Source organism: Cervus elaphus, chromosome 4 (genome assembly GCF_910594005.1).
Source record: "Cervus elaphus chromosome 4, mCerEla1.1, whole genome shotgun sequence".
NCBI lineage: Eukaryota > Metazoa > Chordata > Mammalia > Artiodactyla > Cervidae > Cervus > Cervus elaphus.
Genome location: NC_057818.1, coordinates 50,236,633 through 50,523,206, shown reverse-complemented (window position 1 = coordinate 50,523,206; position 286,574 = coordinate 50,236,633). Strand labels below are relative to the sequence as shown.

General features: G+C 45.5%; 8 protein-coding genes, 3 long non-coding RNA genes and 2 pseudogenes across 17 annotated transcripts in view; 11 read left to right on the top strand and 2 right to left on the bottom strand.

Annotated features, from left to right (window-relative positions):
* The window catches only part of LOC122690852, a 24,021-nt gene extending 14,808 nt beyond the window's left edge, over window positions 1-9,213 (top strand). Inside the window, exon 3 of the long non-coding RNA XR_006340129.1 lies at window positions 8,961-9,213. This is a non-coding gene — a long non-coding RNA (uncharacterized LOC122690852). The remainder of the gene's footprint in view (window positions 1-8,960) is intronic.
* A 12,199-nt stretch (window positions 9,214-21,412) lies between these two features.
* Window positions 21,413-38,139, top strand: LOC122692057 (cytochrome P450 2B4-like). Its single transcript, XM_043899237.1, has 9 exons — window positions 21,413-21,589; window positions 26,959-27,121; window positions 27,269-27,418; window positions 28,970-29,130; window positions 30,573-30,749; window positions 31,224-31,365; window positions 33,220-33,407; window positions 33,581-33,722; window positions 37,705-38,139. The coding sequence occupies exons 1-9, from the start codon at window positions 21,419-21,421 to the stop codon at window positions 37,893-37,895; spliced, it is 1,485 nt and encodes a 494-aa protein (XP_043755172.1). The 5' UTR covers window positions 21,413-21,418; the 3' UTR covers window positions 37,896-38,139.
* A 7,859-nt stretch (window positions 38,140-45,998) lies between these two features.
* Window positions 45,999-62,537, top strand: LOC122692056 (cytochrome P450 2B4-like). Its single transcript, XM_043899236.1, has 9 exons — window positions 45,999-46,190; window positions 51,560-51,722; window positions 51,869-52,018; window positions 53,310-53,470; window positions 54,903-55,079; window positions 55,554-55,695; window positions 57,548-57,735; window positions 57,909-58,050; window positions 62,032-62,537. Exons 1-9 carry the CDS (start codon window positions 46,020-46,022, stop codon window positions 62,220-62,222), a joined length of 1,485 nt encoding a protein of 494 aa, XP_043755171.1. The 5' UTR covers window positions 45,999-46,019; the 3' UTR covers window positions 62,223-62,537.
* Window positions 62,538-70,679: 8,142 nt separating this feature from the next.
* On the top strand, window positions 70,680-87,279 carry LOC122692055 (cytochrome P450 2B4-like). 2 transcript variants are annotated; one of them, XM_043899234.1, is made up of 9 exons: window positions 70,680-70,918; window positions 76,288-76,450; window positions 76,596-76,745; window positions 78,041-78,201; window positions 79,636-79,860; window positions 80,287-80,428; window positions 82,283-82,470; window positions 82,644-82,785; window positions 86,768-87,279. In XM_043899234.1, the coding sequence occupies exons 1-9, from the start codon at window positions 70,748-70,750 to the stop codon at window positions 86,956-86,958; spliced, it is 1,533 nt and encodes a 510-aa protein (XP_043755169.1). In that variant the 5' UTR covers window positions 70,680-70,747; the 3' UTR covers window positions 86,959-87,279. The 2 variants fall into 2 exon arrangements, with proteins under 2 accessions (XP_043755169.1, XP_043755170.1); XM_043899235.1 differs by having other exon boundaries at window positions 70,682-70,918; window positions 79,636-79,812.
* An 8,128-nt stretch (window positions 87,280-95,407) lies between these two features.
* LOC122692054 (cytochrome P450 2B4-like) lies at window positions 95,408-109,073 on the top strand. Its single transcript, XM_043899233.1, has 9 exons — window positions 95,408-95,653; window positions 101,023-101,185; window positions 101,332-101,481; window positions 102,778-102,938; window positions 104,376-104,552; window positions 105,027-105,168; window positions 107,020-107,207; window positions 107,381-107,522; window positions 107,938-109,073. Exons 1-9 carry the CDS (start codon window positions 95,483-95,485, stop codon window positions 108,126-108,128), a joined length of 1,485 nt encoding a protein of 494 aa, XP_043755168.1. The 5' UTR covers window positions 95,408-95,482; the 3' UTR covers window positions 108,129-109,073.
* On the top strand, window positions 108,634-136,680 carry LOC122692767 (annotated as a pseudogene).
* An 8,106-nt stretch (window positions 136,681-144,786) lies between these two features.
* LOC122692052 (cytochrome P450 2B4-like) lies at window positions 144,787-175,922 on the top strand. Of its 4 annotated transcripts, XM_043899228.1 has the most exons (10): window positions 144,787-144,915; window positions 145,625-145,785; window positions 146,217-146,393; window positions 165,279-165,441; window positions 165,531-165,680; window positions 166,399-166,559; window positions 167,034-167,210; window positions 168,423-168,564; window positions 169,734-169,921; window positions 174,437-175,922. In XM_043899228.1, exons 1-10 carry the CDS (start codon window positions 144,825-144,827, stop codon window positions 174,509-174,511), a joined length of 1,485 nt encoding a protein of 494 aa, XP_043755163.1. In that variant the 5' UTR covers window positions 144,787-144,824; the 3' UTR covers window positions 174,512-175,922. The 4 variants fall into 4 exon arrangements, with proteins under 4 accessions (XP_043755163.1, XP_043755165.1, XP_043755166.1 ...); XM_043899230.1 differs by lacking the exon at window positions 174,437-175,922 and having other exon boundaries at window positions 144,788-144,915; window positions 145,665-145,693; window positions 169,734-170,071; XM_043899231.1 differs by lacking the exon at window positions 174,437-175,922 and having other exon boundaries at window positions 144,804-144,915; window positions 145,665-145,785; window positions 169,734-170,071.
* Window positions 175,923-182,895: 6,973 nt separating this feature from the next.
* Window positions 182,896-202,661, top strand: LOC122692051 (cytochrome P450 2B4-like). Its single transcript, XM_043899227.1, has 9 exons — window positions 182,896-183,068; window positions 187,619-187,781; window positions 187,871-188,020; window positions 188,739-188,899; window positions 189,388-189,564; window positions 190,777-190,918; window positions 192,088-192,275; window positions 196,461-196,602; window positions 201,662-202,661. The coding sequence occupies exons 1-9, from the start codon at window positions 182,904-182,906 to the stop codon at window positions 201,916-201,918; spliced, it is 1,545 nt and encodes a 514-aa protein (XP_043755162.1). The 5' UTR covers window positions 182,896-182,903; the 3' UTR covers window positions 201,919-202,661.
* Window positions 202,662-210,193: 7,532 nt separating this feature from the next.
* LOC122692046 lies at window positions 210,194-226,324 on the top strand (annotated as a pseudogene).
* On the bottom strand, window positions 223,398-230,377 carry LOC122692050. Its single transcript, XR_006340572.1, has 2 exons — window positions 230,272-230,377; window positions 223,398-225,397 (listed from the first exon to the last, which is right to left on the bottom strand). It is a non-coding gene; the product is annotated as an uncharacterized LOC122692050 (long non-coding RNA).
* A 7,800-nt stretch (window positions 230,378-238,177) lies between these two features.
* LOC122692048 lies at window positions 238,178-258,594 on the bottom strand. 3 transcript variants are annotated; one of them, XR_006340570.1, is made up of 6 exons: window positions 258,532-258,594; window positions 255,568-255,772; window positions 253,701-253,791; window positions 252,821-253,151; window positions 248,602-249,848; window positions 238,178-239,252 (listed from the first exon to the last, which is right to left on the bottom strand). It is a non-coding gene; the product is annotated as an uncharacterized LOC122692048 (long non-coding RNA). The 3 variants fall into 3 exon arrangements; XR_006340569.1 differs by lacking the exon at window positions 258,532-258,594 and adding an exon at window positions 257,081-257,136; XR_006340571.1 differs by lacking the exon at window positions 258,532-258,594 and adding an exon at window positions 257,081-257,136 and having other exon boundaries at window positions 249,327-249,848.
* LOC122692047 (putative inactive cytochrome P450 2G1) lies at window positions 257,329-259,919 on the top strand. Its single transcript, XM_043899226.1, has 3 exons — window positions 257,329-257,742; window positions 257,872-258,013; window positions 259,598-259,919. Exons 1-3 carry the CDS (start codon window positions 257,626-257,628, stop codon window positions 259,777-259,779), a joined length of 441 nt encoding a protein of 146 aa, XP_043755161.1. The 5' UTR covers window positions 257,329-257,625; the 3' UTR covers window positions 259,780-259,919.
* Window positions 259,920-274,161: 14,242 nt separating this feature from the next.
* LOC122692045 (cytochrome P450 2A13) lies at window positions 274,162-282,362 on the top strand. The gene is made up of 9 exons (XM_043899225.1): window positions 274,162-274,385; window positions 274,909-275,071; window positions 276,167-276,316; window positions 276,570-276,730; window positions 278,118-278,294; window positions 279,550-279,691; window positions 280,383-280,570; window positions 281,192-281,333; window positions 281,850-282,362. The coding sequence occupies exons 1-9, from the start codon at window positions 274,206-274,208 to the stop codon at window positions 282,029-282,031; spliced, it is 1,485 nt and encodes a 494-aa protein (XP_043755160.1). The 5' UTR covers window positions 274,162-274,205; the 3' UTR covers window positions 282,032-282,362.
* Window positions 282,363-286,574: the final 4,212 nt, after the last annotated feature.

The following is a 286,574-nucleotide window of genomic DNA, read 5'->3' as shown; positions in this document are numbered from 1 at the left end:
TAAATAGTTGTGGCACATGGGCTTAGCTGCTCCTTGGCATATGGAATCTTCCCGGACTAGGGCTTGAAGCTGTGTCTCCTGCATTGGCAGGCAGAATCTTTACCACTGAGCCATCAGGGAAGCCCAGGTGTAGCCTCTTTTATTGAACTGTAGTTGGTTTACGGTTTGTGTTAGTTTCAGCTGTACAGAACAGTGAAAGCAGTAGCTTCTTCAATGAATGCATGTGACCCAGGAATTTGCTCCTAGAGACTGCTCCTTCAGTAACACTCTGGGGATGCTGGAGACCCACGTAGAACAGTGTACACTGCAGCAAAGAGAAACACTTGAAACATCATGTTGATGTTTGGCAGAAATCAAACCAATACTGTAAAGCAATTATCCTTCAGTTAAAAATAATTTTAAAAAGAGCAAACTAAAAAAAACCAAAACCTTGAAACAATCCACATCAGTATGGGAATGAGTGAATAAATTATGGTGTCTCAACGAAAGAAGCCACACAAACATTAAGAAGAAAGAGTTAGAACTCTGCATGCTGTAAAGGTACAATATCCAAGATGGATGGCTAAATAAAGGTCCACAACGGGATGCTAAGAGCACTTATTTTTGTCAAACTATACATAGATTCATATTTATATGTGCATTTGAATAAACAAAATTTGAAGGATGTGTAAGAAATCATTAGCCATGCTTATCACTAAGTTTATAGCTTGTGATCTAGGAATAGGATGGGGAGGAGGACTTTATTTTCATTCTATTATTAATTCATAATTAATTAATTAGACCATGCCTCATGGCTTACAGAATCTTAGTTTCCAGACCAGGGATCCCAGAACCTGGGCCCTGGCAGTGAAGATGCCAAGTCCTTACCACTGGACTGCCAGGGGAACTGCCATACTTTCACTTTATATACTCTCGTTCTGCAGGATTAATTTTTTATTAAGTGTTTGCTTTACCCTCATAGCTCAGTTGGTAAAGAACCCACCTGCAATGCAGGAGACCCTGGTTCGATCTGCTCAATTGAAGATCTGATGGAGAAGGGATAGACTACCCACTCCAGTATTCTTGGGCTTCCCTTGTGGCTCAGCTGGTAAAGAATATGCCTGCAATGTGGGAGACCTGGGTTTGATCCCTGGGTTGGGATCCCAGGGATCCATGGAGAAGGGAAAGGCTACCCACTCCAGTATTCTTGCCTGGAGAATTCCATGGACAGTATAGGCCATGGGGTCCCAAAGAGTCGGACACTACTGAGCAACTTTCACTTTACTTTACATATGTTGTAGCCACATGTTCCAGGAAACAAACTCACTCAGAAGGACAGTGCAGATAGTGGAGTGCAGTTTATTACAGTGGCGGGCCCAAGGCAGAGTCTCCTCTTAGCCAAGGACCCCAACCAGTTTTTGTGAAAATCTTATATACCCTAAGTGTACTTGCTCAAACCCACCTCCCCAAATTCCTTGAAACTAGTCTGGACAAGGTAAAAGAGAGATACGATCAAAGTTAACCCATGATTCATGTGTCACAAGACTAGATAAACAGTGGGCATGTATCAATAGGACTGTGGTCATATCCTGATAAACATAATGGAATTTACGACTTTGTTCTGTTACAGAGATAATTAGCATTTTCTTTTAGGCAATGGAGAGTCCAAGTACCAGTCCTGAGGCTCTTTTATCTGGGGGTCTGGTTTCCCATTGGTCTGCCACTTCTATAGACACCGGGCACAAAGTTCAGAGTCCACTGGGAGGGTGACCATGCGTGTAGCCTTATGTTCGCAGCCTGGCCTGAGACGGAGTCCAGCTCTGTCTGTTTCCTCCTTCACATGTATAATTAAAAAGTAGTTTAAATAAAATGATTAGCCAGTGTTCACTGTTGTACCCGGATCGCGGAATCCCACCAAACACCACAGGAGCCGCAGATCGATGCAAGAGCAGTGAGGAACTTTATTACAAGCTCGAGCAGGGACTCCCTCCACACAACCTAATGGCCATGTGGAGAGAGCCCCCAAGTGATGGCGACGATCTATTTTTATACTGTATAGTGGGGAAAACGGGAAGCTTAAGGGGATTGGTTAATTCTTTAACTAAGGATGTCTTGTTAGCTACTGATTGGTGGGTTAGAGTAAGGAGGTGAGGGGCTTCCTGTCTTCCCCTGATTGGCTCGTTGAGTTTCATTGTCTTAAAGTTTTGTTTTCTCTCCTCGGGAGGGGGTTTTACTCAAAATGGCGGTGCTATGTTAAAATGGAGTTGTTTGGGTTTCACATTTCACATTCACAAAGCTGTCTAATTTTTAGATAACTCTAACAAAACTGATAATTTTAAAAGCATTTTCTATTTTGAATTAAATGTGCTGTTTATTTTACCTAGACGTTCGTGGTTTATGTTTAATTAGTTTTTAAATTATTATTATTTAGCAAATGGAAAAAAAAAAAACACACACACAAAAACCTTTCAGGTGTTTTCCATAGGCTTGGCACAATCTATAGTTCCTGAGTGAGAACTGACCTCAGGGATTAACTGTGGCTAGGGTATGTCTGTGCTTCCCATCTACCCTGAGCCTGGTCTCCAGCATGTGTTTTCCAAACCAATGAGAAATGGAGTACTTTCTTGCCAAATTGGCAAACAATGATGTCACAGTTATCAGCGATTCCGTCCCTCCAAATGTGAACTTCTGAGCCCTGAGGAGACCCAGGAAGGAACAATACCAGCGATCCCACAGTCATTAGGCTGCAGCCACTCCCTATGGTAAACTCTGAGGAACTCAGGATGTGAATAAACACAAGATACGGCCCCTGAGAGGGAGATACATATGAAAGGAATGATTTCAGTGAGCCCAGACTCTTGCATTTTCCCATACAAAGAAAAGCCGCTAAATTCCTTAACCTGGGATATCTGGTTTCCTTTAATTAACAATAATCTCTTACTGTTCAGGGTACCTGCCCTTTGTTGTAAAACTTCTATATAATCCGGCTTTTCCCCTCGCTTCCTAGGAGCAATTCTCTGGGTTATTTGAGATGCTGTCTCTCGGGCTTAAATCCTAAAAATTTCTGCCAAATAAAACATAACTCTCAACTTTTAGGTTGTGTTTATATATATATATATATATATATATATATATATATATATATATATATATATATATGTATGTATGTATATATACATATATATATTTTTTAAGTTGACACCAGCAATCACAAAGTCACTGGCTAGTGTCAGAGAGGGAGGTGCAGAGAGGTAAGGGATTCTCCCTGGAGTCACACAGCAGCCCCTGGCCTGGACAAAGTCATGGACACTGACCTGCAGAGAAGGGCAGAAGCGTAGGACTCTTCTGAAAAGCTCTGTTGGCAGCCAGAAACCTCTCGGGCTGGAAGGAGGAGGGATCCTGGAACTGGTCAGGGTTGTGGAGAATGGAGTGGAGCAGTGGGAACACCGTGGTGCCCTGAGAATGGAGTCTGCTAGATGTCCATGGTAAGCAACCAGAGGTGGGCTTCTCACACGTTGACCCCAAATCCCTGGTCTACTCAGCCCTGGGGAACAGCAGGGTGGGGAGACTGCAGACTTTGTGGTCTGTGGAGCCCGAAACCAAGGTCACAGGTGCGAGACTTTACACCAAGACCATAGATGTGGAGTCCTGCCCCAGGCTCATCTCTGATGAGCTTGGGAACTGACTGAACCCTGTTGTAATTGTTGCCAAAAGCCCTCCTGATCCTTACCGGCCAGCTTCCTGACTCCATATTAGGTAAAATGCCCACCCCTGTTCTCATCCTATGGCGCCCTAACCAATCACTTAATGCCACCCTTCCAGCAGGAGTTTTCTTTATCTTGAGGCTATAAAAACTGGCTAATAGCCCATGAAAGGCATTGACTCTTCCCTTGAGCTGACCCACTGTTCTAAGAGTTGGCTCGCCCTGTCTGTCAGAAGGATGGTCCGCTGTGCTTGCAGTGCTCGCATTATCTCTGTTCTTTGTCCTTAATAAACTCACTCCTTTCTGAAATGCTCTGTGTCTGGGCAGTCTTTTCCAACCTGCCATCAGACTGCTACAACAGAGTCAGCAGACCTGGGCTCAAATCCTAGCTCTGTCACTTCCCAGCCAGAAGACCCAGCAAACGACTTCTCTCTGAACTTCAGTATCTCCATCTCAAGACAGGCCTAAGAATAGCATCTGTTCACAAGAGTCCATAAAATAGTGAGAAATCAGTTGGCACATGCTAAACCTTCAATAAATGACTGTTATTACTCAGGGCTATCACATGGACTGGGCTACCCTGGTAGCTCAGTGGAAAAGAATCTGCCTGCCAAAGCAGGAGACATGGGTTTGATCCCTGGATGGGGAAGATCCCCTGGGGAAGGAAATGGCGTCTCATTCCTGTACCTGTACTCTTGCCTGGAAAATCCCACAGACAGAAGAGCCTGGTGGGCCACAGTCAATGGGGTTGCAAAAGAACCGGATGCAACTTAGCAATGACTAAACAACAACAATCACATGAGCTATCATCACAGCAGGACTGAAATCCCAGAAGGGTCCTTTTTCTTCATACCATGCAATCTACAGCCCACTTGCTTGGAGATTTTTTTTTTTTTTTTTTTTTATCACAAGGATGCACCATAGAAGCTGATGTACCTGTAAGCTGGTATTACTTACATGGTTTCTGACCACAAAACAGATTTCAGCTCTTGGTGAGAACACTCACCTGTTTCAGATTATATTTAGCTGTTCTGATGGCTTTTGAGCAATGTCATAGATTTCTTAGCCTCTCCACCCAAGAGTACATGTGTCATTAATTCATGGAAACAAGTAAACATCCCAGTCAACACTAAGGACATTCGGGAACTTTCAGGCCATTGAGAAACAAGGTTCAGGCACTCCCCTGGCAGCCTCTCTCCTCCTTAGCACTACTCACCACTTGTTATTGAAGGGGGAAGAAAGTCTCCACTCCACACATAAAAAGTGGTGTATGCAGGTAGATCTATCCTCAGATTTAGGAAGATTTGTTTTCAGGAATAGTTTTATTTATTTAAAGATTTTTTTTTAAGTCTATGTTTGAATTTTTAAAGTCTATTGAATTTGTTACATTACTGCTTCTATTTAAAATTTTTTTTTATTTATTGTTTTTGGCTGTGCTGGGTTTTCGTTGCTGCCTGTGGGCATTCTCTAGGTGGGGAGAGTGAGGGCTATTCTCTAGCTGCAGTGCAAGGGCTTCTCATTGCAATGTCTTCTCTTGTTTGCAGAGCACAGGCTCTATCTAGGGAATGCGGGCTTCAGTAATTGTGGCTCCCAGGCTCTAGAGCACTGGCTTAATAGTTGTAGTGTATAGGCTTAGTTGCTCCAAGGTATGTGGGATCTTCCTGGACCAAGGATCGAAGCCCATGTCTCCTGCATTGGCAGGCAGATTCTTTACCACTGAGCCACCAGGGAAGCCACTATTGCTTCTATTTTGTTTTGGCTTTTTTTTTGGCCACAAGGCATGTGAGATCTTAACTCTCTGACCAGGGATTCAGCCTGCACCCTATGCACTGAAAGGTGAAGTCTTAACCAATGGACTGTCAGGGAAACCCCTACTTATTTATTTTAACACTTATTAGTGATAGCTTGTGGCCCTAAAATAGAAAAGGTGAAGGAGGCACTGATTTCTGATTTGATGTCCAACTCCCTCAGAAGTGTCTGACTCTTTGTGACCTTATGGACTGCAGCCCACCAGACTATGCTGCCCACGAAATTTCCCAGGCAAGAATAATGGCATGGGTTGCCATTTCTTCCTCCAGGGGATCTTCCCAACCCAGGGATCGAACCCAAGTCTCCCGCATTGGCAGGCAGATTCTGTACCACTGAGTCACCTGGGAACTCTATGATTTCTGACCACCCCAGTTTTTAAAACTCTATTTTCTAATACAAGAAGGAAGTGAAGAGAAACATTTATTGATATTACCATCTATAAAAAAGTGCTTAGCATTTCCTTATTGTTACCATGTTTTAGACTCTATTTTAAATACTTTACTTATACCCTACTTAATATCATAAAAACTCCAAGAAGCATATACTATTGTCCTCACTTTTACACACAAAAAATAATTCAGGCTTGACTATATTATGCAACTGTTCCAGTGTTATGAAGATTCTGAGTCATGGCCAGGGTTCAGATGCAGGCACCTGGCTCTGAACTATTGTAATACATGACAGAAACCACAAGTTAAGTAGGTTATACATAAAGGTGTTTAGTTCCTAGAACAATATTTTGAAATAATTTGTTATCCATGTGTGACGAATAAAGCAACTGAGACTTAAAGCAATTTAATAACATGGTACGTTGAACACAGATAATTGATTTTCGAACAAGACCCAGTCTAGCTTGAACATAATGGTCTATACCTCCCTGTGCCCAATTTTCCTAAAGCAAATTTCTCCTTCTAAGCAGTACAGTAATTGCAATGCTTAAAAATAATAAAATCGAAAGAATCATTGAAGCCATTAAATCCTAATTTTATCTAATTGTTTTACTATTGACCTCGTAAAATTTTTACTAGAATGTTAATGAAGTTTAAGCTTTTGACTGTGTGGATCACAATAAACTGTGGAAAATTCTGAAGGAGATGGGAATATCAGACCACCTGACCTGCCTCTTGAGAAACCTGTATGCAGGTCAGGAAGCAACAGTTAGAACTGGACATGGAACAACAGACTGATTCCAAATAGGAAAAGGAGTACTTCAAGGCTATATATTGTCACCCTGCTTATTTAACGTATATGCAGAGTACATCATGAGAAACACTGGGCTGGAGGAGGCACAAGCTGGAATCAAGATTGCCAGGAGAAATATCAATAACCTCAGATATGCAGATGACACCACCCTTATGGCAGAAAGTGAAGAAGAACTAAAGGGTCTCTTGATGAAAGTGAAAGAGGAGAGTGAAAAAGTTGGCTTAAAGCTTAACATTCAGAAAACTAAGATCATGGCATCTGGTCCCATCACTTCATGGCAAATAGATGGGGAAACAGTGGAAACAGTGAGAGACTTTATTTTTTGGGGCTGCAAAATCACCACAGATGGTGACTGCAGTCATGAAATTAAAAGACGCTTACTCCTTGGAAGGAAAGTTATGACCAACCTAGACAGCATATTAAAAAGCAGAGACGTTACTTTGCCAACAAAGGTCCATCTGGTCAAGACTACGGTTTTTCCAGTGGTCATGTATAGATGGATGTGGGTGCTGGACTAAAAAGAAAGCTGAGTGCCGAAAAATTGATGCTTTTGAACTGTGGTATTGGAGAAGACTCTTGAGAGTCCCTTGGACTGCAAGGAGATCCAACCAGTCCATCCTAAAGGAGATCAGTCCTGGGTGTTCATTGGAAGGACTGATATTGAAGCTGAAACTACAATACTTGGGTCACCTGATGTGAAGAGCTGACTCATTTGAAAAGACCCTGATTCTGGGAAAGATTGAGGGCAGGAGGAGAAGTGGACAACAGAGGTGAGACGGTTGGATGGCATCACCAACTCTAAGGACATGGGTTTGGGTGTACTCCGGGAATTGGTGATGGACAGAGAGGCCTGGTGTGCTGTGGTTCATGGGGTCGCAAAGAGTCAGACACAACTGAGCGACTGAACTGAACTAATGAAGTTTGCTTTTGTGCCTTAGTTCTTTTAGTTCTTTGTCATTTTTCATTTTCTTTTTTAACCCTCAGACAGATGGGATAATTATTAGGGACATATAACCGTCCCTGGTGGTTCGGCGGCAAGGAATCTGCCTGTCAAGCAGGAGACTTGGGTTCGACCTCTGGGTTGGGACTATCTGCTGGAGAAGAAAATGGCAACCCATTCCAGTATTCTTGCCTGGGAAATCTCGCAGACAGGGAGGCCTGATGTGCTGTGGTTCATGGGGTCACAAAAGAGTCAGACACAACTTAGCGACTAAACAAACCAAACCAAACCAAACCAAACCAAAACAAATAACCATAGAAGAGAAGCAGGGATAAAGAGTTTAAATAAATGGGTGGCTGGATATGGATGTGGATGGAGCTAGGCTCACTCAGGCTGGGATGTAGGATGGAGCTGTAAATGGGAAGGAAAGGAGGTTGGCAGGGATCTGGGGCCAGGGTTAGCTCTCCCCAGAACTGTCACATTCCTTTGAGGAAGTCTGAGAATATCCAGATAAAACTTTGCTTTTCACATCACTGGGGAGTTTTCTCTGTCAGGAAAGGAGGAGAAAACATGCTTTATCTGATGGTTGTTAGTTCATCTCCACATACTTAGAGAAGGTTGGACCTCCCCTGGTGTCCTGCCCCATGTAGTGGACACTATGGTGGCTGCCCACACCTCCTTTGGGACTGAGGCATTTAATTCTAGCTCCTGGGAACGTCTGCTGCTAACAGCTCAGACCTGATCCCTTTCCAAGAATTGCCTTTGACAAAGGGAGCTTACCTTGCCCTGGTCAGACCCCCTCCCCACAGAAATCTGTGACCAACCACTGTTGATGCAAGAGTATGAAGCCAGCCCCTTGCTCTTGTTTGGGACAGCTCTGTGGGCACCAGAGTCCCAGAGCCCCAGGTGGGACCGACCGGGGCCTCCATGCAGCCATTTCACAGTCCACTACCACCTGCTCCCCATCCTGCAACCTCAGCTTCCCCAGGGGGGATCACTCCCTGGAGGCTTCCCTGGTGAAACTCTTGCATGCATATCTCCATCTCGCCGTCTATTTTTCGGAAACCAACTTCAGACACGCTGTGCTCACAACAGTGAAACTGTGTACAAGCCCCTGGTGTCCTTGTCTTTCGAAGTAAAATACTGACTCAAGAGTTAATGATTGGGAAAAGTGAAGATGTAGAAACAAAGAAGAGCTGTTGGGCTAAGGAACTGTAGCAATTTAGATGGTAACTCAGCCATGTAAGAGAGTCACCAAACTCCCAGTTCTCTGAAAGATATAGATAAAGCCTAACACACATTCGTAAGTTGTTTTTGTTTTTACAGGAAGAAGATCCCCCACCACCAACCCAAATAAAAAAGAAGACCCACTGAGCAGATGAAAACTGCTGACCACAAGAACATGGACCCTAGACTGGTTGAAACCAGAAGGTTGATGATGCTTGAAACTTCACCTTGATGCCAACCAATCCAAGAACTGTCCACGAATTGATCACATCCTGCTCCCTAAACACTATAAAACTCCTTACTACCCCTTCCAGGGTGGGCCACACAGTCTTCAGGGCATTAGCTCACTGTGGCCTCCTTTGCCTGGCAAAGAAATTAAAGCTACTCTTTTCTACTTCCCTCAAAATTCCATCTCCATGTTTCTTCTTGGCACTGGTGAACAGAGGCTGAGTTTGGGCAACAAGAGTAGGCGTAGACCTGGGATTTCTCACTCCAGGCAATTCCAGGGCAAAACACGATTTCCCAGGAGCCTCCTCTCTCCTTCACAGTGACTGATGCAAATGCCCCATGTGGACCAGATCAGACAGACACTTCTCTCTACACTGTGCACTTGTTCATCTGAGGGCCAGGGAAGGCCTTCTGGAGAAGGTGACTTCTAGAAAGTTCTAGGAGAGGAGAGAGTGAGCCACAAGAGTCTCTGAGTGAAGGGCATTTCCCTGGTGCAAAGCCCTGAAATAAGAGAAGCCCTAGAACATGCAAGGGCAATGAAGAGGTCAAGTGGGCTGCCGTTAGCTAGGAAGACAATATAGGAGGTGAGCTCAAAGAGGGGACTGGAGGGTACATGATGCCAGGTCACTTGGTTTTTACTTAGAGACGGGAGCCACGGGGGAGTTTTAAGCAGAGGAGTGCTTACTCACTCAGTTGTGTCTGACTCTGCGACCCTTTGGACTGTAGTCCACCAGGCTCCTCTGTCCATGGGATTTCCCAGGCAAGAATACTGGAGCGGGCTGCCATTTCTTTCTCCAGGGTATCTTCCTGACCCAAGGATCAAACCCGAGTCTTCTGTGTCTCCTGCATTGTAGACAGGATTCTTTATCCGTTGAGCCATCAGGGAAGCTCTCTAAGCAGAGGAGGGATATGACTTAACGGGAGCTATTAGACTACTCTGGCTTTGGTGTTGACAGTAGTTGGAAAAATAATCAAAATAGTTAATATGTTTGAGCATTTACTATGTACCATCAATCCACTGGATCCTCACAACCATACAGAGTATTGTGATAGTATTATTATATCCTTTGGATCATAGAGGAGACTGAAGCTCAGAGAGGTTGAGTCACTTTCCCAGAATTGCACAGCTGGGCAGTGGAGGTGCAGGGATTCTAGGTGACTCCAGAGCCCTAGTTCTCAACAGCTGTGCTTTGGTGTTCCATCAGGGAGCTGGCAATTCAAGACCTCCTTGGGTTGGGGTGGGGGTCAGGCTGTAGATGGATTCAGGAACCTAATACTGAGAGGCCCAGTCTTGCAGCTCTACCTAGGAGACTGGAAACACCAGCTGAACCCAGAGGATCCATGCTCAGCCTGTACCTTGGGCATATGGTATCCCCGGAACTGGGTGTCCTGGGTGACAGCACGGGGCATGCCCAGAGGTAGGATGTCAGCAAAACTCAGGATCTCATGGAGGACAGCATCTGTGTGTGGTGTCTGGGCCCTGTCACCCTGGCAGGGCCACCTCTCTGGCCCCACCACATGGTCAATCTCTTGCTATATGAGTTCTGCTCCATTCAGAAAAGGGTGGGAAAAAGGAAGTCCTGACAATGGGAAGGCTTGTCTTCCTGGGCACCCACCCCTAGCCTCAACTTTCCAGGCTTCCAGCCCAGGATTGCATTAATGGCAGTCACCTTGCATGCTCTAAAACAGATACCCAGGCTTCCCTGGGGGTCCAGGGGTTAAGAATCTACCTGCCAATGCAGGGGACATGGGTTCGATCTCCCTGGTTCAGGAAGATCCCAAATGATATGGGCAACTAAGCCTGTGCACCACAACTACTACCTAGAGCCCATGCTCTGCAACAAAAGAAGCCACCACAAAGAGAAGCCTGCACACTGCAAGAAAAAGGAGCCCCTGCTTGCTGGAATTAGAGAAAACCCATGCATAGCAAGGAAGACCCAGGGCAGCCAAAAGTAAATTTTAAAAAATGGGTACCCCACTCCACCCCACTCCCCCAGCCTCCAAGCAAGGTAGGTGTTATTAGAACTTGATGCGTATACCCAGCTTGACAACATCAGAAGAGAAAGGGCTGGTCCTAACCTGTAACCTGTGGGTCCTTCAGGAGGACCAGGAGCCCATATCTGAGGGTGGTGCTGGTTGACTCCATCCTGGCAAAAAAGATGTTGAGAGCACAACTGAGCAAATTCTCTTCACTAAATTCTGAGTGTGTGTGTGTGTGGGGGGGGTCCCCTTCCTCCTACATGCAAAAACACAGGATGCTGGAATTAGAGAGGAGACAAAAGAGACTTTTCAGATAGCCAAAAGATCTATTCAGATCCCTCATTACACTTCTCCTTCCAGACTCTCTGCCCACAGCAGGCATCACCAATCAATCACAGAACTCTTTGATACTAAACCTCAGAATCCTTCTCAGATGAACAAAGTTAACACCCGAAATGAAGCCTGTTTATAGTTCCAGAGTTAGAACAAAGGCTGCCCCATCAGAATTTCTATTTTACTGATGGAAAACCAGAGGCTCAGAGATGTGGGGGAAACTGTACCCTCTCACACAGTAAACTGAAAGGCAGAGTTGGGAATTCGGGACCCAAGTCTCTTGAGTCTCATCCAAGGATACCCCAAGACCCTCAGCTCCTACTAGATCCCAGAATGCACTGCATCTTGCTCCAAGTCTCGCCTGTTGCATGTGAGTGAGGAAGGCATCCTTGAAATCCTGGGAACTGAGCCAGGTCCAAGGAGACCTCATGCTTCCTCAACACTCCAGCCACAAGCTCCTTCTGTTTCTCAAAGACCTCAAAGAGACAGTTGTGTGGACCAGGAAGGTGGCTCAGAAAAGCAGGGAAAAGGTCATATATCTTGGGGGGGAAAAAGGCCCTGGAGAGAGTGTGTCTTGGCACATGTTATTCCCTCTGCCTGAAATCCTGTTCCCCAACCTTCCTCTCACTTTTGCTGGTTTACTCCTGTTCATCACTGAGGTTTCACGTTGGATGTGATCTCCTCCAAGAAGCCTTCCCTGAGCTCCAGACGATGACAAGCAGTTTCTCTGTGCTGCCATGGCTACGTGAGCATCAGCTGCAATCCCCCCCCGCCCCCCCCCCCCCCCCCGACATATCACTGTCTGGTGACTGTTCCCTCTCTCCCTCTGGGATGAGAGCTCTGTGAGGGCTGGTCCCAGTGAGATTGGCTGGGACCTGGGACCCTTCACTGGAGTGCTAGCTCTTGGACAAACATCTCTGGGAGCAACAGAAAACAAAGAAACTAGAAACTGCTGAAAATAACTGCATGCATGCACAGTTGGGGCAATTAGGAAGAAAAACATACAAAGAGGCCACAAACCAATGTCCACTTCTGAGGTGCCCAGAGGAAAAGCAGGGTGCTGTGCATGATCTGCCCCACCCACAGCACCGCTGAGGGAGTGGGCAAACCATCTAAGCTACGCCTCCTGCCCAATCCACCTATCCGCCCCTATCCTCACCCTGTTTAAGAAGCCAGCTTGCCCCGCTTTGGAGAGAGCAAAGGAACTTGTTTCCTATTTTCTCTTTTTGGTATTGCAGCCTAAGCCCCCCAAAAGCCTTGCCTGAAATTCTCCTCTGGTATCTAGTCAATTTATATTGATTAAAGAGTTCAAGGTTACCAGGTCAGGGCCACTATGGCTATCTGGGCCACCCTTGTGTCTTCCGCATGTTGGCCAGTGCAGGTTGGCACAGGATAGCAGATTCAGTGAGCATGGACTGAATGATTGTTAAATCTGCCATGGCCCTGATCCTTCTGGGCTATCAGGTTTGGTGACATGTCTGTCATCCCTTGATGACACAGTTAGGTATATCTTGGCTCCTGGTGTGTCTCCAGTATCCAACCAAGAGGTGAACACACATACAGGCTTATTTATTTCTTTATTTATGTTATTTTATTTTATTTTTTTCATTTATTTTTATTAGTTGGAGGCTAATTATTTTACAATATTGTAGTGGTTTTTGCCATACATTGACATGAATCAGCCATGGATTTACATGTGTTCCCCATCCCGACCCCTCCTCCCGCCTCCCTCCCCATCCCATTCCTCTGGGTCTTCCCAGTGCACCAGCCCTGAGCACTTGTCTCATGCATCCAACTTGGGCTGGTGGTCTGTTTCACCCTTGATAGTATACTTGTTTCAATGCTATTCTCTCAGAACATCCCACCCTTGCCTTCTCTCACAGAGTCCCAAAGTCTGTTCTGTACATCTGTGTCTCTTTTTCTGCTTTGCATATTGGGTTATCATTACCATCTTTTTAAATTCCATATATATGCGTTAGTATACTGTATTGGTCTTTATCTTTCTGGCTTACTTCACTCTGTATAATGGGCTCCAGTTTCATCCATCTCATTAGACTGGTTCAAATGAATTCTTTTCAATGGCTGAGTAATATTCCATGGTGTACATGTACCATAGCTTCCTTATCCATTCGTCTGCTAATGGGCATCTAGGTTGCTTCCATGTCCTGGCTATTATAAACAGTGCTGTGATGAACATTGGGGTGCACATGTCTCTTTCAGACCTGGTTTCCTCAGTGTGTATGCCCAGCAGTGGGATTGCTGGGTCATATGGCAGTTCTATTCCCAGTTTTTTAAGGATTTCCACACTGTTCTCCATAGTGGCTGTACTAGTTTGCATTCCCACCAACAGTGTAAGAGGGTTCCCTTTTCTCCACACCTTCTCCAGCATTTATTGCTTGTAGACTTCTGGATAGCAGCCATTCTGACTGGCGTGTAGTGGTACCTCATTGTGGTTTTGATTTGCATTTCTCTGATAATGAGTGATGTTGAGCATCTTTTCATGTGTTTGTTAGCCATCTGTATGTCTTCTTTGGAGAAATGTCAGTTTAGTTGTTTAGCCCATTTTTTTATTGGGTCATTTATTTTTCTGGAATTGAGCTGCAAGAGCTTCTTGTATATTTTTGAGATTAATCTTTTGTCTGTTGCTTCGTTTGCTATTATTTTCTCCCATTCTGAAGGCTGTCTTTTCAGCTTGCTTATAGTTTCCTTTGTTGTACAAAAGCTTTTAAGTTTAATTAGATCACATTTGTTTATTTTTGCTTTCATTTCCAATATTCTGGGAGGTGGGTCATAGAGGAATTTGCTGTGATTTATGTCAGAGAGTGTTTTGCCTACGTTCTCCTCTAGGAGTTTTATAGTTTCTGGTCTTACATTTAGATCTTTAATCCATTTCGAGTTTATTTTTGTGTATGGTGTTAGAAAGTGTTCTAGTTTCATTCTTTTATAAGTGGTTGACCAGTTTTCCCAGCACCACTTGTTAAAGAGGTTGTCTTTTTTCCATTGTATATCCTTGCCTCCTTTGTCGAAGATAAGGTGTCCATAGGTATGTAGATTTATCTCTGGGCTTTCAATTCTGTTCCATTGATCTATATTTCTGTCTCTGTGCCAGTACCATACTGTCTTGATGACTGTGGCTTTGTAGTAGAGCCTGAAGTCAGGCGGGTTGATTCCTCCAGTTCCATTCTTCTTTCTCAAGATTACTTTGGCTTTTCAAGGTTTTTTGTATTTCCATACAAATTGTGAAATTATTTGTTCTAGTTCTCTGAAAAATACTGTTGGTAGCTTGATAGGGATTGCATTGAATCTATAGATTGCTTTGGGTAGTATACTCATTTTCACAATATTGATTCTTTTATTTATTTATTTATTTATTTTTTATTAGTTGGAGGCTAATTACTTCACAACATTTCAGTGGGTTTTGTCATACATTGATATGAATCAGCCATAGATTTACACTTATTCCCCGTCCCGATCCCCCCTCCCACCTCCCTCTCCACCCGATTCCTCTGGGTCTTCCCAGTGCACCAGGCCCGAGCACTTGTCTCATGCATCCCACCTGGGCTGGTGATCTGTTTCACCGTAGATAATATACATGCTGTTCTTTCAAAACATCCCACCCTCACCTTCTCCCACAGAGTTCAAAAGTCTGTTCTGTATTTCTGTGTCTCTTTTTCTGTTTTGCATATAGGGTTATCGTTACCATCTTTCTAAATTCCATATATATGTGTTAGTATGCTGTAATGTTCTTTATCTTTCTGGCTTACTTCACTCTGTATAATGGGCTCCAGTTTCATCCATCTCATTAGGACTGATTCAAATGAATTCTTTTTAATGGCTGAGTAATATTCCATGGTGTATTTGTACCATAGCTTCCTTATCCATTCATCTGCTGATGTGCATCTAGGTTGCTTCCATGTCCTGGCTATTATAAACAGTGCTGTGATGAATATTGGGGTGCACGTGTCTCTTTCAGATCTGGTTTCCTCGGTGTGTATGCCCAGAAGTGGGATTGCTGGGTCATATGGCAGTTCTATTTCCAGTTTTTAAAGAAATCTCCACACTGTTTTCCATAGCGGTTGTACTAGTTTGCATTCCCACCAACAGTGTAAGAGGGTTCCCTTTTCTCCACACCCTCTCCAGCATTTATTGCTTGTAGACTTTTGGATAGCAGCCATCCTGACTGGCGTGTAGTGGTACCTCATTGTGGTTTTGATTTGCATTTCTCTAATAATGAGTGACGTTGAGCATCTTTTCATGTGTTTGTTAGCCATCTGTATGTCTTCTTTGGAGAAATGTCAGTTTAGTTGTTTAGCCCATTTTTTTTATTGGGTCATTTATTTTTCTGGAATTGAGCTACAGGAGTTGCTTGTATATTTTTGAGATTAATCCTTTGTCTGTTGCTTCGTTTGCTATTATTTTCTCCCATTCTGAAGGCTGTCTTTTCAGCTTGCTTATAGTTTCCTTTGTTGTACAAAAGCTTTTAAGTTTCATTAGGTCCCATTTGTTTAGTTTTGCTTTTATTTCCAATATTCTGGGAGATGAGTCATAGAGGATCTTGCTGTGATTTATGTCGGAGAGTGTTTTGCCTATGTTCTCCTCTAGGAGTTTTATAGTTTCTGGTCTTACATTTAGATCTTTAATCCATTTTGAGTTTATTTTTGTGTATGGTGTTAGAAAGTGTTCTAGTTTCATTCTTTTACAAGTGGTTGACCAGTTTTCCCAGCACCACTTGTTGAAGAAGTTGTCTTTTTTCCATTGTATATCCTTGCCTCCTTTGTCAAAGATAAGGTGTCCATAGGTTCGTGGATTTATCTCTGGGCTTTCAATTCTGTTCCATTGATCTATATTTCTGTCTTTGTGCCATACTGTATTGATGACTGTGGCTTTGTAGTAGAGCCTGAAGTCAGGCGGGTTGATTCTTCCAGTTCCATTATTCTTTCTCAAGATTACTGTGGCTTTTTGAGGTTTTTTGTATTTCCATACAAATTGTGAAATTATTTGTTCTAGTTCTCTGAAAAATACTGTTGGTAGCTTGATAGGGATTACATTGAATCTATAGATTGCTTTGGGTAGTATACTCATTTTGACAGTATTGATTCTTCCAATCCATGAACACGGTATATTTCTCCATCTGTTTGTGTCCTCTTTGATTTCTTTCATCAGTGTTTTATAGTTTTCTATGTATAGGTCTTTTGTTTCTTTAGGTAGATATACTCCTAAGTATTTTATTCTTTTTGTTGCAATGGTGAATGGTATTGTTTCCTTAATTTCTCTTTCTGTTTTCTCCTTGTTAGTGTATAGGAATGCAAGGGATTTCTGTGTGTTAATTTTGTATCCTGAAACATTACTGTATTCATTGATTAGCTGTAGTAATTTTCTGGTAGAGTCTTTAGGGTTTTCTATATAGAGGATCATGTCATCTGCAAACAGTGAGAGTTTCACTTCTTCTTTTCCTATCTGGATTCCTTTTATTTCTTTTTCTGCTCTGATTGCTGTGGCCAACACTTCCCAAACTATGTTGAATAGTAGTGGTGAAGTGGACACCCTTGCCTTGTTCCTGACTTTAGGGGAAATGCTTTCAATTTTTCACCATTGAGGATAATGTTTGCTGTGCATTTGTCATATATAGCTTTTATTATGTTGAGGTATGTTCCTTCTATTCCTGCGTTCTGGAGAGTTTTTATCAGAAATGGATGTTGAATTTTGTCAAAGGCTTTTGCTGCATCTATTGAGATAATCATATGGTTTTTTATCTTTGAATTTGTTAATGTGGTGTATTACATTGATTGATCTGCGAATAAAGAATCCTTGCATTCCTGGGATAAAGCCCACTTGGTCATGATGTACGATCTTTTAAATATGTTGTTGGATTCTGTTTGCTAGGATTTTGTTAAGGATTTTTGCATCTATGTTCATCAGTGATATTGGCCTGTAGTTTTCTTTTTTTGTGGCATCCTTGTCTGGTTTTGGTATTAGGGTGATGGTGGCCTCATAGAATGAGTTTGGAAGTTTGACAGGCTTATTTATGTTGGCAGACATTCGAACTGAAAGAAGGGACTGTGGAGGAAGGGCTGTGCGATTGGGGTTGGGGTGGCTTCAGCACGTACCTTGACCCCAGAATTGTCCACCTGCTGAAGGTTTTCAGCCAGCAGCCCTAGGAAGTCTTCATCTTTGTAGTCAAAACAATGGTCAAACATCATGGAACAGATGATGTTGGAGACCAAGCAGCAAATCAGGAAGGTGGGGTGAAAGGATGTATCTGTGCCAAGGTCAAGAGAGGCAAGAAGTTCTCTCAGCCACTCTCTACTTGGCAGTCAGAGCGCGGTCCCTTTCAAGCACACATCTGAGCTTTTCACTCCCGTGCTCAAAGCCATATCATGGCTCCCAGGCCCTTCCTTAGGAATTTGTTCTTGTTGTTGTTCAGTCAATAAGTCATGTCTGACTCCTTGCGACCCCATGGACTAAAGCATGCCAGGCTTTCCTGTCCTTCACTGTCTCCTGGAGTTTGCTCACATTCATGTCCATTGAGTGATGAGAACCAACAGGGGTCTTATGCATGAATGTCCATCTCAGGGTCACTTGTCATGGACCCAGCCTGCAAAGTCCTGTGTAGTATCTCCCCACCTTGTGCCAGGGATCTCTGTGTCCTAATCTGTACACCCTGAGAATATGTTAAAATATCTTTAATGGCATAGGGGGCTTTGCAGATGGGACGAAGTTAAGGATCTTGAGGTGGGGAGATTAACCTGGATTATCTGGATGGACCCAATGTAACAGCAAGAGGTTTTATAAGAGGGAGGCAGAGCGAATTCCCCAGTGGTCCAGTGGTTATGACTCCATGCTTCCACTGCAGGAGGCACAGGTTCTATCCCTGGTTGGGAAACTAAGATCCTGAAAGCCATGTGGTGTATCCCCCCAGAAAAAAAAGGAGCCAGGCAGAAAGATCAGACATAGAGAAGATTTAAGAACAGTGACAGAGGTCAGAGAAGAAAGAAGATGTTATGCTCCTGGCTTTGAAGACTGAGGAAGAGGCCATGAGCCAAGAAATGCTGCATCTAGAAACTGAAAACGTGTAAGATAATAAAAAGAAATAAAAAAGTTGTAAGATGATACAGCTAAATAAATAAATAAGCTGTAAGATAATACATTTGTGTTATTTGCAGGCGCTGAGTTTGTGATCGTTTTTTATATCAGCCATAGGAAACTGATATATCATGTGACTTTCCATCTGGGGTCATCCCAGTCTATATTAGCTTGCTAAGTCTGCTGTAAGAAGGATCATGGAGTCATCAGAGTTGATTCCTTCTAAAAGCCATGGGAGAGAATCTATTCCAGGCCTCTCCCCTCGTGTCTGGGTTTGACTCCTGATGCTACCTCTATATGGCTGTGTAACCTTGGGCAAGATTTTAACCTCTCTGTCATTCACTCCATTAACTGAGTGAGGATTAGGTGATTTCTTCTGTGTAAAGCACTTCATGTCTCCCCATCAGTGATTCCTGGGCCTGGAATAAGGACCCAAGTTCAGTGCCAGTTCACACTGCACAGCAGAACCCAGGACCTGGGTTAAGGAAGGTTCATGGTGGCCTCACTCCAAGGTCAGGAAAGTACAGGTCCCACCTCTTCAACAGATCAAGGGACACTGGGTTGGAGGAGTCTGACTCAACTGCTGGAATCAGAGTTTTGGGTCCTCAAGAGGTTTGTGTAACATTGCAAGAAAGAGACTGCCACCCTCCTTCTAAAGAGGAGAGACAGAGGGAGGTGGAAAGCCAGACCCAGGCCATGACACGTGGACACAGACTAATCATTAGCTTATTTAGTAAATACAAATGGAGCCTGCCAAAGGGTCAGGGGAGGCTGGAGACAGGGCAGCTGAATGGACATTGATCAAACTGCACACAGTCTCTGCTCCTGGAGCTCAGAGTTTAAGGAGTGAAACAGACACAGAGACAGAGAGAGACAGCAGGACGGAGACACACAGATATGGACTGTCATTGGGGGATGGAGGAAAGTCCTGCCGCTGTGAAGACGGAGGAGGAGGCAGGGAGAAAACTCAGGGCATCAGAGATCTGAAGATCCTAGAGCTGTGTCTCTCACCTCGATTGTTTCCTTTCTCCTGCCTCTCCCATCTGTGGCTCTCACAGGAGGGAGGACGAAGGAGGGGGGTCTGGAGAGATAAAGGCTGAGTGTCTGCAAGCTCTGTAGTGGCAGGGACTGTCTGATGTGCACGAGCATGCATACACACAGAGACACACACAAGGACTCACCCCACCACCACCACGAAAATACAACACACCTTCAGGTTTAAGACACCACATAAATACATAGAAGTCCACACATGTGCAGAGACATATGTGTAAGCACACTCACACTCATGTGCAGAAACACACATGGGCATGTTCACATAAATACAAACAGTCTTTCATGTGTAAGAATCACTCAAGCACACAAAAGTAAGCAGGTATGCACCAAAGTATGTAAACACAAACCCACGAACACAGCTAAAGCAAGGAGAAAATTGCTGGGCTCCAGCCCCAGCAGGATCCAGGGGGTACCCTCGGGATGAACGGCGTCAGCGAGAGAAGACACATGAGACCAGTCTTGATAGGGCCAAATCTCCGAGGGAGAAAGAGAGAAAGAGAGAGAGAGTGTGTGACCAGACGGGGTGGTGCAGCAGAGTCTGGCAATGCTGTATTTTTTACCGTAGATTTTATACCCTAAGTTAGTACATTTCTGAGGGGAAGATAGTTTAACATTATATCAGTTTGTCCTTCATGAAACCGTGGTGTTTTCTGCATACTTCTTTGTTTATGAGGGTCTTGTACATTATCTTCTGGCCTTGGGGCCTATTAACATTTTATGCAAGTCAGGTGAATGTAAACCTATCTTCTGTTTCCATGGTGACATTAACTGCAAGGTAGCAGTCTCATAGGGCAACAGTACAGAGTAGAAGTATAACCTTGTTAACACAAAAATTAAATCCTTCTGCAGAAGTTGTCAGCTGAGTTTATCTAAGAAGTTTACCCCACACTGACTCTGTGACTTTGGTGAGGCAGCCCCTGCCTAGCACTCCTGGCTAATAATTAACAACTGTTTAATTGTTATCACACTAGGGCTAAGCTCTTATTTTTCTAGATCTATAACTATATTAACAATGGTTTCTATAACACAACCTTAGCACATTAAAAGCAAAAACACAGCGAGCAAAACACAGCAAGCAAACATCAACCCAATAACCACCTTTAGAACAATTTTTAGAATATGTTTTCTAATAGGACTCCTTCACCCCTCAAAAAGGCTCTATGTCTATTAGGGCTTTTATATAATCAGGTTCTTTATGCTGTTTTATGATTAGGGTATTATGAGCAGTCATGCATATTAGTACCAAGGGCATAGACACATTTGCCAAACAAACTAAAATACCAGCAAAGGAGTTTAAATTAAAACACTCCTTTCACCCTGGATAATCTCATAAAATACCACCACCCGGGAAACTTATTGATTAAAGTTCTAAATTGATTCTTATTTGGAAAGAGATCAGGGAAGGCCTTCTGCCTGTGTCGCAGAAATTAGGGAGTAGTTTATTGAAGCAAGCATCAGAAAGACAGATATCATCTTTAAGGTGAGCACCAGGGGCAGCTTTTCTGAATCCCTGAAAACGGGATCCACCTTGCCTGTCAGGTTTTCTCCCTCATGACCTTGTCATGGGTAGGATTTTGTGTGTTGGCGCCCGGCAGACAACGGGTGCTACCCATACCCACAAAAGTCAACAGACTCATGGGGACCGTGTTATGGCTACCGTGGTGTCTCGGCCAGCATCTAGGGAGGGGCCGTAGAGGTAGCAGGGGAGCAGGTCAGTGACTGCGGGAGCTAGAAGTATGTACTCCTTCTGTTTTGAGTTCACACTCTTGGAGGATGCCAAGGAATGGGTGATGTGACATAACTGGGCGTGGATGCAGGCTTAGCATAAAAGGCTCAGCCAGAAGCCTAGCAGTTTGGGAGACCGTCGGACTGCGACCATGGAGCTCAGCGTGTTCCTTCTCCTTGCTCTGCTCACCGGACTCTGGGTCCTGCTGGCCAGAGACCACCCAAAGGCCCATGGGCGCCTCCCGCCTGGCCCCCGTCCTCTGCCCTTCCTGGGGAACCTTCTGCAGATGGACAGAAAAGGCCTGCTCAAATCCTTCCTGAGGGTGAGACTCATGTGGGCGGGGTCTGAGGGTGGCTCCTTGCCTCTGTCCTTCAGGATCATTCATCAGGAAATGTGAGGCATCCTTCCAAGCTCAGGGGTGGGCTGTGGGAAGTTCTGCGAGGAAGGGATGTGGAGCTGAAGTGTGGTGGATGGCGATCAGGCAGTCAGAGGCGTCCCTTGCTCAGTTGGAAGTGTGTGGACACTGTCCCTGGAGAGGGCGGGCGGGCGTGAAGTGGTGTCTGTGTGTGAGCCGGGGGTATAGAAATCCCTGCTCCTCCGTCCCCCTCTCCCGAGTCCCTGCCTGCCACAGGGAGAGAGAGAGAAGGGGTGGTACCAGTCAATAGGTTTCTCATCTGCCAACGAAAGCTGTCAAAGATTGGCCCCAGCCAGAGCCAGACAAAAGGGAGGAGGGTGGGGAACAAGGAGGCCAGGTCCCAAGTTCTTACCAATCGTTAACATTAATGTGCAATGAGTAGCTGACCCTGGAGTGTTTACCAGGCCCTGTATCACGGCTCTCTAGGCATGATTTCATGATGGATGATCTATTTATGTATCAATAATGGAATCCATGTGCTTCCCAGGTGGTGCAGTGGTAAAGAATCTGCCTGTGAGTGGGTTCGAATCCTTCGTCGGGAATATCCCTTGGAGTAGGAAATGGCAACCCACTCCAGTAGTCTTGCCTGGAAAATTCCATGGACAGAGAATCCTGGGGGGCTACAATCCATGGGGCTGCAAGGAGTCAGACATGACTGAGCAACCGAGCACACGCACCATGTAATCTGCACCTGCGAGCCCACTGCCCAGCAGGTCAGGCTTAGGGAACACTCGACAGTAACCCCCAGCAGCCCCAGTGCTCTGTCCCCTCCCCCCAGCCCCTGCAGTGACCACACTCCTGAGTCTTGGGCTTGCCATCTGTTTTGTGTGTTTTTGTTTTTTTTTTGTGCTCTGCTGGTCCTTTGCTGTGGTGTGTGAACTTCCTCTAGTTGTGGTCTGCCAGCTTCACTTGTAGCGCATGGGCTCTAGAGCGCGCAGGCTCAGTAGTTGTGACTCGAGAGCTCTCTAGTTGGGGCAGTCTGGTTTAGTTCCCCTGTTGCCTGTGGGATCTTAGTTCCCTGACCAGGGATCGAACCCGTGTCCCCTGCATAGGAAAGTGGGTTTTTAACCACTGGACCACCCTTGATTTTAAGGGAGAGTGTTTTGTCACAGATGTGGAGGCCCCGAGTGCATATTATTTAGTTTCCATCACAAGGGTGAACACCATGGACTTTGGTGGAAATATCTGGACTTAGTTTCTTCACCCAGAATTAAGTGGCTAGGACTTATCTGTGTCGTGGAGGAAACTCATCAGGTCTTGGTTACAACAGCTCATGGCCGAGAAGAGGAGTCGTCCTCACTTTAGAGAAATAGAGAGTGAGGTCAGCCCAGGGAAGGCACTGGTCCTGGTCCAGGACTGGTCCCCCTGGGACTTCAGAGAGGGGATGTGTGAGTCCAGCATGGAGGCCTTTTCATCTCCTTCATAGATGGAAGCTGCCTAATAATTTGTTATTTTATTTATTGTTATCACATGCACACTCAGTTGTGTTCGACTCTTTGTGACCCCATGGACTGTAGCCTGGCAGGCTGCTCTGTGCATGGGATTCTCCAGGCAAGAGAACTTGTGTGGGTTGCCATGTTCTACCCCAGGGGATCTTCCCAACCCAGGGATCAAAACCCCTTCTCCTGGGTCTCCTGACAACTTGGGGATCACTAAATCCTTTGGGAGTTTAAGGCACGGTGAAGCCTCTCCTCCATAAATATTCACATACATTTTGCATAAATTTTTGCTAGTTCCAGACCCCCTAAATCTCTTCTATAGCTCTTGCAAGGATCCTTTGTGTGTCTGTGATTCTCCTTTTTTCCTGTTGTGTCACGGGGCATGTGGGATCTTAATTCCCCAACCCGGGATTGAACTTGTGCCCCCTACCATGGGAGCTTGGAATTCCAACCTTTGGACCACCAGGAAATTCCCCATTATCCTCCATTCTCATTGTGTCTTTGGAGAGAGAGAGAGAGGTTGAGAGAGATAGAGGGAGGGAGGGAAAGAGAGGTCATAGGTTAGTAGGTGTCATGATTTACTTCCAAGTCCTTCTGGAGTCAGATGGATGAGGGCTTGTGTTCCAGATTCAACTCTTACTCATTGAATCTTAGCTTCTCTTCAGCAAGATGAGGTCGTGATGATAAGAATGCCTGCCTCATAAGAGACTTGTGAGGACTAGATAGTGCATAGAGCTTGGTATACAGTAAGTGCTCATTAAAAGGACGTTACTTGATCTATTCATTCAGTTATTCATTCATTCAGTGGTAACTTACTGGGCACCTTCTGTGTGCCAGGAAACATTCTAGGCATTAATGATGTGGCATTAGGGCACACAAACAGAGAAGGAAATATTAGGTTGGTAAGAACTATGATTAAAATAAAGCCAGGTGATATTTTCAAGAGTGGTGGGAGCCACAAACCAGTGTTCTGTGACATCCTAGAGAAGTGGGATGGGGTGTGAGGTGGGAGTGAGGTTCAAGAGGGAGGGGACATAGGTATACCTATGACTGATTCATGTTCACATATGGCAGAAACCAACATAATGCTGTAAAGTCATTATCCTCTAATTAAAAATAAATAATTTTTTTAAAAACGTGACATGAGCTACTTGAAGCTACTTTAGAATGAGTGGTGAAGGAAAGGCTCCATCTTGCCTTGTTGCTGATCAGACACCCTGAAAGATGCCTGTGGATGACATCAATGAGCGACAGGTGTCAGAGCCAGCACTCAGAAGCAGGAGCAAGCTCAGCATGTTTGGGGAACCACAGCGAGCCTGGAGCTGTGGGATCGAAGGGTCTGTGTGAGTGGGTGGAGATGTCAGAGGGGTGATGGGGCAACATCGTGTAGGGCTCTGTCCACCATGGGGAAACTTCAGGTCAGTCTCAGGGTAGGAGGAGCACTGGATGGTTTGAAACAGGTTAGGGATATTAATTAATTTACATTTTAATGAGGTAGCTCTGGTGTCAAGATAGGGTGGGGTGTGTAGTGAAAGGATTGTGCCTAGCACAGGAAAGGAAGTAAGGAGACCAGCAAAGAGGGTTTGCAGATGTCACTATGAGAGAGTTTTCAATAAACTTAACCTTTTTATAATTTTAAGTCAACATTTTAATCAAGTTTTGAAATTGCGGTATTATTGATTTACCAAGTTTTGCTGATTTCTGCTGTACAGAAAAGTGATTCCATTGCACATATATATGCTTTCCTTTTTAAAAGCTTCTTTTCCATTATGGTTTATCTCAGGATACTGAATGTAGTTCCCTGTGCTATACAATAGGACTTCATTATCTATCCTTTCCATGTCTGAAAGCTTACATCTGCTATGCCCAGCCTCCCACTCCATCCCCATGTCTTCCCCTTGACAACAACCTGTCTGTTCTCTATGTCTGGGATTCTGTTTCTGTTTCTTAGGTATGTTAATTTGTATCATATTTGTTTCATTTGTGTCACTTTTTAAATTAATTTTTTTCCACTGTGTTACCTTAATTAAATTATTATTTCTTTGGCCACATTGTGCAGCATGCAGAATCTTCTGACTGTGTCATACTTTAGATTCCACATATAAGTGATATTATATGGTGTTTGTCTTTCCTCTTCTGTAAGTCAACTTGTAACTGAAGTTTAACCTTTAGGGTGAAGTACACAAGTCCTAAGTGCTCAGTTCAGTGAATTTTCTCAGAAGAACATACTAATGGAGTTGACATACAGATATGTAACAACTTGGCTCATGCCCAGAAACCTCCTTAAGTCCCCCTACCAGTCACCACCCTCCTATTATTCTGACACCATAAGTTCCTGTTATCTGTTTCTGAATTTCATATAAATAGAATTATGACATATGAACTCTTCTAGGTCTCATTGCTTTCACTCACCATTACATCTGTGAGTTTCATTCTTGTTGTTGGTTGTAGCAGTGGTTTTTTCATGGCTGTATAGTAGTCCACATTATGAATTCATCACTAGTTGTTTATTCCCTATGTTGCAGAGCATTTTTATTATAAGGCAACTATGAATCTCTTTGTTTCTTATTTTGCTGAGCACATGTATGCATTTTAGTTGAGTGTGTTTCTGGGAATGAAGTGGCTGAGCTACTCAGTGTACATGCCTCCAACTTCAGTAAATACTTTTGAGCTGTTGCCCCAGTGGCAAAACTTGATGTTATAATTTTTCAAATTTCATGATAACCCCCAGAAAGCTATTGCTTTAGCTTCATGCCTCCCAAGTGGGTGGTGGGATCTCTGGGGAAATTGCCAGAGATGGGGGTTGAAGGTGGGTGTCAAGATGGATGATTTTTTTAAAAAATATTTTATTTATTTATTTTTCCTGTGCTAGGTCTTAGCTGCTCTTCACTGTGGCATGCAAATGCTTAGCTGCGGCATGTGGGATCCAGTTCCCTGAGCAGGGATTGAACATGGGCCCCAGCATTGGGAGCTCAGAGTCTTAGCAAGTGGACCACCAGTGAAGTTCAAAGAAGGATGATCTTTAGATGAGATGCCAGTGAGATGTCACCAGACTCAACTAATATCACCTGGGCTGGAGTGAAATTATTAATAGGAATATTTAAGCACCTGTGCTTCTTAGGGGGCTTTCCATGTGGGGCTAGTGATAAAGAACCCACCTGCCACTGCAGGAGATATCAGAGACGTTGGTTTGATCCCTGGGTCAGAAAGATTCCCTTGAGGAGAGCATGGCAACCCACTCCAGTATTCTTGCCTGGATAATCCTATGCATACAGGAGCCTGGGGGACTATGGTCCATAGGATGGTAAAAAGTTGGACATGACTGAAGTGACTTAGCACACACACACACTGCTTAAGACACCAACCAAGCGAACCAGTGTGAACTGGGCTGGGTCATGGGTTAATCTTTTAGTTGCTGGGTTCTGGGAAACAAAAAGGCAGGCTGGGGTGTAAGGTCTTGGGTCAGTGGGTAGTTATCAATCTATATGTAAGTGTTTAATTACCAATCTATATGTAAGTGTTTTAGGGCTTCACTGGTGGCTCAGATGGTAAAGAGTTTGCTTGCAATCCAGGAGACCAAGGTTCGATCCCTGGTTTGAGAAGATCCCCTGGAGAAGGGCATGGACACCCACTCCAGTATCCTTGCCTGGAGACTTCCATGGAAAGAGAAGTCTGGCAGGCTACAGTCTATGGGGTCGGAAAGAGTCAGACACAACTGAGTGACTAACACACACACACACACACACACACACAAGTGTTTGCCTGGTTTAATAATGGAGATGGGGACAGCGGGGCATGCTGACTAATAGCAGCCTTGGCTGTGGGTGTGCTTGGCAGTTCCAACAGAAATATGGGGATGTCTTCACGGTGTACCTGGGCCCAAGGCCAGTGGTCATCATATGTGGGACAGAGTCCATTCGGGAGGCCCTGGTGGACCAGGCCGAGGCCTTCTCTGGCCGAGCGAAAATCGCCGTTGTTGACCCAATCGTCCAAGGATACGGTAAGGGCCTCAGGCCCACTGGGAGGGGACAGAGGATGAGGATGGGGATTGGGGAGGGTGAGTCTGGGAAGGGAAGATAAGGGGTGAAGTGGGACTCGGAGTCTCCTTGAAAATTCCTCTGCCACCCAAGCCTCTCCTAAACCCTAGGTGTTGTTTTTGCCAACGGGGAACGTTGGAAGGCCCTTCGGCGATTCTCTCTGGCCACCATGAGGGACTTCGGGATGGGAAAGTGGAGCGTGGAGGAGCGGATTCAGGAGGAGGCTCAGTGTCTGGTGGAGGAGCTGCGGAAATCCCAGGGTGAGCCCTGGGGTGGGAGTGGGCAGGAGAGGAACACGGGTAAGCCGTGTGAGCACAGTAGCCCAAAGACAGAGGGTGTAGGTGGGCAGAGAGAGAGATGGAGAGACAGAGCGGAGACAGAGCTTGGGAGGCCAGCAGAGGAGCAGGGACCAGGAGAGGGGCAAAGAGACAGGGCAGAGGTGGGTAGGTGAGAAATGCGGGGGGCAGGAGAGATACAGGCGTGCAGTGTCAAGAGGAAGGCAAAGACGACTCAGGCAGTAAATAGCATCTTAGTCGCCTGTGTTCAAGGGAACCGGTTTGTGGTTTGATTGTATCTGTCAAGGGCCAAAATGTGACTTCAATAAAAAGAAAGTAAAGAGAAAAAAAGAGAAAACAGACATTTCAAAAAAAAAGGATAAACTGTGTTTTCCTTTCTTTGGGTGAACAACTGGCAGTGAGCAAGGGGGGCAGTCAGGGTTTTCTGCTCTGAGAGAGTCAGGTGAGCACTCTGTGGGCTTTAGGATTCCTTAGAAATGTCCTGTCTGAGACAAGAGGTGACAAGATGCTTTCTTAAGAGATTTTGAGACATGAATGGAGAGTCTGGGAGGAAGAGGCAGAGCCACGGGCAGCTATAGAGGTAAAAGGATGGAAGGACTCAGAATAAGACAAGAGGAGACAGAGTGATTCAGATGGAGACACAGAGAGGAAGAAAGAGAGATGGAGGGATCAAGGCAAAATGAGAAGAGACTCAGAGAGGCAGGAAGGAACAATGGCACAGAGAAACTGAGGCACAAAGATTGGAGAGAGACAGAGAGGCTCAGGAAAGGGTGTGCAAGGGAAAAAGAAACAGTGGACAGGAGAGACCCAGGGAGAGGCTACACTGACCTGACACTCCTGGGTGCACAGCCCGCCCTCCCTCTGCCTGGGGTGAACTTGGCACATCCAGACACTAACAATCAAGTGTAGAGCAGTTCCCAAGGACCAGAGAGCTCTAGGGGTGGATGGAAAAGATGAGGGTGGTGGGGGGGAAGTGCGGACAGTTAAGGGACCAGGAGAACAGAGCTTTGTCAATGGCACCTGCAATTGATTGAACACATGCTCTGCACCTTCTTCACAGGACTGACATGAGAATTTATTTTTTTATTTTATTTTATTTTATTTATTTTTTTATTTTTTTATTAGTTGGAGGCTAATTACTTCTGGGCATACACACTGAGGAAACCAGATCTGAAAGAGACACGTGCACCCCAATGTTCATCACAGCACTGTTTATAATAGCCAGGACATGGAAGCAACCTAGATGCCCATCAGCAGATGAATGGATAAGGAAGCTGTGGTACATATACACCATGGAATATTACTCAGCCGTTAAAAAGAATTCATCTGACATGAGAATTTAATAAATGTGAAGTGCTTAGAATAGGGCCTGGCACAACTTCTAGGCTGGCGAGTGTTGGCTCTGATGAGGCTGTTTTTTTTTTTCATTGTGAGTGAGTGATAGAGGAGAGTCACACAGAGACAGCTCCCCTAGCACTAAAGTCTGTGTCCTGCGACCCACCCCTTTCCATCTAGGAGCCCTCCAGGATCCCATCTTCTACTTCCACTCCATCACCGCCAACATCATCTGCTCCATTGTCTTCGGAAAACGCTTTGACTACAGAGATCCTGAGTTCCTGAGGCTGCTGGACTTGTTCTTCCAATCGTTCGTGCTCATCAGCTCCCTGTCCAGCCAGGTCCGGGAGGACAGAGCTCTGGTGGACACCCAGACAGGGGAGAGGGGTGATTTGCTTTTGGGAACCGGAAATGCAGCTTTTAGCCAGAAGAGGGACAAAGACAACAGAGAGAGAGAGAGGCAGGGACACAGAGGCCTGGGGGAAGGGAAAGATGGTTAGACAAGGACTGAGAGAGTAAGAGGAAGAAAGGGGAGTGATGGAGGAGGGAGAAACAGGAAGAGGAATCAAAGACACACACATGAACCTGGTCCTGTCTTCAAACAAAAAGAGAAAGTGTGTCTTTCTCAATTAACCTAGAAATACCCCTATTGCAAAAAGTGAAAGTGTTGTTCCCTCAGTTGTGTCTGACTCTTTGTGATCGCAGGGATTGTAGCCTGCCTGGCTCCTCCTCTGTCCATGCAGTTCTCCAGGCAGGAATGCTGGAATGGGTTGCCATTTCCTCGTCCAGGAGATCTTCCGGACCCCTGGCAATGCAGACAGATTCTTTACCTTCTGAGCCACCAGGGAAACCCCACCCCTATAGTATGTTAAGCTAAAAAGTGAAACTTCAGAAAAGTCTGCCTGGCTGTTGCGCTCAACCGAGAGTGCAGGTCAAAGTCACAGGCATAAATATGGCAAATCCAAATTCCCATGACCTCCTAGTGGAGTATCAGGCCTGGAAAATCTGCAAGGAGGTTCAGATGAGTACTTGCACAAGTCCAATATGGGGTTTCAATTTTCTTCTCTCATAGAGAACCACAGAGAGGGGAAAAGCCTGGAAGTTCTGCCAAACAGTTAACCATGTTATCTCTCGAAGGACAGGTGAAGGAGGAATTCCACATCAGAGTTTATACTATCCTGCATTTTTTGCAGTTGTTGACAACAAGTTAGAAGTTACATTTCTCATTAGGCAAAGCCATAGACATATGCTCCCAGATAGTCAGCACCTTCATTATGTGTAAGCATCGTGTTATCAATGCCTGACACAGCAAGGATGATGCAAGAGGAGGAAAGAGGCAGAGAGAGGTTTGAGTAGAAGAGGTAAACTGGCTGGGGTAGATAAACTGGCTGGAAAGGGCAGAGGGTGGATGAGCACTAGACCCATGGACATGAGGAGAGATGGAAAGGAGAGAGAGACAGGTGGGCCAGAGACTAACAAGAAGACACAAGGAGAGGGGGAAAGATGCAGAAAGAGAAAAAAGTGATCTCTTACACAAAAGACACACAGAAGCAGTGAGTGAGGGGCTCAGATACAGAGTGAGAGCCAGAGGGAGACAGAGACTGAGAGGTGGAGAGAGAGTCAGAGACAGGGAGACCAAGACACCCCAGAGAGGCAGAGAGAGATGGAGAGAGAGACAGGAAAACAGAGATCCCTTGTGAGGGTACTGGGCAGAAGGGCTGTCCCTCCCTGTGACCCGCTAGCTGAACCCTGCAAGGGCCTCACAGTCCCTTCTCTCCCGCAGCTGTTTGAACTCTACCCCAGCTTCCTGAAGTACTTTCCTGGCTCACACAGGCAAATCTACAAAAACCTGCAGGAAATCAACGTCTTCATTGGCCACAGTGTGGAGAAGCACCGTGAGACCCTCGACCCCAATGCCCCCCAGGATTTCATTGACTGCTACCTGCTCCGCATGGAAAAAGTAGGATTTGGAAGAGGCAATGGGGTGGAACGGAGGAGAATAAAAGATGTAGAGTGAAAAGGGCGGGGAAAGGAGTAGAGCAGTGGGGGGAAGGGAGAGGGGAGGGGAGATTTGGAAGGGAGCAGAGGGAGAGAGGAAAGAGGGGGGAGTTGCTGGGGAGGAGACAGGTACGGGAAATACAGGACAAGGGGAAAAATGCAGCAGCTGGTGAAAAGAGACACAGAGGCAGAGAGACTGGGAGACGAAGGGGGACAGACACACCAAAGAGATGGAAGATGATTGAAACAGAGCAAGACAGAGCGAAGGGAGATTGAGACCGAGATAGAGAGACGGTGGGACACACAGAGCATAGAGGAAAGGGGAAAGGGCCAGACGGTGTAAGACCCAGAAACAGGTGGAGGGACCCGGCGAGAAGAGGTGTGGGCAGCAGGGCCCCGGCCTCCCCTGATGTGAACCCCACCCGTCTGGATTCAGGATAAGTCCGACCCCCAAAGCCAGTTCGATCATCGGAACCTCATCATGTCTGTTCTGTCGCTCTTCTTTGCTGGCACGGAGACAACCAGCACCACGCTCCGTTACGGGTTCCTGCTCATGCTCAAGTACCCGCACATAGCAGGTGGGCAGGCCGGGGACGGGCACTGGGAGGGGCTTCTGACCCCTCTGCAGGTCCAGAACTGGGGCTAGAGGTCTTTGGTGAAGGAGAGAGGCGGCATTCCCCTCTTACACCAGGAGCCTTAGGTTGTTTTTGTTTTTCTGTTTCCCTTGGCCCCTGACCAGGCATGGAATTTGCACCCCATGCTGTGGCAGTGAGCAGCCTTAACCACTGGACCAGCAGGGAAGTCCCCTGAGCAGTGCAGGTTTTGAATGATCTACCCAACTAAGCCAGGCCTGTTGGTGGGTGGATGAATGAAGAATCTGTCAATCTGGAGAGTTCCCTGGCGCTCCAGTGCTTACGACTCAGTACTTTCACTACCATGGCCCTGGGTTCAACCCCTGGTCAGGAAACTAAGATATGGCAAGTAGCACAGCGTGGCCAAAAAAATCACAAAATCTGTCAATCTGTTTTCCCACTGTTCCTTCTATCACTTAAAGATCGACCCACTCATTTACCCATCTGTCCTTTCAACTCATCAGTCAACCTGTGCACTCAGATTCTTTCATCTATAATTCATCTAAGATATATACATCCATGCTTTATTTGGACAAACTGATTCATGAATTGATCATTTGAAAGAGTGATTCATTGAATGAAGTGTTTGTCACTGGTTCATCTGTTTCTTCATTTATTCATGCATCCATCTGTTTTTCTAAAACTAGGTTACATACCTTAATCCTTCCATTGCTTGTTTTTCACTGCATCCTTCATCCATCTATCTTTTCAGTTATTTATTTATGCACTCATTTATTCACCCTTGATTTATAATTCTATCATTCAATCCATCCAACCACGCACTGATTCCTCTGTTTACCTGTTCCTTTAAATGTATTCATTCACATGTTCTTCCAGAAGTTTAGCCATCCACCCATTCATTTGAGTTATTGGTTCGTCAAGTTCATTTCTTTATTTGTCTATGAATCATTTAGTAATAAATTACTCTTAGATAAGTTAAGAATACATCCATTCATTAGCATTCTTCCATTTACCAGTCTTTCCACTCATGAATTGGAGAAGGAAATGGCAACCCACTGCAGTACTTTTGCCTGGAGAATCCTGTGGACAGAGGAGCCTGGTGGGCTGCTGTCCATAGGGTCGCACAGAGTCAGACGTGATTGAAGCGACTTAGCATGCATGCATACATTGGAGAAGGAAATGGCAACCCACTGCAGGATCCTTGCCAGGAGAATCCCAGGGACAGAGGAGCCTGGTGGGCTGTCATCTATGGGGTCGCACAGAGTCGGACACGACTGAAGTGACTTAGGAGCAACAGCAGCAGCAGCTGCTCATGAATTGATCTACTAATTGATCAAATGATTGATGTGCTCATTTACTTCTCCAGTTGTTCATGGGTTAATCCACTGATGTGTTTTACTATTATATTCCTGAGGACCTAGCACAATGCCTCATCTATAATATACACACGATAAATATTAGTTCATTTTCTACTCATCTTAGAGGAGGAATTTTGATAGGTTCATAGCCTTGAGTTCTTAGTCTGAAATTCTGAGCAAAACTGGGCTTCACATGTGTGTGTGTGTTTGCTTGTGTATGTTGGGAGAGAATTCATAATATTCTTTAGATATTAAAGAGTGAAAATTCTTGTAGTTTTCCCATTTCTCCTCCCACTCCAAGCTGGTTGCTCAGAGGAGTGTCAATGATCTAACCATTTCCTCTGGGTTTTCCGGGCTTATTGGCCTTGAAATGAATGGACCAATGTTCATAGAACATTGAAATGTGTTCCAACATAGAAAGCAGTGTTCCTGGTGAAATGTCTCTATAACTGAGGTTCACTGGTCCCACGCTTCTGTGCAGAGAAAATTCACAAGGAGATTGACCAGGTGATTGGCTCACATCGCCCTCCAGCCCTGGATGACAGAGCCCAAATGCCATACACAGACGCAGTCATCCATGAGATTCAGAGATTTTCGGACCTCGTCCCCATGAGCGTGCCCCACATGGTCACTAAAGACACTCATTTCCGAGGGTACATCCTCCCCAAGGTACAGCACCTCACTGGGCTGGCACATCTCCCTCGTGGGGCTCTCCTGGGTTCTCTTTCACCTCCCACCCTTGACCTCTTTTTGGCTTTGTCACTCACCCTTGGGTCATGATGTGTAGGGGTGGGTTGGGGGAGGAAATGGAGATATCTTTCAATCTTGTGACCCTCCCTCAGGGCACAGAAGTCTATCCCATCCTGAGCTCTGCTCTCCATGACTCACATTACTTTGAGAAACCAGATGACTTCAACCCTAACCACTTTCTCGATGCCAATGGGGCGGTGAAGAAAAATGACGCTTTTATGCCCTTCTCTATAGGTAAGCTGGGTCTGCATTCCAGAGTGCAGGTGCCATGACTTCTTGAGGACAATCAAAGAGAGGTCTTTGTTCATTGAGCAGTTTATCTGTGCCAGTTGCTTTACCTGTATTAACTCATCTCATCTTCACACCAACCCTAGAGGGGGCTTGAGAACCAAGGTCACATCCCAAAGCCACAACTCTGTTCCCAAAGGGCAACAAGTATACCTCTCTACACACAGGTATCAAATCTGTTGAGCACCACTATGAGCCAAACATCTCATCAGAGGTTGAAGATAATGCAACAGACAAGTCACAAAGAGACACAGTTCCTGCCCCCGGAAGTTTACAGTCCAACAAGAGAGATAAGCATGGGTTATATGGTTACAGAAAAATCTATACATGAATAAATGTTGCAGTGGGCTTAGAACTCCTTGGCTAACGTAAGTGCTCAGAGGACAACTCTTCTTTATGTAACGAATCATAATGGTGATAAGTGCTCTAATGGGGGCTTTGGGAACATCAAATAGGAAATACTGACTACTCCTGGTGGGTCTGTGAGGAAAAGCTTATCCTAAACAGTCTTCTAAGCTATGACATCATAGGGGAGTATCAAGCAGCCACTGGAAGGCATGTTCCCTCAGAGGGAGAAGCAAGGGCAGAGCCTGAAGGTGGAGATGGCATGGCTCATCTGAGAAAGAACTCAGGAAGACTGGGACGTGGATTACAGAAGAGAAGGGTGAAGAAGAAGATAAGTGAAGAGGAACAAATGAGCCACTTGATGAGGGTGAAAGAACATTCAAAACATGAAGATCATGGCATCCGGTCCCATCACTTCATGGCAAATAGATGGGGAGAAAGCGGAAACTGGTAGATTTCATTTTCTTGGGCTCCAAAGTCACTGCGGATGATGATTGCAGACATGACACGAAAAGATGCTTGCTCCTTGGAAGAAAAGCCATGACAAAGCTGGACGGGGTATTAAAAAGCAGAGACCTTTGCCGACAAAGGTGCATATAGTCAAAGCTGTGGTTTCTCATTAGTCATGTATGGATGTGAGAGATGGACCATGAAGAAGGCTGAACACTGAGGAAGGGGTGCTTTTGAATTGTGGTGCTAGAGAAGACTCTTGACAGTCCCTTGGATGGCAAGTCGACCAAACCCGTCAATCCTTAAGGAAATCAACCCTAAATATTCATATCAGGGCTGATGCTAAAGCCAAAGCTCCAATACTTTGGCCACCTGATGTGAAGAGTTGACTCATTTGAAAAGATCCCGATGTTGGGAAAGACTGAGGGCAGGAGGAGAAGAGGGCGACAGAGGATGAGAGGGTTGGATAGTATCACTGAGTCAACGGACATGAGTTTGAGCAAACTCTCAGTGATGGTAAAGGATAGGGAAACCTGGTGTGCTGCAGTCTGTGGGGTCACAAAGAGTTGGACCCAACTTAGCAAGTGAATAACAAGGGTGATGAGCTCAGCTGGGTGGGGCCTTGAAAACTGGGAGGAGTCTGAATTTGTTCTGCTGGGTCCAGGGAGCCAGGGAGGGTCTTCACCTGCTTTGATTTCACTCTCTCCCTATTGTCTGCTCCTTGACCCCAACCAGAGGAAATCCCAATGCTCAGGTTCTCCTCCTTGGGGAGGAAGGTGGACCCCAGCATCAAGTTCCCAGTTTTGAATCGCACCGGTGACTTCAGTGACTCAGGGCCTCTAGCTCTGCCCAGTGCAATGGCTTCCTCTCTCCTTTCTTTCTAAACTTCTGGCTGCGCTGGGTGCTGTGTTGCAGGGGCTCTAGGGCATGTGGACTCAGTAGTTGCTGCGCAGGCTCAGTTGCGGTATGTGGGAATCTTACTAATGGTTCCCCGACCAGGGATCCAACTAGTCACCCTGCACTGGGAGCTTGGAGTCTTATCCACTGGACCAGCAGGGGTGTCCCCTCCCTCCTTAGTTCTTCTTCAGTGAGAGCCAGGGGACCTGTGGGGTCTGGGTGGTGGGTGAGGATCAGTTTCTCCATTAAACAGTCTTGTCTTAAGTTTTAAGAGAGGCAGAGATGTGGCAAACAGAAACAGAGACAGACAGACAGATAAGGAGAGAGTGAGTGAGAAACACAGAGAGAGAGAGACAGAAAGACAGGAGAGATAATGGTAGAAAGAGACTTAGTGAATGAGATAATAGAGGGAGGTGGAGAAAGAAGAGGCTGAGAAAGAGGAAGACAGAGAGGAAAAGAGAAGTGACAGAAGCAGAGAGGAAGAAACACTGAAGGAGAGGAAAGGAGAGATTGTGCAGGGAGACTGAAAATACACAAGCACACTGCAGGGAGAATCAGACTCGAATAGACAGAGAAAGGGACTCACATACGATTCAAGAAGGCAGAACAGGGAAGACATAAAGAGAAAAGATACAGTGCCTGGCAGAAGGTATAGACAGAGGAAAAGACTGAAGCAGACGGCCATGGGCAGAGAGAAAGAGCCAGAGGGTGTCCCGTTGCAGAGCTGAAGGATGGGAAGGACTGGGTTGGAGGGAGCAGGAGTCAGACTGTTCTTGGAAGAACCCAGTTGCATATTCAGTGACAGGAGAAGAATCAGCTGGGAGCGCCATTCTGAGTATTGCTATGCTCCTGTGTCCTAACTTCTAAATGAGCCTAGAAGTTGTAGACATTCTCCAGTTACCTCCAATGGGCATAAAGTCTAACCACTTGGAAGACTTGAGGGGGAATTCCTTGGCCATCCAGGGGTTGACTCTGGGCTTCCACAGCAGGGACTAACGGTTTGATCGTTGGTCAGGGAACTGAGGTTGCCAAAGGCCACACGGTGCAGCCAAGAAAAAATCATATCAAACTAATTTTTTTTTTTAAAAAAGGGAGAGCCTGTCAGGATCTCAGCCTTTCTTCTGGCTCCTTCTGTTCTCACTTCACTCCAGGTTCATGGTTTAGAACTGTGGTGGGGGCATCCACCTGCCTCTGAGAATCTCATGGAATCTGTCCACTCAGATCCCATGACCATCAGTCGTACACACCATGTTACATATGTTTGTTATTTTTTTATTCAGAACTCCTGGAGCCCATGGCTCCCAGGCTGAGGTAAGAAGAAAACACACAGACATGTTAATATACATAGGGCCAGGCACACACCTGACATACAACTCCCCACCACACGCACCCAGAGACCAACACAAGGTGCTCCATACATTTGCCTTTACTAACAGTCCCTCCTAAAGGAAATCAGTCCTGAATATTCATTGGAAGGACTGATGCTGAAGCTGAAGCTCCAATACTTTGGCCTCCTGATGAGACAAACTGGCTCACATGAAAAGACCCTGATGCTGGGAAAGATTGAAGGCGGGAGGAGAAGGGGACGACAGAGGATGAGATGGTTGGGTGGCATCACCATCTCTATGGACATGAGTTTGAATAAACTCTAGGAGTTGGTGATGGACAGGGAGGCCTGGTGTGCTGCAGTCCATGGGGTCGCATAGAGTCGGACACGACTGAGCGACTGATCTGAACTGAACTGGTCAGGTCTTCTAAAAATTTTAGAAAACACTAACATTTTTATCTTCTAAAGAGCCCTACTAGATAGGTACCATTCTTCCCATATTAGGTATGACAGACATGAAAAATATTGTCAGAAATATGCACTGGTCTGTATGTTCAGGCAGATGCACACACACACACACACACACACACTCAAGCATCCTTCCATTCTCTGGGGCCACGGAACTCTCTGGAAATTGAACAGAAGCTTACAAACTCTGTCCCAGAAACATGAGCAAGGTACATCCACTGCACAATTGGCACTTACTTTCAGAGAGTTTCGAAATCCTCTAAGAGTCTCCTGTGACTACAGGTTAAAGGCTAAACCCACACCACTTTATTGCAATGAACACAGGTGTCTGGGCTTTGGGGTGTGAGCAGGCAATGTGTGTGCATCCGCTCCCAGTGCACACCGTGATCCGAGATTCTGTGCCTCGTGTCCACATGGTGAACGTCTGTTCTGTCCCCACAGGGAAGCGTATCTGTCTTGGTGAAGGCATCGCCCGCACCGAATTATTCCTCTTCTTCACCACCATCCTCCAGAACTTCTCCGTGGCCACCCCGGTGGCCCCTGAGGACATTGACCTTACTCCCCAGGAGAGTGGGGTGGGCAATGTGCCCCCGAACTACCAGATCCAGTTCCTGCCCCGCCAAAGAGGCTGAGGGAAGGTGATCAAGGATACCAGGGTCATGTGTGTCCCCACCTCTGCAGAGAATGGCCCCCGAACTCTCTCCTTGTCTTCCTGCCTCTGATCAGGCTGTGCTGTGAGCCAGCATCCCTCCCCTCCATGGATGCCACCTCCTTGGGAAAGTCCCATCCGCATCTCACTTCCTTCTGCCCTTCTGCAGCTCTTCTAAACTCAAGGAGGTGTTTCCTTTCACCTATTAATAGAATTCCATGAGTGATGTATACATATATACATAATATTACATACATATATGTACATATAATACATACATATATACATTTATTTAGCTATATATAGAGAGAGAAATAAATGAAGCAAAGAATGAAAACTTGCCTCAGTATCTCTCAGCATTTCTGCCTTTGGGGCCAGAGCTTACCCAAGTGACTATTCCCCTCTTGAGAATAACCACAGCCTCCCTTTCTCCACACCTTGGATTCCATGATGTGTGCATTCATGAGCTCACTCTAGTCACCTCCCCACCCCCTAACGCCCCACCCCCCACCCCCCTGCACAGGATAGCAGGTTCACTGAGCATGGACTGAATGGACTGCCATGGCCCTGATCCCTCTGGGCTATCAGGTTTGGTCACATGTCTGTCATCGCTTGATGACACAGCTAGGTATATCTTGGCTCCTGGTGTGTCTCCAGTATCCAACCAAGAGGTGAACACATATACAGGCTTATTTATGTTGGCAGACATTTGAACTGAAGGAAGGGACTGTGGAGGAAGGGCTGTGCGATTGGGGTTGGGGTGGCTTCAGCAGGTACCTTGACCCCCAAATTGTCCACCTGCTGCAGGTTTTCAGCCAGCAGCCCTAGGAAGTCTTCATCCTTGTAGTCAAAACAATGGTCAAAGATCATGGAACAGATGATGTTGGAGACCAAGCAGCAAATCAGGAAGGTGGGGTGGAAGGATGTATCTGTGCCAAGGTCAAGAGAGGCAAGAAGTTCTCTCAGCCACTCTTTAGTTGGCAGCCAGAGCGCGGTCCCTTTCAAGCACACATCTGAGCTTTTCACTCCCCTGCTCAAAGCCATTCCATGGCTCCCAGGCCCTTCCTTAGGAATTTGTTCTTGTTGTTGTTCAGTCGCTAAGTCATGTCTGACTCCTTGCGACCCCATGGACTAAAGCATGCCAGGCTTCCTTGTCCTTCACTGTCTCCTGGAGTTTGCTCACATTCATGTCCATTGAGTGATGAGAACCAACAGGGGTCTTATGCACGATTGTCCATCTCAGGGTCACTTGTCATGGACCCAGCCTGCAAAGTCCTGTGTAGTATCTCCCCACCTTGTGCCAGGGATCTCTGTGTCCTAATCTGTACACCCTGAGAATATGTTAAAATATCTTTCATGGTATGGGGGCTTTGCATTTGGGATGAAGTTAAGGATCTTGAGGTGGGGAGATTAACCTGGATTATCTGGATGGACCCAATGTAACAGCAAGAGGTTTTATAAGAGGGAGGCAGAGCGAATTCCCCAGTGGTCCAGTGGTTATGACTCCATGCTTCCACTGCAGGAGGCACAGGTTCTATCCCTGGTTGTGGAACTAAGATCCTGCAAGCCATGTGGTGTGTCCCCCTGGAGAAAAAAAGGAGCAAGGCAGAAGATCAGATAGAGAGAAGATTTAAGGACAGTGGCAGAGGTCAGAGAAGAAAGACGATGCTATGCTCCTGGCTTTGAAGACTGAGGAAGGGGCCATGAGCCAAGAGATGCCGCTTCTAGAAACCGAAAATGTGTAAGATAATAAAAAGAAATAAACAAACTGTAAGATGATACAGCTAAATCAAAAAATAAGCTGTAAGATAATACATTTGTGTTATTTGAGGGCACTGAGTTTGTGATCGATTTTTATATCAGCCATAGGAAACTGATACATCATGTGACTTTCCATCTGGGGTCATCCCAGTCTATATTAGTTTCTAAGTCTGCTTTAACAAGGATCACGGAGTCATCAGATTTGATTCCTTCTAAAAGTCATGGGAGAGAATCTATTCCAGGCCTCTCCCTTCGTGTCTGGTGGTTTGCTGGCCATCTTTGACGTTCCCTGACTTCTCGAAGCATCATCCTCATCTCTGCCTTTATCTTCCCATGGCATTCTCTCTGGGATGTGTCTGTGTCCTGAACTACCCCTTTCATAAAGACACCAGTCTAACAAGACTGGGGCCCACACTAAGGACCTCTTTTTAACTTGGTTACATTTGCAAGGAATGAATGCATCTTCAAATAAGGTCACATTCTGAGGTACTGGGGGTTAAGGGTTCAATTCAGTTCAGTTCAATCACTCAGTCATGTCCGACTCTCTGTGACCCCATGGAGTGCAGCACACCAAGTCTCCCTGTCCATCACCAACTCCCGTTGACTCAAACTCATGTCCATTGAGTTGGACTTCAATGTATCAATTTTGGGGATGACACAGTTAAACCCCAGAAAATCGTTATTCATGTCACAATAGTCTTCTGGGCCCCTACCTCGACCCAAACACCCACCTGGGCCCTGGAAACACCAGACACATTCAGTCTGTGCCCTGCAGGGACTGGGATTTACATACCGCAAACTCTTCTGCTTCCTGACCTTTGTTTCCTGTTGATCATATTGTGGTGCCCTTCAACACAGGGGTGAAACATGCACTTTCCTGACCTTGGAGCTGCACCACCGTGGACTTTCCTGACCCCAGGTCACGGTTCCTACTGTGCTGTGTGACCTGTGTGATTCATTCAATAGCCACATTCTTGATGTAATGCGTATAAACAATTTTAAAAAGCCCCATTTTAGGAATATTACTCATTCATGAAAAGGAACGCATCTGAGTCGGTTGGGATGAGACGGATAAACTTACAGCCTATTATACAGAGTGAAGTAAGTCATAAAGAGAAAAACAAATGTTGCATATTGATGCATATATATGGAATCTAGAGAGATGGTACTGATGAATCTATTTGTAGGGCAGCAATGGTGATGCAGCCATAGAGAATGGAGTTGGGGATGTGGGGGTGGGAGGAGGAAGGTGAGGGTGGGATGAATGGAGAGAGTAACATGGAAGAACATACACTACCATGTGTAAAATAGATAGCGTTCGGGAATTTGCTCTATGGCTCAGGGAACTCAAACCTGGGCTCTGTAACAACCTAGAGGGTAAGGTGGGGGTGGGAGGTGGGAGGGAGCTTCAAGAGGGAGGGGACATGGGTATACCTATGGCGGATTCATGTTGGTGTACGGCAGAAATCAACACAGTATTGTAAAGCAATTATCCTCCCATTAAAAAGAAATAAGTTTTAAAAATGATGGGGAAAAACATAAAAACTCTCCATTTTATAGATGACAAAATGGAGGCCTAGGGAGGACAGTCACTTGTCAAAGCTAATATGTGCCAGAGACAATGTTTAAATTCAGGCCTGCAGGATTCCAGGGGCTAGATTTGAAGCCTCTAGACCTGGAAGTCTTTATCTGAGGTCCAGGAACCCCTAGAATTCAGGGGCCCTAGGAACTTGGATGGAAAACAAAATTGTATGTTTTTCACTAAACTCATTCTGAACTTTAGCTTTTCTCTCATTTATGAAGGCAGATTGCAGTCATGTCAGCAGTAACAGTGGGTTTGTCATTAATGGAAACCAAGTATTTTCTTCTCTTTTTGGCCAAGCCCTGCAACATTTGGGATCTTGTTTCCCCGACCAGGAATGGAACCCATTCAATCCTGCTGCATTCCTGCTGCAGTCCTAACCACTGGACCATCAGAGAAGCTCCCAGAAACCACAGATATTTTCACAGCACATTTCAATTGCAGCTCTGGAAATATCATATAGGCTCATCACCAGTCTAAGATGATGCCACTAGATCTTGTTTTTGAACACGTTTCTGAGAAGAATGCACTATATCACACATTTGGTTTATTTTTGACTTTTAATAAATTGACTTTTGTGGGGATCTTATGAAGTAAAGTGTTTGTTTGTTTGTTTGTTTTTTAAATCATCATGGGCTTCCCTGGTGGCTCAGACGGTAAAGCGTCTGTCTGCAATGTTGGACACCCGGGTTCGATCCCTTGGTCGGGAAGATCCCCTGGAGAAGGAAATGGCAACCCACTCTAGCATTCTTGCCTGGAAAATCCCATGGACAGAGGAGCCTGGTAGGCTACAGTCCATGGGGTCGCAAAGAGTCGGACACGACTGAGAGACTTTACTTACATACTTCAAAGCAAATATAGCATGAGCTGAACTATTTTTAAAAGTACAATTGAGTGCATGAAGTACACACAGGATGCTGTCAAACCATACCACTGTCTAGTTCCAGAGCTTTGTCATCACCCCAAAGGAAAACCCTGTATATATTAGGCAAGCACATCATTTTCCCCTCCCCTAGTCTCTGCCAGCCACTGATCTGCTTTCTGTGTCCACAGATTTGCCAGTTCTGGATATTTCATGGAAATGGAATCATGTGCAATGTGTGACTTTGTGTCATTGACTTCTTCTTTTTCTGGTTTGACATTTATTTACACAAAAAAAGCTTTATAATGGTAAATGAAGAATATTAGATATCTTAAAAATTGCCTTTTGTCTTTTCTTTTGAACTTTATTTTGTATTGGGGTATAGACAACTAACCAGGAGGACATGGCAACCCATTCCAGTATACTTCCCTGGAGAATCCCCATGAACAGAGGAGCCTGGCGGGCTATTGTCCCCGGGGTCGCAAAGAGTCAGACATGAGTGAACGACTAAGCGTCGCACACAGCCAATTAACAAAGATGTTGTGATAACTTCAGGTGACCGGCAAAGGGACTCAGCCATAGTGTGTGCTTGGCTTCCTTAAGGAATTTAACCGGATGCAGTTAAAAGCATTATTCTGAAACCACTGTGCACCTTCATGTGTGAATGGGCAAAAGAGGATTTGGAGCAAACCTCCCGATGTTTCCATTGACTTTATCAGGAAAACAAGTGTGTAATGGGTAATACATGCTAGAATCTACCCAAGTTGCTTTTCCTTTGGTTTAAATATTTCTAATTTTTATTTATTTGGCTGTGCTGGGTGTTAGTGGTGGCATGCAGAGTCTTTAGCTTGCAGCGTGGGGGATCATTAGTTGCGATATGTGGGATCTCGTTCCCTGCTCAGGCATGGAACCTGGGCCCCCTGGTTTGGCAGCGCAGAGTGTTAGCCACTGGACCATCAGGGTGTGACAAGCGTAGGTGTGACACCTGACTGAACTCTCACAGCCTCCCTGGGGAAGGGGTTGGCCGTTATCCCCATTTGACAGTGAGGGAAGAGAGGCACAGCCAGGTCTGAGAACCACACAGACAGTGCTGGTGGCAGTCGGACATGACTTAGCAACTAGACATCTACAACCACCAGGGCGAGGGAAGTCGCCCCGTCGTGTCCGACTCGTTGCGACCCCCTGGACTGTGGCCCACCAGGCTCCTCCATTCATGGACTTTTCCAGGCAAGAGTACTGGACTGGGTTGCCATTTCCTTCTCCAGGGGATCTTCCCGACCCGGGGATCAAACCCAGGTCTCCCGCACTGCAGGCAGATGCTTTACCGTCTGAGCCCCCACAGGGACGGCACCGGGGAAGGCCCTACACAAGTGCCTGCACTTCTCCCATGTTTATGTCTGTCCTCTGTCCGACTGTCTCGGGGCTTCTGGGTTTCCCTCTTCGTGTCTCAGCATCTCTCTGCCTGCCTCTTTGCCATACCTGTTCTCTCAGATCTCAGGTATCACCATTTCCAGCTTTGTGCCTCCTTCCCTGACAATAAAACGTGTCCCACTCCCAGGGTGATTAGCAAACCACCATGTACCCAGCACAGGTGGATGCTGATCAAACGAAATGCGCACAGGTGATAGACAACCAGGAAGGACAACCCAGGGCTTGATGCCTGTATGTTACCTGTCACTGTGGGAATTTACTGAATGTATGACCGTTTATTGTTATCTGACCCTCCCGCTAGAATGTTAGCTCTGTGAGAGCGAAGATATTCACGTTTTGTTCACTGCTGCGTCCCCAGTGCCTAAAACAGGGCCTGGCACACAGTCGGCACCCAATAATGGCTTATTGAATGAATGAGTAAATGTCTGCTGTGTCCTTTGAGGTCTCGCCATAGCCTTGTCTTGGGTGTCTCTCTCAGTCATGTCTCAAGTCTCTCTTTCTGGGTCTGTCTGTCTCTCTGCCTTCCTCAGTCTTGGTCTCTGAGTCTCTGTGTCCCTCTCTGTGGCCACAGTGCATTCACAGAACACTTACTTTGGACCAGGCCCCCTGCACATTGGGTCTCATTTGCATTCTCATAAATATCCTATAGGGTAGGTACCCACATTTTGCTGATGAGCAAACCGGAAGCTCAAAGAGCAGCAGACACTTGCCCAAGAGATTGTGATGTGTCCTCCAAATAGACTGGGAGCTCCTGTCAAGTCCCCTCCCCTCTTGATGAGTGATTGACAGCTCAAGTTAGCAATCTAAGGGCTCGGAGAAGTCCTGTAGGAAAGAAAGCAGTTTGTTTCACCAAGCTTCTCCCTTGCTTCCTCACCCAGAGAACTCTTTCCCTTCGAACTTACTGTCCTCTCTGCCTCTCACCCTTTCCATTTCTTTTCCTTCTGCTTCTCTTTGTCTGTTATCTCTCTCTGCATCTGTCTCAGAAAGGCAGCCTGGTCAAGTGGTTGGAAGAACAGACTCTGGAGCTAGACTGCCTGGGCTTGACTCCTGATGCTACCTCTGGATGGCTGTGTGGCCTTGGGCAAGATCTTAACCTCTCTGTCATTCACTTCATTAACTGAGTGAGGATTAGGTGATTTCCTCTGGGTAAAGCACTTCGTGTCTCCCCATCGGTGATTCCTGGGCCTGGAATAAGGACCCAAGTTCAGTGCCAGTTCACACAGCACAGCGGAACCCAGGACCTGGGTTAAGAAATGTTCATGGTGGCCTCTCTCCAGGGTCAGGAAAGTACAGGTCCCACCTCTTCAAGAGATCAAGGGACACTGGGTTGGAGGAGTCTGACTCAACTGCTGGGATCAGAGTTTTGGGTCCTCAAGAGGTTTGTGTAACATTACAAGAAAGAGACTGCCACCCTCCTTCTAAAGAGGAGAGACAGAGGGAGGTGGAAAACCAGACCCAGGCCACGACACGTGGACACAGACAGAATCATTAGCATATTTGTTAAATACAAATGGAGCCTGCCAAATGCTCAGGGGAGGCTGGAGACAGGCCAGCTGAGTGAACATTGATCAAACTGCACACAGTCTCTGCTCCTGGAGCTCAGAGTTTAAGGAGCGAAACAGACAAAGAGAGGGAGAGAGACAGCAGGAGGGAGACAGACACACATGGACTGTCATCGGGGGATCGAGGAAAGTCCTGCGGCTGTGAAGATGGGCAGGAGGCAGGGAGAAAACTCAGGGCACGGAGATCTGAAGACCCCAGAGCTATGTCTCTCACCCCGATTGTTTTGTTTCTCCTGCCTCTCCCATCTGTGGCTCTCACAGAAGGGAGGGCGAAGGAGGTGGGGCTGGAGAGATAAAGGCTGAGTGTCTGCAAGCTCTGTAGTGACAGGGACTGTCTGATGCATACGCGCGCGCTCACACACACACACACACACACACACACACACACAGACTCACCCCACCACCACCACCACGAAAACACATCTTCACATGTGAGACACCACATAAATACATAGAAGTCCAGACACGTGCAGAGACATATGTGTAAGCACACTCACACTCATGTGCAGAAACACACATGGGCATGTTCACATAAACATGTGTAGGAATCATGCAAGCACACACATGGAAGCAGGTATACACCAAAGTATTAAACACAAACCCACGAACAGAGCTAAAGCCAGGAGACAACGGGTGCTCCCCATACCCACAAAAGTCAACAGACTCATGGGGACCGTGTTATGGCTACCGTGGTGTCTCTGCCAGCATCTGGGCGGGTGGCTGGAGAGGTATCAGGGGAGCAGGTCAGCGGACTGTGGGAGCAGGAAGTATGTGCTCCTTCTGTTCTGAGTTCACACTCTCGGAGCATGCCAAGGTATGGGTGATGTGACATAACTGGGCGTGGATGCAGGCTTAGCATAAAAGGCTCAGCCAGAAGCCCAGCAGTTGGGAGACCTTCGGACGGCAGCCATGGATCTCAGCGTGCTCCTTCTCCTTGCTCTGCTCACAGGACTCTGGGTCCTGCTGGCCAGAGGCCGCCCAAAGACCCATGGGCGCCTCCCGCCTGGCCCCCGTCCTCTGCCCTTCCTGGGGAACCTTCTGCAGATGGACAGAAAAGGCCTGCTCAAATCCTTCCTGAGGGTGAGACTCAGATGTGCAGGGTCTAAGGGTGGCTCCTTGCCTCCGTCCTTGGGGATCATTCATCAGGGTATGTGAGGCATCCTTCCAGGCTCAAGGGTGGGCTGTGGGAAGTTCTGCGAGGAAGGGGTGTGGAGCTGAAGTGTGGTGGATGGCGATCAGGCAGTCAGAGGCGTCCCTTGCTCAGTTGGAAGTGTGTGGGCACTGTCCCTGGAGAGGGTAGGCGGGCGTGAAGTGGTGTCTGGGTGTGAGCCGGGGGTATAGAAATCCCTGCTCCTCTGTCCCCCTCTCCCGAGTCCCTGCTTGCCACAGGAAGACAGAGAGAAGGGGTGGTGGTACCAGTCAATAGGTTTCTCGTCTGCCAACGAAAGCTGTCAAAGATTGGCCCCAGCCAGAGCCAGACAAAGGGGAGGAGGGAGGGGGAACAAGGCCAGGTCCCAAGTTCTTACCAATTGTTAACATTAACGTGCAATGAGTAGCTGACCCTGGAGTGTTTACCAGGCCCTGTATCACGGCTCTCTAGGCATGATTTCATGATGGATGATCTATTTATGTATCAATAATGGAATCCATGTGCTTCCCAGGTGGTGCAGTGGTAAGGAATCTGCCTGTCAGTGGGTTCAAATCCTCAGTCAGGAATATCCTTTGGAGTAGGAAATGGCAACCCACTCCAGCAGTCTTGCCTGGAAAATTCCATGGACAGAGGAGCCTGGGGTCTACAGTCCATGGGGCTGCAAGGAGTCAGACATGACTGAGCAGCCGAGCACATGCACCATGTAATCTGCACCCGCGAGCCCACTGCCCAGCAGGTCAGGCTTAGGGAACACTCGACAGTAACCCCCAGCAGCCCCAGTGCTCTGTCCCCTCCCCCCAGCCCCTGCAGTGACCACACTCCTGAGTCTCGGGCTTGCCACTCTGTGTTCTGTGTTTTTGAATTTTTGAGCTCTGCTAGTCCATTGCTGTGGTGTGCGAACTTCCTCTAGTTGTGGTGTGCCTGCTTCACTTGTAGCGCATGGGCTCTAGAGCGCGCAGGCTCAGTAGTTGTGACTCAAGAACTCTCTAGTTGCGGCAGTCTGGTTTAGTTCCTCTGTGGCATGTGGGATCTTATTTCCCCGATCAGGGATCGAACCCGTGTCCCCTGCATAGGAAAGTGGGTTTTTAACCACTGGACCAGCCTTGATTTTAAGGGAGAGTGTTTTATCACAGATGTGGGACCCCTAGTGCGTATTATTTCATTTCCATCACAAGGGTGAACACCATGGACTTTGGTGGAAATATCTGGACTTAGTTTCTTCACTCAGAATTAAGTGGCTAGGATTTATCTGTATCGTGGAGCAAATTCATCAGGTCTTGGTTACAACAGCTCATGGCCTAGAAGAGGAGTCGCTTTCACCTTAGAGAAATAGAGAGTGAGGCCAGCCCGGGGAAGGCACTGGTCCATAGTTACACCCTGGGACTTCACAGAGGGGATGTGCAAGTCCAGAATGGAGGCCTTTTCCTCTCCTTCATAGATGGAAGCTGCCTAATAATTTGTTATTTTATTTATTGTTATCACATGCACACTCAGTTGTGTCCGACTCTTTGTGACCCCTTGGACTGCAGCCTGGCAGGCTGCTCTGTCCATGGCATTCTCCAGGCAAGAATACTGGTGTGGGTTGCCATGTTCTACTCCAGGGGATCTTCCAAACCCAGGGATCGAAACCCCTTCTCCTGGGTCTCCTGACAACTTGGGGATCACTAAATCCTTTGGGAGTTTAAGGCATGGTGGATCCCCTCCTCCGTAAATATTCACATACATTTTGCATAAATTTTTGCTAGTTCCAGACCCCCTAAATCTCTTCTATAGCTCTTGGAAGGATCCTCTGTGTGTCCATGATCCTCCTTTTTTCCTGTTGTGTCATGCAGCATGTTTTAATTCCCCAACCAGGGATTGAACTCGTGCCCCCTACCATGGGAGCTTGGAATTCCAACCACTGGACCACCAGGGATTTCCCCGTGATCCTCCGTTCTCATTGTGTCTTTGGAGAGAGAGAGAGAGAGGTTGAGAGAGATAGAGGGAGGGAGGGAAAGAGAGGTCATAGGTTAGTAGGTGTCATAATTTACTTCCAAATCCTTCTGGAGTCAGATGGATGAGGGTTTGTGTTCCAGATTCAACTCTTACTCATGGAATCTTAGCTTCTCTTCAGCAAGATGAGGTCGTGATGATAAGAATGCCTGCCTCGTAAGAGACTTGTGAGGACTAGATAGTGCCTAGAGCTTGGTATACAGTAAGTGCTCATTAAAAGGACGTTACTTGGTCTATTCGTTCATTTATTCATTCATTCAGTGGTAACTTACTGGGCACCTTGTGTGTACCAGGAAACATTCTAGGCATTGATGACGTGGCATTAGACAGGGCACACAGAGAAGGAAACATTAGGTTGGTAAGAACTATGATTAAAGTAAAGCAAGGTGATATTTTCAAGAGTTGGGAGAGCCAGAAACCAGTGGTCTGTGACAACCTAGAGCAGTGGATGGGGTGTGAGGTGGGAGGGAGGTTCAAGAGGGAGGGGACATAGGTATACCTACGACTGATTCATGTTCACATATGCAGAAACCAACCTAATGTTGTAAAGTCATTATCCTCTAACTAAAAATAAATATTTTTTTACAAAAGTGACAGGAGCCACTTGAAGCTACTTTAGAATGAGTGGTGAAGGAAAGGCTCCATCTTGCCTTGTTGCTGATCAGACACCCTGAAAGATGCCTGTGGATGACATCAATGAGCGACAGGTGTCAGAGCCAGCACTCAGAAGCAGGAGCAAGCTCAGCATGTTTGGGGAACCACAGGGAGCCTGGAGCTGTGTGATCGAAGGGTCTGTGTGAGTGGGTGGAGATGTCAGAGGGGTGATGGGGCAACATCGTGTAGGGCTCTGTCCACCATGGGGAAACTTCAGGTCTCATTCTCAGGGTAGGAGGAGCACTGGATGGTTTGAAACAGGTTAGGGATATTAATTAATTTACATTTTAATGAGGTAGCTCTGGTTTCAAGATAGGGTGGGGTGTGTAGTGAAAGGATTGTGTGTAGCACAGGAAAGGAAGTAAGGAGACCAGCAAAGAGGGTTTGCAGAGATCACGGTGAGAGAGTTTTCAGTGAACTTAACCTTTTTATAATTTAAGTCAACTTTTTAATCAAGTTTTGAAATTGCAGTATTGCTGATTTACCAAGTTTTGCTGATTTCTGCTGTACAGAAAAGTGATTCCGTTGTACATATATACGCATTCCTTTTAAAAATGTTCTTTTCCATCATGGTTTATCTCAGGATATTGAATGTAGTTCCCTGTGCTATACAATAGGACTTCATTGTCTATGGTTCCATGATAAAAGCTTACATCTGCTGTGCCCAGCCTCCCACTCCATCCCCAGGTCTTCCCCTTGACAACAACCTGTCTGTTCTCTATGTCTGGGATTCTGTTTCTGTTTCTTAGGTATGTTAATTTGTATCATATTTGTTTCATTTGTGTCACTTTTTAAATTAATTATTTTTACACTGTGTTACCGTAATTTAATTATTATTTCTTTGGCCACATTGTGCAGCATGCAGAATCTTCTGACTGTGTCATACTTTAGATTCCACATATAAGTGATATTATATGGTGTTTGTCTTTCCTCTTCTGTAAGTCAACTTGTAAGTGAAGTTTAACCTTTAGGGTAAAGTACACAAATCCTAAGTGCTCAGCTCCGTGAATTTTTTCAAAGGAACATACGAATTGAGTTGACATACAGATACGTAACAACTTGGCTCATGCCCAGAAACCTCCTTAAGTCCCCCTTCCAGTCATCACCTCCTATTATTCTCACACCATATGTTCCTGTTATCTGTTTCTGAATTTCATATAAATGGAATTATGACATATGAACTCTTCTGGGTCTCGTTGCTTTCACTCAACATTACATCTGTGAGTTTCATTCTTGTTGTTGGTTGTAGCAGTGGTTTGTTTTTTACCATGGCTGCATAGTAGTCCACATTATGAATTCATCACTAGCTGTTTATTCCCTAAGTTGCAGAGCATTTTAGTATAAGGCAACTATGAATCTCCTTGTTTTTTATTTTGCTGAGCACATGTATGCATTTTAGTTGAGTGTGTTTCTGGGAATGAAGTGGCTGAGCTACTCAGTGTACATGCCTCCAACTTCAGTAAATACTTCTGAGCTGTTGCCCCAGTGGCAAAACTTGATGTTATGATTTTTCAAATTTCATGATAATCCCCAGAAAGCTATCGCTTTACCTTCATGACTCCCAAGTGGATGGGTGGTTCTCTGGGGAAATTGCCAGGAGGCAGATGGGGGTTGAAGGTGGGTCACAAGAAGGAAGATTTTTTTAAAAATATTTTATTTATTTATTTTTCCTGTGCTGGGTCTTAGCTGCTCTTCACTGTACAATGCAAATGCTTAGTTGCGGCACGTGGGATCCAGTTCCCTGAGCAGGGATTGAACATGGACCCTTGCATTGGGAGCTCAGGGTCTTAGCCAGTGGACCACCAGGGAAGTTCCAAGAAGGATGATTCTTTGGATGAGATGCCAGTGAGATCTCACCAGACTCAACTAATATCACCTGGGCTGGAGTGAAATTATTAATAGGAATATTTAAGCACCTGTGCTTCTTAGGGGGCTTTCCAGGTGGAGCTAGTGAAAAAGAACCCACCTGCCAATGCAGGAGATGTCAGAGACGTTGGTTCGATCCCTGGGTCAGAAAGATCCCCTGGAGGAGAGCATGGCAACCCACTCCAGTATTCTTGCCTGGAGAATCCTATTGATAGAGGAGCCTGGGGGACTACGGTCCATAGGATGGTAAAGAGTTGGACATGCCTAAAGTGACTTAGCACACACACACGCTGCTTAAGACAACAACCAAGCCAACCAGTGTGGCCTGGGCTGGGTCATCTTTTAGTTGCTGGGTTCTGGGAAGCAAAAAGGCAGGCTGGGGTGTAAGGTCTTGGGTCAGTGGCTAGTTATCAATCTTTTTGTAGGTGTTTAGTTACCAATGTATATGTAAGTGTTTAATTACCAATGTATATGTAAGTGTTTTAGGGCTTCCCTGGTGGCTTAGATGGTAAAGACTTTGCTTGCAATCCAGGAGACCCAGGTTCGATCCCTGGTTTGGGAAGATCCCCTGGAGAAGGGCGTGGCCACCCACTCCAGTATTCTTGCTTGGAGATTTCCTTGGAAAGAGAAGTCTGGCGGGCTACAGTCTATGGGGTCGGAAAGAGTCAGACACAACTGAGTGACTAACACACACACACACACAAGTGTTTGCCTGGTTTAATAATGGAGATGGGGACAGCGGTACATGCTGACTAATAGCAGCCCTGGCTGTGGGTGTGCTTGGCAGTTCCAACAGACATATGGGGATGTCTTCACGGTGTACCTGGGGCCAAGGCCAGTGGTCATTATATGTGGGACAAAGGCCATTCAGGAGGCCCTGGTGGATCAGGCCGAGGCCTTCTCTGGCCGAGCGAAGATCGCCGTTGTTAACCCCATTGTCCAAGGATATGGTAAGAGCCTCTGGCCCACCGGGAGGGGACAGGGGAGGAGGATGGGGATTGGGGAGGGTGAGTCTGGGAAGGGAAGATAAGGGTGGAGCGGGACCTGGAGACTCCTTGAAAATTCCTCTGCCACCCAAGCCTGTCCTAAACCCTAGGTGTTATCTTTGCCAACGGGGAACGTTGGAAGGCCCTTCGGCGATTCTCTCTGGCCACCATGAGGGACTTCGGGATGGGAAAGCGGAGCGTGGAGGAGCGGATTCAGGAGGAGGCTCAGTGTCTGGTGGAGGAGCTGCGGAAATCCCAGGGTGAGCCCTGGTGCGGGTGTGGGCAGGAGAGGAACATGGGGAAGCCGTGTGAGCACAGTAGCCCAAAGACAGAGGGTGTAGGTGGGCAGAGAGAGAGATGGAGAGACAGAGCGGAGACAGAGCTTGGGAGGCCAGCAGAGGAGCAGGGACCAGGAGAGGGGCAAAGAGACAGGGCAGAGGTGGGTAGGTGAGAAATGCGGGGGGCAGGAGAGATACAGGCGTGCAGTGTCAAGAGGAAGGCAAAGACGACTCAGGCAGTAAATAGCACGTTAGTTGCCTGTGTTCAAGGGAACCGGTTTGTGGTTTGATTGTATCTGTCAAGGGCCAAAATGTGACTTCAATTAAAACAAAGTAAAGAGAAAACAGACATTTCAAAAAAACAGACGTACTGTGTTTTCCTTTCTTTGGGTGAACCACTGGCAGTGAGCAAGGGGGCAGTCGGGATTTTCTGCTCTTAGGAAGTCAGGTGGGCACTTCTGGGGGCTTTAGGATTCCTCAGAAACGTCCTGAGACATAGGGGTGACAAGATGCTTTCTTAAGAGATTTTGAGACATAAATGGAGAGTCTGGGAGGAAGAGGCCGTTGGCTCCATGGGGAGCTAGAGATGTATAAGGATGGAGGGACTCAGAAGAAAGACAAGAGGACACAGAGTGATTCAGATGGAGATACAGAGAGGAAGAAAGAGACAGAGATGGAGGGATCGAGGCAAAAAGAGAAGAGACTCAGAGAGGCAGGAAGGAACAATGGCAGAGAGATACTGAGGCATGAAGATTGGAGAGAGACAGAGAGGCTCAGGAAAGGGTGTGCAAGGGAAAAAGAGACAGTGGACAGGAGAGACCCAGGGAGAGGCCGCACTGACCTACAGGCCTGGGGGCACAGCCCGCCCTCCCTCCACCTGGGGCGAGCTTGGCGAATCCAGACACCAACAATCAAGTGCAGAGCAGTTCCCAAGGACCAGAGAGCTCTAGGGGTGGATGAAAAAGATGGGGGTGGTGGGGGGGAAGTGTGGACAGTTAACGGACCAAGAGAACAGAGCTTTGTCAATGGCACCTGCAACTGATTGAACAGGTCCACTGCACCTTCTTCACAGGACTGAGATGAGAATTTAATAAAATAATATGTGAAGTGCTTAGAATAGGGCCTGCACAGCTTCTAGGCTAGCGAGTGTTGGCTGTTATGAGGCTGTTTTTTTTTTTTTTTTTTTTATTATGACTGAGTGATAGAGAGTCACACAGAGACAGCTCCCACGGCACCTGAGTCTCTTTCCTGCGACCCGCCCCTTTCCGTCTAGGAGCCCTCCAGGATCCCGTCTTCTACTTCCACTCCATCACCGCCAACATCATCTGTTCCATAGTCTTTGGAAAACGCTTTGACTACAAAGATCCTGAGTTCCTGAGGCTGCTGGACCTGATCTTCCAATCTTTCTTGCTCATCAGCTCCCTGTCCAGCCAGGTCTGGGAGGGCAGAGCTCGGGTGGACATCAGGCAGGGGAAAGGAGTGATTTGCTTTTGGGAACCGAAAATGCAGCTTCCAGCCAGAAGGGAGGCAAAGATAACAGAGAGAGAGACAGGGACATAGAGGCCTGGGGGAAGGGAGAGATGGTGAGACAAGGACTGAGAGAGTAAGAGGAAGAAAGGGGAGTGATGGAGGAGGGAGAAACAGGAAGAGGAATCAAAGACACACACATGAACCTGGTCCTCTCTTAAAGCAAAAAGATAAAGTGTGTCTTTCTCAATGAACCTAGAAATACCCCTATTGCAAAAAGTGAAAGTGTTGGTCCCTCAGTTGTGTCTGACTCTTTGTGATCCCAGAGACTGTAGCCCGCCAGGCTGCTCCTATGTCCATACAGTTCTCCAGGCAGGAATGCTGGAAGGGGTTGCCATTTCCTCCTCCAGAGGATGTTCCGGACCCCTAGCATTGCAGACAGATTCTTTACCTTCTGAGCCACCAGGGAAGCCCCACCCCTACAGTATGTTAAGCTAAAAAGTGAAACTTCAGAAAAGTCTGCCTGGCTGTTGTTCTCATCCAAGAGTGCAGGTCAGAGTCACAGGAATGAATATGGCAAATCCAAATTCCCATGACCTCCTAGTGGAGAGTCAGGCCTGGAAAATCTGCAAGGAGGTTCAGATGAGTACTTGCACAAGTCCAACACGGGGTTTCAATTTTCTTCTCTCACAGAGAACCACAGGGAGAGGAAAAGTCTGGAAGGAGTTCTGCCAAAAAGTTAACCATGTTATCTCTCGAAGGACAGGTGAAGGAGGAATTCCAGATCATAGTTTATACTATCCTGCATTTCTTGCAATTGTTGGAACAAGTTAGAAGTTACATTTCTCATTAGGCAAAGCAATAGACATATGCTCCCAGACAGTCAGCAGCTTCATTTTTTGTAAGCATTCTGTCATCAACGCCTGACACAGCAAGGATGATGCAAGAGGAGGAAAGAGGCAGAGAGAGGTTTGAGTAGAAGAGATAAACGGGCTGGGGTAGGCAGGGACAGGGCAGAGGGTGGATGAGCAGGAGACCCATGGAGATGAGGAGAGGTGGAAAGGAGAGAGAGACAGGTGGGCCAGAGACTAACAAGAGGACACAAGGAGAGGGGGAAAGATGCAGAAAGAGAAAAAAGTGATCTCTTACACAAAAGACACACAGAAGCAGTGAGTGAGGGGCTCAGATACAGAGTGAGAGCCAGAGGGAGACAGAGACTGAGAGGTGGAGAGAGAGACAGAGACAGGGAGACCAAGACACCCCAGAGAGGCAGAGAGAGATGGAGAGAGAGACAGGAAAACAGAGATCCCTTGTGAGGGTACTGGGCAGAAGGGCTGTCCCTCCCTGTGACCCGCTAGCTGAACCCTGCAAGGGCCTCACAGTCCCTTCTCTCCGGCAGCTGTTTGAACTCTACCCCAGCTTCCTGAAGTACTTTCCTGGCTCACACAGGCAAATCTACAAAAACCTGCAGGAAATCAACGTCTTCATTGGCCACAGTGTGGAGAAGCACCGTGAGACCCTCGACCCCAATGCCCCCCGGGATTTCATTGACTGCTACCTGCTCCGCATGGAAAAAGTAGGATTTGGAAGAGGCAATGGGGTGGAAGGGAGGAGAATAAAAGATGTAGAGTGAAAAGGGCGGGGAAAGGAGTAGAGCAGTGGGGGGAAGGGAGAGGGGAGGGGAGATTTGGAAGGGAGCAGAGGGAGAGAGGAAAGAGGGGGGAGTTGCTGGGGAGGAGACAGGTACGGGAAATACAGGACAAGGGGAAAAATGCAGCAGCTGGTGAAAAGAGACACAGAGGCAGAGAGACTGGGAGACGAAGGGGGACAGACACACCAAAGAGATGGAAGATGATTGAAACAGAGCAAGACAGAGCGAAGGGAGATTGAGACCGAGATAGAGAGACGGTGGGACACACAGAGCATAGAGGAAAGGGGAAAGGGCCAGACGGTGTAAGACCCAGAAACAGGTGGAGGGACCCGGCGAGAAGAGGTGTGGGCAGCAGGGCCCCGGCCTCCCCTGATGTGAACCCCACCCGTCTGGATTCAGGATAAGTCCGACCCCCAAAGCCAGTTCGATCATCGGAACCTCATCATGTCTGTTCTGTCGCTCTTCTTTGCTGGCACGGAGACAACCAGCACCACGCTCCGTTACGGGTTCCTGCTCATGCTCAAGTACCCGCACATAGCAGGTGGGCAGGCCGGGGACGGGCACTGGGAGGGGCTTCTGACCCCTCTGCAGGTCCAGAAATGGGGCTATAGGTCTTTGGTGAAGGAGAGAGGCAGCTTTCCCCTCTTACACCAGGAGCCTTAGGTTGTTTTTGTTTTTCTGTTTCCCTTGGCCCCTGACCAGGCATGGAATTTGCACCCCATGCTGTGGCAGTGAGCAGCCTTAACCACTGGACCAGCAGGGAAGTCCCCTGAGCAGTGCAGGTTTTGAATGATCTACCCAACTAAGCCAGGCCTGTTGGTGGATGGATGAATGAAGAATCTGTCAATCTGGGGAGTTCCCTGGAGGTCCAGTGCTTACGACTCAGTACTTTCAGTACCATGGCCCTGGGTTCAACCCCTGGTCAGGAAACTAAGATATGGCAAGTAGCACAGCGTGGCCAAAAAAATCACAAAATCTGTCAATCTGTTTTCCCACTGTTCCTTCTATCACTTAAAGATCGACCCACTCATTTACCCATCTGTCCTTTCAACTCATCAGTCAACCTGTGCACTCAGATTCTTTCATCTATAATTCATCTAGGATATATACATCCATGCTTTATTTGGACAAACTGATTCATCAATTGATCATTTGAAAGAGTGATTCATTGAATGAAGTGTTTGTCACTGGTTCATCTGTTTCTTCATTTATTCATGCATCCATCTGTTTTTCTAAAACTAGGTTACATACCTTAATCCTTCCATTGCTTGTTTTTCACTGCATCCTTCATCCATCTATCTTTTCAGTTATTTATTTATGCACTCATTTATTCACCCTTGATTTATAATTCTATCATTCAATCCATCCAACCACCCACTGATTCCTCTGTTTACCTGTTCCTTTAAATGTATTCATTCACATGTTCTTCCAGAAGTTTAGCCATCCACCCATTCATTTGAGTTATTGGTTCGTCAAGTTCATTTCTTTATTTGTCTATGAATCATTTAGTAATAAATTACTCTTAGATAAGTTAATAATACATCCATTCATTAGCATTCTTCCATTTACCAGTCTTTCCACTCATGAATTGGAGAAGGAAATGGCAGCCCACTGCAGTACTTTTGCCTGGAGAATCCTGTGGACAGAGGAGCCTGGTGGGCTGCTGTCCATAGGGTCGCACAGAGTCAGACGTGATTGAAGTGACTTAGCATGCATGCATACATTGGAGAAGGAAATGGCAACCCACTGCAGGATCCTTGCCAGGAGAATCCCAGGGACAGAGGAGCCTGGTGGGCTGTCATCTATGGGGTCGCACAGAGTCGGACACGACTGAAGTGACTTAGGAGCAACAGCAGCAGCAGCTGCTCATGAATTGATCTACTAATTGATCAAATGATTGATGTGCTCATTTACTTCTCCAGTTGTTCATGGGTTAATCCACTGATGTGTTTTACTATTATATTCCTGAGGACCTAGCACAATGTCTCATCTATAATATACACACGATAAATATTAGTTCATTTTCTACTCATCTTAGAGGAGGAATTTTGATAGGTTCATAGCCTTGAGTTCTTAGTCTGAAATTCTGAGCAAAACTGGGCTTCACATGTGTGTGTGTGTTTGCTTGTGTATGTTGGGAGAGAATTCATAATATGCTTTAGATATTAAAGAGTGAAAATTCTTGTAGTTTTCCCATTTCTCCTCCCACTCCAAGCTGGTTGCTCAGAGGAGTGTCAATGATCTAACCATTTCCTCTGGGTTTTCCGGGCTTATTGGCCTTGAAATGAATGGACCAATGTTCATAACAATGAAATGTGTTCCAACATAGAAAGCAGTGTTCCTGGTGAAATGTCTCTATAACTGAGGTTCACTGGTCCCACGCTTCTGTGCAGAGAAAATCCACAAGGAGATTGACCAGGTGATTGGCTCACATCGCCCTCCAGCCCTGGATGACAGAGCCCAAATGCCATACACGGACGCAGTCATCCATGAGATTCAGAGATTTTCGGACCTCGTCCCCATGGGCGTGCCCCACATGGTCACTAAAGACACTCATTTCCGAGGGTACATCCTCCCCAAGGTACAGCACCTCACTGGGCTGCCATATCTCCCTCGTGGGGCTCTCCTGGGTTCTCTTTCACCTCCCACCCTTGACCTCTTTTTGGCTTTGTCACTCACCCTTGGGTCATGATGTGTAGGGGTGGGTTGGGGGAGGAAATGGAGATATCTTTCAATCTTGTGACACTCCCTCAGGGCACAGAAGTCTATCCCATCCTGAGCTCTGCTCTCCACGACTCACATTACTTTGAGAAACCAGATGACTTCAACCCTAACCACTTTCTCGATGCCAATGGGGCGGTGAAGAAAAATGACGCTTTTATGCCCTTCTCTATAGGTAAGCTGGGTCTGCATTCCAGAGTGCAGGTGCCATGACTTCTTGAGGACAATCAAAGAGAGGTCTTTGTTCATTGAGCAGTTTATCTGTGCCAGTTGCTTTACCTGTATTAACTCATCTCATCTTCACACCAACCCTAGAGGGGGCTTGAGAACCAATGTCACATCCCAAAGCCACAACTCTGTTCCCAAAGGGCAACAAGTATACCTCTCTACACACAGGTATCAAATCTGTTGAGCACCACTATGAGCCAAACATCTCATCAGAGGTTGAAGATAATGTATCAGACAAGTCACAAAGAGACACAGTTCCTGCCCCCGGAAGTTTACAGTCCAACAAGAGAGATAAGCATGGGTTATATGGTTACAGAAAAATCTATACATGAATAAATGTTGCAGTGGGCTTAGAACTCCTTGGCTAACATAAGTGCTCAGAGGACACTCTTCTTTATGTAACGAATCATAATGGTGATAAGTGCTCTAATGGGGGCTTTGGGAACATCAAATAGGAAATACTGAGTACTCCTGGTGGGTCTGTGAGGAAAAGCTTACCCTAAACAGTCTTCTAAGCTATGACATCATGGGGGAGTATCAACCAGCCACTGGAAGGCATGTTCCCTCAGAGGGAGAAGCAAGGGCAGAGCCTGAAGGTGGAGATGGCATGGCTCATCTGAGAAAGAACTCAGGAAGACTGGGACGTGGATTACAGAAGAGAAGGGTGAAGAAGAAGATAAGTGAAGAGGAACAAATGAGCCACTTGATGAGGGTGAAAGAACATTCAAAACATGAAGATCATGGCATCCGGTCCCATCACTTCATGGGAAATAGATGGGGAGACAGTGGAAACTGGTAGATTTCATTTTCTTGGGCTCCAAAGTCACTGCGGATGATGATTGCAGACATGACACGAAAAGATGCTTGCTCCTTGGAAGAAAAGCCATGACAAAGCTGGATGGGGTATTAAAAAGCAGAGACCTTTGCCGACAAAGGTGCATATAGTCAAAGCTGTGGTTTCTCATTAGTCATGTATGGATGTGAGAGATGGACCATAAAGAAGGCTGAACACTGAGGAAGGGGTGCTTTTGAATTGTGGTGCTAGAGAAGACTCTTGACAGTCCCTTGGATGGCAAGTCGACCAAACCCGTCAATCCTGAAGGAAATCAACCCTAAATATTCATATCAGGGCTGATGCTAAAGCCAAAGCTCCAATACTTTGGCCACCTGATGTGAAGAGTTGACTCATTTGAAAAGATCCCGATGTTGGGAAAGACTGAGGGCAGGAGGAGAAGAGGGCGACAGAGGATGAGAGGGTTGGATAGTATCACTGAGTCAACGGACATGAGTTTGAGCAAACTCTCAGTGATGGTAAAGGATAGGGAAACCTGGTGTGCTGCAGTCTGTGGGGTCACAAAGAGTTGGACCCAACTTAGCAAGTGAATAACAAGGGTGATGAGCTCAGCTGGGTGGGGCCTTGAAAACTGGGAGGAGTCTGAATTTGTTCTGCTGGGTCCAGGGAGCCAGGGAGGGTCTTCACCTGCTTTGATTTCACTCTCTCCCTATTGTCTGCTCCTTGACCCAACCAGAGGAAATCCCAATGCCCAGGTTCTCCTCCTTGGGGAGGAAGGTGGACCCCAGCATCAAGTTCCCAGTTTTGAATCACACCGGTGACTTCAGTGACTCAGGGCCTCTAGCTCTGCCCAGTGCAATGGCTTCCTCTCTCCTTTCTTTCTAAACTTCTGGCTGCGCTGGGTGCTGTGTTGCAGGGGCTCTAGGGCATGTGGACTCAGTAGTTGCTGCGCAGGCTCAGTTGCAGTATGTGGGAATCTCATTAATGGTTCCCCGACCAGGGATCCAACTAGTCACCCTGCACTGGGAGCTTGGAGTCTTATCCACTGGACCAGCAGGGGTGTCCCCTCCCTCCTTAGTTCTTCTTCAGTGAGAGCCAGGGGACCTGTGGGGTCTGGGTGGTGGGTGAGGGTCAGTTTCTCCATTAAACAGTCTTGTCCTAAGTTTTAAGAGAGGCAGAGATGTGGCAAACAGAAACAGAGACAGACAGACAGATAAGGAGAGAGTGAGTGAGAAACACAGAGAGAGAGAGACAGAAAGACAGGAGAGATAATGGTAGAAAGAGACTTAGTGAATGAGATAATAGAGGGAGGTGGAGAAAGAAGAGGCTGAGAAAGAGGAAGACAGAGAGGAAAAGAGAAGTGACAGAAGCAGAGAGGAAGAAACACTGAAGGAGAGGAAAGGAGAGATTGTGCAGGGAGACTGAAAATACACAAGCACACTGCAGGGAGAATCAGACTCGAATAGACAGAGAAAGGGACTCACATACGATTCAAGAAGGCAGAACAGGGAAGACATAAAGAGAAAAGATACAGTGCCTGGCAGAAGGTATAGACAGAGGAAAAGACTGAAGCAGACGGCCATGGGCAGAGAGAAAGAGCCAGAGGGTGTCCCGTTGCAGAGCCGAAGGATGGGAAGGACTGGGTTGGAGGGAGCAGGAGTCAGACTGTTCTTGGAAGAACCCAGTTGCATATTCAGTGACAGGAGAAGAATCAGCTGGGAGCGCCATTCTGAGTATTGCTATGCTCCTGTGTCCTAACTTCTAAATGAGCCTAGAAGTTGTAGACATTCTCCAGTTACCTCCAATGGGCATAAAGTCTAACCACTTGGAAGACTTGAGGGGGAATTCCTTGGCCATCCAGGGGTTGATTCTGGGCTTCCACAGCAGGGACTAACGGTTTGATCGTTGGTCAGGGAACTGAGGTTGCCAAAGGCCACACGGTGCAGCCAAGAAAAAATCATATCAAACTAATTTTTTTTTTTAAAAAAAGGGAGAGCCTGTCAGGATCTCAGCCTTTCTTCTGGCTCCTTCTGTTCTCACTTCACTCCAGGTTCATGGTTTAGAACTGTGGTGGGGGCATCCACCTGCCTCTGAGAATCTCATGGAATCTGTCCACTCAGATCCCATGACCATCAGTCGTACACACCATGTTACATATGTTTGTTATTTTTTTATTCAGAACTCCTGGAGCCCATGGCTCCCAGGCTGAGGTAAGAAGAAAACACACAGACATGTTAATATACATAGGGCCAGGCACACACCTGACATACAACTCCCCACCACACGCACCCAGAGACCAACACAAGGTGCTCCATACATTTGCCTTTACTAACAGTCCCTCCTAAAGGAAATCAGTCCTGAATATTCATTGGAAGGACTGATGCTGAAGCTGAAGCTCCAATACTTTGGCCTCCTGATGAGACAAACTGGCTCACATGAAAAGACCCTGATGCTGGGAAAGATTGAAGGCGGGAGGAGAAGGGGACGACAGAGGATGAGATGGTTGGATGGCATCACCATCTCTATGGACATGAGTTTGAATAAACTCTAGGAGTTGGTGATGGACAGGGAGGCCTGGTGTGCTGCAGTCCATGGGGTCGCATAGAGTTGGACACGACTGAGCGACTGATCTGAACTGAACTGGTCAGGTCTTCTAAAAATTTTAGAAAACACTAACATTTTTATCTTCTAAAGAGCCCTACTAGATAGGTACCATTCTTCCCATATTAGGTATGACAGACATGAAAAATATTGTCAGAAATATGCACTGGTCTGTATGTTCAGGCAGATGCACACACACACACACACACACACACTCAAGCATCCTTCCATTCTCTGGGGCCACGGAACTCTCTGGAAATTGAACAGAAGCTTACAAACTCTGTCCCAGAAACATGAGCAAGGTACATCCACTGCACAATTGGCACTTACTTTCAGAGAGTTTCGAAATCCTCTAAGAGTCTCCTGTGACTACAGGTTAAAGGCTAAACCCACACCACTTTATTGCAATGAACACAGGTGTCTGGGCTTTGGGGTGTGAGCAGGCAATGTGTGTGCATCCGCTCCCAGTGCACACCGTGATCCGAGATTCTGTGCCTCGTGTCCACATGGTGAACGTCTGTTCTGTCCCCACAGGGAAGCGTATCTGTCTTGGTGAAGGCATCGCCCGCACCGAATTATTCCTCTTCTTCACCACCATCCTCCAGAACTTCTCCGTGGCCACCCCCGTGGCCCCTGAGGACATTGACCTTACTCCCCAGGAGAGTGGGGTGGGCAATGTGCCCCCGAACTACCAGATCCAGTTCCTGCCCCGCCAAAGAGGCTGAGGGAAGGTGATCAAGGATACCAGGGTCATGTGTGTCCCCACCTCTGCAGAGAATGGCCCCCGAACTCTCTCCCTGTCTTCCTGCCTCTGATCAGGCTGTGCTGTGAGCCAGCATCCCTCCCCTCCATGGATGCCACCTCCTTGGGAAAGTCCCATCCGCATCTCACTTCCTTCTGCCCTTCTGCAGCTCTTCTAAACTCAAGGAGGTGTTTCCTTTCACCTATTAATAGAATTCCACGAGTGATGTATACATATATACATAAATATGTATATATATATATATATTTAGCTAAATAAATGAAGCAAAGAATGAAAACTTGCCTCAGTATCTCTCAGCATTTCTGCCTTTGGGGCCAGAGCTTACCCAAGTGACTATTCCCCTCTTGAGAATAACCACAGCCTCCCTTTCTCCACACCTTGGATTCCATGATGTGTGCATTCATGAGCTCACTCTAGTCACCTCCCCACCCCCTAATGCCCCACCCCCCACCCCCCTGCACAGGATAGCAGGTTCACTGAGCATGGACTGAATGGACTGCCATGGCCCTGATCCCTCTGGGCTATCAGGTTTGGTCACATGTCTGTCATCGCTTGATGACACAGCTAGGTATATCTTGGCTCCTGGTGTGTCTCCAGTATCCAACCAAGAGGTGAACACATATACAGGCTCATTTATGTTGGCAGACATTTGAACTGAAAGAAAGGACTCTGGAGGAAGGGCTGTGCGATTGGGGTTGGGGTGGCTTCAGCAGGTACCTTGACCCCCAAATTGTCCACCTGCTGCAGGTTTTCAGCCAGCAGCCCTAGGAAGTCTTCATCCTTGTAGTCAAAACAATGGTCAAAGATCATGGAACAGATGATGTTGGAGACCAAGCAGCAAATCACGAAGGTGGGGTGAAAGGATGTATCTGTGCCAAGGTCAAGAGAGGCAAGAAGTTCTCTCAGCCACTCTTTACTTGGCAGCCAGAGCATGGTCCCTTCCAAGAATACATCTTACCATTTCACTCCCCTGCTCAAAGCCATTCCATGGCTCCCAGGCCCTTCCTCAGGAATTTGTTGTTGTTGTTGTTGTTCAGTCGCTAAGTCGTGTCTGATTCCTTGTGACCCCGTGGACTAAAGCATGCCAGGCTTCCCTGTCCTTCACTGTCTCCTGGAGTTTGCTCACATTCATGTCCATTGAGTGATGAGAACCAACAGGGGTCTTATGCACGATTGTCCATCTCAGGGTCACTTGTCATGGACCCAGCCTGCAAAGTCCTGGGTAGTATCTCCCCACCTTGTGCCAGGGATCTCTGTGTCCTAATCTGTACACCCTGAGAATATGTTAAAATATCTTTAATGGCATAGGGGGCTTTGCAGATGGGACGAAGTTAAGGATCTTGAGGTGGGGAGATTAACCTGGATTATCTGGATGGACCCAATGTAACAGCAAGAGGTTTTATAAGAGGGAGGCAGAGCGAATTCCCCAGTGGTCCAGTGGTTATGACTCCATGCTTCCACTGCAGGAGGCACAGGTTCTATCCCTGGTTGTGGAACTAAGATCCTGCAAGCCATGTGGTGTGTCCCCCTGGAGAAAAAAAGGAGCAAGGCAGAAGATCAGACATAGAGAAGACAGTGGCAGAGGTCAGAGAAGAAAGAAGATGCTATGCTCCTGGCTTTGAAGACTGAGGAAGGGGCCATGAGCCAAGAGATGCCGCATCTAGAAACTGAAAATGTGTACGATAATAAAAAGAAATGAAAAACCTGTAAGATGATACAGCTAAGGAAATAAATAAGCTGTAAGATAATACATTTGTGTTATTTGAGGGCACTGAGTTTGTGATCGTTTTTATATCAGCCATAGGAAACTGATACATCATGTGACTTTCCATCTGGGGTCATCCCAGTCTATATTAGTTTCTAAGTCTGCTTTAACAAGGATCATGGAGTCATCAGATTTGATTCCTTCTAAAAGCCATGGGAGAGAATCTATTCCAGGCCTCTCCCCTCGTGTCTGGTGATTTGCTGGCCATCTTTGACGTTCCCTGACTTCTCGAAGCATCATCCTCATCTCTGCCTTTATCTTCCCATGGCATTCTCTCTGGGATGTGTCTGGGTCCTGAACTACCCCTTTCATAAAGACACCAGTCTAACAAGATTGGGGCCCACACTAAGGACCTCTTTTTAACTTGGTTACATTTGCAATGAATGAATGGATATTCAAGTAAGGTCACATTCTTGGGTACTGGGGGTTAAGGGTTCAATTCAGTTCAGTTCAATCACTCAGTCATGTCCGACTCTCTGCGACCCCATGGAGTGCAGCACACCAGGTCTCCCTGTCCATCACCAACCCCCGTTGACTCAAACTCATGTCCACTGAGTCAGACTTCAATGTATCAATTTTGGGGATGACACAGTTAAACCCCAGAAAATCGTTATTCATGTCACAATAGTCTTCTGGGCCACTGCCATGACCCAAACACCCAACTGGGCCCTGGAAACACCAGACACATTCAGTCTGTGCCCTGCAGGGACTGGGATTTACATACCGCAAACTCTTCTGCTTCCTGACCTTTGTTTCCTGTTGATCATATTGTGGTGCATTTCAACACAGGGGCGAAACATTGCACTTTCCTGACCTTGGAGTGGCACCACCATGGACTTTCCTGACCCCAGGTCATGGTTCCTACTGTGCTGTGTGACCTGTGTGATTCATTCAATAGCCACATTCTTGATGTAATGCGTATAAACAATTTTAAAACACCCCATTTTAGGAATATTACTCATTCATGAAAAGGAACGCATCTAAGTCTGTGCTAATGAGATGGATGAACTTACAGCCTATTATACAGAGTGAAGTAAGTCAGAAAGAGAAAAACAAATGTCGCATATTGATGCATATATATGGAATCTAGAGAGATGGTACTGATGAATCTATTTGTAGGGCAGCAATGGTGATGCCAGCCATAGAGAATGGAGTTGGGGATGTGGGGGTGGGAGGAGGAAGGTGAGGGTGGGATGAATGGAGAGAGTAGCATGGAAGAACATACACTACCATGTGTAAAATAGATAGCGTTCGGGAATTTGCTCTATGGCTCAGGGAACTCAAACCTGGGCTCTGTAACAACCTAGAGGGTAAGGTGGGGGTGGGAGGTGGGAGGGAGCTTCAAGAGGGAGGGGACATGGGTATACCTATGGCGGATTCATGTTGGTGCATGGCAGAAATGAACACAATATTGTAAAGCAATTATCCTCCCATTAAAAAGAAATGTTTTAAAAATGATGAGAAAAAACATAAAAACTCCCCATTTTATAGATGACAAAATGGAGGCCTAGGGAGGACAGTCACTTGTCAAAGCTAATATGTGTCAGAGACAATGTTTAAATCCAGGCCTGCAGGACTCCAGGGCCTCGATTTGAAGCCTCTAGACCAGGAAGTCTTTATCTGAGGTCCAGGAACCCCTAGAATTCAGGGGCCCTAGGAACTTGGATGGAAAACAAAATTGTATGTTTTTCACTAAACTCATTCTGAACTTTAGCCTTTTTCTCATTTATGAAGGCAGATTGCAGTCATGTCAGCAGTAACAGTGGGTTTGTCACTAATGGAAACCAGATATTTTCTTTTCTTTTTGGCCACGCCCTGCAACATTTGGGATCTTATTTCCCCGACCAGGAATGGAACCCATTCAATCCTGCTGCATTCCTGCTGCAGTCTTAACCACTGGACCATCAGGGAAGCCCCCAGAAAGCACAGATATTTTCACAGCACATTTCAATTGCAGCTCTGGAAATATCATTTAGACCCATTACCAGTCTAAGATGATGCCACTAGATCTTGTTTTTGAACACGTTTCTGAGAAGAATGCACTATATCACACATTTGGTTTATTTTTGACTTTTAATAAATTGACTTTTGTGGGGATCTTATGAAGTAAAGGGTTTTTTTGTTTGTTTGTTTGTTTGTTTTTTATCATCATGGGCTTCCCTGCTTGCTCAGACGGTAAAGCATCTGTCTGCAATGCTGGAGACCCGGGTTCGATCCCTGGGTCAGGAAGATCCCTGGAGGAGCAAATGGCAACCCACTCTAGTATTCTTGCCTGGAAAATCCCATGGACAGAGGAGCCTGGTAGGCTACAGTCCATGGGGTCGGAAAGAGTCCGACTCGACTGAGCGACTTTACTTACATACTTCACAGCAAACATAACATGAGCTGTACTATTTTTAAAAGTACAATTTGTAAGGCACAGTTCTGGCGAGGCAGAAAAGGAAAGACGACCTCAACAGAAGTAGGTTACCTTTATTCGGCAAGGAGGGGCGACAGTCGGCCTAACGACCAGGCTGAGCGGCGAAAGGGATCAGGGAGGCTTCATACTTATAGGGAGGTTTGTGGAAGTGATAAGGGAAACGTCAATCAGGCGGGATATTTTGAGTATTCTTTTGTTGAGATGACACTTGTAGTTGGGCAGGGGGTGATAAGTCTTCTGGGCAGGTGTAGGGGGTGGTGGGTTTCCGGACAGGGGGTGATAATTCCCAGATAGATGCAACTGGCCTGGAGCATCAGGATGGAACTAAAGTTATATTTTGCTTTCTCCTAAGTTAGATGATTCAGCAAGGGGCCTTTGAGACTGTTGTTCTCTTTTCTAGGCCCAAGAGACTCCTTTACAATTGAGTGCATGAAGTACACACAGGATGCTGTAAAACCATACCACTGTCTAGTTCCAGAACCTTCTCATCACCCCAAAGGAAAACCCTGTATATATTAGGCAGGCACATCCCATTCTCCCTTCCCCTAGTCTCTGCCAACAACTGATCTTTCTGTGTCCACAGATTTGCCAGTTCTGGATATTTCATGGAAATGGAATCATGTGCAATGTGTGACTTTGTGTGATTGACTTCTTTTTCTGGTTTGACATTCATTTATGCTAAAAAAACTTTATAATGGTATATGAAGAATATTAGATATCTTAAAAATTGCCTTTTTTTCCCCTTTTGAACATTATTTTGTATTGGGGTATAGGCAACTAACCAGGAGGGCATGGCAACCCTTTCCAGTATTCTTCCCTGGAGAATCCCCATGAACAGAGGAGCCTGGCGGGCTACTGTCCCCGGGGTCGCAAAGAGTCGGACATGAGTGAACGACTAAGCGTCACACACAGCTGATTAACAAAGATGTTGTGATAACTTCAGGTGAACGGCAAAGGGACTCAGCCATAGCGTGTGCTTGGCTTCTTTAAGGAATTTAACCGGATGCAGTTAAAAGCGTTATTCTGAAACCATTGTGCACCTTCATGTGTGAATGGGCAAAAGAGGATTTGGAGCAAACCTCCCGATGTTTCCATTGACTTTATCAGGAAAACAAGTGTGTAATGGGTAATACATGCTAGAATCTACCCAAGTTGCTTTTTCTTTGGTTTAAATATTTCTAATTTTTATTTATTTGGCTGTGCTGGGTGTTAGTGGTGGCATGCAGAGTCTTTAGCTTGCAGCGTGGGGGATCATTAGTTGCGATATGTGGGATCTCGTTCCCTGCCCAGGCATGGAACCTGGGCCCCCTGGTTTGGCAGCGCAGAGTGTTAGCCACTGGACCATCAGGGTGTGACAAGCGTAGGTGTGACACCTGACTGAACTCTCACAGCCTCCCTGGGGAAGGGGTTGGCCGTTATCCCCATTTGACAGTGAGGGAAGAGAGGCACAGCCAGGTCTGAGAACCACACAGACAGTGCTGGTGGCAGTCGGACATGACTTAGCAACTAGACATCTACAACCACCAGGGCGAGGGAAGTCGCCCCGTCGTGTCCGACTCGTTGCGACCCCCTGGACTGTGGCCCACCAGGCTCCTCCATCCATGGACTTTTCCAGGCAAGAGTACTGGAGTGGGTTGCCATTTCCTTCTCCAGGGGATCTTCCCGACCCGGGGATCAAACCCAGGTCTCCCGCACTGCAGGCAGATGCTTTACCGTCTGAGCTACCAGGGAAGCCCCCACAGGGACGGCACCAGGGAAGGCCCTACACAAGTGCCTGCACTTCTCCCGTGTTCATGTCTGTCCTCTGTCCGACTGTCTCGGGGCTTCTGGGTTTCCCTCTTTGTGTCTCAGCATCTCTCTGCCTGCCTCCTTGCCATACCTGTTCTCTCAGATCTCAGGTATCACCATTTCCAGCTTTGTGCCTCCTTCCCTGACAATAAAACGTGTCCCACTCCCAGGGTGATTAGCAAACCACCATGTACCCAGCACAGGTGGATGCTGATCAAACGAAATGTGCACAGGTGATAGACAACCAGGAAGGACAACCCAGGGCTTGATGCCTGTATGTTACCTGTCACTGTGGGAATTTACTGAATGTATGACCGTTTATTGTTATCTGACCCTCCCGCTAGAATGTTAGCTCTGTGAGAGCGAAGATATTCACGTTTTGTTCACTGCTGCGTCCCCAGTGCCTAAAACAGGGCCTGGCACACAGTCGGCACCCAATAATGGCTTATTGAATGAATGAGTAAATGTCTGCTGTGTCCTTTGAGGTCTCGCCATAGCCTTGTCTTGGGTGTCTCTCTCAGTCATGTCTCAAGTCTCTCTTTCTGGGTCTGTCTGTCTCTCTGCCTTCCTCAGTCTTGGTCTCTGAGTCTCTGTGTCCCTCTCTGTGGCCACAGTGCATTCATAGAACACTTACTTTGGACCAGGCCCCCTGCACATTGGGTCTCATTTGCATTCTCATAAATATCCTATAGGGTAGGTACCCACATTTTGCTGATGAGCAAACCGGAAGCTCAAAGAGCAGCAGACACTTGCCCAAGAGATTGTGAGTGTCCTCCAAATAGACTGGGAGCTCCTGTCAAGTCCCCTCCCCTCTTGATGAGTGATTGACAGCTCATGTTAGCAATCTAAGGGCTCGGAGAAGTCCTGTAGGAAAGAAAGCAGTTTGTTTCACCAAGCTTCTCCCTTGCTTCCTCACCCAGAGAACTCTTTCCCTTCGAACTTACTGTCCTCTCTGCCTCTCACCCTTTCCATTTCTTTTCCTTCTGCTTCTCTTTGTCTGTTATCTCTCTCTGCATCTGTCTCAGAAAGGCAGCCTGGTCAAGTGGTTGGAAGAACAGACTCTGGAGCTAAACTGTCTGGGCTTGACTTCTGATGCTACCTCTGGATGGCTGTGTGGCCTTGGGCAAGATCTTAACCTCTCTGTCATTCACTCCATTGACTGAGTGAGGATTAGGTGATTTCCTCTGGGTAAAGCACTTCGTGTCTCCCCATCGGTGATTCCTGGGCCTGGAATAAGGACCCAAGTTCAGTGCCAGTTCACACAGCACAATGGAACCCAGGACCTGGGTTAAGGAAAGTTCATGGTGGCCTCTCTCCAGGGTCAGGAAAGTACAGGTCCCACCTCTTCAAGAGATCAAGGGACACTGGGTTGGAGGAGTCTGACTCAACTGCTGGGGTCAGAGTTTTGGGTCCTCAAGAGGTTTGTCTAACATTGCAAGAAAGAGACTGCCACCCTCCTTCTAAAGAGGAGAGATAGAGGGAGGTGGAAAACCAGACCCAGGCCACGACAAGTGGACACAGACAGAATCATTAGCTTATTTAGTAAATACAAATGGAGGCTGCCAAAGGCTCAGGGGAGGCTGGAGACAGGCCAGCTGAGTGGACATTGATCAAACTGCACACAGTCTCTGCTCCTGGAGCTCAGAGTTTAAGGAGTGAAACAGACACAGAGATGGAGAGAGACAGCAGGAGGGAGACAGACACACACGGACTGTCATCGGGGGATGGAGGAAAGTCCTGCCGCTGTGAAGACGGAGGAGGAGGCTGGGAGAAAACTCAGGGCATCAGAGATCTGAGACCCCAGAGCTCTGTCTCACACCCCAATTGTTTCCTTTCTCCTGCCTCTCCCATCTGTGGCTCTCACAGAAGGGAGGGCGAAGGGGGGGGGGGGCTGGAGAGATAAAGGCTGAGTGTCTGCAAGCTCTGTAGTGACAGGGACTGTCTGATGCACATGCTCGCACACACACACACACACAGACCCATCCCACCACAACCACCACCACGAAAACACAACACACCTTCACGTGTGAGGCACCACATAAATACGTAGATCCACATACGTGCAGAGACATATGCGTAAGCACACTCACACTCATGTGCAGAAACACACATGGGCATGTTCACATAAATACAAGCCCTCTTTCATGTGTAAGAATCATGCAAGCACACACGCGCAAGCAGGTATGCACCAAAGTATTAAACACAAACCCACGAACACAGCTAAAGCCAGGAGACAACGGGTGCTCCCCATAGCCACAAAAGTCAACAGATGCATGGTGACCTTGTTATGGCTACCGTGGTGTCTCTGCCAGCATCTAGGGAGGGGCTGTAGAGGTATCAGGGGAGCAGGTCAGCTGACTACGGGAGCAGGAAGTATGTGCTCCTTTTCTTTTGAGTTCACACTCGCTGAGGATTCCAGGGAATGGATGATGTTACATAACTGGGTGTGGGGGCAGGCTTAGCATAAAAGGCTCAGGCAGAAGTCCAGCAGTTGGGAGACCTTCGGACGGCGGCCATGGAGCTCAGCGTGCTCCTTCTCCTTGCTCTGCTCACAGGACTCTGGGTCCTGCTGGCCAGAGGCCGCCCAAAGGCCCATGGGCGCCTCCCGCCTGGCCCCCGTCCTCTGCCCTTCCTGGGGAACCTTCTGCAGATGGACAGAAAAGGCCTGCTCAAATCCTTCCTGAGGGTGAGACTCATGTGGGCAGGGTCTGAGGGTGGCTCCTTGCCTCTGTCCTTGGGGATCATTCATCAGGGTATGTGAGGCATCCTTCCAAGCTCAGGGGTGGGCTGTGGGAAGTTCGGCGAGGAAGGGGTGTGGAGCTGAAGTGTGGTGGATGGCGATCAGGCAGTCAGAGGCATCCCTTGCTCAGTTGGAAGTGTGTGGGCACTGTCCCTGGAGAGGGTAGGCGGGCGTGAAGTGGTGTCTGGGTGTGAGCCGGGGGTATAGAAATCCCTACTCCTCTGTCCCCCTCTCCCGAGTCCCTGCCTGCCACAGGAAGTGAGAGAGAAGGGGTGGTGGTACCAGTCAATAGGTTTCTCCTCTGCCAACGAAAGCTGTCAAAGATTGGCCCCAGCCAGAGCCAGACAAAGGGAAGGAGGGACAGGGAACAGAGGAGGCAGGTCCCAAGTTCTCACCAATCGTTAACATTAACGTGCAATGAGTAGCTGACCCTGGAGTGTTTACCAGGCCCTGCATCACGGCTCTCTAGGCATGATTTCATGATGGATGATCTATTTATGTATCAATAATGGAATCCATGGGCTTCCCAGGTGGTGCAGTGGTAAAGAATAAGCCTGTCAGTGGGTTTGAATCCTTGGTCGGAAATATCCCTTGGAGTAGGAAATGGCAACCCACTCCAGCAGTCTTGCCTGGAAAATTCCATGGACAGAGGAGCCTGGGGTCTACAGTCCATGGGGCTGCAAGGAGTCAGACACGACTGAGCAGCCGAACACACGCACCGTGTAAGCTGCACCCACGATCCTGCTGCCCAGCAGGTCAGGCTCAGGGAACACTCGACAGTAACCCCCAGCAGCCCCAGTGCTCTGTCCCCTCCCCCCAGCCCCTGCAGTGACCACACTCCTGAGTCTCGGGCTTGCCACTCTGTGTTCTGTGTTTTTGATTTTTTGAGCTCTGCTAGTCCATTGCTGTGGTGTGCGAACTTCCTCTAGTTGTGGTGTGCCTGCTTCACTTGTAGCGCATGGGCTCTAGAGCGCGCAGGCTCAGTAGTTGTGACTCAAGAACTCTCTAGTTGCGGCAGTCTGGTTTAGTTCCTCTGTGGCATGTGGGATCTTATTTCCCCGACCAGGGATCGAACCCGTGTCCCCTGCATAGGAAAGTGGGTTTTTAACCACTGGACCAGCCTTGATTTTAAGGGAGAGTGTTTTGTCACAGATGTGGGACCCCTAGTGCGTATTATTTAGTTTCCATCACAAGGGTGAACACCATGGACTTTGGTGGAAATATCTGGACTTAGTTTTTTCACTCAGAATTAAGTGGCTAGGATTTACCTGTATTGTGGAGTGAATTCATCAGGTCTTGGTTACAACAGCTCGTGGCCTAGAAGAGGAGTCGCCCTCACCTTAGAGAAATAGAGAGTGACGTCAGCCCAGGGAAGGCACTGGTCCATAGTTACACCCTGGGACTTCACAGAGGGGACATGCAAGTCCAGAATGGAGGACTTTTCCTCTCCTTCATAGATGGAAGCTGCCTAATAATTTGTTATTTTATTTATTGATATCAGATGCACACTCAGTTGTGTCTGACTCTTTGTGACCCCTTGGACTGTAGCCTGGCAGGCTGCTCTGTGCATGGGATTCTCCAGGCAAGAATACTGGTGTGGGTTGCCATGTTCTACTCCAGGGGATCTTCCAAACCCAGGGATCACAACCCCTTCTCCTGGGTCTCCTGACAACTTGGGGATCACTAAATCCTTTGGGAGTTTAAGGCATGGTGGATCCCCTCCTCCATAAATATTCACATACATTTTGCATAAGTTTTTGCTAGTTCCAGACCCCCTAAATCTCTTCTATAGCTCTTGCAAGGATCCTTTGTATGTCTGTGATCCTCTTTTTTTCCTGTCGTGTCATGGGGCATATGGGATCTTAATTCCCCAACCCGGGGTTGAACTCATGCCCCCTACCGTGGGAGCTTGGAATTCCAACCACGGGACCACCAGGGATTTCCCCATGATCCTCCATTCTCATTGTGTCTTTGGAGAGAGAGAGAGAGGTTGGGAGAGATAGAGGGAGGGAGGGAAAGAGAGGTCATAGGTAAGTAGGTGTCATGATTTACTTCCAAATCCTTCTGGAGTCAGATGGATGAGGGTTTGTGTTCCAGATTCAACTCTTACTCATGGAATCTTAGCTTCTCTTCAGCAAGATGAGGTCGTGATGATAAGAATGCCTGCCTCATAAAAGACTTGTGAGGACTAGATAGTGCATGGAGCTTGGTATACAGTAAGTGCTCATTAAAGGACGTTACTCGATCTATTCATTCATTTATTCATTCATTCAGTGGTAACTTACTGGGCACCTTGTGTGTACCAGGAAACATTCTAGGCATTGATGACGTGGCATTAGACAGGGCACACAAACAGAGAAGGAAACATTAGGTTGGTAAGAACTATGATTAAAGTAAAGCAAGGTGATATTTTCAAGAGTTGGGAGAGCCAGAAACCAGTGGTCTGTGACAACCTAGAAAAGTGGGATGGGGTGTGAGGTGGGAGGGAGGTTCAAGAGGGAGGGGACATAGGTATACCTACGACTGATTCATGTTCACATATGCAGAAACCAACCTAATGTTGTAAAGTCATTATCCTCTAACTAAAAATAAATATTTTTTTACAAAAGTGACAGGAGCCACTTGAAGCTACTTTAGAATGAGTGGTGAAGGAAAGGCTCCATCTTGCCTTGTTGCTGATCAGACACCCTGAAAGATGCCTGTGGATGACATCAATGAGCGACAGGTGTCAGAGCCAGCACTCAGAAGCAGGAGCAAGCTCAGCATGTTTGGGGAACCACAGGGAGCCTGGAGCTGTGGGATCGAAGGGTCTGTGTGAGTGGGTGGAGATGTCAGAGGGGTGATGGGGCAACATCGTGTAGGGCTCTGTCTACCATGGGGAAACTTCAGGTCTCAGTCTCAGGGTAGGAGGAGCACTGGATGGTTTGAAACAGGTTAGGGATATTAATTAATTTACATTTTAATGAGGTAGCTCTGGTTTCAAGATAGGGTGGGGTGTGTAGTGAAAGGATTGTGTGTAGCACAGGAAGGGAAGTAAGGAGACCAGCAAAGAGGGTTTGCAGAGATCACGGTGAGAGAGTTTTCAGTGAACTTAACCTTTTTATAATTTAAGTCAACTTTTTAATCAAGTTTTGAAATTGCAGTATTGCTGATTTACCAAGTTTTGCTGATTTCTGCTGTACAGAAAAGTGATTCCGTTGTACATATATACACATTCCTTCTAAAAGTCTTCTTTTCCATCATGGTTTATCTCAGGATATTGAATGTAGTTCCCTGTGCTATACAATAGGACTTCATTGTCTATGGTTCCATGATAAAAGCTTACATCTGCTGTGCCCAGCCTCCCACTCCATCCCCAGGTCTTCCCCTTGACAACAACCTGTCTGTTCTCTATGTCTGGGATTCTGTTTCTGTTTCTTAGGTATGTTAATTTGTATCATATTTGTTTCATTTGTGTCACTTTTTAAATTGATTTTTTTTTTACACTGTGTTACCTTAATTTAATTATTATTTCTTTGGCCACATTGTGCAGCATGCAGAATCTTTGTTCCCTGGCTGTGTCATACTTTAGATTCCACATATAAGTGATATCATATGGTGTTTGTCTTTCCTCTTCTGTAAGTCAACTTGTAAGTGAAGTTTAACCTTTAGGGTAAAGTACACAAATCCTAAGTGCTCAGCTCAGTGAATTTTTTCAAAGGAACATACTAATGGAGTTGACATACAGATACGTAACAACTTGGCTCATGCCCAGAAACCTCCTTAAGTCCCCCTTCCAGTCACCACCCTGCTATTATTCTGACACCATAAGTTCCTGTTATCTGTTTCTGGATTTCATATAAATAGAATTATGAGATATGAACTCTTCTGGGTCTATTTGCTTTCACTCAACATTACATCTGTGAGTTTCATTCTTGTTGTTGGTTGTAGCAGTGGTTTGTTTTTTCATGGCTGCATAGTAGTCCACATTATTAATTCATCACTAGCTGTTTATTCCCTAAGTTGCAGAGCATTTTATTATAAGGCAACTATGAATCTCCTCGTTTTTTATTTTGCTAAGCACCTGTATGCATTTTAGTTGAGTGTATTTCTGGGAATGAAGCGGCTGAGTTACTTAGTATACATGCCTCCAGCTTCAATAAATACTGTTGAGCTGTTGTCCAAGTGGCAACATTTGATGGTATGATTTTTCAAATTTCATGATAAGCCCCAGAAGGCTATCACTTTAGCTTCATGCCTCCCAAGTGGGTGGTTGGATCTCTGGGGAAATTGCCAGGAGGCAGATGGGGGTTGAAGGTGGGTCACAAGAAGGAAGATTTTTTAAAAAAAATATTTTATTTATTTATTTTTCCTGTGCTAGGTCTTAGCTGCTCTTCACTGTGCAATGCAAATGCTTAGTTGTGGCATGTGGGATCCAGTTCCCTGAGCAGGGGTTGAACATGGGCCCCTGCATTTCGAGCTCAGAGTCTTAGCCAGTGGACCCACCACGGAAGTTCCAAGAAGGATGATTTTTCAGTTGAGATGCCAGTGAGATCTCACCAGACTCAACTAATATCACCTGGGCTGGGGTGAAATTATTAATAGGAATATTTAAGCACCTGTGCTTCTTAGGGTGCTTTCCAGGTGGTGATAGTGGTAAAGAACCCACCTGCCAATGCAGGAGATGTCAGCGTTGTTGGTTCGATCCCTGGGTCAGAAAGATCCCCTGGAGGAGAGCATGGCAACCCACTCCAGTATTCTTGCCCAGAGAATCCTATGCATACAGGATCCTGGCAGGCTACGGTCCATTGGATCGTAAAGAGTTGGACACGACTGAAGTGACTTAGCACACATACATGCTGGTTAAGACACAAACCAAGCCAAGCAGTGTGGACTGGGCTGGGTCACGGGTTAATCTTTTAGTTGCTGGGTTCTGGGAAGCAAAAAGGCAGACTGGGGTATAAGGTCTTGGGTCAGTGGGTAGTTATCAATCTATATGTAAGTGTTTAATTACCAATCTATATGTAAGTGTTTTAGGGCTTCCCTGATGGCTTGGATGGTAAAGAGTTTGCTTGCAATACAGGAGACCCAGGTTCAATCCCTGGTTTGGGAAGATCCCCTGAAGAAGGGCATGGACACCCACTCCAGTATTCTTGCCTGGAGACTTCCTTGGAAAGAGAAGTCTGGCGGGCTACAGTCTATGGAGTCGCAAAGAGTCAGACACAACTGAGTGACTAACACACACACACACAAGTGTTTGCCTGGTTTAAAAATGGAGATGGGGACATTGGTGCATGCTGACTAACAGCAGCCCTGGCTGTGGGTGTGCTTGGCAGTTCCAACAGAAATATGGGGACGTCTTCACGGTGTACCTGGGGCCAAGGCCAGTGGTCATCATATGTGGGACAGAGGCCATTCGGGAGGCCCTGGTGGACCAGGCCGAGGCCTTCTCTGGCCGAGCGAAGATCGCCGTTGTTGACCCAGTTTTCCAGGGATACGGTACGGGCCTCAAGGCCACCGGGAGGGGACAGGGGATGAGGATGGGGATGGGGAGGGTGAGTCTGGGAAGGGAAGATAAGGGTGGAGTGGGACCCGGAGTCTCCTTGAAAATTCCTCTGCAACCCAACCCTCTCCTAAACCCTAGGTGTTATCTTTGCCAACGGGGGACGTTGGAAGGCCCTTCGGCGATTCTCTCTGGCCACCATGAGGGACTTCGGGATGGGAAAGCGGAGCGTGGAGGAGCGGATTCAGGAGGAGGCTCAGTGTCTGGTGGAGGAGCTGCGGAAATCCCAGGGTGAGCCCTGGGGTGGGTGTGGGCAGGAGAGGAACATGGGGAAGCCGTGTGAGCACAGTAGCCCAAAGACAGAGGGTGTAGGTGGGCAGAGAGAGAGAGATGTCGTGACATAGAGGAGACAGAGCTTGGGAGGCCAGCAGAGGAGCAGAGACTGAGAGAGGGGCAAAGACATGGGGCAGAGGTGGGTAGGTGAGAAATGCGGGGGCAGGAGAGATATAGGCGTGCAGTGTCAAGAGGAAGGCAAAGACGACTCAGGCAGTAAATAGCACGTTAGTTGCCTGTGTTCAAGGGAACCAGTTTGTGGTTTGATTGTATCTGTCAAGGGCCAAAATGTGACTTCAATAAAAAGAAAGTAAAGAGAGAAAAAGAGAAAACAGACATTTCAAAAAAAACGAACATACTGTGTTTTCCTTTCTTTGGGTGAACCACTGGCAGTGAGCAAGGGGGCAGTCGGGATTTTCTGCTCTTAGAAAGTCAGGTGGGCACTTCTAGGGGCTTTAGGATTCCTCAGAAATGTCCTGACTGAGACATAGAGGTGACAAGATGCTTTCTTAAGAGATTTTGAGACATAAATGGAGAGTCTTGGAGGAAGAGGCAGAGCCACGGACAGCTATGGAGGTATAAGGATGGAAGGACTCAGAATAAGACAAGAGGAGACAGAGTGATTCAGATGGAGACACAGAGAGGAAGAAAGAGACAGATATGGAGGGATTGAGGCAAAACGAGAAGAGACTCAGAGAGGCAGGAAGGAACAATGGCAGGGAGAAACTGAGGCATGAAGATTGGAGAGAGACGGAGAGGCTCAGGAAAGGGTGTGCAAGGGAAAAAGAGACAGTGGACAGGAGAGACCCAGGGAGAGGCCGCACTGACCTACAGGCCTGGGGGCACAGCCCGCCCTCCCTCTGCCTGGGGCGAGCTTGGCAAATCCAGACACCAACAATCAAGTGCAGAGGAGTTCCCCAGGACCAGAGAGCTCTAGGGATGGATGGAAAAGATGGGGGTGGTGGTGGGGAAGTGCGGACAGTTAAGGGACCAGGAGAACAGAGTTTTGTCAATGGCACCTGCAGTTGATTGAACATGTGGTCTGCACCTTCTTCACAGGACTGAGATGAGAATTTAATAAAATAATATGTGAAGTGCTTAGAATAGGGCCTGGCACAACTAGGCTAGTGAGTGTTGGCTGTTATGAGGCTGCTTTTTTTTTAAATTGTGAGTGACTGATAGAGGAGAGTCACACAGAGACAGCTCCCACAGCACTTGAGTCTGTGTCCTACGACCCACCCCTTTCCCTCTAGGAGCCCTCCAGGATCCCGTCTTCTACTTCCACTCTATCACCGCCAATATCATCTGCTCCATTGTCTTCGGAAAACGCTTTGACTACAGAGATCCTGAGTTCCTGAGGCTGCTGGACTTGTTCTTCCAATCGTTCGTGCTCATCAGCTCCCTGTCCAGCCAGGTCTGGGAGGGCAGAGCTCGGGTGGACATCCAGGCAGGGGAGAGGGGTGATTTGCTTTTGGGAACCGGAAATGCAGCTTCCAGCGGAAGAGAGCCAAAGACAACAGAGAGAGAGAGAGACAGGGACACAGAGGCCTGGGGGAAGGGAGAGATGGTGAGACAAGAACTAAGAGAGTAAGAGGAAGAAAGGGGAGTGATGGAGGAGGGAGAAACAGAAAGAGGAATCAAAGACACACACATGAACCTGCTCCTCTCTTCAAACAAAAATGTAAAGTGTGTCTTTCTCAATTAACCTAGAAAGACCCCTATTGCAAAAAGTGAAAGTGTTGGTCCCTCAGTTGTGTCTGACTCTGGGATCGCAGGGTTGTAGCCTGCCAGGCTCCTCCTCTGTCCAAGCAGTTCTCCAGGCAGGAATGCTGGAAGGGGTTGCCATTTCCTCATCCAGGAGATCTTCCGGACCCCTAGCATTGCAGACAGATTCTTTACCTTCTGAGCCACCAGGGAAGCCCCACCCGTATTGTATGTTCAGTTAAAAAGTGAAACTTCAGAAAAGTCTGCCTGGCTCTTCCTCTCAACCGAGAGTGCAGGTCAGAGTCACAGGAATGAATATGGCAAATCCAAATTCCCATGACCTCCTAGTGGAGAGTCAGGCCTGGAAAATCTGCAAGGAGGTTCAGATGAGTACTTGCACAAGTCCAACACAGGGTTTCAATTTTCTTCTCTCACAGAGAACCACAGAGAGGGGAAAAGTCTGGAAGGAGTTCTGCCAAACAGTTAACCATGTTATCTCTCGAAGGATAGGTGAAGGAGGAATTCCAGATCATAGTTTATACTATCCTGCATTTCTTGCAATTGTTGGCAGCAAGTTAGAAGGTACATTTCTCATTAGGCAAAGCAATACACATATGCTCCCAGACAGTCAGCAGCTTCATTTTTTGTAAGCATTCTGTCATCAACACCTGACACAGCAAGGATGATGCAAGAGGAGGAAAGAGGCAGAGAGAGGTTTGAGTAGAAGAGATAAACTGGCTGGGGTAGGCAGGGACAGGGCAGAGGGTGGATGAGCAGGAGACCCATGGAGATGAGGAGAGGTGGAAAGGAGAGAGAGACAGGTGGGCCAGAGACTAACAAGAAGACACAAGGAGAGGGGGAAAGATGCAGAAAGAGAAAAATGTGATCTCTTACACAAAGGAGACACAGAAGCAGTGAGTGAGGGGCTCAGATACAGAGTGAGAGCCGGAGGGAGACAGAGACTGAGAGGTGGAGAGAGAGACAGAGACAGGGAGACCAAGACACCCCAGAGAGGCAGAGAGAGATGGAGAGAGAGACAGGAAAACAGAGATCCCTTGTGAGGGTACTGGGCAGAAGGGCTGTCCCTCCCTGTGACCCGCTAGCTGAACCCTGCAAGGGCCTCACAGTCCCTTCTCTCCCACAGCTGTTTGAGATCTACCCCAGCTTCCTGAAGTACTTTCCTGGCTCACACAGGCAAATCTACAAAAACCTGCAGGAAATCAACGTCTTCATTGGCCACAGTGTGGAGAAGCACCGTGAGACCCTCGACCCCAATGCCCCCCAGGATTTCATTGACTGCTACCTGCTCCGCATGGAAAAAGTGGGATTTGGAAGAGGCAATGGGGTGGAACGGAGGAGAATAAAAGATGTAGAGTGAAAAGGGCGGGGAAAGGAGTAGAGCAGTGGGGGGAAGGGAGAGGGGAGGGGAGATTTGGAAGGGAGCAGAGGGAGAGAGGAAAGAGGGGGGAGTTGCTGGGGAGGAGACAGGTACGGGAAATACAGGACAAGGGGAAAAATGCAGCAGCTGGTGAAAAGAGTCACAGAGGCAGAGAGACTGGGAGAGGAAGGGGGACAGACACACCAAAGAGATGGAAGATGATTGAAACAGAGCAAGACAGAGTGAAGGGAGATTGAGACTGAGATAGAGAGATGGTGGGACACACAGAGCATAGAGGAAAGGGGAAAGGGCCAGACGGTGTAAGACCCAGAAACAGGTGGAGGGACCCGGCGAGAAGAGGTGTGGGCAGCAGGGCCCCGGCCTCCCCTGATGTGAACCCCACCCGTCTGGATTCAGGATAAGTCCGACCCCCAAAGCCAGTTCGATCATCGGAACCTCATCATGTCTGTTCTGTCGCTCTTCTTTGCTGGCACGGAGACAACCAGCACCACGCTCCGTTACGGGTTCCTGCTCATGCTCAAGTACCCGCACATAGCAGGTGGGCAGGCCGGGGACGGGCACTGGGAGGGGCTTCTGACCCCTCTGCAGGTCCAGAAATGGGGCTAGAGGTCTTTGGTGAAGGAGAGAGGCAGCTTTCCCCTCTTACACCAGGAGCCTTAGGTTGTTTTTGTTTTTCTGTTTCCCTTGGCCCTTGACCAGGCATGGAATTTGCACCCCATGCTGTGGCAGGGAGCAGCCTTAACCACTGGACCAGCAGGGAAGTCCCCTGAGCAGTGCAGGTTTTGAATGATCTACCCAACTAAGCCAGGCCTGTTGGTGGGTGGATGAATGAAGAATCTGTCAATCTGGGGAGTTCCCTGGCGCTCCAGTGCTTACGACTCAGTACTTTCACTACCATGGCCCTGGGTTCAACCCCTGGTCAGGAAACTAAGATATGGCAAGTAGCACAGCGTGGCCAAAAAAATCACAAAATCTGTCAATCTGTTTTCCCACTGTTCCTTCTATCACTTAAAGATCGACCCACTCATTTACCCATCTGTCCTTTCAACTCATCAGTCAACCTGTGCACTCAGATTCTTTCATCTATAATTCATCTAGGATATATACATCCATGCTTTATTTGGACAAACTGATTCATGAATTGATCATTTGAAAGAGTGATTCATTGAATGAAGTGTTTGTCACTGGTTCATCTGTTTCTTCATTTATTCATGCATCCATCTGTTTTTCTAAAACTAGGTTACATACCTTAATCCTTCCATTGCTTGTTTTTCACTGCATCCTTCATCCATCTATCTTTTCAGTTATTTATTTATGCACTCATTTATTCACCCTTGATTTATAATTCTATCATTCAATCCATCCAACCACGCACTGATTCCTCTGTTTACCTGTTCCTTTAAATGTATTCATTCACATGTTCTTCCAGAAGTTTAGCCATCCACCCATTCATTTGAGTTATTGGTTCGTCAAGTTCATTTCTTTATTTGTCTATGAATCATTTAGTAATAAATTACTCTTAGATAAGTTAAGAATACATCCATTCATTAGCATTCTTCCATTTACCAGTCTTTCCACTCATGAATTGGAGAAGGAAATGGCAACCCACTGCAGTACTTTTGCCTGGAGAATCCTGTGGACAGAGGAGCCTGGTGGGCTGCTGTCCATAGGGTCGCACAGAGTCAGACGTGATTGAAGCGACTTAGCATGCATGCATACATTGGAGAAGGAAATGGCAACCCACTGCAGGATCCTTGCCAGGAGAATCCCAGGGACAGAGGAGCCTGGTGGGCTGTCATCTATGGGGTCGCACAGAGTCGGACACGACTGAAGTGACTTAGGAGCAACAGCAGCAGCAGCTGCTCATGAATTGATCTACTAATTGATCAAATGATTGATGTGCTCATTTACTTCTCCAGTTGTTCATGGGTTAATCCACTGATGTGTTTTACTATTATATTCCTGAGGACCTAGCACAATGCCTCATCTATAATATACACACGATAAATATTAGTTCATTTTCTACTCATCTTAGAGGAGGAATTTTGATAGGTTCATAGCCTTGAGTTCTTAGTCTGAAATTCTGAGCAAAACTGGGCTTCACATGTGTGTGTGTGTTTGCTTGTGTATGTTGGGAGAGAATTCATAATATTCTTTAGATATTAAAGAGTGAAAATTCTTGTAGTTTTCCCATTTCTCCTCCCACTCCAAGCTGGTTGCTCAGAGGAGTGTCAATGATCTAACCATTTCCTCTGGGTTTTCCGGGCTTATTGGCCTTGAAATGAATGGACCAATGTTCATAGAACATTGAAATGTGTTCCAACATAGAAAGCAGTGTTCCTGGTGAAATGTCTCTATAACTGAGGTTCACTGGTCCCACGCTTCTGTGCAGAGAAAATTCACAAGGAGATTGACCAGGTGATTGGCTCACATCGCCCTCCAGCCCTGGATGACAGAGCCCAAATGCCATACACGGACGCAGTCATCCATGAGATTCAGAGATTTTCGGACCTCGTCCCCATGAGCGTGCCCCACATGGTCACTAAAGACACTCATTTCCGAGGGTACATCCTCCCCAAGGTACAGCACCTCACTGGGCTGGCACATCTCCCTCGTGGGGCTCTCCTGGGTTCTCTTTCACCTCCCACCCTTGACCTCTTTTTGGCTTTGTCACTCACCCTTGGGTCATGATGTGTAGGGGTGGGTTGGGGGAGGAAATGGAGATATCTTTCAATCTTGTGACCCTCCCTCAGGGCACAGAAGTCTATCCCATCCTGAGCTCTGCTCTCCATGACTCACATTACTTTGAGAAACCAGATGACTTCAACCCTAACCACTTTCTCGATGCCAATGGGGCGGTGAAGAAAAATGACGCTTTTATGCCCTTCTCTATAGGTAAGCTGGGTCTGCATTCCAGAGTGCAGGTGCCATGACTTCTTGAGGACAATCAAAGAGAGGTCTTTGTTCATTGAGCAGTTTATCTGTGCCAGTTGCTTTACCTGTATTAACTCATCTCATCTTCACACCAACCCTAGAGGGGGCTTGAGAACCAATGTCACATCCCAAAGCCACAACTCTGTTCCCAAAGGGCAACAAGTATACCTCTCTACACACAGGTATCAAATCTGTTGAGCACCACTATGAGCCAAACATCTCATCAGAGGTTGAAGATAATGTATCAGACAAGTCACAAAGAGACACAGTTCCTGCCCCCGGAAGTTTACAGTCCAACAAGAGAGATAAGCATGGGTTATATGGTTACAGAAAAATCTATACATGAATAAATGTTGCAGTGGGCTTAGAACTCCTTGGCTAACGTAAGTGCTCAGAGGACAACTCTTCTTTATGTAACGAATCATAATGGTGATAAGTGCTCTAATGGGGGCTTTGGGAACATCAAATAGGAAATACTGACTACTCCTGGTGGGTCTGTGAGGAAAAGCTTATCCTAAACAGTCTTCTAAGCTATGACATCATAGGGGAGTATCAAGCAGCCACTGGAAGGCATGTTCCCTCAGAGGGAGAAGCAAGGGCAGAGCCTGAAGGTGGAGATGGCATGGCTCATCTGAGAAAGAACTCAGGAAGACTGGGACGTGGATTACAGAAGAGAAGGGTGAAGAAGAAGATAAGTGAAGAGGAACAAATGAGCCACTTGATGAGGGTGAAAGAACATTCAAAACATGAAGATCATGGCATCCGGTCCCATCACTTCATGGCAAATAGATGGGGAGAAAGCGGAAACTGGTAGATTTCATTTTCTTGGGCTCCAAAGTCACTGCGGATGATGATTGCAGACATGACACGAAAAGATGCTTGCTCCTTGGAAGAAAAGCCATGACAAAGCTGGACGGGGTATTAAAAAGCAGAGACCTTTGCCGACAAAGGTGCATATAGTCAAAGCTGTGGTTTCTCATTAGTCATGTATGGATGTGAGAGATGGACCATGAAGAAGGCTGAACACTGAGGAAGGGGTGCTTTTGAATTGTGGTGCTAGAGAAGACTCTTGACAGTCCCTTGGATGGCAAGTCGACCAAACCCGTCAATCCTTAAGGAAATCAACCCTAAATATTCATATCAGGGCTGATGCTAAAGCCAAAGCTCCAATACTTTGGCCACCTGATGTAAAGAGTTGACTCATTTGAAAAGATCCCGATGTTGGGAAAGACTGAGGGCAGGAGGAGAAGAGGGTGACAGAGGATGAGAGGGTTGGATAGTATCACTGAGTCAACGGACATGAGTTTGAGCAAACTCTCAGTGATGGTAAAGGATAGGGAAACCTGGTGTGCTGCAGTCTGTGGGGTCACAAAGAGTTGGACCCAACTTAGCAAGTGAATAACAAGGGTGATGAGCTCAGCTGGGTGGGGCCTTGAAAACTGGGAGGAGTCTGAATTTGTTCTGCTGGGTCCAGGGAGCCAGGGAGGGTCTTCACCTGCTTTGATTTCACTCTGTCCCTATTGTCTGCTCCTTGACCCAACCAGAGGAAATCCCAATGCCCAGGTTCTCCTCCTTGGGGAGGAAGGTGGACCCCAGCATCAAGTTCCCAGTTTTGAATCACACCGGTGACTTCAGTGACTCAGGGCCTCTAGCTCTGCCCAGTGCAATGGCTTCCTCTCTCCTTTCTTTCTAAACTTCTGGCTGCGCTGGGTGCTGTGTTGCAGGGGCTCTAGGGCATGTGGACTCAGTAGTTGCTGCGCAGGCTCAGTTGCAGTATGTGGGAATCTCATTAATGGTTCCCCGACCAGGGATCCAACTAGTCACCCTGCACTGGGAGCTTGGAGTCTTATCCACTGGACCAGCAGGGGTGTCCCCTCCCTCCTTAGTTCTTCTTCAGTGAGAGCCAGGGGACCTGTGGGGTCTGGGTGGTGGGTGAGGGTCAGTTTCTCCATTAAACAGTCTTGTCCTAAGTTTTAAGAGAGGCAGAGATGTGGCAAACAGAAACAGAGACAGACAGACAGATAAGGAGAGAGTGAGTGAGAAACACAGAGAGAGAGAGACAGAAAGACAGGAGAGATAATGGTAGAAAGAGACTTAGTGAATGAGATAATAGAGGGAGGTGGAGAAAGAAGAGGCTGAGAAAGAGGAAGACAGAGAGGAAAAGAGAAGTGACAGAAGCAGAGAGGAAGAAACACTGAAGGAGAGGAAAGGAGAGATTGTGCAGGGAGACTGAAAATACACAAGCACACTGCAGGGAGAATCAGACTCGAATAGACAGAGAAAGGGACTCACATACGATTCAAGAAGGCAGAACAGGGAAGACATAAAGAGAAAAGATACAGTGCCTGGCAGAAGGTATAGACAGAGGAAAAGACTGAAGCAGACGGCCATGGGCAGAGAGAAAGAGCCAGAGGGTGTCCCGTTGCAGAGCCGAAGGATGGGAAGGACTGGGTTGGAGGGAGCAGGAGTCAGACTGTTCTTGGAAGAACCCAGTTGCATATTCAGTGACAGGAGAAGAATCAGCTGGGAGCGCCATTCTGAGTATTGCTATGCTCCTGTGTCCTAACTTCTAAATGAGCCTAGAAGTTGTAGACATTCTCCAGTTACCTCCAATGGGCATAAAGTCTAACCACTTGGAAGACTTGAGGGGGAATTCCTTGGCCATCCAGGGGTTGATTCTGGGCTTCCACAGCAGGGACTAACGGTTTGATCGTTGGTCAGGGAACTGAGGTTGCCAAAGGCCACACGGTGCAGCCAAGAAAAAATCATATCAAACTAATTTTTTTTTTTAAAAAAAGGGAGAGCCTGTCAGGATCTCAGCCTTTCTTCTGGCTCCTTCTGTTCTCACTTCACTCCAGGTTCATGGTTTAGAACTGTGGTGGGGGCATCCACCTGCCTCTGAGAATCTCATGGAATCTGTCCACTCAGATCCCATGACCATCAGTCGTACACACCATGTTACATATGTTTGTTATTTTTTTATTCAGAACTCCTGGAGCCCATGGCTCCCAGGCTGAGGTAAGAAGAAAACACACAGACATGTTAATATACATAGGGCCAGGCACACACCTGACATACAACTCCCCACCACACGCACCCAGAGACCAACACAAGGTGCTCCATACATTTGCCTTTACTAACAGTCCCTCCTAAAGGAAATCAGTCCTGAATATTCATTGGAAGGACTGATGCTGAAGCTGAAGCTCCAATACTTTGGCCTCCTGATGAGACAAACTGGCTCACATGAAAAGACCCTGATGCTGGGAAAGATTGAAGGCGGGAGGAGAAGGGGACGACAGAGGATGAGATGGTTGGATGGCATCACCATCTCTATGGACATGAGTTTGAATAAACTCTAGGAGTTGGTGATGGACAGGGAGGCCTGGTGTGCTGCAGTCCATGGGGTCGCATAGAGTTGGACATGACTGAGCGACTGATCTGAACTGAACTCGTCAGGTCTTCTAAAAATTTTAGAAAACACTAACATTTTTATCTTCTAAAGAGCCCTACTAGATAGGTACCATTCTTCCCATATTAGGTATGACAGACATGAAAAATATTGTCAGAAATATGCACTGGTCTGTATGTTCAGGCAGATGCACACACACACACACACACACACACTCAAGCATCCTTCCATTCTCTGGGGCCACGGAACTCTCTGGAAATTGAACAGAAGCTTACAAACTCTGTCCCAGAAACATGAGCAAGGTACATCCACTGCACAATTGGCACTTACTTTCAGAGAGTTTCGAAATCCTCTAAGAGTCTCCTGTGACTACAGGTTAAAGGCTAAACCCACACCACTTTATTGCAATGAACACAGGTGTCTGGGCTTTGGGGTGTGAGCAGGCAATGTGTGTGCATCCGCTCCCAGTGCACACCGTGATCCGAGATTCTGTGCCTCGTGTCCACATGGTGAACGTCTGTTCTGTCCCCACAGGGAAGCGTATCTGTCTTGGTGAAGGCATCGCCCGCACCGAATTATTCCTCTTCTTCACCACCATCCTCCAGAACTTCTCCGTGGCCACCCCCGTGGCCCCTGAGGACATTGACCTTACTCCCCAGGAGAGTGGGGTGGGCAATGTGCCCCCGAACTACCAGATCCAGTTCCTGCCCCGCCAAAGAGGCTGAGGGAAGGTGATCAAGGATACCAGGGTCATGTGTGTCCCCACCTCTGCAGAGAATGGCCCCCGAACTCTCTCCCTGTCTTCCTGCCTCTGATCAGGCTGTGCTGTGAGCCAGCATCCCTCCCCTCCATGGATGCCACCTCCTTGGGAAAGTCCCATCCGCATCTCACTTCCTTCTGCCCTTCTGCAGCTCTTCTAAACTCAAGGAGGTGTTTCCTTTCACCTATTAATAGAATTCCACGAGTGATGTATACATATATACATAAATATGTATATATATATATATATATTTAGCTAAATAAATGAAGCAAAGAATGAAAACTTGCCTCAGTATCTCTCAGCATTTCTGCCTTTGGGGCCAGAGCTTACCCAAGTGACTATTCCCCTCTTGAGAATAACCACAGCCTCCCTTTCTCCACACCTTGGATTCCATGATGTGTGCATTCATGAGCTCACTCTAGTCACCTCCCCACCCCCTAATGCCCCACCCCCCACCCCCCTGCACAGGATAGCAGGTTCACTGAGCATGGACTGAATGGACTGCCATGGCCCTGATCCCTCTGGGCTATCAGGTTTGGTCACATGTCTGTCATCGCTTGATGACACAGCTAGGTATATCTTGGCTCCTGGTGTGTCTCCAGTATCCAACCAAGAGGTGAACACATATACAGGCTCATTTATGTTGGCAGACATTTGAACTGAAAGAAAGGACTCTGGAGGAAGGGCTGTGCGATTGGGGTTGGGGTGGCTTCAGCAGGTACCTTGACCCCCAAATTGTCCACCTGCTGCAGGTTTTCAGCCAGCAGCCCTAGGAAGTCTTCATCCTTGTAGTCAAAACAATGGTCAAAGATCATGGAACAGATGATGTTGGAGACCAAGCAGCAAATCACGAAGGTGGGGTGAAAGGATGTATCTGTGCCAAGGTCAAGAGAGGCAAGAAGTTCTCTCAGCCACTCTTTACTTGGCAGCCAGAGCATGGTCCCTTCCAAGAATACATCTTACCATTTCACTCCCCTGCTCAAAGCCATTCCATGGCTCCCAGGTCCTTCCTCAGGAATTTGTTGTTGTTGTTGTTGTTCAGTCGCTAACTCGTGTCTGACTCCTTGTGACCCCATGGACTAAAGCATGCCAGGCTTCCCTGTCCTTCACTGTCTCCTGGAGTTTGCTCACATTCATGTCCATTGAGTGATGAGAACCAACAGGGGTCTTATGCACGATTGTCCATCTCAGGGTCACTTGTCATGGACCCAGCCTGCAAAGTCCTGGGTAGTATCTCCCCACCTTGTGCCAGGGATCTCTGTGTCCTAATCTGTACACCCTGAGAATATGTTAAAATATCTTTAATGGCATAGGGGGCTTTGCAGATGGGACGAAGTTAAGGATCTTGAGGTGGGGAGATTAACCTGGATTATCTGGATGGACCCAATGTAACAGCAAGAGGTTTTATAAGAGGGAGGCAGAGCGAATTCCCCAGTGGTCCAGTGGTTATGACTCCATGCTTCCACTGCAGGAGGCACAGGTTCTATCCCTGGTTGTGGAACTAAGATCCTGCAAGCCATGTGGTGTGTCCCCCTGGAGAAAAAAAGGAGCAAGGCAGAAGATCAGACATAGAGAAGACAGTGGCAGAGGTCAGAGAAGAAAGAAGATGCTATGCTCCTGGCTTTGAAGACTGAGGAAGGGGCCATGAGCCAAGAGATGCCGCATCTAGAAACTGAAAATGTGTACGATAATAAAAAGAAATGAAAAACCTGTAAGATGATACAGCTAAGGAAATAAATAAGCTGTAAGATAATACATTTGTGTTATTTGAGGGCACTGAGTTTGTGATCGTTTTTATATCAGCCATAGGAAACTGATACATCATGTGACTTTCCATCTGGGGTCATCCCAGTCTATATTAGTTTCTAAGTCTGCTTTAACAAGGATCACGGAGTCATCAGATTTGATTCCTTCTAAAAGCCATGGGAGAGAATCTATTCCAGGCCTCTCCCCTCGTGTCTGGTGGTTTGCTGGCCATCTTTGACGTTCCCTGACTTCTCGAAGCATCATCCTCATCTCTGCCTTTATCTTCCCATGGCATTCTCTCTGGGATGTGTCTGTGTCCTGAACTACCCCTTTCATAAAGACACCAGTCTAACAAGATTGGGGCCCACACTAAGGACCTCTTTTTAACTTGGTTACATTTGCAATGAATGAATGGATATTCAAGTAAGGTCACATTCTTGGGTACTGGGGGTTAAGGGTTCAATTCAGTTCAGTTCAATCACTCAGTCATGTCCGACTCTCTGCGACCCCATGGAGTGCAGCACACCAGGTCTCCCTGTCCATCACCAACCCCCGTTGACTCAAACTCATGTCCACTGAGTCAGACTTCAATGTATCAATTTTGGGGATGACACAGTTAAACCCCAGAAAATCGTTATTCATGTCACAATAGTCTTCTGGGCCACTGCCATGACCCAAACACCCAACTGGGCCCTGGAAACACCAGACACATTCAGTCTGTGCCCTGCAGGGACTGGGATTTACATACCGCAAACTCTTCTGCTTCCTGACCTTTGTTTCCTGTTGATCATATTGTGGTGCATTTCAACACAGGGGCGAAACATTGCACTTTCCTGACCTTGGAGTGGCACCACCATGGACTTTCCTGACCCCAGGTCATGGTTCCTACTGTGCTGTGTGACCTGTGTGATTCATTCAATAGCCACATTCTTGATGTAATGCGTATAAACAATTTTAAAACACCCCATTTTAGGAATATTACTCATTCATGAAAAGGAACGCATCTAAGTCTGTGCTAATGAGATGGATGAACTTACAGCCTATTATACAGAGTGAAGTAAGTCAGAAAGAGAAAAACAAATGTCGCATATTGATGCATATATATGGAATCTAGAGAGATGGTACTGATGAATCTATTTGTAGGGCAGCAATGGTGATGCAGCCATAGAGAATGGAGTTGGGGATGTGGGGGTGGGAGGAGGAAGGTGAGGGTGGGATGAATGGAGAGAGTAGCATGGAAGAACATACACTACCATGTGTAAAATAGATAGCGTTCGGGAATTTGCTCTATGGCTCAGGGAACTCAAACCTGGGCTCTGTAACAACCTAGAGGGTAAGGTGGGGGTGGGAGGTGGGAGGGAGCTTCAAGAGGGAGGGGACATGGGTATACCTATGGCGGATTCATGTTGGTGCATGGCAGAAATGAACACAATATTGTAAAGCAATTATCCTCCCATTAAAAAGAAATGTTTTAAAAATGATGAGAAAAAACATAAAAACTCCCCATTTTATAGATGACAAAATGGAGGCCTAGGGAGGACAGTCACTTGTCAAAGCTAATATGTGTCAGAGACAATGTTTAAATCCAGGCCTGCAGGACTCCAGGGCCTCGATTTGAAGCCTCTAGACCAGGAAGTCTTTATCTGAGGTCCAGGAACCCCTAGAATTCAGGGGCCCTAGGAACTTGGATGGAAAACAAAATTGTATGTTTTTCACTAAACTCATTCTGAACTTTAGCCTTTTTCTCATTTATGAAGGCAGATTGCAGTCATGTCAGCAGTAACAGTGGGTTTGTCACTAATGGAAACCAGATATTTTCTTTTCTTTTTGGCCACGCCCTGCAACATTTGGGATCTTATTTCCCCGACCAGGAATGGAACCCATTCAATCCTGCTGCATTCCTGCTGCAGTCTTAACCACTGGACCATCAGGGAAGCCCCCAGAAAGCACAGATATTTTCACAGCACATTTCAATTGCAGCTCTGGAAATATCATTTAGACTCATCACCAGTCTAAGATGATGCCACTAGATCTTGTTTTTGAACACGTTTCTGAGAAGAATGCACTATATCACACATTTGGTTTATTTTTGACTTTTAATAAATTGACTTTTGTGGGGATCTTATGAAGTAAAGGGTTTTTTTGTTTGTTTGTTTGTTTGTTTTTTATCATCATGGGCTTCCCTGCTTGCTCAGACGGTAAAGCATCTGTCTGCAATGCTGGAGACCCGGGTTCGATCCCTGGGTCAGGAAGATCCCTGGAGGAGCAAATGGCAACCCACTCTAGTATTCTTGCCTGGAAAATCCCATGGACAGAGGAGCCTGGTAGGCTACAGTCCATGGGGTCGGAAAGAGTCCGACTCGACTGAGCGACTTTACTTACATACTTCACAGCAAACATAACATGAGCTGTACTATTTTTAAAAGTACAATTTGTAAGGCACAGTTCTGGCGAGGCAGAAAAGGAAAGACGACCTCAACAGAAGTAGGTTACCTTTATTCGGCAAGGAGGGGCGACAGTCGGCCTAACGACCAGGCTGAGCGGCGAAAGGGATCAGGGAGGCTTCATACTTATAGGGAGGTTTGTGGAAGTGATAAGGGAAACGTCAATCAGGCGGGATATTTTGAGTATTCTTTTGTTGAGATGACACTTGTAGTTGGGCAGGGGGTGATAAGTCTTCTGGGCAGGTGTAGGGGGTGGTGGGTTTCCGGACAGGGGGTGATAATTCCCAGATAGATGCAACTGGCCTGGAGCATCAGGATGGAACTAAAGTTATATTTTGCTTTCTCCTAAGTTAGATGATTCAGCAAGGGGCCTTTGAGACTGTTGTTCTCTTTTCTAGGCCCAAGAGACTCCTTTACAATTGAGTGCATGAAGTACACACAGGATGCTGTAAAACCATACCACTGTCTAGTTCCAGAACCTTCTCATCACCCCAAAGGAAAACCCTGTATATATTAGGCAGGCACATCCCATTCTCCCTTCCCCTAGTCTCTGCCAACAACTGATCTTTCTGTGTCCACAGATTTGCCAGTTCTGGATATTTCATGGAAATGGAATCATGTGCAATGTGTGACTTTGTGTGATTGACTTCTTTTTCTGGTTTGACATTCATTTATGCTAAAAAAACTTTATAATGGTATATGAAGAATATTAGATATCTTAAAAATTGCCTTTTTTTCCCCTTTTGAACTTTATTTTGTATTGGGGTATAGGCAACTAACCAGGAGGGCATGGCAACCCTTTCCAGTATTCTTCCCTGGAGAATCCCCATGAACAGAGGAGCCTGGCGGGCTACTGTCCCTGGGGTCGCAAAGAGTCGGACATGAGTGAACGACTAAGCGTCACACACAGCCGATTAACAACGATGTTGTGATAACTTCAGGTGAACGGCAAAGGGACTCAGCCATAGCGTGTGCTTGGCTTCCTTAAGGAATTTAACCGGATGCAGTTAAAAGCATTATTCTGAAACCATTGTGCACCTTCATGTGTGAATGGGCAAAAGAGGATTTGGAGCAAACCTCCCGATGTTTCCATTGACTTTATCAGGAAAACAAGTGTGTAATGGGTAATACATGCTAGAATCTACCCAAGTTGCTTTTCCTTTGGTTTAAATATTTCTAATTTTTATTTATTTGGCTGTGCTGGGTGTTAGTGGTGGCATGCAGAGTCTTTAGCTTGCAGCGTGGGGGATCATTAGTTGCGATATGTGGGATCTCGTTCCCTGCCCAGGCATGGAACCTGGGCCCCCTGGTTTGGCAGCGCAGAGTGTTAGCCACTGGACCATCAGGGTGTGACAAGCGTAGGTGTGACACCTGACTGAACTCTCACAGCATCCCTGGGGAAGGGGTTGGCCGTTATCCCCATTTGACAGTGAGGGAAGAGAGGCACGCCAGGTCTGAGAACCACACAGACAGTGCTGGTGGCAGTCGGACATGACTTAGCAACTAGACATCTACAACCACCAGGGCGAGGGAAGTCGCCCCGTCATGTCCGACTCGTTGCGACCCCCTGGACTGTGGCCCACCAGGCTCCTCCATTCATGGACTTTTCCAGGCAAGAGTACTGGAGTGGGTTGCCATTTCCTTCTCCAGGGGATCTTCCCGACCCGGGGATCAAACCCAGGTCTCCCGCACTGCAGGCAGACGCTTTACCGTCTGAGCTACCACGGAAGCCCCCACAGGGACGGCACCGGGGAAGGCCCTACACAAGTGGCTACACTTCTCCCGTGTTCATGTCTGTCCTCTGTCCGACTGTCTCGGGGCTTCTGGGTTTCCCTCTTTGTGTCTCAGCATCTCTCTGCCTGCCTCCTTGCCATACCTGTTCTCTCAGATCTCAGGTATCACCATTTCCACCTTTGTGCCTCCTTCCCTGACAATAAAACGTGTCCCACTCCCAGGGTGATTAGCAAACCACCATGTACCCAGCACAGGTGGATGCTGGTCAAACGAAATGTGCACAGGTGATAGACAACCAGGAAGGACAACCCAGGGCTTGATGCCTGTATGTTACCTGTCACTGTGGGAATTTACTGAATGTATGACCGTTTATTGTTATCTGACCCTCCCGCTAGAATGTTAGCTCTGTGAGAGCGAAGATATTCACGTTTTGTTCACTGCTGCGTCCCCAGTGCCTAAAACAGGGCCTGGCACACAGTCGGCACCCAATAATGGCTTATTGAATGAATGAGTAAATGTCTGCTGTGTCCTTTGAGGTCTCGCCATAGCCTTGTCTTGGGTGTCTCTCTCAGTCATGTCTCAAGTCTCTCTTTCTGGGTCTGTCTGTCTCTCTGCCTTCCTCAGTCTTGGTCTCTGAGTCTCTGTGTCCCTCTCTGTGGCCACAGTGCATTCATAGAACACTTACTTTGGACCAGGCCCCCTGTACATTGGGTCTCATTTGCATTCTCATAAATATCCTATAGGGTAGGTACCCACATTTTGCTGATGAGCAAACCGGAAGCTCAAAGAGCAGCAGACACTTGCCCAAGAGATTGTGATGTGTCCTCCAAATAGACTGGGAGCTCCTGTCAAGTCCCCTCCCCTCTTGATGAGTGATTGACAGCTCATGTTAGCAATCTAAGGGCTCGGAGAAGTCCTGTAGGAAAGAAAGCAGTTTGTTTCACCAAGCTTCTCCCTTGCTTCCTCACCCAGAGAACTCTTTCCCTTCGAACTTACTGTCCTCTCTGCCTCTCACCCTTTCCATTTCTTTTCCTTCTGCTTCTCTTTGTCTGTTATCTCTCTCTGCATCTGTCTCAGAAAGGCAGCCTGGTCAAGTGGTTGGAAGAACAGACTCTGGAGCTAAACTGTCTGGGCTTGACTCCTGATGCTACCTCTGGATGGCTGTGTGGCCTTGGGCAAGATCTTAACCTCTCTGTCATTCACTCCATTGACTGAGTGAGGATTAGGTGATTTCCTCTGGGTAAAGCACTTCGTGTCTCCCCATCGGTGATTCCTGGGCCTGGAATAAGGACCCAAGTTCAGTGCCAGTTCACACAGCACAGTGGAACCCAGGACCTGGGTTAAGGAAAGTTCATGGTGGCCTCTCTCCAGGGTCAGGAAAGTACAGGTCCCACCTCTTCAAGAGATCAAGGGACACTGGGTTGGAGGAGTCTGACTCAACTGCTGGGGTCAGAGTTTTGGGTCCTCAAGAGGTTTGTCTAACATTGCAAGAAAGAGACTGCCACCCTCCTTCTAAAGAGGAGAGATAGAGGGAGGTGGAAAACCAGACCCAGGCCACAACAAGTGGACACAGACAGAATCATTAGCTTATTTAGTAAATACAAATGGAGGCTGCCAAAGGCTCAGGGGAGGCTGGAGACAGGCCAGCTGAGTGGACATTGATCAAACTGCACACAGTCTCTGCTCCTGGAGCTCAGAGTTTAAGCAGTGAAACAGACACAGAGATGGAGAGAGACAGCAGGAGGGAGACAGACACACACGGACTGTCATCAGGGGATGGAGGAAAGTCCTGCCGCTGTGAAGACGGAGGAGGAGGCTGGGAGAAAACTCAGGGCATCAGAGATCTGAGACCCCAGAGCTCTGTCTCACACCCCAATTGTTTCCTTTCTCCTGCCTCTCCCATCTGTGGCTCTCACAGAAGGGAGGGCGAAGGAGGTGGGGCTGGAGAGATAAAGGCTGAGTGTCTGCAAGCTCTGTAGTGACAGGGACTGTCTGATGCACATGCTCGCACACACACACACACACAGACCCATCCCACCACAACCACCACCACGAAAACACAACACACCTTCACGTGTGAGGCACCACATAAATACGTAGATCCACATACGTGCAGAGACATATGCGTAAGCACACTCACACTCATGTGCAGAAACACACATGGGCATGTTCACATAAATACAAGCCCTCTTTCATGTGTAAGAATCATGCAAGCACACACGCGCAAGCAGGTATGCACCAAAGTATTAAACACAAACCCACGAACACAGCTAAAGCCAGGAGACAACGGGTGCTCCCCATACCCACAAAAGTCAACAGATGCATGGTGACCTTGTTATGGCTACCGTGGTGTCTCTGCCAGCATCTAGGGAGGGGCTGTAGAGGTATCAGGGGAGCAGGTCAGCTGACTACGGGAGCAGGAAGTATGTGCTCCTTTTCTTTTGAGTTCACACTCGCTGAGGATTCCAGGGAATGGATGATGTTACATAACTGGGTGTGGGGGCAGGCTTAGCATAAAAGGCTCAGGCAGAAGTCCAGCAGTTGGGAGACCTTCGGACGGCGGCCATGGAGCTCAGCGTGCTCCTTCTCCTTGCTCTGCTCACAGGACTCTGGGTCCTGCTGGCCAGAGGCCGCCCAAAGGCCCATGGGCGCCTCCCGCCTGGCCCCCGTCCTCTGCCCTTCCTGGGGAACCTTCTGCAGATGGACAGAAAAGGCCTGCTCAAATCCTTCCTGAGGGTGAGACTCATGTGGGCGAGGTCTGAGGGTGGCTCCTTGCCTCTGTCCTTGGGGATCATTCATCAGGGTATGTGAGGCATCCTTCCAAGCTCAGGGGTGGGCTGTGGGAAGTTCGGCGAGGAAGGGGTGTGGAGCTGAAGTGTGGTGGATGGCGATCAGGCAGTCAGAGGCGTCCCTTGCTCAGTTGGAAGTGTGTGGACACTGTCCCTGGAGAGGGCGGGCGGGCGTGAAGTGGTGTCTGGGTGTGAGCCGGGGGTATAGAAATCCCTACTCCTCTGTCCCCCTCTCCCGAGTCCCTGCCTGCCACAGGAAGACAGAGAGAAGGGGTGGTGGTACCAGTCAATAGGTTTCTCGTCTGCCAACGAAAGCTGTCAAAGATTGGCCCCAGCCAGAGGCAGACAAAGGGAAGGAGGGACGGGGAACAGAGGAGGCAGGTCCCAAGTTCTCACCAATCGTTAACATTAATGTGCAATGAGTAGCTGACCCTGGAGTGTTTACCAGGCCCTGTATCACGGCTCTCTAGGCATGATTTCATGATGGATGATCTATTTATGTATCAATAATGGAATCCATGTGCTTCCCAGGTGGTGCAGTGGTAAAGAATAAGCCTGTCAGTGGGTTTGAATCCTTGGTCGGAAATATCCCTTGGAGTAGGAAATGGCAACCCACTCCAGCAGTCTTGCCTGGAAAATTCCATGGACAGAGGAGCCTGGGGTCTACAGTCCATGGGGCTGCAAGGAGTCAGACACGACTGAGCAGCCGAACACACACACCGTGTAAGCTGCACCCACGATCCTGCTGCCCAGCAGGTCAGGCTCAGGGAACACTCGACAGTAACCCCCAGCAGCCCCAGTGCTCTGTCCCCTCCCCCCAGCCCCTGCAGTGACCACACTCCTGAGTCTCGGGCTTGCCATCTGTTTTCTGTGTTTTTGTTTTTTTGTGCTCTGCTGGTTCTTTGCTGTGGTGTGCAAACTTCCTCTAGTTGTGGTGTGCCTGCTTCACTTGTAGCGCATGGGCTCTAGAGCGCGCAGGCTCAGTAGTTGTGACTCAAGAGCTCTCTAGTTGGGGCAGTCTGGTTTAGTTCCTCTGTGGCATGTGGGATCTTAGTTCCCCGACCAGGGATTGAACCCGTGTCCCCTGCATAGGAAAGTGGGTTTTTAACCACTGGACCAGCCTTTGATTTAAGGGAGAGTGTTTTATCACAGATGTGGGGGCCCCAAGTGTGTATTATTTCATTTCCATCACAAGGGTGAACACCATGGACTTTGGTGGAAATATCTGGACTTAGTTTTTTCACTCAGAATTAAGTGGCTAGGATTTACCTGTATTGTGGAGTGAATTCATCAGGTCTTGGTTACAACAGCTCGTGGCCTAGAAGAGGAGTCGCCCTCACCTTAGAGAAATAGAGAGTGACGTCAGCCCAGGGAAGGCACTGGTCCATAGTTACACCCTGGGACTTCACAGAGGGGACATGCAAGTCCAGAATGGAGGACTTTTCCTCTCCTTCATAGATGGAAGCTGCCTAATAATTTGTTATTTTATTTATTGATATCAGATGCACACTCAGTTGTGTCTGACTCTTTGTGACCCCATGGACTGTAGCCTGGCAGGCTGCTCTGTCCATGGCATTCTCCAGGCAAGAATACTGGTGTGGGTTGCCATGTTCTACTCCAGGGGATCTTCCAAACCCAGGGATCACAACCCCTTCTCCTGGGTCTCCTGACAACTTGGGGATCACTAAATCCTTTGGGAGTTTAAGGCATGGTGGATCCCCTCCTCCATAAATATTCACATACATTTTGCATAAGTTTTTGCTAGTTCCAGACCCTCTAAATTTCTTCTATAGCTCTTGCAAGGATCCTTTGTATGTCTGTGATCCTCTTTTTTTCCTGTCGTGTCATGGGGCATATGGGATCTTAATTCCCCAACCCGGGGTTGAACTCATGCCCCCTACCGTGGGAGCTTGGAATTCCAACCACGGGACCACCAGGGAATTCCCCATGATCCTCCATTCTCATTGTGTCTTTGGAGAGAGAGAGAGAGGTTGGGAGAGATAGAGGGAGGGAGGGAAAGAGAGGTCATAGGTTAGTAGGTGTCATGATTTACTTCCAAATCCTTCTGGAGTCAGATGGCTGAGGGTTTGTGTTCCAGATTCAACTCTTACTCATGGAATCTTAGCTTCTCTTCAGCAAGATGAGGTCGTGATGATAAGAATGCCTGCCTCATAAAAGACTTGTGAGGACTAGATAGTGCATGGAGCTTGGTATACAGTAAGTGCTCATTAAAGGACGTTACTTGATCTATTCATTCAGTTATTCATTCATTCAGTGGTAACTTACTGGGCACCTTGTGTGTACCAGGAAACATTCTAGGCATTGATGACGTGGCATTAGACAGGGCACACAAACAGAGAAGGAAACATTAGGTTGGTAAGAACTATGATTAAAGTAAAGCAAGGTGATATTTTCAAGAGTTGGGAGAGCCAGAAACCAGTGGTCTGTGACAACCTAGAGCAGTGGGATGGGGTGTGAGGTGGGAGGGAGGTTCAAGAGGGAGGGGACATAGGTATACCTACGACTGATTCATGTTCACATATGCAGAAACCAACCTAATGTTGTAAAGTCATTATCCTCTAACTAAAAATAAATATTTTTTTACAAAAGTGACAGGAGCCACTTGAAGCTACTTTAGAATGAGTGGTGAAGGAAAGGCTCCATCTTGCCTTGTTGCTGATCAGACACCCTGAAAGATGCCTGTGGATGACATCAATGAGCGACAGGTGTCAGAGCCAGCACTCAGAAGCAGGAGCAAGCTCAGCATGTTTGGGGAACCACAGGGAGCCTGGAGCTGTGTGACCGAAGGGTCTGTGTGAGTGGGTGGAGATGTCAGAGGGGTGATGGGGCAACATCGTGTAGGGCTCTGTCTACCATGGGGAAACTTCAGGTCTCATTCTCAGGGTAGGAGGAGCACTGGATGGTTTGAAACAGGTTAGGGATATTAATTAATTTACATTTTAATGAGGTAGCTCTGGTTTCAAGATAGGGTGGGGTGTGTAGTGAAAGGATTGTGTGTAGCACAGGAAAGGAAGTAAGGAGACCAGCAAAGAGGGTTTGCAGAGATCACGGTGAGAGAGTTTTCAGTGAACTTAACCTTTTTATAATTTAAGTCAACTTTTTAATCAAGTTTTGAAATTGCAGTATTGCTGATTTACCAAGTTTTGCTGATTTCTGCTGTACAGAAAAGTGATTCCGTTGTACATATATACACATTCCTTCTAAAAGTCTTCTTTTCCATCATGGTTTATCTCAGGATATTGAATGTAGTTCCCTGTGCTATACAATAGGACTTCATTTTCTATCCTTTCCATGTCTAAAAGCTTACATCTGCTGTGCCCAGCCTCCCACTCCATCCCCAGGTCTTCCCCTTGACAACAACCTGTCTGTTCTCTATGTCTGGGATTCTGTTTCTGTTTCTTAGGTATGTTAATTTGTATCATATTTGTTTCATTTGTGTCACTTTTTAAATTGATTTTTTTTTACACTGTGTTACCTTAATTTAATTATTATTTCTTTGGCCACATTGTGCAGCATGCAGAATCTTTGTTCCCTGGCTGTGTCATACTTTAGATTCCACATATAAGTGATATCATATGGTGTTTGTCTTTCCTCTTCTGTAAGTCAACTTGTAAGTGAAGTTTAACCTTTAGGGTAAAGTACACAAATCCTAAGTGCTCAGCTCAGTGAATTTTTTCAAAGGAACATACGAATTGAGTTGACATACAGATACGTAACAACTTGGCTCATGCCCAGAAACCTCCTTAAGTCCCCCTTCCAGTCACCACCCTGCTATTATTCTGACACCATAAGTTCCTGTTATCTGTTTCTAGATTTCATATAAATAGAATTATGAGATATGAACTCTTCTGGGTCTATTTGCTTTCACTCAACATTACATCTGTGAGTTTCATTCTTGTTGTTGGTTGTAGCAGTGGTTTGTTTTTTCATGGCTGCATAGTAGTCCACATTATTAATTCATCACTAGCTGTTTATTCCCTAAGTTGCAGAGCATTTTATTATAAGGCAACTATGAATCTCCTCGTTTTTTATTTTGCTAAGCACCTGTATGCATTTTAGTTGAGTGTATTTCTGGGAATGAAGCGGCTGAGTTACTTAGTATACATGCCTCCAGCTTCAATAAATACTGTTGAGCTGTTGTCCAAGTGGCAACATTTGATGGTATGATTTTTCAAATTTCATGATAAGCCCCAGAAGGCTATCACTTTAGCTTCATGCCTCCCAAGTGGGTGGTTGGATCTCTGGGGAAATTACCAGGAGGCAGATGGGGGTTGAAGGTGGGTCAGAAGAAGGAAGATTTTTTTAAAAAATATTTTATTTATTTATTTTTCCTGTGCTAGGTCTTAGCTGCTCTTCACTGTGCAATGCAAATGCTTAGTTGCGGCATGTGGGATCCAGTTCCCTGAGCAGGGGTTGAACATGGGCCCCTGCATTTCGAGCTCAGAGTCTTAGCCAGTGGACCCACCACGGAAGTTCCAAGAAGGATGATTTTTCAGTTGAGATGCCAGTGAGATCTCACCAGACTCAACTAATATCACCTGGGCTGGGGTGAAATTATTAATAGGAATATTTAAGCACCTGTGCTTCTTAGGGTGCTTTCCAGGTGGTGATAGTGGTAAAGAACCCACCTGCCAATGCAGGAGATGTCAGCGTTGTTGGTTCGATCCCTGGGTCAGAAAGATCCCCTGGAGGAGAGCATGGCAACCCACTCCAGTATTCTTGCCCAGAGAATCCTATGCATACAGGATCCTGGCAGGCTACGGTCCATTGGATCGTAAAGAGTTGGACACGACTGAAGTGACTTAGCACACATACATGCTGGTTAAGACACAAACCAAGCCAAGCAGTGTGGACTGGGCTGGGTCACGGGTTAATCTTTTAGTTGCTGGGTTCTGGGAAGCAAAAAGGCAGACTGGGGTATAAGGTCTTGGGTCAGTGGGTAGTTATCAATCTATATGTAAGTGTTTAATTACCAATCTATATGTAAGTGTTTTAGGGCTTCCCTGATGGCTTGGATGGTAAAGAGTTTGCTTGCAATACAGGAGACCCAGGTTCAATCCCTGGTTTGGGAAGATCCCCTGGAGAAGGGCATGGACACCCACTCCAGTATTCTTGCCTGGAGACTTCCTTGGAAAGAGAAGTCTGGCGGGCTACAGTCTATGGAGTCGCAAAGAGTCAGACACAACTGAGTGACTAACACACACACACACAAGTGTTTGCCTGGTTTAAAAATGGAGATGGGGACATTGGTGCATGCTGACTAACAGCAGCCCTGGCTGTGGGTGTGCTTGGCAGTTCCAACAGAAATATGGGGACGTCTTCACGGTGTACCTGGGGCCAAGGCCAGTGGTCATCATATGTGGGACAGAGGCCATTCGGGAGGCCCTGGTGGACCAGGCCGAGGCCTTCTCTGGCCGAGCGAAGATCGCCGTTGTTGACCCAGTTTTCCAGGGATATGGTACGGGCCTCAAGGCCACCGGGAGGGGACAGGGGATGAGGATGGGGATGGGGGAGGGTGAGTCTGGGAAGGGAAGATAAGGGTGGAGTGGGACCCGGAGTCTCCTTGAAAATTCCTCTGCAACCCAACCCTCTCCTAAACCCTAGGTGTTATCTTTGCCAACGGGGGACGTTGGAAGGCCCTTCGGCGATTCTCTCTGGCCACCATGAGGGACTTCGGGATGGGAAAGCGGAGCGTGGAGGAGCGGATTCAGGAGGAGGCTCAGTGTCTGGTGGAGGAGCTGCGGAAATCCCAGGGTGAGCCCTGGGGTGGGTGTGGGCAAGAGAAGAACATGGGGAAGCCGTGTGAGCACAGTAACCCAAAGACAGAGGGTGTAGGTGGGCAGAGAGAGAGAGATGTCGTGACATAGAGGAGACAGAGCTTGGGAGGCCAGCAGAGGAGCAGAGACTGAGAGAGGGGCAAAGACATGGGGCAGAGGTGGGTAGGTGAGAAATGCGGGGGGCAGGAGAGATACAGGGGTGCAGTGTCAAGAGGAAGGCAAAGACGACTCAGGCAGTAAATAGCACGTTAGTTGCCTGTGTTCAAGGGAACCAGTTTGTGGTTTGATTGTATCTGTCAAGGGCCAAAATGTGACTTCAATAAAAAGAAAGTAAAGAGAAAAAAAGAGAAAACAGACATTTCAAAAAAAACGAACATACTGTGTTTTCCTTTCTTTGGGTGAACCACTGGCAGTGAGCAAGGGGGCAGTCGGGATTTTCTGCTCTTAGAAAGTCAGGTGGGCACTTCTAGGGGCTTTAGGATTCCTCAGAAATGTCCTGACTGAGACATAGAGGTGACAAGATGCTTTCTTAAGAGATTTTGAGACATAAATGGAGAGTCTTGGAGGAAGAGGCAGAGCCACGGACAGCTATGGAGGTATAAGGATGGAAGGACTCAGAATAAGACAAGAGGAGACAGAGTGATTCAGATGGAGACACAGAGAGGAAGAAAGAGACAGATATGGAGGGATTGAGGCAAAACGAGAAGAGACTCAGAGAGGCAGGAAGGAACAATGGCAGGGAGAAACTGAGGCATGAAGATTGGAGAGAGACAGAGAGGCTCAGGAAAGGGTGTGCAAGGGAAAAAGAGACAGTGGACAGGAGAGACCCAGGGAGAGGCCGCACTGACCTACAGGCCTGGGGGCACAGCCCGCCCTCCCTCTGCCTGGGGCGAGCTTGGCGAATCCAGACACCAACAATCAAGTGCAGAGGAGTTCCCCAGGACCAGAGAGCTCTAGGGATGGATGGAAAAGATGGGGGTGGTGGTGGGGAAGTGCGGACAGTTAAGGGACCAGGAGAACAGAGTTTTGTCAATGGCACCTGCAGTTGATTGAACATGTGGTCTGCACCTTCTTCACAGGACTGAGATGAGAATTTAATAAAATAATATGTGAAGTGCTTAGAATAGGGCCTGGCACAACTAGGCTAGTGAGTGTTGGCTGTTATGAGGCTGCTTTTTTTTTTAATTGTGAGTGGCTGATAGAGGAGAGTCACACAGAGACAGCTCCCACAGCACTTGAGTCTGTGTCCTACGACCCACCCCTTTCCCTCTAGGAGCCCTCCAGGATCCCGTCTTCTACTTCCACTCTATCACCGCCAATATCATCTGCTCCATTGTCTTCGGAAAACGCTTTGACTACAGAGATCCTGAGTTCCTGAGGCTGCTGGACTTGTTCTTCCAATCGTTCGTGCTCATCAGCTCCCTGTCCAGCCAGGTCTGGGAGGGCAGAGCTCGGGTGGACATCCAGGCAGGGGAGAGGGGTGATTTGCTTTTGGGAACCGGAAATGCAGCTTCCAGCAGAAGAGGGACAAAGACAACAGAGAGAGAGAGAGACAGGGACACAGAGGCCTGGGGGAAGGGAGAGATGGTGAGACAAGGACTAAGACAGTAAGAGGAAGAAAGGGGAGTGATGGAGGAGGGAGAAACAGGAAGAGGAATCAAAGACACACACATGAACCTGGTCCTGTCTTCAAACAAAAAGGTAAAGTGTGTCTTTCTCAATTAACCTAGAAATACCCCTATTGCAAAAAGTGAAAGTGTTGGTCCCTCAGTTGTGTCTGACTCTTTGTGATCCCAGAGACTGTAGCCCGCCAGGCTGCTCCTATGTCCATACAGTTCTCCAGGCAGGAATGCTGGAAGGGGTTGCCATTTCCTCCTCCAGAGGATCTTCCGGACCCCTAGCATTGCAGACAGATTCTTTACCTTCTGAGCCACTAGGGAAGCCCCACCCCTATAGTATGTTAAGCTAAAAAGTGAAACTTCAGAAAAGTCTGCCTGGCTGTTCTTCTCAACCGAGAGTGCAGGTCAGAGTCACAGGAATGAATATGGCAAATCCAAATTCCCATGACCTCCTAGTGGAGAGTCAGGCCTGGAAAATCTGCAAGGAGGTTCAGATGAGTACTTGCACAAGTCCAACACGGGGTTTCAATTTTCTTCTCTCACAGAGAACCACAGGGAGAGGAAAAGTCTGGAAGGAGTTCTGCCAAAAAGTTAACCATGTTATCTCTCGAAGGACAGGTGAAGGAGGAATTCCAGATCATAGTTTATACTATCCTGCATTTCTTGCAATTGTTGGAACAAGTTAGAAGTTACATTTCTCATTAGGCAAAGCAATACAACATATGCTCCCAGACAGTCAGCAGCTTCATTTTTTGTAAGCATTCTGTCATCAACACCTGACACAGCAAGGATGATGCAAGAGGAGGAAAGAGGCAGAGAGAGGTTTGAGTAGAAGAGATAAACTGGCTGGGGTAGGCAGGGACAGGGCAGAGGGTGGATGAGCAGGAGACCCATGGAGATGAGGAGAGGTGGAAAGGAGAGAGAGACAGGTGGGCCAGAGACTAACAAGAGGACACAAGGAGAGGGGGAAAGATGCAGAAAGAGAAAAATGTGATCTCTTACACAAAGGAGACACAGAAGCAGTGAGTGAGGGGCTCAGATACAGAGTGAGAGCCGGAGGGAGACAGAGACTGAGAGGTGGAGAGAGAGACAGAGACAGGGAGACCAAGACACCCCAGAGAGGCAGAGAGAGATGGAGAGAGAGACAGGAAAACAGAGATCCCTTGTGAGGGTACTGGGCAGAAGGGCTGTCCCTCCCTCTGACCCGCTAGCTGAACCCTGCAAGGGCCTCACAGTCCCTTCTCTCCGGCAGCTGTTTGAACTCTACCCCAGCTTCCTGAAGTACTTTCCTGGCTCACACAGGCAAATCTACAAAAACCTGCAGGAAATCAACGTCTTCATTGGCCACAGTGTGGAGAAGCACCGTGAGACCCTCGACCCCAATGCCCCCCGGGATTTCATTGACTGCTACCTGCTCCGCATGGAAAAAGTGGGATTTGGAAGAGGCAATGGGGTGGAAGGGAGGAGAATAAAAGATGTAGAGTGAAAAGGGAGGGGAAAGGAATAGAGCAGTGGGGGGAAGGGAGAGGGGAGGGGAGATTTGGAAGGGAGCAGAGGGAGAGAGGAAAGAGGGGGGAGTTGCTGGGGAGGAGACAGGTACGGGAAATACAGGACAAGGGGAAAAATGCAGCAGCTGGTGAAAAGAGACACAGAGGCAGAGAGACTGGGAGACGAAGGGGGACAGACACACCAAAGAGATGGAAGATGATTGAAACAGAGCAAGACAGAGTGAAGGGAGATTGAGACCGAGATAGAGAGATGGTGGGACACACAGAGCATAGAGGAAAGGGGAAAGGGCCAGATGGTGTAAGACCCAGAAACAGGCGGAGGGACCCTGAGAGGATAGGTGTGGGCAGCAGGGCCCCGGCCTCCCCTGATGTGAACCCCACCCGTCTGGATTCAGGATAAGTCCGACCCCCAAAGCCAGTTCGATCATCGGAACCTCATCATGTCTATTCTGTCGCTCTTCTTTGCTGGCACGGAGACAACCAGCACCACGCTCCGTTACGGGTTCCTGCTCATGCTCAAGTACCCGCACATAGCAGGTGGGCAGGCCGGGGACGGGCACTGGGAGGGGCTTCTGACCCCTCTGCAGGTCCAGAAATGGGGCTAGAGGTCTTTGGTGAAGGAGAGAGGCGGCATTCCCCTCTTACACCAGGAGCCTTAGGTTGTTTTTGTTTTTCTGTTTCCCTTGGCCCCTGACCAGGCATGGAATTTGCACCCCATGCTGTGGCAGTGAGCAGCCTTAACCACTGGACCAGCAGGGAAGTCCCCTGAGCAGTGCAGGTTTTGAATGATCTACCCAACTAAGCCAGGCCTGTTGGTGGATGGATGAATGAAGAATCTGTCAATCTGGGGAGTTCCCTGGAGGTCCAGTGCTTACGACTCAGTACTTTCAGTACCATGGCCCTGGGTTCAACCCCTGGTCAGGAAACTAAGATATGGCAAGTAGTGCACAGTGGCCAAAAAAACAGAATCTGTCAATCTGTTTTCCCACTGTTTCTTCTATCACTTAAAGATCGACCCACTCATTTATCCATCTGTCCTTTCAACTCATCAATCAACCTGTGCACTTAGATTCTTTCATGTATGATTCATCTAGGGTATATACATCCATGCTTTATTTGGACAAACTGATTCATCTATTGATCGTTCGAAACAGTGATTCATTGAATGAAGTGTTTTTCACTGGTTCATCTCTTCCTTCATTTATTCATGCATCCATCTGTTTTTCTAAAACTAGGTTATATACTTTAATCCTTCCACTGCTTGTTTTTCACTGCATCCTTCACCCATCTATCTTTTCATTTATTTATTTAATAACACACTCATTTATTCACCCTTGATTTATATATCTATCATTCAATCCATCCGACCACCCATTTATTCCTCTGTTTACCTGTTCCTTTAATGTATTCATTCACATGTTCTTCCATAAGTTTAGCGATCCAACCATTGATAGGAGTTATTGGTTCATCAAGTTCATATATTTGTTTGTCTATGGATCATTTAGTAATAAATTACTCTTTGATAAGTTAAGAATACATCCATTCATTAGCATTCTTCCATTTACCAGTCTTTCCACTCATGAACTGGAGAAGGAAATGGCAACCCACTGCAGTACTTTTGCCTGGAGAATCCTGTGGACAGAGGAGCCTGGTGGGCTGCTGTCCATAGGGTCGCACAGAGTCAGACATGACTGAAGCGACTTAGCATGCATGCATACATTGGAGAAGGAAATGGCAACCCACTCCAGTATTCTTGCCAGGAGAATCCCAGGGACAGAGGAGCCTGGTGGGCTGTCATCTATGGGGTCGCACAGAGTCGGACACGACTGAAGTGACTTAGGAGCAACAGCAGCAGCAGCTGCTCATGAATTGATCTACTAATTGATCAAATGATTGATGTGCTCATTTACTTCTCCAGTTGTTCATGGGTTAATCCACTGATGTGTTTTACTATTATATTCCTGAGGACCTAGCACAATGCCTCATCTATAATATACACACGATAAATATTAGTTCATTTTCTACTCATCTTAGAGGAGGAACTTTGATAGGTTCATAGCCTTGAGTTCTTAGTCTGAAATTCTGAGCAAAACTGGGCTTCACATGTGTGTGTGTGTTTGCTTGTGTATGTTGGGAGAGAATCCATAATGTTCGTTAGATATTAAAGAGTGAAAATTCTTGTAGTTTTCCCATTTCTCCTCCCACCCCAAGCTGGTTGCTCAAAGGAGTGTCAATGATCTAACCATTTCCTCTGGGTTTTCCGGGCTTATTGGCCTGGAAATGAATGGACCAATGTTCATAACAATGAAATGTGTTCCAACATAGAAAGCAGTGTTCCTGGTGAAATGTCTCTATCATGAGGTTCACTGGTCCCATGCTTCTGTGCAGAGAGAATCCACAAGGAGATTGACCAGGTGATTGGCTCATATCGCCCTCCAGCCCTGGATGACAGAGCCCAAATGCCATACACGGACGCAGTCATCCATGAGATTCAGAGATTTTCGGACCTCATCCCCATTGGCGTGCCCCACATGGTCACTAAAGACACTCATTTCCGAGGGTACATCCTCCCCAAGGTACAGCACCTCACTGGGCTGCCATATCTCCCTCGTGTGGTTCTCCTGGGTTCTCTTTCATCTCCCAACCTTGACTTCTTTTTGGTTTTATCACTCAGCCTTGGGTCATGATGTGTAGGGGTGGGTTGGGGGAGGAAATGGAGATATCTTTCAATCTTGTGACCCTCCCTCAGGGCACAGAAGTCTATCCCATCCTGAGCTCTGCTCTCCATGACTCACATTACTTTGAGAAACCAGATGACTTCAACCCTAACCACTTTCTGGATGCCAGTGGAGCAGTGAGGAAAAATGACGCTTTTATGCCCTTCTCCATAGGTAAGCTGGGCCTGCATTCCAGAGTGCAGGTGCCATGACCTCTTGAGGACAATCAAAGAGAGGTCTTTGTTCATTGAGCAGTTTATCTGTGCCAGTTGCTTTACCTGTATTAACTTATCTCATCTTCACACCAACCCTAGAGGGGGCTTGAGAACCAAGATCACATCCCAAAGCACAACTCTGTAAGGGGGACAATTATATCTCTCTACACTCAGGTATCACATCTGTTGAGCACCACTATGAGCCAAACATTTTATCAGAGTTTGAAGATAACGCATCAGACAAGTCACAAAGAGACACAGTTTGGCTTTGGGTAGTGATGAGGCAAAGTGTATGCATCCGCTCCCAGTGCACACCGTGATCCGAAATTCTGTGCCTTGTGTCCACATTGTGAACCTTTTTTCTGTCCCCACAGGGAAGCGCATCTGTCTTGGCGAAGGTATTGCCCGCACCGAATTATTCCTCTTCTTCACCACCATCCTCCAGAACTTCTCCGTGGCCACCCCTGTGGCCCCTGAGGACCTTGACCTTACTCCCCGGGAGAGTGGGGTAGGCAAAGTACCCCCCAGCTACCAGATCCAGTTCCTGCCCCGCCAAAGAGGCTGAGGGAAGGTGATCAAGGATACCAGGGTCACGTGTGTCCCCACCTCTGCAGAGAATGGCCCCCGAACTCTCTCCGTGTCTTCCTGCCTCTGATCAGGCTGTGCTGTGAGCCAGCATCCCTAGCCTCCATGCATGCCACCTCCTTGGGAAAGTCCCATCTGCATCTCACTTCCTTCTGTCCTTCTGCAGCTCTTCTAAACTCAAGGAGGTGTCTCCTTTCACCTATTAATAGATTTCCACAAGTGATGTATACATATATACATAAATATGTGTATATATGTATATGTATATATATGTACATGCATATGTATATGTATATACTTGGTTGAATAAATGAAGCAAAGAAGGAAAACTTGCCTCAGTATCTCTCAGCATTTCTGCCTTTGAGGCCAGAACTTACCCAAGTGACTAGTCCCCTCTTGAGAATAACCACAGCCTCCCTTTCTCCACACCTTGGGCTCCATGATCTGTGCATCCATGAGCTCACTTGAGTCCTTCCAGTAGCCCTATGCGGTGAGTACAATGATCATGCCCATTGTACAGATGAGTAAACAGAGGCCATGCAATGGCCAGCATGGTCTGAGGTGACCTGGCTAGTGAGTGGAGAAGCAAGATTCACACTCTGGGTCCCTGGCTCTTGAACCCAAACTCTTCACACAGCTCCTTTCTGTCCCCAAGATAGACTTTAAAGTGAAGACGAAGTTCATATCTTGTAACTAACCAGTCTCAAGTGTATAACAAGGTAGCACTTAGTTCATTCACAATCCTGGCCATCACCAGCACTATCTAGTTTCAAACATTTTCATCACCCAGAAGAAAACCTGGTACCCTTATTAGACATTCCCCATTTTTCCTTGTGCTCAGCCCCTGGCAAAACCAAATGCTTGATGTCTCCATGGATTTGCTATTCTGCACATTTCATATAAACGTATCATACAATGTGTGTTCTTTCATGTCTGGATTCTTTCACGTAGTGTGATGCTTTTGAGGTACATCCATGTTGTAGACTGTGGGTTACACAGAGTGGTCCTCCTTATTTATCTTCCTGCTTCTCCTGCCTCCCTCCTCCCATGAAGGACCTCGGCCCATGGCCCCTGAGTTGTGTGGCTCTATACAGGGGTCTTGGATTCCCTGACATACCCGCTCCAATGCCCCGAGTGGCAAATAAACATCAGAAACCTGACATCCCTGGGTCCAGTGGTGATCCCTGCCAGCTTACAAAGACTCATTGATTGTCAGGTCACTGGAGATCATTCCAGAAGATGAGAACTGCTTCATCTCAATGCCTGTTCCTTGAGGGAAAACCTATTGTCTTGTTTAATACTCTACCATCAACATCTGAGGCAGTGTGTGGTAGGTGACAGGTATCTAAAATATTTGCGGATGGATGAATGAACAAAGCAATGAACCCCTAAGCCCAGACCACATGGAGTTAGGTCTTCCATCAGACCCCGCCTCCTCCTCTACACCTCACTCTCCACAGATGTGCAGACAAACCCCTGTCCCCAGTGGGCACAGGACGCCCACTTCTGCTGGCCTGCTAATCTTAATCTCTTAGTTGCGATGCCACTCACTGATAAAATGTCTGAGAGCCGCCCTTGCAGGGCCACCACCCTAAGTGCAGCCTCCACAAGTTCCTTCATCTGACACCATCCCTCTTCCTTGGAGGATGTGCTCTCTGTTCAATGGCATCGCCCACCAAGACAACTCTAGCCCATCAGGGACCCATGGGGAGCTGGCTTGGGATCTGCTGAGATGATAAAACTTCGTGGCCTCTGCAACCCCTGCAAACTTCGGGCTCTCTCTTGTCTCTGGAGAGTTAACAGGAGCTCTGCCACGGCAGGATCCTGGCACAACCTCCACACCCATCGGGCAAAATAACAAAGAACAGAGACACCTACATTTTTAGAGGAACGTCAGAAGGAAGGCAGGCATGGACCATGGCTCTCTCTGCCATCCAGCTCCTCATTCTCTTCATTGGCCTCCTGATCCTCTGGGGCTGCCCTGCCTCCCGGGGCCACCTCCCCCCTGAACCCCGGCCTCTGCCCTTCCTGGGAAATGTTTGCAAAAGAACCCCGAGGATTTACTCAAGTCACTGCAGGTGGTGAGATGCAAAGGGCACCAGGGGGTGGAAAGCAAGAGGTGGGTGAAAGGGAAACAGCTCCCAGTTAGCAAGGGAGCCGGGGGAGGCAGGTCAACTTTGGATGGGATTTCCCAGACTCCCTTGGGAACTGTCTTCTTCCAGCCATGCTCTGGCCCTAGATATGCGACAGAGAAGCTGCCAGAATTCCTATGAGAAGGAGTGGAGGATGGATTGAGTGAAGAGAGAAGTCACTTTTTTTTTTAATTAAAATAGTTTATTGGAGTATAGTTGATTTATACTCTTGTGTTAGTTTCAGATGTACAGAGAAGTGATTCAGTTAAACATATACATATATTCATTCTTTTCAAATTCTTTGCCCATATAGGTTATTACATAATATTGAGTAGAGTTCCCTGCTATATAGAGGTCCTTGTTGATTATCTGTTTTATATTAATATGTAGATGGGTGTGTATGTTAATCCCAAACTCCTAATTTATCCTGTCCCACCTCCCTGCCTTATGTTTTCTCTTCAGTAACCATAAATTTGATTTTTACATCTGTGACTCTGTTTCTGTTTTGGAAATAAGTTCATCTGTATCATTTTAAAAAATTGTATTCCACATATTAACAACATCATAAGATACTTGTTCTCTTTCTTACTTCACTTCCTTTGATAATCTAGGTCCATCCATGTTGCTGCAAATGGCATTACTTTGTTCTTTTTTATGGCTAAGTAATATTTCACTGTATACATACACCATATCTTCTTTCCCAAGCCTCTGTCAATGGACACGTACGTTGCTTCTGTTTCTTCCTTATTGTGAATAGTGCTGCAATCAACATTAGGGTGCAAGAATCTTTTCTTTAAAAAAAAAAGACTTTTAACACAGTTCCCAGTACAGTTTAGTAATAAGTGCCAAATGGGTTTTCAAAAAGCAGTTTTCAAAGTAAGGATAGATAATGATCATTAGTACTTTGGAAGGTGCAGTGAAAGAGTTGCTCCTTAAGGGACTTCTTTTTTTAAAAAAAAAAATTAATTGTTGGTCGAGCTGAGTCTTTGAGGCAGCTTGTGGGCTCTCTTTAGCTGCAGAGAGCAGGGGTCACTCTCTAGTTGAGTTGTGTGGGATTCGCATTGTGGTGGCTCCTCTTGTTGAGGAGAACAGGCTCTAGGCATATGGACTTCAGTAGTTGTGGTACATGAACTTAGCTGCTCTGCAGCATGTGAAATCCTCCCGGGCCAGGGATCAAACTTGTGTTCCCTGCAGTGGCAGGAGGATTCTTATCCACTGTACCATAGGGAAGCCCTGCATTATTTTTCTAATTCACTTTATATTGGAGTATAGTTGAGTTAGGATGTTTTGTTAGTTTCTGCTGTATAGCAAAGTGAATCAATGATGCATATAGATATATCCACTCTTTTTATGGTCTTCCCTAATGGCTCAGACAATAAAGAATCTGCCTGCAATGTGGGAACCCAGGTTCAATCTCTGGTTTGGGAGATCCCCTGGAAAAGGGAATGGCAGTCCACTCCAATATTCTTGCCTGAAAAATCCCACAGAGGAGCCTGGTGGGCTATAGTCCATGGGATCACAAATAGTTGGACATGACTGAGTGACTAGCACACACACACTCTTTTTAAGATTCTTTTCCCATATAAGTCACTATAGAGTATTGAGACAAGTCCCCTGTGCTATATGATAAGTTCTTATTAGTTATCTATTTTGTATATATCAATGTATATATGTTAATCCCAATCTCCCTTCTTTTACCCTTGGTTACTGTAAGTTTGTCTTTTTGTATTTGTGACTATTTCTGTTTCACAATTTTAGTTAATTTTTTACTGGAGTATAGTTGGCTTCTAATGGCATGCTGGTTTTTGGTGCACAGCACAGTGAATCAGCCACACACACACATATATGTATATCCACTCTCCTTTAGACTCCATTCCTATACTGGTCATTGCAGAGAACTGAGTAGAATTCTCTGTTATGCAGTAAGTTCTTATCAGTTATCTATTTTGCATATAATCCTGAGTATATGTCAAACCAGCCTCCCAAGTTATCCTCCCCCACTTTCCCTCTAGGTAACCATAAGTTTGTTTTCTACATCTGTGACTCAATTACTGTTTCTAGATAGGTTTTTTGGTACCATTTTTTTTAGATTCCACATATATGTGATACCATATATTTGCCTTTTCTATCTGCCTTACTTCACTCAGTTTGACAATCCCAAGTCCATCTGTGTCAGTGCAAATGGCATTACTTCGTTCTCTTTTATGGCTGAGTAACTGTCCATTGTATATATGTACCATATCCTTTTTATCCACTTCTCTATTGGTGGACATTTAGGTTGCTTCCATGTCCTGGCTATTGTAAATAGTGCTGCTATAAACACTGGGGTGCATATATCTTTTTGAATTATGGTTTTCTCCAGACATATGCATAGGAGAGGGATGGCTGGGTCATATGGAAACTCTATTTTTAGTATTTTTTAAGAACATCCATTCTATTCTCTATAGTGGCTGCATCATAGCAGCTACACCAATAGCATAGGAGGGTTTCCTTTGGAGAGAGAGATTCTGATAGACTTGAGACTTTGAGCTGTGGTCCTGTGTGGGTTGGAGAGGAGAGATTCTATAGCTTGGATGTGGGAGTCTCTGTAATTCTTAAATCCAAAGCTGGGAGGAATCTTAGAAAAGCCAAGAGAGGAGGATGCTTGGGGTCAGGTGATATATGTGAGGCTAGGAGGAGACCACAGAGTTCCAGTCTCTGCTCTTCCCTGATGGGGCTGCAGCCTGCAGGGTAGGCTAACTGGGAGGTGTGATCCAGGGGTGAGGTGGAGATCCTTCTCTTGAGTCAGAGAGTGAGACCTGGACTCTGCCCCCACAGCTGCGGCAGAAATATGGGGATGTCTTTATCTTTTACCTGGGGTTTTGGCCTGTTGTCATCCTGTGGGGGTACGAGGCAATGAGGGAGGCCCTGGTGGATCAGGCCGAGGCATTCTCTGGCTGAGGGCACGTCGCCATCATTGACCCTGTCTTCCAGGGAACAGGTGAGTGGGGGACGAGGGTGAGGATTATGGAGGGGAGGAGGGACCATCCCATGTGCCTTCAAAACCTTCCCTCCATGCCCCACCATCAGGTGTGGATTTTGCCAGTGGAAAGTCTTGGAAGGTTCTACAGCAATTCTCTGTGACCACCATGAAGGACTTTGGGATGGGGAAGTGGAGTATTGAGGAATGACTCAAGGAGGAACCTCAGTGCCTGGTGGAGGAACTTCAGAAATCCCAAGGTGAGTGTGGGCTGGGTGGAGGTGGGGATGAGATGGGGACAGGGAGGAGAGAGAGAGATGCAGAGACAGGTTCAGGAATAGAGAGAAGGGGACATAGACAGAAAAACAGAAAATGGTAGAGAGAGAGAGACGAAGTGAGACTAGCAGAGACACAGAGAAACAGGCAGAGAAAGCAGCCAGAATCATCAGAGACCAGAGATAGAGAGAAAACAAAAGACAGAGATACTGAGGACACTGGCAAAACGAACCCAGGAGCAGAAACTGCAAGAAAAAGCCGTACATCTACTACAAAGCCACAGTCATCAAGACAGTATGGTACTGGCACAAAGACAGAAATATAGACCAATGGAACAGAATAGAAAGCCCAGAGATAAATCCACGAACCTATGGACACCTTATCTTTGACAAAGGAGGCAAGAATTTACAATGGAAAAAAGACAACTTCTTCAAGAAGTGGTGCTGGGAAAACTGGTCAACCACTTGTAAAAGAATGAAACTAGAACACTTTCTAACACCATACACAAAAATAAACTCAAAATGGATTAAAGATCTAAATGTAAGACCAGAAACTATAAAACTCCTAGAGGAGAACATAGGCAAAACACTCTCCGACATAAATCACAGCAGGATCCTCTATGACCCACCTCCCAGAATATTGGAAATAAAAGCAAAAATAAACAAATGGGATCTAATTAAACTTAAAAGCTTTTGCACTACAAAGGAAACTAGAAGCAAGCTGAAAAGACAGCCCTCAGATTGGGAGAAAATAATAGCAAATGAAGCAACAGACAAAGGATTAATCTCAAAAATATACAAGCAAGTCCTGCAGCTCAATTCCAGAAAAATAAATGACCCAATCAAAAAATGGGCCAAAGAACTAAACAGACATTTCTCCAAAGAAGACATACAGATGGCTAACAAACACATGAAAAGATGCTCGACATCACTCATTATTAGACAAATGCAAATCAAAACCACAATGAGGTACCACTACACGCCAGTCAGGATGGCTGCTATCCAAAAGTCTACAAGCAATAAATGCTGGAGAGGGTGTGGAAAAAAGGGAACCCTCTTACACTGTTGGTGGGAATGCAAACTAGTACAGCTGCTATGGAAAACAGCGTGGGGATTTCTTAAAAAACTGGAAATAGAACTGCCATATGACCCAGCAATCCCACTTCTGGGCATACACACTGAGGAAACCAGATCTGAAAGAGACATGTGCACCCCAATGTTCATCGCAGCACTGTTTATAATAGCCAGGACATGGAAGCAACCTAGATGCCCATCAGCAGACGAATGGATAAGGAAGCTGTGGTACATATACACCATGGAATATTACTGAGCCGTTAAAAAGAATTCATTTGAATCAGTTCTAATGAGATGGATGAACCTGGAGCCCATTATACAGAGTGAAGTAAGCCAGAAAGATAAAGATCATTACAACATACTAACACATATATACAGAATTTAGAAAGATGGTAATGATAACCCTATATGCAAAACAGCAAAAGAGACACAGAAATACAGAACAGACTTTTGGACTCTGTGGGAGAAGGCGAGGGTGGGATGTTTCAAGAGAACAGCATGTATATTATCTATAGTGAAACAGATCACCAGCCCAGGTGGGATGCATGAGACAAGTGCTCGGGTCTGGTGCACTGGGAAGACCCAGAGGAATCGGGTGGAGAGGGAGGCGGGAGGGGGGATCGGAATGGGGAATACATGTAACTCCATGGCTGATTCATGTCAATGTATGACAAAACCCACTGCAATGTGAATTAATTAGCCTCCAACTAATAAAAATAATTGAGAAAATAAATAAATAAATGTTTCAAAATTTATGCCATCAAAATAAAAGTTTTACCTTCTTAAAAAACAAGCAAACAAAAAAGCCGTACAAAGATAAAGGTAAAGAGAGACATAGAGTCAGAGGAACACAGAATGTCAGTGAGGTCAAGGAGACAGGTCATAAAGGTAGATGGGGAGATGGAGAGAGAACAAAGATGGGGTGAGTCTGAAATAAAGAGTCAAAGATAAGACCAGAGAAAGTCAGCCCAAGACAGAGAGCAAGAAAAACAGCAAGAGACACAGATGTGGACATTCCTGAAGAGAAAAGGGGAGACAGAGAGGAACAATGAAAGCAAAGAAAAATGGATGAAAACCATCAAACAAGCTAGGCTGGCAACAGTCAGGTCAGTCTCCTAGAAAGGCAATGCAAGGGACCCCCATGACAGACCTCTCCTCCTCAGGGGCCTACCTGGATCCCCACTTCCTCTTTAACTCCATCACTGTGAACATCATCTCTCCCATCGTCTTCAGCGAGCACTTACCAGGACCCTCAATTATTACAGCTCCTACATTTAATGAATGAGGGCTCTGTCACTATCAGCTCCTTCTATACCAAGGTGAGGCTAAAGATTCCATGGTGGGCCAGGAATCAGGGTGGGTAGACCCTGGGAACAGGTCAGATGTTTTCTGTCCTGATCACCAAAGGCAGAAGGCATTGAGAGATTAGTTTTATGTGCTCACTCCAAGCCCTGACCCCTCCCAGGTGAAGTCATCCGTCAGTTTCGGTGTCAGAATCAGGCCTTGGACAGGATGGGCTTCGAGAGAAGAAACCTCAGCAGATGAGACAGTGACTGGAGCTGGATGCAGAGGTCCATGCAGCACTGTGTGTGTGTGTGTGTGTGTGTGTGTGTTTTCAGGTGTGTGTGTGTGTGTTTTCAGGTGGGAGGCACACCCTCCAAGTCTGCAGGGTAAATAATTGCCTTTGGATGTTGCTACGTGTGTAGCTCAGAACATCAACACTCACAGAACCAGCCCAGTGAATGCAATGGGTTCTGCGCCTTGTCTGCTGCCCTGTAGGTGTTTGAAATCTTCCCGGGCATCTTGAAACACTTTCCTGGCACACACACCCGCTTGTACAGCATGCTTCAAGAAGTGAAAGATTTTATCACTGAGAACATGGAGAGGCACCAGAAGATGCTGGATCCCAGTGGCCCTAAGGGCTTCATTGATTCCTTCCTGCTTCGCATGGACAAGGCAAGACCTGCCCCGGATGGGCGTTAGGGGTGGGAAACGGAGTGATGGAAACCGTATTGACATTGAACTAATATCTTTGGGTGTGACTACATGTTTTTTAAATGTTGAAATATTTCCTTAAGGATTACCAAGAAAGCCAAGATCCACAGTCCCCCACTATTTTTTCCTATGCCTCCCCAAGCCTTCCTCCCAGCAGCCTTTAAAGAGATGGTAATTAAGCAGTTAACATGTGTCCAGTAAGCTTTCTCTGAGACACAGCTCACTTCTTCCCCAGTTCTGACAGAGTCAAGTCTGTTCTGATTAGTCAGGCTCCGCATATATTCAGATTGATAGAGACCAATGTCTATTCTGATTGGTGTAGGCCAACGTCTGTTCTGATTGGTGCAGGCCAACGTCTGTTCTGATTGGTGCAGGCCAACGTCTGTTCTGATTGGTGCAGGCCAACGTCTGTTCTGATTGGTGCAGGCCAACGTCTGTTCTGATTGGTCTGGGGCAGTGCCATGTGCTGTGCTGTGTTTAGTGGCTCAGTCCTGTCCGACTCTTTGTGACTCCAAGGACTGCAGCCCACCAGGCTCCTCTGTCCATGGGGATTCTCCAAGCAAGAATACTGGAGTGGGATGCCATGCCCTCCTCCAGAGGGAATCTTCCCAACCCAGGTCTCCAGCATTGCAGGCGGTTTCTTTACTGACTGAGCCACCGGGAAAGCCCAAGAATACTGGAGTGGGGAGCCTATCCCTTCTCCAGGGAATCTTCCTTACCCAGGAATCCAAGTGGGGTCTCCTGCATTGCAGGCAGATTCTTTACCAGCTGAGCTACCAGGGAAGCTTGGCAAGTGCCATACCAGTTGTTATATGTCTTTATTCGCATCCCGGGAATGTCAGCTTCAAGGGCCAAACAGGAGTGCAATGACACCCAAAGACAGAAAAACAACAACACAAGAACAACAATATCAACAATTTAAACTCTACATTCATTGAACTTGAAAGTAAAAGTGTTAGTCGTTGAGTTGTGTCCAATTCTTTGTGATCCCATGGACTGTAGCCTGCCAGGCTCCTCAGATTGGAATTCTCCAGGCAAGAATACTGGAGTGGGTTGCCATTTCCTTCTGCAGAGGATCTTCCTGACCCAGGTATCAAACCTGGGTCTCCCGCATTGCAGGCAGATTTTTTACCATCTGAGCTACTAGGGAAGCCCATTGAGCTTATTATACATTATATCACGACAACCCACATGATGAACTAAGCGCATAGAATTTGTATTTCTTGCACAAAGACACACAGTTAATACATGGTAGGACCTGAGTTTGAAATCCAGAGCTTTGGCTCCAGAGCTCACCCTTTTAGTATCTTATTGGCCTTGGCTAGAGAAAAACAGATCAGGAAAAAGAATGATGGGCACAGAGGAACATGGTGCTGTTAGAGAGGGAAGAAGACCCTGAAAAGTGAAATCTTCACAAGGCAAGACATTAAGAGGCATCCATCCCTGTCTCTAGGAGCGCTCAGATCCTGAGAGTGAGTTTCACCAGAAAAATCTTAACACGGTGCTCTCACTGTTCATTGCTGGCACAGAGACCTCCAGTGCCACTCTCAGCTATGGGTTTCTACTCCTTCTTAAGATTCCCAATGTCTTTAGGTGAGCTGCGATTATGGGAGGTGGGGACGATGGAGGGGTGAGTGTCCCTGAGGCCGTATGGGAAGGTGGTCATCTGATGGACTAAGACAGATAACTTTTGTCCTGAGTAGTCTGAAAAATAAAAAATCACCGCTATTGGGACTTATAATAAAAGCACAAAGCATTTGAAGTGGATTTTGCCAGTCTATGAAAGTACGTGGTTCTTGACAGCTACTCTTTGAGGTTGTCGCTTTGAGTTTGATTTTAAAAACTTGACTTTTTGAAGTATATTGCCCATTTACAGCTAATTAAAGAGCCCCTCCATTCAAGTTAGTGGTCTGCAGATCAGACTTGGCGATGCTCTCATCTAGTCAGACACCGTTATTTCACAAGAATGAATTTAAGGCCAGAGTGGGGAATGACATATATAAAATTACATAGCATGTGAGTGGGACAAAAAGAGAAGACACCAGTTTTACCTGCAACTCATTTTTAGCTGAAAAGAAAAAAATACATCCTGAAGTGTTGAATGAATTTCCACCCACCCATCTTTATCCAAGTTATCCTCATGTTGTAACAAGAGTGGAAACATTACACAAGACTTCCCTAAAGGAAGCTTCTAACTTCCTTTTTGATGCTTTCATTAAGAAGGAATGGTAGCCTACCATCTTTAGTAAAGAATTTACAAGATCCTCCCATCAGTCAGCAGGTCATTTTTAGGTCACTTGGTTGAGTCCACTGTTAGGGATATTTATCAACATACCCTCCTCACACCCTAACCATTCTCAGAGGAAGTCCAGGCAGAAATCGACAGAGTAATTGGTGCACACCGTCTCCCAGCACTGGAAGATCGGCCAAATATGCCTTATACAGATGCCGTCATCCATGAGATTCAGAGATTCAGTGACTCTGTCCCACTTGGCCTACTCCACTCTGTCATCAGGGACACTCAATTCTGGGGATATTATCTCCGAACGGCGAGACCAGAAGGGCCACAGAATATTGGTTGGAAAGTGTTGGTCACCTCCAGTCTTATGGTTCATGTCTGGTTCATGACTATAAGAAGAATTCTTATTTCCAGATTTTTGTGGGAGGGAGGGAGATTTTAGAAATAGAAAAGTCCTCTCCCTTTTGCTCTGTTGTATTTTTTTTTTTAACCTTTACAAGATGTTATGTTTGCTGAAAAAAATACCATGTACTTATTGAAACTTGTTATACAGTTGACTGGTTTTATAATCTGTGTTATAATCTCTCCTTTATATGAACCCATATGTTTATATATACCTATATACACAATGATTGGTCCCTACTGCATCTGTTACTGTGCAATTTATGTGTCCAGCGTTCATGTCACCTTCACCTCTGGTCTTTATGTCCATATCAATACAATTTGCAATTTGTGTGTGTGGCTTTCATTTTGAAATATAACCATACTTTGTAGATATATTTTTCAGGTCAATGCCTGTGTTCTAACTCTTATCTTTGTCCTTGATTATGTTGCTGTGTATTGGTGTTTCTAGGTGTATCACCTAGATATCTAGGTGATCAGGTGCATCTAGATACACCTGATATTGGTGTATCAAGTTGATATAATGTATCAATTTGCCCAATGAACAGCACCCATCTGATTATATTCGGGCCCCAGTCCTGGAGTCAGCTTCTTATAGGGCTCTGTTGAGTCAGATGTGAACCTTTCAGTCGACAGATCATAAAGAAGACCCAGGGGTCTTGGGGATGAGGAGTCAGGGTGGTTGGTGAGGATACCTGGAGGGATGGGACACTCTTGACCAAGTAGGGCAGAATTATTTCAACATTCCTGCCACCAACTGTAGAGCCACACAGTAGGTGAAGCTCCTTATCTGCTGAGGATTCAGCCACTCTTTGTTGATGGCCATTTGGGCCCATTTGTCTTTGATGTCCTCTTAGGGCATTACTGTGTACCCCATCCTGAGCTCTGCCCTCCATGACCCACGCCACTTTGAGAAGCCAGATGCCTTATACCCTGGCCACTTCCTGGATGTGCAGGGCAAGTCCAAGAAGCCACAAGTCTTCATTCCATCCTCCATAAGTAAGTCATGCTCTTTCTCCCCCATGGGAATGTCTGCTCACTCCCACTCTGTATGTGACTCTCTCTCTTGATCCAACTCCAAACCCTGTGTGAACAGTTTGGGAAAAGATGAGGAGTCTAAAGGAAAGAGAAAGCAAGACATCTTCAGAGATTAGAATAGTGTGAGGGGGGAGGATAGGGATGAGGTATGATGGGGAAGGAAAACAGAGACTCAGTCAGTGACAGAGATAAACTGAGAGACAGAAAAACATACTTGCACACAGAGAACAGACAAATAAATGATCCAGTATTATTGAGCACCTGTTATGTGGCAAGAATGGGGAATGTTTTTACATTACAATCTACAATTTTTCTTTCAAAATTAAAGACATTTCTCTCATTTTTATACAAAAAATGAAGTATGAAGTAAAAGTGAAAATCATCTGTAATTCACCACTAAACCTGACCTATTATTAGTACTACAGAGGATGTCCTTTAATGGTTTTATTAATATTTGCTCACACACAAAGGTAGGTGGTGGATAGGTAAATAGATAATGGGTAGGTAACTTAATTAAAAGTGACAAGAAAGGAAGGGAACAGAAAGGAAGAAAAAGAACGAAAACTCCTTAATTTGTTTCTTGTTAGCTGATTTCATATTTAAAAATACAAGTAAGACTAGAGTGAGATATATGAGACACTTACGGCACAGAAATGTAAGGAATATTCAGTCCTAGGTTAACCCTGATTCAATATGCATTCCTAGGGTTATTCTGCTATCATCACTTATGAAATAATTCAGTTTTAGCCACTGACTTGAAATTCATCATATGTGAAGGGGCTGTTCTCCTCAGGTCTATTTCTGTTTTGGGGTTCTTTTTTTTTTGTAATAATCCATATCCACACTGATTCTCTAATCTGTCTTTTTCAGCTATATAACATTCTTTGAATTATTAATATTATACCTATACATATATTTTAATATTTTCCAGGGGACATTACTCTTCCTTTATTTTTTGTAACACATTTTATTTTTCTTGAGTGTATCTTAGAATTATTTAGTCAAAGTCCCAAAATATCCCACTGGGATTCTACTTGGATTAACCTAAATTTGTATTTTGATTATGATGCTTTGCAAAATCTCCATTTTTGATAGTAATGGTTTAGTCGCTAAATCATGTCTGACTCTTGCAACCCTATGGACTGTAGCCTGCAAGGCTCCTCTGTCCATGGGATTCTCCAGGCAAAAAGACCAGAGTGGATTGCCATGCCATTCTCCAGATCTTCCCGGCCCAGGACCCAGGGATCTAACAGGTGTCTCTTATGTTTCCTGCATTGGCAGACGGATTCTTTACCACGAGCACCACCTGAAGCCCATTTTTGATATGTCCTAGATCAAAGATAGTGTGTTCATTTAGTCCTTGTACCACTGGTGGCATCTTGAGCTTTTTTAAAAGTAGGTTTTGCATATTTTTTTACTAAATTTATTCCTAAGAAACACGGGAGAAGATTGTGGCTATTGTTTGTAGGACCTCTTTGTCAGCTCAGCTATGGGCTGCTGTAACAAAATGCCGTAGACTGGGTAGCTTAAACAAAAGAAATTTATTTTCTCACAGTTCTGGAAGCCACAAGTCTGCAAACAGGGAGCCAGCATGGTCAGATTCTTGTGAGGTCTCTCCTCCTGGTTTGCACACGGCCGCTGTCTTGCTGTGGACTCACATGCAGCCTATGGACCGTGGTCTCACTTCATCTTCTAAGAACACTCTCCTCTCAGGGAGACCCCACCCTAATGAGCTAATTTAAACCTAATTACCTCCCAGATCCCTTCTTAAATTACCACCGTGGGCATTAGGACTGCAACATATAAATTTTGGGAGGACAGACTTCAGTCCAGAGCACTCTTCTAAAGGCATTTCAAATTGTTTTACTAAGTATGTCAGAAGTCCACTCATCTTTTGGGGCATGTATTTCTGTCATAATTGAACAAATTCCCTATATTACTTTTATACCTAACAATGTTTCATTTATTTTCCTGGATTTTCCTAATAACTGATGTTAGCAGCTGTAAATGATGATGTTTTGACTTGTTTCTTATGTTAAGTCACATGTCATGTTTTCCCTAATATCAAGGACTAGCACTTCTGGAATCATGTGAAGCAATAGCACTGATAGTGAGCAATCTTGTCCAAGTCCTAACTTTAAGGAGAATATTTTTATTTTCTCTATGAAGCTGAATGCTGGCTATTGCCTATTCCAGATATTTTATGGCTACTCTACCATATATTTTTCTCAACTGTAAATCAAACTAAGGAAATTTTTTCCTCCATATTTTACAGTAAATTCTTTTTAAATTTTTAACCAAGATATTACACTGAGTAGTCTCAATAATCTTTTCAGCTCTTGTCAAGAGGATCAAATTGTCTTCCTCCTTTGATTGCTTAAAAAATAGTCGATGTCTCAGAGTTGAATCATTCTCTGTTGTAGAAGCAGAACAAGAGAGGCTGTGGGGGTGGGCAGGTTACTTGCTCAAGGCACGGTAGGAAGTCATGTTCTGTGGAGGTCAGGGCGGGGCTAAGCTGTGATAAACAGTCTGAACATCTCAACAACTTAAAATTAAAAGGTTATTATTTTCCTGTTCTGCAACATGCCCACCCCTGACCTTAACAGTCATGTAGAAATGAGGGCCAATGGGGACTCTCTCCTGACATATGAAGAAACAGGGAAAAATGCATGACATGCCTAAGTTTAGACCTCATTTCACCAGATAAAGAAAATCCCAGCCAAGTTCAATGTGGCAGAGAAGTTTATGCACCAAGAGATGTACTGTGAATACTTAATGAACAAACAGTAATGACCTTTGCCACACACACAAGGCTGCTCTCTGGGCTCCTTTCCTTCCCATGAGACTGCGGGTCAACAAGATGCAGTTGAAACTCTTGCTCAACCCAGGAACATGCTGGTCCCTCTGCTGGTTACTCTAGTGGACACAGCCTGTGCTGAAGTCGGTCGAGGATATTCAGGGTTCCACCTAGATGGACCCATTGGTGATAGTTGACCCCACGTGGCAGGATGATGTGAGGAGTGGTCATGAGAGTCAGAAAAACGGGTGCAGAGGTGGGCAGGGTGTTATCTAAAATCTCTATCAAGCATGATGTGGGCATGACTAGACAGTACCTCCACGGGTTGGGGTGTGGGGATTGGGTCTGGGAGGCTGACTCTGTTGCCTGCTGATGGTGGGCAGGACCAGGGGGCTGGGAGGAGGGTAGAAGTGACCAGAAGAGTGCAGACACTCAGAAGCTTAGAGCAAAGACCATGTATCACTGATTAGAAGTAGGTCTGTATTTGATCAGCTAAGTCCCCACCTATACCAGGATGGGCCAGAGGTTTCAGCTCCCCTCTACCCATCTCTGGGAAGACCCTCTGGAGGAGGAAATGGCAACCCACTCCAATATTCTTCCTGGAAAATCCCAAGGAGAGAGGACTGTGGGGTTGTGAAGAGTTGGACACAACTTAACAACTAACCACCACCAACATAGAATCAGAAGTACTTGACATGTAAATATATGTAAATGAGCATGCAAATATCCTTAGATTTTTGGGGTGGGGCCTGCAAGTGCTCTGCAGGGCTCCTCTCACTGACACCCTTTCCCTTACACCCGCAGGAAAATGCCTCTGTCTGGGTGAGAGTTTGGCCTGCTCCCAGCTCTTCCTCATCTTGACCTCCTCGCTGCAGAACTTCTCTTTGGGGTCTCCCAAGGCCGCTGAGGACATTGACCTCATGCCAAGGGTGAATGGGCTGGGGAGACTGCCCCTTGTGTTCCAGGTCAGCTTCCTTCTCCACAGGGGAGGGGGAAGGCGAGAAGAGGCTCAGATCCCCTCTGAGTCCTTGCATGCACCCCCCGCTCTCTGTCCAGAATTAACGTGTGCAGGCTCCTGACTCCTCCCTGCTCACTCTCTCCTGTGGAAAGTCTCTTCTGTGGTCTCTCCATCATCCAACCTGCTGTAGTCACCACTCATCCCCAGATGGCCTGTATTGTTTTGTTTTTTTTTTTTCCAAGATTCTACTTTTTATTTTAGGGCATCTTTTTTTTTTTTTTTTTACTGATTTTTTTTTTTTTTTATTATTAGTTGGAGGCTAATTACTTCACAACATTTCAGTGGGTTTTGTCACACATTGATATGAATCAGCCATAGAGTTACAGGCATTCCCCATCCCGATCCCCCCTCCCACCTCCCTCTCCACCCTGCCTGTATTGTTGACTGAGGATATTTCAGGGTCAAGAAATACCTGCAATATATTAGTGTTACCACCCCACTAGCACAGTCTGGATAACTGAAGCCCCAAAGGAGGACAAGATTTAGACCCAGGCTTACCCAGGGCAGCAGCAGCAGCACCAGGTTCCCTGCCTCCCCTCCTGTCTCATTTACTCTGCTCACCCCTGCCCTCCTCCTTCCCCCTTGAATTGAAATGGCTAGTTCATCCCTCAATGCTGTTTTCCTGTGTGACCTCAAAATATCTCCCTCCCCTCTCTGATTTTATCCTTTAAAACCAGTGAGACCAAAATAAAGTTCTGTTCTCTCTGGCCAGTGGCTGTCTGTGCTACCTTTGCTCTCTCTCTCTCTCTTTTAGGTAAATTCACATTTCTTAAATTTAACCATAACAATTTTAAGGTGTACACGTCAATGGTATTTAGTACAATCATATTGTGTAACCATCAATTCTATCTATTCTGAAACATTTTCATCACCCCATAAAAAACTCCATGTCATTAAGATGTCAGTCCCCAGTTCTCTCCTCCAATTAACCCCTGACAACCATGACTATGTTTTTGGCTGTTATTTTTCAGATGAATTGATCAATTCTGGAAATTTCATATAAATGGCATCATACATGAAGTGATTGTTTCGGCTTTTTCATTTAGCTTAATGTTTTCAAGTTTCATTCACATTTTAGCAGGTATCAGTACTTCATTTCCTTCATGGCTGAATAGTATTGTGTTATGTGGAAATACTAGCTTTATGTATCCCTTCATCAGTGGATTAATGTTTGTTTCCACATTTTGGCTATTGTGAATAGAGTTGCTAGAAACATTTGTGTACCCGCTGCCCCATTTTTGTTTCACTCTGTATTGGGGTAATAGAAGGGAAGTGTTCTTCCATTTTTTTTTCCAGGAAGGCTTTACTGGGGTTCCTCCTGCATTATGGGTGACTGGGAACAAGTAACAGGTTCCCTTGCTGAACTGCTGACTAAGGGGGCCAAGTTTGTTCCTTATATGGGGTGAGGGTAGGGGTGTGTCCAGGGGTTAGGTTGTAGGGTTGGTTTAGGTGGTTTGCCAACTCCTCTGGTGAGAGTTGGATCATAAAGAAGGCTGAGGGCTGAAGAATTGATTCTTTTGAATTCTGGCACTAGAGAAGACGCTTGAGAGTCCCTTGGACAGCAAGGAGATCAAACCAGTCAATCCTAAGGGAGTGAAGTGAAAGTCACTCAGTTGTGTCTGACTCTTTGCGACCCCACGGACTGTACAGTCCATGGAATTCTCCAGCCCAGAATACTGGAGTGGGTAGCCTTTCCCTTCTCCAGGGCATCTTCCCAACTCAGGGATCGAAAACAGGTCTCCTGCATTGCAGGGGATTCTTTACTGGCTCAGCCACAAGGGAAGCCCAAGAATACTGGAAGGGGTAGCCTATCCCTTCTCCAGAGGATCTTCCCAACCCAGGAATCAAACTGGGGTCTCCTGCATTGCGGGTGGATTCTTTACCAACTGAGCTATCATGGAAGCCCAATCCTAAGGAAAATTAACCCTGAATATTCATTGGAAGGACTGATGCTGAAGCTTCAATACTTTGGCCACTTGATGCGAAGAGCCAACTCATTGAAAAAGACCCTGATGCTGGGAAAGATGGAGGGCAAGAGGAGAAGGGGGTGTAAGAGGATGAGGTGGTGAGATAGTATCATTAACTCAATAGACATGAGTTTGAGCAAATTCCCAGAGATAGTGAATGACAGGGAAACCTGGTATGGTGCAGTTCATGGGGTTGCAAAGAGTCAGACATGACTTGGTGACTGAACAACAAATAGTTACTTTGTATTTTGTTCCTGGAGAAGAGGTGTGCCCAGGTGCAAGCACTGAGGTGAAGCATCCCAGATCCCAGGTCGTCCTCACTTCCCCTGACACACTCTAAACTGTTGTTCTTAAGGGGTCAGGGGCTGACTGTCTCCTCTTCTGAAATTTCTTCCTACTGGACAGACCCTAGCCTTCCCTAGCTGTGTAGAATCCCTCACTGAGTGTTCTAGGACCTGTAGAGACCTGGACCACTCTGCTGGAATGGGTTGATTTCCTTGAGTCATCATGAGGTTTAGTTCCAACTACTGGAGCCTAGAAGACACAAATTTAGCCAAACCTTTAAACAAACAGGGGCTGAAAAGGAGATGAACAACAATAGCCTTGAAGGGTCTAGAAAGGAAAGGAACCACATTAACGTTAGAAGGGCTTCCTTAACTGTGGACCAGACAGGGAGGTGATGTCACCCCTTTCAAGAAGCCATTCTGCTTTGGTATATATTTTTGTTAATCTTGAGGTTCAAGTTTAATAGTTTCTCTATTTTTATAATGGGAGCTCTGGACCTATTGGTCCCAGATGTCCTTCTTGGACCAAAAATTCTTAGTCATAGGTTGACCACAGTAGAGTATGCAGCAGAGCATGAGACATTTGTAGTATGAGTCTGTATGACTGGGGGAAAAAGGGTTATAAGGAAATAAAAACCTCCTGCCAGCAAGTTTGTTAAACCTTGTAGGATCCTAGAGAACAAAGTAGAGAATCAGTTTTTAATTTTCTCTCCTATATAAATAAAAGGATTGGTGGTTATTTGTCTGCTGAAGCCTAGCAGCTTGTTGTCAAATTTTTTCCATGTTTGTTTTCCACTGATACCTGGGTCAGGAAGATCCCCTGGAGAAGGATATGGCAACCTCTCCAGTATGCTTGCCTGGGAAATCCCATGGATAGAGAAGCCTGGAAGGCTACAGTCCATGGGGTCTCAAAGAGTTGGACACGACTCAGCAACTAAACACACACACACACACACACACACACACACACACCCCTTTAATGGTCATCAGGTCTGTGGCTGTTTTCTTTGTTTCCTGACCTGCCCTGTTTTTTGTTCCCCTGGGTAATTTGTGAATTTTCCTTTTGGTGCCCACAGCAGGGAATAACTACTACTAGTTTTGGCTTTTGAACCCTTTCTATGAGCTGTAAAATCACAGGTCCATATTTTACAGGGGAACTTTTTGCATATAAAAAGTCCTCTTTGTTTTCAGATAGTAGCATGGGCATGTAAGACAAGGAAGGCATATTTTGAGTCTCTGTATATATTTATAATCTTTCCTTCCCCTAAGGTTAAGGCTCAAGTTGGGGCTATTAGCTCAGCCCTTTGGGATGAAGTATTACTGATAAAGGTTTTGCTTTTACAAAGTATAAGCGTTCATAAAAGCATGGCCTGCCCTCCCAACTCCATCTTTAAAGCAACTACTGACTTGAGTAAATCATTCCTCCTCAGGTTTTTCTATGGCCTGGTCAGTAAGATCAAACCCACAGGTGTAAACCTAGACAAGGGTTTCAAGGCAAGAATGTGTTAGTTCTGGGGCCTGAGCAGGTGTTAGCTTTGCTGGGTTGAGGATGTGGCAAGTTTTGAAGGTTATATCTGGGAAGTCAAGGAGTAAAGCCTGGTGTTTATTACTAAACAGCTAACGAATGGTGGCCTTTAATTTCCAGAATCCCTTGTACTTGATGAGGGATCTGGACTTCCAGTGGCTGTCCAAAGGTGGGCTTGTTTGCTTCTTCCATTAATAAAGCAGTGGCAGCTATCACCCAGACGCAGCCAGGCCATGGAATCCAGTTGTTTGGAAAAAACAGCCAATAGGCTTAGGAACTTCTAGCTTTCGTACAAGGACCCCCAGAGCAGTGCCCTGTTTTTCAGCTTCATACAAGATAAATGGTTTTTTAAATTGGGGAGTGCTATGTCTTTAAAAAAAAAAATTCTCCTGGGGACTTCCCTAGTGGTCCAGTGGTTAAGACTCTGTGCTTCCACTGCAGGGTGCAGGTTCAATTCATGGTCAGGGAACTAACATCCCATACAAAATTTTCTCCTAGATTAAAAAGTAACATGCTCCTCTTTTAAGGCAAAATAATAGGGACTTCCCTGGTGGTCCAGTGGTTTAGAATCCACCTGCCAATGCAGGAGACATGGGTTCGACTATTCTGGGAAGATCCATATGCCTTGGGGGCAACGAAGGGGGTGTGCCCTGGAGGGTGTGCCTCCAGGCAAGTCTACAACTATGGAGCTCTTGAGCTGCAACTACTGAGGTCAAGTTCCTGGAACCCATGCTGCACAACAAGAGAGGCCAGCGCAATGAGAAGCCTGAGCACCGCAACCAGAGAGTAGCCTCAACTTCCCGCAACTAGAGAAAAGTTGGCGCACAGCATGGAAGACCCAGCACCACCAAAAATAAATAAATAAATAATAAAAATAAAACAAAGTAATAAAGCTTCTCTTTCTCAACTAACCTGGAAATACTTCTATAGTACATTAAGCTAAAAGGTAAACTTGAGAAAAGTCTGCCTGGATGTTGTTTTCAACTGGGAGTGCGGGTCAGAGTCACATGAATGAATGTCGCAAATACAAATTCCCATGACCTCCTAGCAGAGAGTCAGATCTGGAAGAGCTGGAAGGAGGTTCAGGTGAGTATTTGCACAAGGCCAACACATGGTTTCATTTTTCTCCTCTCACAGGGAATCACAGAGAGGGGAAAAGTCTGGGAGGAGATCTGCCAAACAGTTAACCATGGTTATCTCTAGAAGGACAAGTGAAGGAGGAATTTTACATCAGACTTTATACAATTTTGCATATTTTTTTGCAATTGCAATTGTTGACAAGTTAGGTACTACATTTCTCTGTAAGCCAAGCGCAGAGATATGCTCTTAAGTACATAAATCGTCTTAAGTAGTCAGCAAATTTATCCTGTGTAACCATTATGTTATCAACATCTGACACAGCAAAGAAGATGCGAGAGACAGAGAGAGAGGCAGGGCAGAGGGTGGATGAGAAGGAGACACAGGGAGATGAGGAGAGGTGGGAAGGAGAGGGAGAGAGGTGGGGCAGAGACCAACAAAAAGACAGAGGAGGGGGGAAAGATGTGGAAAGAGAAAAATGTGAGAATAAGAGATCAAAGGAGACACAGAAGCAGTGAGTGAGGGCTCAGATACACAGAGACACAGAGGGAAACACAGACTCAGGGAGACGGAGACAGAGGCAGAGAGATGGAGAGAGAGACAGAGATCTCTTGTGAAGGTTCTGGGGGCCAGGAGGGCTGCCCTCCCTGTGACCTGCTAGCTGAGCCCCGGGAGGACCTCACGGCCCCTTCTCTCCCGCAGAGGCTCAAGTTCTACTCCGGCTTCTTGAAGCACCTTCCTGGCGCTCACAGGCAAGTCTACAAAAACCTGCAGGAAGTCAGCGCCTTCTTCGGCCACAGTGTGGGGAAGACCCATGAAACCCTGGACCCCAACTCGCCCCCACTGCTTCACCCTGCTCCTCCCAGACTTCATCGACTCCTACCCGCTCTGCTTGGGTACAGTGGGATTCCAGAGAGGCAATGGTGCATGGGAGGGGAGGAGAAAAAGACGCGGGGTGAGAAGGGAGGAGAAAGGAGTAGAAGAATCAGGTGAGGGGAAATTCTGAAGGGGAAAAACATTAGCAACTGGTGAAAAGAGCCACAGAGGCAGAAAGAAGCTGGGAGAGGAAGGGGGACAAATACACCAAAGAGGTGGTGAGATGGATTGAAACCAAGCAAGGCTGAGGTGGGAGAGAGATGGTTGAGCACAGAGGAAAGGAAAAAGGGCCAGACGGTTTGAGACCCAGAAAGAGGTGGAGGAACCCAGAGATACGTATATGCAGCAGGGCCCCAGCCTCTCCTGATGAGAACCCTGCCCTCTGGACCCAGGAGAAGCCCAACCCCATCAGCAAGTGCCACAAGAGCAACCTCATCGTCTCTGCTCTGTCGCTCTTCTTCCCTGGCCCTGAGACCACCAGCACCACACCCTGCTATGGATTCCTGTTCACACTCATATACCTGCAGTTGCAGGTGGGTGGACTGGGGACAGCCACTTGGAGAGGGGTGTTCTGATCCCTCTGGGGGCTGCAGAAATGGGTCTAGTGGTCTTCTGTGAACCAGAAAGGCAGTGTTCCTCTCTTATACCAGGAGCACTGTAGGGTTTCTTTCCCCCTTTGGCCGTGCCCTATAGCAAGAGGATCATATTTCCCTCACCAGGGATTGAACCCATGCCCCCTGCATTGGAAGCTCAAATGGAGGGGGACTACTGGACCACCAGGGAAGTTCTGGAGCACTGTAGGTTCTGAATGACTCCAAAACTAAGCCAGCCTGGTTGGTGGATGGATGAATGAAGAATCTGCCAATGTGGGGAGTTCCTTGGTGGTCCAGTGGTTAGGACTCAGTGCTTTCACTGTCTTGGCCCCAGGTTCAATCCCTGGCAGAGGAACTAAGATCCTGGAAGCAGAACAGCATGGCTAAAAAGAGAGAAAGAGAGAGAAGCTGTCCAGGTCTTTTCCTCCATCACTTAAGTATCGACCCATCCATTTATCCATCTGTCTATTCTTTCATTCATCAATTAAACTAATTCATCATCAGATTCTTTCATCTACAATTCATCTAAGGACATACACTTCCATTCTTTATTTGGATAAATTGATTCCTCTGTTGATCTTTTAAAATAATTATTCACTGAATGAATTGTCATCGATACTTTGGTCCCTTTATTCATTCATTCATCCACATACTTTTCTAAAACTAGGTAATATACCTTAATCCTTCCATCATCCAGTTTTTCAATTCATCCTTCATCCAATCTATCTTTTGATTTATGTACTTAGTAATTGACTCCTTTATTCACTCCTTGTTTATATATCTATTATTCAGTCCATCTAACCACCCACTTATTCCTCTATTTATTCCTTTAAAACAACTTTATTCTTCCATAAATTTAACCATCCACCATTCATGTGGTTTACTGGTTAATCATGTTCATTTATTTATTTGTCTATGGATCATTTAGTAATAAATTATTAATTAATTGATCTTTGATAAGGAAATAATATATCCATTCATTAACATTCTTCTATTCATCAGTCTTTCCATTCACGAATTGACCCACTGCTTGATTGATTGATGTGTTCATTTATTTTTCCAGTTGTTTGTGGGTTAATTCACTGATCTGTTTTATTATTATATTCCTGAGGACCTAGCACATTGCCACATCTATAATACACACACAGTAAATATTAGTTCATCTTAGAAGAGGAGTTTCAACATGTTCATACCTGGGAAATTCTGAGCAAAACAGGGGTGCACATGTGTGTGCATACTTGCCTGTGCATGTTGGGAGAGTATTCATAACATTCATTAGATACCAGCGGGTGAGAAATCTTACAGTTTTCCCACTTTGCCTCCTGCCACAAGCTGGTTACTCAGAGGGGTGTCAATGATCTAACCATTTCCTATAGGTTTTTCCGGTTTCATTGGCCCGGAAATGAATGGGCCAATGTTCACAGAACACTGAACTGTGTTCCAACATAGAAAGCAGTGTTCCTGGAGAAATGTCTCTATAAACAAGGTTCACTGGTCCCAAGCTTCTGTGCAGAGAGAATCCACAAGGAGATTGACCAGGTGATTGGCTCATATCGCCCTCCAGCCCTGGATGACAGAGCCCAAAGGCCGTACACGGACACAGTCATCCATGAGATTCAGAGATTTGCAGACCTCATCCCCATTGGAGTGTCCCACATGGTCACTAAGGACACTTATTTCTGAGGGTACATCCTCCCCCAGATACAACACCTCGCTGGGCTCCCATATCTTTGTGTGAGCCTCCTACAACAACTCTTTTGGTTGGATCACTCACTCTTGTTTCATTATGTCTGGTGGTGGGTTGGAGAGGGAATGGAAGCATCTTTCAATCTTGTGACCCTCCCCTCAGGGCACAGCAGTCTATCCCATCCTGAGCTCTGCTCTCCATGATCCGGGTTACTTTGAAAAACCAGATGCCTTCAACCCTGACCACTTTCTGTTTGTTTGTGTTTGTTTCTTAAATTTTTGGGCCACTCTGGGGGGCATGTGGGATCTTGGTTCCCTGACTAGGGATTGAACTGGTGCCCCCTGCATTGGAAGTATAGAGTCTTAACCACTGGACTGCCAACATGGTCCCCCTGACCACATTCTGGATACCAATAAAAGTAGTCTGGACCTGCATTCCGGAGTACAGGTGCCATGGCCTCGTTGAGACAAACAGAGGTCTTAGTTCATGGGGCAGTTAGCTTACACCACTTGCTTTACCTGTATTCACCCATCTCATCTTCACTCCAAGCCTAGAAGGGGCTAGAAAAGTGAGATCACATTCAAAGGCACATCTTGGGAAGCTAGACCTTGGGCAATTACTTTTAACCTCTTGACTAGTGGGTTGCCATTTTCTCCTCCAGGGTATCTTCTAGACACAAGGATCTAACCTGCGTCTCTTCTGCATTGGGCAGGCAAATTCTTTATCACTGAGCCACCTGGGAAGCTCCACACATATTGGTGTCAAATATCTGTTGAGCACTATGCTGATCCCGAATATTTTATTGGGGTTTGAAGGTAGTGCAGCAGGTAAGTCACATCGAAGCACAGTTTTTGCCACAGGAAATTTACAGTCCAGTAGGACGATGAGCATAAGTTATGGTCACAAAACAACCTATAATTAAATGACTGCTTGCAATATTTAAAACTGCTTGGCTAAAGTACGTGCTCAGAGAGCAACTCTTTTTTTTTTTTAACTTTTCATTTTTTTAATAATAATTTTCTTTCTTTTTTGGCCATACTGGGTCTTCGTTGATGCACAGGCTTTTCTCCAGTTGCGGCGAGCAGGGATAGCTGCAGTACTCAAGTTTCCCATCGTGCCGGCCTGTCTTGTTGCAGACCACGGGCTCTAAAGCGCACGGGCTTCAGTAGCTGCAGCACTGTGGGCTGAGTAGCTGCGGCTCCTGGGCCCTAGAGCACCAGCTCAGCAGTTGTGGTGCATGGGCTTCACTGCTCCGAGGCATGTGGGATTGTCCCAGATCAAGGAGCGAACCCATGTCTCCTGGGCTGGCAGGCAGGTTCTTTACCAGTGAGCCACAAGGAAAGCCCAAGGGCAACTCTTATTCAGATAATTAATCGTAATTATGATACGTGCTCTAAAGCCAGCTTTGGGAACATAAAATAGGAAGTACTGACTTCCCCTGGTGGGTCGGTGAGGAAAAGCTTACCTGAAGCAGGGGCTTCTAAGCTATGACATCATGGACGAGTATAAGCCAGCCACTGGAAGGCGTGTTCCTTCAGAGGGAGAAGCAAGGGCAAAGCCTGAAGGTGGATTTGGCATGGCTCATCTTAGAAAGTAGAACTCTGGAAGACCTGGTTACAGAAGTCGTGTCCGACTCTTTGAGACCCCATGGACTATAGGCTACCAGGCTCCTCCATCCATTCATGGAATTTCCAGGCAAGAATACTGGAGTGGGTTGTCATTTCCTTCTCTAGAAGATAGCAGTGAAGAGCTCAGCTGGGCAGGGCCTTGACATGGGAAGGAGTCTGGGTTTGTCCTGCCTGCCAGGGTGGGGCTGGATGGGGGTGGTGGTGGGGATTGTGGGGGGAAGTTGAGAGGATCTCGACCTGCTCTGGCTTCTCTCTCTCCCCATTCTCCACTCTTTGACCCCATCCAGAGAAAATCCCAATGCCCAGAGTCCTCCTCCCTGGGGAGAAAGGTAGACCCCAGCATCACGTCCCTAGTCTTGAATTGCACGGGTGACTTCAGTGACCCAGGACTCCTAGCTCCTTGCAGTGCAAAGGCTTCTTCCCTCATTTCCTCTTCATGAGAGTCAGACGACACGTGGGGTGGGGGAGCTGAGGGTCAGTTTCTCCATCCATGAGTCCTTTCTGAATTTAGAGAGGGGCAGAGATGTGGCAAATAAACAGACAGATAAGGACAGAGGAGTGAGGAACACAGAGAAAGACAGGAGATATGATGGCAGAAAGAGAGTGAATGTGAGATAACAGAAGAAGGTAGAGGGTGAAGTGAAGTGAAGTGAAAGTCGCTCAGTCGTGTCTAAGTCTTTGCGACCCCATGGACTGTAAAGTCCATGGAATTCTCCAGGCCAGAATACTGGAGTGGGTAACCTTTCCCTCCTCCAGGGGATCTTCCCAACCGAGGGATTGAACCCAGGTCTCCTGCATTGCAGGTGGATTCTTTACCAGCTGAGCTGCAAGGGAAGCCCACGGTGGTAGGTGGAGGAGGGATAAAAGGTAGAGAAACAGTAAGACAGAGAGAGGAAAAGAGAAAGTGACATCAGGAGCAGTGAAGAGACCCTGAGGGAGAGAAGAGAGAACCGCACAGGGACACTGAAAAATGAGAGAGCGCCGCAGAGAGGATCGGACAGACAGACAACGGGAGTGAAACTGATGGGAGAGGACAAGGGAGAGGAACAAGGAAGAGAAAAAGAGAAGACAGACAGAGGAACGGCGCCTGGCAGGAGTTAGAGCTGTATGAAAATACTGAGATGGCCAAGGGCAGAGAGGAAGAGCCAAAGGGTGTCCAGTTGCAAAGCCCCAGGGATGGGGAGGGCCAATGGGGAGGAAGCAGAAGTCAGGCTGTTTTGGAAGAGCCTGGTTGCAGAACTAGTTACTGGAGATGAATCAGCTGGGAGCTCCATTCCGAATACTTGTAAGCTTATGTATCCTAACTTGTAAATGTGCATAGAAGATGTGGGTTAAGTGTTACTCAAAATATTTTAACAAACACTAACTTCTTTACCTTCATAATAGCCCTACAAGATAGGTGCTGTTCTTCCCACATTAGACATAACAGGCATCAAAAATGTCAAGTCAGAAATATGCACCTGCCTATATGTGGAGGCTTCCCAGGTGGCACAGTGGTAAAGAATCAGCCTGCAAATGCAGGAGATACAAAGGATGTGGGTTTGATCCTTGGGTTGGGAAGATCCCCTGGAGTAGAAAATGCAACCTGCCATTTTCTTTTTTTTTTAATTAATTTAAAAAATTAATTAACTTATTTTCATTGGAGGCTAATTACTTTACAATATTGTAGTGGTTTTTGCCATACATTGACATGAATCAGCCATGGGCGTTCATGTGTTTCCCCATCCTGAACCCCCCTCCCACCTCGCTCCCCATCCCATCCCTCAGGGTCATCCCAGTGCACTGGCCTTGAGCACGCTGTCTCATGCATCAAACCTGGACTGGCAATCTATTTCACATATGGTAATATACGTTTCAATGCTATTCTCTCAAATCATCCCACCCTCGCCTTCTCCCACAGAGTCCAAAAGTCTGTTCTTTACATCTGTGTCTCTTTTGTTGTCTCACATATAGGGTTATCATTACTATCTTTCTAAATTCCATATATATGTGTTAATATGCTATATTGGTGTTTTTCTTTCTGACTTACTTCACTCTGTATAATAGGCTCCAGTTTCATCCACCTCATTAGAACTGATTCAAATGCATTCTTTTTAATAGCTGAGTAATATTCCATGGTGTATATGTACAACAGCTTTCTTATCCATTTGTCTTCTGATGGACATCTAGGTTGCTTCCATGTCCTAGCTATTGTAAACAGCACTGTGATAAACATTGGGGTACACGTGTCTCTTTCAATTCTGGTTTCCTCGGTGTGTATGCCCAGCAGTGGGATTGCTGGGTCATATGGCAGTTCTATTTCCAGTTTTTTAAGGAATCTCCACACTGTTCTCCATAGTGGCTGTACTAGTTTGCATTCCCACCAACAATGAAAGCGGGTTCCCTTTTCTCCACATCCTCTCCAGCATTTACTGTTTGTAGATTTCTGGATAGCAGCCATTCTGACCCGTGTGAGATGGTACCTCATTGTGGTTTTGATTTGCATTTCTCTGATAATGAGTGATGTTGAGCATCTTTTCATGTGTTTATTAACTATCTGTATGTCTTCTTTGGAGAAATGTCTGTTTAGTTCTTTGGCCCATTTTTTGTTTGGGTTGCTTATTTTTGTGGAATTGAACTACATGAGCTGCTTGTATATTTTTGAGATTAACTCTTTGTAAGTTGCTTTGTTTGCTATTATTTTCTCCCATTCTAAAGGCTGTCTTTTCACTTTGCTTATAGTTTCCTTCGTTGTGTGAAAGAACTTCTCCATGGCCAGCCCCATGACCTCTGAGGACATCGACCAGACTCCCCAGGAGAGTGGAGTGGGCAAAGTGTCCCCAATCTACCAGATCCAGTTCCTGCCCTGTCAAAGAGGCTGAGGGAAGGTGATCAAGGATACCAGGGTCATGTGTGTCCCCACCTCTACAGAGAATGGCTGCTGGACTCTCTCCCTGTCTTCCTGCCTCTGAGGAGCCTGTGCTGTGATTCAGCATCCCTCCCCTCCATGGATGACATCTCCATGGCAAAGTCCCATCTGCATCTCCCCTCCTTCCATCCTTCTGCAACTTGGCTCAGGATCTCTCTGCACTTCTGTCTCCAAGGCCACAGCTCATCCTGAGTGACTTCTCGCCTCTTGAGAATAGCCACAGCCTCCCTTTCTCAACTCCTTGGGCTCCATGATCTGTGCATCCATGAGCTCACTTGAGTCCTTTCAGTAGTCCCATGCAGTGGGTACAGTGATCATGCCCATCATATAGATGAGTAAACAGAGGCCATGCAATGGCCAGCATGGTCTGAGGTGACCTGGCTAGTGAGTGGAGAAGCAAGATTCACACTCTGGGTCCCTGGCTCTTGAACCCAAACTCTTCACACAGCTCCTTTCTGTCCCCGAGATAGAGTTTAAAATGAAGATGAAGTTCACATCTGGTAGCAAACCAGTTTAAAGTGTATAATGAGGTGGTATTTAGTTCATTCACAATCCTGGCCATCACCAGCACTATCTAGTTCCAAACATTTTCATCACCCAGAAGAAGACCCAGTACCCATTAGTAGTCAATCCCCATTTGCCCTTGCACTCAGCCCCTGGCAACATCAAATGCTTGCTATCTCCATGGATTTGCTATTCTGTACATTTCATATAAATGGATCATAAAATGTGTGGTCTTTCGTGTCTGGCTTCTTTCATTTAGTGTGGTGTTTTCGAGGTACATTGACACTGTAGACCATAGGTGTACACAGAGTGGACCCCCGACTTATTCATCTTCCTGCTTCTCCCACCTCCTTCCATCCATGAATGCCCCATCAGCCCATGCCCCCTGAGCTGTGTAGCTCTATATGGGGATCTTGAGTACCTGTCAGTTCAGTTCAGTCGCTCAGTTGTGTCTGACTCTTTGCAACCCCATGGACTGCAGCATGCCAAGCTTCCCTGTCCATCACCAACTCCCGTAGCTTACTCAAACTCATATCCATTGAGTCGGTGATGCCATCCAACGATCTCATCCTCTATTGTCCCCTTCTCCTCCTGCCTTCAATCTTTCTTATCATCAGGGTCTTTTCCAATGAGTCAGTTCTTCACATCAGGTGGCCAAAGTATTGGAGCTTCAGTATCAGTCCTTCCAATGAATATTCAGGACTGATTTCCTTTAGGATTGACTGGTTTGACCTCCTTGCCTATATTTCCTTTCTAATGCCCTGCCACCCAAATAATCTGAAGCCTGATATCCCTGGGGCAGGTGATGATCCCTGCCAGCTTAGTTGCGAACCGTTTATTGTCGTGTCACTAAAGAGCTTCGAAAAAGTGAGAATTCTCTTTCACACCTTCATGCCTGTTCCTTGAGGGAAAACCTGTTGTCTCAGTCATCACTCTACACTCAGCACCTGGAGAAGTGTGTGACAGGTGACAGGAATCTAAAATATTTGCTGAGTGGGCTTCCCTGGTGATCTAGTGGTTAAAATTCTATGCTTCCACTATAGGGGACTGGGTTACACCCCTGGTTGGGGAAAATCCCGCATGCCATGATGTGCAGCAAAATAACATAAGGTAAAACAAAATAAAATTTTCCGCAGGGAAAAAATGAATGAGTCAAGAAACCCACTGGGGCTTCCCTGGTCCCTCAGTGATAAAAGAATCTGCCTCCCAATGCAGGAGACGTGGGTTCAATCCCTGGTCCAAGGAGATCCCACATGCGGTGGGACCACAGCTACTGAGCCTGTGTTCTAGAGCCCAGGAGCTGCGATTACTGAGCCCACATACCGCTGCTACTGAAGCCTGCACGCCTCAAACCCGAGCTCCCCAACAAGAGAGGGCACCGCAGTGAGAAGACCCCTGCACTGCCACCTCCTCCCCTCGACCCTCGCCCCTGCTCGCTGCAACTAGAGAAAAGAAGTGCAGCAAAGGGTCCAGCACAGCCAAAAATAAATAAATAAATAAAACTATTAAAAAAAAAAATACAACCCTCCAAACCCAGACCACACAGAGTTAGGTCTCCCATCAGACCCCACCTCCTCCTCCACATCTCACTTCTCACAGATGCGCATCCTCAGTGGGCACAGGACGCCCCACTTCTGCTGGCCAGCTAACCTCCGTTCTTCATGAAGCAATGCCACAAACCCATAAAACTGTCTGAGAGCTGCCCTTGAGGTGCCACCACCCTGCACCCAGCCTCCACAAGTTCCTGGAGCTGACACCTCCTCCCACCACCTTGGGGGATGTACTCTCCGCTCAAGGGCATCTCCCACCAAGACACCTCCAGCCCGTCAGGGGGCCCGTGGGGAGCTGGCTTGGGATCCACTGAGATGATAAACTTCATGGCCTCTGCAGCCCCTGCAAACTTTGGGCTCCCTCTTGTCTCTGGAGAGTTATCAGGAGCTCTGCCAAGGGGGGATCCTGGCACACCTTCCCCACCTATAGGGCAAAATAACAAACAGTGAAGCAGACTACCTTTAAGAGAGACAGCAGGATCGAAGGCAGGCACGGACGACGGCTCTCTCCACCATCCTGCTCCTCATTCTCTTCATTGGCCTCCTGCTTCTCTGGGGCCACCCTGCCTCCCCGGGGCCCCCTCCCCCTGGACCCTACCCTCTGCCCTTCCTGGGAAACGTCTTGCAAATGGACCACAAGGGCTTCCTCAAGTCATTGCAGGCAGTGAGATGGAAAGGGCAGGTGGGGGGTGGGGGGAAAAGGAGGTGGGTAGATGGGAAACAGCTCAGAGGCTGCAAGGGAGCTGGGGGTCAAGTTTGGGTGTGACTTCCCAGGCTCTCTTGGAGACTATCTCCTTCCAGCCATGATCTGGCCCTAGATACACGATAGAGAAGCTACCAGAATTCTTATGAGAAAGAGTGGAGACAAGGTTGGATGGAGAGAGAAATTAAAAATTTTTTTTTTTAATTATTTATTTTTGTTTGGAGGATAACTGGTTTACAATATTGTACTGGTTTTATTTTAAAAATTTATTGGAGTATAGTTGATTTACAGTGTTGCATTAGTCAGGCGTACAGAAAAGTGATCCAGTTATATATATATATATATATATATATATATATATATATATATACATACACACATATATTTATTCTTTTTCAGATTCGTAATCCATATAGGTTATTACAGAATACTGAGTCCAGTTCCCTGTATTATACAAGTAGATCTTTGTTGGTGATCTACTTTGTATATAGTAGTATGTATGAATGTATTTTTTTAGGGTGTGTATATTAATCCCAAACTCCTAATTTATCCCACCTCACCACCCATGTTTCCTCTTCAGTAACCATAAATTTGTTTTCTACATCCGTGACTCTGTTATTGTTTGTAAATAAGTTCATTTGTATGATTTGTTAAAAAAAACTAGATTCTATATGAGTGCTATCATATGTTTGTCTTAATGTGTCTAACTTCACTTACTATGATAATCTCTAGGTTCAACCATGTTGTTGCAAATAGCATTATTTCTTTTTTTAAATGGCTGGGTAATATTCCACTGTATATAAGTAACATATCTTCTTTACCAATCCTCCGTCAATGCACATTTAGGCTACTTCCCTTCTTGGCTGTTGTAAATATTGCTACAATCACATTGGGGTGCATGTATCTTGTTCTTTTTTTAAAAAAAAGACTTTTAATATAGTCCCCAGTACAGTTTAATAATATGTGCCAAATGAGTGTTCAAAAGTAGTCATAATAAAGATAGATGATAATAATTATCAATACTTTGAATGGTCTGGTGGAAGAACTCATGCTTAATGCCTCTTGTGCTGTATTTTGTAATTGATTTTTATTGAAGTATAATTAATTTACAATGTTGGGTTAGTTTCTGCTGCTCAGCAAAATAAATCACTTACGCATACACATATACCCACTCTTTCTAAGATTTTTTTCCAAATAGGTTAGGTTATTATGGAGTATTGAGTAGAGTTCCCTTTGCTCTACAGCAGCTTCTTATCAGTTATCTATTTTTATATTAGTGTGTATATGTTAAATATATATATTTTATTGAGGTAGAGTTGACTTACAATGTTTCAGGGGCACAGCAAAGTGATTCGGTTATACAGATACACATATATTACTTTTGAAATTATTTTTCATCATTGGTTACTACAAAATATTGACTATCGTTCCCTATGCTATACAGTAAACCTTTGTTGCTTCTTGCAATCTATTTTTTAATTAGAAATCTAGCATTCTATTCATACTAAGTCAAACAAGTGGAATCAAAATGCCATAATTTTTTAGCTTAGGCAAAAAGTCACAAATTTTCAAAAATAAATATATTATACATATTATATATATATTTACACATAAGAAACTTTTCTACTACACTTGATAAGCTTTGAGAAAAAAGATAAAAAAAAGAGAGGGAGACATTGAAGAACATAAATGAAATGAAATGGGAGCACTGGATATGAAATAGAAAAAGTGAAACAAATTAGATAAAAGTTGAAGATCATCATATAGTCCAGTTGTTTTTAAACATGGCTGCTCATTAGAAGCATATCTAGAGTAGTGTGTATATGTTAATCCTAGTCTCAATGTATCCCTCCCACCTGTTGTTGCTTGGTAAACATATGTTTGTTTTCTATATCTGTGACTTCAGTTTTGTTTTTCAATTTTAATTAATCTTTTTGAAGTACAGATGATTTGCAATGTTGTATTAGTTTCTTCTGTATAGCAAATTGAATCAGCCATATACACACATATATCCACTCTCTTTTAAACTACAATGCCATATGGGTCAATACCAAGTATTCAGTCGAGTTCCCTGTGCTATACAGTGAGTTCTTATAAGTTTTCTATTTTATATCTGTTGTTGTTGTTCAGTTGCCAAGCAGTGTCTCACTCTGCGACCCCATGGACTGCAGCACACCAGGCCTCCCTGTCCCTCATTATCTCCTGGAGTTTGCCCAAGTTTATGTCCATTGAATCAGTGATGCAATCACTGATTGCATCCAACCATCTCATCCTTTGCCACCCTCATCTCCTTTTGCCATTGATCTTTCCCATCATCAGGGTCTCTTCCAATGAATTGGCTCTTCGCATCAGGTGGCCAAAGTATTGGAGCTTTAGCTTCAGCATCAGTCCTTCCAATGAATGTTCAGGGTTGATTTCCCTTAGGATTGACTGGTTTCATCTCCTTGCAGTCCAAGGAACTCAAGAGTCTTCTCCAGCACCACAATTCAAAAGCATCAACTCTTTGGTGCTCAGATTTTTTTATGGTCCCAACTCTAACATCCATATATGATTACTGGAAAAATCATAGCTTTGACCATACAAACCTTCTTTGGCAAAGTGATGTCTTTGCTTTTTAATATGCTGTCTAGGCCTGTCATGGCTTTTCTTCCAAGAAGAAAGTGTCTTCAAATTTCATGGCTGCAGAGGCCATCCACAGTAATTTTGGAGACCAAGAAGAGAAAATCTGTCACTGCTTCCACTTTCCCCCCGTCTATTTGTGATGAAATGATGGGACCAGATGCCATGATCTTAGATTTTTGAATATTGAATTTTAAGCCTACTTTTTACTCTCCTATTTCACTTTCATCAAGAGGCTCTTTAGTTTCTCTTTGCTTTCTGCCATTAGGGTGGTATCATCAACATATCTGGGGTTATTGATATTGAAAGATTGTGGTTGAGTCATGAAAGATGCTGGGATTCTTGGCCTCTGGAAGAGAGGAATTCAATCCGGGGCCAGGGACAAGGCTTGATCACTCAGAGCTTTTGTGTAATTAAGTTTTATTAAAGTATAAAAGAGATAGAGAAGGCTTCTGACATAGACACCAGAAGGGCGCAGAAAGAGTCCCTCCATGCTAGCTTTTAACAGGAAGTTATATACCTACTGGGCTTCCCATGTGGCTCAGCTGGTAAAGAATCCACCTGCAATGTGGGAGACCTGGGTTCGATTCCTTGGTGGGGACAATCACCTAGAGAAGGGAAAGGCTACCCACTCCAGTATTCTGGCCTAGAGAATTCCATGGACTGTAGTTTATGGGGTTGCAAAGAGTTGGACACAACTGAGTGACTTTCACTTCACTTCACTTCACTTATATACCTACTAGCAGGCTGCTAATTAGAGAAAGGAAATAACTCATAACTCAGAGAGTGGCACCAAGGCCCCTCACCCACAACATGCATTTTGAGATAACATTGGTGCAGGGTGAGTCATAAAATCACCATAAAATGATTGACATGAATCTTGAAGTAAGGCAGGTTTCCAAGCAAATAGATAGTCTCATTAACATAGCTTAAGATAACATAATTATGTTCTCTTAAGGAAAAAAAACTGGTTTGTTGAGTAAAATATGCTGGTATGTCAAGTCAGTTCTGAGTCTTAGGTGGAACTGACTTGAAGAAACACAGAATCTAAGGTAAATACATAGTTAATTAGCATAGCTTAAGAAAAACATTTCCATAAGAAAAATGCATTGGTTAGCTCAAGGTTTGAAAAGTTAAGTTCAGGTGGAACCAGGTGTCATCATGGCAACACAGAATTTTAAAAGAAATCTTTTAATTTTGTACAGAGAAGGAAAAAATATCTGACACTTGTAGTTTGTTTCCCCCTGCCACTTAAGAGTGGAGAAGGCAATGGCACCCCACTCCAGTACTCTTGCCTGGAAAATCCCATGGATGGAGGAGCCCGGTAGGCTGTGGTCCATGGGGTCGCTAAGAGTCAGACACAACTGAGAGACTTCACTTTCACTTTTCACTTTCATGCATTGGAGAAGGAAATGGCAACCCACTCCAGGGTTCTTGCCTGGAGAATCCCAGGGATGGGGGAGCCTGGTGGGCTGCCATCTATGGGGTCGCACAGAGTCAGACATGGCTGAAATGACTTAGCAGCAGCAGCAGCCACTTAAGAGAGAGATAAAAAACATCTGACACTTGCAGCCTGTTTCCTCCATTTGGAGACCTCCAGTCTTCTTCCTGTTACCCTCTCAGATATTTCTCCTGGCTCTTGATTTCTGCTTGTGATTCATCCAGTTTGGCATTTAGCATGATGTACTCTGCATAAAAGTTAAATAAACATGCTGACAATATCTAACTTTTTCATACTCCTTCCTGATTGTGAAAAAGTCCGTTGTTTCATGTAAGGTTCTAACTGTTGTTTCTTGACCTGCATATGGGTTTCTCAGGAGACAGGCAAGATGGTCTGATATTCCCATTTATTTAAGAATTTCCCATGGTTTGTTATGATCCACACAATCAAAGGCTTTCATGTAGTCAATGAAGCAGAAGTACATGCTTTTCTAAAATTCCCTTGCTTTTTCTATGATCCAATGAATGTTGGCAATTTGATGTCTTGTTCCTCTGCCTTTTCTAAACCCAGCTTGTACATCTGGAAGTTCTCAATCTTTCTGACTTATGTTTTTTCTGGATATATCTCCAAGAATGGGATTGTTGGGTCATATGGCAACTATGTATTTTGTTTACTGAAGAACATCCATACTGTTCCCCATACTGGTTACACCAATTTACATTCTCACCAACAGTGTAGGAGGGTTCCCTTTGGAGAGAGACATTTGAATAGACTTGAGACTTTGAGCTGTGATGCTGTTTAGGTTAGGAGGGAAAGATTCTACAGCTTGGATGTGCGGAGTATCTGTAAATTTTAAAAGCAAAACTGGGAAGTCTCAGGGTAAAGCCAAGAGAGGAGGATGCTTGGGGTCAGGTGATATATATGAGGCTAGGAGGAGACCACAGAGTTCCAGTCTCAGCTCTTCCCTGATGGGGCTGCAGTCTGAAGGTTAGGTTAACTGGGAGGTATGATGCAGGGGTGAAGTGGAGATCCTTCTCTTGAGTCAGAGAGTGAGACCTGGACTCTGCACCCACAGCTTCAGGAGAAATACAGGATGTCTTTACCATCTACCTTAGGTCTTGGCCCACTGTCATCCTGTGGGGGTACGAGGCGATGAGGGAGGTCCTGGTGGATCAGGCCGAGGCGTTCTCTGACTGAGGGCACGTCGCCATCATTGACCCTGTCCTCCAGGAAACAGGTGAGTAGGAGGATGAAGGTGAGGATTAGGGAGAGGAGGAGGGACCATCCCATGTGCCTTCAAAACCTTCCTTCCACGCCCCACCATCAGGTCTGGTCTTGCCAGTGGGAAGTCATGGAAGGTTCTACAGCGATTCTCTGTGACCACCATGAAGGACTTTGGGATGGGGAAGTGGACTATTGAGGAACGAATCAAGAAGGAGGCTCAGTGTCTGGTGGAGGAGCTTTGGAAATCCCAGGGTGAGTGCAAGCTGGGTAGAGGTGGGGATGAGATGGGGTGAGAGAGAGAGGGAGAGGGCATATGACTGATAAAGAGAGATCCAGGGACAAAGACAGAGAGAGGCAGAAACAGGTTCAGATAAAGAGAGGAGAAGGAGATAGAGACAGAAAAAGAGAAAGAGAATGAGGAAAAACAGAGAGAGACAGAGACTAGCAAAGAGAGAGGGAGAGGCAGAGAAAGTAGACAGAAGCACAGAGAGCATAGACAGAGAGAAACACAGCAAAAGCAAGACAGATATGGAGAAGGTGACACAATAAATCTAGGAACAGAAACTGCAAGGAAAAGTGAAAGAAAAAAGTAAAGGGAGTAGGGAGTTATTAAAGTCAGGGGACACAGAATGTCAATGAGGTTAAGGAGAGGGGCTACAAGATGTGGCAAGAGAACAGAGAAGAAGGAGTGAGTCTGAAAGAAAGAGTGAATGAAAAGACCAGAGAAAGTCAGCCCAAGACACAGACCAAGAAAATCAACAAGAGACCCAGAGATGGAGACTTTCAGAAAGAAAATCTTAGAAACGAATGAAAGCCCAGTCAGCCAAGAGAAAGACAAACTAATCAAAGAAGCTAGGATGAGATGGCACCAGCCAGGATGAGATGGCACCAGCCAGGTCAGAGCCAACCAGAAGGACTGTGCAGGGGACCCCTCCTCACTATGACAGACCTCTCTCCTCAGGGGCCTACCTGGATCCTCATTTCCTCTTTAACTCCATCAGTGCCAGCATCGTCTGCTCCGTTGTCCTTGGTGAGCACTTTAATTACCAGGACCCTAGATTATTACAGCTGCTACATTTAATGAATGAAATCTTCATCATTCTCTACTCCTCCTATGCCCAGGTGAGGTATCAAATGCATGGTGGGCCAGCAATCTGGGTGGGTGGATCCCAGGAAGAGATCAAATACTTTCTGTCCTGAACACTAAACATGGAAGGTATAACCCCTGTCCCCACCCAGGTGAGGCCATGCGTCAGTTTGGGGGTCAGAATCAGGCCTTGGACAAGGACGGGCTTCAAGAGAAGAAAGCTCAGCAGATGTGAGAGTGACTGAAGCTGGGTACAGGGGTCTATGCACCACTGTTTGCATCTGTGTGTGTGTGTTGGAGGGTGTGTGAGTGTGTGTGTGTGCATGTTCAGGTATGAGGTACACCCTCCAAGTCCACAGGGTGAATGACGCCCTTTAGATGTTGCGTGTACAGCTCAGAACATCAACACCCACAGAACCAGCCCAGTGAGTACAATCGGTTCTGTGCCTTGTCTGCTGCCCTGTAGGTGTTTGAGATCTTCCCAGGCATCTTGAAACACTTTCCTGGCACACACACTTGCTTGTACAGCATGATTCAAGAAGTGAAAGATTTTATCACTGAGAACAGGGAAAGGCACCAGAAGATGCTGGACCCCAGTGGCCCTAAGGACTTCATTGATTCCTTTCTGCTCCTCATGGACAAGGTAAGGCCTGCCCCCGATGGGTGTTGGGGATGGGAAAGACAGCAATGGAAATCATACTGACATTGAACTAATATCTTTGGGTGTGATGTACATGTTCTTTAAATGTTGAAATACTTCCCTATGGATTAGCAAGAAAGCCAAAGATCCAACCTCTCAGCAGAGCCCCCCACCTTTCCTTCCTATACCTCCTCAACACTTCCTTCCAGCAGCCTTTAAAGAGATGGTAACTAAGCAGTTAACATGTGTCCAGTAAGCTTTCCCTGAGACACAGCTCTCTCCTTCCCCCAGTTGTGACAGAGTCAAGTCTGTCCTGATTGGTCAAGCTCCATGTATATTCAGATTGATAGAGGCCAATGTCTGTTCTTGGAGAAGGAAATGGCAACCCCCTTCAGTACTCTTGCCTGGAAAAACCCATGGACAAAGAAGCCTGGTAGGCTACAGTTGATGGGCTCGCAGAGCCGGACACGACTGAGTGACTTCACTTTGTTTCACTTAATGTCTGTTCTGATTGGTCTGACAAGTGCCATACCAGTTGTTAAATATGGACAAGGCAAGGGCTGCCCCAGGGGAGCCAGAAAGAGAATGATGGACACACTACTGACATTGAGCTAGTATCTTTGTGTGGGATGTATGTGTTCTTTAAATATTGAAACACTTCCCTAAGGATTAGCAAGCAGTCCATGGTCCAATCCCTCCCCTCTATTCCTCCCTAATCCTCTCAAAGCCTTTCTTTTGGAATGCCTTTAAAGAGATTATGACAAAGGAGTTAACATGTGGTCAAGTAAGCTTACTCTGAGATGGATCTCACTCCTTCCCCCAATTCTGACAGGCACAGATCCGAGTCTGTGCTGACTAGTGAGAGGCCCACGTCTGTTCTAAATGATGGAGACCAACATTCGTTCTGGCAAGTGCCTAATAGTTTTTATATATCTTCAGCATCATCCCTGGAATGTCAGCTGTAAGGGCCAATCAGAAGTGCAATGACACCCAAGGACAGAGAGAATCAACAATAGAAAATCAATGACATCAACAAATTAACCTCTAACTTTCATTGAGCTTATCATATATTATCAAAACCACTCCATGAGGATGCGCTAAGGCACTGAGAGGTTATGTTCCTTGCCCAAATACACACTGATGGTAAATGTTAGGGCCCAAATTTGAAATCCAGGCACTTTCGCTCTGGAGTTCACCCATTTGGTACCTTGTTGGGCATGATTAGAGAAAAAAAAGGTTCAAGAAAAACAATAACTGGCACAGAGGAACATGATGCTGGTAGGGAGATAAGAAGACTCACAAACTGGGAATTTCTGCAGGGGGAAATGTTAAGAATCACCCATCCCCATCTCTAGGAGCACTCAGATCCTGAGAGTGAGTTTCGCCAGCAGAATCTCGTTCACATGGTGTTCTCACTGTTCTTTGCTGGTACAGAGACCTCCAGCTCCACACTCTGCTTTGGGTTTCTACTCCTCCTTAAGAACCCTGATGTCTTAGGTGAGCTGGGCATATGGGAGGTGGAGGCCGGGGAGGAATGAGGATCTCTAAGGCCATGCTGGAATGCTGACAGGCTAAGACAGATAACGTCTGTCCTGAGCGATCTGGGGGAAAAAAACAAAATCACCCCTAGAGGGCTTCCCTGTAGCTCAGCTGGGAAAGAATCCTTCTGCAATGGGGGAGACCTGGGTTGGAACCCTGCGCTGGGAAGATCCCCTGGAAGAGGGCATGGCAACCCACTCCAATATTCTTGCCTGGAGAATCCCCATGGACAGAGGAGTCTGGTGGGCTATAGTCCATGGGATTGCAAGGAGTCATACGTGACTGAGCAGCTAAGCACAGCACACAGGCACTTGTAACTTGTAATAAAAGTTTGCTAGGGACAAAGCTCTTTAAAATTGACAAAGCACTTTAGGATTTACTTTACAAAGAATTTTTCATGCAGGCAAGCACCGTCTGGGGTAGAAGTGTTTGTACTTATGAAGTGTTTTGCAATCTGCCCTGAGAGATGGTAAGGTGCCTGGTGGTTTTCAAAGAATGCTCCTGACATAAAGCATTACCTTTTGCAGTGCATTTTGCTGTCTACTAAAGTACAGGATTCTCGCCAACTACTCTTTTCCTTGGACTAAGAATTTGACTTTTTCACATATATTGCAATTTACATGGAGAAGGAAATGGCCAATTTACAACTAATTAAAAAGCCCCTCCATTGGTTCTCAGTTGATGGTCTGCAGATCAGACTTGGAGATCCTCTCACCTCATCAGACTCCATTCTTTCATAGGGATGAATTTAAGGCCAGCCTGAGGGAATGACTTATCTAAAATCACATAGCACATGAGTGAGACAAAAGGCGATGACACCAGTTTCATCTAGAACTCATTTTTAGTTGGAAAAGCAAAAAGCACCGTTAAGTGTTGAATGAATTTCCACCCACCCGTCCTTACCCAAGTTACCCCCTGTCATAAGAGTAGAAACATCAGACAAGACTTCTCCACAAACAAGCTTCTGATATCTTTTTTGATGCTTTCATTGAGAGGAATGATAACCCAACATCTTAGAAAAGAATTTACAAGACCCTCTCATCAGTCTGCAGGTCATTTTCAGGTCACTTGGTTGAGTCCACTATTATGGGCATTTACTGACATAACCTCCTCCCACCTGAACTGTTCTCAGAGAAAGTCCAGGCAGAAATCGACAGAGTGATTGATGCACACCGTCTCCCAGCTCTGGAAGATCGGCCAAAAATGCCTTATACAGATGCCGTCATCCACGAGATTCAGAGATTCAGTGACCTAGTCCCTGTTGGTGTCCCCCACTCTGTCATCAAGGACACTCACTTCCGTGGATATTACCTCCCTAAGGTGAGACCAGCAGGGTCACAAATCTTGATTGTAGGTGCTGTCTGCCTCCAATCCTATGGTTCATATCCGGTTTTGGACTATGATAAGAATTTTCATTTCCAGATTTCTATGGAAGAGAAGAGATTTTAGAAATATACTGAAGTCTTCTTTCTTTTTCTCAGTCATACTTATTACCTTTACAAGATATTAGGTTTGCTGGAGAAAATAGAATATACTTTTGAAGCTTGTTATACAGTAGAGTTGGTTTTTTAAATCCTTTTAAAATCATTTCTTCTTAATGTTTATATGAATCCATGTGTTTATGTATACCCATACACACAATGTTTGGCTCATACTGTGACAGTCACTTTGCAACTGAGTGACCTTGTCTTTCTATGCATCTAGCACAATTTGGTAGAAGGCAGTGGCAACCCACTCCAGTGTTCTTGCCTGGAAAATCCCATGGATGGGGGAGCCTGATAGGCTGCAGTCCATGGGGTCCCACAGAGTAGGACACGACTGAATCAACTTAGCAGCAGCAGCAGCAGCACAATTTGCAATTTGTGTGTGTGTGTGCCTTTCTTTTTTTTAATATAACAGTTTGTTGTAGATATATTGTTCAGGTCAATGCCTATGGTTACAACTCATTTTTTTTTTTTTTGTAGTAGCTTACATTGCTGAGTATAGGTGTACCTAGAGGTGATATTCACAGTATTGAATCACCCAATGAACAGCAGTGAAAGTGAGAAATGGACTTAAGGGACTTCCTCAGCGATCAATGCAAAGAAATAGAGGAAAACAATAGAATGGGAAAAACTAGCGATCTCTTCAAGAAAATTAGAGATACCAAGGGAAAATTTCATGCAAAGATGGGCTCAATAAAGGACAGAATTGGTAGGGACCTAACAGAAGTAGAAGATGTTAAGAATACTTGGCAAGAATACACGGAAGAACTGTACAGAAAAGGTCCTCATGACCCAGATAATCACGATGGTGTGATCACTCACCTAGAGCCAGACATCCTGGAATGTGAAGTCAAGTGGGCCTTAAGAAGCATCACTGTGAACAAAGCTAGTGGAGGTGATGGAATTCCAGTTGAGCTATTTCAAATCCTGAAAGATGATGCTTTGAAAGTGCTGCACTCAATATGCCAGCAAATTGGGAAAACCCAGCAGTGGCCACAGGACTGGAAAAGGTCAGTTTTCATTCCAATCCCTAAGAAAGGCAATCCCAAAGAATGCTCAAACTACCACACAATTGCACTCATCTCACACACTAATAAAGTGATGCTTAAAATTCTCCAAGCCAGGCTTCAGCAATACATGAACCGTGAACTTCTGGATGTTCAAGTTGGTTTTAGAAAAGGCAGAGGAACCAGAGATCAAATTGCCAACATCTGCTGGATCATTGAAAAAGCAAGAGAGTTCCAGAAAAACATATATTTCTGCTTTATTGACTATGCCAAAGCTACTGACTGTGTGGATCACAATAAACTGTGGAAAATTCTGAAAGAGACCACCTGACCTGCCTCTTGAGAAACCTATATGCAGGTCAGGAAGCAACAGTTAGAACTGGACATGGAACAACAGACTGGTTTCAAATAGGAAAAGGAGTACATCAAGGCTGTATATTGTCACCCTACTTGTTTAACTTATATGCAGAATACATCATGAGAAATGCTGGGCTGGAGGAAGCACAAGCTGGAATCAAGATTGCTGGGAGAAATATCAATAACCTCAGATATGCAGATGATACCACCACCCTTATGGCAGAAAGTGAAGAAGAACTAAAGATCCTCCTGATGAGAGTGAAAGAGGAGCATCAAAAGTTGGCTTAAAGCTCAACATTCAAAAAACTAAGATCATGGCATCTGGCCCCATCACTTCATGGCAAATAGATGGGAAACAGTGGAAACAGTGGTTGACTTTATTTTTCTGGGCTCCAAAATCACTGCAGATGGTGATTGCAGCCAAGAAATTAAAAGACGCTAACTCCTTGAAAGGAAAGTTATGACCGACCTAGACAGCATATTAAAAAGCAGAGACAATACTTTGTCAACAAAGATCCATCTAGTCAAGGCTATGGTTTTTCCAGTGGTCATGTATGGATGTGACAGTTGGACTGTGAAGAAAGCTGAGCGCCCCAAAATTGATGCTTTTGAACTGTGGTGTTGGAGAAGACTCTTGAGAGTCCCTTGGGCTGCAAGGAGATCCAACCAGTCCATCCTAAAGCAGATCAGTCCTGGGTGTTCATTGGAAGGACTGATGCTGAAGCTGAAACTCCAATACTTTGGCCACCCGATGCGAAGAGCTGACTCATTGGAAAATACCCTGATGCTGGGAAAGATTGAGGGCAGGAGGAGAAGGGGATGACAGAGGATGAGATGGTTGGATGGCATCATCAACTCAATGGACATGAGTTTGGGTGGACTCCGCTAGTTGGTGATGGACAGGGAGGCCTGGTGTGCTGCGGTTCGTGGGGTCGCAAAGAGTCAGACACGACCGAGCAACTGAACTGAACTGAACTGAACTGAGCTGAATGAACAGCACCCATCAGGTTATATTCTAGCCCCAGTACTGGAGTCAGTTCTTTATAGGGCTCTGTTGAGTCCGATGTGAGCCTTTTAGTTGATGGATCATAAAGAAGACCAAGGGATCTTGAGGATGAGGGATCAGGGTGGTTGGTGAGGATACCTGGAGGGATGGGACACTAGTAACCAAATGGGGGGAGTCATTTCAACATTCCTGCCACCAACTATAGAGCCACACAGTGGGCGAAGCTCATTATCAGCTGTGGAGGCACCATAATGGATTCAGCCACTCTTTGTTGATGGCCATTTGAATCCACTTGTCTTCGATGTCCTCTTAGTGCATTACCGTGTACCCCATCTTGAGCTCTGCCCTCCAAGACCCACGCCACTTTCAGAGCTCTTCCTCTGCTTGACCTCCCTTCTGCAGAACTTCTCCTGGGTTCTCCCAAGACCCCAGAAGACAACGACCTTATGCTGTAGGCAAATGTGGCAGGGAGGCCGCCCACTGTGTTCCAGGTCTGCTTCCTGCCCCACAGGGGAGGGGCACAGTGAGAAGTGGATCATTTCCCCTCAGAGTCCTTCCATCCAGCCCCTGCCTCTGTCCAAAATTAACATGTGCAGGTTCCTGACTCCTCTCTGCTCACTCTCTTAGTGGAAGTCTATTCTCTGGTCTCTCCTTCATCCAGCCTGCTATAGTCACCACTCATCCCCAGATGGCCCGCTCTGTTGACTGACAATATTTCAGGGTCAAGAAATATCTTCAAAAACTTAGTGTTACCACTACCCTTGGGCTTCCCAGGTGGCACAAGTGGTAAAGAACCCACCTACCAATGCAGGAGACATAAGAGACTGAGTTTGATCCCTGGGTCAAGAAGATCCCCTGAAGGAAGGCATGGCAATCTATTGCAGTATTCTTGCCTGGAGAATCCCAGGGACAGAGGAGCCTGGTAGGCTACAGTACTTAGGGTTGCAAAGAGTTAGACATTCTGAAGCAACTCAGCATACAAGCACTACTGCCCCTAGCACAGTTAGGGTAACTGAGGCACCAACGGAGGGCAAGATTTAGATCCAAGCTTACTGGAGAAGGAAATGGGGGACCCACTCCAGTACTCTTGCCTGGAGAATCCCATGGACAGAGGAGCTTGGCAGGCTATAGTCCATGGGGTCGCAAAGAGTCAGACACGACTGAGCTACCTCACTTTACCCAGAACAGCAGCATCAGTACCAGGTCCTGCGCTTCCCTCCCTTGTCTCCATCTACTCTGCACATCCCTGCCCTTCTCCTGCCTCCTTGAATTGAATTGTCTTGTTCAGCCCTCAACTGCTGTGCTACGTGACTTAATACATCCATTATTTCTCTGACTTTACCCATGACAACCAGTGAACCATTGTCTTTCTGGACAATGGTTATGTCTGCTGCCTTGTTTCCCTGTCTCTTATTTAGGTAAAATGCACATATTGTAAAATTAACCATAAGCATTTTAAGGTGTCCATTTCCATGGCATTTTGTACAATCATAATGTTGTGTAACCATCAATTCTATCTATTCCAAAACATTTTCATAACCCCATAACAAACTCCATCCCACACATCAATATAAATTGGCCATCACAATACTGTAAAGTAATTATCCTCCAATTAAAATTAATAAATAATTTTTTTAAAAACTCCATCCCATTAAGATTTCAGGTCCTGATTCTTTTTTCTCATAGGCCCCTGAAAAACATCAGAATGCTTTTTTGTGTGTATGAATTTACCTATTCTGGAAATTGCATATAAATGGCATTATACAATAAGTGACTATCTCTGGCTCTTTCATTTACCATAATGTTTTCAAGGTTCATCCACATTGTAGCAGATAATAGTACATCATTTGTTTAGTGGCTGACTAGTATTCCATTGTGTGGAAATACATTTTGTGTCTTCTTTCATCAGTTGACTGACATGTTGATTGTTCCACCTTTTGTCTACTGTGGAGAGGTATGTCCATGTGCAAGCGTTGTAGCACTGCAGTGAAGGGTCCCAGGTTCCACATCTGTTTCATTTCCTTACTGAAACACTTTCCACACTTACTCTTTTTTTAAACTTTTTACTTTGTATTGGGGTATCCCTGGTGACTCACAAGATGAAGAATCAGCCTGCAATGTGGGATACCCAGGTTCAATCCGTGAGTTGGGAAGATCCCCTGGAGAAGGGGATGGCCACCCACTCCAGTATGCTTGCCTGGAGAATTCCACGGGGAGAGGAGCCTGGAAGGCTACAGTCCACAGAGTCGCAAAGAGTCGAACATGACTGAGTGACTAACACTCTCAATCTCATATAGCCAGTTAACAAACAAACAAGACTGTGATTATTTCAGGTGAACAGTGAGGTGACTCAGCCATACATGTACATGTATCCATTCTCCTCCAAATTTCTGTGCCATCCAGGCTGCCACATAGCATTGAGCAGGGTTCCTTGTGCTATATCCCTGTTGGTCACCCATTTTAAGTATAGCACTGTGTACATGTTGGTCCCAAACTCCCTAAGCATCCCTTCCCTGCATCCTCCTCCTCAACCATAAATTCATTCTTTAAGTCTGTGAGTCTCTTTTTGTTTTGTAAGTTCGTTTGTATCATTTCTTTTTAGATTCCACATATAAGGGGTGTCATCTGATATTTCTCCTTTTCTGACTTACTCCAATCAGTATGACAATCTCTAGATCCACCCATGTTGCTGCAAATGGCATTATTTCATTCTTTTTAAAGGCTAAGTAAATTCTATTGTATATATATACCATATATTTCTGGGGTTTTGTCTTGTTCATTCATCTGAGGCATAATCCTCTGCCTTTTAATTTTGTTTAGTTTTCTGTGATTGGGGTTTTCATTATCATCAAGTCCTTAATCTTGAATTGTACCAATGACTTCACTGACCCAGGAACCCTAGCTCTGCCCAGTGCAATGGCCTCCTCCTTCAACTGATCTTCAGCTGGGGGGACATGTGGGTTGATGTATGGGAGTCAGTTTATCCATTCAACAGTCCTCTTCTAAGCTTAGAGAGAGGCAAATATGTGGCAAGTAAAGAGAGAGACAGATAAGGATATAGTGAGAGGAAGACAGAGAGACAAGACAGAGACAGAGAAAGACAGGAGAAATACTGGCAGAAAGATCGAGAGAGATGTGAGGTAACACAAGTAGATGGAGGAGAAGGGTGAAGAGGAAGAGGAGGAAGAAGAAGGAGAGAAACAGGGTAAGACAGGAAAAGAGAGAGTGACATAAATAGCAAAGAAGAAACACGGAAGCAGAGAAAAGGGAACTCAGTAGGGAGACTGTAAAACGGGAAAGCACTGCAGACAGAATCAGACTGGCATAGACAGAGAAGGTGAATTAAACAAGATTGAAGAAGGCAGAACAAGGAAGAGGGAAAGAGTATAGAAAGAAACAGTTACAGACAGGAAAAGGGATTGAGGCAAATGACCACGGGCAAGAGCCCAAGGGTGTCCGGTTGCACAGCCCAAGGGATGGGGGGGGACCGAGTGGGAGGGAGCAGAAGTCAGGCTCTTTTGGAAGAGCCTGGTTGCAGAACCAGTTGTAGAATAATCACATGGGAGCTCTTCCCTGAGTATTGCTAAGTTCATGTGTCCTAACTTCTAAATAGGCCTAGATGTGGATCAGGTGTTATTCTAAGAATTTTAACAAACATTAACTTCTTTTACTTCATAGTATCCCTACAAGATAGGTACTGTTCTTCCCATATTAGACATGAAAGACAGTAAAAATGTCAAGTCAGAAATATGCCCATACCTCCATGTGGAAGCACACACACACTCATACACATATCTGAGCAGAAGTATCTGCTTACATTCTGTGGATCCTCTGAACTCTTTGGAAATCAAACAAATGCTACAAACAGTGACATGGAAAGATGAGAAAGTTACATCCACCCAACAAAACACACCTACTTTCAGAGGATCTGGGACTTCTCTAGGAGTCAACCTTGAAAGACAGGTTAAAAGTCAATCTCACACAAATACCTTGCAATGGACACAGGTGTCTGGACTTTGGAAGATGACAGGGCAAAGAATGTGCAAGCACCTGTTGTCCACATCGTGAACCTCTGAGCTCACAGGAAAGCCTATTTGTCTCAGCGAAGGCATCTCTCACACAAAATTATTCCTCTTCTTCACTGCCATCCTCCAGAACTTCTCCGTGGCCAGCCCCTAGACCTCTGAAGACATTGACCTCATTCCCCAGGACAGTGGGGTGGGCAAAGTTTCCTTGATGTTCCAGATCCACTTCCTGCCCCATCAAAGAGGCTGAGGGAAGGTGATTGAGGATGCCAGGGTCACGTGTGTCCCCACCTCTGCAGAGAACTGCCCCTGGGCTCTCTCCCTGTCTTCCTGCCTCTGAGGAACCTGTGCTGTGAGCCAGCATCCCTCCCCTCCATGGATGCCACCTCCTTGGGAAAGTCCCATCTTCAGTCTCACCTCCTTCTGTCCTTTCTCAGCTCTTCTAAACTCAAGGAGGTGTTTTTCTTCCCCCATTTATAGAATGTCAGCAGTGTTCTATGTGTAGAAAATAGGGCTGAATGGGAAAACATGGCTCAGTATCTCTCTCTACTTCTGCCTCTGAGACCACAGCTCACCCCAAGTGACTTCTCCCCTCTTCAACACAACCACAGCTTCCTTTTCTCATCACCTTGTGCTCCTTAATCTGTGCATCCATGAGCTCACTTGAGTCCTCCTTCCAGTAGCCCCTTGAAGTGGGTTCAATTGATTCTGCACACCTTACAGATGAGTAAACAGAAGCTAGGCAACGGCCAGAGTGCTCCAAGGTCACCTGGCTAGTGAGTGGAGAAGCGAGATTCACACTGTGGGTCCCTGGCTCTTGAGCTCAAACTTTTCACTCAGCTCCTTTCTGCCCCGAGATAGTTTAAAATGAGGCTGAAGTTCACATCATGTAAATAACTAGTTTAAAGTGTATGATTTGGTGGCATTTAGTTCATTCACAAACCTGACCATCACCACTACTCTCTAGTTCCAAACATTTTCATCACCCAGAAGAAAACCTGGTACCCACTAGTAGTCATTCCCCATTTGCCCTTCTCCTCAGCCCCTGGTAACACCAAATGCTTGCTGTTTCCATGGATTTACCAGTTCAGCACATTTCATATAAATGAATTATACAATCTTGGGTTTTAGTGTCTGGCTTTTTTTACTTAGTGTGGTGTTGTCCATCACATCCGTGTTGGAGGTCATAGTTGTACAGAGTGGTCCTCCCTCATCTTCATCTTCTTGCCTCTCCCTCCTCCTTCCCTTCATGAAGGGGCCCATCAGCCCATGGCCCCTGAGCTGTGTGGTTCTATAATGGGGTCTTGGATTCCCTGATATTCCCCTTCCAGTACCCTGAGCCACAAATAAACATCCTATATCTGGCATCCCTGGGGCAGGTGATTCTAGCAGTTTACATATGACTCATTTTTTGTGATCCCTAGCAGGTTACATATGACTCATTTATTATCTAATCACTAGGGATCTTTTGAGAGGTGAGAATTCTCCTTCCATTTTTTCATGAAATGTTCCCTTGGTATCTGCAATTTTATTGAAAAGATCTCTAGTCTTTCCCATTCTATTGTTTATCTACATTGCTTTATGTCATTCACTTAGGAAGGCTTTCTTATTTCTCCTTGCTATACTTTGGAACTCTGCATTCAAATGGATATACTTTTCCTTTTCTCCTTTGCCTTTAGCTTCTCTTTCGCCTTTCTTTCAAAGCTTTCTGCTTTGCCCTTGTACTCATCTCACACCCTACAAAGTCATGCTCCAAGCCAGGCTTCAACAGTACGTGAGCTGTGAACTTCCAGATGCTCAAGCTGGATTTAGAAAAGGCAGAGAAACCAGAGATCAAATTGCCAACATCTGCTGGATCATCAAAAAAGCAAGAGAATACCAGGAAAACATCTACTTCTACTTTACTGACTATGCCAAGCCTTTGACTGTCCAGATCACAACAAACTATGGAAAACTCTTCAAGAGATGGAAATACCAGACCACCCTACCTGCCTACTGAGAAATCAGTATGAAGGTCAAGAAGCAACATTAGAACTGGACATGGAACAACAGACTGGTTCCAAACTGGGAAAGGAGTATGTCAAGGCTGTATATTATCACCCTGCTTATTTAACTTATATAATGCAGAGTCAGTTTAGTTCAATTCAGTCACTCAGTCGTGTCCGACTCTTTGCGACCCCATGAATCGCAGCACGCCAGGCCTCACTGTCCATCACCAACTACCGGAGTTTACTCAAACTCATGTCCATTGAGTCAGTGATGCCATCCAACCATCTCATCCTCTGTCGTCCCCTTCTCCTCCTGCCCCCAATCCCTCCCAGCATCAGGTCTTTTCCAATGAGTCAACTCTTCACATGAGGTGGCCAAAGTATTGGAGTTTCAGCTTCAACATCAGTCCTTCCAGTGAACACCCAGGACTGATCTCCTTCAGGATGGACTGGTTGGATCTCCTTGCAGTCCAAGGGACTCTCAAGAGTCTTTTCCAACACCACAGTTCAAAAGCATCAATTTTTCAGCGCTCAGCTTTCTTCACAGTCCAACTGTCACATCCATACATGACCACTGGAAAAACCATAGCCTTGACTAGATGGACCTTTGTTGGCAATGTAATGTCTTTGCTTTTTAATATGCTGTCTAGGTCGGTCATAACTTTCCTTCCAAGGAGTAAGCGTCTTTTAATTTCATGACTGCAATCACCATCTGCAGTGGTTTTGGAGCCTCCAAAAAATAGTCCAACACTGTTTCCACTGTTTCCCCATCTATTTCCCATGAAGTGATGGGACCAGATGCCATGACCTTAGTTTTCTGAATGTTGAGCTTTAAGCCAACTTTTTCACTCTCCTCTTTCACTTTCATCAAGAGGCTTTTTAGTTCCTCTTCACTTTCTGCCATAAGGGTGGTGTCATCTGCGTATCTGAGGTTATTGATATTTCTCCCAGCAATCTTGATTCCAACTTGTGCTTCTTCCAGCCTGGTGTTTCTCAGTATGTACTTTGCATATAAGTTAAACAAGCAGGGTGACAATATACAGCCTTGACGTACTCCTTTTCCTATTTGGAACCAGTCTGTTGTTCTATGTCCAGTTCTAACTGTTGCTTCCTGACCATCATGCAAAATGCCGGGCTGGATGAAGCACAAGCTGGAATCAAGATTGCCAAGAGAAATATCAATAACCTCAGATATGCAGATAACACCACCCTTATGGCAGAAAGCAAAGAGGAACTAAAGAGCCTCTTGATGAAAGTGAATGAGAAGAGTGAAAAAAACTGGCTTAAAATTCAACATTCAGAAAACTAACGTCATGCCATCTGGTTCCATCACTTCATGGCAAATAGATGGGGAAACAATGAAAACAGTGAGAGACTTTACTTTGGGGGGCTCCAAAATAACTGCAGATGGTGATGGCAGCCATGAAATTAAAAGATGCTTGCTCCTTGGAAGGAAAGTTATGACTAACCTAGACAGCATATTAAAAAGCAAAGACATTACTTTGCCAACAAATGTCCATCTACTCAAAGCTATGGTTTTTCCAGTAGTCATGTATGGATGTGAGAGTTGGACTATAAGGAAAGCTGAGCACTGAAAAATTGATGCTTTTGAACTGTGGTGTTGGAGAAGACTCTTGAGAGTCCCTTAGGCAGCAAGGAGATCCAACCAGTCCATCCTAAAGGAATCAGTCCTAAATACTCATTGGAAGGACTAATGCTGAATCTGAAGCTCCAATACTTTGACCACCTGATGTGAAGAACCTGCTCATTGGGAAAGACCCTGATGCTGGGAAAGATTGAAAGCAGGAGGAGAAGGGGATGACAGAGGATAAGATGGTTGGATGACATCACTGACTCAATGGATGTGAGTTTGAATAAGCTCCGGGAGTTGGTGATGGACAGGGAGGCCTGGCATGCTGCAGTCCATGGGGGCAAAGAGCCGGATATGACTGAGTTACTGAACTGAATTCTCCTTCCCCTCAATGCCTGTTGCTTGAGGGAAAACATACTGTCTTGTTCTACACTCTACTCTCAATACCTGGAGCAGTATGTGGCAGGTGACAGGTGTCTAAAATATTTGCCGAAGGGATTTCCTTGTTGGTCCAGTGATTAACTCTGAACTTCCACTGCAGGGGGCATGGGTTCCTACTCTAGTTGGGGAAGATTCCACATGTCACACGATGGGGCAAAATAAAATGATAAGATGAAATAAAATAAAACACTTGTTGTGAAATGAATGAATGAATGATCTCAGACCACATGGAGTTAGGTCTTCCATCAGACCCCGCCTCCTCCTCCACACCACACTCTCCACAGATGTACAGACAAACCCAAAGCCCCAGCGGGCACAGGACGCCCATTTCTGCTGGCCAGCTAACCTCAATCTCTCATGATGCAATGCCACTCCCTGATAAAACTGTCTGAGAGCTGCCCTTGTGGTGCCAACACTAAACACAGCCTCCACAAGTTCCTGGAGCTGACATCACTCCTCTTCCTTGGGGGACATGCTCTCTGTTCAAGGAAATCACCCACCAAGACAGCTCCAACCCACAAGGGCTTATCGGAAGCTGCTTGGGATCCACAGATGATAAACATCATGGCCTCTGCAGCACCTGGTCCTTTGGGCTCCCTGTTGTCTCTGGAGAGTTAGCAGGAGCTCTGCCAAGGGAGGATCCTGGCACACCTTCCCCACCCATAGGGCAAAATAACAAACAACAGAGTAAGCTACCTTTAAGAGGGCCAGCGGGATCGAAGGCAGGCCCAGACCATGGCTCTCTCCGCCATCCTGCTCCTCATTATCTTCACTGGCCTCCTGCTCTTATGGGGCCACCCTGCCTCCTGGGGCCGCCTCCCTCCTGGACCCTGGCCTCTGCCCTTCCTGGGGAATGTCTTGCAAATGGACCAGAAGGGCCTCCTCAAGTCTTTCCAGGCGGTGAGATGGAAAGGACAAAGGGGGTGGAATCATTAAATAAGGGATTGGCTACCCACTCCAGTATTCTTGTCTGGAGATTTCCATGGACAGAGCCTGGCTGGCTACACTCCACGAGATCACAAAGAGTTGGACACAACAGAGTGACTAACACTTTCATTTTATATATAGTAGTGTATATATGTTAATCCAAATTCCCCAATTTATCACACTCCCTTTCCCTACTAGGTAACTGTAAGTTTGTTTTCTAGATCTGTGACTCAACTTCTCTTTTGTAAACAAGTCTGTTTATACCATTATTTTAAAGATTCAATGTATATGTGACACCATGTATTTGTCTTTCTGTGTCTGACTTACTTTGCTCAGGATGACAGTTTCGAGGTCCATCTATGTTGTTGAAAATGGCATTACTTCATTGATTTTTATGGCTGAGTAATATACCATTGTATATATGTACCACTTCTTTTTTACCCACTCCTCTATCTATGGGCATTTAGGTTGCCTCCATGTCCTGGCTATTGTAGACAGTGCTGCAGTAAACACTGGGGGGCATGTATCTTTTCAACTTATGATTTTCTTTGGATATAAGCTCAAGAGTGGGATTCCTGGGTCATAAGGCAACTATCTTTATAGTTTTCAGAAGAACATCCATACTGTTCCCCATACTGGCTAGACCAATTTACATTCTTACCAGCAGTGTAGGAGGGTTCCTTTGGAGAGAGACATTCAAATAGATGTGAGACTTTGAGCTGTGACACTGTGTGGGTTGGGAGGGAGAGATTTTATAACTTGGATGTGGGGGAGTCTCTGTAATTCTTTTTTTTTTTTTTTTCATTTTAAAACATTTATTTATTTTAATTGGAGGCTAATTACTTTACAATATTGTAGTCGTTTTTGCCATACATTGACATGAATCAGCCATGGGTGTACATACGTTCTCCATAATGAACCCTCTCCCACCTCCCTCCCAATCCCATCCCTCTGGGTCATCCCAGTGCATCAGCCCTGAGCACCCTGTCTCATGCATCAAACCTAGACTGGCAATCTGTTTCACATATGATAATACACACGTTTCAGTGCTATTCTCTCGGATCATCCCACCCTCGCCTTCTCCCGTGGAGTCCAAAAGACTGTTCTATACATCTGTGTCTCTTTTGCTGTCTCGCATATAGGGTTATCATTACCATATTTCTAAATTCCATATATATGCATTAGTATACTGTATTGGTGTTTTTCTTTCTGACTTACTTCACTCTGTATAATAGGCTCCAGTTTCATCCACATTAGAACTGATTCAAATATATTCTTTTGAATAGCTGAGTAATCTTCCATTGTGTATACATACCACAGCTTCCTTATCCATTCGTCTGCTGATGGGCATCTAGGTTGCTTCCATGTCCTGGCTATTATAAACAGTGCTGCGATGAACATTGGGGTACACATGTCTCTTTCAATTCTGGTTTCCTCAGTGTGTATGCCCAGCAGTGGGATTGCTGGGTCATATGGCAGTTCTATTTCCAGTTTTTTAAGGAATCTCCACACTGTTCTCCATAGTGGCTGTACTAGTTTGCATTCCCACCAACAATGAAAGCGGGTTCCCTTTTCTCCACATCCTCTCCAGCATTTACTGTTTGTAGATTTCTGGATAGCAGCCATTCTGACCCGTGTGAGATGGTACCTCATTGTGGTTTTGATTTGCATTTCTCTGATAATGAGTGATGTTGAGCATCTTTTCATGTGTTTATTAACTATCTGTATGTCTTCTTTGGAGAAATGTCTGTTTAGTTCTTTGGCCCATTTTTTGATTGGGTCATTTATTTTTGTGGAATTGAGCTGCACGAGCTGCTTGTATATTTTTGAGATTAACTCTTTGTAAGTTGCTTTGTTTGCTATTATTTTCTCCCATTCTAAAGGCTGTCTTTTCACCTTGCTTATAGTTTCCTTCGTTGTGTGAAAGCTTTTAAGTTTAATTAGGTCCCATTTGTTTATTTTTGCTTTTATTTCCAATATTCTGGGAGGTGGGTCATAGAGGATCCTGCTGTGATTTATGTCGGAAAGTGCTTTGCCTGTGTTTTCCTCTAGGAGTTTTATAGTTTCTGGTCTTACATTTAGATCTTTAATCCATTTTGAGTTTATTTTTGTGTATGCTGTTAGAAAGTGTTCTAGTTTCATTCTTTTACAAGTGGTTGACCAGTTTTCCCAGCACCACTTGTTAAAGAGATTGCCTTTTCTCTATTGTATATTCTTGCCTCTTTTGTCAAAAATAAGGTGTCCATGGGTGTGTGGATTTATCTCTGGGCTTTCTATTTTGTTCCTTTGATCTATATTTCTGTCTTTGTGCCAGTACCATGCTGCCTTGATGACTGTAGCTTTGTAGTAGAGCCTGAAGTCAGGCAGGTTGATTCCTCCAGTTCCATTCTTCTTTCTCAAGATTGCTTTGGCTATTCGAGGTTTTTTGTATTTCCATACAAATTGTGAAATTATTTGTTCTAGTTCTCTGAAAAATACCATTGAGAGTCAAAAGGGGAAGAGAGTAATCAAGCCGTTAATCACAGTCCTAAGTAAAAATGGGTACTGAAGATTGGATTCTTAAAGGTACAAAATTTATGACAAATGCCAAAAAGCAAAGATTAAAAATCCAGAGTAGAGGTTAGACTCTAGAAAATGCAGTATTAAAAAAAAAATCAAAAAAATTATTAAAAATATAAATGAAGTTTGCTTCAAAAATAGGGTCCTTTTTTTTTTTTTGCAAGGTAATAATAGGTTATAAAAATGAAAATTAAAGGAGTAATAGAGGACTTAACATTTTTTTAGTTTAAAAAAATTTAAAAAATTATAATAGTAAAAATATATCTAGGAATTTCTCTGGAGCTGTTGTAGACAGTGTGGGGTTAGTTCAGTTTCAGATAGTTCTTTGTTTCAGCTTACACTTCTCAAGATCTATAGGCCCCTTCCAGTGTAGCCGGTGCTAACTACAGGGTTTTCATCTGTTGCACCTGTCACTTCCAAAGCGGTTCCCTCTGTTTATTTTGGCTTCTTCTGTTTGCAGGTCTCTTCAGTGTCTTATTTCTGCCCTGACACAAGGGGGCAAAGGTGGTCACTTATTTAGGCTCACTTGTTCAGTTGTGCTGTGGATAGGGAGGAATACTGCAAACAAATATCACTGGCATGTGTGGGGAGTGCTCGCAGTGTCTCAGCCACACTGGGTTTGCCCCCGCTCACGGTGTGTGTGCTTTCCCAGTCTACACTGCTCAGGCTCCAGGTTGCTCTGCAGGGGAACTGTCTAAAGTGGGCCCTTGGTTGTGTGGATTTCCCAGGTCTAAGCCACTCAGGTTCAGGTTCTCAGATACTCCACAAAGGCACAGACTCGGTTGGGCCTGCGTTTTGTGCCCTTCCCAGGTCCGAGCAGCTCAGGGACCAGGTGCTTGGTGAGCGCACTCTCCCCAGGTAGTGGGTGTCTCTTATTGCCTCCCCCATCCCAGCCACTCAGTTTCCTGGGTACGCAGCAGGCACGCCATCTCAGGTGTACTGTGTGTCTCTTCTGGGGAGCTGATCTCTGGCTGCGACCCTCCTGGTGGATGTCAACCATCCAGAATCCCAGGAAGTCTTGGTTAGCAACTGGGAGCCTGCTCGCAGTTTGGTAGAGGAGGATGCCATCTCTGGGACGGAGATTGCCCCTTTCCGGCTCTGGCTGCTGGGCTTTTTGTGGGATAGTTCTCTCTCTCTCTCCCTCTCTCTCTCTCTCTCTCTCCTTCTCCCCCTCCCCCTCTCTCTGGCTATCCCACAGTTTGGGTTGCTATCTCACATTAGCTCTCTCAGATTGCCCTTGGGGCTTTCAGGCCCAGTCCTTACCCTAAGCAAAGCAGCCCACGCCTCCCTGTTCAGCCCCTGCTTGCTGGTGGTGGATGCTAGTGTCTGGGCTCCTTCTCTGCTGGGAGTTGCTGGGAGTCACATAATCTGTGGGTTTTATTTATTTATTTATTTTTCCTCCTGGTTATGTTGCCCTCTGAGATTCCAATACTCCCCACAGACCTGCCGGTGAGAGGGTTTCCTGATGTTTGGAAGCTTCTCCTCTTTTAAGACTCCCTTCCCAGGATGGGTCTCTGTCCCTAACTCTTTTGTCTCTCTTTTTATCTTTTATATTTTGTCCTACCTCCTTTCAAAGACAATGGGCTGGCTTTCTGGGTGCCTGATATCCTCTGCCAGCATTCAGAAATTGTTTTGTGGAATTCGCTCAGCATTCAAATGTTCTTTTGATGAATTTGTCAGGGAGAAAGTGGTCTCCTTGTCCTATTCCTCTGCCAACTTAGGACCATGCCCTCTGTAATTCTTGAAAGCAAAGCTGGGAGAACTCAGGGTAAAGTCAACAGAGGCAGATGCTTGGAGTCAGGTGATATATGTGAGGTACAGAGGAGACAATAGAGTTCCAGTCTTTGCTCTTCCCTGATGGGGCTGTAGCCTTCAGGGTAGGCTAACTGGGAGGTGTGATCCAGGGGTGAGGTGGCGATCCTTCTCTTGAGTCAGAGAGTGAGACCTGGACTTTGCCCCTACAGCTACGGGAGAAATACGGGGATGTCTTTACTGTCTACCTGGGGTCTCGGCCTGCCGTCATCCTGTGGGGGTATGAGGCGATGAGGGAGGCCCTGGTGGATCAGGCTGAGGCGTTCTCTGGCCGAGGGCACATCGCCATCCTTGACCCTGTCTTCCAGGGAACAGGTGAGTGGGGGACGAGGGTGAGGATTAGGGAGAGGAGGAAGGACTATCCCATGTGTCTTCTCAACCTTCCTTCCATGCCCCACCATCAGGTGTGGTCTTTGCCAATGGAAAGTCATGGAAGGTTCTACGGCAATTCTCTGTGACCACCATGAAAGACTTTGGGATGGGGAAGCGGACTATTGAGGAACGAATCAAGAAGGAGGCTCAGTGTCTGGTGGAGGAGCTTCGGAAATCCCAGGGTGAGTGCAAGCTGGGTAGAGGTGGGGATGAGATGGGGTGAGAGAGAGAGGGAGAGGGCATATGACTGATAAAGAGAGATCCAGGGACAAAGACAGAGAGAGGCAGAAACAGGTTCAGATAAAGAGAGGACGAGGAGATAGAGACAGAAAAAGAGAAAGAGAATGAGGAAAAACAGAGAGAGAGAGACTAGCAAAGAGAGGGAGAGGCAGAGAAAGTAGACAGAAGCACAGAGAGCATAGACAGAGAGAAACACAGCAAAAGCAAGACAGATATGGAGAAGGTGACACAATAAATCTAGGAACAGAAACTGCAAGGAAAAGTGAAAGAAAAAAGTAAAGGGAGTAGGGAGTTATTAAAGTCAGGGGACACAGAATGTCAATGAGGTTAAGGAGAGGGGCTACAAGATGTGGCAAGAGAACAGAGAAGAAGGAGTGAGTCTGAAAGAAAGAGTGAATGAAAAGACCAGAGAAAGTCCAGAAAAAGTCAGCCCAAGACACAGACCAAGAAAAGCAGCAAGAGACTCAGAGGTGAAGACTTTCAGAAAGAAAATCTTAGATACCCAGTGAAAACCCAGTCAGCCAAGAGAAAGACAAAGAAACTAATCAAAGAAGCTAGGATGAGATGGCACCAGCCAGGATGAGATGGCACCAGTCAGATCAGAGCCAACCAGAAGGACTGTGCAGGGGACCCCTCCCCCTGACAGACCTCTCTCCTCAGGGGCCTACCTGGATCCTCATTTCCTCTTTAACTCTATCAGCGCCAACATAATCTGCTCCATTGTCTTTGGTGAGCGCTTTAATTACCAAGACCCTAGACTATTACGGCTGCTACATTTACTTAATGAAATCTTCATCATTCTCTGCTCCTTCTATACCCAGGTAAGTTATCAACCGCATAGTGGGCCAGCAATCAGGGTGGTGGACCCCAGGAAAAGATCAGATACTTTCTGTCCTGAACACTAAACATGGAAGGTTTAGTGACCCGCCCAGGTGAGGCCATCCGTCAGTTCGGGGGTCAGAATCAGGCCTTGGACAAGGACGGGCTTCCAGAGAAGGAACCTCAGTAGATGTGAGAGTGACTGGAGCTGGGTGCAGAGGTCCATGCACCACTCTGTGTGTGTGTGTGTGTGTGTGTGTGTGTGTGTGTGTGTGTGTGTGTGTGTGTGTGTGTGTGTGCATGTGTGCGTGTGTATGAGTGTGCGGGCATGCACTCTGTTGGGAGGCACACCCTCCAAGTCCACAGGGTGAACGATGCCCTTTAGATGTTGCTGCGTGTGCAGATCAGAACACCAGCACCCACAGCACCAGCCCAGTGAATACAATGGGTTCTGCGCCTTGTCTGCTGCCCTGTAGGTGTTTGAAATCTTCCCGGGCATCTTGAAATACTTTCCTGGCACACACACCCGCTTGTACAGCATGCTTCAAGAAGTGAAAGATTTTATCACTGAGAACGTGGAGAGGCACCAGAAGATGCTGGATCCCAGTGGCCCTAAGGACTTCATTGATTCCTTCCTGCTTCGCATGGACAAGGCAAGACCTGTCCCAGATGGGCGTTGGGGGTGGGAAGCAGAGCGAAGGAAACCGTACTGGCATTGAACTAATATCTTTGGGTGCGATGTACCTGTTCTTTAAATGTTGAAGTAGTTCTCTAAGGATTAGCAAGAAAGCCAAGGTCCACAATCCTCCATTTTTTCCTATGCCTCCCCAAGCCTTCCTCCCAACAGCCTTTAAAGAGATGGTAATTAAGCAGTTAACATGTGTCCAGTAAGCTTTCTCTGAGACACAGCTCACTCCTTCCCCCAGTTGTGACAGAGTCAAGTCTGTTCTGATTGGTCAAGCTCCATGTATATTCAGATAGAGACCAATGTCTGTTTTGATTGGTGCAGGCCAACGTCTGTTCTGATTGGTCTGGCAAGAGCCATACCAGTTGTTAAATATGGACGAGGCAATGGCTGCCCCAGGGGAGCCAGAAAGAGAGTGATGGACACACTACTGACATTGAGCTAGTATCTTTGTGTGGGATGTATGTGTTCTTTAAATATTTAAACACTTCCCTAAGGATTAGCAAGCAGTCCATGATGCAATCCCTCCCCTCTACTCCTTCGTAATCCTCTCCAAGCCTTCCTTCTGGAATGCTTTTAAAGAAATTAAGACCAAAGAGTTAACATGTAGCCCAGTAAGCTTACTCTGAGATGGATCTCACTCCTTCCCCCAATTCTGACAGGCACAGAACTGAGTTTGTTCTGATTAGTCAGAAGCCCACATCTGTTTTAACTGACTGAGACCAATGTCTGTTCTGGCAAGTGCCTACTAGTTGTTAAATATCTTCAGCAATATCCCTGGAATGTCAGCTACAAAGGCCAATCAGAAGTGCAATGACACCCAAGGACAGAGAGAATCAATAACAGCAATGACATCAACAAATTAACCTTTAACTTTCATTGATCTTATCATACATTATCAAAATAACTCCAGGAGGATGTGCTAAGGCACCAAGAGGTTATATTCCTTGCCCAAATACACGCTGATGGTAAATGTTAAGGTCCGAATTTGAAGTCCAGGCACTTTCACTCTGGAGTTCACCCATTTGGTAGCTTTTTGGCCTTGATTAGACAAAAAAAAGGTTCAAGAAAAACAATAACTGGCACAGAGGAACGTGGTGTTGGTAGGGAGATAAGAAGACTCACAAACTGGGAATTTCTGCAGAGGGAAATGTTATGAATCACCCATCCCCATCTCTAGGAGCGCTCAGATCCTGAGAGTGAGTTTCACCAGGAGAACCTCGTTCACACGGTGCTCTCACTGTTTTTTGCTGGTACAGAGACCTCCAGCTCCACACTCTGCTTTGGGTTTCTACTCCTCCTTAAGAACCCTGATGTCTTAGGTGAGCTGGGCATATGGGAGGTGGAGGCCGGGGAGGAATGAGGATCTCTAAGGCCATGCTGGAATGCTGACAGGCTAAGACAGATAACTTCTGTCCTGAGCGATCTGGGGAAAAAAAAATCACCCCTAGAGGGCTTCCCTAGTAGTTCAGCTGGGAAAGAATCCTCCTGCAAGAGACCTGGGTTGGAACCCTGCGCTGGGAAGATCCCCTGGAAGAGGGCATGGCAACCCACTCCAATATTCTTGCCTGGAGAATCCCCATGGACGGAGGAGTCTGGTGGGCTATAGTCCATGGGATTGCAAGGAGTCATACGTGACTGAGCAGCTAAGCACAGCACACAGGCACTTGTAACTTGTAATAAAAGTTTGCTAGGGACAAAGCTCTTTAAAGTTGACAAAGCACTTTAGGATTTACTTTACAAAGAATTTTTCATGCAGGCAAGCACCGTCTGGGGTAGAAGTGTTTGTACTTATGAAGTGTTTTGCAATCTGCCCTGAGAGATGGTAAGGTGCCTGGTGGTTTTCAAAGAATGCTCCTGATGTAAAGCATTACCTTTTGCAGTGCATTTTGCTGTCTACTAAAGTACAGGATTCTCGCCAACTACTCTTTTCCGTGGACTAAGAATTTGACTTTTTCACATATATTGCAATTTACATGGAGAAGGAAATGGCCAATTTACAACTAATTAAAAAGCCCCTCCATTGGTTCTCAGCTGATGGTCTGCAGATCAGACTTGGAGATCCTCTCACCTCATCAGACTCCATTCTTTCATAGGGATGAATTTAAGGCCAGCCTGAGGGAATGACTTATCTAAAATCACATAGCACATGAGTGAGACAAAAGGCGATGACACCAGTTTCATCTAGAACTCATTTTTAGTTGGAAAAGCAAAAAGCACCGTTAAGTGTTGAATGAATTTCCACCCACCCGTCCTTACCCAAGTTACCCCCTGTCATAACTAGAGTAGAAACATCAGACAAGACTTCTCCACAAACAAGCTTCTGATATCTTTTTTGATGCTTTCATTGAGAGGAATGATAACCCAACATCTTAGAAAAGAATTTACAAGACCCTCTCATCAGTCTGCAGGTCATTTTCAGGTCACTTGGTTGAGTCCACTATTATGGGCATTTACTGACATAACCTCCTCCCACCTGAACTGTTCTCAGAGAAAGTCCAGGCAGAAATCGACAGAGTGATTGGTGCACACCGTCTCCCAGCTCTGGAAGATCGGCCAAAAATGCCTTATACAGATGCCGTCATCCACGAGATTCAGAGATTCAGTGACCTAGTCCCTGTTGGTGTCCCCCACTCTGTCATCAAGGACACTCACTTCCGTGGATATTACCTCCCTAAGGTGAGACCAGCAGGGTCACAAATCTTGATTGTAGGTGCTGTCTGCCTCCAATCCTATGGTTCATATCCGGTTTTGGACTATGATAAGAATTTTCATTTCCAGATTTCTATGGAAGAGAAGAGATTTTAGAAATATACTGAAGTCTTCTTTCTTTTGTTCAGTCATATTTATTACCTTTACAAGATATTAGGTTTGCTGGAGAAAGTAGAATATACTTTTGAAGCTTGTTATAGAGTTGGCTTTTTAAATCCTTTTAAAATCATTTCTTCTTAATGTTTATATGAATCCATGTGTTTATGTATACCCATACACACAACAATTGGCTCATACTGTGACAGTCACTTTGCAACTGAGTGACCTTGTCTTTCTGTGCATCTAGCACAGTTTTCAATTTGTGTGTGTGTGTGTGTGTGTGTGTGTGTGAGTGTGTCTTTCTTTTTCTAATATGACAGTTTGCTGTGGATATATTGTTCAGGTCAATGCCTATGGTTGTAACTTATTTTTGTGTGTGTGTATACGTGGTAGCTTACATTGCTGAGTATAGGTGTACCTAGAGGTGATTTCCAGAGTTTTGAATCACCCAATGAACAGCACCCATCAGGTTATATTCTGGCCCCAGTCTTGGAGCAGCTCTTTATAGGGCTCTGCTGAGTCAGATGTGAACCTTTTAGTTGATGGATCATAAAGTAGACCAAAGGGTCTTGGGGATGAGGGATCAGGGTGGTTGGTGAGGATACCTGGAGGGATGGGACACTAGCAACCAAATGGGAGAGAGTCATTTCAACATTCCTGCCACCAACTATAGAGCCGCACAGTGGGCGAAGCTCATTATCAGCTGTGGAGGCACCATAATGGATTCAGCCACTCTTTGTTAATGGTCATTTGGGTTCAGGGTCACAGAAACCCCAGTAAGATAGTATGCGCTGGGAGAGGGCATTAGAGGGCAGACAGCCCTGAAACTACAATCACAGAAAAGTAACCAGTCTAATCACATGGACCACAGCCTTGTCTAACGCAATGAAACTATGAGCCACGCCATCTAGGGCCACCAAAGATGGATGGGTCATGGTGGAGAGTTCTGACAAAATGAGGTCCATTGGAGAAGGGAATGGCAAATCACTTCTTGCCTTGAGAGCCCAATAAACACTATGAAAAGGCAAAAAGATAGAACACTGTTAGATGAACTCCCCTGGTCAATAGGTGCCCAATATGCTGCTGAAGATCAGTAGAGAAATAACCCCCAAAAGAATGAAGAGACAGAGCCAAAGCAAAAACAACACCCAGTTGTGGATGTGACTGGTGATGGAAGCAAGGTCTGATGTTGTAAAGAGCAATATTGCATAGGAACCTGGAATGTTAGGTCCATGAATCAAGGCAAATTGGAAGTGGTCAAACAGGAGATGGCAAGAGTGAATGTCGACATTTTAGGAATCAGCGAACTAAAACGGACTGGAATGGGTGAATTTGACTCAGATGACCATTATATCTACTACTGTGGGCAAGAATCCCTTAGAAGAAATGGAGTAGCCTTCATGGCCAACAAAAGGGTCTGAAATGCAGTACTTGGATGCAATCTCAAAAACGACAGAATGATCTCTGTTCATTTCCAAGGCAAACCATTCAATATCACGATAATGCAAGCCTATGCCCCAACCAGCAATGCTGAAGAAGCTGAAGTTGAATGGTTCTATAAAGACCTACAAGACCTTCTAGAACTAACACCCCAAAAAGATGTCCTTTTCATTATAGGGGACTGGAACACAAAAGTAGGAAGTCAAGAAACACCTGGAGTAACAGGCAAATTTGGCTTTGGAGTACAGAATGAAGAAGGGCAAAGGCTAATAGAGTTTTGCCAAGAGAACGCACTGGTCACAGCAAACACCCTCTTCCAACAACACAAGAGAAGACTCTACACATGGACATCACCAGATGGTCAACACCGAAATCAGATTGATTCTATTCTTTGCAGTCAAAGATGGAGAAGCTCTATATAGTCAGCAAAAACAAGACAAGGAACTGACTGTGGCTCAGATCATGAACCCCTTATTGCCAAATTCAGACTTAAATTGAAGAAAGTAGGGAAAACCACTAGACCATTCTGGTATGACCTAAGTCAAATCCCTAAAGAATACACAGTGGAAGTGAGAAATAGATTTAAGTGACTGGATCTGGTAGACAGAGTGCCTGAAGAAGTATGGATGGAGGTTTGTGACATTGTACGGGAGACAGGGATCAAGACCAATCCCAAGAAAAAGAAATGCAAAAGGGCAAAATGGCTGTCTGAGGAGGCCTTACAAATAGCTGTGAAAAGAAGAGAAGTCAAAAGCAAAGGAGAAAAGGAAAGATATACCCATTTGAATGCAGAGTTCCAAAGAATAGCAAGGAGAGATAAGAAAACCTCCCTCAGTGATCAGTGCAAAGAAATAGAGGAAAACAATAGAATGGGAAAGACTGGAGATCTCTTCAAGAAAAGTAGAGATACCAAGGGAACATTTCAAGCAAAGATGGGCTCAATAAAGGACAGAAATGGTATGCACCTAACAGAAACAGAAGATATTAAGAAGAGGTGGCAAGAATACACAGAAGAGCTGTACAAAAAAAGATCTTCATGACACAGATAATCATGATGGTGTGATCACTCACCTGGAGCCAGACATCCTGGAATGTGAAGTCAAGTGGGCCTTAGGAAGCTTCTCTATGAACAAGGCTAGTGGAGGTGATGGAATTCCAGTTGAACTCTTTCAAATCCTAAAAGATGATGCCTTGAAAGTGCTGCACTCAATATGCCAGCAAATTGGGAAAACCCAGCAGTGGCCACGGGACTGGAAAAGGTCAGTTTTCATCCAAATCCCATAGAAAGGCAATGCCAAAGAATGCTCAAACTACCATACAATTGCACTCATCCCACACACTAGCAAAGTAATGCTCAAAATTCTCCAAGCCAGGCTTCAACAATACATGAACCGTGAACTTCCAGATGTTCAAGCTGGTTTTAGAAAAGGCAGAGGAACCAGAGATTAAATTGCCAACATCCATTGGATCATCAAAAAAGCAAGAGAGTTCCAGAAAAACATCTATTTCTGCTTTATTGACTACGCCAAAGCCTTTGACTGTGTGGATCACAACAAACTGTAAAATTCTGAAAGAGATGGAAATACCAGACCACCTGACCTGCCTCTTGAGAAATCTGTATGCAGTTTAGGAAGCAACAGTTAGAACTGGACATAGACCAACAGACTGGTTCCAAATAGGAAAAGGAGTACGTCAAGGCTGTATATTGTCACCCCGCTTATTTAACTTATATGCAGAATATATCATGAGAAATGCTGGGCTGGATGAAGCACAAGCTGGAATCAAGATTGCTGGGAGAAATATCAATAACCTCAGATATGCAGATGATACCACCACCCTTATGGCAGAAAGTGAAGAAGAACTAAAGATCCTCCTGATGAAAGTGAAAGAGGAGCATCAAAAGTTGGCTTAAAGCTCAACATACAAAAAACTAAGATCATGGCATCTGGCCCCATCACTTCATGGCAAATAGATGGGAAACAGTGGAAACAGTGGTTGACTTTATTTTTCTGGGCTCCAAAATCACTGCAGATGGTGATTGCAGCCAAGAAATTAAAAGACGCTAACTCCTTGGAAGGAAAGTTATGACCGACCTAGACAGCATATTAAAAAGCAGAGACAATACTTTGTCAACAAAGATCCATCTAGTCAAGGCTATGGTTTTTCCAGTGGTCATGTATGGATGTGACAGTTGGACTGTGAAGAAAGCTGAGCGCCCCAAAATTGATGCTTTTGAACTGTGGTGTTGGAGAAGACTCTTGAGAGTCCCTTGGGCTGCAAGGAGATCCAACCAGTCCATCCTAAAGCAGATCAGTCCTGGGTGTTCATTGGAAGGACTGATGCTGAAGCTGAAACTCCAATACTTTGGCCACCCGATGCGAAGAGCTGACTCATTGGAAAATACCCTGATGCTGGGAAAGATTGAGGGCAGGAGGAGAAGGGGATGACAGAGGATGAGATGGTTGGATGGCATCATCAACTCAATGGACATGAGTTTGGGTGGACTCCGCTAGTTGGTGATGGACAGGGAGGCCTGGTGTGCTGCGGTTCGTGGGGTCGCAAAGAGTCAGACACGACCGAGCAACTGAACTGAACTGAACTGAACTGAGCTGAATGAACAGCACCCATCAGGTTATATTCTAGCCCCAGTACTGGAGTCAGTTCTTTATAGGGCTCTGTTGAGTCCGATGTGAGCCTTTTAGTTGATGGATCATAAAGAAGACCAAGGGATCTTGAGGATGAGGGATCAGGGTGGTTGGTGAGGATACCTGGAGGGATGGGACACTAGTAACCAAATGGGGGGAGTCATTTCAACATTCCTGCCACCAACTATAGAGCCACACAGTGGGCGAAGCTCATTATCAGCTGTGGAGGCACCATAATGGATTCAGCCACTCTTTGTTGATGGCCATTTGAATCCACTTGTCTTCGATGTCCTCTTAGTGCATTACCGTGTACCCCATCTTGAGCTCTGCCCTCCAAGACCCACGCCACTTTCAGAGCTCTTCCTCTGCTTGACCTCCCTTCTGCAGAACTTCTCCTGGGTTCTCCCAAGACCCCAGAAGACAACGACCTTATGCTGTAGGCAAATGTGGCAGGGAGGCCGCCCACTGTGTTCCAGGTCTGCTTCCTGCCCCACAGGGGAGGGGCACAGTGAGAAGTGGATCATTTCCCCTCAGAGTCCTTCCATCCAGCCCCTGCCTCTGTCCAAAATTAACATGTGCAGGTTCCTGACTCCTCTCTGCTCACTCTCTTAGTGGAAGTCTATTCTCTGGTCTCTCCTTCATCCAGCCTGCTATAGTCACCACTCATCCCCAGATGGCCCGCTCTGTTGACTGACAATATTTCAGGGTCAAGAAATATCTTCAAAAACTTAGTGTTACCACTACCCTTGGGCTTCCCAGGTGGCACAAGTGGTAAAGAACCCACCTACCAATGCAGGAGACATAAGAGACTGAGTTTGATCCCTGGGTCAAGAAGATCCCCTGAAGGAAGGCATGGCAATCTATTGCAGTATTCTTGCCTGGAGAATCCCAGGGACAGAGGAGCCTGGTAGGCTACAGTACTTAGGGTTGCAAAGAGTTAGACATTCTGAAGCAACTCAGCATACAAGCACTACTGCCCCTAGCACAGTTAGGGTAACTGAGGCACCAACGGAGGGCAAGATTTAGATCCAAGCTTACTGGAGAAGGAAATGGGGGACCCACTCCAGTACTCTTGCCTGGAGAATCCCATGGACAGAGGAGCTTGGCAGGCTATAGTCCATGGGGTCGCAAAGAGTCAGACACGACTGAGCTACCTCACTTTACCCAGAACAGCAGCATCAGTACCAGGTCCTGCGCTTCCCTCCCTTGTCTCCATCTACTCTGCACATCCCTGCCCTTCTCCTGCCTCCTTGAATTGAATTGTCTTGTTCAGCCCTCAACTGCTGTGCTACGTGACTTAATACATCCATTATTTCTCTGACTTTACCCATGACAACCAGTGAACCATTGTCTTTCTGGACAATGGTTATGTCTGCTGCCTTGTTTCCCTGTCTCTTATTTAGGTAAAATGCACATATTGTAAAATTAACCATAAGCATTTTAAGGTGTCCATTTCCATGGCATTTTGTACAATCATAATGTTGTGTAACCATCAATTCTATCTATTCCAAAACATTTTCATAACCCCATAACAAACTCCATCCCACACATCAATATAAATTGGCCATCACAATACTGTAAAGTAATTATCCTCCAATTAAAATTAATAAATAATTTTTTTAAAAACTCCATCCCATTAAGATTTCAGGTCCTGATTCTTTTTTCTCATAGGCCCCTGAAAAACATCAGAATGCTTTTTTGTGTGTATGAATTTACCTATTCTGGAAATTGCATATAAATGGCATTATACAATAAGTGACTATCTCTGGCTCTTTCATTTACCATAATGTTTTCAAGGTTCATCCACATTGTAGCAGATAATAGTACGTCATTTGTTTAATGGCTGACTAGTATTCCATTGTGTGGAAATACATTTTGTGTCTTCTTTCATCAGTTGACTGACATGTTGATTGTTCCACCTTTTGTCTACTGTGGAGAGGTATGTCCATGTGCAAGCGTTGTAGCACTGCAGTGAAGGGTCCCAGGTTCCACATCTGTTTCATTTCCTTACTGAAACACTTTCCACACTTACTCTTTTTTTAAACTTTTTACTTTGTATTGGGGTATCCCTGGTGACTCACAAGATGAAGAATCAGCCTGCAATGTGGGATACCCAGGTTCAATCCGTGAGTTGGGAAGATCCCCTGGAGAAGGGGATGGCCACCCACTCCAGTATGCTTGCCTGGAGAATTCCACGGGGAGAGGAGCCTGGAAGGCTACAGTCCACAGAGTCGCAAAGAGTCGAACATGACTGAGTGACTAACACTCTCAATCTCATATAGCCAGTTAACAAACAAACAAGACTGTGATTATTTCAGGTGAACAGTGAGGTGACTCAGCCATACATGTACATGTATCCATTCTCCTCCAAATTTCTGTGCCATCCAGGCTGCCACATAGCATTGAGCAGGGTTCCTTGTGCTATATCCCTGTTGGTCACCCATTTTAAGTATAGCACTGTGTACATGTTGGTCCCAAACTCCCTAAGCATCCCTTCCCTGCATCCTCCTCCTCAACCATAAATTCATTCTTTAAGTCTGTGAGTCTCTTTTTGTTTTGTAAGTTCGTTTGTATCATTTCTTTTTAGATTCCACATATAAGGGGTGTCATCTGATATTTCTCCTTTTCTGACTTACTCCAATCAGTATGACAATCTCTAGATCCACCCATGTTGCTGCAAATGGCATTATTTCATTCTTTTTAAAGGCTAAGTAAATTCTATTGTATATATATACCATATATTTCTGGGGTTTTGTCTTGTTCATTCATCTGAGGCATAATCCTCTGCCTTTTAATTTTGTTTAGTTTTCTGTGATTGGGGTTTTCATTATCATCAAGTCCTTAATCTTGAATTGTACCAATGACTTCACTGACCCAGGAACCCTAGCTCTGCCCAGTGCAATGGCCTCCTCCTTCAACTGATCTTCAGCTGGGGGGACATGTGGGTTGATGTATGGGAGTCAGTTTATCCATTCAACAGTCCTCTTCTAAGCTTAGAGAGAGGCAAATATGTGGCAAGTAAAGAGAGAGACAGATAAGGATATAGTGAGAGGAAGACAGAGAGACAAGACAGAGACAGAGAAAGACAGGAGAAATACTGGCAGAAAGATCGAGAGAGATGTGAGGTAACACAAGTAGATGGAGGAGAAGGGTGAAGAGGAAGAGGAGGAAGAAGAAGGAGAGAAACAGGGTAAGACAGGAAAAGAGAGAGTGACATAAATAGCAAAGAAGAAACACGGAAGCAGAGAAAAGGGAACTCAGTAGGGAGACTGTAAAACGGGAAAGCACTGCAGACAGAATCAGACTGGCATAGACAGAGAAGGTGAATTAAACAAGATTGAAGAAGGCAGAACAAGGAAGAGGGAAAGAGTATAGAAAGAAACAGTTACAGACAGGAAAAGGGATTGAGGCAAATGACCACGGGCAAGAGCCCAAGGGTGTCCGGTTGCACAGCCCAAGGGATGGGGGGGGACCGAGTGGGAGGGAGCAGAAGTCAGGCTCTTTTGGAAGAGCCTGGTTGCAGAACCAGTTGTAGAATAATCACATGGGAGCTCTTCCCTGAGTATTGCTAAGTTCATGTGTCCTAACTTCTAAATAGGCCTAGATGTGGATCAGGTGTTATTCTAAGAATTTTAACAAACATTAACTTCTTTTACTTCATAGTATCCCTACAAGATAGGTACTGTTCTTCCCATATTAGACATGAAAGACAGTAAAAATGTCAAGTCAGAAATATGCCCATACCTCCATGTGGAAGCACACACACACTCATACACATATCTGAGCAGAAGTATCTGCTTACATTCTGTGGATCCTCTGAACTCTTTGGAAATCAAACAAATGCTACAAACAGTGACATGGAAAGATGAGAAAGTTACATCCACCCAACAAAACACACCTACTTTCAGAGGATCTGGGACTTCTCTAGGAGTCAACCTTGAAAGACAGGTTAAAAGTCAATCTCACACAAATACCTTGCAATGGACACAGGTGTCTGGACTTTGGAAGATGACAGGGCAAAGAATGTGCAAGCACCTGTTGTCCACATCGTGAACCTCTGAGCTCACAGGAAAGCCTATTTGTCTCAGCGAAGGCATCTCTCACACAAAATTATTCCTCTTCTTCACTGCCATCCTCCAGAACTTCTCCGTGGCCAGCCCCTAGACCTCTGAAGACATTGACCTCATTCCCCAGGACAGTGGGGTGGGCAAAGTTTCCTTGATGTTCCAGATCCACTTCCTGCCCCATCAAAGAGGCTGAGGGAAGGTGATTGAGGATGCCAGGGTCACGTGTGTCCCCACCTCTGCAGAGAACTGCCCCTGGGCTCTCTCCCTGTCTTCCTGCCTCTGAGGAACCTGTGCTGTGAGCCAGCATCCCTCCCCTCCATGGATGCCACCTCCTTGGGAAAGTCCCATCTTCAGTCTCACCTCCTTCTGTCCTTTCTCAGCTCTTCTAAACTCAAGGAGGTGTTTTTCTTCCCCCATTTATAGAATGTCAGCAGTGTTCTATGTGTAGAAAATAGGGCTGAATGGGAAAACATGGCTCAGTATCTCTCTCTACTTCTGCCTCTGAGACCACAGCTCACCCCAAGTGACTTCTCCCCTCTTCAACACAACCACAGCTTCCTTTTCTCATCACCTTGTGCTCCTTAATCTGTGCATCCATGAGCTCACTTGAGTCCTCCTTCCAGTAGCCCCTTGAAGTGGGTTCAATTGATTCTGCACACCTTACAGATGAGTAAACAGAAGCTAGGCAACGGCCAGAGTGCTCCAAGGTCACCTGGCTAGTGAGTGGAGAAGCGAGATTCACACTGTGGGTCCCTGGCTCTTGAGCTCAAACTTTTCACTCAGCTCCTTTCTGCCCCGAGATAGTTTAAAATGAGGCTGAAGTTCACATCATGTAAATAACTAGTTTAAAGTGTATGATTTGGTGGCATTTAGTTCATTCACAAACCTGACCATCACCACTACTCTCTAGTTCCAAACATTTTCATCACCCAGAAGAAAACCTGGTACCCACTAGTAGTCATTCCCCATTTGCCCTTCTCCTCAGCCCCTGGTAACACCAAATGCTTGCTGTTTCCATGGATTTACCAGTTCAGCACATTTCATATAAATGAATTATACAATCTTGGGTTTTAGTGTCTGGCTTTTTTTACTTAGTGTGGTGTTGTCCATCACATCCGTGTTGGAGGTCATAGTTGTACAGAGTGGTCCTCCCTCATCTTCATCTTCTTGCCTCTCCCTCCTCCTTCCCTTCATGAAGGGGCCCATCAGCCCATGGCCCCTGAGCTGTGTGGTTCTATAATGGGGTCTTGGATTCCCTGATATTCCCCTTCCAGTACCCTGAGCCACAAATAAACATCCTATATCTGGCATCCCTGGGGCAGGTGATTCTAGCAGTTTACATATGACTCATTTTTTGTGATCCCTAGCAGGTTACATATGACTCATTTATTATCTAATCACTAGGGATCTTTTGAGAGGTGAGAATTCTCCTTCCATTTTTTCATGAAATGTTCCCTTGGTATCTGCAATTTTATTGAAAAGATCTCTAGTCTTTCCCATTCTATTGTTTATCTACATTGCTTTATGTCATTCACTTAGGAAGGCTTTCTTATTTCTCCTTGCTATACTTTGGAACTCTGCATTCAAATGGATATACTTTTCCTTTTCTCCTTTGCCTTTAGCTTCTCTTTCGCCTTTCTTTCAAAGCTTTCTGCTTTGCCCTTGTACTCATCTCACACCCTACAAAGTCATGCTCCAAGCCAGGCTTCAACAGTACGTGAGCTGTGAACTTCCAGATGCTCAAGCTGGATTTAGAAAAGGCAGAGAAACCAGAGATCAAATTGCCAACATCTGCTGGATCATCAAAAAAGCAAGAGAATACCAGGAAAACATCTACTTCTACTTTACTGACTATGCCAAGCCTTTGACTGTCCAGATCACAACAAACTATGGAAAACTCTTCAAGAGATGGAAATACCAGACCACCCTACCTGCCTACTGAGAAATCAGTATGAAGGTCAAGAAGCAACATTAGAACTGGACATGGAACAACAGACTGGTTCCAAACTGGGAAAGGAGTATGTCAAGGCTGTATATTATCACCCTGCTTATTTAACTTATATAATGCAGAGTCAGTTTAGTTCAATTCAGTCACTCAGTCGTGTCCGACTCTTTGCGACCCCATGAATCGCAGCACGCCAGGCCTCACTGTCCATCACCAACTACCGGAGTTTACTCAAACTCATGTCCATTGAGTCAGTGATGCCATCCAACCATCTCATCCTCTGTCGTCCCCTTCTCCTCCTGCCCCCAATCCCTCCCAGCATCAGGTCTTTTCCAATGAGTCAACTCTTCACATGAGGTGGCCAAAGTATTGGAGTTTCAGCTTCAACATCAGTCCTTCCAGTGAACACCCAGGACTGATCTCCTTCAGGATGGACTGGTTGGATCTCCTTGCAGTCCAAGGGACTCTCAAGAGTCTTTTCCAACACCACAGTTCAAAAGCATCAATTTTTCAGCGCTCAGCTTTCTTCACAGTCCAACTGTCACATCCATACATGACCACTGGAAAAACCATAGCCTTGACTAGATGGACCTTTGTTGGCAATGTAATGTCTTTGCTTTTTAATATGCTGTCTAGGTCGGTCATAACTTTCCTTCCAAGGAGTAAGCGTCTTTTAATTTCATGACTGCAATCACCATCTGCAGTGGTTTTGGAGCCTCCAAAAAATAGTCCAACACTGTTTCCACTGTTTCCCCATCTATTTCCCATGAAGTGATGGGACCAGATGCCATGACCTTAGTTTTCTGAATGTTGAGCTTTAAGCCAACTTTTTCACTCTCCTCTTTCACTTTCATCAAGAGGCTTTTTAGTTCCTCTTCACTTTCTGCCATAAGGGTGGTGTCATCTGCGTATCTGAGGTTATTGATATTTCTCCCAGCAATCTTGATTCCAACTTGTGCTTCTTCCAGCCTGGTGTTTCTCAGTATGTACTTTGCATATAAGTTAAACAAGCAGGGTGACAATATACAGCCTTGACGTACTCCTTTTCCTATTTGGAACCAGTCTGTTGTTCTATGTCCAGTTCTAACTGTTGCTTCCTGACCATCATGCAAAATGCCGGGCTGGATGAAGCACAAGCTGGAATCAAGATTGCCAAGAGAAATATCAATAACCTCAGATATGCAGATAACACCACCCTTATGGCAGAAAGCAAAGAGGAACTAAAGAGCCTCTTGATGAAAGTGAATGAGAAGAGTGAAAAAAACTGGCTTAAAATTCAACATTCAGAAAACTAACGTCATGCCATCTGGTTCCATCACTTCATGGCAAATAGATGGGGAAACAATGAAAACAGTGAGAGACTTTACTTTGGGGGGCTCCAAAATAACTGCAGATGGTGATGGCAGCCATGAAATTAAAAGATGCTTGCTCCTTGGAAGGAAAGTTATGACTAACCTAGACAGCATATTAAAAAGCAAAGACATTACTTTGCCAACAAATGTCCATCTACTCAAAGCTATGGTTTTTCCAGTAGTCATGTATGGATGTGAGAGTTGGACTATAAGGAAAGCTGAGCACTGAAAAATTGATGCTTTTGAACTGTGGTGTTGGAGAAGACTCTTGAGAGTCCCTTAGGCAGCAAGGAGATCCAACCAGTCCATCCTAAAGGAATCAGTCCTAAATACTCATTGGAAGGACTAATGCTGAATCTGAAGCTCCAATACTTTGACCACCTGATGTGAAGAACCTGCTCATTGGGAAAGACCCTGATGCTGGGAAAGATTGAAAGCAGGAGGAGAAGGGGATGACAGAGGATAAGATGGTTGGATGACATCACTGACTCAATGGATGTGAGTTTGAATAAGCTCCGGGAGTTGGTGATGGACAGGGAGGCCTGGCATGCTGCAGTCCATGGGGGCAAAGAGCCGGATATGACTGAGTTACTGAACTGAATTCTCCTTCCCCTCAATGCCTGTTGCTTGAGGGAAAACATACTGTCTTGTTCTACACTCTACTCTCAATACCTGGAGCAGTATGTGGCAGGTGACAGGTGTCTAAAATATTTGCCGAAGGGATTTCCTTGTTGGTCCAGTGATTAACTCTGAACTTCCACTGCAGGGGGCATGGGTTCCTACTCTAGTTGGGGAAGATTCCACATGTCACACGATGGGGCAAAATAAAATGATAAGATGAAATAAAATAAAACACTTGTTGTGAAATGAATGAATGAATGATCTCAGACCACATGGAGTTAGGTCTTCCATCAGACCCCGCCTCCTCCTCCACACCACACTCTCCACAGATGTACAGACAAACCCAAAGCCCCAGCGGGCACAGGACGCCCATTTCTGCTGGCCAGCTAACCTCAATCTCTCATGATGCAATGCCACTCCCTGATAAAACTGTCTGAGAGCTGCCCTTGTGGTGCCAACACTAAACACAGCCTCCACAAGTTCCTGGAGCTGACATCACTCCTCTTCCTTGGGGGACATGCTCTCTGTTCAAGGAAATCACCCACCAAGACAGCTCCAACCCACAAGGGCTTATCGGAAGCTGCTTGGGATCCACAGATGATAAACATCATGGCCTCTGCAGCACCTGGTCCTTTGGGCTCCCTGTTGTCTCTGGAGAGTTAGCAGGAGCTCTGCCAAGGGAGGATCCTGGCACACCTTCCCCACCCATAGGGCAAAATAACAAACAACAGAGTAAGCTACCTTTAAGAGGGCCAGCGGGATCGAAGGCAGGCCCAGACCATGGCTCTCTCCGCCATCCTGCTCCTCATTATCTTCACTGGCCTCCTGCTCTTATGGGGCCACCCTGCCTCCTGGGGCCGCCTCCCTCCTGGACCCTGGCCTCTGCCCTTCCTGGGGAATGTCTTGCAAATGGACCAGAAGGGCCTCCTCAAGTCTTTCCAGGCGGTGAGATGGAAAGGACAAAGGGGGTGGAATCATTAAATAAGGGATTGGCTACCCACTCCAGTATTCTTGTCTGGAGATTTCCATGGACAGAGCCTGGCTGGCTACACTCCACGAGATCACAAAGAGTTGGACACAACAGAGTGACTAACACTTTCATTTTATATATAGTAGTGTATATATGTTAATCCAAATTCCCCAATTTATCACACTCCCTTTCCCTACTAGGTAACTGTAAGTTTGTTTTCTAGATCTGTGACTCAACTTCTCTTTTGTAAACAAGTCTGTTTATACCATTATTTTAAAGATTCAATGTATATGTGACACCATGTATTTGTCTTTCTGTGTCTGACTTACTTTGCTCAGGATGACAGTTTCGAGGTCCATCTATGTTGTTGAAAATGGCATTACTTCATTGATTTTTATGGCTGAGTAATATACCATTGTATATATGTACCACTTCTTTTTTACCCACTCCTCTATCTATGGGCATTTAGGTTGCCTCCATGTCCTGGCTATTGTAGACAGTGCTGCAGTAAACACTGGGGGGCATGTATCTTTTCAACTTATGATTTTCTTTGGATATAAGCTCAAGAGTGGGATTCCTGGGTCATAAGGCAACTATCTTTATAGTTTTCAGAAGAACATCCATACTGTTCCCCATACTGGCTAGACCAATTTACATTCTTACCAGCAGTGTAGGAGGGTTCCTTTGGAGAGAGACATTCAAATAGATGTGAGACTTTGAGCTGTGACACTGTGTGGGTTGGGAGGGAGAGATTTTATAACTTGGATGTGGGGGAGTCTCTGTAATTCTTTTTTTTTTTTTTTTCATTTTAAAACATTTATTTATTTTAATTGGAGGCTAATTACTTTACAATATTGTAGTCGTTTTTGCCATACATTGACATGAATCAGCCATGGGTGTACATACGTTCTCCATAATGAACCCTCTCCCACCTCCCTCCCAATCCCATCCCTCTGGGTCATCCCAGTGCATCAGCCCTGAGCACCCTGTCTCATGCATCAAACCTAGACTGGCAATCTGTTTCACATATGATAATACACACGTTTCAGTGCTATTCTCTCGGATCATCCCACCCTCGCCTTCTCCCGTGGAGTCCAAAAGACTGTTCTATACATCTGTGTCTCTTTTGCTGTCTCGCATATAGGGTTATCATTACCATATTTCTAAATTCCATATATATGCATTAGTATACTGTATTGGTGTTTTTCTTTCTGACTTACTTCACTCTGTATAATAGGCTCCAGTTTCATCCACATTAGAACTGATTCAAATATATTCTTTTGAATAGCTGAGTAATCTTCCATTGTGTATACATACCACAGCTTCCTTATCCATTTGTCTGCTGATGGGCATCTAGGTTGCTTCCATGTCCTGGCTATTATAAACAGTGCTGCGATGAACATTGGGGTACACATGTCTCTTTCAATTCTGGTTTCCTCAGTGTGTATGCCCAGCAGTGGGATTGCTGGGTCATATGGCAGTTCTATTTCCAGTTTTTTAAGGAATCTCCACACTGTTCTCCATAGTGGCTGTACTAGTTTGCATTCCCACCAACAATGAAAGCGGGTTCCCTTTTCTCCACATCCTCTCCAGCATTTACTGTTTGTAGATTTCTGGATAGCAGCCATTCTGACCCGTGTGAGATGGTACCTCATTGTGGTTTTGATTTGCATTTCTCTGATAATGAGTGATGTTGAGCATCTTTTCATGTGTTTATTAACTATCTGTATGTCTTCTTTGGAGAAATGTCTGTTTAGTTCTTTGGCCCATTTTTTGATTGGGTCATTTATTTTTGTGGAATTGAGCTGCACGAGCTGCTTGTATATTTTTGAGATTAACTCTTTGTAAGTTGCTTTGTTTGCTATTATTTTCTCCCATTCTAAAGGCTGTCTTTTCACCTTGCTTATAGTTTCCTTCGTTGTGTGAAAGCTTTTAAGTTTAATTAGGTCCCATTTGTTTATTTTTGCTTTTATTTCCAATATTCTGGGAGGTGGGTCATAGAGGATCCTGCTGTGATTTATGTCGGAAAGTGCTTTGCCTGTGTTTTCCTCTAGGAGTTTTATAGTTTCTGGTCTTACATTTAGATCTTTAATCCATTTTGAGTTTATTTTTGTGTATGCTGTTAGAAAGTGTTCTAGTTTCATTCTTTTACAAGTGGTTGACCAGTTTTCCCAGCACCACTTGTTAAAGAGATTGCCTTTTCTCTATTGTATATTCTTGCCTCTTTTGTCAAAAATAAGGTGTCCATGGGTGTGTGGATTTATCTCTGGGCTTTCTATTTTGTTCCTTTGATCTATATTTCTGTCTTTGTGCCAGTACCATGCTGCCTTGATGACTGTAGCTTTGTAGTAGAGCCTGAAGTCAGGCAGGTTGATTCCTCCAGTTCCATTCTTCTTTCTCAAGATTGCTTTGGCTATTCGAGGTTTTTTGTATTTCCATACAAATTGTGAAATTATTTGTTCTAGTTCTCTGAAAAATACCATTGAGAGTCAAAAGGGGAAGAGAGTAATCAAGCCGTTAATCACAGTCCTAAGTAAAAATGGGTACTGAAGATTGGATTCTTAAAGGTACAAAATTTATGACAAATGCCAAAAAGCAAAGATTAAAAATCCAGAGTAGAGGTTAGACTCTAGAAAATGCAGTATTAAAAAAAAAATCAAAAAAATTATTAAAAATATAAATGAAGTTTGCTTCAAAAATAGGGTCCTTTTTTTTTTTTTGCAAGGTAATAATAGGTTATAAAAATGAAAATTAAAGGAGTAATAGAGGACTTAACATTTTTTTAGTTTAAAAAAATTTAAAAAATTATAATAGTAAAAATATATCTAGGAATTTCTCTGGAGCTGTTGTAGACAGTGTGGGGTTAGTTCAGTTTCAGATAGTTCTTTGTTTCAGCTTACACTTCTCAAGATCTATAGGCCCCTTCCAGTGTAGCCGGTGCTAACTACAGGGTTTTCATCTGTTGCACCTGTCACTTCCAAAGCGGTTCCCTCTGTTTATTTTGGCTTCTTCTGTTTGCAGGTCTCTTCAGTGTCTTATTTCTGCCCTGACACAAGGGGGCAAAGGTGGTCACTTATTTAGGCTCACTTGTTCAGTTGTGCTGTGGATAGGGAGGAATACTGCAAACAAATATCACTGGCATGTGTGGGGAGTGCTCGCAGTGTCTCAGCCACACTGGGTTTGCCCCCGCTCACGGTGTGTGTGCTTTCCCAGTCTACACTGCTCAGGCTCCAGGTTGCTCTGCAGGGGAACTGTCTAAAGTGGGCCCTTGGTTGTGTGGATTTCCCAGGTCTAAGCCACTCAGGTTCAGGTTCTCAGATACTCCACAAAGGCACAGACTCGGTTGGGCCTGCGTTTTGTGCCCTTCCCAGGTCCGAGCAGCTCAGGGACCAGGTGCTTGGTGAGCGCACTCTCCCCAGGTAGTGGGTGTCTCTTATTGCCTCCCCCATCCCAGCCACTCAGTTTCCTGGGTACGCAGCAGGCACGCCATCTCAGGTGTACTGTGTGTCTCTTCTGGGGAGCTGATCTCTGGCTGCGACCCTCCTGGTGGATGTCAACCATCCAGAATCCCAGGAAGTCTTGGTTAGCAACTGGGAGCCTGCTCGCAGTTTGGTAGAGGAGGATGCCATCTCTGGGACGGAGATTGCCCCTTTCCGGCTCTGGCTGCTGGGCTTTTTGTGGGATAGTTCTCTCTCTCTCTCCCTCTCTCTCTCTCTCTCTCTCCTTCTCCCCCTCCCCCTCTCTCTGGCTATCCCACAGTTTGGGTTGCTATCTCACATTAGCTCTCTCAGATTGCCCTTGGGGCTTTCAGGCCCAGTCCTTACCCTAAGCAAAGCAGCCCACGCCTCCCTGTTCAGCCCCTGCTTGCTGGTGGTGGATGCTAGTGTCTGGGCTCCTTCTCTGCTGGGAGTTGCTGGGAGTCACATAATCTGTGGGTTTTATTTATTTATTTATTTTTCCTCCTGGTTATGTTGCCCTCTGAGATTCCAATACTCCCCACAGACCTGCCGGTGAGAGGGTTTCCTGATGTTTGGAAGCTTCTCCTCTTTTAAGACTCCCTTCCCAGGATGGGTCTCTGTCCCTAACTCTTTTGTCTCTCTTTTTATCTTTTATATTTTGTCCTACCTCCTTTCAAAGACAATGGGCTGGCTTTCTGGGTGCCTGATATCCTCTGCCAGCATTCAGAAATTGTTTTGTGGAATTCGCTCAGCATTCAAATGTTCTTTTGATGAATTTGTCAGGGAGAAAGTGGTCTCCTTGTCCTATTCCTCTGCCAACTTAGGACCATGCCCTCTGTAATTCTTGAAAGCAAAGCTGGGAGAACTCAGGGTAAAGTCAACAGAGGCAGATGCTTGGAGTCAGGTGATATATGTGAGGTACAGAGGAGACAATAGAGTTCCAGTCTTTGCTCTTCCCTGATGGGGCTGTAGCCTTCAGGGTAGGCTAACTGGGAGGTGTGATCCAGGGGTGAGGTGGCGATCCTTCTCTTGAGTCAGAGAGTGAGACCTGGACTTTGCCCCTACAGCTACGGGAGAAATACGGGGATGTCTTTACTGTCTACCTGGGGTCTCGGCCTGCCGTCATCCTGTGGGGGTATGAGGCGATGAGGGAGGCCCTGGTGGATCAGGCTGAGGCGTTCTCTGGCCGAGGGCACATCGCCATCCTTGACCCTGTCTTCCAGGGAACAGGTGAGTGGGGGACGAGGGTGAGGATTAGGGAGAGGAGGAAGGACTATCCCATGTGTCTTCTCAACCTTCCTTCCATGCCCCACCATCAGGTGTGGTCTTTGCCAATGGAAAGTCATGGAAGGTTCTACGGCAATTCTCTGTGACCACCATGAAAGACTTTGGGATGGGGAAGCGGACTATTGAGGAACGAATCAAGAAGGAGGCTCAGTGTCTGGTGGAGGAGCTTCGGAAATCCCAGGGTGAGTGCAAGCTGGGTAGAGGTGGGGATGAGATGGGGTGAGAGAGAGAGGGAGAGGGCATATGACTGATAAAGAGAGATCCAGGGACAAAGACAGAGAGAGGCAGAAACAGGTTCAGATAAAGAGAGGACGAGGAGATAGAGACAGAAAAAGAGAAAGAGAATGAGGAAAAACAGAGAGAGAGAGACTAGCAAAGAGAGGGAGAGGCAGAGAAAGTAGACAGAAGCACAGAGAGCATAGACAGAGAGAAACACAGCAAAAGCAAGACAGATATGGAGAAGGTGACACAATAAATCTAGGAACAGAAACTGCAAGGAAAAGTGAAAGAAAAAAGTAAAGGGAGTAGGGAGTTATTAAAGTCAGGGGACACAGAATGTCAATGAGGTTAAGGAGAGGGGCTACAAGATGTGGCAAGAGAACAGAGAAGAAGGAGTGAGTCTGAAAGAAAGAGTGAATGAAAAGACCAGAGAAAGTCCAGAAAAAGTCAGCCCAAGACACAGACCAAGAAAAGCAGCAAGAGACTCAGAGGTGAAGACTTTCAGAAAGAAAATCTTAGATACCCAGTGAAAACCCAGTCAGCCAAGAGAAAGACAAAGAAACTAATCAAAGAAGCTAGGATGAGATGGCACCAGCCAGGATGAGATGGCACCAGTCAGATCAGAGCCAACCAGAAGGACTGTGCAGGGGACCCCTCCCCCTGACAGACCTCTCTCCTCAGGGGCCTACCTGGATCCTCATTTCCTCTTTAACTCTATCAGCGCCAACATAATCTGCTCCATTGTCTTTGGTGAGCGCTTTAATTACCAAGACCCTAGACTATTACGGCTGCTACATTTACTTAATGAAATCTTCATCATTCTCTGCTCCTTCTATACCCAGGTAAGTTATCAACCGCATAGTGGGCCAGCAATCAGGGTGGTGGACCCCAGGAAAAGATCAGATACTTTCTGTCCTGAACACTAAACATGGAAGGTTTAGTGACCCGCCCAGGTGAGGCCATCCGTCAGTTCGGGGGTCAGAATCAGGCCTTGGACAAGGACGGGCTTCCAGAGAAGGAACCTCAGTAGATGTGAGAGTGACTGGAGCTGGGTGCAGAGGTCCATGCACCACTCTGTGTGTGTGTGTGTGTGTGTGTGTGTGTGTGTGTGTGTGTGTGTGTGTGTGTGTGTGTGTGTGTGTGTGTGTGCGCGCATGTGTGCGTGTGTATGAGTGTGCGGGCATGCACTCTGTTGGGAGGCACACCCTCCAAGTCCACAGGGTGAACGATGCCCTTTAGATGTTGCTGCGTGTGCAGATCAGAACACCAGCACCCACAGCACCAGCCCAGTGAATACAATGGGTTCTGCGCCTTGTCTGCTGCCCTGTAGGTGTTTGAAATCTTCCCGGGCATCTTGAAATACTTTCCTGGCACACACACCCGCTTGTACAGCATGCTTCAAGAAGTGAAAGATTTTATCACTGAGAACGTGGAGAGGCACCAGAAGATGCTGGATCCCAGTGGCCCTAAGGACTTCATTGATTCCTTCCTGCTTCGCATGGACAAGGCAAGACCTGTCCCAGATGGGCGTTGGGGGTGGGAAGCAGAGCGAAGGAAACCGTACTGGCATTGAACTAATATCTTTGGGTGCGATGTACCTGTTCTTTAAATGTTGAAGTAGTTCTCTAAGGATTAGCAAGAAAGCCAAGGTCCACAATCCTCCATTTTTTCCTATGCCTCCCCAAGCCTTCCTCCCAACAGCCTTTAAAGAGATGGTAATTAAGCAGTTAACATGTGTCCAGTAAGCTTTCTCTGAGACACAGCTCACTCCTTCCCCCAGTTGTGACAGAGTCAAGTCTGTTCTGATTGGTCAAGCTCCATGTATATTCAGATAGAGACCAATGTCTGTTTTGATTGGTGCAGGCCAACGTCTGTTCTGATTGGTCTGGCAAGAGCCATACCAGTTGTTAAATATGGACGAGGCAATGGCTGCCCCAGGGGAGCCAGAAAGAGAGTGATGGACACACTACTGACATTGAGCTAGTATCTTTGTGTGGGATGTATGTGTTCTTTAAATATTTAAACACTTCCCTAAGGATTAGCAAGCAGTCCATGATGCAATCCCTCCCCTCTACTCCTTCGTAATCCTCTCCAAGCCTTCCTTCTGGAATGCTTTTAAAGAAATTAAGACCAAAGAGTTAACATGTAGCCCAGTAAGCTTACTCTGAGATGGATCTCACTCCTTCCCCCAATTCTGACAGGCACAGAACTGAGTTTGTTCTGATTAGTCAGAAGCCCACATCTGTTTTAACTGACTGAGACCAATGTCTGTTCTGGCAAGTGCCTACTAGTTGTTAAATATCTTCAGCAATATCCCTGGAATGTCAGCTACAAAGGCCAATCAGAAGTGCAATGACACCCAAGGACAGAGAGAATCAATAACAGCAATGACATCAACAAATTAACCTTTAACTTTCATTGATCTTATCATACATTATCAAAATAACTCCAGGAGGATGTGCTAAGGCACCAAGAGGTTATATTCCTTGCCCAAATACACGCTGATGGTAAATGTTAAGGTCCGAATTTGAAGTCCAGGCACTTTCACTCTGGAGTTCACCCATTTGGTAGCTTTTTGGCCTTGATTAGACAAAAAAAAGGTTCAAGAAAAACAATAACTGGCACAGAGGAACGTGGTGTTGGTAGGGAGATAAGAAGACTCACAAACTGGGAATTTCTGCAGAGGGAAATGTTATGAATCACCCATCCCCATCTCTAGGAGCGCTCAGATCCTGAGAGTGAGTTTCACCAGGAGAACCTCGTTCACACGGTGCTCTCACTGTTTTTTGCTGGTACAGAGACCTCCAGCTCCACACTCTGCTTTGGGTTTCTACTCCTCCTTAAGAACCCTGATGTCTTAGGTGAGCTGGGCATATGGGAGGTGGAGGCCGGGGAGGAATGAGGATCTCTAAGGCCATGCTGGAATGCTGACAGGCTAAGACAGATAACTTCTGTCCTGAGCGATCTGGGGAAAAAAAAATCACCCCTAGAGGGCTTCCCTAGTAGTTCAGCTGGGAAAGAATCCTCCTGCAAGAGACCTGGGTTGGAACCCTGCGCTGGGAAGATCCCCTGGAAGAGGGCATGGCAACCCACTCCAATATTCTTGCCTGGAGAATCCCCATGGACGGAGGAGTCTGGTGGGCTATAGTCCATGGGATTGCAAGGAGTCATACGTGACTGAGCAGCTAAGCACAGCACACAGGCACTTGTAACTTGTAATAAAAGTTTGCTAGGGACAAAGCTCTTTAAAGTTGACAAAGCACTTTAGGATTTACTTTACAAAGAATTTTTCATGCAGGCAAGCACCGTCTGGAGTAGAAGTGTTTGTACTTATGAAGTGTTTTGCAATCTGCCCTGAGAGATGGTAAGGTGCCTGGTGGTTTTCAAAGAATGCTCCTGATGTAAAGCATTACCTTTTGCAGTGCATTTTGCTGTCTACTAAAGTACAGGATTCTCGCCAACTACTCTTTTCCGTGGACTAAGAATTTGACTTTTTCACATATATTGCAATTTACATGGAGAAGGAAATGGCCAATTTACAACTAATTAAAAAGCCCCTCCATTGGTTCTCAGCTGATGGTCTGCAGATCAGACTTGGAGATCCTCTCACCTCATCAGACTCCATTCTTTCATAGGGATGAATTTAAGGCCAGCCTGAGGGAATGACTTATCTAAAATCACATAGCACATGAGTGAGACAAAAGGAGATGACACCAGTTTCAGCTAGAACTCATTTTTAGTTGGAAAAGCAAAAAGCACTGTTAAGTGTTGAATGAATTTCCACCCACCCGTCCTTACCCAAGTTACCCCCTGTCATAACTAGAGTAGAAACATCAGACAAGACTTCTCCACAAACAAGCTTCTGATATCTTTTTTGATGCTTTCATTGAGAGGAATGATAACCCAACATCTTAGAAAAGAATTTACAAGACCCTCTCATCAGTCTGCAGGTCATTTTCAGGTCACTTGGTTGAGTCCACTATTATGGGCATTTACTGACATAACCTCCTCCCACCTGAATTGTTCTCAGGGAAAGTCCAGGCAGAAATCGACAGAGTGATTGGTGCACACCGTCTCCCAGCTCTGGAAGATCGGCCAAAAATGCCTTATACAGATGCCGTCATCCACGAGATTCAGAGATTCAGTGACCTAGTCCCTGTTGGTGTCCCCCACTCTGTCATCAAGGACACTCACTTCCGTGGATATTACCTCCCTAAGGTGAGACCAGCAGGGTCACAAATCTTGATTGTAGGTGCTGTCTGCCTCCAATCCTATGGTTCATATCTGGTTGTTGGACTATGATAAGAATTTTCATTTCCAGATTTCTATGGAAGAGAAGAGATTTTAGAAATATACTGAAGTCTTCTTTCTTTTGTTCAGTCATACTTATTACCTTTACAAGATATTAGGTTTGCTGGAGAAAGTAGAATATACTTTTGAAGCTTGTTATAGAGTTGGCTTTTTAAATCCTTTTAAAATCATTTCTTCTTAATGTTTATATGAACCCATGTGTTTATATATATCCATACACACAACAATTGGCTCATACTGTGACAGTCACTTTGCAACTGAGTGACCTTGTCTTTCTGTGCATCTAGCACAGTTTTCAATTTGTGTGTGTGTGTGTGTGTATGTGAGTGTGCCTTTTTTTTTCTAATATGACAGTTTGCTGTGGATATATTGTTCAGGTCAATGCCTATGGTTATAACTTATTTTTGTGTGTGTGTATGTGTGGTAGCTTACTTTGCTGAGTATAGGTGTACCTAGAGGTGATTTCCAGAGTTTTGAATCACCCAATGAACAGCACCCATCAGGTTATATTCTGGCCCCAGTCTTGGAGCAGCTCTTTATAGGGCTCTGCTGAGTCAGATGTGAACCTTTTAGTTGATGGATCATAAAGTAGACCAAAGGGTCTTGGGGATGAGGGATCAGGGTGGTTGGTGAGGATACCTGAAGGGATGGGACACTAGCAACCAAATGGGGGAGAGTCATTTCAACATTCCTGCCACCAACTATAGAGCCGCACAGTGGATGAAGCTCATAATCAGCTGTGGAGTCACCATAATAGATTCAGCCACTCTTTGTTAATGGTCATTTGGGTTCAGGGTCACAGAAACCCCAGTAAGATGGTATGCGCTGGGAGAGGGCATTAGAGGGCAGACAGCCCTGAAACTACAATCACAGAAAAGTAACCAGTCTAATCACATGGACCACAGCCTTGTCTAACGCAATGAAACTATGAGCCACGCCATCTAGGGCCACCAAAGATGGATGGGTCATGGTGGAGAGTTCTGACAAAATGAGGTCCACTGGAGAAGGGAATGGCAAATCACTTCAGTATTCTTGCCTTGAGAGCCCAATAAACACTATAAAAAGGCAAAAAGATAGAACACTGTTAGATGAACTCCCCTGGTCAGTAGGTGCCCAATATGCTGCTGAAGATCAGTGGAGAAATAACCCCCAAAAGAATGAAGAGACAGAGCCAAAGCAAAAACAACACCCAGTTGTGGATGTGACTGGTGATGGAAGCAAGGTGCGATGTTGTAAAGAGCAATATTGCATAGGAACCTGGAATGTTAGGTCCATGAATCAAGGCAAATTGGAAGTGGTCAAACAGGAGATGGCAAGAGTGAATGTCGACATTTTAGGAATCAGCGAAGTAAAATGGACTGGAATGGGTGAATTTGACTCAGATGACCATTATATCTACTACTGTCGGAAAGAATCCCTTAGAAGAAATGGAGTAGCCTTCATGGCCAACAAAAGGGTCTGAAATGCAGTACTTGGATGCAATCTCAAAAATGACAGAATGATCTCTGTTCATTTCCAAGGCAAACCATTCAATATCATGATAATGCAAGCCTATGCCCCAACCAGCAATGCTGAAGAAGCTGAAGTTGAATGGTTCTATAAAGACCTACAAGACCTTCTAGAACTAACACCCCAAAAAGATGTCCTTTTCATTATAGGGGACTGGAACACAAAAGTAGGAAGTCAAGAAACACTTGGAGTAACAGGCAAATTTGGCTTTGGAGTACAATATGAAGAAGGGCAAAGGCTAATAGAGTTTTGCCAAGAGAACGCACTGGTCACAGCAAACACCCTCTTCCAACAACACAAGAGAAGACTCTACACATGGACATCACCAGATGGTCAACACCGAAATCAGATTGATTCTATTCTTTGCAGTCAAAGATGGAGAAGCTCTATATAGTCAGCAAAAACAAGACAAGGAACTGACTGTGGCTCAGATCATGAACCCCTTATTGCCAAATTCAGACTTAAATTGAAGAAAGTAGGGAAAACCACTAGACCATTCAGGTATGACCTAAGTCAAATCCCTAAAGAATACACAGTGGAAGTGAGAAATAGATTTAAGTGACTGGATCTGGTAGATAGAGTGCCTGAAGAAGTATGGATGGAGGTTTGTGACATTGTACGGGAGACAGGGATCAAGACCAATCCCAAGAAAAAGAAATGCAAAAAGGCAAAATGGCTGTCTGAGGAGGCCTTACAAATAGTTGTGAAAAGAAGAGAAGCCAAAAGCAAAGGAGAAAAGGAAAGATATACCCATTTGAATGCAGAGTTCCAAAGAATAGCAAGGAGAGATAAGAAAACCTCCCTCAGTGATCAGTGCAAAGAAATAGAGGAAAACAATAGAATGGGAAAGACTAGAGATCTCTTCAAGAAAAGTAGAGATACCAAGGGAACATTTCAAGCAAAGATGGGCTCAATAAAGGACAGAAATGGTATGCACCTAACAGAAACAGAAGATATTAAGAAGAGGTGGCAAGAATACACAGAAGAGCTGTACAAAAAAAGATCTTCATGACACAGATAATCATGATGGTGTGATCACTCACCTGGAGCCAGACATCCTGGAATGTGAAGTCAAGTGGGCCTTAGGAAGCTTCTCTATGAACAAAGCTAGTGGAGGTGATAGAATTCCAGTTGAACTCTTTCAAATCCTAAAAGATGATGCCTTGAAAGTGCTGCACTCAATATGCCAGCAAATTGGGAAAACCCAGCAGTGGCCACGGGACTGGAAAAGGCCAGTTTTCATCCAAATCCCATAGAAAGGCAATGCCAAAGAATGCTCAAACTACCACACAATTGCACTCATCTCACACACTAGCAAAGTAATGCTCAAAATTCTCCAAGCCAGGCTTCAGCAATACGTGAACCATGAGCTTCCAGATGTTCAAGCTGGTTTTAGAAAAGGCAGAGGAACCAGAGATTAAATTGCCAACATCCATTGGATCATCAAAAAAGCAAGAGAGTTCCAGAAAAACATCTATTTCTGCTTTATTGACTACGCCAAAGCCTTTGACTGTGTGGATCACAACAAACTGTAAAATTCTGAAAGAGATGGGAATACCAGACCACCTGACCTGCCTCTTGAGAAATCTGTATGCAGTTTAGGAAGCAACAGTTAGAACTGGACATAGACCAACAGACTGGTTCCAAATAGGAAAAGGAGTACGTCAAGGCTGTATATTGTCACCCCGCTTATTTAACTTATATGCAGAATATATCATGAGAAATGCTGGGCTGGATGAAGCACAAGCTGCAATCAAGATTGCTGGGAGAAATATCAATAACCTCAGTTATACAGATGACACCACCCTTATGGCAGAAAGTGAAGAAGAACTAAAGAGCCTCTTGATGAAAGTGAAAGAGGAGAGTGAAAAAGTTGGCTTAAAGCTCAACATTCAGAAAACTAAGATCATGGCGTCTGGTCCCATCACTTCATGGCAAATAGATGGGGAAACAGTGGCAAACTTTATTTTTCTGGGCTCCAAAATCACTGCAGATGGTGACTGCAGCCATGAAGTTAAAAGACACTTGCTCTTTGGAAGAAAAGCTATGACCAACATAGACAGCATATTAAAAATCAGAGACATTATTTTGCCCACAAAGGTCTGTCTAGTCAAAGGTACAGTTTTTCCAGTAGTCATGTATCGATGTGAGAGTTGGACTACAAAGAAAGCTGAGCACCAAAGAATTGATGCTTTTGAACTGTGGTGTTGGAGAAGACTCTTGAGAGACCCTTGGACTGCAAGGTCATCCAACCAGTCCATCCTAAGGGAAATCAGTCCTGAGTGTTCATTGGAAGGACTGATATTAGAAGCTGAAACTCCCCTTGGCCACCTGATGTGAAGAGCTGACTTATTGGAAAAGACCTTGATGCTGGGAAAGATTGAGGGCGGGAGGAGAAGGGGACGACAGAAGATGAGATGTTTGGAAAGAATCACCAACTCAATGGAGATGAGTTTGAGTAAACTCTGGGAGTTGGTGATGGACAGGGAGGCCCTGACATCCATGGGGTTGCAAAGAGTCAGACACCACTGAGCAACTGAAGTGATGAACTGATGGTTCCACTTGTTTTTAACATCCTCTTAGGGCATTACCGTGTACCCCATCCTGAGCTCTGCCCTCCAAGACCCACGCCACTTTGAGAAGCCAAATGCCTTCTATCCTGGCCACTTCCTGGATGCACAGGGCAAATTCAGGAGGCCGAAAGTCTTCATCCCATTCTCCATGGGTAAGTCATGCTCTTCCTTCCCCATGAAAGTGCCTGCTCACCCACGCTCTGTGTGTGACTTTCTTTCTTGATCCAACTCCAAACACCAGGTGAACGTTTTTGGGAAAAGATGACAATTCTGAAGGATAGAGAAAGACATCTACAGAGTCAAAGATAGTGTGAAGGGGAAAAGAAGGAATGAGGTACGATGGAGGAGGAAGATGGAGACTCAGCAACAGAGATAAAGTGGCAGCACAGACACACACTTGCACACTCAAAATAACAGACAAATAAATGATCCATTACCAAGCACCTGTTATGTGCTAAGATCAGGGAAAGGCATTTCCCATGTTTTCTCTGAAAATTAAAATAACCATTATTTTTCTAATTTATACAAAGCAAGAAAGAATAAAATTCAATTTGAAAATCACCTGTAACTTACCACTCAATCAGACTTATTAATAACAGAGGATGTCCTTTTATTAGTATGTATACAAACACAAAGGTTTAGATGGATAGGTAGTAGGTAGATAAATAGGTACATACATGAATACACAGATAGATACGTAGACAATAGGTAAGAAAATGAAAGAATAGTAAAAAGAAAAGAAGATTCAATGATTTATTTCTCGTTTGTCAATGGTTAATCCAAGCCATGGACTAGTGTGAGGTTCAGAAGGCACTTAAAGAACAGAGATTTAAGGAATATTCATTCTTGGATTTGCATGTGTGCCCTGATTCAATCAGGTTTCCCATGTGGTTCAGTGGTAAGAAATCCACCTGCCAATGCAGGAGACACAGTTTCGCTCCCTGGGTCAGAAATATCCCCTGGAGAAGGAAAGGGCAACTCACTCCAATGTTCTTGCCTGGGAAATCCCAAGGACAGAGGAGCCTGGTGGGCTATAGGCCATGGGGTCACAAAAACTGGGCAACTATACAACAAAACCTAATTCAATCATCTATAAGATCATTCAACTTTTAGTCACTGACTTGAAATTTATCATATCAAAAAATTTCAATCTGAGTAGATCTAATTCTGGTTCATTTACTGATCTGTCTTTCTATCTGTATAATACTGCTTGACTATTTCTACCCAAGAAATATGTTTTAATATTTTACAGTTGCTAGTCTCTCTGTATTACTCCTCTTCTATAGATAGTTTTATGGTTATTTTAAACATATTTTTATTTTCTTCCAAGTGTCCTTTGGAATTATTTTGTCAAAGTCTCAAAAACTCCCCCTGGAATTTTTATTAAGATTAACCTGAATTTGTAGTTTACATTGAATAACTTTGACAGCTTTACAAATTTGAATAACTTTGACAGCCCAGTCAAGAAGAAGGGCTTCCCAGGTGGCTCAATGGTAAAGAATATGCCTGCCAATGCAGGAGACACAGGTTCAACTCCTTGTTTGGGAAGATTCCCTGGAGGAAGAGATGGTAACCCACTCCAGTATTCTTGCCTGGGAAACTCCATGGATAGAAGAGCCTGGCAGGCTACAGTCTGTGGGCTCACAAAGAGCTGGACACGACTGAGCACACACAGTCAAGAAGATAACATTTCCTTTGAATCAACTCTATATCAGTTGAATTTTTTTTAAACTATGTTTTGAATACTTCTAGCTAGATTTATTCCTAAGAAACATGAGAAGAGATTGTTGCTATTGTTGATAGAACCTCTTTGTCAGCTCAGACTGCCATAATAAAAGGCTATAGACTGAGTGGCTTACACAACAGAAATTCATCTCCTCATATTTCTGGAGGCTGGAGGTCTGTTCTCAGAGAGCCAGCATGGTCAAGTTCTCGTGGGGTCTGTCTTCCAGCTCACACACGGCAGCCGTCTCGCTGTGACCTCACGCGGTAGAGTGAAGGTTCTGGTATCACTTCCTCTTCTATAAGAACTCAATCCCTTGGAATTGTTTTTACCACATGAGAGCATTCTTCCTCCTTGCCTCCCTCCATTCCTTCCTTCCTTTCCTCCTCTTTCATAGCTTTTTCTTCTGATTATAAAGCTAACATATTGTTGAAAGTTGCGAGAATACAAAACGGTATAATTTTTAAACAAACAAAGAAGAATAATATTCCCTCATGGAGGCCTAAGGAACTTTTCTAATGAGCTTATCTAAACCTTATGGGCTTCTCAGATGGTGCTAGTGGTAAAGAACTTGCCTGCCAATGCAGGAGAGGTAAGACACAGACAGATTCGATCCTTGGGTTGGGAAGATCCCTAGGAGGAGGGCATGGCAACCCACTCCAGTATTCTTGCCTGGAGAATCCCATGGACAGAGGAGCCTGGCAGACTACAGTCCATAGGTCGCAAACAGTCCATCAAAATGGAAGTGACTTAGCAAGCACGCATGCAAACCTAATAACTAGACTTTGCTGATGGTCGAGTGGTTAAGACCCCAGACTCCCACTGCAGCAGGCATGGGTTCCATCCCTGGTCAGGAAGCTAAGATGTCACATGCTGTGAGGGGCGGCCAAAAAGAGAAGATCAACCCGATTACTTTCTAAGATCCTTTCTTCAAATATCATTGCGTTGGAAGTTAGGGCTGCAACATAGAAATTCTGAAAGGACATGATTAAGTTGACAGCAATTTTTTGGTGTAGTATTTAAAATTTTTAGAATAGGTATATCAGAAATCCACTGGTATTTTGAAATGTATATTTCTGTCATAACCAGACAGTTTCCTTATATTACTTTTACAACTAACCATTTTTCATTCTTTTGGGTTTTCCAAATAATTGGTGTTAGCATCTGCAAATGATGATATTTTGACTTTTCTGTTTCTTGTGTTAAAGTCACATGTTTTCCCTAATATCATGAGCCAGCACCTCTGGAATCATGTGAAGTAACAGTAGTGACAGTAAAAGTAGTGACTTCTTTTTTTTTTTTTTTTAGTTCTACCACTTTATTGCTACCAACCCATCTCCCTCCACCCTCGTGCGCACATGCCCAGTCATGTAACCCCATGGACTGCAGCCCGCCAGGCTCCTCTGTCCATGGACTTTTCCAGGCAAGAATACTGGAGTGGGTTGCCGTTTCCTTCTCCTTGACTTCTAACTTTAAGGAGAATATTTTTATTTTCTCTGTTAAGCTTAATGATGGTTATGATCTATTCCAGATATTTTATGGCTGTTCTAACATATTTCATTGTTCAGTCAATAAGTCATGTCTGACTTTTTGTGACCCCATGAACTGCAGCATGCCAGGCTTCCCTGCCCTTCATTATCTCCCAGAGTTTGCTCAAACTCATGTCCATTGAATCAGTGATCCTACCATATATTCTTCTCAATTCTATTCTCTTTTTTTGGCCACAATGCACATTTTGTGGGATCTTAGATCTCTGACTGGGAATTGAACCTGTGTCCCCTGCAGTGAAAATGCAGAGTACTAACCACTGGACTGCCAGAGAAGGTCCCAATTTTTCTCAATTCTAAATGAAATTAAGAAAAGATCTTTTTAATCTCTATTTTACAACAAGCTTTTATTTTTTGAAAAATTTGATCAGGATGTTATATTGAGTATTAATAATCTTTTCAGGTCCTGTCAAGATGATCAAATTGCTTTTCTCCTTTGATGTCTGAGTGTTGACTCATTCTCTCTCTTATAGAATTGGAAAAAGAGAGGCTCAGGGTTCAGGGGACTTGCCCAAGCCCCTGTAGAAAGTCATGATCTACGGAGGTCAGGGCAGGGCTAAGCTGTGATAAACTTTCTGAACATCTCAGCAACTTAAAGCCAAAAGATTGTTTTCCTGATCATGCCCATCCCAGACCATCACAGTCATGTAGAAAAAGGAGTTAACAAGGACTCTATCCTGAAACAGGAAGACACAGGGAAAACAGCATGACATACATAAGTTTAGCCCTCACTTCATGCGACTAAGAAAGTCCCATCCAAGTTCAATGTAGCTGAGATGTTATATACCCAGAGATGATCTATGAATAACTTATGAAACATAGTGAACTTAGCCATACACACAAGGCAGCTCTCTGGACTCCTTTCCTTCTCATGAGACTGCGGGTCAACAGGATATAGTGGAAACTCTAGCCCAGCCCAGGGACATACTGGCCTCTCCCTTGGTTATTGCAGTGGACACAGCCTGTGCTGAAGTCTGTGGATACTTAGGGCTCCACCTCGATGGGACAATTTGTGGTGGTCAACCTCATCATGCAGGAAGATATGAGTAGGTGTTATGAGAGTCAGAAAAATGTGGGCAGAGGTGGACAGAGTGCTATTCAAGTCTTTATAAGCACGACGAGGGCATGACCAGTCAGAACCTCCACAGGTTGGGGTGTGGGGACTGGGTCTGGGGGGCTGACTTTGTTGGCTGCTGATTGTGGGCAGGACCAAGGAGCTGGGAGGAGGGTCAAGGAGGCCAGAAAAGTGGGGACACTGAGAAGCTTAGAGCAAATGATCAGATGTAGGTCAATATTTGATCAGCCAGGTGCCCACCCACTCCAGGATAGGCCAGAAGTTTCAGCTCCCCTGAACCCTTCTCTCATGGTCCTCATACCTAGAGCATACTGCCACAGATTTCTCCAGCGTTTTCACATTTTTTTTCTCATAAATTGGCTTAGTTAACAGTATACTTAACCAGAGACACACAAAAAATGAAAGAACTTGAGACATAAAAGGACTCGGTACCAGGAGGGACAGAGAAGGGCACTGTACTGGATAATCCCAGAGGAGGCAGAACTGAAATACAAGATAGAAATGTGCAAACACTGCTCACCCTACGCCCGCCCCCACTCTCAGACCCTACTGATGTTGTTGGTGTTATTGGTACTGAGGACAAGAATAGGATCAGAACACCTCGCATGTAAATCTATGTAAATGAACATGCCAATATCCTGGGGTTTCGGGGAGTGGGGCAACCAAGTGTTCTCAAGTTCAGCTTCATATTGATGAACTTTTACTTTTTGCTTGTCACCATCTACTCTGCACACCCCTGCCCTCCTCCTTCTTCAAGTTAAAGTAGCTAATTCAGCCCTCAACTTCTGTGTTGTGTGACTCCAAAATAGCTCCCTTAACCTCTCTGATCTTATCCTCCAATGATACTCCCTTCCTTACACCCGCAGGAAAACGCCTCTGTCTGGGTGAGAGCTTGGCCCGCTCAGAGCTCTTCCTCTTCTTGACCTCTCTGCTGCAGAACTTCTCTTTGGGGTCTCCCCAGGCCCCTGAAGACATCGACCTCACGCCCAGGGAGAATGGGCTGGGGAGAGCGCCCCCTGTGTTCCAGGTCCGCTTCCTGCCCCGCAGAGGAGAGGGAGGGCAAGAAGAGGCACAGATGTCCTCTGAGTCCTTGCATCCAGCCGCTGACCCTGTCCGGAATTAATACGTGCAGGCTCCACCCTGCTCCACCACTTTCTCCTGTGGAAAATCCCTTTTGTGGTCTCTCCATCATCCAGCCTGTTGTAGTCACCACTCATCCCTAGATGGCCTGCACTGTTGACTGAGGATATTTCAGGGTCAAGAAATACGGGCTGGACTTCCCTGGTGGTCCAGTGGTAAAGAATCCAGCAACCAGTGCAGAGGACATAGATTCAGTTCCTGATTTAGAAAGATTCCACATGCCACGAGGCAACTGGGCCTGTGTGTCACAACTACTGAAGCCCTTGCTTTAGAGCCTGTGCTCCGCAACAAGAGAGGCCACCGCAATGAGAAACCCGAGCAGCTCAATTAGAGAGTAGTCTCCAATCACCACATGCTGCAACAAAGATCCAAGTGCAGCCAAAAACAAACAAATAAATAAAATTAAAAAAAAAAAAAAGAATTACCTTCAATAACTTAGTGTTACCACCATCCCTAGAACAGTTAGGGTAACTAAGGCCCCAGAGGAGGGCAAGATTTAGATCCAAGCTTACCCAGAACAGCAGCATCAGAACCAGGTCTCCCGCCTCCCTCCCCTTGTCTCCATCTACCGTGCATACCCCTGCCCTCCTCCTCCGTTGAATTGAAATGGCTAATTCAACCCTTAACTTCTGCGCTGCATGACTCCAAAATATCTCTTACCTCTCTGATCTTATCCTCCAAAACCAGTGAAACCAAAATAAAATTCTGTTCTTTCTGGACAATGGCTATCTGTGCTGCCTGTCTCTCTTTTTAGGTAAAATTCGCATATTGTAACATTAACCACAGCTATTTTAAGGTGTACATTTCTTTTATATTTTGTCCTACCTCCTTTCGAAGACAATGGGCTGCTTTTCTGGGCGCCTGATGTCCTCTGCTAGCGATCAGAAGTTGTTTTGTGCAGTTTGCTCAGCGTTCTAATGTTCTTTTGATGAATTTGTAGGGGAGAAAGTGGTCTCCCCATCCTATTCCTCCTCCATCTTAGCTCCTCCCTCTAAGGTGTACATTTCAATGGCACTTAGTACAATCATAATGTTGTGTAAGGATCAATTCCATCTATCTCAAAACATTTTCATCATCCCATAAGAAAACTTCATCCTGCTAAAATATGTCAGTCTCCAGTTCCCTCCTCCCACTGACCCCCAACAACCATTAGTATGTTTTTTTTTCACGTGAATTTACCTATTCTGGAAATTTCATATAAATAGCATCATACAGTAAGTGATTGTCTCTGGGTCTTTCATTTAGTTTAATGTTATCAGGATTGAATCATACTGTAGCAGGTATCAGTACATCATTCATTTTATGGCCAAATAGTATTCCATTGTGTGGAAATACCACACAATATGTATTTTGTGTGTTCCCTCACCAGTTGATTGACATGTGGGTTGCTTCCACATTTTGGGTGTTGTGAATGGAGCTGCTAGGAACATTCGAGAACAGGGATGCCCTGTTTTTGTTTTACTATCTATGAAGGTAATGGAAGGAAGGTGTTCTTCACCTTTTAGTCTCTTCCCTTTTGGTTTGATGATTTTCTTTTGGGTTGTGCTTATATTCCTTTCTTTCTAGTTTGTTTTTTTTTTTTGTTGTTGTTGTTTGTTTTTATAGTTTTTATTTCGTAGATTCCTTGTAATAAGAGCTAGAAAACAGGAGAATTGTTTTTTCCTTCTAATTGAGAGTCACCTCATCTTTGTCAGGGTTGAAATGGTTGAAGTTAAGATAGAGAATACCTTTAAATTTGCAGGTACAGTGGGAACTAAGTAGATTAGTAGTTAATTGATGGTGAAAAGGGGTTTACTGTGACAGATTGCATATTGTCTAGACTCGGGTGAGTGGGTGGGGGCACGAGCCTAGGAATAGAGGAAGCTAGTGTCCTAGCTGGGTGGGTTGCTTGGGACTAGTGATGTGGGTGGGATCTCGCCCAGTATTTCGGAGAACTAGCTCACTAAGCTGTCCAGAAGAAGCAGAACAACTCTTTAGAGTTCCTTGCAACTGGGTTTCTCCTGACAAGTTTCAAAATGTGTTTTACTTTGAATGTTAAAGTGGTTCAGGAGCCGTTTTGTTTCATTTGCCTTCTGAAATTACCCCAGTATGTTTTCCAGCGCTGTGACTTTGTGTTAAGTCCAGGTTGGCCTCCTGCTCTGGGTTTCTTTGCTGAAAGTTAAATGTCATATTTGAACTGGAAGAATTTTTGCTCCTTGCCTATGGAGCATTCATGAACATAAAGCAGCCATTTGTCAGCAGGCAGCTGAAAGGCAATTTCAGCAGGGACTGCAAACCACTGCAGGCTGTTGGCTTCCTGGCACACCCACTAGACCCTAAGGTTTACACTGCAAGCAAACTCATAAGGGCTGTGGGTTGGTAGGTGGGGGGGGGGGGGGAGTGGTGGTAATAAGATGGGCAAAAATAAAAGCAGAGGCTGCAGTCTGAATGACATTGAGCCAGGATGAAGATCCTGGATGTGGGGAAGAAAACTCCCAAAGAAAACTTAAACGTCAAACACAATGGCTCAGAAAAAAACATCTGATGTTTACAGCTAACACATTTTTTAAAAAGTAAATTGTGTATGTCTTCTTTATAGTCATAGCTCTAGGGATACTGTAGATATCTTTAGGGAAAGAAAGTGAAAGTGTTAGTCGCTTAGTCGTGTCCAGCTCTTTGCCACCCCATGAGTTGTAGCCTGCCAGGCTCCTCTGCCCATGGAATTCTCCAGGCAAGAATACTGGAGTGGGTTGCCAGTTCCTTCTCCACTAGTTTTTTTTTTTTTGTATCTATTATAGGCTTTTAATTTATTGTTATCATGGAGTTCCTATATGTTGACTTATATCTATATATACTTATTTTAAACTGATAATTAAGTTTATTTATATTTACATTTTTAAATGACTTAAATATTTATATTTAAGTCATTTAAGTCCCTTTGAAGTCTAAAAAAAACTCTACCTTTTTTACTCCCTTCCTTCACATTTTACATTTTTCATGCCATATTTTTACATGTTAACGTTTATCTCTTAACTGTTTATTGTAGTTTGAGTTAATTTTACAGATCTTGTCTTCTAACCTTTTTATAATACTAGCTTACTTAAGTGGTTGATCCACAGCCTTTACTAGTCAGATTTTTTCCTTCCTTTCAAATTCTTACTTCCAATAAAAAGTTACTCTGTTGTAACCTTTTCTTTTTCACTTAAGACCCTTTAACACTTCTTTTAAGTTCAGTTTAGTATTGATGAACTCTTTTACGTTTTTGCTTGTCTGCAACACTCTTTATCTCTCCTTCAACTCTGAATGATAACCTTACTGGGCAGAGTATCCTAGGTTGCAGTGTTTTCCTTTTCAGCACTTTGACCATATCATGTCACTTCCTTCTGGCCTGCAAAGAATCTGCGGAAAAATCAACTGATAGTCTTAAAGTCTCTTGTGACTTTGTGTTCTCTTGCTGCCTTGAAAATTCTTTAATTCTGCTGTTTTAACCGTGATGCATCTTGGTGTGGATCTCTTTGGGTTCATCTTCTTTGAGACTCTCCATGCTTCCTGTACTTGGAAATCTGTTTCCTTCTTCAGCTTCTGGAAGTTTTTCACTACAATGCTATCAAAGACGTTCTACCCCTTTCTCTCTCTTCTCCTTATTGGACCTCTGTTATGTGAATGTTGGTATGCTTGATGTCCCAGAGCTACCTTAAACTATCCTCTTTTTAAAAAATTTGTTTTTCTTATTGCTGTCCTGATTGAATGCTTTCCATTATTCTATCTTCCAGATAGCTTCTGCATTTTTCCATATCACCTACTGCTGTGACTAGGAGTAAGCAACCCAACCGTGAACGCTATTTAAGAGCAAAGTCATAGCCCTCTGGTGAGCCCTGCTGGTTTTCAAACCAGCTGAGGGGACTTGTCTTCCTTGTGTTGGACCCCAGGGCTGAGATGCCCTACAGATAGACTATATTTCCCATGCTACAGATGTCCAGCTTGGACATAAGACTTACTTTGGCCAATGGAATACAAGCAGAAGTGTTGAGTGTTATTAGAGTGAAATCTGTAAGAGCCATTGCATAGTCTGCCACCATCCCTCTTTTAACTCTGTTGCTAGACAAGTCAAATCACCAAAGGAGCCTGTCTCTTCAGCTGAGTCCCCAAATGAAGAACACGTGCAGTAGAATCTCTTGTTGATGTTCTGTAAAAATAAATGTGACCAAGAAATATGCTTAGCTCTTGTAAGCGATTGAGATTCTGGGATTGTTTGTTACTACAGCATAATTAAGCATACACTGACTGAAGCAATAATGCTGTAGGTGATTCAGTAAAAGAAGAAAATAGGATCTGTGTGAGCCCTTACCCCACTGGATGAGATTCAATTCTTGTCTTGCTTTGCTCTTTTTCTCTGTCTCTCTCATTATTCTTGAGATAATTTTTGATTATTGTCTCTCTGTATTTTTGTTTCTCTTGAATGTTAATATTTGTGGCTCTGTCTCTAACTTTGAGGCCATCCTATTCTGAGTTTTTCTTAGTAGTGAGAAGAGAGTTTTTTCAACAGTATGTTGTTTCAGTAATAAGGATAATAACATTAACTCATATTCCACTTTCAAAGCAAGTCACATGGTTATGTCTAACTTCAAAGTGAGTGGGAAAATGCATTTTCTGTCTATTTCTTGAGAAAAGAGAACAAAATATTGTTTAATAATCTACATGAGTAGCACAAACTCTGAACTGTTCCTGGAAACTGATCTCAAGAAACAAGTGTCAGCATCAGAACCTCCTCGCTATTCTTTTTTCACTCCTTTTGTGGGCACAGAGACCATCAATATTACTCTCCCTATATACTCATTCACATGTCACAGTGGGCAGGGTCATTGAGAAACAGGATCTAAATCTTGCCCTCCTCTGGGGCCCCACTTACCCTAACTGTTCTAGGGATGGTTGTAACACTAAGTTATTTAAGGTATTTCTTTTTTTAAAAAAATGTTATTTATTTATTTATTTTTGGCTGCACTTGGATCTTCATTGCTGCACATGGGCTTTATCTCTAGTTGTGGCACCATGCCAGGACATAGGGTGAATGAAAAGGTGAAAGTTATTCCCATTGACTCTAAAGATAGCAAGGTCTCCAGCAGTGACTTGCATGATAGAAATTACTTTGCCCAACCCACACACCTACAGTCTATTAATCTTTGACAAAAGAGACAAGAATACACATTGGAGAGAAGATAGTCTCTTCAGCAAGTGGTGGTGGGAAAGCTGAACATTTGCAGCTATTGATAAATCAATGAAGTTAGAACACTCCCTCACACCCTGCGCAAAAATACCTCAAGATGGCCTAAAAGACACCACATGACTCCATAAAGTTCCTAGAAGAGAAAATAGGCAAAATATTCTCTGACATAAATTGTACCAATGTTTTCTTAGGTCAGTCTCTGAAGGCAACAGAAATAAGAATAAAAGTAAACAAATGAGACCTAGTCAAATTTGTAAGCTTTGGCACAGCAAAGGAAACCTTAAAAAGAGTGAAAAAACAAACAACCTACAGCCCGGGAGAAAATATTTACAAATGAAGCAACCAACAAGGGTTTCATTTCCAAAATATACAAACAGCTTATATAACTCAATAACCAAAAGTAAACAACCCAATCAAAAACTGGGCAGAAGACTTGAGTAAACACTTCTCCAAAAGGACATACAGATGGTGAACAGGCACATGAAAAGATCCTCAGCATTGACAGGTGTTAGAAAAATGCAAATCAAAACTAATGAGATATCACCTCACAAAAGTCAGAATGGGTATCATTAAAAAGTCTACAACAGTCGGCAAAAACAAGACTGGGAGCTGACTGTGGCTCAGATCATGAACTCCTTATTGCAAAATTCAGACTTAAATTGAAGAAAATAAGGAAAACTACTAGGCCATTCAGGTATGACCTAAGTCAAATTCCTTACAATTATTACAGTGGAAGTGACAAATAGATTCAAGGGATTATATCTGATAGATAGAGTGCCTGAAGAAATATGGATGGAGGTTTGTAACATTGTACAGGAGTTGGTAATCAAAACCATCCCCAAGAAAAAGAAATGCAAAAAGGCAAAATGGTTGCCTGAGGAAGCCTTACATATAGCTGAGAAAAGGAGAGAGGCAAAAGGTAAAGGAGAAAAGGAAAGATACATCCACTTGAATGCAGAGTTCCAAAGAATAAAAAGGAAAGATGAGAAAGCCTTCTTATGTGAAGAAAGCAAAGAAATAGAGGAAAACAATAGAATGAGAAAGACAAGCGATCTCTTTAAGAAAATTAGAGATACCAAGGGAACATTTCATGCAAAGATGGGCTCAATAAAGGACAGAAAAGGTATGCACCTAACAGAAGCAGAAGATATTAAGAAGAGGTAGCAAGAATACACAGAAGAACTATACAAAAAAGATCTTCATGACCCAGATAATGACCATGGTGTGATCACTCACCTAGAGCAGACATCCTGAAGTGTGAAGTCAAGTGGGCCTTAGAAAGCATCACTATGAACAAAGCTAGTGGAGGTGATGGAATTCCAGCTGAGCTATATTAAATCCTAAAAGATGATGATGTTAAAATGCTGCACTCAAAATGCCAGCAAATTTGGAAAACTCAGCAGTGGCCACAGGACTGGAAAAGGTCAGTTTTCATTCCAATCTCAAAGAAAGGCAGTGCAAAAGAATGTTCAAACTACCGCACACGCTAGCAAAGTAATGCTCAAAATTCTCCAAGCCAGGCTTCAGCACTACATGAACTGTAAACTTCCTGATGTTCAGGCTGGATTTAGAAAAGGCAGAGGAACCAGAGATCAAACTACCAATGCCCATTGGATTGGATCATCGAAAAAGTAAGATAGTTCCAGAAAAACATCTATTTCTGCTTTATTGGTTACACCACAGCCTTTGACTATGTGGATCACAACAAACTGTGGAAAATTCTGAAAGAGATAGGAATACCAGACCACCTGACCTGCCTCCTGAGAAATCTGTAGGCAGGTCAAGAAGCAACATTAGAACTGGACATGGAACAATGGACTGGTTCCAAATTGGGAAAGGAGTATGTCAAGGTTGTATATTATCACCCTGCTTATTTAACTTATATGCATAATACATCATGCAAAATGCTGTGTTGGATGAAGCACAAGCCGGAATCAAGATTGCTGGGAAAAATATCAATAACCTCAGATATGCAGGTGACACCACCCTTATGGCAGAAAGCAAAGAGGAACTAAAGAGCCTCTTGATGAAAGCAAAAGAGAAGCATGAAAAAGCTGGCTTAAAACTCAACATTCAAAAAACTAAGGTCATGGCATCTGGTTCCATCACTTCATGGCAAATAGATGGGGAAACAATGGAAACAGTGACGGACTTTATTTTCTTGGGCTCCAAAATCACTGCAGATGGTGACTGCAACCATGAAATTGAAAGATGCTTTCTCCTTGGAAGAAAAACTATGACTAACCTAGACAGTATATTAAAAAGCAGAGACATTACTTTGCCAACAAAGGTCCATCTATTCAAAGCTACGGTTTTTCCAGTAGTCATGTATGAATGGATGTGTGAGTTGTACATAAAGAAGGCTGAGAGCCAATGAATTGATGTTTTTGAACTGTGGTGTTGGAGAAGACTCTTGAGAGTCCCTTGGACCACAAGGAGATCCAACTAGTCCATCCTAAAGGAAATCAGTCCTAAATATTCATTGGAAGGACTGATGCTGCAGCTGAAACTCTAATACTTTGGCCACCCGATGGGAAGAACTGACTCACTGGAAAAGACCCTGATGCTGGGAAAGATAGAAGGCAGGAGGAAAAGGGGATGACAGAGGACGAGATAGTTGGATGGCATCACCAACTCAATGGACATGAGTTTGAGCAAACTCCAGGAGATGGTGAAGAACAGGGAAGCCTGACATGCTGCAGTCCATGGCGTCACAAAGAGTCGGACATAACTGAGCGGCTGAACAAAAACACATGCTCTTTGTTGAATACAAATAAAATAAAATTAATAAAGCAGAATAATAAAATAAAAGAAAAATTTGCTGAGGAACCCCCAAACTCAGACCACACAGAGTTAGGTCTTCCATCAGACCCCACCTCCTCTTCCACACCTCACTCTCCACAGATGCACACACCCCCACACCCAGTGGGCACAGGACACCCACTTCTGCTGGCCAGCTAACCTTAGTCCCTCATAACGCAATGCCACTCACCTACAAAACTGGCTACAGCCACCCTTGCAGTGCCACCACCCTACACCCAGCCTCCACAAGTTCCTCTGGCTGATACCACCCCTCTTCCTTGGGGAACATACTCTCTGTTCAAGGGCATCGCCCACCAAGATACCTCCAGCCCATCAGGAGCTTATCAAAAGCTGGCTTGGGATCCAACTGAGAGGATAAACTCCATGGCCTCTGCAGTGCCTGTGCCTTTGGGCTCCTTCATGTCTCTGGGGGTTTCAAAAGCAGGAACTCTGCCAAGGTAGGATCCTGGAACATCGTTCCCAAAATATTGGGCAAAATAACAAAGAACAGAGCAGACAACCTTTAAGAGGAACAGCAGCATTGAAGGCAGGCACGGACCATGGCTCTCTCTGCCATCCTGCTCCTCATCCTCTTCATTGGCTTCCTGCTTTTCTGGGGCCACCCTGCCTCCTGGGGCCGCCTCCCCCTGGACCCCGGCCTCTGCCCTTCCTAAGGAACATCTTTCAATTGGACCATAAAGGCTGTCTCAAGCCATTCCAGGTGGTGAGATGGAAAGGGCAGGGGGTTGGAAAGCCAGAGATGGGTGGATGGTAAATAGTTCAGAGGCAGTGAGGGAGCTGGGGGTCAACTTTGGGTGGGATTTGCCCTACTCCTTGCCCTACCCCCTGCAAGAGACTGTCTTCTTGCAGTCTTGATCTGGCCCTCTACGCCCACTAGAGAAGCTTATGACACGTCCTATGAGGAGTGGAAACAAAGTTGAGTGGAGAGAGAAATTATTTTTTCATTAAAAAATTTTATTGGAGTACTGTTGACTTACAATGTTGCGTTAGCTTCAAGTTTACAGAAAAGTAGGTCAGTTATACATTTATATATATTCATTCTTTTCCAGATTCTTTACCCATATAAGTTATTACAGAATATTGAGTAGGGTTCCCTGTGCTATACTAGTAGGTCCTTTTACATATGGACTACTAGGTCCAATTTTATATATGGTAGTGTGTGTATGTTAATCCCAAGTTCCTAGTTTATCTTTCCACACCCTGCATGTTTCACCTTTGGTAATTGTAAATTTCTTTTCTACATCCATGACTCTGTTTGGTAAATACATTCATTTGTATCATTTTTTTAAAAAATTATATTCCACGTATGAGTGATAACGTATTACATTTGTTGTTCTCTGTCTTACTTCACTTAGTATGATCATCTCTAATTCATGTTGCTGCAAAATGACATTATTTAGTTCTTTTTTATGACTAATATTCCATTGTATATATGTACCACATCTTCTTTAACCATTCCTCTGTCAATGGACATTTAGGTTGCTTCTGTGTCTTGGGTATGGTAAATAGTGCTGGAGTGATCATTAGGTTGCATGTATTTTTCCTTCTTAAGGCTTTTAATACAGTCCCCAGTACAGTTTCATAATATGTGCCAAGTGGGTTTTCAGAATAATAAGGATAGATGATAAAGATCATCAGTACTTTGGAGGGTGCAGTAGAAGACTCTATCCTTAATGGCTTCTGTTCTGTTTTTGAAATTAACTGTTATTGGATATAGTTAATTTATAATGTTGTGTTAGTTTCTGCTGTATAGCAAAGTGAATTAGTTATACATATATCCACTATTTTTTAGATTCTTTTCCCAAAAAGGTCATTACAGAATATTGAGTAGTTCACTGTGCTATAAAATAGGTTCTTATTAGCTATCTATTTTATACAAACATAAGTGTATATATGTTAATCCCATTCTCCCAATTTTTCAGCCCCCCACTTTCCTCCTAGGTAACCATAAGTTTGTCTTCTACATCTGTGATACTACTTCTGTTTTTCTTTTAATTAATTTTTATTGGAGTATAGTTGATTTATAATGTTGTGTTATTAACATATCTCCTCTCTTCTAGACTCCAATCCTATATTGGTCATTAGAGAATATTGCATAGATTTCCCTATGCTATATGGTAATATCTTATTAGTTATCTATTTTATACATAGTAGTGTTTATATGTCAATCCCAATCTCCCAATTACCACCCCTCTTCGCACTTGGTAACCATAAGCTTGTTTTCTACATCTGTGACTGAATTTCTGGTTTGTAAATAGGATCATTTGTATTATAATTTTAGATTTCAAATATATATATGATACCACACAATATTTGTCTTTCTCTGTCTGACTTACCTCCCTCAGCATAACAAACTCTAGGCTCATCTGTGTTGCTGCAAATGGCATCACTTCATCCCTTTTCACGGCAGAGTAATATTCCATATTATATATATATGCACTACTTCCTTACCTAATCACCCATCAGTGGACATTTAGGTTGCTTCCATGTCCTGGCTATTGTAAATAGTGCTGCAATGAACACTGGGGTGCATATATCTTTTCAAACTATGGTTTTCTCTGGACATATGCCCAGGAATGAGATTGCAGGGTCATACGGAAGCTTTATTTTTAGTTTCTTAAGGAGCCTCCATACTGTTCCCCACAGTGATTGCACCAATTTACATTACAACCAACAGTATAGGAGGGTTCCCTTCAGAGAGAGATTCTGATAGACTTGAGACTTTGAACTGAGATCCTGTGTGGGTTGGGACAGAGTGATAGAGAGTCATTCTATAGCTTGGATGTAGGAGTCTCTGTAATTCTTAAATCCAAAGCTGGGAGGGCTCTTGGAAAAGCCAAGAGAGGAGGATGCTTGGGGTCAGGTGGTATATGTGAGGCTCGGAGGAGACCACAGAGTTCCAGTCTCTGCTCTTCCCTGGCGGGGCTGCAGCCTGCAGGGTAGGCTACCTGGGAGGTGTGGTCCAGGGGTGAGGTGGAGAGCCTTCTCTTGAGTCAGAGAGTGAGACCTGGACTCTGCCCCCACAGCTGCAGGAGAAATACAGGGATGTCTACCATCTACCTGGGGTCTCGGTCTGCTGTCATCCTGTAGGGGTACGAGGTGATGAGGGAGGCCCTGGTGGATCAGGCCGAGGCGTTCTCTGGCCAAGGGCATGTCACCATCATTGACCCTGTCTTCCAGGAAACAGGTGAGTGGGGGACAAGGGTGAGGATTATGGAGGGAAGGAGGGAACATCCCATGTGTCTTCTCAACCTTCCTTCCACGCCCCATCATCAGGTCTAGGTTTTGCCAGTGGAAAGTCTTGGAAGAGTCTACGGTGATTCTCTGTGACCACCAAGAAGGCCTTTGGGATGGGGAAGTGGAGTATTGAGGAATGAATCAAGGAGGAGGCTCAGTGTCTGGTGGAGGAGCTTTGGAAATCCCAGGGTGAGTGCAGGCTGGGTTGACATGGGGATGAAATGGGGACAGAGGAGAGAGAGATGCAGAGATAGGAAGAGGAAGAGAAGGATATAGATAACAGAGAAGAAAAAAAGAAAGAAAATGATGGAGACAGAGAGAGAGGGAGAGGTAAAGAAAGCAGACAGAAACAGAGAAGAGATAGAGATGAAGGAAGACAGAGAGATCCTGAGAACACTCACAAAATGAACCTGGGAGCAGATTAGGAAAAGACTTAGGAAAAAATAAAAAGAGATATAGGGTCTGAGGACCACAGAATGTCAGTGAGATCAAGGAGAGGAGACTCAAAGACATATGGGGCTAAGGAGACAGAATAGAGAAGAAGGGGTGATTTTGAAAGAAAGAGTCAAAGACCAGACCAGAGAAAGTCACCCCAAGACAGAGAGTAAGAAAAACAACAAAAGACACAGAGGTAGAGACTCTTACAAAGAAGAGCTGAAACTCACAGGAACAATGAGATCTGGTTGGCCAACAGAAAAGAAAGAAAACCATCAAACAAGCTGAAATGGCACTAGTCAGGTCAGTCTCCCAGGACAATGCAGGGGACCCTCATAACAGACCTCTCCTTCTTAGAGGCCTATCTAGACCCCCACATCCTCCTTAACTCCATCACCGCCAACATCATCTCCTCTGTTGTCTCCGGTGAGTGCTTTAATTACCAGGACCCTAGATTAATATGGCTGCTACATTCACTGAATGAAGTCTTCACCATTCTCAGCTGCTTCTATAGCCAGGTGAGGTCAAAGATTGCACTGTGGGCCAGGAATCAAGGTGGGTGGATCATGGGAAGAGTTAGATATTTTCTGTCCTGAACACCAAAAGCAGAATGCATCAAGAGATCAGTTTTATGTGAGCACTCCAAGTCCTGCACCCTTCCAGGTGAGGCCATCAGTCAGTTCGAGTGTCAGAATCAGACCTCGGACAAGGACAGGCTTTGAGAGAAGAAACCTCAGCAGATATGAGTGACTGGCCCGGAGTGCAGAGGTCTATTCACCACTGTGTGTGTGTATGTGTGAGTGTGGGTGAGTTGGGTGACTGTGTGGGTGTGTGCTCAAGTGGGAGGTATACCCTTCAAGTTCACTGGATGAATGATACCCTTTGGATGTTGCTGCATGTGCAGCTCAGAACACACAGCACCAGCCCAGTGAGTACAATGGGTTCTGGGACCTCGTTTGCTGCCTTCTACGTGGTTGAAATCTTCCCGGGCATCTTGAAACACTTTACTGGCACACACACCTGCTTGTGCAGCATGCTTCAAGAAGTGAAAGATTTTTTCACTGAGAATATAGAGAGCCACTGGAAGACACTAGACCCCAGTGACCCAAAGGACTTCATTGATTCCTTCCTGCTCCACATGGACAAGGTAAGGGCTGCCCCAGATTCGGGGCAGGGGCGGGGTGGACGTGAGAAAAAGTGATGAACACACTACTGTCATTGAACTAGTATATTTGTGTGTGATGTACCTGAAATTTAAATGTTGAAATACTTCTGTAAGGATTATCAAGCAATCCATGGTTCAACCCTCCCCTGATTCATTCCTAACCCTCTCTAATCCTTTTTCCTGGAATGCCTCCAAAGAGATGGTAGATAAGGAGTTGATCTGTGACCCAGTTAAGCTTTCTCTGAGTTGCAGCTCACTACTTCTCTCAGTTCTGACAGACAGAGATTGAACCCTGCTTCAATTGGTTATAAACATATGTCTGTTCTGACTGGTAGAGGCCAATGTTTATTCTGATTGGTAGAATCTGATGTCTCTTCTGATTGGTCTGGCAAGTGCCTCAGTTCAGTTCAGTTCAGGCGCTCAGTTGTGTTGACTCTGCAACACCATGGACTGCAGCACACCAGGCCTCCCTGTCCATCACCAACTCCCAGGGTTTACTAAACTCATGTCCATTGAATCAGTGATGCCATACAACCATCTCATCCTCTGTCGTCCCCTTCTCCTCCTGCCTTCAATCTTTCCCAACATCAGGGTCTTTTCCAGTGAGTCAGCTCTTTGCATCAGGTGGCCAAATTATTGGAGTTTCAGCTTCTAACATCAGTCCTTCCAGTGAACATTCAGGACTGACTTCCTTTAGGATGGACTGGTTGGATCACCATGCAGTCCAAGGGACTCTCAGGAGTCTTCTCCAACACCACAGTTCAAAAGCATCAATTCTTTGGGGCTCAGCTTTCTTTATAGTCCAACTCTCACATTCATACATGACTACTGGAAAAGCCATAGCCTTGACTAGACAGACCTTTGTGGGCAAAGTAATGTCTCTGCTTTTTAATATGCTGTCTAAGTTGGTCATAACTTTCCTTCCAAGGAGCAAGCGTCTTTTAATTTCATGGCTGCAATCACCATCTGCAGTGATTTTGGAGCCCAGAAAAATAAAGTCAGCCACTGTTTCCACTGTTTCCATTTACTTGCCATGAAGTGATGGGACTGGACCCCATGAACTTTGTTTTCTGAACATTGAGCTTTAAGCCAACTTTTTCACTCTCCTCTTTCACTTTCATCAAGAGGCTCTTTAGTTCTTCACTTTCTGCCATAAGGGTGGTGTCATCTGCATATCTGAGGTTATTGATATTTCTCCCGGCAATCTTGATTGCAGCTTGTGCTTCATTCAGCCCAGCATTTCTCATGACGTACTCTGCATATAAGTTAAATAAGCAAGGTGACAGTATACAGCATTGACGTACTCCTTTTCCTGTTTGGAACCATTCTGTTGTTCCATGTCCAGTTCTAACTGTTGCTTCCTGACATGCATACAGGTTTCTCAAGAGGCAGGTCAGGTGGTCTGGTATTTCCATCTCTTTCAGAATTTTCCAGTTTGTTGTGATCCACACAGTCAAAGGCTTTGGCATAGTCAATAAAGCAGAAATAGATGTTTTTCTGGAACTCTCTTGCTTTTTTGATGATCCAATGGATGTTGGCAATTTAATTTCTGGTTCCTCTGCCTTTTCTAAAACCAGCTTGAACATCTGGAAGTTCATGGTTCATGTATTGTTGAAGCCTGGCTTGGAAAATGTTGAGCATTATGTTACTAGCATGTGAAATGAGTGTAATTCTGCAATAGTTTGAGCATTCATTGGCTTTGCCTTTCTTTGGGATTGGAATGAAAACTGACCTTTTCCAGTCCTGTGGCCACTGCTGAGTTTTCCAAATTTGCTGGCATATTGAGTGCAGCACTTTCAAAGCATCATCTTTTAGGATTTGAAAGAGCTCAGCTGGAATTCTATCACCTCCATTAGCTTTGTTCAGAGTGAAGCTTCCTAAGGCCCACTTGACTTCACATTCCAGGATGTCTAGCTCTAGGTGAGTGATCACACCATCATGATTATCTGGGAAGATCTTTTTTGTACAGTTTTTCTGTATATTCTTGCCACCTCTTCTTAATATCTTCTGCTTCTGTTAGGTACATACCATTTCTGTCCTTTATTGAGCCCATCTTTGCTTGAAATGTTCCCTTGGTATCTCTACTTTTCTTGAAGAGATCTCCAGTCTTTCCCATTCTATTGTTTTCCTCTATTTATTTGCACTGAGGGAGGCTTTCTTATCTCTCCTTGCTATTCCTTGAAACTGTGTATTCAAATGGGTATATCTTTCCTTTTCTCCTTTGCTTTTGACTTCTCTTCTTTTCACAGCTATTTGTAAGGCCTCCTCAGACAGCCATTTTGCCTTTTTGCATTTCTTTTTCTTGGGATTGGTCTTGATCCCTGTCTCCCGTACAATGTCACAAACCTCCATCCATAGTTCATCAGGCACTCTATCTATCAGATCCAGTCCCTTAAATCTATTTCTCACTTCCACTGTGTATTCTTTAGGGATTTGATTTAGGTCATACCTGAATGGTCTAGTGGTTTTCCCTACTTTCTTCAGTATAAGTCTGAATTTGGCAATAAGGAGTTCATGATCTGAGCCACAGTCAGCTCCCATCTCGTTTTGGCTGGCTGTATACAGCTTCTCCATTTTTGGCTGCAAAGAATATAATCAATCTGATTTCAGTGTCGACCATCTGGTGATGTCCATGTGTAGAGTCTTCTCTTGTGTTGTTGGACGAGGGTGTTCGCTGTGACCAGTGCATTTACTTGGCAGAACTCTATTAGCCTTTGCTCTGCTTCATTCTGTACTCCAAGGCCAAATTTGCCTGTTAAGCCAGGTGTTTCTTGACTTCCTACTTTTGCATTCCAGTCCCCTATAATGAAAAAGACATCTTTTTTAGGTGTTAGTTCTAGAAGGTCTTGTAGGTCTTCATAGAGCCATCCAACTTCAGCTTCTTCAGCATTACTAGTCAATGCATAGACTTGGATTACCATGATATTGAATGGTTTGCCTTGGAAACGAGCAGAGATCATTCTGTCGTTTTTGAGACTGCATCCAAGTACTGCATTTCAGACTCTTTTGTTGACTATGATGGCTACTCCATTTCTTCTAAGGGATTCTTTCCCACAGTAGTAGATATAATGGTCATTTGAGCCACAAGGGCCAATCCAGAGCACAATGACACCCAAGGACACAACAACATCAGCAATATTAACAACAAATTAACCCCAAGGGTATGGTGTGTGTCATCAGTTCAGTTCAGTTGCTCAGTCGTGTCCGACTACTTGCGACCCCATGAATCGCTGCACGCCAGGCCTCCCTGTCCATCACCAACTCCCGGAGTTTACCCAAACTCATGTCCATCGAGTTGGTGATGCCATCCAGCCATCTCATCCTCTGTCGTCCCCTTCTCCTCCTGCCCCCAATACCTCGCAGCATCAGGGTCTTTTTCAATGAGTCAACTCTGCTCATGAGGTGGCCAAAGTATTGGAGTTTCAGCTTCAGCATCAGTCCTTCCAATGAACACTCAGGACATATTATTTCAAAACAACCCCACATGATGAGCTAAGGGACCGAGAGTTTATATTCCTTTCCCAAAGACACAGAGCTAGTAAATGGTAGGGTTGAGTTTGAAATCCAAGCACTTTGGCTCCAGATCTCACCCCTTTATTACCTTGTTGGCCTTGATTAAAGAAAAAAGGATCAGGAAAAAGAATAACTGGAATAGAGTAATGTGTTGGTAGGGAGATAGGAAGACCCAAACATTGGGAATCTTTGCAAGAGGAGACATTAAAAATTGACCATCCCCATCTCTAGGAGCGCTCAGATCCTGAGAATGAGTTTCACCAGAAGAATCTCATTCACACGGTGCTCTCACTGTTCTTCTCTGACACAGAGACCTCTAGCTCCATTATTTGCTATGGGTTTCTACTTCTTCTCAAGAACCCTGACGTCTTAGGTGAGCTGGGCTTATGGGAGGTGGGGACGGGGGACATTGGCGGTCTCTAAGGGCACACCTTCCATCTCCAAGGAAGGTGGTTGGCTGATGGGATAAGACAGACAAGTTCTGTCCTGAGCAGTCTGAAAAATAAAAAAATCACCCTTATCAGGATTTGTAACTTGTAATAAAGATTTGTTGCAGGCAGAGCTCTTTGAATTTGACAAAGCACTTTAGGGTTTACAAAATATTTTTTCATCAGTGAAGCACCTTCTGGTGTAGAAGGTGTTTATATTTATGAAGTTTTTTGTAATTTGAAAAATTCTTGGGTGACTCTAAGATACTTTCTAGTTTATAAGCCAGGCTCAATACAAAGCATTACCATTTGCAATGCATTTCATCGTCTACTAAAGTACATCATTTTTGCCAACTACTTTTTGGGGTTGACTAAGAACTTGACTTTGCTGATTTACAACTAATTAAAAAGCCCCTGCTGTGGTTCTCTTGTTGATGGTCCGCAGATCAGACTTGGAGAAGCTCTCAAAGTTTCTTAGAGAAACTGATCAAACTCCATTATTTCACAGGAATGAATTTAAGGCTAGAGAAGGGAGTGACTTACCTAATATCACTTAGCTGTCAGTGGCACAAAAGGATATGACACCATTTTAAGCTACAACTCATTTTTAGAAGAGTGAGGGGCAGGGGGGAAGGCATCCTTAAATGTTGAATGAATTTCTATCCACCCAACCTTACCCAAGTTACCCTCTGTCATAACTTGAGTAGAAACATCACACAAGACTTCCCCACAAAGAAGCTTCTGACTTTATTTTTTGATGCTTTCATTGAGAAGGAATGATAACCCAACATCTTACTTAAGAATTTATAAAACCCTCTCAACAGTCTGCAGGTCATTTTTAGGTCACTTGGTTGAGTCCACTGTTATGAGCATTTATTGTGTACCCTCCTCCCATCCTTATCATTCTCAGAGAAAGTCCATGCAGAAATCGACAGAGTGATTGGTGCACACCATCTCCCAGCCCTGAAAGATCGGGCAAAAATGCCTTATACAAAGGCCATCATCCACCAGATTCAGAGATTCAGTGATCTCCTCCCCTTTGGTGTGCCCCACTCTGTCATCAAGGACACTCACTTCTTGGGATATTACCTCCCTAAGGCGGGACCAGCAGGGCTACAGAAACAGTTGGAAGGTGCTGTCTGCACCCAGTCCTATGGTTGTTGTCTGATTGTTGGACTATAAGAAGAATTTTTATTTCTAGATTTTTGTGGGAGAAAGGGAGAGTTTAGAAAAAGAGAAAAGTCCTCTCCTGTTTATTCTATCTTATCTTTCTACCTTTACAAGATGTTAGATTTGCTGAAAAGTAATATATCTGTATTGAAATCTGTTAGACAATAGAGTTAGTTTTTTAAAAGCTATTCTATCATCTCACCTTTATGTTTATATGAACCCATTTGTTACTGTTATTGTTCGGTCGCTAAGTCTGACTCTTCAGGACCCCATGGACTGCAGCATGCCAGGCTCCTCTTGTCCTCCACTATCTCCCAGAGTTTGCTCAAATTCATGTCCATTGAGTCAGTGATGCTATCTAACCATCTCACCCTCTGCTGCACGCTTCTCCTTTGCCTTCAATCTTTCCCAGCATCAGGGTCTTTTCCAATGGGTCAGCTTTTCGCATCAGGTAGCCAATGTATTGGAGCTTCAGCACCAGTCCTTCCAATGAATATTCAGGGTTGATTTCCTTTAGGATTGACTGGTTTGTTTTCCTTGCAGTCCAAGGGACTCTCAAGAGTCTTCTCCAGTCCTACAACTCAACAGCATCAATTCTTTTGCACTCAGCCTTGTTCTTGGTCCAACACTTGCATCCGTATGTGATTACTAGAAAAAAACATCACGTTGAATATATGGACCTTTGTTGGCAAAGTGGTGTCTCTGCTTTTTAAAACCCACCTGTCTAGGTTTGTCATAGCTTTCCTTCCAAGGAGCATCTTTTAATTTCATGGCTGCAGTTACTGTCTGCAGCGATTTTCCACATACACAACAATTGACTGATACCGTGTCTGTCACTTTGCAACTTGTGTCGAGTGTGCATGTCACCTTCCCCTCTGGTCTTTAAGTCCATATCAGTACAATTTGAAACTTGTTGGTGCATGTCTGTGTGTATGAGTATGGCTTTCCTTTTTTAATATAACAGTACACTGTATAGATAGGGGCTTCCCTGGTGACTTCCCAGGTGGCCCAGTAGTAAAGAATCCACCTGCCAATGTAGGAGGCACAGCAGTTGCAGGTTCAATCCCTGGGTCGGGAAGATCCCCTGGAGAAGGAAATGGCAACCTACTCCAGTATTCTTGCCTGGAAAATCCCTATGGACAGAGGATCCTGCAAGGCTACAGTTCATGGGGTCACAAAGAGTCAGACATGAGTGAGCACAGATAGCAGCATAACGTATAGATATATTATCCAGGTCGACGCCTACGGTTCTAACTTATTTTTTTCATGGTAGCTTACGTTGCTGAGTCTAGGTGCACCTAGGGGTGATATTTACAGTGTTGATCACCCAATGGTTGATTGATACTGGCACCCATCAGATTATATTCCAGCCCTAGTCCTGGAGTCAACTTCTTAAAGGGCTCTGTTGAGTCAGATGTGAGCCTTTTAGTTGATGGGTCATAAAGTAGACCAAGGGGTCTTGGGGATGAGGGATCAGGGTGGTTGGTGACGATACCTGGAGGGATGGGACACTAGTAACCAAATGGGGAGAGTCATTTCAACATTCCTGCCACCAACTATAGAGCCACACAGTGGGCGAAGCTCATTATCAGCTGTGGAGGCACCATAATGGATTCAGCCACTCTTTGTTAATGGTCATTTGGGTCCACTTGTCTTTAATATCCTCTTAGGGCATTACCATGTATCCCATCCTGAGTTCTGCCCTCCATGACCCACGCCACTTTGAGAAGCCAGATGCCTTCTACCCTGGCCACTTTCTGGATGCGTAGGGCAACTTCAGGAAGTCATAAGTCTTCATTCCATTCTCCATAGGTAAGCCATGCTCCTTCTCCCCCAAGGGAATGTCTGCTTACTCCTGTTCTGTGTGTGACTTTCTGACTCAGTTCAGGCCCAAACACGTTTTGGCAAAAGATGAGATTTTGAAGGACAGAGAAAGCAAGACATCTACAGAGACAAGGATAGTGGGGGTGTGGGGAGGGGATGGGGGAAGGAAGGGATGAGGTATGATGGGGGAGGAAGATGGAGACTCAGTGATAAAGTGAGAGACACAGACACACACTTGAACACAGAGAACAGACAAATAAATGATCCATTATCAAGAACCTGCTATGTCCCAACAATGAGGAAAAGTATTTATAATTTTTCTAAGTTAAAATAGCCATTTTTCTTCTAACTTACACAAATAAGGATGTAAAGTAAAAAGTTGACATTAAAAATAACCTTTAAGTCACTGCTAAATCAGACATATTAATACTACAGAGGATGTCCTTTAAAAATATTTTTAACATTTACACATATGCGAGGTAGGTGATCTGGGTTCGATCCCTGGATTGGGAAGATTCCCTGGAGAAGGGAACAGCTACCCACTCCAGTATTCTGGCCTGGAGAATTACATGAGCTGTATAGTCCATGAGGTTGCAAAGAGTCAGATACCACCGAGTGACTTTCACTTTCACTTTCAAGGTATGTGATATAGACAGATAGATAATGGGTAAGTAGCTGAAAGAACAGTAAAAAGAAAGAAAGGGACAGAAAGGAAGAGAAAGAAGAAACATTCATTGATTTACTTCTTGTTAGCTAGTTTCACATTTAAAATACAAGCCAGTTTAGAATGAGATCCAGGAGGAATTAAGGAATATTTACTCCCAGAATTTTGCAGTTACCCGTAATCCATCACCTATCAAATGATTCAATTTTTAGCCACTATTTGAAATTTATATTTAAAATGTTTAATCTCCTTAGGTATATTTCTGTTTGTTTTTTCATAATGATGCACATTCACATTGACTGTCTGTTTTTTCTAGCTATACAATATTATTTGAATTATTCTACCTGTACAATGTGTTTTAATATTTTACAGGTGCCATTGCTCTTCTTTTTTCCTGTAACACGTTTTATTTTTCTTCCAAGCATACTTTAGAATCATTTTGTCAAAGACTCAAAAAAAATTCCACTGGGATTTTATTAGGATTAACCTAAATTTGTAATTTGATTCACATAGCTTTGACAAGTCTACATGTTGAATATATCCTAGACAAAAGATAGTGCTTCCATTTAGTCCTTCTCATATCATTGGAGGCATCTTGAACTTTTTAGCTAGGTTTTGTATATTTCTTGCTAAATTTATTGCTAAGAAACATGGGAGGAGACTGTGGCTATTGTTCGTAGAGCCTCTCTGTCAGGTTGGGCTGTGGGTTGCTGTAACAAAATGCCACAGACTGGATGGTTTAACAAAAAAAAATTATTTTTCAGGGTCTGGAAGCCACAAGTCTGCGATCAGGGTGCCAGCGTGGTCAGGTTCTGGTCTTCCTGGCTTGCACACGGCCGCCATCTTGGCTGTGGCCTCACACGGCAGAGTGAGGGCTCTGGGATCACTTCCTCTTCTTGTAAGAATCCTCTCCCCTCAAGGAGGCCCCACCCTAACGAGCTCATTTAAACTTAATTATCTTCCAAGGTCCCTTCAGAAAGAACACACTTCAGTCCAGAAACACTCTTCTAAAAACATTTTAATTGTTTTACTATCAGAAATCCACTGAGGTTTGGGGGTGTATATTTCTGTCATAACTGAACAAACTCTTTGTATTACTTTCATAATGAACAGTGTTTCATTTATTCTCTTGGCTGTTCCTACTAACTGGTGTTAGCATCTGTAAATGATAATATTATGACTTAATTATTTCTTATGCTAAAGCCATATGTCATGTCATGTTTTCCCTAATATCATGGGCTAGCACTTCTGGAATCATGTGATGTAATAGCACTGATAGTGAGCAATCTTGTCCAAGTCCTAACTTTGAGAGTATTTTTATTTTCTCTATGAAGCTGAATGCTGGCTATTGCCTATTCCAGATATTTTATGACTACTCTACCAAAGGAAATATCTTTCTTCTCGCTGTTTTACAACAAGTTCTTAAAATTTTGATTTAATATTCCCATTGAGTATTCTTGATAATTTTTTCAGCTCCTGTCAAGTGATCAAATTGTTTTTCTCCTTTGACCTCTTAAAGAAACAGTCAATGTCTGAGTGTTGAATCATTCTGTCTTGTAGAACTGGAACAGAGAGGCCCAGGAGGGCATAGGGCTTGCTCAAGACCCAGTAGGAACTCAGGGTCTATGTAGGTCAGGGCACAGCTAAGCTATGATAAATATGCTTAATATCTCAAGAACTAAAAGTCAAAAAGCTTATTTTTCTGCTCAGTCAACACGCCCACCCCAGGTCATCACAATCGTGTAGAAATGGAGCTAGTGGGAACTCTATCCAAACACACAAAGAAACAAGGAAAACAGAATAACATGCACCCGTTTAGCTCACAGGTCATTGGACAAAGCAAGTCCCTTCCAAGTTCAATGTGCCAGAGATGTTTATGTGCCCAGCGATGTGCTGTGACTACTTATGAGCTGTAATGAACTTTGCCACACACACAAGGCAGCTCTCTGGGATCCTTTCCTTCCCACTGAGACTGTGGGTCAATAGGATGCTGTCAAAACTGTGGCCCAGCCCAAGCACACACTGGTCCCTCTCTTGGTTATTCCAGTGCACACAGCCTGTGCTGAAGTCAGCTGTGGATACTCAGGGCTCCACCTACATGGACACTTCTGTGATGGCTGACTTCATCTTCCGGGAAGACATGAGTGGGTGTTATGATAGAAAATGAGGCTCAAGGGTAAGCAGGGCACTAGTCAAGAGTACTTATCAAGCATGATGTAGGCATGAGCAGTCAGAAGCTCCAGGGGTTGGGGTTTGGGGATTTGGTCTGGCAGGCTGACTTTGTTGCCTGCTGATGGTGGGCAGGAGGACCAGGGAGCTGGGAGGAGGGTCAAAGTGACCAGAAGAGTGCAGACACTCAGAAGCTTAGAGCAAAGGCAGTTTATCCACTGATTAGAAGTAGGTCACCATTTGTACAGCCAAACGCCCACCCACTCCAGGACAGGCCAGAGGTTTCAGCTCCCCCGTACCTCATAGCCAGGGCACGCTGCCAGAGATTTCTCCAGTGTTTTCCCATTTTCTCATAAATTGGTGTCCCTAGGTGCCAGGAGGGACACAGGAGGGCATCTGTATGGGATAGGCTGGGAAGAGGTGGAGCTGAAGTAGAACTTACAGGCACGCACCCCTGCGTGCACTGGCACATACACCCCCCTCTCCCCACCCCCACCCCACACACACACTGGTGTTGGTACTGAGGACAAGAATAGGATCGCAAGTACTTTGCCTGCAAATCTATGTAAATGAGCATGCACATATTTCAGGACTGTGGAGATGGGGCAACCACATGTTTTCCAGGAATCCCCCTCCACTGACACCTTACATCCGCAGGAAAATGCCTCTGTCTGGGTGAGAGCTTGGCCCACTCAGAGCTCTTCCTCTTCTTGACCTCTCTGCTGCACAACTTCTCCTTGGGGTCTCCCAAGGCCCGGAAGACATCGACCTCACGCCAAGGGAGAAAGGGGCAACGCGACCACCCGCTGTGTTCCAGATCAGCTTCCTGCCCTGCAGGGGAGGGGGAAAGCGAGAGGAGGTCCAGATCCCCTCGGAGTCTTTGCCTCCAGCCCTTTCCCTCTGTCCAGAATTAACATGTGCAGGCTCCTGACTCCTCCCTGCTCACTCTCTCCTGTGCAAAGTCCCTTGTGTGGTCTCCCCATCATCTTCAACCTGCTGTAGTCACCTTCATCCCCAGATGGCCTGCACTGTTAACTGAGGATATTTCAGGGTCAAGAAATACCTGCAATATCTTAGTGTCACCACCAAACCCCCAGCACAGTTAGGAAAACTGAGGCCCGAAAGGAGGACAACAAGATTTAGACCCCAGCTTACCCAGAACAGCAGCATCAGCACCGGGTCTCCTGCCCCCCACCCTTGTCTCCATCTGCTCTGCACACCCCTGCCCTCCTCCTCCTACCTTGAATTGACATGGCTAGTTCAGCCCTCAACTTCTATGCTGTATATCTTCCTCCTCTCTCTGATTTTATGCTCCAAAACCAGTGAGACCAAAATAAAGTTCTTTTCTTTCTGGCCAATGGCTATCTGTGCTCCCTTGCTCTCTGTCTTTGGTAAAATTCATATATTGTAAAATTAACGTTTAACCACTTTAAACAGTTCCATGGCATTGAGTACAATCACTATGTTCTGCACCATCATCTTTTTCTTCCAAAACATTTTAATCACCCCAAAAGGAAACTTCATCCCCTTATCAAGTAACTCACCACTCTTCCATCCCTCTAGCCACTGGTATGTTTCTTTGTCTATTCTGGAAGTTTCATATAAATGGAATCCTACTTCATGTGTATTACAAAACATTCAGTTATAAAATACTTTATGAGGACTTCCCTGATGGCACAGTGGATGAGAATCTGCCTGCCAACAGAGGGGACATGGGTTTGATGCCTGGTCTGGGAAACTTCTACACGCCTCGGTGCAACTAAGCCCATCCATCACAACTACTGAGCCTGTGTGCTACAACTACTGAAGTTCAAGTGCCCAAAGCCTGTCCACAGCAAGAGAAGCCACCGCAATGAGAAGCCTGGAAACTACAACCAGAGAGTAGCTCCAGCTCTCTGCAACTAGAGAAAGCTCACGTGCAGCAACAAAGACCTATCGAAGCCCCAATAATTAATTAAATTATAAAAAATACTTTATAAGGGATGCAGTAATTTGCAGTTCAAATCACATTTTTATGTGTACAAAATACTTGATTATTTTGAAGGCATTATTAAAATAAGTTTATCTTTTCCAAATACTTGTCAGCATATCATGGATCTTAAAATGTCAAGCATTACAGCAAAGGTCCCTCTAGTCAAAGCTATGGTTTTTCCAGTAGTCATGTATGGATGTGAGAGTTGGACCATAAAGAAGGCTGAACGCTTAAGAATTGATGCTTTTGAACTGTGGTGTTGGAGAAGACTCTTGAGAGTACCTTGGACTGCAAGGAGATCCAACCAGTCAATCTTAAAGGAAATCAGTCCTGAATTTTCATTGGAAGGACTGATGCTGAAGCTAAAGCTCCAATACTTTGGCCACCTAATGCAAAGAGCAGCCAACTCATTGGAAAAGACCCTGGTGCTGGGAAAGATTGAAGGCAGAAGGAGAAGGGGATGACAGAGGATGAGATAGTTGGATGGCATCACCAACTTGATGGACATGAGTTTGAGCAAGTTCTGGGAGATGGTGAAGGACAGGGAAGCTTGGCATGCTGCAGCCCATGGGTCACAAAGAGTCAGAGACGACTGATCAACTGAAAAACGAACAACGAACAAGCACTGCCTTGTAGATATCCAACTGCGTTAAAAAATGACCAAATGCTTTACAATCTACAATCAATTTGCTGATTATCGAAACATCATACTTCATAATCTATGTAATTTATGGTATAATATTTAAAATCATTCTAGTGTTTGCAAAATAAAGTTTACAAAATATTCATTCATCCCAGAAACACTTATTGAGCCTCTGGTGTGTGCCAAGCATGTTCTAGGCTCCTGGGGTCAAATGCTTCAAAGTAGTTAAGACCATTTCTGTGGTGGTCATGTCCATCAAAAGCTATTCCATTTTGAATTATTTGATTTTTTTTTCTTTTTTTTATTTGATATTTTTAAGTATTTGTTTAATTTTTAAAATTTTTGACCACCCTGAGAGGCAAGTAGGATATTTGTTCCCTGACTGGGAATTGAACCCATGCCCCCTTGCAGTGGAAGTGTAGAGTTTTATATACTGGACTGTCAGGGAAGTCACAAATTATTTTATAAAGAACAAACCCTATATTAATAAACCAGTTATCACTGACAAACACACTGCTGTCTACACATTACTTTGTTATGTAGTGAGCTCAGTACTTTACAATATGCAAGAGACTTTGCCTCTTGTAAATAATTTGATTATTCAAAAGCATACAGCAATTTACATCTTTCCAATTATAAAGCATTTTACAGTTTTAAGAGCACCTGATGATTACAAAACAATTCAACTTGTATGGATCACTTCACATTAAAAAAAAAAAACAACTGCCTTTAGAAAACCTCTGTAATGTTTACAGAGTATACTGCAGTACACAGAACTTCTTGCTGTTTACAGAACATTTTGTACTTTTTAAAGTACTCCTAAACTTACAAAGCACTTTAACATTTACAAAGATTCTACTATGTACATAGGATACAGCATAGATAAACACTGGGTGGTTAACAAAGTATTTCATAACAGATAGCAATATTTCTGTCTACAAAATACCTTAGCAGAGTACATTGCTGCAAAGTGATTTTTCACTTTACAAAGTACATATGTCAATAAATTGTATTGCTCACAAAGAAGTGGCCATTCACAAAGGGCTTTATTTCTGAAATGGAGCGGGACACTACAGTCATTTCCCACGATGTCCTGACTGCCTTTTGTCTGTGGGAAAAACTTTTGCCAAAGAACAAGTTTAATCAGAAAGTGAGAAAATGCAGAAGCAAAGAAAAGCAGTCAAACAGGACAAAACAATAATAGTTTAGTCATTAAGCAAAGTCAAGGACTTTTAGTTCCTACTCAAGAGCTATAGATAACATTCTGAGCCATATTCTGTGAACTGCCTTCCAGATACTAAAACCCCCACCGTGTGGAAGAAGTTAACTACAAGACTGTGGCCATGACTTAAGCTGCCATGATTCCAAGAACAGACCTCAAGAAAACGGGAACAAACTGACCCTGGAACTGAATTGCACTTGGAAGAATCAAGATGATGCTGGTCCGATCACTGATGACCAATTTCAAGATGACTATCGGAGGACTTCTCTGGTGGTACAGTAGGTACGAATCCACCTGCCAATGCTGAAGATTCCACATGCTGTGGAGCAAGTAAGCTTGTGCGCCACAACTAAGCCTGTGGGCCTAAAGCCTATGTTCCAAATTAGGAGAAGCCACAAGTGAGGGGCCTGTGTACCACAAGGAAGAGTAGCACCCACTCGCCGCAACTAGAGAAAGCCCATGTAAAGCAACGGAGACCCACACAACCAAAAATAAATAAATAAATGTAGTGTTAAAAAACCTTAAAAAAAAAAAAAAAACAAAAAAAGACTGTCAGAGCTGACTGTGTTTTTCTGCATGCAGCCCCCTCTCTCAGTCTATAAAAGCTCTTGCCCGCAGATTGTTGACGGGGAGGGGGACAGAAGTTTAGCCTCCCCCTACTCCCAGGTGCCAGCATGCAAAACAAAGCCAACTTTCCTTCCAACCAACTTTACATCTTTATTGGCTTTTGAGCAGCGAGCAGCCAGACCCCACTTTCAGTTACATTTCTACCTACAGACACATGAAAACAGAACAGTAACTTGATGATAAATAGGACTTCCCTTTAGCTCAAATGGTAAAGACTCTGCCTGCAATGTAGGAGACAAGGGTCAGGAAGATCCCTGGGTCAGGAAGATCCCTGGGTCAGGAAGATCCTCTGGAGAAGGGAATGGCAATCCACTCCAGTATTATTGTCTGGAGAATCGCACAGATAAGAGAAGCCTGGCAAGCTACAGTCAGGGGGGTGGCAAAGAGACGGATATGACTGAGCAACTCACACACACAACTTGATGACAGCAAAAATGTGTGAAACACTTAGGCATGCTGCTGAGCCTGGGATTAGGCAAGCAACCAGGGAGATGTCCCTGCCCTCTTGGAACTGACACCAACTTGGGGAGAAAAGATATAAACAAGATGCTAGCAGCCAGTGATGAGAGCTATGACAAGAAGCCCAAATGGCTAGGATAGGAAGTAAATAAGTGGGGGAAGTTCATTTGTAGCAAAGCTTTCCAGTGACCGAGAGCTGAAAAACTCCTTTCCCAAGCAACTGGCCACGTATAACCTTCATGCTGACACAGTCATCATGCTTGGCTCTTAAAATAACTCTGGGAGGTGAGCAGGTATCATAAACTAGTCTTGACTCTGGGAGATGTTATCTAGTCTATTTCAGACACTAGAAGACTGAGAACTAAGACATAAGGTGGACATCTAATGTCTTAAAGGAGACCAATTTGGAGCATTGGATTCAGGTTCCTTACCAAAATGAGCTAGAATTAAACATCCAAGGAATGTCCACGTAGGACTTTTATTTCCATGACACTTAATGTGCTCACTAAGTAGTGAGTATTTGGGACATGACTTTTGGTCCATTTAATTAGCCTGTGGCATAGAAATGAGGCAACTCTTTTTTTTTTTTTTTTGGCTGTGCCACCTGGCATGCAGGATCTTAGTTCCCCAGCTAGGAATCAAGTGGAAGCGTGGAGTCTTAACAAGTGGACCACCAGGGAAGAACCAGAAATGACTCTTTACTACAAACGTTCCAACTCACTAGCTTTTCTAAGGGCTTCTTGGAAGGCTGCTCCTTGTCACTGAGGTTTTCTGAGACTTACCTCATCCAGAGAAGTGAAACCAGTCACCTCAGACTGGGACTTGAACCCAGCCAAAACCTGGTCTTCCACACATTTGATTTCAGGACTTAATGAAGCTCAGGTTCTTTGTGTCTCAGCGCAGAAGGAATTCAGCTAGAGGCAAGGTGATAAGCAAGAAGTAGATTTATTAATATAGGACACCTGTAAGAGATGCAAGCAGGCAGGTGAGGGGGCTCTACCCCACGGATTAAGTGGGCTACAATTTAAAGTCAAAGGAAAAATAAAAAAGGAAAAAAAAAATAAAGTCAAAGGAAAGTGGGAAGGGGAAAGGACTGCCTTCTTTGAATTGACATCAGGCTTACATCACTAGCTCCTTCATGTTGGGCAGGAGAGTGTCCGGCGCTCCCAGGTAAAACTAGGATTATCATAGCACTTATTCAAATCAGTAGAAGGCTGGTGATATTTTTCTTTCATCTGATGACCTGGGACATGGATCGTGCTTTTATTTATGGCTTTATAGTTAAGCAAGCCTGCTTCGTGCCATGACATTCTGATAGCTTTCTAGTATGTGTGTGTGTGCACTTTGTCACTCAGTCATGTCCAACTCTTTGCAACCCCGTGGACTGTATCCCTCCAAGCTCCTCTGTCCATGGAATTTTCCAGGCAAGAATACTGGAGCAGGTTGCCATTTCCTACTCCAGAGGATCTTCCCAACCCAAGGACTGAAACTGCATCTTTCAGATCTGCATTTTTGTGTCTGTACTAACAGGCAGATTCTTTACCCTGTGCCACTTGTGAAGCTTTCTTGAGGCTATCATTAACTTACAGTGGTCTCCCAGAATGTCCTAGGATTGACTGGTTTGATCTCTTTGCTGTCCAAGGGACTTTCAAGAGTCCTCCAACACCATAGTTGGGAAAAAAAAAACTTCTCCAACACCATAGCTCTCAGTTCACATACTGCTGAAGCCTAGCTTGAAGGATTTTGAGGATAACCTTGCTAAGATGTGAACTGTGTGCAACTGTATGGTAGTTTGAACATTCAGTTTGCTCAAGGACACCTGGGGTAACTCTCCTAGAATCTTCTCTCTACCCGAAGCTAAGCCCTTCATGACATCCCTACTGTGAGAAGTTAAACATCTTCTCCCTCCACCACTCCCTGGATAAGGAAGAGACATGTGAGGCAGATTCAGATTTTAGCCTCACCTCTGGAGTTGTGCTGATCACATCTACCTTCCACACCACCAAGGGGGTGGGCAGACCACCTAAGCCACCCCTCCAGTCCAATCCCTGTATGCCTCAACAAAAGATCCTGCATGGGGCAAATAAGGCCGGGCACAGTCAAATCAATAATTAATTAAAACGTAACTGCAAATAAGTACAATTGTACAGGTTCATTCATTAAACATACTGCTTCATTTCCCCCCCAGTTTTCCTTTTCTGTTTTCAAAAAAAAAAAAAAAATTTTTCCCCCATAAAGTCAACAGCTTACCAAGCTCAGGTGAGCACGCCCTCTTTGTTAAAAAACTCTTTCTGTTGAGCTGAGGTGGACTCTGAAAGAGGCTGACAACCATCCCACGAGGGTGAAGGCAATGCATGTTGTTCACCAAGAATGGATCACACCTAGGGAGTAAATCTAATAATACCATGCAGCACATTTCCTCCTCATCGGCTTAAATGTTTTTGATCCTAAATAAGTCCTTTGCTTTCCTTTTACATACCTGAAGCCTCCGCTGAAGCTTCCCTCCCACCCTCAAAGAGAAGAGAGAGAGGAAGGGAGGGATAGAGGGCTGGGGAAGGTGAGAGGCTCAAAGACGAGAGAGAGAGCCTGCCTGATCCTAAGAGTCTGAGGTCGAGTATGGGTCTTCTAGAACATTCTAGAACAGGTCAGCTAAGATAGTAGCCCCTCTTCAGGGCAATACTTTGGCCACCTGATGCGAAGAGCTGATTCATTGGAAAAGACCCTGATGCTGGGAAAGACTGAAAGCAGGAGGAGAAGGGGACGACAGAGGATGAGATGGTTGGATGGCATCACCGACTCAATGGACATGAGTTTGGGTAAACTCCGGGACAGGGAGGCCTGGCGTGCTGTGGTTCATGGGGTCTCAAACAGTCGGACACGACTGAGCGACTGAACTGAACTGAACTGAACTTCAGGGCAAATCCGCAGAAAGGCCGGACAGCTGTGTCTGGAACCCCGCCCTCTCACCGCGCCCCCGCGCCCCCCGCCCCCACCCCGCGCGCGCCCCCGGTCCCTCATCCGCCGCCAGCCGGCCTTGCAGTTGCAGCCCTTGTCCCGCAGGGGGAGCACCAGCCGCAAAGGTGACCAGCTCCGGGAGTAGAGCCGCGCGCTATCAATTCACGCACTCGGCCACCAGCGAGAACTGTCCGACCCGCTCACCCCACTACCAGCTGAGAATCAGCTCTCTCCTGCCAGTGCCAGATCTGTGGGTGGGTGGGTGGATGGGTGGGTGGGTGAGGAAGCGGCCGGCCTCGCCAAGGTTAGCGTTTGTTTTCTTTCCAAAAGAAACAGTTTCAACAGCAGGAACCAGAACTGAGTTTATGTAATCAGAGGTCTGTCCACGTGGGGAATGGGTGAAGGTGGTGGGGAGGAGGGCGGGAAAGGGAGGAGGAGGAAGGAAGAGGACGCTGCCTTCAGCCCTGAGCTCTTCTCCAGCCCCAGTTCTGGCCTCTCCCCTGGAACGCTTCCCTGGCCTGTTGTCTTTTTGTCTTTAAGCATTTATTGAGTCTCCTCTCAAGGGGTGGGGACACTTCAAAGACTGGGATGGTTCAGTGGGAGCGGCATCTGCTTGGGAACAGTGACAGTCAAGAATCATTTCCCAGCCCTAAATCCACCCAAGGGCCAGGCGCCAGACAACCAGGACAGCCCCGGTGACCCAAAGCCCAGTCCTACACTGCTGACTCTGTCCTGCCTCTCCCGGTGAAGACCCAGGTCTGCACCTTCCTCTCATTCCTTTCTGCCTCTCCACCAGCGCTGCTGCCTTTTCCTGTGGCCCTGTGCACTGGGCCTCATGTTCCTGGGGGAGATGTGGCCAACATCCAGTTTTTCTAGTATGGCATTGACCTCTCCCTCCATCAGTCACCTCCATCAGTTAGAATCCTGTGAGTACAAATGAGACAACCCCCTGAGGCTGGGGAATCTGATCTTGTCACAGAGCTGAGCCTGGTCCATCACTCCAGGCCTGGGGGTGGGGGGACAGGAACACACAGGCTCAGGTGACCTGCGGGGCAGAGTGGTGAACAGCAGGGGCTAAGCCACAGAGGTGAGTTTGATCATGACCCTGCCATCATCCAGCACTGTGAATTTGAGCGAGTTTCTTAAGCTCTCTGCCCCACCTTCTCCATCCAGAAGCCCTTAAGTGAGTAAATATATGCAGCATGGGGCATCTAGTGGCCTGTGGGGAGCACGATATATGAGTGAGGTGTCATTACTGATCGACAGGAGTTTAGTGAGCACATATGTATTAGTTGCTCAGTCATGTCCAGCTCTTTGCAGCCCCATGGACTGTAGCCTGCAAGGCTCCTCTGTCCATGGAATTCTCCAGGCAAGAATACTGGAGTGGGTTGCCATTCCCTTCTCCAGGGGATCTTCCCGAAGCAGGGATCAAACCCAGGTCTCCTGCGTTGCAAGCAGAGTCTTTACTGTCTTTACCTTACCAGGGAAGTTTAGTGAGCACATGTGACATGTTAATGTAGGCGCAGGGGCTCTAGCAAATAACACGAAAATCCAAGTCTCTCTCTCTTTCCTCAGGGAATTGTTAACTTCTAGAAGATGAGACTGACTTAAAGCAGACAGCGTACGGAATAGACAAGAGGACCTCCACTAGTGATAAATGTCACAAAGCAAATTAAACAAGGAAATAGGATCAATAGTGACTGGCAGGGGCTGCTTCACATTGGGTGGTCAGAGAGGGCTTCTTGGAGGAGGTGACTTCTGAGAGTCGGTCATGGGAAGCCGTGGGGAGACGTGTTCCTAGCAGAGGGAGCGGCAGAAACAATGGCCTTGAGGTGAGATTGAGCTTGACAAACTCCAGTAGCTATCAGACGTTGCCTCTGACAATGAGTCCTCCTACCCAAGGGACAGCTCTGAGAGGAGAGGGACTCACTGATTTTTTTTGTTATTGTGATTATTTGCTTTGTTTTCCATGGATCCTTCATCCTCCAGAACTGCCTGGCACATAATAGGGTTCATAATAACCATGCTTGCATGCTAAGTCTCTTCCATCATGTCTGACTCTTTGTGACCGTATGGACTGTAACCCGCCAGGTTCCTCTGTCTATGGGATTCTGCAGGCAAGAATACTGGAGTAGGTTGCCATGCCCTCCTCCAGGGGATCTTCCCCAAACCAGGGATTGAACCTGCATCTTTTACATCTCCTGCATTGGCAGGTGGGTTCTTTACCACCAGCGCTACGTGGGAAACCCTCATAATAACCACATGTGGAATAAATAAGAGTTGGTGGTCCAGTGGTTAAGACTCCCTGCTTCGCTGCAGGCGGCACCAGTTTGATCCCTGGTCCAGGATCTAAGATCCCATGTGCCTAAAAAAAAAAAAAAAAAAAAAAAAAAGCTGTATCTTCCAGGGATCCATAATACTTGCGCATCATTTCTCCAGGTGGGCATGCACGTTGCACAATCATTTCAGGGCATCCATGGTCTCTTGCTATCAATCTTTGGATTCCAGGTAAAGAACCCCCTCTTTTCTCCAAATTTGGAGGGCCCACATCCTTAGGGACTTCCCAAGTGGCGCTAGTGGTAAAGAACCCGCCTGCCAGGAGACACAAGAGATGCAGGTTCGATCCGTGGGTTGGGAAGATCCCCTGGAGGAGGGCATGGCAACCCACTTCAGTAGTCTTGCCTGGAGAATTCCATGGACAGAAGAGCCTTGTGGGATACACTCCGTGGGGTCGCACAGAGTTGGACACGACTGAACCAACTTAGCATGCACGCAAGCCAGTCCTTAGAGTCCCCAGCTATTTCTCTCTTGGGAGTGGAGCCAGGTTGCCTGGGCGTGGCCTCCTGGCTACCAGCTGGTAACCCTGCGAAGTGACTTTATGCCTCTGCATGCCCTCATCTCCCCCTCCATAAAATGGAGATAATATCTGCACTTAACACATAGGGTTGTTATGAGACCAGGTGAGAAATGTGCAAAGGTTTAAGAACATGCGTGGGACAATATGCAAGGTGTTAGCTGCAGTCATCATCAGGGCTTGTTACTGAGATTAAGAGATTAGGTCTGTCAGAGCCTGACATGCAAGACAGGCTAGAAAATTATTGACTGAGCTGGCTACTCACAAGGCTCGGTCAGGTCACCTACCTTTTTGATTAGATTGTATTAGATTCTCTTGTGCCTCTGTTTCTGCCTCAGGCAGATCTGTGTCCTTCCCTGGACTGTTTTTCCTTTTCTTTCTGTCTCTCTGTCCCTCTCTTGGACTTTGAATCCCAGTCCTTCTGTATTTCTCTGGCTTTCTTCTCTGAATCCCTGTTTCTTGCTTCTCTAGATCCCTCCCGTCCTTTCTGTCTTCACCTCTGTCTACAACTGTCTTCATCTCTAAATATCTCTGAGTGTGTGTCTCTCTCTCTAGCTCTCTCTCTTCTTTTCTCTGTACGTCTCTCTCCATCTCTGGCTCTGTCTCTCCCTCTGTCTTCGTGTGTCATCTTGTGTCTTGTGTCATTTTCTGATGCTTCTCTTCCCGTGTCCCTGCATGCGTGTGTGCTCAGTCTTGTCCGACTCTTTGCGACCCCATGGACTGTAGCCCTTCAGGCTTCTCTGTCCATGGGATGCGCCAGGCAATTCACTGGAGTGAATTGCCATGTCCTCCTCCAGGGGATCTTCCTGACCCAGGGATCGAACTCACATCTCCTGTGGCTCCTGTATAGGCAGGTGGATATTTTACCACTGTGCTATCTTGTTTCTCTGTGTCCTAGCTAGTCATCTGCTCCCACCTCCCTGCCTCACGTCCTCCCCCCCACTTCTCTCTTTTCATGTCTCTGACACTTTGTCTCTTTCCCTCCCTCTTCTTGGCTCTTTTACTCTCTCTGTCATCCTCTTGCTTCCTCACTGCCCCCTCTCTGCCCCTCTGCCCACTGCACCTCTTTCTCTTGCTTTCTGTCGCTCTGAAATCGCTCTCACTCCCTTCTTAATTATGCATGGGGTTTTTGGTTTTTTTTTTTTTTTTTTTTTTTTGCCCAGCTAAATCCCCATCTGGCTCACGGCCCACAGGAGGAAATAAGATGGAGCTGATTATGTAACCATTCGTTATGAATTCAAAGGGCTGAGGGAGGAGGCGGCGGCTGGGAATGAACATTTTCTTCCTTCTCACCTTTCTTAGCCCACTCCTTTGTCCTCAACCCATTAACCTGGCCTTAGACGCGCCTCTCCCAGCTCCATAGAGATCAGATTACTGGCCCCCTCACCTGGAGACAACCGGAGACTACACAGGACGCAGACTGGAGGGAGTGGGCGTGGGGGAGGCGGTGGTGCTCAGAGGAGGAGGCTGAGGCTGCAGGCGAAAGAGCTTCCCACGAAAGACAGGCAGGCACTCAGGCTCTCCTCTGGCCCCTGGGAAAGGTACAGTCACAGAAATAAGGTGCGGATGGAAATTTGGGGGAACCACCCAGTGCAGCTGGCTGAGATCTAGGACATCCAGTTCCTGAGACCAGAAACCGAGACCTCTGAGGACAGAAGCAGGGAGGCCTGGCTCCTCCCCACCCCATTGGTTTGGGGCTTCAACAAGGGAGAAAATGCTTTGCTATTTACCTCCTTCCTGGGCTTCCCCAGTAGCCCAGCCAGTAAAGCATCTGCCAGCAATGCAGGAGACTTGGATTCGATCCCTGGGTCGGAAAGATCCCCTGGAGAAGGAAATGGCAACCCACTCCAGTAGTCTTGCCTGGAGAATCCTATGGACAGAGGAGCGTGGTGGGCTACAGCCCATGAGGTTGCAAGAGTCGGACACAACTGAGCAACTAACACACTGGAGGTTCTTAGCCAGCATGGTGCTGCTGAAAATTCTGGAGGTCACCGCCCCCACCCACCAGAGGAATATATCAGGCACCTTATCCTCCCAACATCTATGCTTAAGCAAGCACCTCACTCACAATCTCACTACTTCTTGCCCCTTCTGATACACGCCAGCTGGTCCCATCCATTTCCCCCCACGCCCAGGGCAGCCCGGGGAAAGGAGACCTAGGCAAGTCACCAGTGGAAGAGAGTTCCTGGAGGACCAAACTGGCGTGCTAATCCTAACCCTGCCCCCCTGAGAGCCCAGTGGCCTTGGGCGAGTCTCACTGTGTTCGGGTGTGTAATGGGGATGACCAAAAAGAGGCGAAGATCCACGGGACTGTGAAAGTAAAAAACTTGGCACCGGGGGGCTTCCCTGGTGGTCCAGGGGTTAAGAATCCACCTTGCAATGCAGGGCATGCAAGTTCAATCCCTGTGTCAGGGAATTAAGATCTCACATGCCTCAGAGCGACTAAGCCAATGAGCTGCAACTACTGACGCCCTCACTGCAACTAGAGTCCATGTACCACAAGGAAATTTTCCGCATGGCACAACAAAGATCCCGCATGCCACAACTAAGATGCAATATAACCAAGTCAATCAATAAATAAAACAACTTAGCACAAAGCTGGCACAGAGAAGAGGCTCAGGAATATGCAATGTCCCACTCTTCTTTTCTGCCTCCCCTGCTGGTCCAGCATCCAACTGACAATCCAGGCTGTTGTCTGTCCACTCACTACCTGCCATCAGCACCAGTCTATGCTCAGCCTAGCTCTAGCCATCAGCCCCACTTATGGCAAATTCCTCCCCGAGGACAGATTTGAAAGTGCTGAGGATAGGTTGTTGAGTGATAGTGATGACACCATGCTCATAGATTTCAGTACATTTAATCCATACAACAACTTTTCGAGGGAGGTACTTTTTTTTTTTTTAGTGACTGTGCCAGACCCCAGCAGTGAAAGAGCCAATTCCAGGACCACCAGAGAAGTCTCAGGGAGGTACTTTTATTGGTATTATCATTTTTCAGAAATGAGAAAACAGAGGTACAAAGAAATGAGGTGTCTTGTTCAAGATCACATGCACCAGGAAATTTGCAGAGATGGGACTTCCTTGGTGGTCCAGTGTTTAAGAGTCTACCCTTCCAATGTAGGGGGCGTGGGTTCAATCCCTGGCCAGAGAACTAAGATCCCATATGCCCTGTGGCACAGCAAAGAAAAGAAGGAAAGAACGCTGTAGAGGCCAGACTTGAACCTGGTTCTTCCTGATTCTACAAAGATCCTGGGACTCAGCTTCCAAAACTCAGACTGTTCTAAAACCCAGAAGAATGAAAGTGTCAGTCTCTCAGTCATGTCTGAATTTTTGTGACCCCGTGGACTGTATCCTGTCAGGCTCCTCTGTCCATGGGATTCTCCAGGCAAGAATACTAGAGTGGATTACCATTCCCTCTTCCAGTGGATCTTCCCAACTCAGGGATTGAACCTGGGTCTCCTGCATCACAGACAGATTTTTTACTGTCTGAGACACCAGGGAAGCCCTCCATGCTCTCAAAGGATAAAATTGGAGTGTGTGGACATGAATGAGGAGGGGACTGAAGGGACAAAGTGGAGAGAACCGCCTCATGAGCTCGGCACTCAATGGTCATTCAGAGGAAGGACTAGAAGTTATATAAACTCCGAAGCATGGTAAGCTCCCAAGTGAGATCCAACCCCCAGGAAATTTAATCTGAAGGTGTTCGGGTTACCAAAGAAGCTGAGTCCCAGGATCTTTGTAGCCAGGGCCCATGGCCAAGGTCAATTCCTTCTTCCTGGTTACATGGTGATCTGAGAGGTCTGCAGTTTCAGGTTACCGAAGAAGCTGAGTCCCAGGATCTTTGTAGCCAGGGCCCATGGCCAAGGTCAATTCCTTCTTCCTGGTTACATGGAGATCTGAGAGGTCTGCAGCCTCTTCCTGTTTGCCATGTGTCCATCCTGGTGATCTTCACATTCTGGAAGCACATGAACAAAAGCATCAAGATACCCAAAAGTATCTGTCTCTGCTATGTCTGGCACTGGGACCCCACTCCCCATCCCAGGCTTTCGTAATGAGGAGTGCATTAGCTAGATATCAACTCTGCTCTTTGCAGAGTGTTTTCCTTTTGTTTCATTATCAGCCTCGAGCCAATCTCTATGGTAGACACTGTGAGTTGTTCCTCTAAGTTGCTCCTTCCTTTCCTTGGTGATAGAACATTAAATCTGAGTTCAGCCCGAGATCATCCAAAATGGGTATTTCTCTGGTGTCCAGTAGCTAAGACTCCACCCTGCCAAGGCAGAGAGTGTGTGTTTGATTCCTGGTCTGTGGACTAAGATCTCACATACCGTACAGTGTGACCAAAAAATTAAAAAAAAAAAATTCTTATCTTTTAGGACTTCCCTGGTGGTCCAGTGGTTGAGACTCCAAGCTCCTAATGCAAAGGCTTGGGCTCGATGCCGTAAGATCCCACTTGCCACTTGGCCAAAGAAAAGAAATGAAAAGAAAAAAGATCATCCAAAATAAAGACTATATTTCCCAGACTCCCTTGCAGCTAGGCAGACACTGAGACTGGGAGTGAATAAGATCTGAGGGCAAGCCATGTCTACCACTTCCAGGCTGTGCCTTCCATTCCAGTCCAGTGTCCCATCACCCCACTGGTTGGAACACAGACCCAGCACATGAGCTGGTAAGCCATTTTCAACCATGAGGATCAGGGCAATGCACTGGGAAATTGTGGCGCTAAAGCAGAAGAGATCTGCGTTCTTGGTACTGGAACTGCCATATCAACCTCTGAATGCTTGCACTCAGATTGACACTTTGGAGATAAACTACTATTTTTCTGAAGTCACTGTTGTTTTGAGGTCTCTGATACAATCAGATACAATATCCTGTCCTCTTATGACTTCCTAATTGAACACTCCTCCCAACCAAAAGTCTATAGGAAGTAACCTCACAGAGACATGCTAGTCTCAAATTCATCCATTCATCACCAACTACCCATGTATCAATTTCAAAAAGCCCTCTCTCTCCAGGGTGGTTAAATCAGCCCTTCCTTCTTCAGTCTATCATTCAGGTATTCTTTCAACTATTCACATCCAACCAGGCAATTATCTCAAATTCTAGTTATATACCCTTCCAAAAGCATCCATCCTTTAATCCTTTGTCCTCTGATACATTCATCCATCCCTCCTTCCTTCCATGCATCCATTTAGTCATCCATTCACTCTTCCATCATTGTGTCCTCTCATCCACTTATCAATACATTTATTTATTCATCCTTCATTCACTAGCACATTCAACCTTTCACCCATTTGCCTTCTTCCCATTTATTTATCCATTGATCCATTCTCATCCAATGATTCCTCTTTCTGTTTGTCTGCCCATGCAGCTGTTCATCTCTCTATCCTCCCATCTATTAATTTTTCTTTCCATCATTCTATCATGCATCCTTCCATTCAGTCCTTACTTTCATCTGTATTTACCAGCTTGGACCCTTCTAAACATCCACTTCCCCTCTATCCATGTCATCCTCATCAGGAAATTCCACACTGGTTGATGCATTTTCACTTCTCCCTAGTCTAACTTTCTCAATAAGTTCTGCTCTATTAAGTTTTTTTTTAAACAGGAGGTTGGGTTCTGGTCCCCTTGTCCAACTTAAGAAGAAAAGGGGAAAGGAGGAGAGGAACAATGAACTGGGCCCTTATGGGGAGAGAAAATAGCAGGAAGCCTCAGGAATGGACTTCCATGCAGTTCCAGATTTTGTTATATTTAGAGCTGAGTACTTACATTTTCTGGGTGCTAACTTACATATTTTTAAATTTTTTTGAGGTTCCAGTTTTTCATTGCTGTAATATAAAAATACATTTGACTTTTGTATGTTGACATTATAGTCTGTGACCTTGCAAAATACACTTATTAGCTCCAGTTTTTTGTGTAGTTGAGGATTTTCTACAGGGACATCCATATCATCTGTAAATAAGGATAGTTGTAATTCCTCCTTTTCAATCTATATGATTTTTTTCTTGCCTTATTGCACATAGTAGACAATGGGCATGTGAAAAGATGCTCAGCACCACTAATCATCAGAGAGATGCATATCAGAATCACAGTGAGATATCACATTACATCTGTCAGAATGACTATCATCAAAAAGTCTACAAATAACAAATGTTAGAGGGGATGTGAAGAAAAGGGAACCCTTGTACACTGTTGGTAGGAAAACAGTGTAGAGGGTCCTAATAAAACTAAAAAATAGAACTACTATATGGTCCTGCAGTTCCACTCCATGGGCATGTATTGAAAGAAGATGAAAATACTAATTTGCAAAGACACATGCATCCCAGTGTTCACAGCAGCATTTATTAGAACAGCCAAGATATGTAAGCAACCTAAGTGGCCATCAACAGATGAATGGATAAAGAAGATGTGGCATATATACACAGTGGAATATTGCTCAGTCTTAAAAAGAATGAAATTCTGCCATTTCAACAGTATGAATGGACCTAGAAGGTATTATACTTGGTGAAGTAAGTCAGAGAAGGACAAACACTCTTTGATATCACTTTTATGTGAAGTCTAAACGTAAAACAAATGAATAAGTATAACAAAACAGAAACAGACTCACAGATACAGAGAACAGAGTAGTAGTTACCAGAGAAGGAAGAGGGTGGGGCAAAGTAGGGGTAAGGGATTAAGAAATACAAACTGCTATGTATAAAATAAGGAAACAACAAGGATATATTATACAGCACAGGGAAATACAGCTATTCTTATGTAATAACTGTAAATGGAGTATAATCTATACAAATATTGAATCACTACTGTATTTCTGAAACTAATATGATATTGTAAACCAAATAAACTTTAATTTAAAAAGAGAGAAAGGAAAAGCAAACTAGGAGATATGATTGGACTAAGCCACAGATAGGGGAGACCTTTCAGTTTAGAAAGGAGTTGGGACCTCCCTGGCGATCCAGGGGTTAAGACTCTGTGCTTCCTCTGCAGCGGGCATGGGTTGACCCTTGGTCCGGTAACTAAGATCCCACACGTCATGTGGTATGGCTAAAAGAAATTTTAAAGCGAGGAGTCACTAATGATTGCTGTGCTGTGCTCAGTCGCCCAGTCATGTTTGAGTCTTTGTGACCCCATGGACTGTAACCTGCCAGGCTCCTCTGTCCTTGGGAATTCTCCAGGCAAGAATACTAGAATGGGTTGCCATGCCCTTCTCCAGGGGATCTTCCCAACGCAGGGATCAAACCCAGGTTTGATCAGCAGGCAGATTCTTTACCATCTGAGCCACCAGGGAAGCCCAAGAATACTGGAGTAGGTAGCCTATCCCTTCTCCAGGGGGACTTCCGGACCCAGGAGTCAAGTCAAGGTCTCCTGCATTGCAAGTAGATTCTTTACCAGCTGAGCTTCCCGGGAAGCCCCCCTAATGATTAGCAATGCAAAAATATTCACACATTTTTTTGACAGGGAGCTGAGAATCAAATTATCAAGCTTATCTGTATTGGAGATGATCATAATAGAATGCCAGGTAATTTTGAGAGCCGTAAACACATTTGTGACACTGTAACTAGACCTGTTCAGATCTCAGTCATGTACTGTGACAAACGTAGGGAAGATATTTGGAGTTCTCTGCGATTAGCAGATGTGGTGAAATGTTGTGGGAATATGATAATTAAGTTCCTATGTATATATTGAAACATGGGTCTTACAGATCTGCGAAACTGAGTAGCGGAGGTAGGTGAATGTTCAGTAGATGGAGATTCTCCTGTGTCAGGAGTATCTGTGTCAGGAGAGTCTGGGCATGGGGACCAACTATGTGCACATACTGAAAGGAGAACAGTTGTAATTAGAGAAAGAGGGTCTCTGATCATTGACGTGTGAGGGCATATCCAGGTAACACATAGACTCAGTATTTTCCCTTCAAGAGAAGCATGCTTAGGAATTTGAAATTCAGAGAATACAGATCTAAGTTTAAATTTTAGCTATGTCATTTTATAGCCAAGTTGTTTTTTTTTATTTTAATAAAGATGTCTGAACCTAAAAAAACAAACAAAAAATTCTTGTAAAATTTGTTTTGTGGAGCTGAACTCCTGAACTTTTGCTTATCTGTAAAACTTTTGTTCTCTCCATAAAGTCTGAATGAAAGCCTTGCTGGGCAGAGTATTCTCGGTTGTAGGTTTTTCCTTTTCATCACTTTAAATATATCATGCCTTTCCCTTCTGTCCTGCAGGGTTTCTGACAAAAGTCAGCGGACAGCTTTACAAGAGTTCCTTGTAATTTGTTGCTTTTCCTTTGCTGCTTTTAATATTCTATCTTTATTTTTAATTTTTACCATTTTAATTAGAATGTGTCTTCTTGTGGTCCTATTTGGGTTAATCCTGTTTAGGACTCTCTGTGTTTCCTGGATCTGGATATCTGTTTCCTTATCCAGGTTAGGGAAATTTTCTGTCCTCAAATATGTTCTCTGACCCTTTCTCACTTCTTTCTTCTGGGACCCTTATAATGCAAATATTAGTACACTTGATGTTGTCCTAGAGGTCTCTTAAACTGTCCTCAATTTTTAAAATTATTTTTTCTGTTCAGCTCCAGTGAGTTCCACTACTCTGTCTTCCAATTTGCTGATCTGTTCCTCTGTATCATCTAATCTACTGTTGACTCCTTTCAGTGAATTTTTTTTTTTTCAGTGAATTTTTAACTTCAGTTATTGTACTATTCAGCTCTGTTTGGCTTTTTTTTATATTTCTTAACTCTGTTAAAAATTTCTAGCTTCTCACTCTGTTCATCCAGTCTTCTCTTGAGTTCTTTGACCACCTTTATCATCATTGACATAAACACTTCATTGGTAGATTACTTATCTCCACTTCCCTTAGTTCTTCTAGGATTTTATCTTGTTGCTTCATTTGGAATATATTCCTCTGTCACCTCATTTTGTGTAAAATGCTGTTTTTTATTTCAATGTACTTGGTAGGTAGGTTATGTTTCCCAACCTTGGAAAAGTGGTCTTTTGTGGGAGACATCCTATGCATCCCAGCAGGATACTCCCCTGTGGTCACCAGTACTGTATGATCTAGGGTGCTGGCAAATACCATTTTGAAACTCTCCCTCTAGTTTATTAGCTTCAGGACCCAGATCTGCCTCCTGCCCATCAGACTTTAGGTACCATTACTGGGACTTCCCACATGACACAAATAATTGGGTGGGGAAACAACCCACTACTTTGAGGAAAAGTTTTCAGCCATTATTTCTTCTAATATTTCCACTGTCCCATCATCTCTTTCTTCTTCTGATATTCCACTAAGAAGATTCTTCTATCCCTATGGAAGAAAGGAGAGGATAAAAAAAGGAGGGAGGAGAGAGGAAAAAGAAAAGTAGTGGTAAGGGGAGATGAGAGGGAGAGAAGGAAGGAAGAAAAAAGGAAGACATGAAAGGGAGAGTCTGAAAGAGGGAAAGAGAGAGAAAGGGAATATAGAGAGAAACAGACGAGGAGAAAAGAGAAGGGGAATGGAAGGAGGGGGAAAGGTGAAGGGAGAGTTAGGTAAGAAGAAAGAAGAGGAGGGAAATTTTTTAAAGATAATTCTCAAAATGATTAAAAACCTAATTCTCAAAATATGTGCTGCACATGTGTCAAGATTATTTAATTCATTAATGAGGGAACTAGGTGTAAAGAAAGCTGGTCCATCTGGAGAAGGAAATGGCCACCCACTCCAGTATTCTTGCCTGCAAAATTCCATGGACAAAGGAACCTGGAGGGCTACTGTTCATGGGGTCACAAAGAGTCAGACACGATTGAGCAACCAAGCATGCATGCATATCCCACAGACACACTTACATATATGCTTTGCAAATGTTTGGCATTGTTTGCAACAGTAAAAAATAGAAAACAAAAATGCCTACCAACAGAGAACTGGTTTAATAGACTATATATCGACACAGTATAGCATGCAGAAATAGTATGCAGCTATAATAAAAAGTAAGGAAAATTTCCTTATTGAAATGGCAATATTAATATCCCCAAGATATATTATTAAATGAAAAATGCAAGGTGAAGAGCAATATGTGTATGTGTATATAAATATAAATTTTGTAAAAATATACAATGAATTTTATGTAAGAAGGAGAATGAGAATATCCCTATTTGCTTATATTTGCATAATGTCACACTGGAAGGATAAACAGAGGATTTAAAAAAACAGTTGTCTGGGGAAATACAGGTGAGAGTGAGGCTTTTCTGTGTTTTTCTTCGTTTTTGCATTTTTTTTTTTTTTCGTTTTTGCATTTTTAAGAGTTTTGTTTTGAACATTCTACCTATTTTTAAAATAATGCTGAATAATACCCAATGTTGTTTTAGCATTTATTGATATCACAAAATTTGTTTCTCTATTAGTTATTTTATGATTAATTATTTTAATAAAATGTTTTATATGTTAAAAAAGAAAAGAAAGCTAGTCCCCAAGACAAATGAAACACTAGGATTTTTATAGTCCAAAAATGTGGGAAGGAAATACTTAGTTAACTACAAAACTGGCTAATGTCTAATTTTATTGCATTTTTTAAAATCTGGAGGGAATGTCACCTTCTCTAACAAACAGAAAAAGATAGTCATCATGAGTTAACAGTTTTATAGAATTATAAAATGCTTAGACCTTGATCAACTATGTAAACAAAATGACATCCTATTTTGAAATGTGATTATCTTTAAATGGACCTGTAAGAAATGAAAAAGGCCCATAATTACCTTTTTAAAATTTCCATGTTTTGGATAATTCTTCTTGGCAGAAGGGAAGAATTTCAGAGGCCCCATTCACTGTCCTTTTCACTCTCCAATAGAAGAATGATCCCTATATCAAACTCAGTCCCTAGATTTTGGTTCCCCTAAGTTTGGAGGGGTTTTGGTTTTGTGTGGTTGGTTGGTTGGTTTTGTTTGGGAACTGGGAGAAACAGCTATGCACTACTGGCTGTATCTTCCTACTCTCACTAAAAACATCTAGGAGGAGGTAAAAGATTGAAGGCAGGAGGAGAAGGGGATGACAGAGGCTGAGATGGCTGGCTGGCACCACCGACTCAATGGACATGAGTTTGAGCGAGCTTCGGGACACAGTGATGGACAGGGAAGCCTGGCCTGCTGCAGTCCATAGGGTCGCAAAGAGTCAGACATGACTGAGCAACTGAACTGAACTGAAAGGAAATTCTGCCCTTCTCCCCGTAGCTCCCAACTTTTTAAATGCTGATCCCCACTCTCCACTGGAAGAATCCATAGAGAACTGAAAACTTGTGTGTGTTAGTCACTCATTGTATCTGACTCTGCAACCCCACAGAATGTAGCCCGCCAGGCTCCTCTGTCCATGGGATTCTCCAGACAAGAATACTGTCTTGTATTGGGTGGGTTGCCATTTCCTCCACGGGATCTTTCCGACCCAGGGATTGAACCTGGATCTCCTGCATTGCGAGCAGATTCTTTACCGTCTGAGGTGGCTCAGATTGAAAGTTTAGAATTATAGAATGCTGGAATCCTCAAACATTACAACAACAGATTTGGAGAACCACAGATTCTTAGAAAAATGGCAGTTTAGAGAAGCCATTTAGCTCAGTCTTGGAACTCAGTCTTTAGCTCACCCTTCATAGCATAAAACATCTTTTATAATGAGTCTTCTTAGACTGTGCATAAAGATCTCCCAGACTCATTTATCTTGCCTCCCTAGGGAAAAAAAAACAACACAATTCTAGCTATCCTCCCTTCTGCTGAATCCAGAAGAATACTTTCTCTCTCCAACCTGTCTGAATGGGAGGACCAAACTCACAACCGTCACCATCACAGATGATTGAGTCTAGGGACTTCCCTGGTGGTCCAGTGGTTAAGACTCCATGTTCCCAGTGCAGGGGTTCTGAGTTTGACCCTGGCCAGGAAACTAGATCCCACATGCTGCAACTAAAGATCCTGCAGCTCTTACTGCAAATAAGACCCAGGGCAGCCAAATAAATTTTTTTTAAAGTATCTAATCCTGAATGGGTGTAAGTGTGTGCATTGGGAGGTGGTCAGAATGTAAAAAAGGGGCGAAAGATGTGAGAGTTGAAAGAAGCAGCCTAGAGCTTACTCTTACTCCATGAAAGCCATTCTAGCAGCAGATCCAAGATGGAGAAGGTGGTGCTGTGTGAATCACTCAGTTTTCCCAGAGTTCCTACCATTGTGATCACAGGACCCCTCAGCCTAGACAGCCAAGTCTTAACCCAAATCTACAGGCTTCCTAGGAGATTCAATTTCCAAGCCTGAGAATCAACATACAGGATAAGGGTTTTGAGTTGTGTTCAATAACATGTGTAGGTAGAATATAATTCCCAGGAATTTTGTTTCAGGTCAGTAAAGAAACTTTATAAATATTTGGTGCAAAAGGATGGAAAACCATTATGTAGAGTATTACAGAGAGCAATCACTCGGTCATGTCTCTAGAGATGATGAGACTGGGTCTCAGAGGTGGTTCCTACATCTCAAACTTGGAAAATGAAAACACACACACACACACACACACACACACACGTACACACCCACCAATAAAGTTCTGATAAAGCAGCACAGGTAAACTTTGGTTATTATTATTTAATATTATCTTGAGTAAAAACAGTAAAACTTGTTGAATTAAACCCTTTCAACTGAGTTGTTTCTTTTACTGTTCTAAATTTTCATTTTTCTCTTTTTTAAAAAAAGAACTAATTAATTAGGATCTGGCAAAGAGAGAGGGGGTTTCCCTGGTGGCTCAGATGGTAAAGAATCTGCCTGCGATGTGGAAGACCTGGGTTCGATCCTTGGGTTGGGAAGATCCCCTGGAGAAGGCAATGGCAACCCACTCCAATATTTTTGCCTGGAGAATCCCCATGGACAGAGGAGCCTGGCGGGCTACAGTCCATGGGGTGGCAAAGAGTCAGACACAACTGAGTGACTAAGCACAAAGAGAGAGGAGCCATCTCTGTTTTCTATCAAGGCTTTCTAAAACCGTATGCTCACCCTATTCGACAGACAGGGAAACTGAGTCCAAGAGAGTTATGTGACTCACCTGATAAAGAAAAGATGGAACTCAGATTGTATGATCCCTAAATGAAATAGCCTTAAGAAAGACATTCAACTGCTTCTCACGTCCTACCAAGACAAGCTTAACTGGAAGCTGAGCTGAGGGAGAACTGAGGGACGGGAAATATGAAGAAAGGGGTACGTCCCCCAGTAGATTTCCCTGGGTGAATTCAATCCACCTTTTTACAGGTGGGAGATTATAGGTTATATAACTACCCCCCAGATAAAGCAATCTCTTCCCTCATGACAACCATACCCAGAAAACTTGAATCCCAGGGTGTTCAGATTTCTGCAGAGTCGATTTCCCAGGATGTATTTAGGTAGGATCTGGTGCCCTGGGCACAGTCCTTCGACCTGGCACCATGGAGCTGGGAGGGGCCTTCACCATCTTTCTAGCACTCTGCTTGTCTTATCTTCTCATCCTCATCGCCTGGAAACGGATGAGCAAAGGGGGAAAGCTGCCGCCTGGTCCCACACCGATCCCTTTCCTGGGGAACGTGTTGCAAGTTCGTACTGATGCCACTTTTCAGTCTTTCATGAAGGTGAGTCTGTCTACTTTCACACAGCTAGAAGCAACTCATTCTATAGGGAGATAGTGTAGAAATTTCTGAATTCTATAACAAAGGCTCTTGGAAACATAACCTTAGATTTCTGGAATTCCAGAATCTTAAACTCTTGGAAACACAGACTCCTAGCACATTGAAACTTAAGACCTTCAGGACTTTGGAATAACAGTAACTTCTTCTTTAAAAAGAAAAATATGTTGCATTGCACTACTTGTTAAAGAGTTTTTTCAATGTGGACCATTTTTAAAGTCATTGTTGAATTTATTATAATATTGATTCTGTTTTTCTGTTTTGGTTTTCTGGCCACAAGGCATGTGGGATCCTAGTTCCCTGAACAGGGATCAAACCCGCATGCACCCCTTGCATAAAGTCTTAACCATGGGGCCTCCAGGCAAGTCCCTGGAATAAACAGTACCTTCTATCCTTAGACACAAGAACTCTTGCACTCTGTTGGTCTTCAGACTTTGACTCAGTATCATGAAATCTTAGGATTATTCTAGAAAAGGCAGTACTTCAGGACGAGACACACGGATCTTGGAATTCCATCTCATCTAGGTCCACTGTTTTACAGATGCGGAAACCAAGGCTTGTAGCAGCATTGGGGGATCTTGCCCAGGATCACAGAAGCCAAGACTTCTGTGTCTCTTTATCAGTAGGCTTTCCAAGCCCAGGACTCAATTTTATCTGTTATTCCCATGTTCCTTGAAATTGCCATCTCCTAAAATCCTTGACTTGTTGTCACTTAGTACTGCAATCAGCCACCTCCTCTTATGTCTTCCTTCACTCAGCTCAAGGAGAAATATGGTCCAGTCTTCACCGTGTACATGGGTCCCCGGCCAGTGGTTGTTTTATGTGGACATGAAGCAGTGAAGGAGGCCCTGGTTGACCGAGCAGATGAGTTCAGTGGCCGTGGAGAACTGGCTTCAATAGAGCGAAACTTCCAAGGTCATGGTAGGTAACAACAACAAAAATAAAAGCAAAATGTGATCACAAAGTGTAATGTACTTCTATGTCCCCGCTTCTTTGATAAGTACTCTAAATGAATTACTGCTGTGACTTCTCTGAGAGCTATTAATGTCTTCCTAATTTTGCAAATGAGGAATTTGAGAATAAGAAACAGTAGTAGTAACAGTAAGTGGTAGAATCATTTTACTTTGAACCCAAACCGTCTGACTCTAGAGGCTCGTCTGTGTTACTTATGTTATTTTTGATGGACGAATGTCACTCTTGTAATTCACCAAGCTCTCATACCCAAGCTTACTTTTTATCTTCCTATATATACACACACAGACCCAACCCATAGGTCTCTGCATCCTCCACAGACACCTTTCTAATGTTTCCTACACATCAATCTCTAATGGCTCCAGAGACAGAATTCCAGAATTCTTGCCTGGAGAATCCCATGGACAGAGGAGCCTGAAGGGCTACAGTCCATAGGATTACAAAGAGTCAGACACGACTGAGGCAACTTAGCATGCACGCACGTCTCTAACTGCCCACATCATTCAATTCCAAGCAGCCTCACACCATTTTTTGATACTTTCATTCACCCATTTATCCCTATACCTTTCCTTCCATCCATCCATTTTTCCATTGATCCATACAGCCACCAAAAAAATTCATTTATTCATTAGACTTTCTATACAAATATCAGTATTTTTCCAATAAATTGACCTTTACATCATCTTCTCACTTACCCATCTAGTCATCATTTCATCCATCCATTCATTTTTCCTTCCATCATTTATCCACCTATTAATCATTCAGTCATCCATACACCTTTCCAACCATTTACCCATACATCTCCAACCATCCATCCATTAGCCCTTTACCCATCCAGAAGTCTTTCATCCATCCATTCATCAATCATTCCAGTCACAAACACTTTCTTCCATTCATTAATCTATCAAAATCATTTCATCAAATTTCCAAACATTAATTCACTGATGCATGCACATCCGGAAACTTCTAAATACTATTTACTACATAGTAACTCCTTTTGTGTGGGTATATTAGTGTACAGGTATGATCTTCTGTGAACACTTACACATACGTCTAGAGAATCCAAGTAGAACATAGAATATATAAAGTCTCCCCATTCCAATGTACTCTATATGACATTCTATCTATGCTTGTATACTAAATTGGTATAGTCATGTCCAACTCTTTGTGACCCTATGGACCCTAGCCCACCAGGCTTCTCTGTCCATGGGATTCTCCAGGCAAGAATACTGGAATGTGTTGCCATGCCCTCCTCTAGGGGATCTTTCTGACCCAGCGACGGAACTCACATCTCCTGTGGCTTCTGCATTGCAGGCAGATTCTTAACCACTGAGCCACCAGGGAAGCCCATTCTATCTATATCTCCCCCCATATTCCTAGGCATCCATCCATTATATGCAGTTATCCAGTTCCAGGTCTCTAGCCTGTAAGAAACTCTCCTTAATCTCCCACAGTCGTTACTAGCCTGATTCCTTTTCCTTCGTCTCAGTCCTGGGCTGTTTTGGGGGGTCCAGCAGGGAGGGAACTTTAGTTTCCCCATTAAACCTGGAAGGTTGAACGAGGCATCCCCGAGGGGAAAGTTTACAGCTGTCGTATCCTGGCAGCCTCCCAGTCCAGCACAGAGCTGGGCACAAACAAGAGGGGAGACGGGAGCCTGACCCTGAAATCCCTGCAGGTGTCGCTCTGGCTAATGGAGAACGATGGAGGATTCTCCGACGCTTCTCCCTGACCATTCTTCGGGACTTCGGGATGGGAAAGAGGAGCATTGAGGAGCGGATCCAGGAGGAGGCCGGCTTCCTACTAGTGGAATTACGCAAGACCAAGGGTATGTGGGACACCAGCCAGGAGGGCTACAAGGGGACTTGGGGGGTGGGGGTGTAGAGAGCTCAGTCATGAGAAGATAGGCTTTAGTGGGAGAAAGTTTGGGAGTGGGAAAGGATGAAGAAGATGAAGGATTTACTGAGATTTCTAGCCAGATTCCATGTTAAAAGTTAACACTTAAAGACCCTTAGAGATCCCTTGTCCAGGGACTTGAGTCAGTGGATCTTAAGGAGTTTTTGAGCTCTTCATATCAGGTATAGATTTTGGCAATATGTGAGTTTATGCCTTTTTGTGGTGATAGGATTAAATTTATCTATCTAACTAGGTATATATTCACACGTACACATACAAAAACACGAAATTTGGGTAAAAACCATATAATGTAAAAATTTGCCCCTCTAACTATTTCTGAGGGCATGAGAGGATGAAATGGTTGCATGGCATCACCGAATCAATGGACATGAATGTGGGCCAACTCCAGGAGATGACGAGGGACAGGAAGGCCTGGTGTGCTGCAGTCCATGGGGTCCCCAAAAGTCGGACATTTACTGGCAACCCAACAACAACAAACTGTTCTAAGTGTACAGTTCAGTTGTGTTACATATATTTACATCGTTGTGAAAGATTTTTAGAACTTTTTCAACTTGCGAATCTGAAACATTATACCATTTCATTACATTTTTAAAGGGATCCATGATGCACCCAAAAATAAGATCTGGAATGTCTGGGTCTAATGAAAAAAGACACAGAGGCCAAGAAATACAGAGATGAATAAATTAGATACAGAAATAGAGACAAATTTCTCTACATTAGACTCCTCCCTTGGGCTCCATGGGTGCCAAATGGTCTGCATAAAGACTTTGTATACTCAGGTACCCCTAGAAATTATTTGCCAAACTAATGGTGATTATATGCATTGCTTTAGGGAAATTGTCCCCATATCCACTGGCCTGACCAGCATCTCGTTTTATAGATGGTGCAGCTGAGGCCAAGGGAAGAATTTTCTTTTAAATAGTGCAGATGGAATCATTGGTAGAGATAGACCAAATCTAGCCATTCTTTTCTATTTTTTAGTGCATCCCTTACCTCCACTTCTTTCCAAAACTCTGTGACTCTCCAGGACAGTTCACTTCTTTTTTTTTCTTCTTTTTTAATATTTTTAGCTGCGCTGGTTCTTCATTTCTGTGCAGGCTGTCTCTAGTTGCAGCGAGCAGGGGTTACTCTTCGTTGTGGTGTGTGGGCTTCTCATTGCAGAGCACAGGCTCTTGACGAGAGGGCTTCAGTAGTTGCAGCGCACAGGATCAGTGGTTGTAGCTCTCAGGCTCTAGAGCACTCAGGCTCAGTAGCTGTGGGGCATTGGCTTAGCGGCTTCTCAGCACGTGGAATCTTCCCAGACCAGGGATCGAACCTGTGCCCCCTGCATTGGCAGGCAGATTTTTATCCACTGTACCACAAAGGAAGTCCCAGTATAATTAACTTCTAATAACAAAAAATAAGGATTCAGCTCCACCAGCATCTCTCACATGTTTATTACATGTCAGGCACTGTGCTAAGTATTTTACATTGATAATTAACATTGAATTTTCATGAGCCAATGAGGTGGCTATTTTTTTAATCTTCACATATTTTTATCTATTTATTTGGCTGCACCAGATCTTAGCTGAGGCACACAGGATCTTTAGTGGCAGCATGTGGGATCCAGTTCCCAAACCAGGAATTGAACTCAGGCCCCCTGCACTGGGAGCGTGGAGTCTCAGTCACTGGACCACTAGGGAAGTCCCTTGGGTGCTTATTAAACCAACCTGCACATTGGGAAAGTTAGACTCAAAACACAAACATGAAATCACTATCAAATGCTATTAAGCAGTTGAGCCAGGACACATATCTGCAACTGAATGATGTCACATTCCATGTTCCTACTCATGGCCTCTAACTTCCATTATTCAGGGGCTCGCATCGAACCTACTTTCTTCCTGAGCCGCACTGTCTCCAACGTCATCAGTTCCGTCGTCTTTGGAAGTCGCTTTGACTATGAGGATGAGCAGTTCCTGAAGTTGCTGCAAATGATCAACCAGAGTTTCATAGAAATGAGCACATCCTGGGCCCAGGTGCCCATCAGGCATCTCTCTGTCCACCCCCCAACCTCTGTTAACTAAGCCCCTGCCTCTTCCTCACTAACTCCTCCCCACAATCTTGGGAGGCAAGTATCAAAGATGCCCTGGGTGTCCAAGAAGCAAATAGCCTCATGCAATTCTCAGATCCTGTGCTGGATGCTAAGCCCAGCTATTGGACTCCAGACTCAGCCCAGGCTGGCCTCTGGTACCCATTGCTAACAAACATCCCTTGCTTATTCCCCACAGTTGTATGACATGTATTCTGGAATCATGCAATATTTGCCAGGAAGACACAATCGCATCTACTACTTGATAGAGGAGCTCAAGGACTTCATTGCCTCCAGGGTCAAGATCAACGAAGCCTCGCTTGACCCCCAGAACCCTCGGGATTTCATTGATTGCTTCCTCATCAAGATGCACCAGGTCCCTCTTCCTCTGCCCCCAGTCCTTTCCTCTCATCTCCCCCATCCCTAGTGCCTACAACTTTAGACTCATCTGTAAACATATTGATGACAGTATGTCAAGCGCCAAGCATTGTTTCACCAGGTTGACTTTTATTTATAGATGAGATATAGAAACTGTTAAGGTATAAACTCTTACACTCTTAAACTTTGAAGCTAAAACTTCTGAGAACATGGACACTTAAAATCGTACACCTTTCTAATCTGATACACCAGAGACTTGCAAACACAGAAACGTAGAATGCATTTTGAGAGTCTTAGAATTTGCCAAGCTGAAACATTTAAAGTCTAAGCTTTGGAGTTTAAACTTTAAAATGAAAAGTTTAATGTCTTCTCAGCTTCCAATGCAGGGGGTGTGGTTTCTATCTCTGGTTAGGGAACTACGATTCCATATGCCACGTGGTGTGGCTAAGAAATCAATTTTTTTTCCAAAAATTTTTAAAAGTTTAGTCTTAGAGATATAGCAATTTAGAAGCTTAGTAACTCTGCATCATGGATTCTTAGGATTTTATAAATTTAGAAATTTCTATTTTTCTACTGTAGAACCTCTGTAGTCGGCAGGTGTTTTGTTTTTGACAAACAGATATTTGATTGAAATTTGACCTTTGTTTATTTTTTATTTATTGGTTTGGCTGCGTTGGGTCTTAGTTGCAGCATGTGCGCAAGAGCTCAGTATTTCCAAAGCACATGGGATCTTACTTCCCCGACCAGGGATCAAACCTGCAACCCCTGAATTGCAAGGCAGATTCTTCAGCACTGGACCACCAGGGAAGTCCTTCAGCAGTTTGAAATCATGTACCCTAGTGTCTTAGAACTTTCAAATCTGACAAGGCAATCTCCACTTCCCTCTCCCTCATTCTCCCCATTGTTCACTACACTCCAACTATCCTGGCAGCTACACTGGCCCCCTCTTTGTTGTTCCTCACCAGACACACCTCTGCCTCAGGACCTTTGCTCTGACTGTTTCCTCTCCCAGATACTCATCTGGTTCACCCATCTATCGTTTTCACAAAGCCCTACCTTATACACAGGGAGAAAACAAGATGAAGGCAGAAGATGGTGAGTCTATTTATCATCTCTCTCATTTTCAGGATAAAAACAACCCCCACACAGAATTCAACCTCAAGAATTTGGTCCTGACCACCCTCAACCTCTTTTTCGCTGGCACTGAGACAGTGAGCTCTACACTCCGCTATGGATTGCTGCTCATGATGAAGCATCCTGAGGTGGAAGGTGAGTGTCCACCTGAGCCGCTTACCTGGCAGACCTCATTCCCCACAGGAAAGAAGACATCATCCTGAAACTTTACAATCACACAGCTTTCAACTCTTCACACTTTAGAACCTCAGGATGTGGAATCTCAGAATCTCTGGCTTGGAAAGTCATTTAATTTCATCTTCTGCTTGGTGCCTGTCATGGTTTCTTATCCAATACTTTGGCCACCTGATGCAAAGACCCTGATGCTGGGAAAGATTGAAGGCAAAAGGAGAAGGGGGCGGCAGAGGATGAGATGGTTATAGATAGCATCACTGACACAATGGACACGAATCTGAGCAAACTCTGGGAGACGGTGAAGGACAGGGAAGCCTGGCATGTTATAGTCCATGAGGTCACAAAGGGTCATGACTTAGTGACTGAATTACAAGAAGAAGATAGTTTCTTATGTGGTGAGTTATGAGCAACTTAGTAGCTTAAAGCCACAATAATCTATTATCTTAACAGTTCTGGACTTCAGGAGTTCAAATAGGCTTTCACTGGGTCAAACCAGGGTTGATCTGACTCCTTGCCTTTTCCAACCTCTGGAACTGTATTTCTTGCATTCCTGGGCTCCAGTTCCAAAGTCAGCAGCATTGCATCTTCAAATCTCTCTTTGTATCCATTGTCACATCTCCTTCTCTGACTCTGACCTTTCTGCCTCCTTCTTATACAAACACTTGTGGTTACTTTTAGAGTCAATATGGATTATTCAGAATAATCTCCCCATCTCAAAACCCTTAAGTTAATTATATCTGCAAATTGTCCTTGGTCATGGAAGGTAACATCCCCAGGTTCCAGGGATTAGAAGGTAGTATCCTTGATGGCCATTATTTGGCCAACTATAGTGGCAGAATCAAATAGAATCCATCGCCAGTAAACTGTAATCTGGTCTGGTTGGGTAACTCCAGTAATGAGAAACTCATTTACTCACCAAAGGAAAAATCCCAGTTTTGGCCCCTCTCCCTTCTAATGTGGCTTCTCCAGTGAATCAGCAGTAAAGAACCTGCCTGCAATGCAGGAGATGCGAATTCGATCCCTGAGTCAGGAAAATCTCCTGGAGGAGGGAATGGCAACCCACCCTAGTATTCATGCCTGGAGAATCCCATGGACAGAGGAGCCTGGCAGACTATGTATAGTCCATAGGGTCACAAAGAGTTGGACACAACTGATTACCTGAGCATACCTTCTAACGTAATTCAAAACAAACTAACAAATTTCTCTTGTTACAGACAATGGGAGAGACTAACATTTCCATTCAGACTCATCTAGTTTCTCCTTCATTGTCTGAGTTGTCTTTTACTAATATAAATCATCTAATATCTAATGGACACCTCAATCACTTGCATACTGGATTACATGTGCAATTTACAACTCCATGGGCTTTATGCATTGTTGTTGTTGTTCAGTCACTAAGTCGTGTCTGACTCTTTGTGACCCCATGGACCGCAGCACACCAGGTTTCTCTGTCCTTCAGTATCTCCAGATACGTCTTTCCAGAGTTTGCTCAAACTCACCATTGAGTCAGTGGTGCAATCCAACCATCTCATCCTCTGTTGCCCTCTTCTCCTCCTGCCTTCAATCTTTCCCAGCATCAGAGTCTTTTCCAGTGAATTGGCTTTTTGCATCAGATGGCCAAAGTATCAGAACCCCAGCTTCAGCATCAGTTCTTCCAGTGAATATGCAGGGTTGGTCTCCTTTAGGAATGACTGGTTTGATCTTCTTGCTGTCCAAGGGACTCTCAAGAGTCTTCAGCACCACAATTCAGAAGCATCAATTCTTTGGCACTAAGCCTTCTTTATGGTCCAGCTCTCACATCTGTACGTGACTACTGGAAAGAGTGTTTATTAGCCTCACCAATGTGTCCGCAGTCAAGAATAAAGAGACAGTCCAAATACATACAGAGCTGAAGACACAAACCTATGACCCAATCCTGGCCTCCAGAAACACCTCCTGCATCTTTGTCTGCTGTGTGTTCTGGTTTTTTCCAGCCAAGATCCATGAAGAGATTGACCAGGTGATTGGACCACACCGGATCCCAAGTGTCGATGACCGGGCCAAGATGCCCTACACAGATGCCGTGATCCACGAGATCCAGAGACTTACAGATATCGTGCCCATGGGCGTCCCCCATAATGTCATCCGGGACACTCATTTCCGAGGCTACCTTCTGCCCAAGGTGGAGCTGCACCTCCCCTGTCATCCCCGCCTCCCCCTGTACCCCACTGTACCCCCACTCCTCCTGGGTCCCTGCCATTCTCCAGACTCCAACACTGATTTCTCCTAACTGAGCCCATCTTCACCCCAGGGTACCGACGTCTTTCCTCTTCTTGGCTCTGTCCTCAAAGACCCCAAATACTTCCGCTACCCAGATGCCTTCTATCCACAACACTTCCTGGACGAGCAAGGCCACTTCAAGAAGAATGAAGCCTTTGTGCCTTTTTCCTCTGGTAGGTGTCTATGGTCTGAGTCCCCCCACCCCCAACAGTTCTGCAGAAACACGCTAGATATGTCCCCCAATCATTAGTCTGTATTTGACATTCAGGTTTGAATGGGAAGCTGGGTGCTATTTCATAGACTCATACAATACTAGAATCCCAGAATTCCAGAATGATGGAATATCAGGACCATGGACTCTGATAATTAGAAAAGTAATTGCACTAAATAGAGGCCAGCATATTTTTTCTAAGGGCCAAAATATAAAATATTTTAGGTTTCGCTGGTCTTTGAACTATGCAGTCTACACCATTGTACTGTGAAAGCACCCATAGACATTCATAAATAATGATGCTGATACTGAGTCGTGTCTGACTCTTTGCAACCCCATGAGCTGTTGCCCACCAGGCTCATCTGTCTGTGGAATTTTCCAGGCCAGAATACTGGAGTGGGTTGCCGTTTCCTCCTCCAGGGGATCCTTCCGTCCCAGGGATTGAACCCATGTCACCTGTGTCGCAGGCAGGTTCTTTACCTGCTGAACCATCCTGGGGAATTCTCTGGTGATCCAGTTGTTAGGACTCCAAGCTTCCACAGCATGGGGCCAGGTTCAATCCCTGGTGGGGGAAATAAGATCCTGAAAGCTGCATGGCATGGCCAAAAAACAATAAAAAGAAAAAAGCATGTCTGTGATGGATGCAGAATAAAAAAAAACTATGCACATTAACACTTGAATTTTAATTTTCACATGTCACAAAATATTATTTTTCTTCTGATTTTTTAACCACTTAAAAATGTTAAAAGATTCTTATTTTGCTGACAGTATAAAACAGGGAGCAGGAAAGATACATCCAATGAACAGCAGCTTGGTAACTCATAATACAATGTCTTTGAAAAATCGCATTTTAAGTGTAAGCTATATTGAACCTGGTGTCAGTGCAGCACACTCCACCACTTACAAACACCATCAGTGGGGCCATGAATGAGTTACTTCAGCTCCCTGTCTGTGAAATGGAGACTAATCTCTCCAAAGCATTGGAAGAGTGATTGACAAACAGCAAGCACTATTGTTATTAAAATTTTTATTGGAGTATAGTTGATTTACAAGGTAGTGTTAGAATTTGCTGTAGAGCAAAGTGAATCAGTTACACACATATATATATATATATATATTCACTTCTTTTTTTTTTTTTTTGGTAGATCAAGCACTATCTAAGTGTGAGCTTTTGTTTTCCCTCACCAGTGTCTGGCACCTTGTAGGCACTTCCTAAACCTTTAAAAGAACCAGAAATGAAAAGACTTTAAATGCATGGATCCTTTACAACCATTCGGTCTTACAATCTGTTGGAATGTGTGCCGTCAGTGAAGTAGCTTCCACGTGTTGAGCCCCCTATACGTGGAAGATCCTAGCGGAGCATTAACTGTAGAAACCCACTGCATCTTTATGATAACCCTAAAAAGTGGGTATTATCATGACCCCAGAGATACAGCGGAGGCAGCTGAGGCTGAGCGGTGGTGAGACCGGAACCCTCTCCATGATTCCGGGTCTGCCTCTCCCCACTATTCCCCCCGCCCCCTTTCTCCCCTCTCTGTGCCCACAGGAAAACGCATCTGCCTGGGCGAGGCCATGGCCCGCATGGAACTCTTCCTCTACTTCACCTCCATCCTTCAAAACTTCTCCCTCCGCTCTCTGGTACCACCTGCTGACATCGACATCACGCCCAAGGTCTCAGGCTTTGGCAACATCCCTCCGACCTACGAGCTCTGCTTCATGGTTCGCTGAGCGCCCCCTATTGGACGTGGAAGGAACCGTCGGAGAACAGAGCTCTGCCCAAGTGTCCAGGCGCACCCGACCTCTTCATCCCCCTTCAATTCTCACAACGATCCTAAGAGAAGGCACTATTACACTGTCACGGGACACTGGTCAGCAGGGGTCATCCCAAAATATGGAGCTGTATACCTTCTACATCCAGCAGAAAAGCAATGCCCTGGCCGAGACTTTGGCAAAAGCTTGCAGATTTTAAGTTCATTTGTTCACCTCCACCTAGGTTTCTATCTGTACCAAATTCTTATTGTAGACCTCCATGTCGTTATGCTGTTCCGTTGACCTTTCCCCAGTAATGACCAAAGGTATATAATGAAGAATAAACATAATAAAATTTTCAAATGGTGTTATGCATTAGAAAAGCAAAGTAGGGGATTTCCCTGGTAGTCCAATGGGTAAGACTCTGAGCTCCCAGTGCAGGGGAGCTGACCAGAAAACTAAATCCCACAAGCTACAACTAAGAGCTTGCAGGCCGCAACTAAGACCTGCTGCAGCCAAATAAATAATTTCTCAAAAAAAAAGGAGAAAAGAAAAAAGAATTCCAGAATTAGAATTTTAAATCGGTGGCATGGGTGGTTTCATAAGGCTATAAGGAGCAAGCTGTTCAGGTATCTGGAGAGGGAATGTTCCTGGCAGAACAATTAAAAAGGGGAGAGCCGTGAGGCAAAAGACTGGCTGTGTGCTCATGAACCCACAAGCAGACAGGTACGGCTGGAGTAGAGGAGGAAGGGAGAGCATAGGAGTGAATGAAATGAAGGCAAAGGGTTAAAGGGCCAGATTATGTGGGGCCTTCGTGAGGACTTGAGTGCAATGGAGGTCTTTGGGAAGGTTGGAGAACATAAGATGACAGGTATTGACATGTTTTAAATGGCTTGTGCCAGCTGTTAGTCAATGAATAAACTGAGGGAGGGAGTAAGGACCAGAGCAAGGACCAACTAGGAAGCTACGACAAGCAGCAGTGTTGACTCAGACGCAGTAGAACCAGTGGAGGTGGGGAGAAGATGACAGATTTGTAATTTATTACGATGCACCAGACTGCAGGGGCTTCCCAGGTGGCTCAGTGATAAAGAATCCGCCTACCAACACAGGAGACACAAGAGACACAGATTCAATTCCTGGGTCAGGAAGATCCCCTGGAGAAGGAAATGGCAACCCACTCCAATGTTCCTGCCTGGAGAATCCCATGGACAGAGGAGCCTGGTGGGCTACATACAGTCCATGGGGTTGCAAAGAGTCAGACACATCTGAGAGACTAAACAAAAACATGACAGTGCATTTGCTACTGTATTGAAGGTAGGGCATGAGAGAAAGAGGGGGTTCGAGCATCACTCTAGGGATAACAGCTCATCCTTTACAGATTCCTTCTCACCATGACACCCCCCGCCAGAGACTCCCAAGTCCCCTAACAGCCAAGGTTCCTGTTTTTAATCAACATCAAATGTCATTGGCTATTTTAAGTAGAAAAGTCTGCTGGCTATTGGAAGATGATTGGTTTGCTCACAAAATCTATGTGAATTGTGGACAGCCAGGCTAAGAATATGAGTAGCGAAAAAACAGCTGGGTCAGGAGAACATTACCCAAAGGAATGACCAGAATCATCTGGTGAGAGGCTGCTGCTGCCATCGCCACCCACCCAGCCCCCAGGCACTGAACAGGACTGCCTTGGAACTCTTGACCCATTGAAGCCACTGTGGACAACTTCCTAATTTGTCTGTGTTTTTGTGTCACTTCCTCCAGCAAGAGTCAAAGTTCCCAGCAGGATGATCCAGTTAGCCAAGCCACAGTCAGGATGTGGTGAGGAAGAATTCATGGTACCCATTCAGCTGCTGTGGCTGGAGGCAAAGACTTTCCTCTGATAAAGAGACATACAATAGGGGATTTTCTCAAAACTGGAAGAGAGTTTTGAGACAGGGTATGGGCTTCCCAGGTGGTACTAGTGGTAAAGAACCCGTCTGCCAATGCAGAAGACATAAGAGACACGGGTTTGATTCCGGGGCCGGGAAGATCCCCTGGAGGAGGGCACGGCAACCCAGGCCAGTATTCTTGCCTGGGAAATCCCATGGACAGAGGAGCCTGGGGGGCTGCAGTCCATGGGGTTGCAAAGAGTCAGACATGACTGAAGCGACTTAGCATGCATGCATACACACGATAGAGAACAAATGCCATGATGGACAACAGGTAAACTGAGTCTTCTGGGAAAACAGAGGTTTAGACATAGCTGGGAGTGCATCATTTTATTGGAGGGCAATGTGTGTGAAAGACAAAAGAGGAAGAAAGTAGAATGGGTCAGGAAGAGTCTTCAGACCAGGGTATAGATCTGACATCCATGAAAGGAAAGCCGGGAGGAAGACGAGTCGGGCAATAAGAGACTAAAACCACCAGTTACTGGAAGGGTGTGGAAACTGCCCCGAGACAAGGTGGATCCTGAAGGTGCTGTGGCTAGAGGCAGTCATCTCACTGCACTCCTTGCAGCTAAATGGCAAGTTCTTTCTCGAAGGGAGATCTTAATGGCTCATCTCCATGCCCGCCACAGACACAGACATACAAACACACATCATTAACACACACATTTGGTACATCTTTGATGAACATAGAACTTTAGATCTACAAATACCCTTATACGTGTACAGGCCAATGGTCATCTAACATTTTTAGTTATGAAAAATCTTGCTCAACTTATCTTATGTACAACTTTAATACATGAAACAGGGCAGAGAATTGCTGGACTTTCTCTGGGAAGAACTCAAGACCCTCAAGAGAGCCTTCATTTATTGATGAGGAGAGTCAAATTAGAAACTTCCCAGAAATTCCAAGGGCTATTCATTCAACATTCAACACACATTCCTATTCTAAATAGGGCCCTGTAGAAGGACCTGATTACATAATGATGACGAGGTTACATTCATTCAGTGACCACACGGGACTCACAGTCCAGTGAGACAGACTGACTTATTTCGGGACAGTAACAGCCAGAGTGGCCAAGACTCTGATGAAAGGACAGGATAGTGTCAAAGGTTATGATGTAAGAAAAGAAGCCCAAGGGTTTGGGGTGACACCAGGTAGTATGAATAAGGTTTGAGAGGGGACGTCCCTGGCAATCCAGTAGTTAGATCACGCTTCCAATGCAGGGGGCGAGGGTTCCATCCCTGGTCAGGGAACTAAGATCTCATATGCCAAACAGTATCAGTTCAGTTCAGTTACGAATGGCAAACCACTTCAGTATTCCTGTCTTGCCTTGAGAACCCCATGAACAGTAGGAAAAGGCCAAGTGGTATGGCTAAAATTAAAAAAAAAAAAAAAAGATTGGAGAGTTGATGTATCTTTCTATTTCCTTGGAGTAAATTCCCCTCAGAAACTAGGTGAATCAATTGTCTTTATATGTCACTGGTAGGAAGAACCAATCAGGATATATGAGTCAGAGCGAACATTTTCTTTGCTTTTTTTTTTTTATTTTGGTCTTTTTGAGAAGTTTTTTTTTTTTTCTTCTCTTTTTTAAAGTTTATTTTTGGTTGTGCTGGGTCTTCACTGCTCTGTGGGGCTTCCTCTAGTTGCGGTGAGCAGGAACCACTCTTTATTGAGGTGTGTGGGCTTCTCACTGCAGTGGCCTGTTTCATTTCAGAGCACAGCCTCTAGGCACACAGGCTTCAGTAGATGCAGCTTGAGGTTGCTAGAGCTTGGGCCCAGGAGTTGTGGCTCACAGGCTTAGTTACCCTGTGGTCTGTGAAATCTTTCCAGACCAGGGATGGAAACTTCATCCTCTGCTTTGGCAGGCAGATTCTTATCCACTGTACCACTTCCCTTTCAGGGAAGTCCTGAAAAGTTTTAATGAGATATTCACGGGTCATAAAAGTCCACCCACTTAAAGTGTACAATTAAATGTTCTTTGATACATTCATAGATAGATGCAATCATCACCACAGTCGATTTGAGAACATTTTCATCACCTCAAAAATAAGGAACTCCCTGCTGGTCCAGTGGTTAATACTCTGTGCTTCCATTGCAGGGGGCACAGGTTCGAACCCTAGTCTGGAAACTAAGATCCCACATGCCTGCCTCACAATGTGGCAAAATAATAATAAACTTCATACCTTCTAGATGTCACTCCCCTACTCTGTCACCCCACTCCCCATCCTAAGCAACAATTAATCTACTTTCTATCTCTATAGGTTCTCTATTCTTGACTTTCATGTAAATGGAATCATACAATCATGTGATCGTTTGTGTGACTAGCTTCTTTTGCCTAGCATAATGTTTTCAAGTTTCCTGCTAGTGATAGTATGGAACAGTACTTTATTCTTTTCCATGGCTGAATAAAATTCAATTGTATAGATACACCATATTTTTCTTATCCATTTTTCTGTTAATGGATGTATTAACTTGCTAAGCCTGGTAGCTTCCTAGTGTAAACAGAGTTGGTCACTCAGCTGTGTCCAACTCTTTGTGACCCCATGGACTGTAGCCCACCTGGCTCCTCTGTTCATGGAATTCTCCAGGGAAAAATAGTGGAGCAGGTGGCCATTTCCTTCTTCAGGGGATCTTCCTGACTCAGGGCTCGAACCCAGGTCTCCTACATTGCAGGCAGATTCTTTACTGTCTGAGCCACCAGCGAAGCCCAAGGAACCAATGGAAAAGCGTCCTAGGTACCATGTCCAAGTATCACAAACTGGGTGGCTTAAAAAAGAAACCCAGAAACTTTGGCCATGGCTCATGACTTGAAGTAACCTCCACTGGCCTTCAAAGTCAAACATTCTGGGGGCTCATCTTCCTGCTGCTGGACTTCCTGGTTGGGGAGTGAGGTTTGGAACCTCTTGGTCCTTGGCAAGCATCTCTACAATTGTAATTATCCTCCTGTTTGTGGGTTGCCCACCTGGGGGTATAGGTCTTGACTACACTACATTTCTGCCTCTGCTACCCACCTCATTGTGGTTCCTTCTTTATACTTGTAGCTGAAGATCTTTTCTGCTAGTCTTCAACCTTTCTTATCAATTGTTGCTCTGTAAATAGTTGTAATTTTGGTGTGTCTGTAGAAGAAGGTATGCTCAGGGTCTTCCTGCTCTGCCATCCTGGCCACTTCAGCAGGTGTTCTATGAACGGTTGCTTAATAAATGAACCATCTGTCCAAATTTTCTCTCCATTTCCCTGTCCTACACCGAATAGTCCCTCAAGAGCACAGCTCTTTTTTTAAGACTCACTCCAATGCAAGTTACTCATTCAACCACTTCCAAAGAGTCTCAGGATCAGAATTAGAGTCAATACCTCTTGTATCTCAACACCATTTTGACATCCTTGAGCATAGACATAACAGGTGCTTTTTTAAGTTTTGCCTGCTAAACTCCAAAATTAGGGTCATGCTAGGGTTGTTCTCCATCAATTGCCTTTTTTCTTGAGTATGGTTATATTTTCCTGTGTCTTCATATACCTAGTAATTTTGGATTTTGTCCTGTATTGTTGCAAGTGATACATGGTAGAGACTCTGAGTTCTGTGATGTTCTGTTGAAGAACACTGATTTGTTTCATTTTCAGGGAACAGTTAACTTGGCTGAGCTCAAATGTTCAGCTCTGAAATCTTATTTCAGTTCTTTTAGTCTTAGCTGATACCACTTGGAATTTTCTAGCACATAAATAGTTCACAAAGCAGTCTGAAATTTGGACAGTGTTTATACAAACTTTGGGGGCTGCCCCTCTCTGTCGCGCTCCTTTTTCGATATTTTGCCATCACTACCATCAGATGTTATAATTACCCTAAACTCTGTTCCTTGATCCTTCAAGTCAGAAAAATTCCAATTTTTCTCTCTGGGTTTTATCTGCCTCCATGGCACCTTCCAGGGCGCCTGCTTTCAGGCCCATATGTGTGTGTGTGTGTGTGTGTGTGTGTGTGTATTACACACAAAACACGAAATTATCTTCCTCTAGCCCCCTTCAGTATCTGCCTGCTTTATTCACTATCCAGAAATTTCAGGGAATTGGGTTTTTTAATGTTTTATTCTGAATTTATAGTTGTTATTTTCAAGATGCTTGATCCTATGTGGGTGCTCAGTCACTCAGGCAAGTCCAACTCTCTATGACCCCATGGACTGTAGCCCGCTGGGCTCCTCTGTCCATGGAATTCTCCAGGCAAGAATCTTGGAGTGGGTTGCCATTCCCTTCTCCAGAGGATCTTCCCAACCCAGGAATTAAACCCATCTCTCTTGTGTCTCCTCCATTGGCAGGTAGGTTCTTTATCACTTGCGTCACCTAGGAAGCCCTGTTTGACCCCATAGAAGCTATTCAACCATTACCAGAATCAGAAACTCCTCAGAGCACTTCCAAAGTATGACCACTCAACCCACTTGTAAATTTTGTTTTTCTTTTTTCGAGTCTGCCTCCTTCATCCCTGTTGTCATCTGGCAAACTTTCCCCCTCTCTCTACTCTAAGACCTGCCATTCTTCTGGGAAGGAGGCATTTCGGTGGCCATAGGTGTGAGCTGTCCAAACAAACAAAAAAAAACCTTGGCTTTCTTTGACCTTCTCTTTCACTGCATTCCAACCAACACTCTTGTTCAACCCACCCTAATTCCTGTCATCACTGAAATCTGAAACACAACCATTTCACTCCCTGACCAAAGCCTCTTATTCTCTAGGCTCACTTACCATTTCACTGCCCATGACCTGGAATGGTAACACTGGTTGACCGAATCTTTGGTTAATGTTCCAAAGAATGCAAACTCGATAGAATGTTAAGTCTCCTTCCTATTAAGATACCTTTTAAACATATATTTTAACATTTTGGATTTTTTTTTTTTTTCAAAAAAAAGTTTTTTAAAAATGACAGGCTATCAGGGGCAGTTTTTTGATCATTCATAAAGAAAAAAAGGTAGGATTTGGCAGTCTAGAGTGGTGGTGAAGAGTATGGAATTTAGAATCACACAAGACCATGTCCAGACTCTATCTTCATTGGCAATAAAACCCAAAGCAACTCACTTCCAACTCTTTGGGTCTTACTTAGCTCATTTGCAAAATGGGAATGACAAAACCAACACCATAGGCTTGCTATGAGAACTGTAATAAGATCAGACTCATTAAAAATTTCATATATTAAGATGATAAGTTCAATGAATGATATCATTATCACAGTACTAGTATTTAAAATTTAAAACAAGAAGGCTCACTTAAGCTTCTTTTTGGGGGAACTCCCTGGCAGTGCAGTGGTTAGGATTCTGTGCTTTCACTGCTGAGGGTGCCGGTTCGATCCCTGGTCAGGGAACTAAAATCCCATAAGCCACACAGAGTGGCCCCAAAAAGGAGAAAAAACAAAACAAAAGATTCTCATTTGGAACTTGTTCAAAGTGGTGGTTTCTCAATCCTGTGACTGTCCCAAGTGCCGCTGAACTGTTTGCTTTAAAGGGTTCATTTTAAGTTCTGCACATTTCACTTCAACTTTGAAAAAAGACTTCCTTGCAGGCATGAGCCAGGTTTTTCCTAAGAGTTTTGGGTCAGGCTAGCAGGAAGAGGATGGAAAGTTGATGGATATGGTTGGGAGAAAGAGGGGTGTTGCTGTGAAATATATCTGTTGTGCTCCATTTGTCTCACACATCCAAGACCTAGCTTGGACCACCCCGCTCTCGCTTGGACCACCCCGCTCTCTTCCCTTATTGTGAACTCATCCCACAAGACCCAGTTTAAACGACATGACACCTCCTCTACCAAGCCTTCCCAATCCTCAACCCTAAGTGGCAATTTATTACTAAAAATTACTAACTAATCCTAATGGCATCATTGAGGCCTTTAATTTATCCAGGTCTGCTCTCCCACTAGTCTAAGAAATCCCTAAGCACAGGGACTATGCCATGGTTCAACATTCCAAAGTTGAGCTCGTTTTTCTCTTGCCTCAGACCTGTTCTTGACCTGTCTCCCCAAACCAATAAATAACACTACCATCTCTCCCCCACACTAGACTCTTCCTTCAGCCTCACCCCAGTACAGCCAACACAGAATCAAGGAAGAAATAGTTCTTCCTTCTGTACCTTTCTCCATCCCATTCCTCTCTCTCCATCCTCATAGTCCTGTCCTCTCTCACCTGGTTTCCTGTATGAGTCACTTCCTCATCTCTTGGCCTGTAGTCTCATCTCCAAAAATTTGAAAAATCTTTCTAAAACACAAATCTGACCATTTAGTTCCTCTGCTTAAAAGCCTTCTGTGATCCCCTGCAGCTTCAGGACAGAGTCCAAACTCCCCACCCCCGCACCCGATCCCCAGATCCAACTCCTGCTCATGGCTCCAGACTCATCAGTAAACACGGCCCCAGATCTCTGTGCTCCTAACAGCTCTCATCCACACTCCGCAGGCCTCTGGGCCTTTATACAAGCTGACTCTGCCAGCAACTCTCCCTCCCTATCCTCCCATTGAAGAGTCCCTACTGAGGCCTCTAGTGGCTAACCCAGAACCTACAGGGTTGAATCAAGTGCCATTTCTGGACTCGGACAGACACCTCTGCCTCCTTCATCCCAGCCCTGACCCCTCTCCCTGTGTCTCCATCTTGACCTTGACCCCTCTGCCCATGTCCCCCCATCCTGATCTTGACCCCTCTGCCTGAGTCCCACTATCATGGCCTTGACCCCTCTAGCCGTTCCTCCTCCTCCCAGCACTATCCATTCTGGGCTGTCGTTGTCTGGCGACTGATCTGTCTCCCCCTCTGGAGAAAAAGCTCCATGAAGGCAGGTCCCAGGGCTGTCTTGGCTACCATGTGCCCTGAGCATCACCCAGCATAGGCCGGCATGAAGCAGTGGGTTCTGTGAACACTGGTCAAATGCCTCTATTAAAAGACTCAATTAGGAGCCTGGGGATAATACCGTGGGAAAGAGAATTTCCTGAGAAGCTGATTCAATGGGAGTAACCTACCTCAGAATGATCTCAGGACACACACCTGTCCTATGGAGGCTTTTTCTACCTAATATGATCCTTAAAAACTGAAGGAAGTAATATCCTGAAAAATAAGGGAACTGTTTGTTTTTTAAGAAGAGACGTGGAGCTGGGCCAGGGCTCTTGGAATCCAAACACAGGGAAGCACAAGCAGAGCTGATGTTCCCATGTTTGCAGCGTGGCTCGCACGCTTACATACACCAGAATACACACACACACAAATCCATACGCTCAGGCATGGCCATGAGCTCTACAAGCACAGATGTGCACACACAGTCACACATCAGGCTGGACCCGGAGACACACATGTTAATATCCCCTATCGGACATATCCCAAAGCAGGCACTCACGTTACCCACAGACAGATGCAGAGGCCGGCGTGCATTCAGCCATACTGGTAACAGACACGTGCACACCCCGTCATGCACTCACACACATAAACACGCATGGATACTCACTCATGCACACACACACGCTCCACAAAGATGCATAAAGTCATACATCAATCCGGACACGCTGAAACATACATGCACAGACACCTCAAGCATGCACGCAGAAGTACACACACATTCAGATGTATAAATAAGGAGACATCAGAAAAGCTTCATAGAACATTCTACAATATATCTGACCAGTCCTCATTTCAATTACCAAGGGCATCAAAAACAAAGAAACCAGAAATGTCTGAGAAACTTACAGCCAAAGAAAGCTGAAGGAGATGTGACCATCAAATGTAATGTGGTATCCTAGAGGAGAAGGGGCATTAGGTAAGGGGAGGAAATCTGAGTAAAGCATGGACTTTAATAAGAATGATGTATCGGCCTTGGTTTATACTTCTAATAGGAAACATACTAACCAGACTTCCCAGGCTCAGTGGTAAAGAATCCACCTGCAATGCAGGAGACGTGGGTTAGATCCCTGGGTTGGGAAGATCCCCTGGAGAAGGAAATGGCAACCCACTCCAGTACTCTGGCCTGGGAAATCCCACCGACAGAGGAGCCTGGTAGGCTACATTCCATGGGGTCACAAAAAGAGTTGGACATGACTTAGCAACTAAACAGCAACAACCACACTAATCATATTAATGTAAAATATTCAATAATTGGAGAAACTGTGTATTGAGGGAAGGTGTAACATGGGAATGCTCAATTTTTCTGTGATATAAAATTCTTTAAAAGAGTCTTTTTTTTACTTTTTTCAGTGCTTTTTATTTTTTTATATTATACAAAACTTTACAAACCACTCAATACTTTTAACAAAAGAGGGTGGAAATGGCCCGGCCCTGACTTACAGAATTCTTTCCATGGTAGTACAATGTAACTAACCTCACCTTCCATCTAGACTGAGAATCCCCGCTGCCTGCATCTCAGAGGTACAAAATAAAAGCCTATCAATTCAACTGAAAGATATGTCTCTAAATAAATAAATACGGAGAAAAATGACTGAGGCATCTAGGAAAATCCACTGGACAAATCCACTGACACAAATATAAACAGATCCAAAAGCACACAAGAGGGTTGAAGGGCAGGCTGACCTGCAGGGATGAAGAAAGAGCAAGACACACAGAAAGTCAGAAATGGGGGGAGAAAGACAAAGCAGAACGCTGGGCAGAGCCCTGGGCAGAGCTCCATGCCTGCCCAGAGGGTCTTCCTCAGACACTGCCTAACCACCATCCCTCCAGGAGGTGCCTAAGAGGTCCACTTCCTAGCACAGCTCCAGGAGGTACAGTTTTCGTTTGCTTTTAAGAAGAGACTCTTCATGTTATCTTATTTTTTTGGTGGTGCTGGGTCTTCATTGCTGCGCAGGCTTTCTCTAGTCGCGGTGAGCAGGGGCCACGCTTCGTGGTGTTGCACGGGCTTCTGATCATGGTGGCTTCTCCTGCTGCCGAGCAAGGGGGCTTCAGTAGCTGTTGCTCTCAGGCTCCAGAGCGCAGGCTCAATAGTTGTGATGCACCGGCTTAGCTGCCCTGCAGCAGGTGGGGTCTTCTTAGACCCCAGGGATCGAACCTGTGTCTCCTGCATTGGCAGGTGGATTCTTTCCCACTGAGACATCAGAGACGTCCAGGGACATCCAGTTCTGCTGTTCGGAGGAAGAAATGGGGGGAAGTTCCCCCAAAACTTTCTCTTTCTCCTTTTCCAAAGGAAAAACTTTCGAGACTTTGTGCCAGAGAATGTAAAATACAAAGGAATGCTTAGAGAAACTCTTATCTGTGGCCTTCATTCCATGGATTGATGGTAAGAACGGATAACACTGACTGAGTGCTTACTGCCATGCAGCTCAAATGCATTAACCTACTGATTCCTTACCAAAAGAGACTAAGAGGTGGGTACCATCATTGGCCCCATAAGGTCCAGAGAGATGAGGTTATCTGTTCAAGGTGATACAACCACAGAGGGGATTCCAGTCTACATCTTCATCTTGCTCTTAACTACCCTTCCACTGTCCTGAAAGGGACACTGAGACCCAGCAAGGAGAAAGGATTTTCCCGGGTTCACCACTAATCCTTAAACTGTTGTTGCTGTTGTTTTCACTTTTTTCAGTGCTTTTTATATTTTTATAATATACAAAACTTTACCAACCACTCAACATGTTTACCAAAAGAGGATGGAAATGGCCTGGCCTCGCCTTACAGACTTTTTTCCCATTGTGGTAAAATGGAACTAATTAACCTCACTTTCCATCTGCACTGACGATCCCAATTGTCTGCATCTCAGATATACAAAAATGAAGCCTATTAACTGATTATGGGCTACTACTCTAGAAGCCCATTTCCAGGCCACCACAGGCTAGCACATGTCCTGCCTGCCTCCGGGAGATACAACACGTGATGATGGACAGTAACCTCTCGCTCCATGTTCCAGGGGCCAACATCAAAGTCAAATTCACTTGACCTCACTGTCCCCCAAGGGCTTCTCCTCCCCGCCCAGCTCGCAGCAGCCTGTTTGAACACTCAATGCCCTCGCTGGTGCCAATCTCATTGAAAAACAGACTCCCCAAATTTCTACCTCCCTCCTTGTCATGGGATAAGGGGGAAGAGGCGGACACAGGCATGGGGCCAGCCCAGGTGCAGCTGGCGATCAGGATTAGCGAGACTAACTCCTGCCAACCCGGAGCTAATCCTCTTGCCCTCCTCTTCCCCCTCCAAAACCAACAAACAACTTTAATCTCTCTGCTTTGTTCTCTGCCCTTTGATCCCTCCCCAAAGGACTCAGAGCTCAGCAGCCTAGAATGATCTAGCAAGACGCCGGCCCCGGGAGGACCAGCCTCACCCACCTGTTCTTGTCCAAGGTTAGAGGTGGCACCTGAGCAGGGCTGTCCGACTGTCAGAGCCTCTCTGGGATCCATCTGGGCCCCCCTCTCAGGCCCACGGAGGATCCATCTCAGCACCCACGGAATGTTCATATCAGAACCCACTGGGACCCACCTCTGGATCTCTACGCTGCCACCCTTATGCTGTCCTGAAGGCAGCCCCAAGGGCCATCTGTGCCCTCAGAGCCCTCTTGATACAAGTGGTTCTATTACTGTTTTCCTGGCATCAGGGTCAGTATGAACGTGTTTAATCCTAGAGTCTACCTGGGGGCAGGCTCAGTGCCAACAGGATACCCTGCCTCCCCAGGGCTACCTGATGCCAAAAGCAGAACCTGCTAATGTAATCCCTGTGTCCAAGGCTGATGCCAATGTCAGCACTCACCTGCCTCTAACCTTGACTCTCACATGGCCCCCAGGGTGGGCTAGGCCAGTCAATGGAAGGAGAACCAGGAGAGAGTTCCAGTTCCAGCTCCCTCACCTACTACCTGTGTGACCTCCAGCAAGTGGCTTTATGGAGTCCCAGGCTTCTCAACTGCCAAGTGAAGACAATGATAAACCAGCCCTGCTGTTACAGGGATTCAGTAAGATGATGAGGATGTGGATGTAATCTTCACAGTTGGTACTGTGATGGGGTTAAGTGTCATTATGAAGGAAAAATGTCAGTGAAGGGAGGACATGGGACCTCTCCTCTTTTCTCTTCCCCCACTTCAGAATCCCAGGACTTCCCTCTGTTCCTGACACTGGAGTTTACCCAAATCTCTCCTGACATAGTCCCCTCTGCCTGCTAACAAAAGTCCTGACACACCAGGAATCACCTCTAAAAGGGACTTCACACACTCTCCAGTACAACCTTCTCTTCCAAATACTCCCTTTGCACTGGTGCGTGCGTACTAAGTCCCTTCAGTCATGTCCAACTCTGTGGGACCCCATGGACTGTAGCCCACCAGGCTCCTCTGTCCATGGGATTCTCCAGGCAAGAATACTTGAGTGGGCTGCCATGCCCTCCAGGGGGTCGAATCTCCGTCTCTTACATCTCCTGCATTGGCAGGTGGGTTCTTTACCACTGGCACCTCCTGGGAAGTGGGGAAACCCAATTCCAGAAAGAGGAAATAAGTACCAAGCAGGAGAGAGAGGGGTCACATGCGTGCCTCTTGCCCACTCTCTCTCTTCTGTCCTCATTATACTCACATGTAAAATGTGAAGCATTAACAATAATAGAAATGATATAGTCAACACAGTGGACTTCCCTAAGGATCTGGGTAGGGAACCAGTGGGATGCTGTGTGAATTCTAACCCTTGAAACATTGGGGATTTTTTTCGGTATCAGACTGATGGTTATTACTACTTCTCAAGCCCCGGCCAGTTCCTCTACTGGTTGAGATTGTGAGTTACTATTCTCCAGTTCTGTGGAAAGTTCCACAGATGCACAGCTCTGGTCTTCTACCTCTTGCCCAACCATAGATGGTCAGTTCTATGACCCCCACTGTGACCTCGCTTTGAGGTTCCAATGAAGCTTCCAGGCATTGAGAGCAAGCAACATGTCCAAAATAAAAGCAAGTCAACATCTGGGATCAGATGCTGAGTCTGCATCCAGCTGAACTCTGCTCCCAGGAACCCCACACCCACAGCAGGGCTCCTTTCTCACCTCAAGACCCTCAAATCCATTCCCTGGAATTCCCCCCACCATCACGAGACCCTTCAACCTACATCCCTCCTCACCAAAAGGCCCCCAAATCCACAGCCACACATCCTGTCCATTCTAATACCCTTACATCCAGATCTGTGATTTCCACTTTCCCAAGACCTCCAAATCCACAACTTTGGGGGTCCCTTCTCACTCTGAGATCCCAAGTCCAAAGCTCAGGGGCTCCCCAAAATCTTCAGTTCTGGAACGTATCTATAGTCTCCTCCAAAATCCACAGCCCTACAGCAGTCTCTCCCCACAGACCACAAATTCCACCTTGGGGCCCTCTCCTAGTTAACCTGACCTGAGGTCCACCCCTCTCCTTCCTGGTTGGCTGGGTCCCAAGCTAGGCAGGGAGCATAGTGGGGAGTGGACAAGAGAGGTGAAATAAGACAATTATATAATCAGGACCAAAGTCTGTCCTGCTTTCCCAGGTAGTATAAAGGCCAACCATCTCAGACATCACCAACTGGTCATCACTCCAGTTGCCACCATGCTGGCCTCAGGGCTGCTCCTCGTGGCTTTGCTGGCCTGTCTGACTGTCATGGTCTTGATGTCTGTCTGGCGGCAAAGGAAGCTCAAAGGGAAATTGCCTCCAGGGCCCACTCCTCTGCCCTTCATCGGGAACTACCTGCAGCTGAACACCGAGCAGATGTACAACTCCCTCATGAAGGTGTCATGGGGCAGAGATGGGGGGACGGGGTGGGGGGGGGGGCGGCCTGGCCAGTTCATCTAGGGCTTTATGGCAGGGGATGGGCAATGTTGGGCTAGAGTCTTAGGAAAGAAGAAGGGAATTTTAAAGATCCAATACCAGGGTCCTGGGGCTTCCCTCATGGCCCAAAGGTAAAGAACCCATCTGCCGACACAGGAGACTTGGGTTTGATCCCTGCACTGGGAAGATGCCCCAGAGAAGGGAATAGCAACCCACTCCAGTATTCTTGCATGGGAAATCCCATGGACATAGGAGCCTGGCAGGCTACAGTCCATAGGGTTGCAAAGAGTCAGACATGACTGAGTGACTCAACAACAACAATAACAATCGGGGTCCTAGCCAGGAAAGACGGTATCTTGGGCTGTCCAGCTCCTTGATAGTCAGAACCTGTGAGGAAATGCATCCCAGCATGTGAGGTCTGGGTACAGGGCCTGTTCAGAAAAGGGGCTACTCCCACTAACTAACTCCCACTCACCTCTATCAGATCAGTGAGCGCTACGGCCCTGTGTTCACCATCCACCTGGGGACCCGGCAGATCGTGGTGCTGTGCGGCTATGATGCTGTGAAGGAGGCTCTGGTGGACCAGGCTGAAGAATTCAGTGGGCGAGGCGAGCAGGCTACCTTTGACTGGATCTTCAAAGGCTATGGTGAGGGAGACTGAGGGGAAGGGGGCATGGTCAGACAGACTTCGGGGTCCCCGGCTTTTTTCTCCTGACTGCCTCTGCTATTCCTGTCTCCAGTCCTGCACACTGCTGCCTCCCCCTGCTCTATCTTGTCTTAGAGTTTCTGCGTCTCTGTTTCTCCCTGCTTCTCTCTGCCCCTGTCCCCTTTCACTCGATGTCTCTTCTTTCTCTGTGTCTCTTAGAGCCTCTTGGGATTTCTGCTTTGGAACCCCGGTCCTCTATCTCCATATGCCTTTTGGTCTTTTTCTTCTTTTCAGCTTCTGGGCATCCCCCAGTTTCTCTCTCCTGCCATCTTTCTTCTTCCTTCGTCTTCGAATCTCACATTATCTCAGCTTCAAAATCTCCATGCCTCCATCTCTCAGTAACAGTCTCTCTTTCCCCCCAGGGCCTCTCTGTTTCTTTCTCCCTATTTTTCTCTCTTCTCTTTGTGCGTGTCTGTGTTAGTCACTCAGTCCTGTGACCCCATGGACCGTATCCAGCCAGGCTTCCCTGTCCATGGGATTCTCCAGACAAGAATACTGGACTAGGTTGCCATTTCCTCCTCCAGGGATCTTCCCAACCCAGGGATCGAAGCCAGGTCACCTGCATTGCAGGTAGATTCTTTACCGCCTGAGCCACCAGGGAAGTTCCTTAGAATTTGCCACGGTTATGTCTGCCTCCCAGATCTCCATGCATCTTACTTCCCTTCCTTCCCTCCTCTGTCTCCTCTTCCCCTGAGTGCCTCTGTGTCTCTTGACCTATCTGTCTTGCCTCACTCTTTCCGATTCTGTTCTTCGCACTCGGTCTCTTTCTGCATTTCTCTGACTCTGCGTTGTTTGTCTCAGTCTGTCTCTGTCTGTCTCCCCGTTCTCTCCCTCTCCCCTTGCTCTCGCCCACCCTCTACCCCTCCTTCCCCTCTGCACCCTACTCTGGCTCTCTACCTCTTTTTCTCCCCGCTTGCTCTCTCTGTCCGCCCCTTCTCCCTCTAGCGAGCCCGGGAGCCCGGGAGCCCGGGAGCCCGGGGCTGATCTGGCCCCTGCCTAGCTCTGCCCTCGTCTGACTCCTGCGCTGCCTCCGCAGGCGTGGCGTTCAGCAACGGGGAGCGCGCCAAGCAGCTCCGGCGCTTCTCCATTACGACGCTGCGGGACTTTGGTGTGGGCAAGCGCGGCATCGAAGAGCGCATCCAGGAGGAGGCGGGCTTCCTCATCGAGGCCTTCCGGGGCACTCGCGGTGAGCCGGGGGTACTCTGCAGTGTGCGAGGAGGAGGAGGGAAACACCCGACGCGGCCACACGCGTTCTGGCCCGGGAAGGGGGCCCGTGAGCCAGGGAGCCCGGGGCTGGTCTGGACCCTAGGGTCCGGTGCTGGAAGTTTAGCTCAGCACTGCCGTGCCCCCCTTCACTTCTCAGACGGCATCAGACAGCCGAGCTGACTCTCCGCTAAATCCCTGTCTCTCCCCAACTCCCTCCGCTCTCATCCCCCCAGGCGCCTTCATCGATCCCACCTTCTTCCTGAGCCGAACAGTCTCCAATGTTATCAGCTCCATTGTCTTCGGGGACCGCTTTGACTACGAGGACAAAGAGTTCCTGTCACTACTGCGAATGATGCTGGGAAGCTTCCAGTTCACTGCTACGTCTACCGGGCAGGTAACCCGAGTCGACCTGGCTCTACCCTGCCCCTACCGCAGCCTGCCAAATGCCCTCCCCCAACACACACACACACACACACACACACACACACACACACACACAGGAGACAAGTGCCCCAAACTCCCATCCTCCCCCAGAGAGGGTCCCCTCAAAACCAGACCACCACTCTTGGACAACTCAACAGTTGCACCAAAGCCCAATACTCAGTCTCTAAGGACACCTGGATATCTCAAAAGATGCACCCTCCACCAAAAAAACAAAAGAAGAAGAAAGAAGAAAAAAAAAAAAAAACCTGCAGAAAAGATACATGTCCTCAACCCAGCTTTCTTACCAGGACAGATGTCCTCATCCCAGCTTATCTTAGTCTCTAACAAGTGGTCCCTTTGTAGACACTCCATCTCAAAAAAGGGGAGGGGACATCTTGGTGGTCCAGTGGTTCGGACTTTGTGCTTCCAATGCAGGAGGCATGGGTTCGATCCCTGGTCGGGGAACTAAGATCCCACATGCTGCTTGGCATGGCAAAAAAAAAGAAAAAAAAAAAAGATATTTTCTTTCCATCTGAATTTCTTAACACCTGGCAAGTGGTCACCTCAGCCCACTTCCTGACTACCTGGACACCTGGTGCTTCAAAATTCAGCCCACCAAAATCATTGGTTCTCCACACAGATGTCCCAAAACCAGCCCACTGGAATCTCCAGAGACTGCCCCCTCCCCAGTTCACTTAAATAGCTGAACATGTAGACAGGTACCCCAACCAAGACCCCTAAATGCATAAACACCTAGGTAGATTGTTCCCCACACACCCAAATAAGTGTCCCCTGATCCAGCTCATTTCCAGCACCTACAGAAGTGCCTTCCATTGGCCCATTTGAATATCTGAACACCTGAACAGGTATCTCCCCACCTTAACACCTGCACCCCAACCCCACTTTGGTACCTCAACACCTGCACAGAAACCCCAACCTAGACCCCTCTAAACATTGGGACAGTTGTGTCCAACTGAGACCACACCAATGCCTAAACACTTAGGCAGGTGACCACCCCCCATACAAGTCCCGCCTGAATAGCTAGCTAAACACCTGGACAGGTGTCTCCCAACCCAACCTCATCTGAACATATGAACCCCGGGTGTGTTTCTCCAATCCAACATCATCTGAATATCTGAATAGGGTCCCAGTCCATCTCACTTTAATCCTTGGACAGGGGCCCTCACACGTAACTCATTGTGAAAACACATTCCCATCCAGCCTCATCAAAATGTGTAAACATCTGAGCAGGCGCCTGTAACCCAGTACCTGCCTTGTCCTGAGACAGGGCCCACTCCCACCAGGTCCCACACACTGACAGCTGTCCTTCCCTCCCCTTCTCCCCTTCCCATCCTCAGCTCTATGAGATGTTCTACTCAGTGATGAAATATCTGCCAGGGCCACAGCAACAGGCCTTTAAGGAGCTGCAGGGACTGGAGGACTTCATAGCCAAGAAGGTGGAACAAAACCAGCGCACGCTGGACCCCAACTCCCCACGGGACTTCATCGACTCCTTCCTCATCCGCATGCAGGAGGTACACCCTCACAGCCAGGATGAAGAGGTCCAGAGCCAGGCAGAGGGAAATCAGGCTGGGGGTGGAGGAGAACAGAGGCCCATTGAAATCACCCCTCCCCCAACCTAATAATAACTCACCAGCTCTATGGACAGTTTGAGTAAGCTCCAGGAGTTGGTGATGGACAGGGAAGCCTGGCGTGCGGCCGTCCATGCGGTCGCAGAGTTGGACACGACTGAGCCACTGAACTGAGCTGAACCTAATAATCTTCACAATCCCAGGGATAATTAACCATCACTCTTCCACTACTGGAGTTCCCAGGTGGCACTAGTGGCAAAGAACCCACCTGCCAATGCAAGAGACATAAGAGATGTGAGTTTGATCCCTGGGTCAGAAAGATCCCCTAGAGGAGGACGTGGCAAGCCACTCCAGTATTCTTGCCTGGAGAATCCCATGGACAGAGAGCCTGGCGGGCTACAGTCCATGGGGTCTCATGGAGTCAGACACGACTGAAATGACTTAGCACAGCACACATTCCACCTATTGAGCCGTTTTGCCCACAGGCAGGACTTATGAATGCGAATCATGGTAGCAAACATTTCTGTAAAACTACTGTGCACCAGGTTTCCCAGGTTGCACAAGTGGTAAAGAATCCACCTGCCAATGCAGGGGACATAAGAGACATGGGTTCAATCCCTGGGTCAGGAAGATCTCCTGAAGGAGGGTATAGCAACCCAGTATTTCTGCCTGGAGAATCCCATGGACAGAGGAGCCTGGTGGGCTACAGCCCATGGAGTCACAAAGAGGTGGGCACCACTGAAGTGACTTAGCATGCAGGCCCCAGTGGTTAGGACTCTGCGCTCTCACTGCCAAGGGCCCAGGGTTTAATCCCTGGTCAGGGAAGATCCTGCAAGTCACGTGACACAGCCAAAAAAAAAGGGGGGGCGGTTAATTTGAAAAAGTAATAAAATAGAGTGTTGTTACTCACTCGGTCGTGTCTGACGGTTTGCGACCCCATGGACTGTAGCCCTCCAAGCTCCTCAGTCCATGCATGGGATTCTCCAGGCAGGAATACTGGAGTGGGTAACTATTCCTTTCTCCAGGGGATATTCCTGATCCAGGGATTGAACCTGAGTCTCCTGCATTGCAGGCAGATTCTGTCTGAGCCACCGGGGAAGCCCCTATAAAATAAAGAGGCAGGTCCAAAGGGAAAACCCCCAGAAGGGCCCTGAGAGCATAGGGGAGTGAGCTCACCTGGAGCCCTCTGTCCATGCAGGAGAAGGAGAATCCCAACACAGAGTTCTACAGGAATAACCTGGTGATGACGACACTGAACCTCTTCTTTGCGGGCACGGAGACGGTCAGCACAACCATGCGGTATGGCTTCCTGCTGCTCATGAAGCACCCAGATGTGGAGGGTAAGGCTGGACAGGGCAGGGAAGCGGGAACCATGGACCCCTCCCCCAAATTCCTCTGAGCCTGCTGCAGTGGTCCCACCTCTCTCAGGCCCATGGACCCTCAGACACGCTCTGCTCTCTAGAGACTAGGTGATGTTTGGCTGATAAGCACCAGCCAAGTCTCACCAGCTGTTAAAACATTGAAAATATCTGAACTGATTGGTATATAGTTCCTGCGGCTGACCCAACCAAGTGCCCACCGCCCCCTCCTCCAGACATTCCCCAGGATTCCTCCTTTGCACCTCCCCTGTGATTTCCATAGGACCAGGTGAACAGGTGGGCTTCCCTGGAGGGTCAGTGGTAAAGAACCTGCCTGCCAGTGCAGGAGATGCAGGTTCAATCCCTGGGTCAGGAAGATCCCCTGGAGAAGGAAATGGCAACCCACTCCAGTATTTCTGCCTGGGAAATCCCGTGGACAGAGAAGCCCGGCAGGCTACAGTCCATGGGGTCACAAACAGTCAGACACGACAGAAGCAACTAAACAACAACAAAGTGAACAAGACCCTGCCCCGACAGTGTCTACAGCCGATGTCTGATCTGAGTGGTCTGCATCCACACCACACATGGATGTCATGCATGTTGTACATATTTGGATTTTCATTCCTGCCCCGAGTCCCCTCAAGAGCTAAATACATTCTCCCCCCTCCCCTAGCCAAAGTCCATGAGGAGATTGACCGAGTAATCGGCAAGAACCGTCAGCCCAAGTTTGAGGACCGAGCCAAGATGCCCTACACAGAGGCTGTGATCCACGAGATCCAGAGATTCGGAGACATGATCCCCATGGGCCTGGCCCGCAGAGTCACCAAGGATACCAAGTTTCGAGACTTCCTCCTCCCCAAGGTGCTGCCCCACCCAGCCCGATCCCTGTGACCCTAAACCCAGTTGCCCTTAGAACCTTCCCAGCCCGTGACCCATGGGACCCACCCCACTAATCAAAGACTTTCCCCACTACCGTGTCCCTGCCACCTTCCCCCTTGGAGACTCCTGAATTTCAGACCTCCCCAGACCTCTTGCCTCAAGGAATATGAACCCTATGTGCCCCCCAAATTTCTGTCTCAAGAGAAATGAACCTCATTTCCCCTAGACCTTCAAGGACATGATCTCATGTCCCCCAAGCATCCTGCCTAGAGGGACACAAACCCCATGTCTCCCAAAATTCCTGTCTCAGGGAACATGACCCTCCCGCCCCCTCAACCTCCTCCCATGGGAGGCATGAACTACGTGTCCCCGAAACCATCTGCTCCAGGAGACATAGAACCCGTGCACTTCAAACTTCCCTTCTCAGGGGACATAAGCCTCATGTCAGCCAAACTTCCTGTCCCGAGGACATGAATCTCATGTCCCCCAAAGCACCTCCTTCAGAGGACCCCAACTCCCATGCCTTCCACTTGTCCTCACCTAGGGCACCCAAATTCCCCCTCTACTCCACCTTATCAAAGTCCCCTCCCTCCTCTCAACCAGGGCACCGAAGTGTTCCCTCTGCTGGGCTCTGTGCTGAGAGACCCCAAGTTCTTCTCCAACCCCCGAGATTTCAACCCCCAGCACTTCCTGGACGAGAAGGGGCAATTTAAGAAGAGTGATGCTTTTGTGCCTTTCTCTATCGGTAAGAGACACTGCCAAGTCAACACCCACAGGGGCCTCCTCCATCGCTAAGGCTTAACCTAGCTTCTTTCTCCAGCGTGGAAGTCCTTCTTACCATATACCCTGGGGCCAATCAGCAATCCCCATAACTACCAAGAGCCTGGGCCAAAGCAAAAGAAAAGGAATAATCATACCCATTTCAGAGATAGGGAAAATCAAGGCCCAGAGTGAGAGATTTAAATCCAAGGTCATTTAAATCCTTCAGATTCTTAGAAAGGCGATGACAGCAGTAGTCATATTTGAGAGTGTATTTAGGGGCAGGGGGCATCCAAAGTTCCAATTGCTACAGTCTGGGCTCATCCCACCAAAAGTTCTAGGGAAACAGGCTCAGAGAAGAGTAGCAACTTCTCTGCAAGTCTCTCCAGCCTCGATATTCCAGCCCTTCTTCCCTGAGAGGATGCAGCTGGGGGTCTGTAGTGGGGGTCAGGCAACAGTGAGAACAGGCCTCACCTCCGTGCCTCCCTCTCTGGTCCTTCAGGAAAGCGGTACTGTTTCGGAGAAGGCCTCGCCAGAATGGAGCTCTTCCTCTTCTTCACCACCATCATGCAGAACTTCCGCTTCAAGTCCCCACAGTTGCCCCAGGACATCGACGTGTCCCCAAAACTCGTGGGCTTTGCCACCATCCCTCCAAACTACACCATGAGCTTCCTGCCCCGCTGAGTCAGGGCTGTGCCCAGGGTAGCGCTGGTGGGAGGAGCAAATGGGGGAGGGAAGGGCCTGGGCGGGGTTATGGGGGAGGGGAGGGGCTAAGGATGGGGAAAGGAGGGGTATGGGAGCGGAGGGGAGGGGCAAGGGGCGGGGTTAGGGAAGGGACGGGGCTATGGATGGGGAAATGGTGGACGGTGGGGAGGAAAGGGCAATGTGGATAGGAGAGAAAGAAGAAACAGAACGGACTCTTTGTTCAGCTTGCTAGAGATAAGATGAGAGGAAAAGACACCTTATGTTATACTTTGAATAGTAACAATAGCAGATATTATTTATTGAGCAAGTATTCTGTGTCAGTTCTATACTTAAAGTGTCTTAAACTCACCTCACTTCATGCTCACAAACCTAACGTGATAGGGAACAGTATATATGCCCATTTTACAGATAGCAAAGATGAGGCCCATAAAGGTTAAGTCTTTCTGAGGTCCCACAGAACACAAGTCAGTCAGTACTCAGCAAGTACATGAATACAGATGGCCATACTTAACCCACAGTCCTTGGGTAGCATCCCTTCCTCAAGTGAAGACACAGCACCTTATTATATTATTACACAACCTGAACAGCTCTGTCCAGGGGACTTTTCCTGAGTCCTGACAGGCAGCTCACCTGGCTTCACTACACACTTGCCTACGCTCTTCCCCGCTCGGGCACACTTTGGATGACAGAGCGTATTTTGTGCCTACCACTAGATAAGGCTACTGTGTCTGACAGGAGTCAGACTGTTGTTGGTGTTGTTTTTCTGGATGTGCTAGGTCTTCATTGCTGCACACAGGCTTTTCTCTAGTTGCAGCAAGCAGGGGCTACTCTTCGTTGCAGAGCTTGGACTTCTCATTTCGATGGCTTCTCTTGTTGCAGACCACAGGCTCTAGGGCCACGGGTCTCAGTAGTTGTGATGCCCCAGCTTAGTTGCCCCATAGCAAGTGGGATCTTCCCGGACCAGGCATGGAACCTGTGTCTCCTGCATTGCAAGATAGATTCTTAGCCACTGGACTACCAGGGAAGCCCTAGAAGTCAGACTTCTTAATAAAATGGATGGGAGAGAGAAGCACTTTCAGAGAAATGCCAGAAGTTTGGTAGCAGCACAGCCATGTTTGTGTGTGTGCATGTGTGTGCATGCACACGGGCAAGTATGTGATCGCCTGTTCTCCAGAATATATGCAGGAGGTCATATTTCCTATGAGGTGGGGCTCTCTCTGATGGATCTGAGATCTGTGGTGTGTCCCTGAATCGCTTGCTTACTCTCAGATAAGTTTGTGTATGTCCCCTTGGAAGTGGCATCCTTCAGAACTGCACAGCCTGAAAACTCATACACATCTGTTGCCCTCGGGAGCAAGCAACGAGAATGCAGACAGAAAACGAAGTCTGGTGCAATGGATCAGAAGACCTGCATCCTCTATGGCACTGAGGTGCAGAGTCCACTCTGAGTCCAGCTTTTATTCCTAATTGCAGAATACAAGACTTTCTCAGATCTTATCTTTCTCAAGACACATGCTGTGTTAATCTCATACTCCTAAATGTCATGGACTACACTGACATAGTCCAGATCTCCTTGTGTTTGCCCCAGGTCATTCTCTCCTGGGCTAGTCTCGGGAACAATCAGCAAGGCAGTGTTCATGTCTGACGCTGACCCGGTGTTCCAAGGTGCATGCTTTCATGATCCCAGTTATACTCCCTTCTGGGTCTGGCCTTGGGGTTTGTAACAAGGTGATTATTCTTAAGAAAAACATGCAAGATAATCATTAACACAGTTTCTTAATATATGCTGTTTTTCCAGGTGTTATTTCTGTGGAATTTCTCAAGGTTGTGAAAGTACATTATTAGGAATTCCCACTACACACATCAGCTTTAGATCTTTGTATTAGACCTCTGGTTAGTTCTAACCTTAGATCTAAATGCTACACAGGTGTTGCCTCCACAAAACTTGCCACACTTGAAGGACCAGTGATTTGAGAGGAAATCTGGTCCTTTGAAAGCTGCAAGTTTCCTAACAGGCTGATTCTCAGGATTTTCAATTTCCATTGTCTGTGTTTGACCACTTGGGTTCCATGAATTCGCTGCTTCATACTCATTGGGAAGAGCTAAGAATCCCCAGTGTCACATTCTTTATTATTACAAGCACACTATTTAACAATTCAGTGAAGTGAAAAGTGAAAGCGTTAGTCATGTCCAACTCAATGTGACCCCATAGACTGTAGCCCGCCAGGCTCCTCTGTCCATGGGATAATCCAGGCAAGAATACTGGGGTGGGTTTCCATGTACTTCTCCAGAGGATCTTCCTGACCCAGGGGTAGAACCCAGGTCTCCTGCATTGCAGGCAGACTGTTGACCATCTGAGCCACCAGGGAAGTCCCTAACAATCCAGAGACCGAATCAAACCTTATCACTTTAAGAGGCTTCCAGAAACCACACCTGGGGGAAATCTCAGAACTGTGGCATAACTAAACTGTTGACTCTTGGAACTGCAGGGTCCACAATCATAATTGTGGAATCTCAGGTTCCCACAACCTTAGACACAGAACATTTGAATTAGTGATGCTTGGAATTCTTGAAGCTCAGAATTTTAGCATCAGAGTTTCCCCTGCCCACATCCTTGGGAACTGCATTTTTAGCCCCTCTGGTGGCAAATGTCAGTTCTCCAAGTTGAAATTTCCTTCTGAGAAAGAGTTAAGAGAAAAAAGGAAGGGCTGGAGCTAGCTGGGTTCTGACAATGAGGCACATCTCCAGGGAAAGGTAGAGTGGCTAGCAGGTCTTTGTCCAGCAAGAAGGGAGACGAGAGGGAAGAGAGAACAAGTATTAATCTCCGGAATCCTCAAACTTACACTTGAAAAGGGAAAAGCCTTGACTCCATCAAGGCATCACCAAAGGTGCCAGGAGAAGTCACTTTCTAACTACCAGTGTGTCCTTCTCACCTGTCCAGATAGACACTCCCAGCTTTGTTGCTCTGGAAGGGCCAGTGACCCAACCCAGCAAAGAGACAGTGCTGGGGTGGAGGTGTGAACAGGAGCCCTGGATTCTGGTCCAAGCTTTGTTGCTATTAATAAGTCCTTGGGTCTTCCTGAGCCTCTCTCTGGCCTCTCTTTCTCATCTGACTCCTTCCTCACAAGAATTATTTGAAGATTGAAATATGGCGTAGTGCTGAACTTTAAAACTCAATGGCTGCAGGGATGAGAGGATGAGAGTAGTGATGTTTCTGTGTGGCTTGTTTTTCACTATTGTCTTCTGCCGAGCCAAGAATCCTTAGACACCTGTTGTTGCCATAATGACAACCACAAGTAGCATGTTGAGCGCCTGCTATGTGCCAAGCACCGTGCTGAGCCCCTCGTATGAGCATCACAAGTTGGGCTTACATCAACAGAAATGTATCGTCTCACAGTTATGCAACCTGAACCCAAAATCAAGGCCAGCCAGATCATGCCCCGTCTGAAACCATTGGGGAATCAATCCTTCCTTGCCTCTTCTTAGCTTTCAGTGGCTTGCAACAGTCTTTGGAGTTGCTTGGCTTGCAGCCATACAATTGGGAACTCTGCCTTTGTCATGACATGGTATCTTCCTTGTGTTTGTCTCTCTTCACATGGCCATCTTTTTGTAAGGATACCCGTCATACTCCAGGATGACTTTATCTTCACTGATTCTATCTTCAGTGATTCTCTTTCCCAATAAGATCACACTCTTAGGTCCTGGGAGTTCAGACTTCAGCATAGCTTCTTGACACAGTTTAATACATAACATCACTTACACATGCACTCATTCAAACCAGACACCTTACAAGTGTCTGCAAGGTGAAACTATAATGAACTCATGTTACAGATGAGCAGAGGGACTCGGAGGAAGTTTAGAGAATCTGCCCAGGGACTTCCCTAGCAGTCCAGTAGGACCGATGCAGGGGATGTGGGTTTGATCCCTGGTCTGGGAACTGAGATCTCACATGCTGAGGAGCGACTAAGCCCGCACACCTCAACTAGAGAATTTGTGTGATACCACGAAAGATCCCGCATGACACAGCAAAGATCCTGAATGCCGCAACTAAGGATTGACAGAACCAAATAAATAAGTAACTATTTTTTTAAAAAAAGAATCTGCATGAAGTAACACAGGACAGGACAAAGGCAGACAGCTGGGCTCCGGTGCGCCTCTCTGGAGGTTCCAATGATGATTCGGATGGACCCGTGCCCCCAGAGGAATTCTGAGAGAGGGCAATGGTGCTTGGAAGAAAGGTTTTGGAGAAAGGAGGCAGAGGGATGAAAATGCAGATGTCACGTCACCCCTGACTCAGATGCCTGATGTCCACGTGTGGCTGTTCCCAGGACGCGTGTAAACCTGTATAACTGAAGCAGTGCTTTTCTTGCTCACGAAAGGCATGCTGATATTTTGTATTGTCTTCTGTTTTATTTTTTTAATGCTGGTGGCAACCCCTCAAGCTGCTTTTATGAATCATCAGTTTGATTCAAACTGCAGTTTGAAGAGCGAAAGCTTAAAGCTTAACTTGATGAGTTAGTCT

Coding starts and splice junctions, on each gene's coding strand:
- LOC122692057 (XM_043899237.1), top strand. CDS start 21,419: ATGGAGCTCAGCGTGTTCCTTCTCCTTGCTCTGCTCACCGGACTCTGG. Junction 29,131..30,572: donor TCAGCTCCCTGTCCAGCCAG/GTCCGGGAGGAC, acceptor TCTCTCCCGCAG/CTGTTTGAACTCTACCCCAG. Junction 31,366..33,219: donor CAAGTACCCGCACATAGCAG/GTGGGCAGGCCG, acceptor GCTTCTGTGCAG/AGAAAATTCACAAGGAGATT.
- LOC122692056 (XM_043899236.1), top strand. CDS start 46,020: ATGGATCTCAGCGTGCTCCTTCTCCTTGCTCTGCTCACAGGACTCTGG. Junction 46,191..51,559: donor TGCTCAAATCCTTCCTGAGG/GTGAGACTCAGA, acceptor TGTGCTTGGCAG/TTCCAACAGACATATGGGGA. Junction 58,051..62,031: donor TTTTATGCCCTTCTCTATAG/GTAAGCTGGGTC, acceptor CTGTCCCCACAG/GGAAGCGTATCTGTCTTGGT.
- LOC122692055 (XM_043899234.1), top strand. CDS start 70,748: ATGGAGCTCAGCGTGCTCCTTCTCCTTGCTCTGCTCACAGGACTCTGG. Junction 78,202..79,635: donor TCAGCTCCCTGTCCAGCCAG/GTCTGGGAGGGC, acceptor TCTCTCCCACAG/CTGTTTGAGATCTACCCCAG. Junction 82,786..86,767: donor TTTTATGCCCTTCTCTATAG/GTAAGCTGGGTC, acceptor CTGTCCCCACAG/GGAAGCGTATCTGTCTTGGT.
- LOC122692054 (XM_043899233.1), top strand. CDS start 95,483: ATGGAGCTCAGCGTGCTCCTTCTCCTTGCTCTGCTCACAGGACTCTGG. Junction 104,553..105,026: donor ACCTGCTCCGCATGGAAAAA/GTGGGATTTGGA, acceptor GTCTGGATTCAG/GATAAGTCCGACCCCCAAAG. Junction 107,523..107,937: donor TTTTATGCCCTTCTCCATAG/GTAAGCTGGGCC, acceptor CTGTCCCCACAG/GGAAGCGCATCTGTCTTGGC.
- LOC122692052 (XM_043899228.1), top strand. CDS start 144,825: ATGAAGGACTTTGGGATGGGGAAGTGGACTATTGAGGAACGAATCAAG. Junction 144,916..145,624: donor GGAGCTTTGGAAATCCCAGG/GTGAGTGCAAGC, acceptor CTCTCTCCTCAG/GGGCCTACCTGGATCCTCAT. Junction 165,442..165,530: donor CCCTGTCTTCCAGGGAACAG/GTGAGTGGGGGA, acceptor CCCCACCATCAG/GTGTGGTCTTTGCCAATGGA.
- LOC122692051 (XM_043899227.1), top strand. CDS start 182,904: ATGGCTCTCTCCGCCATCCTGCTCCTCATTATCTTCACTGGCCTCCTG. Junction 188,021..188,738: donor GGAGCTTCGGAAATCCCAGG/GTGAGTGCAAGC, acceptor CTCTCTCCTCAG/GGGCCTACCTGGATCCTCAT. Junction 189,565..190,776: donor TCCTGCTTCGCATGGACAAG/GCAAGACCTGTC, acceptor CCCCATCTCTAG/GAGCGCTCAGATCCTGAGAG.
- LOC122692047 (XM_043899226.1), top strand. CDS start 257,626: ATGCCCTACACAGATGCCGTGATCCACGAGATCCAGAGACTTACAGAT. Junction 257,743..257,871: donor GAGGCTACCTTCTGCCCAAG/GTGGAGCTGCAC, acceptor TCTTCACCCCAG/GGTACCGACGTCTTTCCTCT. Junction 258,014..259,597: donor CTTTGTGCCTTTTTCCTCTG/GTAGGTGTCTAT, acceptor CTGTGCCCACAG/GAAAACGCATCTGCCTGGGC.
- LOC122692045 (XM_043899225.1), top strand. CDS start 274,206: ATGCTGGCCTCAGGGCTGCTCCTCGTGGCTTTGCTGGCCTGTCTGACT. Junction 276,731..278,117: donor CTGCTACGTCTACCGGGCAG/GTAACCCGAGTC, acceptor TCCCATCCTCAG/CTCTATGAGATGTTCTACTC. Junction 280,571..281,191: donor GAGACTTCCTCCTCCCCAAG/GTGCTGCCCCAC, acceptor CCTCTCAACCAG/GGCACCGAAGTGTTCCCTCT.